The sequence below is a fragment of the Theropithecus gelada genome, chromosome 6 (assembly GCF_003255815.1).
Source record: "Theropithecus gelada isolate Dixy chromosome 6, Tgel_1.0, whole genome shotgun sequence".
NCBI lineage: Eukaryota > Metazoa > Chordata > Mammalia > Primates > Cercopithecidae > Theropithecus > Theropithecus gelada.
The window spans coordinates 68402802-68691159 of NC_037673.1; the positions used below are offsets into that span (position 1 = coordinate 68402802).

At 40.5% G+C, this 288358-nt stretch overlaps 3 protein-coding genes and 3 pseudogenes across 6 annotated transcripts; 4 read left to right on the top strand and 2 right to left on the bottom strand.

Moving 5' to 3' along the window:
- Positions 1 to 27239: 27239 nt before the first annotated feature.
- FCHO2 (FCH domain only 2) lies at positions 27240 to 163404 on the top strand. 2 transcript variants are annotated; one of them, XM_025388618.1, is made up of 26 exons: positions 27240 to 27392; positions 40516 to 40607; positions 57104 to 57178; positions 58179 to 58320; positions 58414 to 58566; positions 74087 to 74191; positions 83177 to 83275; positions 84657 to 84753; positions 101581 to 101625; positions 104062 to 104134; positions 108109 to 108133; positions 117696 to 117753; positions 118665 to 118840; positions 126656 to 126667; positions 127023 to 127047; positions 128599 to 128641; positions 130977 to 131065; positions 136364 to 136467; positions 141187 to 141316; positions 147260 to 147371; positions 149873 to 150028; positions 150740 to 150872; positions 154337 to 154536; positions 155242 to 155306; positions 160479 to 160643; positions 160958 to 163404. In XM_025388618.1, exons 1-26 carry the CDS (start codon positions 27360 to 27362, stop codon positions 160978 to 160980), a joined length of 2430 nt encoding a protein of 809 aa, XP_025244403.1. In that variant the 5' UTR covers positions 27240 to 27359; the 3' UTR covers positions 160981 to 163404. The 2 variants fall into 2 exon arrangements, with proteins under 2 accessions (XP_025244403.1, XP_025244402.1); XM_025388617.1 differs by lacking the exon at positions 83177 to 83275 and having other exon boundaries at positions 27241 to 27392.
- Positions 64608 to 65707, top strand: LOC112626507 (annotated as a pseudogene).
- Positions 88159 to 88743, bottom strand: LOC112626508 (annotated as a pseudogene).
- Positions 163405 to 195674: 32270 nt separating the features above from the next.
- Positions 195675 to 207341, top strand: TMEM171 (transmembrane protein 171). Of its 2 annotated transcripts, none has more exons than XM_025388726.1 (4): positions 195675 to 196380; positions 198999 to 199705; positions 203950 to 204091; positions 207063 to 207341. In XM_025388726.1, exons 1-4 carry the CDS (start codon positions 196307 to 196309, stop codon positions 207253 to 207255), a joined length of 1116 nt encoding a protein of 371 aa, XP_025244511.1. In that variant the 5' UTR covers positions 195675 to 196306; the 3' UTR covers positions 207256 to 207341. The 2 variants fall into 2 exon arrangements, with proteins under 2 accessions (XP_025244511.1, XP_025244512.1); XM_025388727.1 differs by having other exon boundaries at positions 207066 to 207336.
- A 20906-nt stretch (positions 207342 to 228247) lies between these two features.
- LOC112627017 lies at positions 228248 to 235749 on the bottom strand (annotated as a pseudogene).
- A 13100-nt stretch (positions 235750 to 248849) lies between these two features.
- Positions 248850 to 250828, top strand: TMEM174 (transmembrane protein 174). Of its 2 annotated transcripts, none has more exons than XM_025388584.1 (2): positions 248850 to 249518; positions 249709 to 250358. In XM_025388584.1, the coding sequence occupies exons 1-2, from the start codon at positions 248893 to 248895 to the stop codon at positions 249812 to 249814; spliced, it is 732 nt and encodes a 243-aa protein (XP_025244369.1). In that variant the 5' UTR covers positions 248850 to 248892; the 3' UTR covers positions 249815 to 250358. The 2 variants fall into 2 exon arrangements, with proteins under 2 accessions (XP_025244369.1, XP_025244370.1); XM_025388585.1 differs by having other exon boundaries at positions 248851 to 249523; positions 249709 to 250828.
- Positions 250829 to 288358: the final 37530 nt, after the last annotated feature.

Here is a 288358-nt window from a genome sequence, read left to right on the forward strand (position 1 = left end):
TACATTTACTGTTCAACTAATCCATTTTCTGTCTGCAGCGAATTTGTTTTGTGACTGAAAGTTAAATTCCTGTAGCTTTGTATTTAATACTGAATAATAATGTCCCAATTTAAAAAAAATTTTTTTGGAGACGTAATCTCACTCTGTCACTGAGGCTGGAGTACAGTGGCGCGATCTCGGCTCACTACAACCTCTGCCTCCCGGGTTCTAGTGATTCGCCTGGCTCAGCCTCCTGAGTAGCTGGGATTACAGGGGTGCACCACCACACCGGCTAACTTTTAAATATTTTTAGTAGAGATGGTGTTTCACCATGTTGGCCAGACTGGCCTCAAACTCCTGACCTCAAGTGATACACCCACCTCAGCCTCCCAAAGTGCTGAGATTACAGGCATGAGCCACCGCACCCAGACCCAATAAAAACGATTTTGTTGAATAGGAAGATTCACAGATACCTCAGAAAGCTTCTATCTTCTTCTTAGGAAACATAAAAGATAACCTGTATATGTAAATTCAAAGTTATCTAAGACCTTCTCCTACCTTTTAGATATCTTTATTTCCTGTAATCCCAAAGTCCCTTAAACATATATTCTCCAACCTCTGCTCCCAATACTTTCCAGAAATACTGGGCATACTAAGATTGTTTGTTTCTTATAGTTCTTTTGGGCCTATCAAATTTTCACAGGTTTCTGTGTCATCTGGCCCTTTCTGTGTCTCCCAGCTCAGTCTCCCTCTCCCTCACCCCTCTTCCTCTTTTGGGAAATACACTCCCTCTCCCTGTCTCCTCCCTCTCTCCTTCTCTCTCTTTCCCCTTCCCCCTCCCCCTGCCACATGACTTCTCTGTTCCTTCATCACAGAGTGAGGAGAACCTTAAGGTCTTCATACCATCAGTTTCAAATGTCTGAACTGCTAATCAAGTTCAGCCCACACTCTGGAGGACAAGAATGAAACCTCACATCCTGGAAGGGGAGCATCTACATATCCTATTTGGAATTCCTCTCTAAAGAAGACTGTTCCTTCTCTCTTACTTATCTGTTTAATAATTGATATTAGTGTGGACTCATGAATATTTGTTGTATTCTTTGGATTATAATCTAATACTATCATTATTTCATCACCCAGCTTGTTCTGGGTTAGACTATTGGGAACACTTTCAGATTGGTTCCTGTGTGTGTGTGTCGGTGGGGAGGGGTTGTTTGTTTGCTAGTTTTAGAAACAGAGTCTTGCTATGCTGCCCAGGCTGGGCTCAAACTGGGCCCAAGTGATCCTCTTGCCTCAGCCTCCAAAGTAGTTAGGATTGCAGGCACATGCCATTGCGCCTAGCAGTGTACTTTTGACATACTCCCATCCTTTTTTATTTTGTGTCACTTCTTTACTTTCTGGCACTATATGATGCTCCAGGCTCATCTTGTATATTTCCTGCCCCAGCCGTAGAATTGGCTGTTTCCCTAAGAAGTCCTGGTTCTTTTTATTGGAGGATAGCATTTAGAAACCAAGATCAGGCCACTGTGTAAGTTAACTGCTACTGCCACTGTTCTAGTCCTCTCAGTGCGCAGGGCAAGGAAATAAATATGTGTATATGAACCCATGTATATCCACATATCTACATTTCTCTATTACTATAGGAAAAGAAACATAACTTCAAATATCTTCAGCTATAATCCATGCTAGTCTCTTCCCCCTCCACCTTCACTTTTACTTATTTATAATATTTTTCTGAAAGTAATAAACCTAGCTCCAATTATCTTCAGTGTGTTTACTTATTTGTTCAACTCTAGTAAACGTAGTTTCAGAATTACACGATTTTTGTAATTTTGTAATTTTCAAATGACACCATTTTCCAAAGTTACTTAGGTCAACTCCTTTTTTCATCATTACTTTCAATGAGGTCATGACAAATAAATTCACTTCTCTCAATCTGCATTTCATACTTGGATTCCCACCTCCCCTGATTTCCCGATTAATTTTTCAAATCCATTTGCAGTAAAACTTCTATTTTAACAAATGTAGCAAGACATGTCTTCACTACCCTAGCACTATGCAAAACAGTTCCATCACCCTAAATTCCTTCATACAGGCCCTTGGTAGTCAACCACTCACCCTTCCCTGGCAAGCCACTGATCTATTTTCCAACTCTATAGTTTTGTCTTTTCAATATCATAGAAATTGAATCATATAGCCTTTTGAATCTGGTTTCTTAGCAAAATGCATTTAAGATTCATTAGTTTTGTATGAATCAATGGCTCATTCCTTTTTATTATTAAGTTGTATTCCATTATATGGATATGCTACAGTTTATCATTTTACTTGTTGAACATCTTGGTTTCTATAACAACCATATATAAGCTATTCACTTAGGTAAATATTATTGAGTAAATATTGTTGTTCTTAGTCTATACATTTTGGGGTAATTTTTTACAGGGAAATAAATGTTAATAACTACAACTCTTTTTCCCCCTGAAACACCTGAGAATAAGTTACAGAATGCCCCTTTATCCATAAATACCTCAAACTGTATGTCCTAATATATTCTCTTACGTAGCCATAGAAAAATGATCAAAATTAAGACTCAATTTGCAACTTTTGCAAAGAAAATTCCCAGGTCACTCACTGTATCCAGGTGGCTTTGTCTCTTCATTTCCAATCTGGAAAGATTCCTCAACCATTGTCTCTCATGACTGACATTTTTAAAGAGGAAAAACCAGTTGTTTTGTAGAATGTCTCACGACTTTGGTTCATCTACTGTTTCCTTTATATTGGATCCAGAAATATGCATTGTTGGCAGAAATACTATTCTACAAGGGAAACATACCAATTTGTACCATTATTAGTAATGTCAACTTTGATCTCTACCATGTCTTGCTATCTACCATGTTTCCCAAATGTAAAGTTACTACTTTCTCTGCAATTAATAAATATCTTGTGGGCCAATACTTGAAACTTGCAAATACTGTATCATTTTTTCTTCATTACACCTCCAGTAGTTTTAGCATTTATTGATTTTTCTTGCCTTGAGTCAATTATTACTATGTGGATTACCAAATAGTGTTTTTCTACATTTTTAAGTTGGCATTCTGCTATAGGGAAGGTCTTTCCTGTCCCACTCTTTATTCATTTATATCAGTACGAAGAAATGAATTTTAAGGAATTTTGGCTTTATATCAGGCCAAAATTGGTAATATTTAGCATAAGTTTTTCTTCTCCTCTGCCTCCTCTTTCCTCTCTACTTTCCTTCAGGTCAAAAATTGGTAATATTTAGCATAGGTTTTTCTTCTTTTCTGCCTCCTCTTTCCTCTCTACTTTCCTTCCGCCAGCCATAGGCTTCAGAGCCTTGGTGAGCATTTATTTGATTCAGAAAGGGGCTCAAAGAACTAGAACAAACAAATCCAGTTTGATTTCTGAATAGATTTTTTTTTAATTCCTGGTATCAACTGTACCTTGATATCTTATATTCTAAGGATTAAGTTTTTGAATTACCATTGATTCATCAGAAAGAGAGAGAAAAGAAAATTGGTTAACATATATAGTATTTTAATAACAAGGCAAGGAAGAGACCATGGGTGGCTGCTATAATCCTTTTTCTTTTCTGAAACTACTTAGCACTAATTGACATTTATATCATCCTTCCTCTTCTACTCATTCCATGTTGTTTTTTGGTTTTGGTTTTTGGGATTTTTTTTGAGATGGAGTCTCACTCTATCGCCCAGGCTGGAGTGCAGTGGCATGATCTTGCCTCACTGCAACCTCCATCTCCCTGCTTCAAGCAATTCTCCTGGCTTAACCTCCCAAGTTACTGGGACTACAGGCGTGCGCCACCGTACCTGGATAATTTTTGTATTTTTAGTAAAGATGGAGTTTCACCACATTGGCCAGGCTGGTCTAGAACTCTTGACCTCAGGTCATCTGCCCACCTTGGCCTCCCAAAGTGCTGGGATTACAGGCGAGAGTCACCACACCCAGCCCATACTTTAGAATTTTCTTTTTTGTTGTTGTTTTTGTTTTTGTTTTGAGACAGAATCTCTGTGTTGCCCAGGCTGGAGTGCAGTGGCACGATCTTGGTTCACTGCAACCTCTGCCTCCCAGGTTCAAGCAGTTCTCCTGCCTCAGCCTCCCAAGTAGCTGGGACTACAGGCGCACAGCCACCACACCTGTCTAAGTTTTGTATTTTTAGTAGAGGCAAGGTTTCACCATGTTGGCCAGGCTGGTCTTGCACTTCTGACCTCGTGATCTACCTGCCTCAGCCTCCCAAAGTGTTGGGCTTACAGGCGTACGCCACTGCACCTGGCCAGAATTTTCTTTAGTGAAGATCCATTTATATTAGTCGGTCCTTCTTCACATGGTGGCAGGGAAGGAGAAGTGTCAAGCAAAAGGGGGAAAAGAACCTTATAAAACCATCAGGTCTCATGGCAACTATCACAAGAACAACGTAAGGATAACCACCCCCATGATTAAATTACCTCGCACTGGGTCCCTCCCACGACACATGAGGATTATGGAAACTACAGTTCAAGATGAGATTTCAATGGGGACACAGCCAAACCATTTCACCATTTGTAGTAAATTCCATTTTTGCTTGCCTAATTTTTTTTTAATTCTGCTTTCTTTCTTGAAAGACCTTTTCACTGTGCAGATAATTCTAGGTTGACATTTATTTTCTCTTAGCACATTGAAGATATCATTCCATTGTCTTGAGCCTTAAATTGTTGTTGAGAAGTCCTCAATCTAATTACCTTTTTTAAAATTTAATTTAATTTAATTTTATTTTATTTTATTTTATTTTATTTTATTTTATTTTATTTTGAGACTGAGTTTCACTATTGTTGCCCAGGCTGGAGTGCAATGGCATGATCTTGGCTCACCGAAACCTCCGCCTCCTGTGTTCAAGTGATTCTCCTGCCTCAGCCTCCTGAGTAGCTGGGATTACGGGCATGTGCCACCATGCCCAACTAATTTTTTTGTATTTTTAGCAGAGACGGGATTTCTCCATGTTGGTCAGGCTGGTTTCCAACTCCCAACCTCAGGTGATCTGCCCACCTCGGCCTCCCAAAGTGCTGAGATTACAGGTGTGAGCCACCATGCCCAGCGAATTACCTTTTTTAAAATTTTTTTGATAGGTCATCTGCTTTTCTCTTTGTTTCTAAGATCTTAAAGTTGTGTGGAAATCCTTCCAATTTATCCTGTTTGTGAAAATATTTCTAATTTATCCTGCTTGGGAGACATTGGTCTTGCCAGGTATGCAGATTAATACCTATTAATAATTTTTACCAGTCCACTTCTAAAACATTGAATATTTTCTCGTCTACTTGTGGAATATCATAAAATGTTTGTTAGACCTCACTCTGTTATCTGTCTTTTAATAACTTTTAGATGATAGATAGATAGATAGATAGATAGATAGATAGATAGATAGATAGATAGAGTCTTGCTCTGTCACCCAGACTGGAGTGCAGTGGTGAGATCTTGGCTCACTGCAACCTCTATCTCCTGGGTTCAAGCAATTCTCCTGTTTCAGCCTCCCGAGTAGCTGGGATTACAGTTGCCTACCACCACACCCTGCTAATTTGTTGTGTTTTTAGTAGAGATGGGGTTTCACCACATTGGCCAGGCTAGTCTTAAACTCCTGACCTCAAGGGATCCACCCACCTCGGCCTCCCAAAGTGCTGGGATTACAGGCATGAGCCACCAGGCCCGGTCACTTTTTAATATTTTTATCTCTTTCTCAATGTGTTCAGATATCTATCTTCCAGTTCACTAATTCTATCTTCGGTTCTGTTTATTCCTCCACTTAATTTTTCCATTGAGTCTTTAATTTTATTTATTGTATTGAACTAAAAGTTCTAGTTGATGCTTTTTCAAATATGGTTACTTTATATAGTCTCTTATTTCCTTGCTTACTATTTTCAATTTCTTTTTTTGTGTGTAAACATGTTAAACATAATTTTTTTTTCTTTTTAGAGACAGGGTCTCACCCTGTTGCCTGAGCTGGAGTGCGGTGATATGATTATAGCTCACTGCAGCCTCAAACTACTGGGCTCAAGAGAGCCTCCTGAGTAGCTAGGACTGCAGGCATGCTACCATGCCTGGGTAAGTTTTTTATTTTAGTTAGAGACAGGATCATACCATGTTGCCCAAGCTGGTCTTGAACTCCTAACCTCAAGTGATCCTCCCACCTTGGCCTACCAAAGTGCCAGGATTACAGGCATGAGCCACTGCGCCCAGCCAACATAGTTGTTTATACTCTGTGTCTGATAATTTCAATATCTGAGTTATTTGTATGTGTGATTCTCTTTTATTTATGGTGCCTGGTTTCCTTATGTTTCGTGATTTTTAAATTTGTGTATTTCATGTTTCTTAGAACTTTATTTGTGGAAGTTCTTGAGGCATGTGTTGAAATTACTGTTGTTCAGAGATAATTTATGTTTGCCTCTGCTACTTACTTGGCATACAAGCAACCCAGGGCCACTTTGAAATACATTTTCTGCTTGACCGTTGGTTGATTTTTTTTTTAAGTAGCATGAACTCAGGCTGCACATTCATGTAACTCCTAGATTGTGGTTATGAATTTTTAGCAGAGATTTTCTCCATCTAGTGTGAAGGTCAAATTAGCAAATTTCCTTTCTATCCCCTTCTGTGTATAGGTTTATTTTGTGCTTAACTTTACCTTGATAATATTGTCTTTAGGGGGCCCAATTTATGATAAAGGTGATATTTTAAATCAATAGCAAAACGATGAAAATTTTAACTGTTGTGTTGTAACTAGAAACAAAATAAAGTTAGATTCCTATGTTATGACTCATCTAAACTATATTCTAAATAGGTTAAAGATTTCAAGGTAAGCTGGGTGCGGTGGCTTACACCTGTAATCCCGGCACTTTGGGAGGCCAAGGTGAGCAGATCACTTTAGGTCAGGAGTTCAAGACCAGCCTGGCCAACATGGTGAAATCCCGTCTCTACTAAAATACAAAAAAAATTAACCAGGTGTGGTGACGCATGCTGTAATCCCAGCTACTCGGGAGGCTGAGGCAGGAGAATCGCTTGAACCCAAGATGGAGGTTGTGGTGAGCCAAGATTGTGCCACTGCACACCAGCCTGGGCAACAGGATGAGACTCCATCTCAAAAAAAAGAAGATTTAAAAAATAAATGAAATAAAGGAAGATTGTAAATATACTCTTTATATTCTTCCTCTCCTGGAGCAGCTCAATAATTTGGTGAAAGTTATGGGGAAAATGTGATGAGTGCCAGAGCCCTCAGGGGAAGTCCCACCTATTAGACTGAGTTTTGGATTTTTTGGAGACAAGCAGGTAATATCCAGGAATGTATCTATGGCTACATGACAAACCACTCCAAAACCTAGTGGCTTAAAACAGCAACAGTCCTTTATTGTTGCTTATGAATCTGTTATTTGGGGAGGTCTTAAAAAGGAATCACATATCTGTTCCACATTTTACTGGCAGGAATGGCTTGACTGGGCCTGAGGGATCCACTTTCAAAATGTCTCATTCACATGACGGCACCTTGGGGCTGGCTGTAGGCCAGGAGCTCAGCTGGCCCTCAGTTTCTGGCTGTGTGAACTTCTCCATGGGCTGCAGGCTTCTTCACAGTGTGGTGGTCGGATTTCAAGATTAAATGTTCCAAGAGAACTATATGTATATTGCATTACCTTTTAGGACCTAGCCTCAAAAGCCATATAGCATTATTTTCATTGTAGTCACAATTCTGCCCAGCATCCAAGGGAGGAAACATGGACTTCCATCTCTAAATAGGAATGTACTATCAAAGTTACATTATAAGAACAGCATGTGGGATGGGACACAGTGTTTTGCCCATTTTTGGAAAATACATTCTGTCTCTAGGAGATAGGCTTGCGATAAATCTGCCTCTTTAACGTGGCTTGGAACACAGTCTGCTGAGCTCACCAATGCCCCTACACACCTCGGCAACTACAGCTACCAGACTGTTTCACAGTGCTTTGGGAGTTTTCCATCGGAGGAGAGGCCACTACATATCTATCCACACACCTACCTGGTAGCCACCATCACGACTAACTCATTCCAACTATCACAAGACTTCTTGAGTTTCAGTCCTGCCTCAACCACTGAGTGGCTAAAGGGCCTTTCTGTGTCTCAGTTTCTGTGTCTGTAAACTAAGGATGATAACAATACCTACCTCAGAGGATTGTCTTGAAGACTAAATGAGTTAACTCACCTAAAGACTTAGAACAGCGTCTGTCACAAAGTTAGCCTGAAGGAGTTCCAGCCTCAGGGACAGACTCACTCTATTCTGTACCCACCTGCCCATGTTTCTAGAGTAAAGTGAAAGTTGCTCCTGGCCAGAATGGGCCTTCCAAGTGTTGAGGTACAAGTAGCATCAACCAAAGAGTCACATGAAGGAGATCTGGGGCTGACCACTTTCAACTACCTTCTGAATAAATGTGAGAAGTCCTCTTATTTGAACTGTGAAAATGGAAAATGCTCACATGGATCCTTTTGCACCTGGGCTGCTCTTTGGCCAATGTGCATGGCCTCCACGAACAGAGTGCTATACTCCACAACCAGAGCCCAGGTGGAGAGGCAGATGGCCTCAATCAGGCTACCCAAGTTTCCTCAGAAACCCCTCAGCAGCCAGTAGCCTTGGTTAGTTCAACCATCATTCAGGATAATGAGCTTATAGGAAAATCATTGGTTATGGGAGGGAAATCAGCCTCTGAGATGAAAGAGAAAGTGATTCCAATAAAAACAAGCTAAGGCATGAAATAGGAGAAGGACATCTGCTTTGCCATTCCTTCTCCAAATTCCACTGAAATCACAAAGAAATAGAAAAATAAATTCAAAGCAGCACAGGAAAACCAGAAAAGGTGCTTCCAGCAAACAATCTAGAAAGGAATTTTTCAAAAAAAATTAAAAACACGGAATTGATAGAAAAATCTAGCAGGGCATAAGAGCCTAAAACCATTCAAGGGAACAAAGAACTTTGTTAGCGGAGGAAATAACGGAGCCATACCCCTAAGTCCCCATCAATTCCTGGAGCTGCTCTTGGAGCAGCTGGCTCCATTGTTCGGGCTTCGATGAGAGTCATGGGTTTAGTTTTCTGACGTAGTGCAGCAGCCCCACGGCAATGGTGTGCTAAATGAAGTCAGTCTCTTAAGAATCTAGTTTGCACATCTCTTCTCAGCTCCCCTTTCAGTGATGTTACGTTGCTAGCTTGAAATTGGCTAGGGTGGGAGATTTTACATTGCATGGAAATCAGGAAATGCTGCAGATTAGGACTTCCCCTACTCCACCCAGAGCTGGTTGTCAAACATTTACCAACATACCACTGTTCCAGAGTAAGCTAAGGTCAGAGGAAAAGGACAATACCCTGGAGGGTCAGGAAACCATTCTAAGAAGAGACGTTACCTACAGAGTCTGCCTATCCCTACCAAATCCCATGAGGCAGATTCTTGTAATCAAAACTTGCATTCACTGCCAGGTAAACAGGAGTTCTCATTTGAAGTGAGGAAATGCATCCGGCTATGAATTTCAGTCTAGACTGAAATTCTGTTCCTAAAAATGGAACAAAAAAAAAAAAAACCAAGAATCAACAAACATTTGGAGAAACCTAGAGCATTAAAGAGAGCACCAAATTTAACAAATAGAACTAGCCCACTTAAAAAAAGAATAGTCAATGGAAACAGATAAAAACTTGAAATTAAACATAGTTCCTATCCTCAGAGTTGCTTTAAAGCATATCACACTGAAACAAGAGACAGCTGCTGTGAAACACAACCAGAATTCATGGAAATTTTAAAATATTACGGCTGGGCACGGTGGCTCACGCCTGTAATCCCAGCACTTTGGAGGCCGACGGGGGTGGATTGTTTGAGGTCAGGATTTCAAGACTAGCCTGGTCAACGTGGTGAAACCCCATCTCTACTTAAAATAAAAAACCTAGGCGTGGTGGCAGGCACCTGTAATCCCAGCTACTCGGGAGGCTGAGGCAGGAGAATTGCTTGAACCCGGGAGGCAGTGGTTGCAGTGAGCCAATATTGCGCCACTGCACTCCAGTCTGGGTGATGGAGTGAGACTCCTTCTCAAAACAAACAAACAAACAAACAAACAAAAATGTTAAATCCAATACTTGGGCTGAATATACAATTAATGAGTTGGAAAATTGAGCTGCAAGACTTTTCCAAAATTTATGCAAAAAAGAAAGAAAAAACAAAAGAAAGAAAAAGTACAGCAATAGACCAGGCGCAGTGGCTCAAGCCTGTAATCCCAGCACTTTGAGAGGCCGAGGTGGGCGGATCATGAGGTCAGGAGATCAAGACCATCCTGGCTAACATGGTGAAACCCCGTCTCCACCAAAAACACTAAAATTAGCGGGCGTAGTGGTGGGCGCCTGTAGTCCCAGCTACTCAGAGGCTGAGGCGGGAGAATCATGTGAATCCAGGAGGCTGAGCTTGCAGTGAACTGAGATCACGCCACTGCACTCCAGCCTGGCAACAGAGCGAGACTTTGTCTCAAAAAAAAAAAAAAAAAGAAAGAAAGAAAAAAAGAAAAAGTGCAGCAATATTAAGAGACACAGAAGATAAATATAACTAAAATTATACAGTATAGAGCTATAGGACTGTAAGAATAAAAGGGAGACAATTATCAAAGAAGTAAAAAAAGAACATTTTCCAGAGCTAAAGGAGGACTTGGATTGGAAGAGTCTACTAAATGCCAGGCAGAATTAATGCAAAATGATCTTCTGATCTTATCCAGGTATTAATATGGCAAAGAATGTAGGTCTTTACTGCCTAGCCACCCAAAAGTAATAAGAAGAATGAGAAACGGTAATGTCAACTCTATATCTGATGCAACTAGAAGACATTTGAAACTGAAGTAGAAAAAAGGTCTTCCAAAAGCAGTGAAGATCAAACAGAAATGTACAGAGCCAGCAGAATACATGACTCTAACGTGAAATGCATAGCCTAAGATGAAAAATCAATAATCTCTTTGTTTGCAACAATGGAATGAGGTTCCGGTGGTGGGAACTTTTCTGGACAGTTTGGTACTAAGAAAAAGCTGAGGAAGTGGATTTGAGCAAGAAATATCATAAACTAATCATGTTTTTCAGGAAGTAGTCTGTAGTTGAGGAAGGAGAAGGTGGAGAGACTGCATTGTGACACCCCATTGGTGCTGACCTCGAGGAGGCTGCAGAGAAGCAAAACATAAAGTTTATTCACACAGGCAGCACATAACCCTGTCTTATGGAGAGAGTTTCTGCTGACCATGAATGCCATCCTGGCCTCTCTCACACAAAACTCCGGTAAATAGATGAGAACTTACCTTATTTAAAGTTGACCTAAAATAAAATAAAAACTAGCATAGGAACTATTAAAAAAAAAGAAAAGATGGGAATACCCACCTCCAGCCCCCACAAAACAAACAGTAGATAAAGCATTCTCACCATAGAGCTAATAAAAGTTGAGACCAAACACATTGTCATGAATTAAAAGAACAAAAGCAGAAATATAAGCTTCAAGGAAGGTAAAATAAAACATGGAGACAGTTGGGTGCGGGGGCTCACGCCTGTAATCCCAGCATGATGGAAGGCCAAGGCGGGCGGATCATGAGGTCGGGAGATTGACACTATCCTGGCTAACACGGTGAAAACCCGCCTCTACTAAAAATACAAAAAATTAGCCGGGCGTGGTGGCGGGCGCCTGTAGTCCCAGCTGCTCAGGAGGCTGAGGCAGGAGAATGGCGTGAATCCGGGAGGCAGAGCTTGCAGTGAGCCGAGATCGTGCTACTGTACTCCAGCCTGGGCGACAGAGCGAGACTCCGTCTCAAACAAACAAACAAACAAACAAATTAAAAAAACAAACATGAAGACGTGTTTTTCTTCCTGTTGACGAAACATGAGACAGCAGGGCCCAGAGAGAAGTGAAAAAGAATGTTAAAATTTGCAGAAGTGAACATGATGTGCAAGCAGCACAAAGGAAAACAGACATTGTTGAAAACACAGTGGTGTACACAGAGGGCAAGATTTTTCTTTTTAAAAAAGAAAAACATTTTTTAGGTGACAGAAGCAATTTTTTTTTTTTTTTTTTGAGAGGGAGTCTCGCTCCGTCACCCAGGCTGGAGTGCAGTGGCACAATCTTGGCTCACTGCAAGCTCCGCCTCCCGGGTTCCCGCCATTCTCCTCCCTCAGCCTCCCTAGTAGCCGGGACTACAGGCGCCCACCACCATGCCCCGCTCATTTTGTGTATTTTTAGTAGAGACGGGGTTTTACCTTGTTAGCCAGGTTGGTCTCAATCTCCTGACCTCGTGATCCGGCCGCCTCAGCCTCCCAAAGTGCTGGGATTACAGGCTTGAGCCACCGCGCCCGGCCAACGGAAACAATTCTTCTGAAACAGGGTCTCACTCTATCCCCCAGGCTGGAGTGCAGTGGGACCATCATAGCTCACTGTAGCCTCAACCACCCCCAGACTCAAGTGGTCCTCCTGCCTAAGCCTCCCAAGTAGCTGGGACCACAGGTAGTCCACGCCACCACCTCTGGCTTTTTTTTTTTTTAAATAGAGATGGGGTCTCCCTGTGTTGCCCAGGCTTGTCCCCAATTCCTGGGGTCAAACGAACCTCCTGCCTCAACCTCTTAAAGTGTTGAGATTACAGGCATGAGTCATCACACAAGACCAAAATTTATTAAAGTTAAAAAGAATTGAAGGCTGGGCATGGTGCCTCATGCCTGTAATCCCAACATTTTGGAAGGCTGAAGCGGGCAGATCACTTGAGGTTCAGAGTTCCAGACCAGCCTGGCCAGCATGGCAAAACCCCATCTCTACTAAAACGACAAAAATTAGCTGGGCGTGGTTGCACGCACCTGTAGTCCCAGCTACACAGGTGGCTGAGGTGTGAGAATCACTTGAACCCAGGAGGTGGAGGTTGCATTGAGATGAGATCGCACCACTGCACTCCAGCCTGGGAGACAGAGCGAGACTCTGTCTCAAAAAAAAAAAAAAAGAAAAAGAAAAAATCAAGGAAATAAAGTATGACGCAATAATTGTACAACCAATTGACACTAGTCAACTTATCATTGAAATAAAAAGGTATCAGGAAACCATGCCATGTTTTACTTTATTTAACCCATACTAGGACCTTTGGGGTTCCTAAACATGATGTTCATTCATGTTTTTTCCTATTGAGCATCCCATCCATTATGAACTTTAGTTCTAGCCCTGTCCCTCAACCTTGATTTCACTAACACTTTTTGTTTCATTTTGTTTTGTTTTGTTTTGTTTTGAGATGGAGTCTCGCTCTGTCACCAAGACTAGAGTGCAGTGGTGCGATCTCAGCTCACTGCACCCTCCGCCTCCCAGGTTCAAGCAATTCTCCTGCCTCAGCCTCCTGAGTAGCTGGGATTACAGGTGCCTGCCACCACACCCAGCTAATTTTTTTGTATTTTTAGTGGAGACAGGATTTCACCATGTTAGTCAGGCTGGCCTCAAACCCCTGACCTCGTGATCCCCCTGCCTCGGCCTCCCAAAGTGCTGGGATTACAGGTGTGAGCCACTGTGCCCGGCCCACTACCACTTTTGAACATCTGGGTAAAATGATTCTGATTCTTTTTTTTTTTCCTTTTAATGTTCATTTATCTTTTTTTTTTTTTTTCTGTTTTTCAAGGGTCCGACAATATTTATCTATTTTTAAATAGGTAATACATTCACATAGAACAAAATTCAAGGCCGCCCGCGGTGGCTCATGCCTGTAATCCCAGCACTTTGGGAAGCCGAGGCAGGCAGATCACAAGGACAAGAGGTCAAGATCATCCTGGTCAACATGGAGAAACCCCATCTCTACTAAAAAACACAAAAATTAGCTGGGCGTGGTGGTGCATGCCTGTAGACCCAGCTACTCAGGAGGCTGAGGCAGGAGAATCCTTGTACTTGAGAGGCAGAGGTTTCAGTGAACCGAGATCACACCATTGCACTCCAGCCTCGCAACAGAGCGAGACTCCGTCTCAAAGAACAAAATTCAAAAATTGCAAAAGATAATCTTTTAAATCCTGTCATCTAGTTCCCTTCTTCAAAATATCACTGTTACCAGTCTCTTACATATCCTTCCTTCCAGGGATAGGATATGTATATGAAGAAAATACATATGTAATATACATTGTGTATATGTATATATGTAATGTTTATATATAGCTGTAAAATGTATATATGTATATATACACACATATATGTTACAAATACACATATATAGAGATTTTTAAAATGTACATTGCAGTATATCATGCATTTTGTCCCACACCTTGCCTTTTTCTATTTATTAGTATATCTTGAATCCAGTAGTGTGCTGGTACATGTTTTTAACAACCAGCCGTCTTGCCACTTTTAGCCTATTCTCCACATGCAGCCAGGATAGTCCTTCTAAACATTAGGTTATGACACTGCTCAGCTAAAAGCCCTCTGATGACTTCCCATCACTCTTAGAATACCACCTGAGGTTTTTCTATGACCTGTAAGGCCCTAGCTGATTTGGCCCAACTCCATTATTTTACCACATTCCCTACAACTATTACCCACTCATTCTGCTCAAGCCATACCATCCTCATCTGTTTTTCTGTGTGCTTTTTCTTCTGCCTGGTAGGTTCTGTCTGGTAGACATCACAAGATTTATTTCTTTCATTTCACTCACCTCCTCAGATTGATTTTCATTAAACTTTTTCTCTGAAATAGGACCCCCATCACTTCCTGTTTTCTTAATATTAATAGTTTATAATAATAATAATAATTGTTATTATTATTTTTTGTGATGGAGTTTCGCTGTTTCAACCAGGCTGGAATGAAGTGGTGCAATCTTGGCTTACTGGAAACTCCACCCCCTTGGTTCAAGGGATTCTCCTGCCTCAGCCTCCTGAGTAGCTGGGATTATAGGCGCCCGCCACCACACCTGGCTAATTTTTGTATTTTTAGTAGAGACAGGGTTTTGGCATGTTGGCCAGGCTGGTCTTGAACTCCTGACCTCAGGTGATCCACACCTTGGCCTCCCAAAGTGCTAGGATTACAGACATGAGCCACTGCGTCCGGCCTTATTATTTTTTTTTTTTTAGACAGGGTCTCACTCTGTTCCCTGGGCTCTGGAGTGCAGTGGCGCAATGACAGCTCACTGCAGCCTCTACCTCCTGGGCTCAGGTGTTCCTCCCACCTCAGCCTCCTAAGTAGCTGGGACTACAGGGGTACACCACCATGCACAGCTAATTTTCTTTGTATTTTTAGTAGAGATGGAGTTTTGCCATGTTGCCCAGGCTGGTCTGAAACTCCTGAGCTCAAGTGATCTGCTCGCCTCAGCCTCCCAAAGTGCTGGGATTAAAGGTGTTAACAATGGTGCCCTGCCATTGTTTTACATATTTTAACTAATTTAGTCTTTAGAGAAACTCTCTGAGGTAGATACTATTATTATCCCCACTTTACAGACATGCAAACTGAGTCATACAAGTAGTTAAATAACCTCCCCAAGGTCACAAAGCTCATAAGTGTCAGAGCCAAGATTAAAATCCAGGCAGTTTAATTCCAGAGCCATATTCTATATGGTCATCTCATCTGCTATATATTTTTTTAATTAAGTAGTTGTTAAATTTGCAAAAAAAATCATATTTATCATGTGCAACATATTATTTCAAAATATGTATACGTTGTGAAATAGCTAAGTCGAGCTAATTAATGCATTACCTCACATACTTACAATTTCTTGTGGTAAGAAAAGTTAAAACCTACTCTCAGCAAATTTTAAGAATACAATACCTTGATTTTAACTATAGTCACCATATTGTATCATAGATTTTCTGATCTCATCTGCTATTTTTAAACAAGATATTATACTGCTCTTGCCCTGCTTTATTTTTGTAACATAGCACTTACCACTATGCTATGTATCTACCGACATTTCAGATATTATACTATGTGTCTACTTGTTTGTGTTATTTTTGCCTATCATCCCTACTGGGATTTAAGATCTCTGAGGGCAGAATTCAACTTTTCTTCACTGCTGTCTATCACACACCTGAAACAGTGCCAAAACACCATAGGTGCTTGTTGAGTGGATGAATGAATGGACATCTATATCTGTAGAGCTATATACATACTCCCCCCACCAATATGGAAGCCCCTGTGTAAACTAAAAAGTAAGAGATGATGTATTTTTAAGAGTGAAGAAAGAATGATGAATTCCTCCTCCAACTATGGTCACCAATACAAACACGTGCACCTGCAAAAAAGAGAAAAAAAGAAAAAACAAGAAAGCGTCTACAAAGAACAGTACAAAGCTCTTTGGACAAGATATAAATTACTCAATTTAAAGGATGTATCACTCAGGAAATATGTAGGAAAAAAGAAATATGAGATTATACAGAAGGTAATGGTTTTGCAACTTTCTTTTTTTGGAGGAGATATATTTGAAGACAGCTTTGAATAAATGGAAATAAGTGGTTTTAGCTGGCATGTGGGAAGTAGGAAGAAAAAAATAACATACATTTTCTGGACCTAAATGAAAAAAATAACTAGTTGGTGACAGTTTGTTCTTGAAATACTGTAAAGAAAAGTATATAAAGGCAGATAACATCCAGTGGGATTTTAAGGCTGGAAACAATTTTTTTTTTTTTTTTTTTTGAGATGGAGTTTCACTCTGTCGCCCAGACTGGAGTGCAGTGGCACGATCTCGGCTCACTGCAACCTCCGCCTCCCGGGTTCAAACTATTTTCTTGCCTCAGTCTCCCGAGTAGCTGGGGCTATAGGCATGTGCTGCCATATTCGGCTAATTTTTTTTGTATTTTTAGTAGAGACGGGGTTTTACCATGTTGATCAGGCTGGTCTCGAACTCCTGACCTCAAATGATCTGCCCACCTCGGCCTCCCAAAGTGCTGGGATTATAGGCCTGAGACACTGTGCCTGTCCTGGAAACAAAAATTTTATTTGATTACCTTTGGATCTAGCCTGTTTGACCCAGCCCACTTACCTCCTCCCTGCAAATAGTTAATGAGAGTTTTGTGGTCTTAAGGATTTTGATAAAGAACATTACAATCATTTCTACAGGCTGATACGGTTTTCTGTTTCCCTCTGTCTACAAAAGGGGGTGGTTTTTAATACAATTACCAAATGTCCTGTTTAAGGTAGGTCAACCTTAGATTTTGATTAGAATCTGAAATTATGAACAGTTATATTTCTTGGGTGTTTCAGGATTAACAATGAAGAGAGAAGAGACTTTTTAAACAGTAAGATGTAAATGTATTTCCTTAAATTTTTTTTTTTGAAACGGAGTCTCGCTCTGTCACCCAGGCTGCAGTGCAGTGGCACAATCTCGGCTCACTGCAACCTCTGCCTCCCGGGTTCAAGTGATTCTCCTGCCTCAGCCTATTGAGTAGCTGGGATTCCAGCTGCCTACCACTACGCCCAGCCAATTTTTTGTATTTTTAGTACAGACAGGGTTTCACCATGTTAGTCAGGCTGGTCTCAAACTCCTGACCTCAGGTGATCTGCCTGCCTTGGCCTTCCAAAGTGCTGGGATTACAGGCTTGAGCCACTGCACCCGGCCTCCTTGACATTTTTGTAGGATTCTTATTAGTTAGCATTTATATTTACCTAGAGCACCTGGTTAGGGAGAAGGTAACCAAGAAAGGGACCTTTATGGAAATAATGTGGAAACTGAGGAACACCAGATCCACCAGTTAAAAACAAAAACCCCTAAATAAAATCCCTGGGTGGATGAGTTTAACTTTCACCCTTCACCATTCCTCTTCTTTTGACCTGTTTTGTTGCTTGAGGCATCGCTTCCTCCATAATACTTTATTCATGCCTCTCTTGTACTCCTAAATTAACAGTAGTTTCCCACTTACTTGTTGTATGACCTTGAGCAACTCATCTAATCTCCTGGATCATATTTTCTCATTTGTAAAATTGGGGTAATCGTTATGACCTCACAGGGTTAGTATGATGATTCAATGAGATAATACATGAAGGATGCTTTTAATATGCCGAACTACAATAACCCATAGTTCTTATTTTTTCCAACTAATTGATCAAGAAACTATTAGACTTATTAGAAATCCAGAAACACCCTCTTGGAGCTCCACTTTTATTCTGGATCTCATATTCTTTCCTCTACTCAAAGACTTCATCTCTATAATTAATCTCTCTTTTCCTCCCTCTTTGGCTCATCCTCTCTGGAACTCAAATTGCTTTATTACATCTCATCTTAATACTCCCTCCCTTTTATCATTTGTTCCCTTCAATATCTGCCTATTTTGCTGCTTCCTTTCATAGCAAAACTTCTTGAAGGAATTGTTTATACTTTTTGTCCTTACTTCCTCTTCTCTCTTCAACCCACTTCATTCAGATTTATATCTCCACCCCTTCAAAGAATCAACACTTGCCAAGGCCACTTCCAACTGGCTCAATCCAATGGTCATTTCTCAGTATTTGTCATGCATCAACCACTTCTTAAAACACTCTACTCTTGGCTTGACTGTCAGCTCTTTTTCTTTGCGTTCTACTTTACATTAATCTCTTTTGCTGGCTCATCCACTTCTCCTAACCTCTAAATGTAGGAGTGCCCCGGGCTTTTTCCTCAGTTCCATAGGCTCTCTATCTTCCTCCCTTCCTCTCTCCCCTTTCTTTCTGTGTGATCTCATCAAATCTCCTCTATTCATGCCAATGACCCTCCTGTTTACGTCTTGAATCCAACCTCTGTCCTGAGCTCCAGAATCATATATCCAATTGCCTGATAGACACTTCCACTTGTATTTCCATTAAGCCCTTCACATTTAACAAGTCCAAAGCAGAACCACTGAGTTTTGGCCGGATGTGGAGGCTCACACCTGTAACCCCAGCACTTTGGGAGGCCAAGGCAGGTGGATCACTAGATGTCAGGAGTTTGAGACCAGCCTGGCCAACATAGCAAAAACCCATCTCTACTAAAAATACAAAAAAAAAAAAAAATTAGCTGGGCGTTGTGGCACACGCCTGTAATCCCAGCTACTTGGGAAGCTGAGGCAGGAGAATCACTTGAATCTGAGAAGCAGAGGTTGCAGTGAGCTGAGATCACACCACTGCACTCCAGCCTGGGCGAAAGAGTGAGACTCTATCTTAAAAATAAATAAATAAATAAAACCACTGAGTTTTCTCTTTCTCCAAACCAGTTCTTCTCCACATTTTTCTATTGTTGTGGCACCATTCATTATATACCTAGTTGTTCAGGCAGAATTCCTAGGATCATCTTTGATTTCTTTCCTTCCCACCCTAAATCCAATCCATTAGCAAGCTCTGTCAGCTTTATATTCCAAGTAGATCTTGAGCCTGATAAATTCTTACATTTCCACAGTTGTCACCTAGTCCCTGCCATCATCTTCCCTTGTCAGGTCTATTATATCCATCTTTGGAGTGGCCTCCCAAATATTTTTTCCACTACCCTTCCTTTCACAGATCAGTCAATGTGATTTTTTTTTGTAATTTTTCAGAGTCTCGATGTGTCGTCCAGGCTGGAGTACAGTGGCACGATCTCGGCTCTACACAACCTCTGCCTCCTGTATTCAAGCAATTCTGCCTCAGCCTCCTGAGTAGCTGGGATTACAGGCGTGTGCCACCACGTCTTACTATGTTTTGTATTTTTAGTGGAGACGGGGTTTCATCATGTTGCCCAGGCTAATCTCAAGCTACTGGTCTCAAGTGATCCACCAGCCTCGGCCTCCCAATGTGCTGGGATTACAGGTGTGAGCCACCGTGCCCGGCCTGAATGTGATCTTTCTTAAAACATAAATCAGGTATCGTTCTGCTGCTTTAAAATCCTCCACTGGCTTCCTATGGTGCTTAGATTACAAACCAGCCTCTCTCTCTTTGACTTGACTCTGCTTTCCTGTCCGACCTCATTTCTGTTCTTCTTCCGTTTGATCACTGCACTCCAGCCAAACTGGCTCCCTTTTCATTTACTCGAACAAATCAAGCTCACTGCTACTTCTGGACCTTATTGTTGTTCCTTTAATGTGGACTACTCTGCAGATCTTTGCATGGCTACTTCCTTTAGCTCATTCAGGTCTCTGCTCAAATGTCATGTCCTCAGGGACGCCTTTTTGACCATTCTAGGTAAAGAAGAAGCCCGCTCTCCCTACTACAACCTATGTCAATTATACTGCAAAGCATGTATCACTATCCCAAAAGATATCATTTATTTACATCCTTTTGGTCTGTCTCCATACATTTAAGTGCCATGAAAGCAGCACAATTATTTGTCTCATTCACCATTGTATCCCCAGTGTCTAGAAGAGGGCCTATCTCAATACAGGTGTTCCATAAATGTTCGTTAGATAAACAGTGAATGGGACCACTGGTACACTGTGTTCTGTTGAAATCTGGTGCTACCAGGTGTACAGAAGGTGCTGGTCCATTGGTGACTCATATTCCTGCCCAGGCTTCAGTGGCTCTTCAAGGGAGTGGCTCTTCAAGTCCACTTCCTCCATTCTTAGCTAAGCCAAGGGTGCTTCTTGCTTGGGCTCCTATTATTACAATTTCTAGTGCCCTGTTCTTCAAAAGCATCCATCTCTTAGGGAGCTAGCTGGCTCCAGGACTGAGTTTCAGAAGTTGCTCTGGACTCTGCTACCCCATGGACCTCCAAATCAGTGTGCTAATGGAGGATACCCTGGGTGAATCCAGGGCAGTTTCCTGTCACTTTCCTTGCAGAAAGAAAGGAGGGAGTTGAAGGGAAAAGGAGAGAAGGAAAGAAAGAAAGAAGGAAAAGAAAATAAAAGTACAAATTACATTTCTTTGAGGTTACATTTTGGAACAGTGATTCATTAATTAATGCATTTAACAAACGTGTATTGCTTGCCAACTATGCGTCAGGCACTCTTCTATGCACATTATTGCTATAATTGCCATGATCTCTATCATCTTCATCGTGCGTCTATATTAGACTGTGAATTTCTCAAAGGCAGAGATGGCCAGGCATGGTGGCTCACACCTGTAATCCCAGCACTTTAGGAGGCCAAGACGAGAGGATTACTTGAGCCCAGGAGTTCAAGACCAGCCCTGACAGCATAGGGAGATGCCATCTCTACAAAAAATAAAAAATTAGGTGGGCATGGTGGTGTGTGCCTGTGGTCCCAGCTATTAGGGAGGCATAAGTAGGAAGGCTTGCTTGAGACCAGGAGGTTGAGGTTGCAGTGACTTATGACTGCACCACTGTACTCCAGCCTGGGCAACACAGCAAGACTCTGTCTCAAAAAAAAAAAGCAAGCAGAGACAATCTTTTCATTGTAACAAGTGCATAGTAAATGTCTACTGCCTGAATGAATGAAACAGAGGAGAGAGTTAATGAAAGACATTAAAGAAGATTAGGCCCAGTTACATTTATATTCAGACAAAAACATAGAACAATTGTTCTTTAAATTCTACAATGTTATTATATTAAATTTTAAATGTCTTCCATGTTTTATATTTGTCTATTTAACACACTTTTTTTTTTATGTATTTGTAATTTTTCTTTTTTTTCTTTTTTTTTTTGAGATGAAGTCTTGCTCTGTCACCCAGGCTGGAGTGCAGTGGCACAATCTTGGCTCACTGCAACCTCTGCCTCCCAGGTTCAAGCAATTCTCTTGCCTCAGCCTCCTGAGTAGTTGGGATTACAGGCAGGCACCACCAGGCCCAGCTAAGTTTTGTACTTTTAGTAGAGATGGGGTTATACCATGTTGGTCAGGCTGGTTTCAAACTCCTGACCTCACGATCCGCCCACCTCGGTCTCCCAAAGTGCTGGGATTACAGGCGTAAGCCATCACAGCCGGCCCGTATTTGTAATTTTACAAATAAAATGTATGACTCAACATACTTGTAATTTGACACCTTCTGTCTTTCCACTTAACATTAATGACAAACAGGCTGTCTCAAGCCTGCAATCCCAGCACTTTGGGAGGCCGAGACGGGTGGTTCACGAGGTCAGGAGATCGAGACCATCCTGGCTAACATGGTGAAACCCTGTCTCTACTAAAAAATACAAAAAAGTAGCTGGGCGAGGTGGCGGGTGCCTGTAGTCCCAGCTACTCGGGAGGCTGAGGCAGGAGAATGGTGTAAACCCGGGAGGCGGAGCTTGCAGTGAGCTGAGATCCGGCCACTGCACTCCAGCCTGGGCGACAGAGCGAGACTCCGTCTAAAAAAAAAAAAAAGACAAACATTTTTAGTGTTTGTGTTTTTTTTTTTACTTTTTATTTATTTATTTATTTTTGAGACAGTGTCTTGTTCTGTTGCCCAGGCTGGAGAATATCAGCTCACTGCAACCTCCGCCTCCTGGGTTCAAGCAATTCTCCCGCCTCAGCCTCCCAAGTAGCTGGGATTACAGGTGCCTGCCACCACGCCTGGCTAATTTTTTGTATTTTTAGTAGAGATGGGGTTTCACCATGTTAGCCAGGCTGGTCTCGAACTCCTGACCTCAGGTGATCCACCTGCCTTAACCTCCCAAAGTGTTGGGATTACAGGCACGAGTCACCATGCCCAGCCCTGAGTGTTTTCACTTTATCATTATCTTCATGGCTTTCTGTAATTTAGTAATTTCTCTTATTTTTGAAGCACTGTTGGTTTCCCTGTGGTCACTAGCAATGCAGACCCTGGAACAACTGGTCACGTGTTTGTGCCTCTTCCACAAATGACAAGATGAAGGAGCACCTGGGAAAGTACATCTAATTCTGGAGGAAGAGATGGCACCACGTGAGGAGCAGGCAGGGAGTCAATCCCAGGTGCGCTGAGGAGAGAAGAAAGGCACATCTACCCGGTAAGCTGCTCTGAAATGAGAAAGTAGTGTGCAGGGTGATGTTGAGCTCTATTGTGCAGTTGGATCGACATGCTTCTACCTCTTGGCCCTCACACAGCAGCCTGCCTGGCTGCCATCTGCCAAACTTTTGCTTTTCTTTCTGTTTTGCATAAGGCTTTTGCTTTTAATGTGCTGCTACTGAGTACAGAAAAGCAAGAGCGTACCAGACTTCAGGGATCTGTCTGTTTCTCTTCTGCCTTTTAATAGAGCTTAGCTTTTTTGCCACTTGTTATTGTCAAGTACAACATGAGTTAAGAGAAGGAATACTGCACCTGACGGGATGGATGCCACGCCTTGAATAAATTGGCAGGAAAAAGAAGAGGTTTATAGGATCTTCTCTTCTGCCACTCCCATCTTGGAAACAAGTGGAAGTACATTTGCAAAATTATATTGAAAATAATGAGAAAATGCGTTTTCCTTTATAGCCAACTCTTCTGATATGGACCTAGTTTCAAATGAAGTTATAAGGAAATGGCCCTTGTGACTAAATGTTGATTAATGTGCTGTGAGCTGTGAACCCAGGATGAGAAATGGGAGGAAATCAAACTAAGGAATGGAAAGGGGGAAGTACTCTGGGTGCCTTGCCTAAGAGACGGAACCCTCAAATCTTGGAAATAAACCATATTTTGTAAACCAGATAATTTAGACTTAGGTTATTTTTTGTGTTTCTTCTCTTATTTGGTATCATTTATCAAGTTATGTTTTAAAAGTCTATAACTTTGGGCTATAACATATATGCTTAGGCCAGAGTTTAACGGGGATCAACAGCATCCCTGGAAGCCGATATCTCTTTAGCAGGTATAGAGAGCTCCTAAGAGAAAGATGATTCTGGTAGCGGGGACACCCAAAAATGAAAGGCCAAATTGAGTAGGGGCTCCTTTCCAACAGGCGATCTCTTGCTACAGTAAATCTTGGATGTTATTTAAATTTTATTTTATTTTTATTTCACAAAGCACTCTAAGGGCAGGTGTGGTGGCTCATGCCTGTAATCCCAGCACTTTGGGAGGCCGAGGTGGGTGTATCACCTGAGGTCAGGAAATCAAGACCAGCCGGGCCAACATGGTGAAATCCCGTCTGTACTGAAAATACAAAACTTAGCCAGGCATGGTGGTGCGTACCTGTAGTTCCAGCTACTCTGGAGGCTGAGGCAGGACAATCACTTGAACTTGGGAGGCAGAGGTTGCAGTGATTCAAGATTGCACCACTGCACTCCAGGCTGGGTGACAGAGCAAGACTCTGTCTCAAAAAAAAAAAAAAAGAAGAAAAAGTACTCTATCCTTTAAGAAGTACACTCAAGCCCACAAGAATGACATTTTCTACAAATTCTAGGATCAAGTACCAATTAAAGAGGACGAGGCCGGGCGCGGTGGCTCAAGCCTGTAATCCCAGCACTTTGGGAGGCCGAGACGGGTGGATCACGAGGTCAGAAGATCGAGACCATCCTGGCGAACACGGTGAAACCCCGTCTCTACTAAAAAATACAAAAAACTAGCCGGGCGAGATGGCGGGCGCCTGTAGTCCCGGTTACTTGGGAGGCTGAGGCAGGAGAATGGCGTAAACCCGGGAGGCGGAGCTTGCAGTGAGCTGAGATCCGGCCACTGCACTCCAGCCCGGGCGACAGAGCGAGACTCCGTCTCAAAAAAAAAAAAAAAAGAGGACGAGTAGGCTGGGTGCAGTGGCTCATGCATGTAACCCAGCACTTTGGGAGGCCCAGGTGGGCGGATCACTTGAGGTCAAGAGTTCGAGACCAGCCTGGCCAACATGGTGAAACCCTGTGTCTACTAAAAATACAAAAATTAGTCAGGCGTGGTGGCAGGCGCCTATAGTCCCAGCTGCTTGGGAGGCTGAGGCATGAGAATCGCTTGAACCCGGGAGCTGGAGGTTGCAGTGAGCTGAGATCACACCACTGCACTCCAGTCTGGGCAACCACGCAAGACTCTGTCTCAAAAAAAAAAAAAAGTATGTGTAAAAGATAATGGAATTATTACATATTCAAGGTCTCATCTACCTTGACATTTCTATGATAGATGTCATCATTCATTCACTGAACATTTACTGAGTGACTCTTAAGTGACAGGTATTATAGGCAGTGACTTGTACACTGTTGTTATCTATGTCGGTTTTTAATAATTTCAAAATGAAATACATTTTGATAAGCAAAGGCTAAGTGTGTGTGGCACAAATACTTTAAGGCATATGAGCGAGCTACCCACTCAGGGGCTTATCTATGCTCTGCCAGAATGTATATGCATCCCTGGAAACCTCACTTGAGAGTACAGAAGGTGGCTGATACCATCCACACTCTTCCTATACTACACAGTCTTGTTTGAAATTTAGTCACTTTAATCACTGTTTACTATAAAGTTCCACAACTTAAATATCGGGCAATTACAGGATATGGTGTTTTGGCCCTAACGAACCTTGCAAATACCTGAAATACACAGAATACTTATCTTCATTCCAGGCCTACTCTTAAATTGTAGGGGAGCAGAAGAATACGAATGAAGGCTAGTAACTATTGTGAATACCATGCTAAATTGTCAGTAGGTTGTAGTCACACATTGGAACACTAACAAAAGGAAAATGTATGCTTGATACTACTGAGAAACAATACTTTGTTATGCAGGAATCTATAGCATTCAAGCTGACAGGAAGGATTTGACAAGTTAATTTGTCTTCTTTCTTACCTAAGCATTTCTGTTGCTCAAATTCTGACTCCAAAGCAGTTGCTGAAATGGGCAGCCATGCTATGTACAAATTTTCACTGCTTTTGAAGTTCACCGTTTGTTTTGAGGACATAAGACAAAAGATACGAAGAAGAGTTTTCCCGGAGCCTGAATAGTGTTCTTCATCGGGAGAGGGAATTTGTGGTTATGAGCCAGTGTTCAGTATCAGATCACAAGTGGCAGAGGCACCCATGTGTGTGGTTTTTTTTTTAATTAATGTGTGTGTGTGATACGTAAGTTCCTTTAAAGCGTGGAGTCCAGGATAGAAGTCTCTCTTGCCCAGGTCTAAGGGTGCGGCGGGGGGTGGGGGGGTGGGAGGAGTGCTTAGTGATACTAAGAATTTAATGCCAAATGTATTTGCTGTGTGACCTAGATGGCTGAATTTTTAAAAAAGTTCTTCAGCATTGAGAAAAATCCAGTTAGACTGATAGCTTAGAGAGCTGTAGCTTATTTCTAAGTTTGACTTCCCCAAAACTAAGTGTAAATGTCAGTAATATGAGGACTTTTTAAAGAAACAAAATAAACAGGATATACAAAAATAGAGCAACTATGGCCCATCTTGTTTCATCCCTTTTCATCTATGTCCTTACTCATATCCCTATCCATAATAAATGACTTTAAGAAAATCCTAGATGTTTTGCATCCTATATATTTCTAACAAATATTCTTAAAAGTATGACCACAATACCATTATCCAATTATTCCCTATTCAACAAACACAATTTCATCTATCTGAAAGGCACCTCATGACTTTTACTTGAGGATTAAAATAATTTCTCATGAATTGTTATCTTATTGGTGTTCATTGCTTTTAAGTCGCCTGAGGAGGTATGTGATATGCTACACTAAATCTATTTGTAGGGCTTGGCTTCAAGAACTGAAGATTCTGGACCTAGCTGACCTGGTGACAGTGAACTTGAGACCTCTACTAGAGTTTAATTATTATTATTATTATTTATTTATTTTTTTAACTTTTGGAAAGCAAGGTGTCGGAAGGGGATTTAGTTTTTCCATTAGGTCGAGGCATGTTAAGACTTGTTTCTTTTTCCAAAATGTTCAAGTTGCTAAGAGAACCATGGACCATGGGTCAGGAAGTCCGTCGGTTTCGGGTCACATTCCGCTCCCGCAGGCCTGCAGGCCGTCCCGGCTGGTCTGCTCCAGGCGTGCTAGAGGTCAGCGGCCGAGGCTGCACTCGGTGCCTGGGTCTCGCGCAGCTCTAGGGCTCTCAGGCGACACTGGGCGTTTCCTTTCCGGCTTCGGAAAGTTTTGTTTTGGTTCAAGGAAAGGCGCCCTGTTGACCAAAGGCTTCTCAGTCTCCTCCGGGTGGCCAGCGGCCAAGTTTCCTCCAGCCCAGTGAGCCCAGACTATAGTCCGTTCGAGATCCTCGAAGGCCGGGGAAGCGAGTCTTGTGAGGAGAGTCTGCCGACTCCACAGACGCTGACTGGCCCTTCTCTTCGCTCTGTCCCTGGGCCAGTGCCCGTCGCACCGCAAACAGGGAGAGCAGTCTCCACGGTGACTCCTCAAGGACCCAGTTCTCCACCATTCCTAAGAGAACACTCAACCCAGCCGCGCCCGGGCTGCAGACAGATCCACCAACACCCCGGACTAGGACGGGGCGCATGCGCATACCGTAGCCGTGGCGTCTAAGTGCTCGCCCAGCGGCGGCAGCCGCTAGGTGGCGCATGCGCCCTGGAAGGTGCGGGCCGGTCTCTGGGAAGAAGGCGGCGGCGGCGGCGGCGGCGAAAGGCGGGGGTGCTGTGGGGGCCGGACCGTGTTTACACAGCGGCGGGCGGGCGCGGACGCGGAACCTGGCGCGGCGGTGGCACGATGGTCATGGCGTATTTCGTCGAGAATTTTTGGGTAAGCTTAGGATGCTGGAAGTAGTGTGTTTCGAAGTCCAAGGCTTTTGGCGCCTGAGCTTGGCCTGCGTGCGCTTCGGGCGGCGGCGGCTCCTCCTCCGGCAGGGCGAGCGTCCTCAGACCGCCGCCTGCCGCGTCCCGCCTGGGTGAGGTCCGGCGGGCGACCGGTCGCCAGCCTATAGGGACTCCCGGGCTCGCAGCCCTACTGGGGACGGGGGCTGTCACCGCGGCCCGGGAGCCCGCAGCGGGGCCGCCGGGGCTGGGACAAAGCGCCGGATGGGGCGGGAGACGGGACCCAGCCCCACCGGAGGCTCCCGGCGCCGGGCGCGCTCCGCGCGGGGCGTGCGCGGCGACTCGGACGCGAAGGACGGGCCCGCAGCACGGCCGCCTCCCGCTGCGCGCTGGCTGGGAGCGCCGGGCGGAGGGGTTTCGCCTCTTGCCCTCAATCGCGGGTCCCCCATCTGAGCGATCCCTTTTACCTCGGACCATTTCCACACCAAATCCAGTGCGGAGTTGGGCTGGACTAGCACTTCCTTTCAGCCGCGCAGCTCGGCTCATGGGTTTGCGCCCAGGACTTTGCCTCTGGGCCTGTTCACAAAGCTTTTAAAAGTTGGATTTAATGTAACTGAACTCCTTGGGCTTAAATGCACGGAGACTTCCCCTTACTCCTCTGTGCTCCTTCCCCTTCCTCATTCTTTCCACCCCTTGTCTTAGGTCAGTATTAGATTCTTCTTTGAGAATTTATCCGACTCCCGGTGGAGTATTTTTCTGCAGTTATTGTTTTTTTTTGTAATGGGAAGCACAGTTCAGCCATGTACAGGAAAGGAACGTGTTTACTCAGGTATCTTTCGTGAATCCCATTTTATGCCCTGACAGTTGCAAGTACTGCAGTTCCATTTTCGTTGAGATTTAGACATATTTAAAGGGGTAATCTTTTAGCTAGTAAGGAGTGTATGTTAAATTCTTAATTCTAAGTGCCTCAAGCGTGGTCTTGGTTAGTAACCAAATCAGTTCGTAGTTATTAGTCTTGAATGTACCTTGTTTTCCACAAAGAACGTATATACTAGACCTTAGGTGTTTTGTTTTTTAAGCAGCTTTATTGAGTTCACATTCCGTACCAATACACCCATTTAAAGTGTAGTAAAATTCAGAGATTTTTCATATGTTCATAGAGTTGTGTAAACGTCACCACGTCAATTTTACAACAATTTCGTTATCCCAGAAAGAATCCATAGACCCATTAACAGTCACTCCCCATTTTCCCCCTGCCCCAGGCCTAGGCAACTAATGTATTTTCTGCCTCTCTACATTTGTCTAGTCTGGATATATTCTGTAAATGGGGCCATGGTGACTAGTTTCTTTCACTGAGCATAATGTTTTCAAAGTTTATCCATGATGTCACATGTATCAGTACTAATTACTTTTTATGGCCAAATAATATTCCATTCCACATTTTATTAATATTTGTCCAATCAGTGATGGACATCTGGTTGTTCCCACTTTTGGGTTATGAGTAATGCTGCCATGAACATTTTTGTACAAGTTTTTGTGTGAACGTATGTTTTCATTTCTTTTGAGAATGGGATTCCTGGGTCAAATCGTAGCTCTATGTTTAACATTTTGAGGAACTGCCGTACTATTCTGAAGCGGTTGTAGCATTTTACAATCCCACCAGCAATATCTGAGGGTTCCTCTCCACATGCTCACCAACACTTATTTGTCCCTTTTATTATAATATGGTGGATGAACGTGAAGTAGTATTAATATTTTATTGTGATTTGATTTGCATTTCTCTGATGCTTGATATCGCGGCTAATGATGTCAAGCATCTCTTCGTGTGCTTATTGTCTATTACTATATTTTCTTTGGAGACATGTCTGTTTAGATTAATTGCCCATTTAAAAATTGGGTTGTCTTTTTATAATTGAGTTGTAAGAGTTTTTTTTTAATATTCTGGATACACACCTTATCTGATACATAATGTGCAAACATTTTCTCCCATTCTGTGGGCTGCCTTTTCATTTTCTTGATGCTGCTCTTTGAAGTAACTCATAAGTTTTTAATTCTCATGAAGTCTTAGTGAAGTCCATCTTATCTATTTTTTCTATTACTTGTGCTTTTATTGTATCTAGGAAACCTTTGCCTAACCCCAAAATTACTCCCTGTGTTTTCTTGTAAGGGTTTTATAGTTTCAGTTCTTCTGTTTAGGTCTATGGTCCATTCGAAGTTAATTTTTGTGTATGGTGCAAGGAAAAGGTATAACTTCATTCTTTTACAATTGTGTGTCTAGTTGTCCCAGTACCATTTGTTGAAAAGGCTCATCTTTCCCCGTTGAATTGTGGTACCATTGTCAAATATCAATCGACCAGAAATGTATGGATTTATTTCTCTATTTTCAATTCTGTTCCATTGTCTCTCCTTATAACAGCCAGTACCACACAACTCGGATTGCTATTGTTTGGATTACAGATTTGTTTTGTGTAGCAAATTTGGAATCAGAAAGTATGAGTCCTCCAGCGTTTTTCTTCTTTTTCCAGATTATTTTGACTACCTGGGTTACTTGCATTTCCACATGAATTTTAGGATTAGCCTGTCAATTTTAGGCATTAGGTTTTACAATGGCAATTTATAAAATGTTTATAAAAAGCATTTAAAAATTGATGCTCTTATAAATGTTTTGCATTTTTTTTGATGCTTCAGTGTTTTTTAAGTTGCTAACCTAATTCCAAATTACACCTTCACATTAAAAGTTATGTTTCATTTTCTGTTAATTGAGCTTTGAACATAGCCTTGTTTGATGTTTTTGGCTAATATGAATAATACTTCTCTGAGTATCTTTGTACACATTTTTATGTGCTTCTTGGGTATTCTCGTTAAAAGAGGAATGGGAATAAACTTCAATATTTGAATTCTGGAGAGACCTCCAAATCTAATTTGTGTTTTAGTTTTTGCCTTCATTTTCACTATTGAAAACAAATAGTTAATAGACTGCATCTTATTTTATTGCCTGGTCTGGAATTGGGGCTGCGAGGAGGCTCAGTGAGCTAGGAAGCTCTAGGAATTAACTAAATAATTAACTTCTGAGAATTTGATCGTTGTCGTTGTAGACTGGGCATGGTGGTTCACGCGGGTAATCCCAGCACTTTGAGAGGCTGAGGCCGGGGGATGGATTGAGCCCAAGACTTGAAGACCAGCCTGGGCAACACAGTAGACCTTGTCTCTACAAAAATTTTTAAAAATTAGCCAGGTGTGGTGGCATATGCCTGTAGTCCCAGCTGCTTGGAAGGCTAAGGCGGGAAGATTGCTTGAGCCCAGGAGTTTAAGGTTGCAGTAAGTTATGATTGGTCACTGTACTCCAGCCTGGGCAAGAGTGAGACCCTGTGTCAAAAACGGAAAACAAAAAGTCACGTATTTCAGAATCATTTATAAAATAATCCCTTAACATAGATAGCAATTTAACTCTTTCCTTTAGCATTTAAAGTGGGACTATTAAAAGGAAATAAAATTGGCAAAATTCAAAACATCATGTTTTACATGATAAATATATATGGTTTTCATCAATTAAAAGATAATGGGAACCTTTAATGTTTTAGGTCTGTCTTGTCTGTCTTTCTTTCCTTTACTTTCCCTTCCTTCTCCTTCCTCCCTTCCTTCCTTCCTCCCTTCCTCCCTTCCTCCCTTCCTCCCTTCCTCACTTCCTTCCTTCCTTCCTTCCTCTTTCTTTTTTATTTTGAGTTGCAGTCTCACCGTGTTGCCCAGGCTGGCATGCCGTGGCATGAGCATGGCTCACTGCAGCTTTGACCACCCAAGCTCAAATGATCCTCCCACCTCAGCCTTCCGAGTAGGTGGGACCACAGGTACAGGCCACCATGCCCAGCTAATTTTTAAATTATTCGTAGAGATGAGATCTCACTATGTTGCCCAGGCTGGTCTCGAACTCCTGGGCTCAAGCCATGCTCCCACCTCAGCTTCCCAAAGTGCTGGGATTACAGGGCTGAGCCACTGTGCCCAGTCAAAATTTTAGGTTTCTAATCAAACAACCTGTTAATTGTTTTCTCCCCCACATATATAAAGACAAACCTTTTTTGTTGTGACATTTCGTTAGAAGAAAATTTGAATCTTTGAAACTGTCTTCAAGCTCTTTTGAAAGCAGCACATTCTTCCTTTTTCTTTAAAGTATGGGTTTTGTCAGTTAAAATTATGTGCTAAATTGAAAATTCGTTTACTTAATACTGTACTTTAAAGGAAAAAATTATTCAAAACTTTCTACAGAACAGGTGTTTTGTTATTGATAAGTCAGTTTTTGCCACAAAGTATAGCACCATTGATAAGCTGAAATTGGACAGCAAAATTAAAATTGGACAGCAAAGATAATTTTGATAGTGGAAATTCACACCATTGCTTTTAATATGTAAAACAATTTTAATATGTAAAACAATTGTTTTTACATATTAAACATTATGTAACTTTGAAAAGATATTGTAAAAGATTATGTAACTTTAAAAAGATATTGATCAGTATTACAGTGAGGAAGTGTCTATGCTGCTGCTTTCTCAAAGGAATAATTGAGTACAAGTTTATAATCTTGAGATTATAGCAACATTGCAATATAATAATTAAAAAGGCATTATATTTGTATGTAAACCCAGATTAGTAAGCAAAAAACCTTAAAAGAATGCATTTCATAGGTAATTATTACTTAAGGGGGGACAAATAAGTATGTGAAACATACCTGAGTTGAATAGCTTATAATACTCCTTTTACATAGTAATCCCAATCTATATACGATATGAAGCATTCACCCAAAGACACTAAGTAGTAGTCTTTTTTTTTTTGACACGGAGTCTCGATGTTTCCCAGGCTGGAGTGCAGTGGCGCGATCTTGGCTCACTGCAAGCTCCGCCCCCCGGGTTCAAGCTGTTCTCCTGCCTCAGCCTCCCAGTAGCTAGGACTACAGGTGCCAGCCACCACGACTGGCTAAGTTTTTGTATTTTTAGTAGAGACGAGGTTTCACCATGTTAGCCAGGATGGTCTCGATCTCCTGACCTCGTGATCCGCCCACCTTGGCCTCCCAAAGTGCTGGGATTACAGGCATGAGCCGCAGCGCCCAGCCAGTAGTATTCTTTAGTATATATCACATTGTAATGAGCTGAGATTTTTAGTTAGGTGACTTTTTCCGGAGGTTATCTGTAGTCAGCACATCAAAAATGAACAAACAACAATTAGGTATTTTTATCCTGAAGTTTTTCCTTATTTCTTTTACTGATTAACTGTACAGAAGTCTCCTTTCACTTGATTTCATTGGTTTGTTATATTTTGATTTAAAATTAAATTGGAGCATTGGTTATATATCCAAAATTTAATTTATCATTACTTGGATAAGCTGAGAGAATTAAAACGTATTTTAAAATTCTGGAATTGCTATTAATAGGTCTTTGGGATAAAAAATATTATTATATGCTTGATTATCTAATCTAAATTTAGTATCCTAGGGGAGAGACTAACACACATTCTTTGGGGTTATGTTTCCACATGAAATTTTAAAATATATATATTTAGCAAATTGGTTGAGGTGACCATATTTGAAACCCAGAATACAGGCTTTTTATTACTTGAAAGTTCCAAATATTGTAGTTTGGGATACCTGCTTTTAGGATATGATCCCATCAGATGACATACCAAAACAAAATCTGTGTATCTGTATATATTTATACATTAACAGATTTGCAGATTTTACGTGGAGTAATATTTAAAAGGTATAAGAGGGAGTAAATCTTCCTATTTTTGTCTGGTAATCAAGATCTCCCTAAAGGCAATCACCATTACCAATTTCTTAGGTGGTTTTCCAGAGATAAGACCAAATAACATACACTCCACTAGGTTAAAATGTATTATTGTATAACTGTTAGCAAGTTAGCCAGGCCCAACTTGTTCCAGTTGCAACAAGCTATGAAATTGAAGACTACAGATTCATTTAACTTGATGCAGAAGACTTGACAGTAGACATTATAAAATTATAGTGTTTTAGATTGCACTAAATTTTATTGTGAGGTCCTTAGAATTTTTTAAGGATTGTGATTTGTTTTATATTTTTGCCTTAATTATAGGAGAAATTGGCCGGGCGCGGTGGCTCAAGCCTGTAATCCCAGCACTTTGGGAGGCCGAGACGGGCGGATCACGAGGTCAGGAGATCGAGACCATCCTGGCTAACACAGTGAAACCCCGTCTCTACTAAAAAATACAAAAAAAATAGCCGGGCGAGGTGGCGGGCGCCTGTAGTCCCAGCTATAGGGAGGCTGAGGCAGGAGAATGGCGTAAACCTGGGAGGCGGAGCTTGCAGTGAGCTGAGATCCGGCCACTGCACTCCAGCCTGGGCGACAGTGTGAGACTCCCTCTCAAAAAAAAAAAAAAAAAAAAAAAAAATTATAGGAGAAATTTGGAAGTGAAAATTGATACTGATTTAGTTTGTATATGTACAGTTCAGGGGGAGGATTTTAGGAACTTTGACATTTGAAAGGATATAAATTTGATGTCTGCATTCTTTTTCAGCCCTACTCATTAAATCCTAAATGCTGTAATCCTTTCAGAACCACTTAAATTATTTAAGCAAAGGATGAGGGAACAGTTATGCTTTAAATCATCCTGCACATGTGGCTAATATAAACCGTTTGAAAGTAGTTTTTTGAGTCATTGGGGTATCTCCTGAGATTATCCATCCTGATGTCATAATTCTAGAATAGTTAACAGAAGCACCCTTAGAAATTCAAGCGGAAATAGAATCCCATGGAGACTTAAAAACGAAGGGGAATAAGGATTTGGCTTTCAGTTTTCTTAGTGTGGAAACATTAAAGAATATTAGAGTTGGGCCAGGTGCGGTGCCTCACGCCTGTAATCCCAGCACTTTGGGAGGCTGAGGTGGGCAGATCATGAGGTCAAGAGATCAAGACCATCCTGGCCAACATGGTGAAACCCTGTCTCTACTAAAAATACAAAAATTAGCTGGGCATGGTGGTGCGCACCTGTAGTCCCAGCTACTCGGGAGGCTGAGGCAGGAGAATTGCTTGAACCCGGGAGGCAGAGGTTGCAGTGAGCTGAGATCGGGCCACTGTACTCCAGTTGGGTGACAGAGCAAGACTCCATCTCAAAAAAAAAAAAAGAAAAAAAAGGATTATTAGAACTGGAAGAATTTTAGTATCTGTCAGGTCCAAAAAGATAAGTATAAATTGCTGTGATGTGGGGAGAAACAAAAACAACAGCATGACAGCAACTGAGACCTGTAATGATATCTACTATATTGATAAATGTGCTAGAGGATGTTGCTGGAATGGCCAGAGTCAGAGAGAATTAAACTGGAAAGTGTTAAAGTGTGTGATCAAGTTGAGGAGATAGCCATGCTCCCTGATGAATTTGCAGGAGTGAAGGTTATGGGAGATATATCAAGCATGTTTGCCTGACTTTAGGGAAAAATAGGAAGGTATAATATAAGTAAATATAAGTAAAGCAAATTAGTGGTGGTGGTGGAGCCTTAAAACCAAGGAGAGTGAGTTTTCAGTTGGTTGAAGTAACAACCACAAGTGTACATGGTTTTCCATTTTAGTTAAAACCATTATCATGTGATAGGTAAAACACAGAAGAATACGGAACACAAATTGCCTGTAGCCTCTCCCTCTACCCTTATAATTTTCTTTAGAAATACAAAATTCAAGATAGATTCTACCATGTGGTTGTGTGTCTTGGTATTTTCAGTTGGTATTACCGTCTGGTATTTTTCTCATGTGAATAAGCATTCTTTGAATAGGTTTCCATGGAATGGAGATAGGCTGTAATTTGTTTCTTTTATTATTATTATTATTATTTTCTTTTTTTGAGATGGAGTCTCGCTCTGTCGCCCAGGCTGGAGTGCAGTGGCCGGATCTCAGCTCACTGCACCCTCCGCCTCCCAGGTTCAAGCAATTCTCCTGCCTTAGCCTCCCGAGTAGCTGGGACTGCAGGCACCCGCCACCTCGCCCGGCTAGTTATTTTTATTTATTTTTATTTTTTAGTAGAGACGGGGTTTCACCGTGTTAGCCAGGATGGTCTCGATCTCCTGACCTCGTGAACCGCCCGTCTCGGCCTCCCAAAGTGCTGGGATTACAGGCTTAAGCCACCATGCCGGGCAATTTTTTTTTTTTTTTGAGACGGAGTCTCGCTCTGTCGCCCAGGCTGGAGTGCAGTGGCCCCATCACCATCAGAGCTCACTACAGTCTTGAGCTCCTGGGCTCCAGGAATCCTCTTGCCTTAGCCTCTGGAGTGGCTAGAACTACAGGCGCATGCCATCACTCCTGGCTAATTTTAAAAAAAAATTTTGTAGGGACGAGGTCTTACAATGTTATTTAGGCTGGTCTCAAACTCTTAGCCTCAAGCGCTCCTCCTGCGTCAGCCTCCCAGAGTGCTATGATTACAAGTGTGAGCCACCACACCTGGCCAGATAGGCTGTAATCTTCTTTAATCATTCCCATTTTGTGTGGGAACTTCCAGTTTTTTTTTTTTGTTTTTTTTTTTTCCTGTTTATGAATTACAAGGACTGGAGATTTAAGTACTGATGTGAACAAGATGCCAGTTTACGAAAGTAGCCTTCTGTCTCTTTGCAGGCATAGATTGAAGAGCTGAGAAAACTGAAATTGTTGGTTTAGTTTATTTCGAAAGTAATGAAAAATACTTTCATTTATAGAACATTACAGAAAACGCAAAAGATATAAAAATTAAAAAATTATCTTAACTACTGTTTGCTTCTGTAGTTTTTTCTCAAGCCATATAATATTTATTTAGATAGCTTTAAGGATTCAACTAACTGGAAGAGGTGAACTATAAAAGATTAGAGAAGAATATCTGAGAGATGAGAAAAACAATTCTTTGAAAGGTAGTAAGATTTCTTTCCTTCAGTCAACTAGCAAATATGTTTGAGTCACTATTGTACCTGCATCAAATCATTCTGAGTGCCTGTTCTGCATACTTTTATTTTTATTTATTTAGAGACTCAGTCCCACTGTATTGCTCAGGCTGGCATGCAGTGGCATGATCTCGGCTCTCTGCAACTTCTGCCTCCCGGGTTCAAGTGATTCTCCTGGCTCAGCCTCCTGAATAGCTGGGATTACAGGGGCACACCACCACACCTGGCAAATTTGTAAAATATTTTTAGTAGGGATGGGGTTTCACCATGTTGACCAGGCTGGTGTTAAACTCCTGACCTCAGGTGATCCACCCGCCTTGGCCTCCCAAAGTGCTGGGATTACAGGCGTGAGCTACCGCGCCCAGCTGTTCTATATATTTTAGTCACAATTTTCTATATTAGCAGTATCTTGCCAGTAGGTCTGCAGAGTACCTTTAATGATCATGACTAAAAATGTCAATGTACAGTTGTTTCCCCTATCCATAATTTCACTTTCCATAGTTTCAGATCTGAGGTCAACTGCAGTCTGAAAATATTAAATGGAAAATTCCAGAAATAATTCATAAGCATTAAATTTTGAGCTGTTCTGAATAATGTGATGAAATCTCACTGTGTACTGCTTGGGATGTGAATCATCCCTTTGTCCAGGGCATCCATAGTGTATACCCTTCCTGCCCGTTAATCACTGAGTAGCCATCTTGGTTATCAGATTACAAAAAGAACAGTATATAAAGGGTTTGTGACCAGTATATAAAGGATTCGTGACTATCCATGGTTTCAGGCATCCCGTGGGGATCTTGAAACATCCCCTGTGGAGAAGAGGGGACTACTGTACAAATAGAATGTTGATGAGAAGAGGTTGTAACTTATGGTAGAATGTCCTGTATACTTGTAGAAAAATTGCTTGCATACATAGGCATACCTTAGAGATATTGTGTGTTGAATTCAAACAACCACAATGAAGCAAGTCACAAACTTTCCTGGTTTTTCAGTGCATGTAAAAGTTATGTTTACACTATGTTATTTACATGATACTGGTGTATTAAGTGTGCAATAGCATTTTATCTAAAAATATATATACCTTAATTAAAAAATACTTTATTGCTAATGCTAACACAGGGAAGAAGTGAGCACATGCTGTTGGAAAAAAGATATTAATAGACTTGCTTGACACAGGATTGCCACAAACCTTCAATTTGTAAAAATGCAGTATTTTCAAAGTGCAGTAAAATGAAGTGTGCCTGTATTTTACCTCCAGCTCCCTAGCAGTTTTCAAGGCCACAGTGGCACTGGAGAGCTGTCATTGCATGTCTGTTGAGTTCTCATTAAAGTGTAGCTACAGGTTCTTCACTAAAGGGGCTATTCTTCAAGGAAAAAAATCTTTAGGATTAGTGAAATGTTTTATGGTGTTTTTCAGAGAAGTCAAGACAGTGAGACTGTATCAAAAATATTAATGTTATATTGTGGATTGACTTGTCCAGGGTTATGTAGTAAATGTCCATAAGAGCTAAATTAAAAGGAAAATGTAGACAAAGTAGGAAGTGATAGTATTTATTTATTTTTGAGGTGGTTTAGAGTTGAGAGGGAGGTTAGGCATGTTATTGGTGTTTGCAGGATAGTACCTCCTGACCCTTCTCTTATCCCTCCAAAGAACTTTTTGAAAATTAAAAATGGAACTTGGTAAAACCAATTTTTAAATTAGAAATGTGATTATACAATATATAATCTATCTTCTGCCTATTTTTCGAATCTTGGACTCACCAAAAGTGAATGCTGGCCACATGCAGTGGCTCACACCTGTAATCCCAGCACTTTGGGAGGCCAAGGTGGGAGGATTGTTTGAGGCTAGGAGTTGGAAGACCAACTTGAGCAACATAGCGAGACCTTGTTTCTGCAAAAACTTTTTTTAAAAAACTGAATGCTATCCAGGTTTTTTATTTTTAGTGTCTAATTTACTGTTACTCTTAAAAAGTTCACCGAAGGAGAAGTTTCAAACCCTTATCTTTGTCTTTTTCTTTTTTTAGAGACAGGTTCTCACTTTGCCCAGGCTGGTCTTGAACACCTGGCCTCAAGCAGGCCTCCTTGCTCAGCCTCTGGAGTAGCTGGGATTATAGGCACAAGCCTCTGACAATAAACTTCTAAAAAAATCTGAAACATGTAAAGTTGCAGAAGCCAAATGAAAATGTTTGGATTCACAAGAGGCTGTGGTTTTATGTTATAGTCTTGATAAATGGAAATGGTTATTCAAAATGCTAAGAGTACTGTTTATATTATCTTGTTACAGATAGGACATTTTAATTTGTGATATGTAGGCAAACTAATTACTAGCTACATTGAGTTTATCAGGAAGCACTTCAACATAGCTGGAAGTTCTTATGCTTTCTGTTTTCAGTGGACTGTGGAAAAATCAAGTTTTGGATTATATAACACTTGCTTATGGTATTGCTTTTCCAACAAATATATTCCATTCTTCTTTATTTCATTTTCACTAAAGAAAAATAAAAACTGCTGCCTGTAAGTTTTTAAACCTAGTGTATTGGTTGTCTTTTATTTCATCGAACAAATTGACATTTCTAATGTTATCTTTATGATTTACTAATTTAGGATTCATAGGATTAAACAGCAGTAGAGGTTTTCCAGGATTGTGTAGTGATCTATTCTATTAATATCTCATTAATTAGCCTGGGCGCAGTAGCTCACACCTGTAATCCCAGCACGTTGGGAGGCCAAGGCAGGTGTATTGTTTGAGGCTGGGAGTTCGAGACCTGCCTGGCCAACATGGCAAAACCCTGTCTCTTCTAAAAATACAAAAATTAGCCGGACGTGGTGGTGCACACCTGTAATCCCAGCTACTCGGGGGGCTGAGGCACGAGAATCGCTTGAACCCGGGACGGGGAGGTAGCAGTGAGCCATAATTGCTTGTCTGCACTCCAACCTGGATGACAGAGTGAGACTGTCTCAAAAACAAAACCAAACAAATGAAAATCCTATTAATTAAAAACTAGAAAATAGCCTGTTACTTCTCTTTTGTTAAATTGTATCTGTTTTCTCACTTCTCAAGTTAAGTTTACTGACTGAAAGATCTAAGTATTAGTGCTGATATGACTAAAGTACTTTACTGTCTTAATTCAGAAATCAAGATTTAGTAATTTTAAAGCACAAACTCTAAATTAAATGATCAGGAATTTCTTACTGTGTGTTAAAGAAATTGAAATGGGATTTGGAAATATGTTTTGAAAGGTCCATGTTTATCTTTTCTTAATTATGCTGCATATTCCTTAAAATTTCATACTTTTTTGTTGTTTTGTTTTTTGACAGAGTCTCACCCTGTCTCCCAGGCTAGAGTGCAGTGGTGTGATTTCGGCTCACTGCAACCTCCGCCTCCTGGGTTCAAGCGATTCTCCTGTTTCACCCTCCTGAGTAGCTGGGATTACAGGTGCATGCCACCACACCCGGCTAATTTTTGTATTTTTAGCTGAGATGGGATTTCACCATGCTGGACAGGCTGGTCTAGAACTCCTGACCTCAAGTGATCTGCCCACCTCTGCCTCCCAAAATGCTGGATTACAGGCATGAGCCACCACCCTACTACGCCCAGCCTCATACTTAATTTTTTTTTTTTTTTGATATGGAGTTTAGTTCTGTCACCCAGGCTGGAGTGCAATGGCGCAATCCCGGCTCACTGCAAGCTCTGCCTCCTGGGTTCACGCCATTCTCCTGCCTCAGCCTCCCTTGTAGCTGGGACTACAGGCGCCCTCTACCACACCCGGCTAATTTTTTGTATTTTAAGTAGAGACAGGGTTTCACCATGTTAGCCAGGATAGTCTCGATCTCCTGACCTCATGATCCACTCACCTTGGCCTCCCAAAGTGCTGGGATTACAGGTGTGAGCCACCGCGCCTGGTCACAACTTAATTTCATTAATTGTACTTTTATGGGTGATTACAAAGTGTATGCATATTTGTGTGTATGTAGGTATATGTATATGTAGTTAATTGTAAACGATATTAAAGCATATAATATTGCTTTATACTGTTTAAAATCATACAATAAATGAGAATAATTAAATTAAGGAAAAACACCTCACCGGAGCACAGGATTGCATATTGGTTAGTGTTGACTTTTTATATTCTCAAGTCATTTTTATCTGTTTTTTTTTTTTTTTTGTGAAACTAAAAATCTTTTCACATTTTAGGGGGAAAAAAATAGTGGCTTTGATGTCCTCTACCATAATATGAAACATGGACAGATATCAACTAAAGAACTAGCAGATTTTGTAAGAGAACGGTAGGTGTCTTTTTTTTTTTTATTATTAGACTTTAAGTTCTAGGGTACATGTGTATAAGGTGCAGGTTTGTTACATATGTATACTTGTGCCATGTTGGTGTGCTGCACCCATCAACTCGTCAGCACCCATCAACTCGTCATTTACATCAGGTATAACTCCCAATGCCATCCCTCTCCCCTCCCCCTGGTATGTATCTTTTAAATAAGTAATTTAACAAATTAATAGCAATTTAAATTTTAGAATATAAATCATGGAGAAAACTTTATTTGGATGTGGAATAAAGCAATCCTTGTTTTAAAATATATACTGTAATTCTGTCTATCTATTTGTATCTATCATCTACACAGCTGAGGGCTCTATAGTGGCTCAAAGTGGCATTGTTAAACCCCTGGCTTGCAGATTCCTGCTTGAAAATATTATGTACATATTTTTCACTGGATATGCTAGAAAGGTGATATAATAAAGTTGAGAAGTTTGTAGGATAAAGCATTAACATTTGTTAAACATGCTAAAATAATTAGAAAAGATTACGTTTTCTGAACTTCAGTTTAATTTTATGTTTTTGTAACTTTTATTTTTAAAAGTCCTAAGTATGTATTTTAAAATCTTGCAAATTTATAAAATGTGATTGTCTTTAAGAGTCTTAGAATATAGCAAATTTAAAAGCTATTAAGAATAAATATAATTTGATTATGATTCAAAATCAAACAGAACTCAAAAGCTGCTATCCTACTAACTTAAAGCTGTTTTGTGGCTACCCCAACTTAGTAATTATTTATATGAACACATTTAAAATCTTTACCTTGATAATACAGGGATTCTTTGGCTTTAAATTTAATACTCCATTTATTCATGTATTCTTTCAACAATATATATTCCATCAGTGCTGTGTACCAGGTACTTGTCTGGATTATGGGAATATAGTGGTTAAGATACAGCTTCTCCCTTCATGGAGTGTACAGACTGGTAGGAATTGGGGAATAAACTATTATATAAGTTCAGTTCTTTTCTTACTTTCCCCTCTCTACTGGAATCAACAAGCAATGCAAAAGCTCAAGTGCCCTGGGTAAGGCTCTTCTTCCTCTGGGCTTCTACATCATCATTGGCAGGAGGAAAGGAAAGGCCGCAGAACTCTGCATCTCTTGGCATGTTCCTTAGCCTTCCCTCTTCCCCTACACCTCACTACTATCACTGTCTGTTTTGGAAACATCAGGGCAGATATTCTTATGCTTTTGAGCCCTGTTTATGTTAGTCATTGTAAGAAGTCCAGGACTCCTGAGTCATCCTTCCTTTGCCCAGAATCTGTCCCTTTCTGATTCTTTGGGCAGTGAGACAATCCCTCCTACTTCCCCTTTACTACCTTATTTTTCTCCATAGTGTGTATAACCATCTGATCAAAGTGATATTTCACTTATTTATTTTTCTGTCTCTTCCCACTAGAATATAAACCCAACAAGGGCAGGAATTTTTGTCTTTTTTTGCTTAATTTGTCTTTTTGCTCTATTTATGCACTTGTGATAGTGCTTGGCACTTGGTAGGCCCTCAGTAAAGGTTTTTCCATGGAATGAATCTCTAACTTCATTATGCTGATCCCAACTATCATTATTTTTGCCTGAACTTCAGCAGTAGCTCCTAACTGCTCTATCTACATTCGTTCTTGTTTTCCTACAACTTAACTCTCTGTACTGTAGTTGGAGTGGTTTTTTTTGAGCTACAGTACAGATCAGTTTGTTACCTTTTCTCTTTCAGCCATCTCAAGGGCTCTTAAGATATGCCTGCATTGTCTGACCCTCAAACTACCTTTCAGGTCTTATTGTTCCAGGCTCTCTGCTAGGCATGGGATACAACAGAATATTGTCTCACAGGAGAACATAGAAACAATGAACAAAGATGAGTAATAACAAAACTGCATGCATAGTACAAAGAGATATATGAATTACAGGCTGCTCCTTATTCTTTCCACTCCAGAGATATTGGGTATCTTATGGAAAGACTTCCTCTGTCTAGTCCAGGCTTTGTGAATACCTATTCTTCTCTTCACCTAGTTAATGGCCTACTTATTCTTTGGAGCTCAGCAATGTGGTCACTGCTCTTAGGATGCCTTTCCTAATCTCTCTGACTAGGTCAAAAACACCTAATATAATTTTTTGTTACATCACCTATCTCTTTGTAGTATTTATAAAATTTGGTAATTATTTATTTTTATTTGTTTTTATGTTCCTCTGTGAAACAGTATTCATTTGTATCCCAGTGGCTAGCACAGAGCCTGGAACAATAGGATAATCATATTTCTTGAAGGACTGAATGAGAAAGGAAAAAATGTAAACTTTGTATACATTATCTGATAGATTGATTGATTGATTTGAAACAGAGTCTAGCTCTGCCATCCAGGCTGGAGTGCAGTGTCCCAGTCTCTGCTCACTGTAACTTCCATCTCCTGGGTTCAAGCAATTCTTGTGCCTCAGCCTCCCAAGTAGCTGGGATTATAGCCCTGCGCCACCATGTCTGACTGATTTTTGTATTTTTCTTTTTTTTTCGAGACAAAGTCTCACTCTGTCACCCAGCCCAGGCTGGAGTGCAGAGGTGCGATCATGGCTCATTGCAACCTCCCTGTCCTGAGTTCAAGCGATTCTTGTGCCTCAGCCTCTTGAGTAGCTGGGACCACAGGCATGCGCCACCATGCCTGGCTAATTTTTGTATTTTTTGTCGAGACGGAGTTCTGCCGTGTTGGCCAGGCTGGTCTGGAACGCCTGACCTCAGGTGATCTGCCCATCTTGACCTCCCAGAGTATTGGGATTACAGGTGTGAGCCACTGTGCCTGGCCAGGCTCATTTCATTTTAGTACTGAATAATATTCTGTTGTCTGGATGTACTACATTTTATCCACTAACTTACTCAGGGACATCTTGGTTGCTTCCAAGTTTTGGCAATTATGAATAAAGCTGCAGTAAACATCTGTGTGCAGGTTTTCGTGTGATCGTAAGTTTTAATTAAATTAAATTTTAAATATCAAGGAATGCAGTTACTTGATTATATGAAAGAATATGTTTAATTTTGTAAGAAACTCATCTTCCAGGCCGGGCGCGGTGGCTCAAGCCTGTAATCCCAGCACTTTGGGAGGCCGAGACGGGCGGATCACGAGGTCAGGAGATCGAGACCATCCTGGCTAACATGGTGAAACCCCGTCTCTACTAAAAAATACAAAAAAAAAACTAGCCGGGCGCGGTGGCGGGCGCCTGTAGTCCCAGCTACTCGGGAGGCTGAGGCAGGAGAATGGCGTGAACCTGGGAGGCGGAGCTTGCAGTGAGCAGAGATCCGGCCACTGCACTCCAGCCTGGGCGGCAGAGCGAGACTCCGTCTCAAAAAAAAAAAAAAAAAAAGAAACTCATCTTCCAAAGTGACAATACCATTTTGCATTTTAACTAGCAATGAATGAGAGTTCCTGTTGCACCATATCCTTGCCACATTTGGTGTGGTCAGTATTCTAAATTTTGGTTGTTCCAATAAGTGTGTAGTGGTATCTTATCATTGTTTTAATTAGCATTTTCCTGATGACATGTGATGTGGAGCATCTTTGCTTTTGATTTTTTTTTTTTGTAGAGGCAGGATCTCACTATGTTTCCCAGGCTAGTCTCGAACTCCTGACCTCAAGTGATCTTCCCTCCCCAGCCTTGCAAAGTGCTGAGATTATAGGTGTGGGCCACTGCACCTGGCTTTTTTGTTGTTGTCAAGATGGAGGTCTCACCATGTTGCCCAGGCTGGTCTTGAACTCCTCGTCTCAAGTGGTCTTCCCGCCACAGTCTCCCAAAGCACTGGGATTACAGGAGGGAACCAGCACACCTGTCTTTCATCTTTTCATATGCTTATTTGCCAGCTGTGTATCTTCTTTAGTGAGGTATCTGTTAAGGTCTTTGGCCCATTTTTGTTTTTAATAGGGTCGTTTGTGTTCTTATTAATATTTTAAAATTTTTTGATTATACTTTAGGCCCTGGGATATATGTGCGGAATGTGCTGGGTTGTTACATAGGTATACATGTGGTTTACCATGATGACATCAACCTGTCTTCCACATTAGGTGTTCCTCCTAATGCTATCCCTCCCCCGGCTCCCCGGCCTCCAATCCCCCAAAAGGCCCTGGTGTGTGATGTTCCCCTCCCTGTGTCCATGTGTTCTCATTGTTCGACTCCCACTAATGAGTGAGAACATGTGGTATTTGGTTTTCTGTTCTTGTGTTAGTTTGCTGAGAATGATCGTTGTCCCTGCAAAGGACATGAACTCATCCTTTTTTATGGCTGCATAGTATTCTATGGTGTATATGTGCCACATTTTCTTTATCCAGTCTATCACTGATGTGCATTTGGGTTGGTTCCAAGTCTTTGCTGTTGTGAACAGTGCTGCAATAAACATACGTGTGCATGTGTTTTTATAGGATGATTTATAATCCTTTGGGTATATAGCCAGTAGGGGGATTGCTGGGTCAAATGGTATTTCTGGTTCTAGATCCTTGAGGAATTGCCACACTGTCTTCCACAATCGTTGAACTAATTTATACTCCCACCAACAGTGCAAAAGTGTTCCTATTTCTCCACATCCTCTCCAGCATCTGTTGTTTCCTGCCTTTTTAATGATGGGCATTCTAACTGTCATGAGATGGTATCTCATTGTGGTTTTGATTTGCATTTCTCTAATGACCAGTGATAATGAGCTTTTTTAAATATGTTTCTTGGCTGCATAAATGTCTGCTTTTGAGAAGTGTCTGTTCATATACTTCGCCCACTTTTTGGTGGGATTGTTTTTTTCTTGTAAATTTAAGTTCTTTGTAGATTCTGGGTATTAGCCCTTTGTCAGATGGATAGATAGTAAAAATTTTCTCCCATTCTGTCGGTTGCCTGTTCACTCTGATGATAGTTTCTTTTGCTGTGCAGAAGCTCCTTAGTTTAATTAGATCTCATATGTCAATTTTGGCTTTTGTTGCCTTTGCTTTCGGTGTTTTAGTCGTGAAGTCTTTGCCTATGCCTATGTCCTGAATGGAATTGCTTAGATTTTCTTCTAGGGTTTTTATGGTTTTAGGTCTTACGTTTAAGTCTTTAGCCCATCTTGAGTTAATTTTTTGTATAAGGTGTAAGGAAGGGGTCCAGTTTCAGTTTTCTGCATATGGCTAGCCAGTTTTCCCAACATCATTTGTTAAACAGGGAATCCTTTCCCATTGCTTGTTTTTGTCAGGTTTGTCAAAGATCAGATGGTTGTAGATGTGTGGTGTTATTTCTGAGGCCTCTGTTGTGTTCCATTTGTCTATATATCTGTTTTGGTACCAGTACCATGCTGTTTTGGTTAGTGAAGCCTTGTAATATAGTTTGAAGTCAGGCAGAGTGATGCCTCCAGCTTTATTCTTTTTACCTAACATTGTCTTGGCTATACAGGCTCTTTTTTGGTTCCATATGAAATTTAAAGTAGTTTTTTCTAATTCTGTGAAGAAAGTCAGTGGTTGCTTGATGGGGATAGCATTGAATCTATAAATTACTTTGGGCAGTATGGCCATTTTCACGATATGATTCTTCCTATCCATGAGCATGGAATGTTTTTCCATTTGTTTGTGTCCTTTCTCATTTCCTTTACCAGTGGTTTGTAGTTCTCCTTGAAGAGGTTCTTCACATCTCTTGTAAGTTGTATTCCTAGGTATTTTATTCTTTTTGTAGCAATTGTGAATGGGAGTTCACTCATGATTTAGCTCTCTGTTTGTCTATTATTGGTGTATAGGAATGCTTGTGATTTTTGCACATTGGTTTTGTATCCTGAGAATTTGCTGAAGTTGCTTATCAGCTTAAGGAGACTTTGGGTTGAGACGATGGGGTTTTCTAAATATACAATCATGTCATCTGCAAACAGAGACAATTTGACGTCCCCTTTTCGTATTTGAATACCCTTTATTTTTTTCTCTTTCCTGATTGCCCTGGCCAGAACTTCCAATACTATGTTGAATAAGAGTGGTAAGAGAGGGCATCCTTGTTTTGTGCTGAATTTCAAAGGGAATGCTTCCAGTTTTTGCCTGTTCAGTATGATATTGGCTGTGGGTTTCTCGTAAATAGCTCTTATTGTTTTGAGATACGTTACACCAATACCTAGTTTATTGAGTGCTTTTAGCATGAAGGGCTGTTGGATTTTGTTGAAGGTCTTTTCTGCATGTATTGAGATAATCGTGTGGTTTTTGTCATTGGTTCTGTTCATGTGATGGATTACATTTATTGATTTGCGTATGTTGAACCAGCCTTGCATCCCAGGGATGAAACTGACTTGATCGTGGTGGATAAGCTTTTTGATGTGCTGCTGGATTTGGTTTGCCAGTATTTTATTGAGGATTTTCACACTGATGTTAATCTGGGATATTGGCCTGAAATTTTCTTTTTTTGTTGTTGTGTCTGCCACGTTTTGGTATCAAGATGATGCTGGCTTTGTAAAATGAGTTAGGGAGGAGTCCCTCTTTTTCTGTTGTTTGGAATAGTTTCAGAATGAATGGTACCAGCTCCTCTTTGTACCTCTGGTAGAATTTGGCTATGAATCTGTCTGGTCCTGAGCTTTTTTTGGTTGGTAGGCTATTAATTACTGCCTCAATTTCAGAGCTTGTTATTGATCTATCCAGGGATTCTACTTTTTCCTGGTTTAGACTTGGGAGGGTGTATGTGTCCAGGAATTTATCCATTTCTAATAGATTTTCTAGTTTATTTATGTAGCGGTGTTTCTAGTATTCTCTGATGGTAGTTTGTAATTCTGTTGGATCAGTGGTGATATCCCCTTTATCATATTTTATTGTGTCTATTTGATTCTTCTCTCTTTTCTTCTTTATTAGTCTTGCTAGCAGTCTATTTTGTTGATCTTTTCAAAAAACCAGCTTCTGGATTCATTGATTTTTTTTGAAGGGTTTTTCGTGTCTCTATCCCCTTCAGTTCTGCTCTGATCTTAGTTATTTCTTGTCTTCTGCTAGCTTTTGAGTTTGTTTGCTCTTGCTTCTCCAGTTCTTTTAATTGTGATGGTAGAGTGTCAATTTTAGCTCTTTCCTGCTTTCTCTTGTGGGCATTTAGTGCTATAAATTTCCCTCTAAACACTGTTTCAGCTGTGTCCCAGAGATTCTGGTATGTTGTGTCTTTGTTCTCATTGGTTTCAAAGAACTTATTTCTGCCTTAATTTCATTATTTACGCAGTAGTCATTCCGGAGCAGGTTGTTCAGTTTCCCTGTAGTTGTGCAGTTTTGAGTGAGTTTCTTAATCCTGAGTTATAATTTGATTGCACTGTGGTCTGAGAGACTGTTTGTTATGATTTCCATTCTTTTGCATTTGCTGAGGAGTGTTTTACTTCCAATTATATGGTCAATTTTAGAATAAGTGTGATGTGGTGCTGAGAAGAATGTATATTCTGTTGATTTGGGGTGGAGAGTTCTGTAGATGTCTATTAGGTCCGCTTGGTCCAGAGCTGAGTTCAAGTCCTGAATATCCTTGTTAATTTTCTGTCTCGTTGATCTGTCTAATATTGACAGTGGGGTGTTAAAGTCTCCCAGTATTATTGTGTGGGAGTCTAAGTCTCTTTGTGGGTCTCTAAGCACTTGCTTTATGAATCCGGGTGCTCCCGTATTAGCTGCATGTATATTTAGGATAGTTAGCTCATCTTGATGCATTGATCCCTTTACCATTATGTAATGGCCTTTGTCTCTTTTGATCTTTGTTGATTTACAGTCTTTTATCAGAGACTAGGATTGCAACCCCTGCTTGTTTTTGCTTTCCATTTGCTTGGTAAATATTCCTTCTTCCCTTTATTTTGTGCCTATGTGTGTCTTTGCACGTGAGATGGGTCTCCTGAATACAGCACATCAATGAGTCATGAGTCTATCCAATTTGCGAGTCTGTGTCTTTTAATTGGGGCAGTTAGCCTGTTTACATTTAGGGTTAATATTGTTATGTGTGAATTTGCTCCTGTCATTGTGATGCTAGCTGGTTATTTTCCCCATTAATTGATGCAGTTTCTTCATAATGTCGATGGTCTTTACAATTTGGCATGTTTTTGTAGTTGCTGGTACTGGTTGTTCCTTTCCATGTTTAGTGCTTCCTTCAGGAGCTCTTGTAAGGCTAGCCTGGTGGTGATGAAATTGCTCAGCATTTGCTTGTCTGTAAAGGATTTTATTTCTCCTTTGCTTATGAAGCTTAGTTTGGCTGGATGTGAAATTCTGGGCTGAAAAGTCTTCTCTTTAAGAATGTTGAAAATTGGCTCCCACTCTCTTCTGGCTTGTGAGGTTTCTGCCGAGAGATCTGCTGTTAGTCTGATGGGCTTCCCTTTGTGGGTAACCTGACCTTTCTCTCCGGTTGCCCTTAACATTTTTTTCTTCATTTCAACCTTGGTGAATCTGACAATTATGTGTCTCGGGGTTGCTCTTCTCGAGGAGTATCTTTGTGGTGGTCTCTTTTTTTCCTGAATTTGAATGTTGGCCTGTCTTGCTAGGTTGGGGAAGTTCTCCCAGATAATATCCTGAAGAGTGTTTTCCAACTTGATTCCATTCTCCCCATCACTTTCAGGTACACCAATCAAATGTAGGTTTGGTCTTTTCTCATAGTCCCACATTTCTTGGAGGCTTTGTTCATTCCTTTTTATTCTTTTTTCTCTAATTCTTGTCTTCATGCCTTACTTCATTAAGTTGATCTTCAGTCTATGATATTCTTTCTTCCATTTGATCGATTTGGCTGTTGATACTTGTGTATGCTTCACAAAGTTCTCTTGCTGTGTTTTTCAGTTCCATCAGGTCATTTATGTTCTTCTCTAAACTGGTTATTCTAGTTAGCAATTCCTCTAACCTTTTTTCAAGGTACTTAGGTTCCTTGCATTGGGTTAGAACATGCTCCCTTAGCTAGGGGAGTTTGTTATTACCCACCTTCTGAAGCCTACTTCTGTCAGTTTGTCAAACTTATTCTCCATCCAGTTTTGTTCTCTTGCTGGTGAGGAGTTGTGGTCCTTTGTGCTTGAAACCCGGGGCCCTGCTAGTTCCCTGCTGGAGCACCCGAGGGAATCTCCTGGTCTGCGGGTTGCGAAGACCATGGGAAAAGTGTAGTATCTGGGCTAGAATGCACCATTCCTCAGAGCACAGTCCCTCATGGCTTCCCTTGGCTAGGGGAGGGAGTTCCTCAATGCTTTGTGCTTCCTGGATGAGGCGATGCCCCGTCCTGCTTCTGCTCGCTCTCCATGGGCTGCACCCACTGTTTAACCAACCCCAGTGAGATGAGCTGGGTACCTCAGTTGGAAATGCACAAATCACCTGCCTTCTGCATTGATCCCGCTGGGAGCTGCAGACTGGAGCTGTTCCTATTCAGCCATCTTGTCAGCTGCCCCCTTACTGGGTTTTAAGAGTTTTTTGTGTATTTTGGATGACAATCTTTTATCAGATGTGTCATTTGCAAATATTTTCTCACAGTCTGTGGTTTGTTTTCTCATTCTCTTGACATTGTCTTTCAAAGAACAGAAGTATTTAATTTTAAGGAAGTCCAGCATATCCATTATTTATTTCATGGATTTTGTGTTTGGAATACCTTTGGTATTGCAGTGCCTTTAGATATTGTGTCTAAAAAGTCATCACCATAGCCAAGGTCTGGTGTATTGGAGTGCCTTTAGATATTGGAATGCATTTACATATTCTAAAAAGTCATCATCATACCCAATGTTGTCTAGGTTTTCTCCTATGTTGTCTTCTAGGGGTTTTATAGTTTTAAGGTTTACATTTAGGTCTGTAATACATTTTGAGTTAATTTTTGTGAAGGGTGGAAGGTCTGTGTCTGGATCCAATTTTTTTTTTTTTTTTTTTGCATGTGAGTGTCCAGTTGTTCCGGTACCATTTATTGAAAATACTATCTTTGTTCCATTGTATTGCATTTGCTCTTTTATCAAAGATCAGTTTAACACATTTGCTCTTTTGTCAGAAATCAGTTTACTGTATTATGTGAGTCTATTTCCGGGCTTTATATTCTGTTCCATTGATATATTTGTCTGTTTTTTGGCCAGTAGCACACTCCTTTGATTTACTGTAGCTATTTTTTTTTTTTGAGATGGATTCTCTGTCACCAGGCTGGAGTACGGTGGTGCTGTCTTGGCTCACTGCAACCTCCGCCTCCTGGGTTCAAGTGATTCTCCTGCCTCAGCCTCCCGAGTAGCTGGGACTTACAGGCACATGCCACGACGCCTAGCTAATTTTTGTAGTTTTAGTAGAGACGGGGTTTCACCATGTTGGCCAGGATGGTCTTGATCTCTTGACCTCGTGATCCACCTGCCTCAGCCTCCCAAAGCGTTGGGATTACAGGCGTGAGCCACCATGCCTGGCCTTTTTTTTTTTTTTTTTTTTTTTTTAAATACTTTTAAGTTCTGGGATACATGTGCAGAATGTACAGGTTTGTTCCATAGATATATATGTGCCATGGTGGTTTGCTGCACCCATCAACCTGTCATCTACATTAGATATTTCTCCTAATGCTGTCCCTCCCCTAGCTTTATTTTTTTTCTTTTTATTTATTTATTTGTTTTTGAGACAGGTCTCGTTCTGTCTCCCAGGCTGGAGTGCAGTGCAGCCTCCACCCCTTGGGCTCAATCAGTTCTTCTCCCTCAGTCTACTGAATAGTTGGGACTGTACACATATGCCACCATGCCCAGTGTCTTTCAAAGTGACAGTACCTGGTTTTTTTTTGTAGAGACAAGGTTTCACCGTGTTGCTGAGGCTGGTCTCAAACTCCTGTGCTCAAATGGTCTGCCCACCTCTGCATCCCAAAGTGCTGGGATTTTACAGGCATGAGCCACTGTTCCCCGCCTGATTTATTGTAGTTTCATAATAAGTCTTGAAGTTGAGGAGTATCAGTCTTCCACCTTTGTTCTGCTCCTTCAGTATTTTGTTGACTCTTCTAGATCTTTTGCTGTTTTCAGTTTTTTTTTTTTACTATTACCAAGTAATGTTGCCTTGAATAGTTCTGCACATATGTCCTGGTATGCATATATATACATTTATATTGGGTATATACTCTGGAGTGGAATTGTGAGGCCATAAAGTATATGGATGTTCAACTCGAGTGACTAATACCAAAGAATTTTCCAAGGTGGCTGTATCAGTTTACACCACCTTCCATCCTTGTTTGAGATTTCCAGTTGCTTTATGTTCTTATCAGTTCTTGGTATTGTCAGTCTTTTAATTTTAGCTTTTTTGATAATCGTAGTATCTATCTCATTGTGACCTTAATTTGCATTTCTCTGGTGAGTAATGGGATATGTTTTTCTTTTTCTCTCCTCACAGCGTGTCAATTATGTGAATTATTGAAATTTGGGTGTTAAATCAATTCCCCATTCTTGGTCTAAGCACAATTTGGTGGAGATGTGGTTATTCGTTTTATATGTTAGTGGATCAATTTGCTGCTATTGTGTGTGCAATTTTTACATCTATACTTGTGAGTGAGATTGGCCTGAACATTTTCTTTCTCTAAGTGTCCTTGTTAGGTTTTGGTATCAAAGTTTGTTGGCTTCATAAAGTGAATTGGGGAGTATATCCTATTATTGTATTTTCTGCAAAAATTTTTGTAAGATTATTGTTTTTTCCTTATGTATGTAATAGAATTTTCTGGTAAAGCCATCTGGGCTTGAAATTGTCTTTGTAGGAAGGTTTTAAATTACATGTTTAATTTCTTTAATCATTACAGGACCATTCAGATTTTTTAGTTCTGTGAGTTTGAAAAGTTTTATTTTTCTATGAATGTCTTAATTTTATCCAAACTTTAAGGTTTATTGCCAAAAATTTATTATTATTATTGTTGTTATTTTTGAGACAGGGTCTCACTCTGTCATCCAGGCTGCAGCCTTGACCTCCTGGTCTCAAATGATCCTCCCACCCCAGCCTCCCAAGTAGCTTGGGCTATAGGGATGCACCACCATGCCCAGCTAATTTTTGTATTTTTTTTTGTAGAGATGAGGGTTCACCAGGTTGCCCAGGCTGGTCTGAAACACCTGAACTCAAGTGATCCTTCTGCCTCAGCCTCCCAAAGAGTCGGGATTACAGGCATGAGCTGTTGCACCTGGCCTGATTTCTATATGTTACACTTGGTTGATACGCCTTTTGAGTCTCTTAATCTATAGCCACCCACCTCCTTACCTTTTGTTGTTGAAGAAACCAGATTATTTGTTCTAATAGGGCCCCATATCCTGGAATATGCTAATTGCATATGTATAGTTTATTAAATATCTTCCTTTATCCCTGAATTTCCTAAAAATTGTCATTTAAATCTAGCAGCATGATCAGATTCTATTCAGTACTTTTTTTTTTTTGGACTGAGTCTCACTCTGTCACCCAGGCTGGAGTGCAGTGGCATGATCTTGGCCCACTGCAACCTCCACCTCCCAGATTCAAGCGATTCTCCTTCCTCTGCCTCCCCAAGTCGCTGGGATTGCAGGTGCATGCCACCATGCCCATCTAATTTTCACCATGTTGGCCAGGCTGATCTCAGACTCTTGACCTCAGGTGATTCCCCCCGCCTCAGCCTCCCAAAATGCTGGGATTACAGGCATTAGCCACCGCGCCTGCCTCTAGTATTTTGGAAAAAATACTTCTTAGGTGGTGATGTGTACTTCCACCAGAGGCATATATTATCCAAATATAACTGTTTTGTGATGTTAGTGGCCATTGGTGATGATAACCTAGATCTGTTATTTTATTAAGGATTTGCTTTCATTTATATTTTTGCTGGGTATGGAATTCCAGTTGGTAGATTTTTTTTTAATTAAGTTTTTTTGAAGATCGTTCCATTATCTACAGTTGAGATGTTAGCTATCAGTCTAGTTACTGGTTCTTTGAAGGTAACATTTGGTGGTGGGAAGAGTTTGGTTGCTTTTAAAATATCTTTATTTTGTTCTTTCTCTTTTTAATTTTCAGCAGTTTTTACTATAATGTGACTACGACCAGATGTAATTGTTTTTAAACAATTTATCCTCTTAAAGTTTGTTGGGCTGCTTGGATCTGTGGTTTGATATCTTTTATCAGTTTTGGAAAATTCCCTGTTATTATTTCCTCAGATATTTTCTCTAACTCATTCTTTCTCTTTACTCATTTATTGGACTTTTCTTGCTTTGTCCTTTACATCTCTTCACATTCTTTTTTGTCTTTCCGAACTTTAATGTTGGATAAATTATTCTCATCTATCTTTTAATTAACTAAATCTCTTTATTTTTTTAATTTTCCTTTTTTTTCCATCTCCCTTTTATGGTATAAATCTCAATATAGAATATCAAATCAGCTGCTAAACCCCATCCAAGGAGTTATTAATTTGGTGGTTGTATTTTCTAGATCTGTAATTTGCTTTTTTTTTTTTTTTTTTTCTTCTTTTGGAGTCTCTACTTGAAGGGCATGGGATTTTTCTATGCTCTCTACCTTTACTGGACCTGAACTCTTTTATTTTTGTCTCCCTTACCCTGTGAGGCTGAGAAAAGCTGTTTCATTTCTCAACTGATCAGTGACCTCTTTTGGATACCCTCCAGGAAGAAGTTGCCCCACATACCTGACTGACTTGTCTGGATACCCTTCTCTTGGATCTTTATTCTTAACTGCTCCTTAAGTTTTTTAATGCTTTTCAGTTACCTTGCCTCCACCCTCAACTTACCATGTTTTCTAAATTTTCCTCAGTGAGAAAAGTTTTTGTGTCAATAATCTGATTCGCTATTACAGGTTAAGTATCCCTTATCTGAAATGCTTGGTACCAGAAGTCTTTTAGAATTAGGATTTTTTCAGATTTTGGAGTATTTGCATATATATAACAAGTAATCTTGGGGGTGAGACCCAAGTCTAAACTTGTAATTTGTTTGTTTTCTACACACCATATACTCACAGCCTGAAGGTAATCTTATACAATATTTTAAATATTTATACAATGTTTTAACTATTTTTCTTTTTCTTCTTCTTTTTTTTTTTTTTTTTTTGAGACAGAGTCTCGCTCTGTCACCCAGACTGGAGTGCAGTGGGACGATCTTGGCCCACTGCAACCTCTGCCTCCCGGGTTCACACCATTCTCCTGCCTCAGCCTCCTGAGTAGCTGGGATTACAGGTGTGTGCCACCAAGCCCAGCTAATTTTTTTGTATTTTTAATAGAGACGGGTTTCACCGTGTTAGCCAGGATGGTCTCCATCTCCTGACCTCATGATCTGCCCACCTCAGCCTCCCAAGGTGCTGGGATTACAGGCGTGAGCCACCGTACCCGGCCTATTTTAATAATTTTTCTACATGAAACAAAGTTTTGACTGAATTTTGACCATGACCTGTCACGAGGTCAGGTGTGGAATTTTCTGCTTTTGGCATCATGTTGGTCCTCAAAAAATATAAAGATTTTGGAGCATTTCTGATATTTTGATTAGAGATGCTTGCTTGTTTATTTATTTGAGGCAGAGTTTCACTCTTGTTGCCCAGGCTGGAGTGCGGTGGCATGATCTTGTCTCACTGCAGTCTCTGCCTCCTGGATTCAAGCGATTCTTCTGCCTCAGCCTCCCGAGTAGCTGGGATTACAGGCGCCCACCACCATGCCCAGCTAATTTTTGTATTTTTATTAGAGATGGGGTTTCACCATGTTGGCCAGGCTGGTCTTGAACTCCTGACCTCAGGTGATCTGCCGGCCTCAGCCTCCCAAAGTGCTGGGATTACAGGCGTGAACCACCATGCCTGGCTGATGAGGTATGTTTAATCTGTACTGGAAATTGAACCTCTTTACCCTGCTGTTAAACTTACCCATTGATATACTAACAAATATTAACTTTTTTGGATGAACAAAGTATTACTCTTGTAGTAATAGTATTTTAAAATGACAGAAGAGCTTAAAGGAGCAGGAAAGAGTCACAGTACCATCAGTGAGAGGCAGTTACTGTTAATATTTTGTTTTTGTTAGAGAGCTGGTTTTTGTGCAGATTCGGTTGGGGAAGAGTTTGGAGATGAGTTTAGATATTCTGAGTTTGAAGTGGTTCAAATATCTTAATTATGTTTGGGGTAGTTGGATATTGAACAGATGGGTTAGTGCAAGAGCAGTGTGAAGATCTGGATTTAGAAATTAGAAGCAGAAAGTTAGTTGGACCAATCATAGTAAATGGAGGGATAATGGTGGTTGTAGAATGTTCCCCTATTAAGGGTAGCACACATTGAGAAGAGCCAGGCGAAAGGTAAAACTGTAAGTTTTGTAGTGTTAAGAAGGCTATACAGGCTGGGCGCGGTGGCTCATGCCTGTAATCCCAGCACTTTGGGAGGGCAAGTGGGGCAGATCACAAAGTCAGGAGTTTGAGACCAGCCTGACCAATGTAGTGAAATCCTGTCTCTACTAAAAATACAAAAATTAGCTGGGCATGGTGGCAGGTGCCTGTAGTCCCAGCTACTCGGGAGGCTGAGGCAGGAGAATCACTTGAATCTGGGAGGTGGAGGTTACTGTGAGCCAAGATCGCACCACCGTACTCCAGCCTGGGTGACAGAGCCAGACTCTGTCTCAAAAATAGAACAAAAAGGAGGCCATACAAAATGTATATTCTGTATTTATAGGTGACATGTCTATAGGATAATTTATATCTTTTAGAATTCTGTATTTAATGGCTATGGATGTTTTTTACAGAATAAAATCTCATATGCTAAATGGTAGTTATATAAAACATAGTATTCTAGTGTGAAATATTTGCTAATATTTTAGATCTGATCACAAAATAAATTAAGCCATGAATGAAGTTCAGGATTTCAGACCTGATGATTCGTATTTAATTTTGTGCAAATGACTGTCATTAATCTATTGTTCTATTAAATGTGCATCACAGTGTTGAAGAATAATAAAACTAAGTACAAGGAAGTATTAAATACAAATGACACACTTATCACAGTGAATCAGCTTACAAGAAGTAGCACTCTTATATTTCCTGTTCAGATAAGCATTGGTACTAAAGATAAAAAGAGTTGTGACTCCATTAAAATTTTTTCTGTGGCTGAGCATGGTGGCTCATGCCTATGATCTCAGCACTTTGGGAGGCTGAGGTGGGAGGATTGCTTGAGCCCTGGAATTCCAGATCAACCTGGGCAACATAGCGAGACCCCATCTCTACAAAAAAATACAAAAATTAGCTGGGTGTTGTGGGGCATGCTTGTAGTGCCAGCTACTCAGGAGGCTGAGGTGGGAGGATTGCTTAAGCCTAGGAGGTCAAGGCTGCGGTGAGCTATGATCATAGCACTATACTCCAGCCTGAGTGACAGAGCAAGACTCTGTCTCAAAAAAATTTGTGTGTGTGATATAAATTATTTTAGTTCTGTACCAGAAAGAACAGTTAAAGATAGGCCAGCAATTCATGACTACATATATGTACTTATTTTTAACATGTCATTTTTGAGGTATCTTTTTGTTTTTGCATTTTTAATTGTATTTTGATAACTTTGCTGTTTTTGGTCACTAAACAAGAGATATTATGATGTGGATATTTGATTTAACAGAGCTACCATAGAGGAGGCATACTCCAGGTCAATGACAAAACTAGCAAAATCTGCAAGCAATTATTCACAACTTGGGTGAGTTAATTTCTTCCTCTTTTTCAATGTTCACTTAGGCAGAGTTCTTGAGGATTCTAAGTTCCTATTGAGGACATAACAGTTCAAAAGCATAGTAAAATATATGCTTATTTTAAAAGTATCTGTGAATATTAATATATTCTTCACTTGATAGAAAATATAATTGAACTTGCGGAATCAGTCAATGTAGTCAAAAGTAATCAAAAGTAAATGAAATTTATTTTTTCCCTTTTTAAAAACTACTTAGTCATTCAATAGTGTTTGAGGTTATAAATATTATCTTATGCACATGCAGTGTATTTATTCTGGTTGGCTGTTAAGTTCATTTAAATTCTGAGGTAGTTTAACAGTGATCTTTAAAAACTCACTTAAGATAAACTTTATTGAAATGATTAAGATGCATTAAAAATGTCTCCTGTGATTTTATAGACTGTCATTAGATCTTCCTTTAAAAAATTTGTATTAAAAAATGTGTTCCTTGAAAAATGAAAATAATTAATACATTTAAAATGAGATGTGCTCATTGCCATAACAATTATGGAAAGAATAATTATCTAAAAATTGGACTTTTGAGTGTTTAAATTCACAGAAACTTTATTTTTGATAAAGCATTTTAAATAGAATACTAAATTGAAGTTTGATAACAGTTAAATTTTAACAATAGACGGTGATAGGCTTCTGATACAAGTTTAAACAACTAAATCAACTCAGAAATTAATATAATTAAGAGGAGTAAGAGTTGTGAGAGTGTAATTAACCCATTTCTATATTCCTGAGGTCCAAAAATATAACCAATGATAAAAATAACCAATTTAAAATAACCAGTGATAAAAAAATTCAAGGTCAGTCCGTCAATCATTTTATTCAGTATTTAAGTTTCATCTTTTGCCCAAATAAGGTTGCCGTATATACCACTATTGTTTCCATTGGTTCCTTGTTAGAACCGTAATTTTTTTTTTTTACTTTTAATAAGTTATTCCCATATTTTTTATTTTCTTAGAACATTTGCACCAGTATGGGATGTATTCAAAACATCTACAGAGAAATTAGCAAATTGTCACTTGGATCTTGTTAGAAAATTGCAAGAATTAATAAAGGAAGTTCAGAAGTATGGAGAAGAACAAGTAAAATCTCATAAAAAGGTATCAGTTTTTTTTCTTGTTAAAGAATTGATTGGTCAGATATTGAATACTTTACAGTTCAGTCATTTTGATGAATCGTTTCATACTAAACAGACTAAAGAAGAAGTTGCAGGAACTCTGGAAGCTGTCCAAACCATTCAGAGCATAACTCAGGCCCTCCAGAAATCCAAGGAAAATTACAATGCCAAGTGTGTAGAACAGGAGCGTTTGAAAAAAGAAGGAGCTACACAAAGAGAAATAGAAAAGGTAATCATGATAAAATAACGTATCTGTGGTTTCAAAGCACCTTGACATACAAAATTGCATTTAATATTTAGATCAAACTCAAAATTATCTCATTTTAAAGTGAAGACACTGTGCCTTACAGTCCTAGTGATTTACCCAAGTAAAACACAAGATTTGTCAAGTATGTTGTCTGTGGTCAATAGGTTAGCAAGCACATTAAAAAACAATGATTGATTTGAGACGGTGTTTTGCTCTCGTTGCCTCGGCTGGAGTGCAGTGGCACAATCTTGGCTCACTGCAGCCTCTGACTCCTGGGTTCAAGTGATTTTCCTGCCTCAGCCTCCCAAGTAGCTGGGATTACAGGCGCATGACACACCACATCCGGTTAGTTTTGTATTTTTAGTAGAGATGGGGTTTCACCATGTTGGTCAGGCTGGTCTCGAACTCCTGACCTCAGGTGATCCGCCCGCCTTGGCCTCCCCAAGTGCTGGGATTACAGGAGTGAACAACCATACCCAAACAAAAAAACAATGATTTTTAAAATGTTAGTGACACATTTTCAGGATATTTTTGTAGTAATATAATTGATGGGGTAATTACTTTGTGTAAAATTTAACCATGAGGTAAAATTGTTTTGAAACAAGATTTTGGTATATTTAGAAAGATATAGGTACTTGCACATAATCTTTAAACTTGTGTTGTGGTGATTTATTGCTGACTTTGAGCACATTTATGTAGCATTGTGGTAAACCACAACCTTTTCTTCCATTTATGTTTTAATGGAAAGTGGCTTTTTTATTTCTCCTTTCAAAACAGTTTAACCATTTACTTATTTGATGTGGTATATCTCACTTAAGAATGAGCCATGTGGAGCAATAATTTTGAAAGCTTTGTAAAACGTTTGAAATATCCGGTAAAAAAAGAAAACCAAAGTGTACCAATAGTATGATTATGACTGTAAAAGAGCTGTGTATTTATATACTTTTACATGTTTAAATGCACAGATACTTTATTTTTGATGAAGCTGTTAAACGGAATAATAGTTTTACGTTGAAGTTTGATAATAGAGTTAATTTTTAACAATAGATGGTGATAGAAAGCCTTCTGTTACAAGTCTGAGTAACCAAATCAACTCAGAAATTAATATCATATAATTAAGAGGGGCTGTTAAAGACTTGTGATAATGTAATTAATTCATTTCTATATACCTGAGGTCCAAAATATTTTAAACAACTAACCAATGAAATATGATATATGACTATACATGGGCAAAAAACTAGAAGGGAATGTGGAAAAATGAAAATAGGTGATTTAGAATTTGGAGCAATAAGGCACATGATCTCAGGACCTTCTGGGGACTGTGTCACAGATGAAAAAAATGAATTTGGAGCAATATATTGTTTATAATAAATAAAAATTGGATTTGTATAGTAAAAATTGGGAGGGGTAAAAATGAGACACAGTAAATTCATGGTTTGAAAACACCCTCTGCTTCAGACATAGCAATTATGAATAAAATATAAAAAGGGACAACAAAATAACAGGGTCCAAAAAGAATAATATTTTATCTCTGTGGACCAGAATAGAAGAGAAATCCAAAATGGCACGTAGAGATTGATTATGCAAGCTGTTGAACTCAAAAGTCCTAAAGTGGGCAGTGGAATTTGGCTCTTATGTGGCAAAAGGGACTAAAAGCTCCCCTCTTGGGATGAGGTACAAAGAGCCTGACTCATTGCCTAAAACTATAGATAGGGAGAAAAGAAGGCTCTTGGGTTGCTGACAAGAACTAAAGCCTTATTGGAAGTTGGGGATTTAGGGACACAGATACAGAGACACAATCCTGACTTGAAATCAAGCCAAAGAACCATTTCATGACGATTTTGGCCATATCTACAATATTCTTGCAGGGAAGTAATTAAAAATTACTTTCATAAGACTGAAATGAAATTGGGGCCTTGGAGGGGTGGCAGGAGATAACCTGAAAACTGCTTGGGGATGGGTGAGCATAAAGTGTAAAGCATAACACAATTCTAGGAGGTACTGTTTATGTTTTATTCTATGAATGTTCAGCAGTACTGATGGAGGGAGAGAGAGAAAAGAGGGCAAAATCCAAAAAAAAACTCTTCTGAATGAGCAAACAACCAAAATTGTAGAGCACACCTAAGAAATCTAATACTAGAACAACCAATAAATTCAATAATTGGAATAAGAATTTACTCCAGATGAAATTTAAATTTATAAAAAATGAACAAAAACGATATGTCTTGAGGATGTTCAAATAAACATAAACTTACATTAAAGAAGATTAAGAAATTAAACGTAATGGAACAATCTACTAGATAGAAAAAAACCCAGCTAATTAGAAAACTTAGAAATGAAAAATATGGTTATTGAGCTTTTTAAAAAGCAATAGAGAAAAGAAACTTTAGACTTGATAGAGTCAAAGAATGAGTTTTGAAGATAGTATGGAAGGACCTTACCCAGAGCATAGTAGGAGAAGCAAACGTTACCAACATTCATCTAATACTAATTTCAGAAGGAAAAAAATGGAGGAGATGGAGGGACAAGTAATATTTGAAGAGTAAACAGCTCAAAATGTTTCAGAATTGAAGAAATTCAAGAGCCCTCATATTGAAAGTACATTGTAGGTATTAAGTAGGTTAAATAAGTTCAGACCTAGGCCTCAGAGAAAAAGAAAATGGAGGTATTTTGTTTTTCCTTATATGAAATCAGAATGCATTTTTAGTTGATGGTATTGTATAGTCATGGTTGATAAGATAGCATTTATGGTGTAGTTTAATTGCCTGTGCAAACTTCGTTGCATAATTGGACAGCTACAATGCTTTGATATTTCAGTTAACAGACCATTTAAGGACCATTTGAGGAAGTAATGGCTTTGATTATAGTCTGAAAATCTTTTAGTGACACTTTTGGTAAGATCAAGTGCTTGGAAGAAAATCTGAAGATAATAATGGAGCACTTTAAAGAAATGGTCTGTCAACTGACAAAAACAAGCAATGGGGAAAGGATTCCCTATTCATATAGGGAATAAATGGTTGCCTATAAATGGTTCTGGGATAGCTGGCTATGCAGAAAATTGAAACTGGACCCCTTTTTTACGCCATATACAAAAATCATCTGCAGATGGATTAAAGACTTAAATGTAAATGTAAAACTCAACACTATAAAAACTCTGGAAGACAATCAAGGCAATACCATTCTGGACATAGGAACGGGCAAAGATTTCATGACAGAGACACCAAAAGCAATTGCGACAAAAGCAAAAATTGACAAATAGGATCTGATTAAATGTAACGGTTTCTGCACAGCAAAAGAAACTATCAAAAGAGCAAATAGACAGCATGTAGAATGGGAGAAAATGTTTGCAAACTATGCATCTGACAAAGGTCTAATATCCAGCATCTGTAAGGAACTTAAATTTACAAAACAACTCTATTAGAAAGTGGGCAAAGGACATGAACAGAAACTTCTCAGAAGAAGACATACATGCAGCCAACAAGCATATGAAAAAAGCTCGACATCACTGATGATCAGAGAAATGCAAATCAAAACCACAATGAGATACCATCTCACACTAGTCAGAATGACTATTATTAAAAAGTCGAATAAGAGATGCTGGCAAGGTTGTGGAGAAAAGGGAATGCTTATACACTGTTGGTGGGAGTGTAAATTAATTCAGCCATTGTGGAAAGCAGTGTCTGGCGATTCTTCAAAGAGCTAAAAACAGAACTACCATTCACGCCAGCAATCCCATTACTGGATATATCCCCAAAGGAATATAAATCATTGTACCATAAAGACACGTGCATGTGAATATTAATTGCAGCACTATTCACAATATCTAAATGCCAATCAGTGACATTTGATAAAGAAAACATGGTGCATATTCACTGTGGAATACTATGCAGCCATAAAAAATAATGAGATTATGTCTTTTGTGGGAACATGGATGGAGCTGGAGCCCATTATTTTTAGCAAACTAATGCAGGAACAGAAAACCAAATATTGCATGTTCTCACTTATAAGTGGGAGCTAAACAATGAGAACACATAGAAAGAGAGGAACAACAGACACTGGGACCTACTGGAGGGGAGAGGGTGGGAAAAAGGAGAGGATCAGAAAAAAATACCTATCAGTTACTGTGCTTATTACCTGGATGACGCATAAGCTGTGCACCACACCCCTGTGACACACAGTTTACCTGTATAATGAAAGTTCATATGTTCCCCTGACCTAAAATAAAAGTTAAAAAAAGGAAATGCTTTGTCAGTAAAGAGAAAACTCAAAATAATTTGAAAGAAATAATCATAATACATGTAAATATATTAGACTCCTGGCGTGGTTTGTTTTCTGTTGCTTATGACAGAATACCTGAAACTGGGTAATTTTTTTTTTTTTTTTTCTTGAGACAGAGTCTCACTCTGTCACCCAGGCTAGGGTGCAGTAGTGGCGTCTCAGCTCACTGCAACCTCCAACTCCCGAGTTCAAGCAGTTCTGGTGACTCAGCCTCCCGAGTAGCTGGGATTACAGTTGTGTGCCACTTCGCCTGGCTAATCTTTGTGTTTGTAGTAGAGATGGGGTTTCACCATGTTGGCCAGGCTGGTCTTGAACTCCTGACCTCAAGTTATCTGCCCGCCTTGGCCTCCCAAAGTGCTGTGAGCCACCATGTCTGGCTTGAAACTGGATAATTTATAAAGAAAGGAATTTATTTTTTGCAGTTATGGAGGATGAGAAGGACGTCCAAGGTTGAGGGGCTACATCTAATGAGGGCCTTCTTGCTGGTGGGGAGTCTGCTGAATTCTTAGAAGGTGCAGGACCTCATATAAGGGGACTGAGTGTGTTTAGGTCTCTCTTCCACTCCTTATAAAGCTGTCAGTCCTATTCCCATGATAATCCATTGATTCATGAACCCATTAATCCATTAATAGATTATTTATGAGGGCAGAGCCCTCATGACCGAATCAGCTATTAAAGGCCCCACCTCTCAGTACCGCCACATTGGGGATTAAGTTTCATAAGCATTCAAACCATAGCAGCTCCTCTAATCATAGATCAATTGTCAAATTGAAAAAAAAAAAATCCTGTTGGCCAGGTGTGGTGGCTCATACCTGTAATCCCAGCACTTTGGGAGGCCAAGGCGGGCAGATCACCTGAGGTCAGGAATTCGAGACTAACCTGACCAACAGGGCGAAACCCCTTCTCTGCTAAAAAGACAAAAATTAGCCAGGCGCGGTGGCGGGCGCTTGTAATCCCAGCTACTCGGGAGGCTAAGGCAGAAGAATCGCTTGAACTTGGGAGGCGGCGGTTGCTGTGAGCCAAGATCACACCACTGCACTCCAGCCTGGGCAACAAGAGCAAAACTCTGTCTCAACAAAACAAAACAAAACAAAATTCCTGCATGTATTTCATATAATGGGACACAATACAGTAGTTTAAATAAATATTACTCTTGCACAGAAAAGGGGAAAGAATAGATTGAGTCTTGAAGCTAGGTGATGGATTCACGTTAAAAAAGAATGACTGTATTAACGTGAGTAAATGTAAATGTAAAAGGCATAATGAACAAGAAAAAGTTTCAAAAGGATTTGTAGAATTTGATGCCTTTTACATAACCTTTAATTCTCTGTAAAGAAAAAAAAGCTATTGACTCTGCTTTCCCCCCTTCCTTCCCCCTTCATCCTTGCTCCCTCCCCTACTGTCCCCTCTCCCAATTATCCTTCCCCTTCCCTCCTGGTCTCTGAGGACCCAATCCTAGCCCGAGGTGTCTTGGCCCACAACTTTCCGGAAGCCGTCGGTGCCGCTCCCAGCCCACGTGGGCCCCCTCAGGCTGCACATGCCTGTCTGCCAGCTCCCGGTTCCGCTGGGCTTTCCAAAACCTTGCCAGGGGTCACTTTCTGAGCCGCTTGCTCCGTGCCCCTCTCTGCAGCCTCTCCTGCCACTCAGGGCTGCCGTTCCCCCTCCCGGCGACGGGGAGCTGACGCAGCTGTGCCGCGGGGGGGCCCCCTGGGGCCGGTGGTGCCCGCAGTGTCAGGGTCATCAGGATGGTGCGGACGTGGTGTCTGCTGGGGCTGCGCAGGTTCGTGGCCTTCGCCAACAAGCTCTGGAGCTTCTCCACCGTTTTGTGGTGGCAGATCTGCACGGTAATTCAGCAGCAAACTGTTCGATATGATATCCTCCCCTTATCTTCTTGTCCCGGAATCGGTTAGGTGAAGAGGAATATCCTCGTGCTGGATCCGGATGAGACGCTTATTCACTCCCACCATGCTGGGGTCCTGAGGCTCACAGTCCGGCGTGGAACGCCTCCTGATTTCATCCTCAAGGTGGTAATAGACAAACATCCTGTGCGTTTTTTTGTACATTAAAGGCCCCATGTGGATTTCTTCTTGGAAGTGGTGAGCCAGTGGTGGGAGCTGGTGGTCTTTGTAGCAAGCATGGAGATCTATGGCTCTGTTGTGGCAGATTAACTGGACAATTAGCAGAAGTATTCTTAAGAGGAGATACTACAGACAGCACTGCACTTTGGAGTTGGGCAGCTACATCAAGCACCTCTCTGTGGTCCACAGTGACCTCTCCAGCACTGTGATCCTGGATAACTCCCCAGTGGCTTACAGGAGCCATCCAGACAAGGCCATCACCATCATATCCTGGTTCAGTGACCCCAGTGACACAACCCTTTTCAACCTGCTCCCAATGCTGGATGCCCTCAGGTTCACCGTTGATGTTCGTTCGGTGCTGAGCCGCAACCTTCACCAGTATAGGCTCTGGTGACAGCTGCTCCCCCTTCACCAGAGTTAGAGTTGGGTGGAAGGGGAGGGCAAGCCCTTGGGATGCTGTTTGATGCCCTATCCAATGTGAGGATTGCCTGGGCAGGGTTTGCCCCTCCTACGCCTCTCTGCCCTGGAAGCCCTACACTCCACTTGGAGTCTGGATGGATGCATGGGCCTGGGGCCCTGAAGCAGCCTCACTCTAACTTTGTGTTCACACTCCATGTGTAAATGGAGTTCAGGCTGGGAGACAGGCGGAGGCCTAGGAGAACTAAAACAATGTTTGTGGTGGAGAGGCAGGACTGGCCAGAGCCACAGATAGACGGTGATCCAGGAGGCTCAAAGAGAAGCCAAGTCAACTTTGTTACGATTTGATTTTTTTTTCTGAACTCTTGTACAAAATTGAAAAAAAAATGCTCTTTATATACAAGTAAAGTATTAGGGACATGTATGGGGACAGTAAACAATAAGCACATGATGGAAATTACCTGTGGGGAGAAAGTAAGGGGAATGGGGCTGGAGCTGACCATATTCAAAATAAAATAATTACTTTAAAAAATGTAAGTCACAGGAGCAGTTTACTCTTAGTAGATACTATAACATTCATGCCCAACAGTGAATTAGTATGGGTATCATATCGTTAATGCAAATATCTATGATCTAAATTAGTTAAAACTTTCCAAAGGGTTAAAGTACTGCTGGGTTAAAGTACTGTTCTGTTTTGTGAACCCCAGTGGGCTTACCATAGTACTTAATATGCCGTGACCACTCAAAAAATATATGGTGACTAGAGATTACACATAAATAAATGATTCTGAGTCTTTTCATATAAACCAAAACAAGTTTAATGTAATGATTTAGATGCAATTAAAGGACTTTTTTTTTTTTCTAGAGATGAGGTCTCATTGTGTCACCCAAGCTGGAGTGCAGTGGTGGTATGATCATAGCTTACTGCAGCCTGGAACTGCTGAGCTCAGGCGATCACCTCACTGTCTCAGCCTCTCGAATAGCTGGGATCACAGGTGTGAATCACCAGGCCCAGCTCATGATTTCTTTTTTATTAAAATATTGAGCAGGAGTGGAGCATGTAGTTGTGTCCAAGGGTTGTGAGTTGGCTAAAATTCACCCTGTGCTTCACAGGGATGGACTTTGGTGGGATGGACTACTCAGAGGAAGGGGTGCTTTTTTCTAATTGGTCTCCTCAGAGATGGCATCTCTGCTTGTGATATTAGATATTGTTAGTGGGTTCTCTGCTTTGTAATATATTTTGATCCAAGTCAGTTATTTTGGCCTATCATAAGGTTTTTATTAACATGAATGTAGATTGTTTTAAAAGTCATAGATCTTTGAATAATTTTTTTGTGACAATATAAATACTATAGCTGTTATAACATAATTTGGTTATCATCTCATTCGCTCATTCACAGGCTTTTTTTTTTTTTTAAGATGGAGTCTCACTCTGTTACCCAGGCTGGAGTGCAGTGGCACAATCTTGGCTCACTGCAATCTCTGCCTCCTGGATTCAAGCGATTCTCCTGCCTCAGCCTCCCAAGTACCTGGGATTACAGGCATGCGTCACCATGCCCAGCTAATTTTTGTATTTTTAGTAGAGATGGGATTTCACTGTGTTGGGCAGCCTGATCTTGAACTTCTGATCTCAGGTGATCCGCTGGCCTCAGCCTCCCAAAGTGCTGGGATCACTGGTATGAGCCACCACACCTGGCCACAAGCCTTTATTTTTATAAAACACCACTTAGTAGGTACTCATGTTTGTGGACTATTGACTAAGTACTTATTTTATATGTGTATACTGGCTTCATGGATTGTACTATAAAAGTCATAGGCACTTAAAATGTTTTTAGTAGTATATTAATAAATGTATAATGCTAAGGAAATGAACAAAACTTAGATTTGTTTTATTATCATAGGTAGTGTATTAAAGCCACTCTTGCTTATGAGAAGAAAGTAGCTATTACTTTTAAAGCACAGTTTCCTCTTAAGAACAAATGCTGCAACTTCCCTTTTATTTTAATTAATTAGTGAATTAATTAACTAGTGAATTAATTTTTCAAGACAGGGTCTCTCTCTGTTTTCCAGGCTGGAGTGCAGTGGCACAATCACGGCTTACTGTAACCTTGAACTCCCAGACTTGAGTAGTCCTTCCACCTCAGCTTCCAGAGTGGCTGGGACTACAGGCATGTGCCACCATGCACAGCCAATAAAAAAAAAAAAAAAAAAAGATTTGTAGGCCAGGCATGGCGGCTCATGCCTGTAATCCCAGCACTTTGGGAGGCCGAGGCAGGTAGATTACCTGATGTCAGCAGTTCAAGACCAGCCTGGCCAACATAGTGAAACCCCGTCTCTACTAAAATACTAAATTAGCTGGGTGGGTGGTGGATGCCTGTAATCCCAGCTACTTAGGAGGTTGAGGCAGGAGAATCTCTTGAACTGGGGAGGTGGCGGTTGCAGTGAGCCAAGATTGCGCCACTACACTCCAGCCTGGGCAACAAGAGTGAAACTCGGTCTCAAAAAAAAGGCTGGGGGCAGTGCCTCACGCCTGTAATCCCAGCACTTTGGGAGGCCGAAGCAGGCAGATCACCTGAGGTCGGGACTTTGAGACCAGCCTGACCAACATGGTGAAACCCCGTCTCTGCTAAAAATACAAAATTAGTCAGGCGTGGTGGTACATGCCTGTAATCCCAGCTACTTGGGAGGCTAAGGCAGGAGAATCTCTTGAACCTGGGAGGCAGAGGTTGTGGTGAGCCGAGATCGTGCCATTGGACTCCAGCCTGGGCAACAAGAGTGAAACTCCATCTCAATAATAATAATAAAAAAATTGTAGACACAAGGTCTCGTGTTGCACAAGCTAGTCTCAAAATCCTACTCTCAAGCCATCCTCCTGCTTCGGCCTCCCAAAGTGGTGGGATTAGAGGCATGAGCCACCACACCTGGCCCAACTTCGCTTTTAATAATGACTTTACAAAAGTTGTCACCTTTTTTTTTTTTTTTTTGGAGACGGAGTCTCGCTCTGTTGCCCAGGCTGGAGTGCAGTGGCTGGATCTCAGCTCACTGCAAGCTCCACCTCCCGGGTTCACGCCATTCTCCTGCCTCAGCCTCCTGAGCAGCTGGGACTACAGGCACCCGCCACCTCACCCGGCTAGTTTTTTTGTATTTTTTAGTAGAGACGGGGTTTCACCGCGTTAGCCAGGATGGTCTCGGTCTCCTGACCTCGTGATCCGCCCGTCACGGCCTCCCAAAGTGCTGGGATTACAGGCTTGAGCCACCGCGCCCGGCCAAGTTGTCACTTTTTTATGATGAGGCCATTCACTTTCTATAATTCTACCCTAAGAATTTATAGCATTACTAACAGCATAATATGTTATTTAGAAAGTTGTTTTGACTTAATAATTTAGTATTGTGTAGCTGTTTCTTATGAAAGATGTGTCTTGCTTTCAAAAAATATACATGTTTCTGGTGGGACATGGTGGCTCATGCCTGTAATCCCAGTGCTTTGGGAGGCCAGGGTGGAGGGATCACTTGAGGCTGAGAGTTTGAGACCAGCCTGGGCAACATAGTGAGACCCCATCTCTACAAAAGGTTTTTTAAAAAATTAGTCAGTGTGAGATTGCGCCATTGCACTCCAGCCCAGGCCTACAACAGCAAGACTGGTGGTGCATACCTGTTGACCTAACTACTCAGGAGGCTGAGGCAGGAGGAGGATTGCTTGAGTCCAGGAGGTTGAGGCTGCAGTGAGCCATGATTACACCACTGCACTCCAGCCCAGATGACAGAGGAGTGAGATCCTGTCTCCAAAAAAAAAAAAAGAAAACAAATTTATTTATTAGTGCTTCTTTTGTCAGTTTTCTAAGATGCTTCTCTATTTCTTTTTTCTTTCATTTTTTTTTTTATCCCTATCATCTTGTATTAAAGATGCTTCTTAAAGTTGATTTGTAATTTCCTTAAGATTCTGTCTCTGGCATGTCAATTTTACCTTTCAAGAGTGAGAGCTAAGCTGGGCATGGTGGCTTATGCCAGTAATCCCAGCACTTTGGGAGGCCAAGGCAGGAGCCCAGGAGTTCAAAACCAGCCTGGGCAACAGTGAGATCCCATCTCTACAAAAAAAGAAAAAAAATTAGCCAGGCATAGTGGCACGTGCCTATGGTCCTAGGTACTTGGAAGGCTGAGGTACTTGAGCCCAGTAGTTTGAGGCTACACTCTAGCCTGGGTGACAGAGTGATACCCTGTCTCAAAAAAAAAAAAAAAGAAAAGAAAAAAAAAAAGCTGATTGAAAAAATATGTTAGAACTTAAAAAGAGGACCTTCTTTCTTCATACTTGCAAATAAGAAATAAAATTTTATAATTTCCTGATATCAGAGGGTATGCTTCATAAAACTTCTTTGTTTAGAATTTTGATTTAGATCCAGCCGTTAACCTTTGAGATAAAGATAATAGTTTTATAGCCAGAAGTAGTGAACAAATAAGTGCTGAATGTATAGACCAGGATTTATGAAAATATGCTGGTGTAAAAGCCTTAATAATTTTATCCCTCTTGACTCAGTAGAGATTTGAGTAGCAAAATTAGTTAGAATTCTAGAGACTACTTGAGTATAGGAAGATGAAATTATTCAGGATCGTCCCTCCATCTCTTAAAGGCCTATAATGTTTGATGCATAGTGTTATAAAATAATTACTTTGTTTATGCTTTAGAAATACATGTCTTTTATAGGTAGTAATGTTCCTCCATGTAGTCATCCTTTATTTCCATTAGGTTATAAATTTCTTGTTAGTGAGAACCTATCATTGTATTGTCCATAACACAGCATATATATTTACTTGGAAAATAATCATAGCAAAATATTATTTGAATTCTTCCACTTCATTAATATAATAAAATTAGTTTGAGTTTCTTTTAGCTATAGGCTTTATAATAGATGCTTTTTAAAATGACTTATTCAGATATTTTTCTGATTTGCTGTTATATTATGAAGTGATACTTTGCATGCAACAGTAAATAAATGTTTAGTTCCTAGCCTATCACCGTGCTGGAAACTATTGAAGTTATTAAAGGCTAAATATATGTTATTGTTTCTGTCTTTAAGAAGCTTTGTTTTTCTTGGAGAGCCAAGGTATATTAAATAGTACAGAACAAGAAGTTAGAGAGAGGGTTGAATGGTAAGTTGAGAAGGTGTGGTATCTTATTTTGTACACAGTCTATCAAAAGAAAACCTGCTAGGTGTTTGTCTCAAAAGAAATTGCTAGTAAAAGAAATTTATTTTTTATAAAGTAATTTATTTCACACAGTCTTTCCCATTATATTTTATTTTTATGGTTTTTTTTTTTTGTTTTTTGAGTCAGGGTCTCTGTTGTTCAGGCTGGAGTGTGGTGGTGCTATCATAGCTCGCTGCAGCCTTGAACTCTTGGGCTCAAGTGATTCTGCCTCAGCTTCTTGAGTAGCTGGGACCACAGGTGTGTGCCACTGTGCCTGGATAATTTATTTTATTTTATTTTATTTTTGGAGAATGGGGTCTCACTCTATTGCCCAGCAGGTTTCGAACTCCTGGGCTCAAGCTATTCTCCGCCTCTGCCTTCCTAAGAGCTCGGGTTACAGGCATGAGCCACTGCACCTGGCTTAGTTTTTAAAATTTTTTACTGTATTTTATTTTTTAGTTTTTAAAATTTTTGTGGAGACAGGGTCTTACTTTGTTGCCCAGTCTGGTCTTGAACTCCTAGCCTCAAGTGATTCCTCCTGCCTTGGTCTCCCAGAGTGCTGGGATTATAGGCATGTGCCACCATGCCCGCCCAGTAAATTACTTTTAAAAGTATAGGCACAGTCATTATAATTAGGTATTTTTGGAATTTTCCAATTTTATGGGTCTCCTTTTGACTTGTAAATATCTCTATTAGGAATGATTACAACTTGTCTTTATCAACAGCTGGCATATAAATTATTAAGCAATAATTTAATGAGCAGCAGAGAAAAAGAAAAAAGTAGGTGTCAGGATGAGGTATTAGGAACAAGCAAAGAAGGGGCTTTCAGTAGGGTTACATCATTTTGCTAGGCTGTGTCATTAAAAATCACTCTGAGTCCCAGTACAGTGGCTCATGCCTGTGATCCCAGCGCTTTGGGAGGCCTAGGCGGGTGGATCATTTGAGGTCAGGAGTTCAAGATCAGCTTGGCCAACATGGTGAGTGAGACCCCATCTCTACTAAAAATACAAAAATTAGCTGGGCGTGGTGGCTTGCACTTCTAATTCCAGCTACTTGGGAGACTGAGGCAGGAGAAGCGCTTGAATCCAGGAGGTGGAGGTTGCAGTGAGCCAAGATTGCACCATTGCACTCCAGCCCGGGCCACAGAATGAGACTCCATCTCAAAAAAAAAAAAAAAATCACTCTGAAGACTGTAGGTTGTTTAATTGCTCTTATACTTACTGAAAATACAGGTATTAGAAGAACAAACTTAAATTTATTTGCATAAAAAAATGCAAAAGGAAACCCGGATTAAGCATGCCATTGTAATTGTTTTTAAAATAAATTCTAGCAAACTTGGTTATCTGGGTTTCTTGCGAAGGTACTCGGTAAACTCTGTGCATTTTATTTAGCTGTTATGTATTTGAACAGGGGCAGGATATTAAAGGATTCCAGTATAGTAACTGGTATAAAATAATGTCAGCTGTGTGAAACTGGGAAAAGAGTAAAACAAGAATCTATAGGAGCAAACTGGAAATTTGTTACAGGTTTTAGTCACTTTCACTAGGGATAGACAGCTCAGTACAACTCAGTAACTCAGTTATATCTTTATATAACAGCAAAATATGATGATATGTTTTCTTGATGACATTTCTTGTTAGAAACCATAATAAAAGCAGGCACTATTTATTTTTAAATTTAACTGTATGCCAGACCCTGTTCCAAGAATTGTATATAACTACATTTCATTACTACCACAACTTGAAAAAAAAAAGGTGATATTGTTCCCTTTTTAGGAATGAGAGAACTGTATAAATTTCTAAGACAAGGTCAGGTGGGTAGTACAGTGCTGAGATTTCACTTTCCTTGGTTTCAGTTACCCACTGTCCAATACAGTAGAATATTTAGAGAGAGACCATATTTACATGATGTTATTACAGTATGTTGTTATAATTGTTATATTATTATTAATCTCTTACTGTGCCTAATTTATAAATGAAACTTTATCATAGTTATGTATGTACAGGAAAAAAATGGTATATAATATAGAGTCTGTACCATCCACGGCTTCAGACATCCACTGGGATCTTGGAATGTATTCCCCATGGATAAAGGGGCAGTAGTGTAAATGGCAGAGGCAGAATTTCAATCGAATTTCTTCTGGCTCCAGAATCAGCTTTGTTTACATTTCATGGTAAAGTGGCATCCTATATTCTTTAAGAAGGCAGGAAAGTACATAACATATATACTTAATATAGTATAAACAGTTATATTTTAGAGAGAGAACAAAGTTGCTTGTTTAGGGAGTAGGACTATATGTACCTCTTAACCAAGCCCAAACCCCAGGGTAAACCCAGTTTTCTCTTTGTAGTTTTTGTTTTTAGATTCCTGATCGTGGCTAAAGATAATTACATATTGGTACTGGTCAGCTTTAAACAAATTAAGTATTTTACAGCTTTCCTTGGACCTCAGTGGCACTTGGCAATACTTTTACTCATCTAGTCATGACCTGTTGCATCCTCCACAATTACAGCTGGAAACTTTTTTTGTTCTCCTTAAGCTCCCAACCCTACCCTACTGTTTCTCACTCATACCAGACCCATCTGTTACCTAGTCAAGAAAATGGGGATTTTTATATCTTGAAATCCTACAGCTTGTCTTTCTTTGATCTCCTTTAAACTCTTATTTAGTCCAACCACATCCTTCCATCTTCCTGTATACAAGTTTATCAGGCCTTTGAGAATATCAAGCTTCTTGATAGCTGTGTATATGCTTCAGCCTACAAACTATACATAATCTTTTCCTTTCTCAGATGCCTGTCTTCTTATAATTTACCTTAACTTCTGTGGCTGTGTTACTTTATTCCAATTTTGTTTATGTATAGGTTATACAGTACTGCTTAATATTTTTTAAATTAAATAAGTAACTTTTATAAAACCAGAACTATATTATTGTAACAGTTTTGTTTTTTAAGTCTTGAAAAAATAGGCAAAGATTAAAAACAAGTTTCTGTATTTGCTGGAGCATAATGGAAGCTGAGAAACATCAAGGAAAACAGTCTTCACAGCTTTCGAGATCGGTTTATAGTATTTAATCAGACATTGAATGAAATATATGTATGCTGTGAGGGAGGAAAATTCACAGCTGCGAAAAGGAGTGTCAAGCGGGTTCTGGTGGTTTTGTGACATTTTTGTATGTTGTCTGGAAGTTTCTCTCCAACACTGTGTTAACATATCTTAGTAACACTGTAGCGTTATCATGTAATTATGTAATCTTAGTCTGGGATTTAAAATGAGAGTATTTTAACTTTTCAAAGCATATTCCATCAAACAGAAAAGAGAATCAGTGTTTAATTCCTGACTTTTTGGCTGACTGTAACAATAACAATAAAAAAAGACTAACGAGGGCCTCACAACAGGTATCAAAGTTAGTTATATGTCATATTGAACTCTTAAAATGTATTTTAATTTGTTATTTATATTAACTTACATTAGGAAAGAAAAAAGGTCAATGCACAGTTAAAAGTGTTGGTTTTTTTGTTTGTTTGTTTGTTTGTTTTTTTATTACAGGCAGCTGTTAAATCTAAGAAAGCTACAGATACCTATAAACTCTATGTGGAAAAATACGCATTAGCAAAAGCTGATTTTGAACAGAAAATGACAGAAACAGCTCAGGTTGGTATTTTAAGGTCTCAGATTGGAAACAGGGCATTTATATTTGTGTATATTGATTAATTTTTTCTCATATAATTTTTTAGTGTTCGAAATTTTAGAATGCACAATCTCAATGTTTTAATGATGCTGTTTTAAAAATACATGTCTTGTTTTGGAGATTGAGGACCAAGATGCAATAGTTATAATGTCATAAGGAATTATACAGGTAGATCAGAGGAGCCTGTGTAAAGATAATTGGGGAAAATGAGGGCATTGGTACATAATGAAGACAGTGCTTAAAAAGCATTAATAAGAAAACTGGAAGTGACTTAGTACTGAGGCTACAGCAGTTAATAAAACAACCCAAAAAACCCCTGGTCTTAAATAATTTATGTATTATTGAGGGAAGACAGACAAAAATGTCTGCCTTCCATTAGCTTGGGATAAATTATATTTGGTGTAGTGTTCTCAGAACCTTAATTAAAGGCCTCGTTTAAGGTGGCTGCCTTTTAGGACTCATACCTAACATTTCTCCTCTCCACTGCCCCTGCTTCTTGTCCTTTTCCTTGTTTTATTTTCCTGCTTAGCACTTATCGTGATCTTACATATCAATAATTTTATTCCTGTATCAATCAGGTCAGAGTAAGTATGCTGAGGTGACACAAGGCCCCAGAAATCTCAGTGGCTTGCAATATAAAGGGTTTATTTCTTTCTCAGGCTACATGTTCATTATGGGTTGGCTGCAGCTATTTTACATCGTTTTCACTGTAGTCCTGAGGCTGGTGGATGAATCCCTTTTTGCAATGTTCTTAGTTATGTCTGAGGGGCCAGAAACATAGTGAAGCACATGGGCTCTTTTACCTATATTTTTTATCTGTTTTTCTCCACTAAAATTTAAGTTTATGAGAGCAAGGATGGATTTGTTTTGTTTACTGCTATATCCTCAGCATTTAAAATAGTTCCCAGATCATGGTAGGCACTTAGTTAGTATGAAAGAAGGACTTTGTGAATCTGAATTTTTGGACTGTAGGTCTTCATTATGTCTTCCCATTTGAGGTAGTGAACAACTCATATCTTAGAAAGCAATGTCTTGCATACTTGTGTGCATGTATGTGCATATCCGTCTTTACCCACAATGGCATGGGCTCTGTTAGATGCTGGTGTGTATACAGTACATCTGTAAATAAGACAAATATCTCCGTGCTTGAGATGGCGTTTACAGTGTAGAGGAGGGAGGCAGACATTAAATACATGCTTAAATATAAAGTTATAAATTATTACAAGTATTGCAAAGGAAAACAATAGGCTTCCATGAGATAGAATAATAGGAGTGACTTAATTTGGATTAGGGAGTCAGGAAAGGCCTTTTAAGATAAGTGACGTTTAAAACTGGGACTTGAAGAATGAGTAAGAATGAAGCAATAGGGCAAGAGTGTTACAGGCTTTGGGGATCACGAGTATGAAGGCCCAGAGGGTATAAAAGAACTGTTACATTCTAGAAAGTAAAAAATGCTTACTAAACCTGAGTAAGGGAAAATGGTAGTGAGAAATGAGGTTGAATTGATACGCAAGGACCAGGTTTTATTAGGTTGGTGCAAAAGTAATTGCAGTTTTTGCCATTACTTTTAATGGCAAAAGAATTTAGGTTTTCTTCTAAGAGCAGCTAGAAGCCGCCTAAGGGTTTTAGGCAGGGATGTGACATGATCTGATCTACATTTAAAGATAATTCTGGCAGTTTAGTGAAGAATTGATTAGAGTATGGCTAAAGGAGAATCAAGAGTCCAGTTTGGAAGTCAGTATAGTAGTCAGGTGAGAAGGATGCAGGCCAACATAGTGGTCTTGGAGAAGGAGAGAAGTGAATGCATTGGAGATGGCAGGGATGGGATGGGTTGAGGAATTCTGCAGATCAGGATCCCTTCCAGGTTTTAGCTTGTTAAATCTATGTGGAAAGAGATGAATAGGGAAGATTAGATGAAGAACTGTTAGGTTGATGGAAAGAAGGGATCAGATGTTCAATTTTGAACATGTTAATTTTAAGACACCTATGAGATACGTAATTGGTGACATCAGGAGGGCAGTTTTGGGGGAGCCAAGTAATCTGGACCGGACATAATGTCCACAGTTCCTTATCCACAATTCTGAATCTGAAGAGCTCTGAGTTATGCTATGTATATTTTCCTTTAGAAATATTAATGTGTTTGATAAACAGATGCCCCTACAGATCTTGCTGGTAGTATTATGAATGAAGTATATGGCATTCTAAACAATACTGTATACCTCTATTTAAAAAATAAGGGAAGAAAAGGAATTCCAAAACTCACCAGGTCCCAAAAGTTTTGAATAAGGATATGAGACCATATAAAATAGGGTGTTCTTAGTACACAAAGCCATGATGACATCACTTTTAGTTAGAGTGTGGGGAAGAAAGGGCCTCAGGGCCAAGCTCTGAGAGACTCATTATTGAGATTTTAATAGAAGAAGCCAAAGAAGAAAGAAGAAAACTGGAAGTGTAATGTCATGGTAGCTGGACAAAGAAGCTTCAAGAAGGAAAGGTTTAGGTAGTTGTCTTAAATAAGTCTTCAAGTCTAGTGAGATAGAAAGTTTCAATTTCTGTAGCAGCTGAAGTCATTGCAGACTTCAGCAAGTGCTGTTTTGTCTTTTAAATCATTAGGCGCGTTTATAAGGCAGTTATTGTTGATATGTTAATTTCACATTAAATGATTAGTCTCTATCAGCTAAGCATTTGCTGTTTTGTTAATTTTTAAAATTGGAATAAATAGGATTTGCTATAGTCAGATTCTTGTTTGTTGATGTTACTTTATAAAAAAGAATGTTCGGCACATTTTTCCATTTCCTTTTTATGTTCTGCTTCCCCATCACATTGTTTTTCAAAATGGCATTTTAATTGTTCATCCTGCCTTTCTGGGTTTTTTTTGTTTGTTTTTTGTTGTTTTTTGAGACAGGGTCTCACTCTGTCAACCAGGCTTGAGTTCAATGGCATGATCTTGGCTTACTGCAACCCTTCTGCCTCCCAGGCTAGTGACCCTCCCACCTCAGCCTCCTGAGTAGCTGGGACTGCAGGTGTGCACCATCATGTCCGGCTAATTTTTGTATTTTTAGTAGAGACAGGGTTTCACCTGTTGCCCAGGGTGGTCTCGAACTCTTGGGCTCAAGCGATCTGCCCAGCTCGGCCTCCCAAAATGCTGGCTGAGATTACAGGCACTATGCCAGCCCATTCTGCCCTTTTAAAGATGGGAACATTAATTTATTCGAGCAAATGTGTGACCATGCTGCTTTTAAATAAAGATGATGGCATATCTTACTAATGTGTATATATTTGTTCTTTCTCAAGATCTTAGAGATCTCTGTTTCTGTCTCTCCCTCTCTGTCATAGTCGTACAGCTGCAGAATAGGTTAATTATTGTTTCTTCATAGAGAATAGACTTTAATTTGGGTTATTTTAGAAGGTGAAAGTAATCCTTTTACTTCTCCACTTAACTGTTTTTCCAGGCCACCTGGGTTGACCAGTCTCAGTGGGAAAGAAAGAACCAGACAGTGTAGTGAGAATCAAATTTGGGTGGTAGGACCTGTATTTACTAATGGGAGAAGATAATTGAGTCTGTAGGGTGAAAGAGGTTAGAATTTAGAGTATTTGTGATTTAAGTTTTCAAAATTTAGGTTTAGAATAAAAATGATTGAAATTGTGACTTTTTATGCTCATGTTTTTACCACTATTAATTAATGAGACACTTGAAACAGAATATGGAGATTTTGTTTACTTTAAAGCCGTGAGATGGCTAGTTTATGGAAACTTTGAGATTTGTTAATCAGTACTCTCAGATGAAAGATTATTAGGATTAGAGTACTTTTATATATCTTTAGTGGCTGACAAGATAGTATAGTCATGTGTCACTTAACAATGGGGATACACTTTAAAAAATGTCATTAGGCAATTTTGTCATTGTGTGAACATCATAGAATGTACTTATGCATGACCAGGCGTGGTGGCTCATGCCTGTAATCCCAGCACTTCTGGAGACTGAGGCGGGCGTATCACCTGAGGTCAGGAGTTCAAGACTAGACTTCCTAATACGTTGAAACGCTGTCTCTACTAAAAATACAAAAATTAGCCAGGCATGGTGGTGCACGCCTATAATCCCAGCTACTTGGGAGGCTGAGGTGGCAGAATTGCTTGAAATGGGGAGCAGAGGTTGTGGTGAGCCGAGATTGTGCCACTGCACTCCAGCCTGGGCAACAGAGTGAGACTCTGTCTCACAAAAAAAAAAAAAAAAAAAAAAAAAAGAGAGAGAGAGAATGTACTTACTTACACAAACCTAGATGGTATAGACTACTACAGACCTGGCTGTATGCTGTAGTCTGTTGCTTCTAAGCTACAAACCTATACAGCATGTTACTGTACTGAATACTGTAGGCAGTTATAACAAGATGGTATTTGTGTATTTAAACATAGAAAAGATACAGTAAAAATACACTATAAAAGATTTAAAATGCTGCACCTGAGTAGAACACTTACGTTGAATGGAGATTGCAGGACTGGAAATTGCTCTGGTTAAGTTAGTGAGTGAGTAGTGAGTAAATGTGAAGGCCTAGGACATTACTGTACACTGCTGTAGATTTTAGAAGTACTGTAGATTTAGGTTATGTTAAATTTTATTAAAAATAGTTTTCTTCCTTCTGTAATAAATTAACCTTAGCTCACTGTAAGTTAGAAACAAAAAATTTTTTTAACATTTTGACTCTTTGATGATGACGTCTTAAAGTAGAAACACATTGTACACTTGTACAATAATATTTTCTTTATATCCTTACTCGATCAGCTTTTTTTTAAAAAATTTTTTAACTTTAAAAATCTTTTTCCAAAAAACTAAGACACAAACATGTACAGTAAACATGGGCCTACATAGGCTTAGTATCATTAGGATTGCTCTTTTGTCTCTACATCTTATCCTACTGGAAGGTCTTCAGGGGCAGTAGTATGCATAGAATTGTCATCTCCGGCTGGACTTGGTGGCTCACACTTGTAATCCCAGCACTTTGGGAGGGCGAGGTGGGCGGATCACTTGAGGTCAGGAGTTCGAGACCAGCCTCGCCAACATGGTGAAAGCTCATCTTTAATAAAAATACAAAAATTAGCTCAGCGTGGTGTTGTGCGCCTGTAATCCTAGCTACATGGGAGGCTCAGGCATGAGAATCACTTGAACCCGAGAGGTAGTGGTTGCAGTGAGCTGAGATTGTGCTGCTGCACTCCAGCCTGGGCGACAGAGTGAGACTCCATCTCAGGAAAAAAAAAAAAAAGTATCACCTATGATAACAAAGCCTTCTAGAATAACTCCTGAGGGACCTGCTGGAGGCTGTATTACAGTTACTGTTTTTTCTAATAAGTAGAAAGATTACACTCTAATAATAAAAAGTGTAGTTTAGTAAATACATTTACCAGTAGCATCATTTATTATCAAGTATTATGTACTGTCTGTTAAGTGCTATGCAGTACTTTCATGTGACAGGCAGCACAGTAGGTTTGTTTATACCAGCATCACCACAAATGTGAGTAATACGCTGTACTACGTTATGGCAGCTATGATATCACTAGACAATAGAAAGTTTTCCTATCTGTTATAATCTTTTGGTACCACTGTCATATGTGGCATTAGTTGTTGACAGAAATGTCATTATGTGGCTCATGACTATACTTTCAAAAATTAATATAACAGGCTGGTTTGGTGTCTTAGGCCTGTAATCATCAATTTGGTGGCTTATGCTTTGGGAGGCCGAGACAGGCAGATCATGAGGTCAAGAGATTGAGACCATACTGGCCAACATGGTGAATCCCTGTCTACTAAAAATACAAAAATTAGTTGGACATGGTGGCAAGTACCTGTAATCCCAGCTTCTTGGGAGGCTGAGGCAGGACAATCACTTGAACCCAGGAGGCAGAGGTTGCAGTGAGCCGAGATCACGCCACTGTACTCCAGCCTGGTGACAGAGCAAGACTCCATCTCAAAAAAAAAAAAAAATTAATGTAACAGTACATGTGAACACAGTGAATTTGAAGTTGCAGGAGGTAAAGTGCCTATCTAATTTGTTCAAGAAAGTTCGTTTGTGTATACTCAGGCACTTGAGACTGTATCCATTTCCCATTGCTGAATTACTCTGAGTTTAGTAGTCACTAATTTTGAGGAATTGTGATAGTTAGCAGTGTGCCCCTACCCCCAAAACCCCACAGTTTCAAAATTGCATCTGAATCATGCCTTGAGTTTCTCTGTGGATTCATATTTTAAGATATTTGTAAATAAATAATGATCTGCCTTGTTGAGTGTAGCTTTTTCAAAAGGGAATAAAGATGGTTTCCTCGGAATTAAGGGTCATTCAAATGAAATTAATGGCTACCTGTCTATGAGAAAAATCTTGTTCATTAAATTGCTGAAATTTAAGCTAAGGGCTGTCCTTCTACTAAATGTTCCTCAGTTCTTGAGAGTAATTCAGGATCTTGAAATACTGGTACTGTATTCTCATTGACTTGGTCAAAATTAGTCAATGACAAGCATTCCATTTTAACTCTGCCGTTCCTCATAAGTCACATTGATGTAAGTTTTTGGGCTGTTGCAATACTGCCAAAACTGTAATTTCACCATTCTGGATTTTTTTTTAGAGGTTCTTACCATTTACATATTAGATGTCATTTGGTTTGGGGATTTCTGGTCACCAAAGTGACTAAAAAATTTAGATATTAAATATAGGGTCAGGGAATTTAATTTGATAAACTAGCCAGAGAAAAATAATAAGGCTTAGGTCCATTCCTTATAACTGATTTAATTTGGCAAAAAATGGATTACCAGGTTTGTACAATAGAAATGACAAATGTATTTTGTTTGAAAATGGATAGCTCAGCATTTCCCAAAGCCTGTTTTGAGGACTATTAATTGTTCTGTGAGATATTAATAGATGTTCAGGGAAGAAGAAAAACAAAAGTGTTGTGAGGTCAAAGAAATTTGGAAAATGCTGGGTTAAGCAAAGTGAAACGTGTCATTATTTCAGTATTTCTCAGAGCTGCTTTTTTTCCCCCAAGATGGAGTCTCACTCTGTCGCCTAAGCTAGAATGCAGTGGCGGGATCTCGGCTCACTGCAACCTCTACCTTCCAGGTTTAAGGAGTTCTCCTGGGTTCAAGCTATTCTCTGCCTGAGGCTCCGTAGTATCTGGGATTACAGGCACGCGCCACCATGCCTGGCTAATTTTTGTATTTTTAGTAGAGACGGGGTTTCACCATGTTGGCCAGGTTGGTCTTGAACTCCTCATCTCATGATTGACCGGTCTCAGCCTCCTAGCGTGCTGGGATTACAGGTGTGAGCTACCGTGCCTGGCCTCTAGGAGCTTTTGATATATTTTGATATATTTATATATCAAGGCAAGGCAAGGCAAGGTAAGCAGCGGTTTTCTCTCTGGGGATATCAGAGTAACTTGGAAATGTTTTCCAAACAACATTCTCACCTCTTTCAGCCCCCATTCCCCAGGCAGTATTGGAGGATCTATTTGTTTTGAAGTTTGAAAACATTCTCCAGGTGATCTAACTCATCCTCACCTTCAATTGAGAACTGCTGAAATAAAGTATATAGGCTTTCCCAGTTTTCTTTGATCACAGTCATCTCTTTTGGGAATTGTATATTATTATTTCTTTTTTTTTTTTTTTGAGATGGAGTCTCACTCTGTTGCCCAGACTGGAGTGCAATGGCACGATCTTGGCTCACTGCAACCTCCGCCTCCCGGGTTCAAGTGATTCTCCTGCCTCAGCCTCCCAAGTAGCTGGGATTGCAAGTGCATGCCACCACGCCTGGCTAATTTTTTGTATTTTCAGTAGAGATGGGGATTCACCATGTTGGTCAGGCTGGTCTCAAACTCCTGACCTTGTGATCTGCCTGCCTTGGCCTCCCAAAGTGCTGGGATTATAGGTGTGAGCCACTGTGCCGGGTGTATATTATTATTTCAAGGATTAGAAAGACATTTTGAAAATCTATGGGCTAGATTATAAAGTCTTTGAAAGTAAACTGTAGTTTTTGCTTTGCCAACTAATTGTTTCTCAGTTTTTAAAACTTTTTTTTTTTTTTTTAACACTATTCTCTTCTGGGTCTCCTAATATTCTGATCACAATTATAGATTTTAATGTGTGATAGCTCCAAATTCGGCTGTGTGTGGTGGCTCACGCCTGTAATCCCAGCACTTTGGGAGGCCGAGGCAGGTGGATCATGAGGTCAGGAGATCGAGACTATCCTGGCTAACACAGTGAAACCCCGTCTCTACTAAAAATACATAAAATTAGCCAGGTATGGTGGCGGGCACCTGTAGTCCCAGGTATTCGGGAGGCTGAGGCAGGAGAATGGTGTGAACCCGGGAGGCGGAGCTTGCAGTGAGCCGAGATGGTGCCACTGCACTCCAGTCTGGGCAACAGCGAGATTCTGTCTTAAAAAAAAAAAAAAAACTAGAAAAGTTTGTATTTACCTAAAACATGACATAACAAAAAGTTAACTTTTTGCAGTGCCATATTTCAGTTTACCTGCTAGACCTGTTTGTCTTGAGGCTTTGTTAAACATTGTGTAACAATGGTAACTTGGAAAATTTGATTATATTGAGATGATTTCCTTTTTTTGGAGACGGAGTCTTGCTGTGTCATCCAGGCTCCAGTGCAGTGGCGTGATCTCGGCTCACTGGAACCTCTGCCTCTCAGGTTCAAACGATTCTCCTGCCTCAGCCTCCCAAATTGCTGGGATTACAGGCATCTACCACCATGCCTGGCTAATTTTTGCATTTTTAGTAGAGACAGGGTTTCACCATGTTGGCCAGGCTGGTCTCCAACTCCTGACCTCAAGTGATCCACCTGCCTCGGCTTCCCAAAGTGCTGGGAGAGATGATTTCTAAAAGCTCTTTTGATTCCAGAATACATATGTATGTACCTGTATATGTTATAAATGTATAACTTTGTATATGTTACCCAGAAATTTCAAGATATTGAAGAAACTCATCTCATTCACATAAAGGAAATTATAGGATCCTTGTCAAATGCTATAAAGGAAATTCATTTGCAGATAGGCCAGGTAAGTTTTTTTACTTTATGTTGAACTATTCATGAAAAATTTGTTTATTTATAGCTCTTTAAAAATATTTTCTCACTCTGTTCAAAGTTCATAAGTATGTTACCGAATTTTTCCAGATAAAGAATATGTAAAGATAATATATTTACATGTGTTAAATATAAAATAAACCGGATATTTTATCATTTGGCCACCAAGGATGATAATTCAAATTAATTTTTTAAATTAACTACTTTCAGTTTTCTTTATATTGAATTTCTAAAGCTATCAACTTTTGAATTTTCTTTTTTCAAGCTTTACTATTTTTAAATTTAAAGCAGCAACTTTATATTAAACTATAGAACTTTTACTTAGAAGTGTTCCACAAATATAAAAGGTTTAATGATGACAATTTGGGGTACTTTGAAATATAGTAGAGAAAGATGAAGTCTGTTATTCTTCAAACTAGCTAGGCATGGTGGCTCACACCAGTAATCTTAGCAGTTTGGGAGGACGAGGCAGGAAGATCACTTGAGCCCAGAAGTTCAAGACCAGCCTGGGCAACATAGCGAGACCTCATCTCTACAAAAAATTTAAAAAATACTTAAAAATTTTTAAATGTTAAAAAAGTTTTGTGTGTGATAGTGCGTGCCTATAGTCCCAGCTACTTGGGAGGCTGAGGTGGGAGGATCACTTGAGCCCAGGAGTTTGAGGCGGCCTTGAGCCATGACACTCAGCCATCTGGGTGACAGAGTCGGACTGTGTGTGTGTGTTTTTTTAATCCAAAAGTATTTTTATTGTCTATATAAGTCTTATAAGAATGATGTTGGCTGGGCGCGGTGGCTCAAGCCTGTAATCCCAGCACTTGGGAGGCTGAGACGGGCGGATCACGAGGTCAGGAGATCGAGACCATCCTGGCTAACGCGGTGAAACCCCGTCTCTACTAAAAAATACAAAAAAACTAGCTGGGCGAGGTGGCGGGCGCCTGTAGTCCCAAGTACTCGGGAGGCTGAGGCAGGAGAATGGCGTAAACCCGGGAAGCGGAGCTTGTAGTGAGCTGAGATCCGGCCACTGCACTCCAGCCTGGGCGACAGAGCGAGACTCCGTCTCAAAAAAAAAAAAAAAAAAAAAAAAAAGAATGATGTTTAGAAAGCTCAAAGATGGGAACAGAAAGCTGCTTTGACTTCTAGGGGCGTGAGGCTATGTGTTAAGGGGTTAATGTAAGTGATGGCTGGTCCCCACAGATCTAGTAACGCTGGAATATAGGTAAATTAAGGTTCTCAAGGGCCTTGGGTCAAAAATACATATTTTGATGTAATTAATTTTAATTGTCTTGTGTAAGTTTTATCTGAAATATGTTAAGAATGTGGAAAAAGAAAAAGTTATCTTTATTTCATTTTAATAGGTCCATGAAGAATTTATAAATAACATGGCTAATACTACAGTTGAAAGTTTGATACAAAAATTTGCTGAGTCAAAAGGCACTGGGAAGGAAAGACCTGGTAAGATGATAAACTCTGCAAGTAAACATTTTAAAATTTCCCATATAGTAACTAACATATTTGCCTTGAAATTCATGTGGGTAAGGGGTAATTTTAACTTTATATCACATGTCTGAAGTTAAAAATATTTCCAAACTGTGAAATGGAGCCAACCCAAAAAATGGAGCATACCTAAAAATCTGTATAAAATCTCAGATATTATTATTTTTATGTCTGACGATACATTAAGATTTTGTTTTGGCTTTTAGTGGTTAATACAGTGATTTAGTATTACTTAAAGTGGTCATAACATTTTTCTAAATCTGTCACAGTTTTAGATTTTTCAAAATAGAGTGACCTACAGAAGGCTATTTTAATAAAAGAAAGCTTGGGCAAGAATATTGAATGCTTAGAACATTGAGACCAACGTAGAACCTTTCTTAAAATTTAGTAACTTCTTTCTTTTCTCATTTATATATGCATTTAACAAATATATTTATTGATTTCTAACAATATACCAGACCCCATTCTAGAAATTTAGGGATATACCAGTGAACAAATGGATATAGGAATCCTGGCTCCTATTTTAATGAAAAAATGATTACGGAAGTTCAAATTCTACTTTTAATTGGCATGTTATGATGTATCAGATGTAATAAGTAGCGCATTCTCTTCCCTGCTCAGCATACTTACAGTCTTCCAGATTTGTTGAATCTATTTATTAGTTACTATATCATGTTCTTGCAGGATACATGTTTCACTCGATAGGTAAAAATAATTCAGTGCATTAAAGAAGTTAAAATATGATATGGCATTCTGGAAAATGGGTAAGTGATCTGTGAAGTTTGGGAGCCATATTTCCTCAGTACAGTTCATAGACCTAAGGCTTGAAACCTAAATCATCTTTCATTTCTTCTTCACAAATTTCATTAAATTTTAAATCTTACTGATTCGGTTGTATTAGTATTTTTCCCTTCAGACTTTCTTTTCATGTTTTTTCTAGCTGCCTGATTAATTTGCAGATTTCATACTGGTACAGCAGACGTTTCTTCTCCAATCTATTTTACATGTTATAGCACACACATCTTTTGCCTATACAGTTATGAACTTATAATTGTACCACTTACAAATCTTTAAATTTTCACTATTGACAGAATGAAAGTGGGATTCTGGACTTGGTTTCAGATCCTTTAAGGATCTCGAGCTGACCAGACTTTAGTTTTAACTCTTTCTTTTTTTTTTTTTGTTTCAACCACAAGTATTTGTTGATAATCTTTTAATGGAACAATAAGGCACAATTGTGGATTAAAACAGTTTGCTATACAGACAAAAGAGGGGAAAAGCTATAACCTTAGGAACTTTAAATACGCAAGTCAAGGAGCCTCTGAAGTACCTAATAGATCAGTATCAGACATTCTTCCATTTTCACTTGATCACAAAGTCTGACTGATACTTCATGAAGAATTTCTCATTCATTTATATTTGAGCCATCCAACCCAGCTACTTCCCTGTTCTCCACCCTTTTCCATCACTTTGCAGTCGTATTTTTTAGCAGTCCCCTTCCTAAAGAATTATGTACACATCTTCAATAGTTTTCCAAAGCAAGGAAACAAGCAAGCAAGCAAGCAAGCAAGCAAGCAATGAATCAGAGAAAGTCACCCAAGGGCAGATATTTGGATAAACAGACTCATAGAGACATGCATTAGGATGGCAATAGCTTGATTCACTGAAGTCTAAACTAAGCTGACTTAGAAAATTTGCTGTGGCTTGCTCAAAGACCTGTAATGCCACCTTAGGTTGTGCTACTTGTGCCAGACCTCATTTTTAAGGGATTAGCAGTGGTCTATACAAGGAGCTAGGAAGCTAATGTAACCAGGCAGCTAATGATACAATAGTCAATGCTTTGGACATGTATTAGGAACTGACTATGGCTTCCATCATTAACATTTGCCAAGTGTATAATTCATAAAGAATTTTGTGGCTGAGCATGGTGGCTCATGCCTGTAATCCCAGCGCTTTGGGACGCTGAGGCAGGAGGATCACCTGACGTCAGGAGTTCAAGACAAACCTCACCAACATGGTGAAACCCCCTCTCTACTAAAAATAAAAAATTGGCCAGGTGTGGTGGTGCACGTCTGTAATCCCAGCTACTTGGGAAGCTGAGGCGGGAGAATTGCTTGAACCAGGAGGCGGAGGTTGCAGTGAGCCAAGATTGCGCCACTGCACTCCAGCCTGGGTGACAGAGTGAGACTCCGTCTCAAAAAAAAAAAAAAAAAAAAAGAATTTTGTGCAAAACTTCAAGACACTGAGGAAACAATCTTTAAATATTTTGGACTGGGATAAATTAACACTAATCTTTCTACTTGGAAATGTGAAGTGAAAAACATTCCAGTGCACGTAACACTAAGGCATAAACCATGCTGTAAAGGTGTGAATGCGTGAGGCTTTATAGGGTGCCCAGCCTCCTTGATGAAAAGCCATGGAAAAGTCCCCAGGCATATTGTCAGAGCAGCCATTCTGGTAACAGTGTTCCCCAACTAAGCAAACCTGTAGGCATATTGCTATTTTTTGAACAGTCAACACTGCACTAACAAGAGGAGCCATGTCGGTACAAAGTTGAGAATCAGAGGCCAGAGGTGGAGTGATATGGGCAAGCAACCTAGAAAACTTGACTCCACACCTCTCACCAAGGCCACCTTTCAAGATGGGTTTCTCCACCCAGCAGCCCTTTGATGACAGAGTAGGATGCAGAGGATGGTCTCATACTTCTCAGAGAAGTGTTGGTTACCAAAAAGCTCCTGGAAAGGCAACATCCCAGAGGCCCATTTAATAATGAAGGTAAATAAAAACTGCCAGACCCCGGAACTATCCTGCCAAATCAGAAATACATAGGGCATAGCTGTGCCAAGTAGAACAGAGGAGATTTTGGTGCTTAATGAAAAGCAGAAAGACTGCCAGACTAAGCGAACAGTATGTTACATGACACAGAAGTACGAAGCAAAGGACATATGAAAAGGATGAAGAAGAATGGTGGCTGACTTGCTGGAGGGAAGACAGTAGGGCTACAGTCTACATCTAGTGAAAGAGCTTTGCTGGCTTGTTCTTGGCATGATTCCCTCTCTCACTTTCTCAGACTGTATGGATATGTGGCATTCAGCAACAGAATGGGGAAGAAGATACTTATAAATGAAGAACTAGTGAATGCATACTGAACAGAAATAGACTGGGTGTACCATTCTGTAATGCCCTGTTTATGCACCAAAGGCAGGTTTGTGTTGTCAGAACATATTTGGGGTTGTCATGCAACAGCAGTAGTACTTTGGGAGAAGGGGAATGATAGGGTGGAGGTGGGGTTGGTGGAAGGAGGACTTTTCAGGTTCCAGTTCTTAAATACCAGACCGCAAGGAACAGTTTGGTCTCCGTCCTTTAGTGAAGAAATCAGATGCTCATTTTCTGTTCTACATCCACCTTCTCCAAAACCTTAACAAATTCTGTGAAAGATATGGCACTGTCCCCATCCTGATCAGCCTCCTGAATGGTCCTGTCTGCGATGCTGCCCAGCTGCTCATCTGAGATATTTACTCCAGCCATCAAGCATAGCACCTGTATCAGCTCATCACGGGAGAGCTTATCATCTTTATCGAACTCATATAGTCAAAAAGCAAAGTGCAGTTTGTTGCTTCGGCTGTTGAGTGATTCGGGTCCATTCACATCTTTGCTCTTTTCGTTATCCTCAATGAGGCGGAGATGAGCCAAAGTTTGCGTGAATCCACGGAAGTTTACCTGGTCCTCTCCCTCTGGAAAGAAGGCGTTGATGATTTGGTCCCCCAGTGGGTCGATGACAAGTTCTGGAATCCTCAGGAAATCTTCCTGGCTGAGAGTGCCAGTCTCTTCTTTGTCCAGGCTGGTGAACCGGCTATAGAGCAAGTGATTTGACTGGGAAAAGCTGATCTCCTTCTTGATCTCCTCGAGCTCTTTGTCCCACGGTAACATGGAGGGCTGAGAACCCATCACCGTTGGGGAGCTCCTACGGGTGCAGCGATGCTGGAAGTGATGGTGACAGGAAGGAAGGAGGGAGGAGGACAAAGGATAGGGGTCAAGAAGGGAGAGGGCAGTCTTAACTTTCTTTTACTCCTATTCAAGTATCTTCACTGAGGCCAACCTGAACTACTTGCTGTTTCCCGTACGTGCCTCCTTTTTTCCTTTAGTACTTTAGTTGTCCTTAATCCTTACTCTAGAAAATGCTGTATTCCACTACTTTCCTACACCACATCTTTACATTTATGTGTTGAATGAATGAACTCTTTAAAGAGCCCGGTTATTATCTTTAACTTTTCCATCAAAAGTGCCAGAGAACGTATATATTTATTTCTTGCCTTGTTGCTGTCTACCATTAAATCTTAATAGTTTGTACTTGTGAAAAAGTTCTGTATTTGATTCATCTATTTTCTCTATTTGTAAGTGGTATATTTTTGTTAAATGAATGAACAAATGGGCATTTAATTAGGGTGTTAAGAAGGTTGGAATGGAGTGGCTATTAGAAAATTTTTTAAGTGAATGCTAAATAATAATGGTTAATGTTTAGTGAGCTCTTATTCTGTGCCATGTACCATGCCAACCACTTTGTAGGCACACTTTGATTTTCAGCAACTTTTTGAAGTATGTACTATTATTTTCATTTTACAGACAAGGGAAATATTCAGAGGTAATGTTGAGAGATTTGCCTAAGCTAGTACATGGCAGAACTGGGATTCACTTCTGGGATTTTTGATCCTGAATCAAAAATCAAGTCCCATGCTTTGGAAAAATTAGAACTAAGTGTAGATATGTTGACATAAATTTTAATTTGGAGAACACCTTGAAACCAGGGGGACTTGACCTTAAATGTGAACCTAAACTGATGAACAATAACCTTTTTTCCCGGGGTCACAAATGATCCAGAGTATATTTAAGCATAAAGAAAGAATACAGAGAATGAGCTTGAAGTGGATCTGTGTTTTTCTTAAAGTATTACACTAGAGAATAATTGGAACATTAAAATGTGTTCTGAATCAAGCCAATTTTTATTTTGATTGGCCATTTTTTGTGTGACTCTTTTTCTCTTCCCTGATGCAACTTTTCCCATTCTGCTTTGGCTTCCTGGTCTCTTTCTACTGCTTTTTGCTTTTATATGCCAGTGTCATTTCCTAAGACACTGCTCAGCCAAGGGCTGAGAAGTATGTGGTATGTGCTGCCTTATTCATGGCAGATACCATTACTAGATCGTTGCATTCTTCCCCGAAGGAGACCTCAGTCTCATCTCCGTGTTGTAGGCAGTCACTGCCAATATTGAGTGTTAGTACTCATGTTGAAATCTGTCATCTCCAGCTTAGTTCAGTAGAGACTTTTTGTTTGCGAATGTCGGAAAGCCATATAACAAGCTTAAGCAAAAATTCCGTGCATTGGCTATCTTAACCTGGAAGGCTGGAATAAATTCAAGGTGCAAATAGATTTCCTCCGGACTTTGGTTCACTCTTTTCTCTCATTTTTGCTTGTCTTTACTTGGCTTCAGTTTATTAAGTTCCTACTGTAGACTTTTTCCTCACAGCTGGCAAGGAAGGCATCAGCAGTCCAAGCCTGTATCCATTCAGTTTAGAACCCTAGTAGAACTTTTTTTTTGTAGTGTCGGCATATTAATTTCAGGGAACGTTCTGCTTTTGTCACATGCTTATCTTTGAATAAATCTGTGTGTTTAGGATAGTAGGATATTATAATTGGTCAGCATAGGTCACATGCCCAGATCATGGAGAAGCAAGATTTGTATTCTGAAAGGGATAATGGAAATGTCTTTTGAACAGGCAAAAATTACTACTGTAGTACATTGTAGAATCACAGTACAAAGATACCAACCCCAAAATATAGCGCTTTAGAACTACAGTAGGTTGTACATGTGTTTCAGGTGTAGGATTTAATCATGTTATTAATGTTTAAATAATTAGAAATAACAGTATAAGAGGCAGGAATTTACTTTATCGTTAGATGAAACTAGAAGATAAAAGTTATATAATTCGGTTTGTCTAATAATCATGGAGTTTTATTGCATAAAGGGACCTTAAAAGTAATGTAGTCCAAGACTGGGTGTAGTGGCTCATGCCTGTAATCCCAGCACTTTGGGAAGCTGAGGCAGGTGTATCACCTGAGGTCAGGAGTTCGAGACCAGCCTGACCAACATAGTGAAACTCCATTTCTACTAAATGCAAAAATTAGCTGGGAGTGGTGGTGTGTACCTATAATCCTATTTACTTGGGAGGCTGAGGCAGGAGAATTGCTTGAACCCAGGAGGCAGAGGTTGCAGTGAGCTGAGACTGCATCATTGCACTCCAGCCTGGGCAACAAGAGCGAAACTCCATCTTTAAAAAAAAAAAAAGTAACGTAGTCCAAACACATTTATTTAACACACATAAATATGTTGGAACTTATCAAATGTATGCGACTAATTTCCTTTAATACAGACTTGCAGGTGAATTAAAGTTTTGTCAGTTCTTAGAAATTTTGCTAACTCAACATATGGGGATTACTGAACCCTTGTTCATCATAATGTCCTACTTTTCAACCTACTCATTCATTCTCTATGAAGAACTCAACAAATACACAGTTACTGTACATTCCTTTCTGTTGGTTAGGTGATAACTGTATATTGGGAATTACCTTTAAGCTCACTGCTTGATTCCTTTTGAATTCTGGATATTTAGATCATGTTTCTTTTTTCTTTTTCTTTCTTTCTTTTTTTTTTTTTTTTGAGACATGGTCTTGTTCTATCACCTAGGCTAGAATGCAGTGATGCAGTCATAGCTCACTGTAACTTCAACCTCCCAGGCTCAAGCGATCCTCCCACCTCAGCTTCCCGAGTAGCTGGGACCACAGGCATATGCCAGTACACCCCGCTAATTTTTAAAAATTTTTAGTGGAGACAGGATCTCACTATGTTGCTCAGGCTGGTCTTGAACTCCTGAACTGAAGCAATCCTTCTGTCTCAACCTCCTGAAGTGCTGGGATTACAGGTGTGAGCCACTGTGCCTGGCTCATGTTTATTTTCTTGTTTGTGGTATAGTGCAGTGGTTTGTGACCTGCTCTTTGCTAGCAGTGAGACTTTTTTTTTTTTTTTAAATTTTTTTTGGAGATGGAGTCTCGCTCCGTTGCCCAGCCTGGAGTGCAGTGGCACGATCTCAGCTCACTGCAACCTCCACCTCCTGCATTCAAGCTATTCTCCTGCCTCAGCTTCCTGAGTAGCTCGGACTATAGGCGCCCACCACCACGCCTGGCTAATTTTTATATTTGTGGTAGAGACGGGGTTTCATCATATTGGCCAGGCTGGTCTCAAAATCCTGACTTCATTATCTGCCTGCCTTGGCCTCCCAAAGTGCTGGGATTACAGGTGTGAGCCACCACGTGCAGCCTAGCAGTGAGACTTTTAAACCTCAGTGCCCTCATCTGTAAAGTGGGGATAATAATAGTAACTGCCTCATGGGGCTGTTGTGAGATTTACATGAGATAATCTAACATTTATTAGTAAATACTGTTTTCAAAAATGATAACATTTCTCATGAATAAGTAGCCACTAATGTAGTTTCATTATAAATTTAATTTTACTGGCCTTAAGATACTGAAGACATGTAGAAAATACATATAGCTAGATGGTAGGAGGTAATAGGGAAGCCAAGAACAGTGAAGACATGGGCTTTCCTAGAGTCACTAGGCTCTAGGCGGCTGTTTCAGGACCCCAAAAGAGTCATAGAACTAGGACTTTTAAACAGTCCTAGAACAAACTAACTGGTGGGGGGGTGGAGTGGAAGGGATAAATATTATTTCCCTGGTTGAGTTGCTATGGGTGACTAACTGCAGCTCTTTCATATGTTTTGTTATTTGTTTGTTTTTTCTTTTTTGAGACGGAGTTTCACACTTGTTGCTGGAGTGCAATGGCGCAATCTCGGCTCACTGCAGTCTCTGCCTCCCGGGTTCAAGCGATTCTCCTGCGTCAGCCTCTGGAGTAGTAGCTGGGATTGCAGGGGCCCACCACCACACCCAGCTAATTTTTTTTTTTTTTTTTGTAAGACAGAGTTTCACTCTTGTTACCCAGGCTGGAGTGCAGTGGCGTGATCTTGGCTCACTGCAACCTCTGCCTCCTGGATTCAAACGATTCTCCTGCCTCATCCTCCCTAATAGCTGGGATTACAGGCACCTACCACCACGCCTGGCTAATTTTTGTATTTTTAGTAGAGACGGGATTTCACCATGTTGGCCAGGCTAATCTCAAACTCCTGACCTCAGGTAATCTGCCCACCTTGGCCTCCCAGAGTGCTGTGATTATTGGCGTAAGCCACTGTGCCTGACCTCTTTCATATGTTTTTGATCAGTTTATGGGCACCTGAACAAATGAGTCTAGGGACTCACTGCAATAACAAAAATTGTGCTTACTAGAAAAATAACATACACAAAATTTTTCATGTGATTGTATGGAATTTATGGACCTAAAGGATTTTGTTTTGTAAAGTATATTCTAACCTTCAATCGTTTTATACTATTGATTTCTGTTAACATTTTATTTCTCCTCTTTTGTAAGGACCCCCTCTGGTGGATGAGTTCCACCCTCAACTAGCTTTAGTTCTGTGGGATAGAGATTTTTAAAAGAAAACAAAATATCCAGTTCTTTTTAAAATTTGTATACATAGCTGGACGCGGTGGCTCACGCCTGTAATCCCAGCACTTTTGGAGGCCCAGGTGGCTAAACTCTAACTACTCTATTGAGAACACCTGCAGAAAAAGGCAAGGCTCGAGGTAGAGAGATCACTGCATGACTGTTGCAATAATCCAGGGTAATTTAAGAAGAAAAGAGGCTGAGTGCAGTGGCTCGCACCTGTAATCCCAGGACTTTGGGAGGCCAAGGTTGGTGGATCACTTGAGGTCAGGAGTTTGAGACCAGCCTGGCCAATGTGGTGAAATCCTGTCTCTACTAAAAATACAAAAATTAGCTGGGTGTGATGGTGGGTGCCTATAATCCCAGCTACTCGGAAGGCTGAGGCAGGAGAATTGATTGTACCTGGGAGGCAGAGGTTGCAGTGAGCTGAGATTGCATCATTGCACTCCAGCCTGGATGACAAGAGTAAGATTCTGTCTCAAAAAAAAAATAAAAATTGTATACATAAGTTAACGTATTTCTCTAATGCTGCAAAATGACACCAATTTTATTTTTAGTCAGTTATCTATTGAAAGCTATAACCTGTCAGTTTATGTTTTCAGTTCTTTTATGTAAGTCAAACTGAGAGCATTACAAATTTTTTTCTTCCTCATTATGATCATGTTATATTATTTATTATATATACTGATACTTTTTGTCATTGCCTTTTTGTTTTGCTTTTTTTTGAGACAGAGTCTCATTCTATTACCCAGTCTGGAGTGCAGTGGCATGATCTCAGTCTCACTGAAACCTCCATCTCCCAGGTTCAAGCAATTCTCATGTCTCAGCCTCTCGAGCAGCTGGGCTTACAGGCGTGCATCACCATGCCTGGCTAATTTTTGTATTTTTAGTAGAGACATGGTTTCACCATGTTGGCTAGGCTATTCTCGAACTCTTGGCCTGAAGCAGTCCACCCAAAGTGGTGCCTCAGCCTCCCAAAGTGCTGGGATTACAAGCGTGAACCACTGCACTTGGCCTGTCATTGTTTTTATTTTAGCGTAGTAATGCTTGGTTCCTCTGGAATTTGAGTCACTGTAAGAGGATGCTTTGAATATTAAGGCACCTGTGGTCTGAAAGGATCATGAATAAACAGGTGTTTTCTAATTCTGGATGTCTTTTTATATTCCAGTGACATTGCCTTTGTAACCCTAACTACTCTCAGGTAATTCAGTTGCTAAAAGAGAGTAAAATCCATATTTTCAATGTTTTCTATTTTACAGTCATTTTGGTAATTTTTCTTTATGTATTTATAATTCATAAAAGTTTAGCAGGTTTCCATTTGTGTGTGTATATATATATATATAGTGACTATTTTCTCCCAGTCTGTGACTTCTTTCACTCAGCAAAATTACTTTGAGATTCATCCATGAATGTTCATGGCAGTTTTATTTGTAGTAGCTCCAAACTGCAAACAACCCAAATGTCCATTAACAGATGAACAGATAAACAAATTGTAGTATGTCCATGCAGTGAAGTACTACTCTGCAATAAAAATTAATAAACTACTGAGTGAAGGAAGCCAGATCAAAATAAGAATACATATTATATGATTCCTTTTTTTTTTTTTGAGGAGACGGAGTCTCACTCTGTCACCCAGGTTGGAGTACAGTGGCGCGATCTTGGTTCACTGCAACCTCCACCTCCCAGGTTCAAGTGATTCTCCTGCCTCAGCCTCCCAAGCAGCTGGGACTACAGGTGTGCACCACTATGCCCAGCTAATTTTTGTATTTTTAGTGGAGATGGGGTTTCACCATGTTGGCCAGGCTGGTCTTGAACTCCTGACCTCGTGATCCACCCACCTCGGCCTCCCAAAGTACTGGGATTACAGGCGTGAGCCACCGTGCCCGGCCCATATTATATGATTCTATTTATATAACGTTCTAGAAAATGTACACTAATTTATAGTGACAGAAAGCAGATCAGTGATAGCCTTGGGAAGGATGGAATGGGTTACAAAGGAGCATGAGGTGATAACTATATATGTTATCTTATTTGTGGTAGTAGACTCACAAATGTTACACATGTCAAAATTCATTAAACTGTACAATTTAAATAGATGTAGTTTATCTTGTTAATTATACCTCAGCAAATCTGCTTAATGAGGAATTGGAAAGAATCATTTTAAGGGTTTTGGCATGAGTAACTGAAAGGATATAGTTCCAACTAACATGGGCAAGGTTTATAGACGTAAGTGCTATAATTAAAAGTAGAAACAAGGGTTTTATCAGGATCATTGAAGATGAAAACATGACTCAACCTTGTGAGTGTGGGGACAGTGTCAAAATTTGGATGTAAGAGGAGATTATATTTCAGTACTAAGATTCTGTGTTTGGAGAACTAGGTAATTTTGGAATGTTTCACAGTGACTGAAATCTGTGGTTAAAAACCTGTTTCTTTAAGACTGTAGTTTCTAAATTTTCCTCATAGTTTTCAAGCCTTGGGTACTGTATTCATCCATTCTAGTGTCGCTATAAAGAAATACCTGCGGGTAGGTCATTTTTAAAGAAAAGATATTTAACTTGGCGCATGGTTCTGCAGGCTTTATAGGAAGCATGGTGCTGGCATCTGCTTCTGGTGAGACCTTAGGAAACTTAGAATCATAGTGGAAGGCAACAGAGAGCCAGCATGTCACATGGCAATATTGGGAACATGAGAGAGAGGGTGGGGAGGTACCAGACGCTCTTAAACAACCAGATCTTGTGTGAAGTAACTGAGCGAGAACTCACTTATTACCAAGGGGATGATGCTAAGCCGTTCATGAAAGATCCTCCTGTATGATCCAGTCATCTCCCATTAGGCCCCACCTCGCACGTGGGAATCACATTTCCACGTGTTATTTGGAGGGTACAGACATCCAAACCATATCAGGTACATACAAGAATTATTTTTAGAGATTTTTTTCTTTGCATTTTTCTTTTTTTATGTACAGAAATTGATTTTTCTTTCTTTTTTTTCTTTTTTTTTTTTTTTGAGACAGTCTTGCTCTGTCACCCAAGCTGGAGTGCAGTGACATGATCTTGGCTTACTGCAACCTCCACCTCCTGGGTTCAAGTGATTCTCCTGCCTCAGACTCCCAAATAGCTGGGATTACAGGGGCCCACCACCACTCCCAGCTAATTTTTATATTTTTAGTAGAGACGAGGTTTCACCATGTTGGCCAGGCTGGCATTGGACTCCTGACCTCAGGTGATTCACCTGCCTCGGCCTTTCACAGTGCTCGGATTACAGGTGTGAGCCACCGTGCCCAGCCAAGAAATTGATTTCATTGGTCCAGGGTGGGTACCACTATAGTTTAAAACTCCTCGGGCGGATCACGAGGTCAGGAGATCGAGACCATCCTGGCGAACACGGTGAAACCCCGTCTCTACTAAAAAATACAAAAAACTAGCCGGGCGAGGCGGCGGGCGCCTGTAGTCCCAGCTACTCGGGAGGCTGAGGCAGGAGAATGGCGTAAACCCGGGGGGCGGAGCTTGCAGTGAGCTGAGATCCGGCCACTGCACTCCAGCCCGGGCGACAGAGCCAGACTCCGTCTAAAAAAAAAAAAAAAAAAATCCTCAGCTGATTGTAACTTGCAGCCATTGTTGAGAACCTATAGCATTACACTACATGAATGCTTGTTATAAATGGAGAATCTCAAATCCTATCCCAGTCCTGCTGAATCAGATTCTGTATTTTGATAAGACCCCAAGATGCTTTGGGCTTTGTATGCACAGTATAATTGAAGAAGCACTGTCTAGACTAATTAAATATCTGGCAGTGGCCACAGAGTCTACTAGGACTGTATTTCTCGAAATGTGATTCCAGGGCCAGTGGCATCACCTGGGAATTTGTTAAAAATGCAAATATTTGAGCTCCACCCTAGACCTTCTGAGTAGAACACTGTGGGAGTGAAGCCCAGTAGTCTGTGGTTTAACAAGTTCTCCAGGTGATTCTCATACATAATATAGTTTAGAAGCATTGCACCTGGAGTCTCTCATGAGGTTTGGAACCACTGAATTGAGGAAATTGATTCAGCAAGTCCTTTGTTAAAACACATACTCCTGAAGTGAAGTGTCATTGATGTCTGCAACTTTCAAATGGTTTAGCAAAAGGGAAAAATTGTATAAGGCTATGGAGAGACAGAAAGCAGATGCTATGTTTGTTATTTACGTTTTATAGATGATACAACCTAGGTTCAAAAAGAGTAGTTCAAAAAGAGTATCAAAATTAGAATTTGAGCCTGTGTACCCTGTGCATATCACCACAAGCTGGAGTGTGATTCTCTTTTTTGTGTTAGCTTGCCTGGCCCATCATCCCAGGCATCTGGGAATATGACTGTGTTGCATTCCACAGGCCCAGGAGCAAGCTTGAAAATGTAGTCATTGATTTCCATTGTTATGAGTCACACCTGTCTCCTTGCTCATGCGCACACATGCACACACCCCTTCATTATTGTCATTCCTTTTATTAAACTTTTAGTGTATGTCTGAGAGTGTTTGTTTGTGTTTAGTTCTGATTAGAAGCAGAAATAAGCTTGATTTGAATAGCCCAGACTTACTATTTGATTTTTGAGGGCAGTTTTTAGCTAGATAATATTAAAAACTTGTCCTGTTGATGGCCTGAGATTTAGGATTGATTCCGAAACAACAGGGTTTATTAATTAAATATTCCATATATTTTATACTCTTCTCAGTCCCCAGAACATTTGTGGTGATCAAAGATTACCGTTAAGTAAGTTGTTTTTTTCTTGTAACATCTTTTCAAAGTTTTAGGCCAAATTAGATTTGAATGGATTCTTTAGGTTGATGGCTTTTTTTTATAGCATTTATTTATTCCTACCTGATGAGTAAAGCATCGTATTTAAGAATTGTTTTGCTTTGAATCATTGACCTCTTAGAGTTGTTCTTCTGTTTTGTGAGTTTAATTGAACTCATAGTGGTGTTTTAAAATAATGTGTAAAAGAGCATCAGGAGACAGAGCCAAAATGGGTTTATTTGCTTTTATACAAACTAAATTGCCCTTGTGACCCAACATAAAATCTAAGTGCTAAGAGCAGTTATTTATTTTGACAAAAGAATTAATTGAGTCTAAAACAGTTGAAATTCCAGTTGTAGCAAACTATTCATTAAGACTCTCACTCTGGCTTTAGTACTGTCAAAAAAAATAACCTGTCTTATGATTAAATAGCAGAATGATGGGCAGTGGACTGCATTTGAAGGAGATGCTGAATAAACTTTCCACTTGTGAAGCAGTTCAGAAGTGACATGCTACAAGGGGGGTTAGAATGTGCATTGATATCCAGCTGAGTTGTCAACTGGCACTGAGCCAGGCACGCAAAGCCTTGCCATGTGAAGCAGCATGTGGAGCATATGCCATTTGTAAAAGAAAATCTTGTTCATGCATGATGTAATGGTTTTTTTGTTGAAGGTTGTATTTAGTTTTATTATGACAGAAATCATTATTTCTATCTGTAATAGAAAAGTTTATGTGGATGGTACTCAATTTCAAATTTTTAATATAAATTTTTTGATTTGAAGTGATTTGGCATCTTATATTTCAAAATGTTTTTTCTTTTTTTGGGGGGGGCATTTTTCTATTTCAAATGGATTTTAAGAGGCTGTTTAGAAAAGATAAGAGAAATCAAGATATGTTTACTATAGGAAAAGAGTTTTGTGAGAACAAAAAGGAGAATTTTGTTTAAAGGGACTGATTAGTTGAGGGATGTCTTTACTATTTTCACATATATGAAGTTATCCAAAGATTTTACAAATCTTTTTTTCTGTATGTACCATATTTGCTAAGATGATGATGTAAAAGTCCTTCTAGATAATATATATTTAGTATTTGTAAATGAGGCAATTTGGCATTGGTGTTTTGTTTTTATTGTAGTTACCTTTTTCTACTCTCTAGAGTAAGTGTGTAGCTTAAGCACTAGAGATTCTGTAAATAGTTAATGGGTAGAAATTATGTGGATGTGTAGCTGTAGGAGAATTTTTGACTAACCACATGCCTGGTTGCCTTTTTTTGGTAAACCCTTTCTCGTCTCAACAGATGATTGTATTTTCTCCAGCTTTATTAGTACTTGGAAAAGCCAATAATATATAATAAGCTGTTGGTAATTTAAGTAGAGATTTATTATTCATAATTTTTATACTAAATGAAAAGTTGCTGATTTGCACATCTTAATTTCTTTACCTTTATTGATTTTTCAGCCTGCCCTCATCTCATTGTAAATTGTTATGATAGGCCTCTAAGGGATTCTAAGAACAAGCTCGGTACCCTTTTATTAAATGATTTCTCAGCTTCCAGATTTGCAGAATGGGTTTGAATAAAGTCCTTAAATTTTTAATTGGGTCATTTTCTGACTCTTTAAGGCTTTTTTGGATAGAAGTGATAAACATTTTTTTTAGTCTTAGTTTATATTTAGAAGAATGTACTAGTAAGGAACATACTAATAATTGATTAGGACCTTGTTTATCAACTCACTTTTATGACAGTTTTATTCTGCTTATTAGTAAATGTTAATCTATTTTATTTGAATGGAAACTAGAACCACACAGAAATAAATCTGAGATTTAGGGGGAGGGAGAGGGACATTAAGCCAGTATTTTTAGATCCCCCTACTCGTAGAGAGATCTTCTTGTTAATCAGTGGCTTTCTTTTGTAATGGAATGATCAATAATAATGCTGATCATGAATTTCTACATAGGTAAGCTTCGCATCTCAGAGGAACCAGTAACAAAATTCTCTATCATCTACTCTCTATTTCAAGCTCTATTTTAAAATTTCTTCATATAGCAAGTTATACAAATTACCATTAATAAATTAAAAATTATTTCACAAAAAAATGCTAGACTTTCATGAATTTATATATAAAAAGGACTAAATGACAGCTTAGTGGGAGATAATTTTTTAGTCTCATATTTAGCTTTTGGGATATTTCATTAGGAGAGTAATTCATGTTTTGCTACTTTCTCTACTCCCAAATAATTTGATATTTCACATATATGAAGTATGCCGTATTTTATGGCTTTTAAAGCTAGTCTGAGCAGTCAATCATTTCAGGGCTGTTTTAATTGTTTTCTAATGATTTCCACTTTATCATCCTCCTCTTCTACAGTCTATCTCTCATAGCAGTGCTAAATTAATGTTCCTTGAAGATCACTTTGTGGGTGGATGTGTATGATCTTACATGAAAACTCTTGCTGGCTGGGTGAGGTGACTCATGCCTGTAATGCCAGCACTTTGGGAGGCCGAGGCGGGCGGATCATGAGGTCAGGATATCGAGACCATCCTGGCTAACACGGTGAAACCCCATCTCTACTAAAAATACAAAAAATCAGCCGGGCGTGGTGGTGGGTGCCTGTAGTCCCAGCTACTCAGGAGGCTGAGGCAGGAGAATGGTGTGAACCCGGGAGGCAGAGCTTGCAGTGAGCCGAGATTGCGCCACTGTACTCTAGCCAGGGCGACAGAGTGAGACTCCGTCTCAAAAAAAAAAAAAAAAAAGAAAACTCTTCCTATTTCCTGTAAGCTGTAGTTCACATTCCTTGACCTGCTATACACTTAGAGAGATCTGGTTTATAATCCCAAGGTCACCACTTAATTAGTCTGTAATTAGTTCATTTATTCATTCAATAAATATTTACTTATTTACCCAACTTATTATTTACCTGGCATTTTTTAAGTATTGAAGATACGGTGACGAACAGGACAGATGAGGTCCTAAGCTTATGTTCTAGTAGTATTTACTATCTTGGTAGCCCTGTTCTTCCCATGAACACCACCGAGGATTCAGCAACCACCTTTACCACGCTTGTTTTCTCTCATTAATAGTACTGCCAGCTCCTTGAAAGCAGAAACCGCATATTCTTGTGTCTCTAATTCTGTGGCATCATGTATAATGGGTTTTCAGTAAATTATTGTGATCATAATGGGCTAGTCTCAGTTGTTTTTCACTGTTAGAATTATTTGATTTTTAAAATGTATTACTGATATTTGAATTAACTATTAGATAACAACTAGAACCATTTCAGAACAATTAAAAAGATGTGTTGTCAATTAAAAGTAGAATAAAAAATTTAAAATGTAAAAAAAAAGTATTAAAGTTTACCTGATAGTTTTTTTCTACTAGAAGTTTTTCAATTTTTTTTTTCCAGGCCTCATTGAATTTGAAGAATGTGACACTGCTAGTGCAGTTGAAGGTAAGTTGATTAGTTATAATACGTTAATGCACATGGCAGCTAGCTAGCATCTTATCTTCTGTTCATTGAGCAAATAAGGAGGGACTGCTATCCCTAGGTGTCAGCGTATCTATGTAATAGAGTGCTGTAAAAATCTGAAATTAGTTTGAAGGCCTGCAGGTGCTACTTGTTGCTTAATAAATAACAGATTTTCCCAAAAGAATATTAGTGTGTTAGATTATATATTTTTAAAGATTAAGTATAACATGCATTTGTTTTTAAATATACATTGAAATAGTTTTCTTCATTGACATCCATGTTTAAGCCTTCTAATGTCATGAATATGAAATTCATCACTGTAATGTGTAATGCTAATTGTACAGTGGATAACATTTCATTAATGTTAATATTACCATTATTTGGCTGGGCACAGTGGCTCCTGCTTGTAATCTCAGCACTTTGGGAGGCTGAGGCAGGAGGATTACTTGAGTCCAGGAGTTTGAGACCAGCTGGGAATCATGCTGAGACCCATCTCTATAAAAAAAACTTAAAATTAGTAGGTGTGCTGGTGTGCACCTGTAGTCCCAGCTACTGGGAAGGCTGAGGTAGAAGGATTGCTGGAGTCTGGGAGGAGAAGCCTGTGGTGAGCCGTGATTGTACCACTGCACTCCAGCCTGGGCAACAGAGTAAGACCCTGTCTCAAAAACAACAACAAAAACCCTTCTTGAATTTCCTCATCTGTAAGATGAGGGGCTAGCTTAAACCTAAGGTCTCTACTGCTCTCTTCTTTTTTTATTTTTTGGGAGACAGGGTCTCGTTTTGTTTCCCAGGCTGGAGTACAGTGGCGTGATCTCTGCCCACTGCAGCCTTGACCTCCCAGGTCCAAGCGATCCTACCACCTCAGCCCCCAAATTAGCTGGGACTACAGGTGTGTGCCACCATGCCCAGCTAACTTCTGTATTTTTTTTTAGAGAAAGGGTTTCACCATGTAGGCTAGACTAGTCTTGAACTCCAGAGCTCAAGTGATCCATCCACCTTAGCCTCCAAAGTGCTAGGATTACAGGCGTGAGCCACTGCACCCGGCATCTACTGCTCAATTCTCAAAGAGTAAACACCTAAGTTTTAAGTGCTGAATTCTTTTTTTTTGAGACAGGGTCTCGCTCCATCACCCAGGCTGGAGTGCAGTGGCGTGATCTTGGCTGACTACAACCTCTGCCTTCTGGTTCGGATGATTCTTCTGCCTCAGCCTCCCAAGTAGCTGGGGTTACAGCTGTGCACCACTGTGCCCGGCTAATTTTTTGTGTATTTTTAGTGGAAACGGGGTTTCACCATGTTGGCCAGGCTGGTGTCAAACTCCTGACCTCAGGTGATCCACCCACCTCGGCCTCCCAAAGTGCTGGGATTGTAGGTGTGACCCACCACGCCAGGCCTTAAGTGCTTAATTCTATCAACAGTTAATAGCGTGACTGGCCTTTAAAAATAATTTGTCAAGAGGATGAAGAGTTGCCTTATTAGGAATATCAAAGATAATTTTTACTCCTCGGTTATGGTAGAATCCATTTATAGCATTGTTTGTATTAGGGACAACATATGGACACAAGAGTGCTATATTGTAAACTTTTCATATTATACTTCTTTTTTCGTTTTTGTTTTTTTCTGTTTCTGTTTTTTTGTTTTGTTTTGTTTTGTTTTTTTTTTTAATTTTTGAGGTAGGGTCTCACTCTGTCACTCAGGGTAGAGTGCAGTGGTGTGATCACAGCTCACTGCAGCCTCCATCTCCTGGACTCAAGCAGTCCTCTCACCCTAGCCTCCTGAGTAGCTAGGACCACAGGCACGCACCACCACACCCAGCTATTTTTTTGTATTTTTTTGTAGAGACAGGGTTTCACCATGTTGCCTAGGCTGGTCTCGAACTCCTGAGTTCAAGTGATCTGTCTGCCTTGGCCTTCCAAAGTGCTGGGAATACAGGCATGCATCACTGCACCTGGCCCCATATTATAGTTCTAATGGGTCTGCTGTGTCATCCTTTTATCTAAAACAATACATTTGTATTTTGTGACCCTCTAAAAAGCAAACGTGATTTGACCTTTATAACATGATTTGACGTTTATAACAAAATTTAGTATAATGAGTAATGTACTTTCATTGAAGTTTTAAGATATCTCCATATGCTTATTATGTGTAAGATGACGTAAGGTAGGCTTAGGAAAAGAAAAGAAAATTTTATCTATCAAGTAAATGTTCTAGGATCTTTTGATGAATAATAGACTGTGTTTTATTTACATAAGAAAAGTCTAACTAATAGGGTTGAGTGGTTGATAATTTTATTTCTGTCATCCACATTTATCATCAGCAGTTACGAGCAAGTTATGTGTGAAGATGCAAGATGTATTCCTAAACTTAATATGTTTATCAGGAACAGTTATGTTTCTGTAACAATATATATTTATTTTAAAGGTATAAAACCAAGGAAAAGAAAGACCTTTGCTTTGCCAGGAATCATCAAAAAGGAAAAAGATGCAGAATCTGTGTAAGTATTTTAAATATTGTCAAAATCCTTTTTATTTTTATAAGTGATTAAGAATAAGACTGTTTTGCATTTGGAAAGAAAAAAGTATTGTGGAAATAATTCAAAAGTATATGTGTAAGGTGTGAAAAACAAGCTTTTCTAAATATTAATAAATGCATTTGCCAGTTCCTCTGGTTTTAGATCAAAGTATTAACTTGTTAATTATTTAAAAAATTTAAGACATTATAGACAAAAGCTTTAATGTCCAGAAATGGAAATTTTTGAAATATCCTCATTTTTATAAAATGATAAATGCATATTTTAAAAAATTAAAAGTGCAAAGAAAACAAAAAATTCATCAAAGTCTTAATGCCTAAGAGAAAATCTCTGGTCAACTATTTGATGAAAATCCTTCTAGACAATTCTAAGTGTATAGGCACATAGTGATACATATACATACATTGATGGAAAATGTTAAATAGGGGAGAGAAAAGCCCTAATATTTTACTGTTTATACTAGGTCATCATTTTTAGATGGACTATTTGGTCCACTTATAAGTCTGATTTACCTTCTTTTTTTTTTTTTTTTTTTTTGAGATGGAGTTTCACTCTTGTTGCCCAGGCTGGAGTGCAGTGGCGCAGTCTCAGCTCACTGCAACCTCTGCCTCCCAGGTTCAAGCGATTCTCCTCCTGCCTCAGCCTCCCAAGTAGCTGAGATTACAGCGCCTACCACATCTGGCTAATTTTTTGTATTTTTAGTAGAGACAGGATTTTACCATATTGGCCAGGCTGGTCGCGAACTCCTGACCTCAGGTGAAGCACCCGCCTCAGCCTTCCAAAGTGCTGGGATTACAGGCCTGAACCACCGTGCCCGACTTGATTTACCTTCTTTTAAAAATAAAAAATTAATATACAAAGAATATGTAATAAATATGTAAGAAATTGAGTTAGATTAGCTAACCAAAGTTTTTGTTTGTTTGTTTGTTTTCTACTTTGGCTACACATTAGAACTACCTGGGAAATTAAAGTAAACATACCTAAGCTAGGTCCTACCTCAGACCAATTAAATCAGATTCTCTCGGCATGAAACCTCAACATAATTTTTGCTCTTTTTTAAGCAGCCCCTTTGATTTCTAATGTATACCTGGGGTTAAGAATCATTGAGCTATGATTATTCAGAGACAAACTAGAATTAAAGAAATCTTTCTTTCCATGATTATTCAGTCCATTTAGATAGAAGAGACACTGATCAAAAGTCATGAGTGATTTGTTGACCCACCAACACTGACTGAAAATTAGTTTAAAGACAGCACTTCCCTAGCATAATCAACGGAATTCTCATGAGATTTAATATTTGATGGGCACTCATATTTTTAACATAAGAGAACAGTTTGTGCTTTGGGTATTCTTGCTTTCTACCTAGTTATATTTCTATTTGAGTTTCTTAGAATTTCTTTCACTTTAAATGGCTGTCTCTTCCCCTCTCCCAAGTAGTATTTGGTTAACAAATCAAGACCAATTGCAAAGTGATTTATATCTATAGTTATCAAATCTTCTTCAGATGTCTTTCTTGAGCATTTACGAAGGGGATTTTTTTAAGGGGGTGAAACTTAATCTATTTTTATAATATTAGCAATACATATTGAAATCTGATCAGTTGATTAGTAAGTTTTTAAAATATATCTAGTTCATCTGTTAGTGGCTGTATTGTAAAGAATCATGGCCTTAAATTATTTTTATAATGTGTGGGTTTCATTACTGTTCATGTAGGGAGCTTATAGTATTTTTTAACCAGGTTTTTAAAAACAGTTTTCCTTATCAATAATTTCCCAATATGATATTAAGCCACTTAGGCTGGTTTTTTGGTTTTGTTTTTTAACCAATGGCAATACTAGAGCAGAAAGCCAGTGCTTAAACCACTGCACCATTATCACCTTCTTTCAAACTTCTTGGCAGGAAAAATGTTAGAATTCACTTTGCCTGAAATGCCAGAGGCTCTTGAAATGCCTCTTCATAGCCAGAAGGCTTTTGAGATGCTAGTAATTATGGGAGACAGACCCTTTTCAGAGCTTCCTCTTCCTGGAGCTTCTTCTGCAGGTCTCATATAGCCCACTGTGAAGGCAAACAGATAAGTACTTTACCCCAGTGACTGGAGTGTTTTGGCTTAAAGCCAGAGAGTAAACTCTTTGGAACTTTTAACACTTCCTTTTATGTGCAAACTGCATCTTTTTTTAAAAAAAGAAGAAAGTAGAAATGTTCTAACATCTTTATTAATTTGATTCTCTAGGATTGGATTATTATTATTATGCCTTTTCTGGAACATTTCTTCAGAGTATGCATAAGTTTAAAGTATAGTGTTTCTCATCTACCAGTAAGGAAGCTGTATTTCAAAATGTGCAATTTAAAATGACTTTTAAGTGGCTAGAAAGTCACCTGGGGGGCCAGGCGCAGTGGCTCACGCCTGTAAACCCAACATTTTGGGAGGCCGAGGAGGGTGGATTACTTGAGGTCAGGAGTTCAAGACTGGCCTGGCCAACATTGTGAAACCCCATCTCTACTAAAAATACAAAAATTAGCCAGGTGTGGTGGTACACACCTGTAATCCCAGCTACTTGGGAGGCTGAGGCTGGAGAATTGCTTGAACCTGGGAGGCGGAGGTTGCAGTGAGCCGACATGGCGCCACTAAACTCCATCTAGCCTGGGTGACAGAGTGAAACTCTGTGTTAGAGAAGAAATGAAAAAAAAAAAAAAAAAAAGAAGAAAGAAAGTCACCTTTCGCATTTACCCTGTCTCTTTGGTACTTCATTTTGGATTAAGAGCAATGTCATCTTCCTCCTTTTTAATTTTTTCAGTCTGTTTTATCCTATATTCCTTTAAGAAAATTCTTCAATTTTGTAGATTCTTCTGGCATTTGCTTAGTATTTGGATAAATGGCGTTTATCTGTTTGTATAAGATTTTGACACACATTGCGTATCCTTTGAAATGCTTGAGACTAGAAGTGTTTTGGATTTCAGATTTTTTTGGATTTTGAAGTATTTGCAGAATACATCCAGTTGAGCATTCCTAAACCAAAAATCCCAAAGCCAGAATGTTCCAGTGAACATTTTGTTTGAACATCTTGTTAGTGCTCAAAAAGTCTCAGATTTTGGAGCACTTTGGATTTCAGATTTTTGGATTAGGGATGCTCAGCCTGCATTGTGTGCATTAACTGTCATTAGTTAAAGGTCCAAAAGCCTTTTACATCTGTGCTCTTAAGTTTTGTTTGTGAATTTATGTTAGAGTGCATACATGGAAATACTTCTATCCAACCTCATTTTTTATGACCTCACTGTCCTTAGTTGTACATATTTAGGTCTTCTTTATGTTTTAGTTTTACATTTTAAATAATACTTTTCACTAGTGTATTTGCAAATTCAATGCTTGTTTATCAGTTAAATGATAGAATTTCAGTTCTCAACTACATATTACATTACATAAGAAAGTTATCCAACTGGAAGTCTACTCAGTATATTTGGAAAAAACTAGTTTTGACTTTTTTGTATACTAAGTTATGGAAAGTACTTCAAATGAAACTGAAGTGTTTAAAAATTGTATTTTTTTCCAGTAGTTTTAGGTTTTCAGACTACTTGCCACTTAATAATGACTTTTTTTTTTAAAGTCAATGATGTGTGAGTATATTTATGGAAAAGAATTACTTTTGAAAATAGGTTTTAGAATACTTATAAGCCCTTAAAGCATAATGTAAGCTGATAGAAAAAAGGAATACTTGTAAGCTGTTTGTTTTTTATTTTGTCAGTTGGTATGGGTATAAGAATGCCTTTTTTGAATTTTAAAATGATTTGGTATGTTTTAATCTTCGTGGTTTGATTTCTCTAAATATTTTCTGTAGAGTTTAAATAAAAGCTATGTTTAAGTACCAAAGTAAAGACTTTAAACAAGCATAATTAGCAGACAATTCTAATTATTGAATATTTCTGATATTTTGTTTTAATAGTGAATGCCCTGATGCAGATTCACTGGTAAGTAGATTTAACTTCGATATAAACAATTTAAATTAGTTATTTTCATTAGGACAAACCTAACGTATTTGAGTTGAGTTGTTACCAGTCTTTCAAAGAAAAATACCATCATATTGTAAATTCACTATTAAAATTATTTTACAGATGTATTTTTGGATTTACATTGCCAGATGCTTTCCTATTAAATAGAAAGTATTTCTAACCACCTTTGAAAAGTGGGACATTTCACTTTTAAAATTGGAGTGGTGCCATATCATACTGCTTTTTCTTGGGAAACATGCCAGAAATCAAATCTGTATACTTTATTTTAAAATGTGGTGTTCTTACTAATGTATTCTTAGATCTATTAAAATACAACATTGTGCATACATTTGAGTTTCATTTGAGAGCTTGTCATTTTAGAAATAACAGCAACAAGAACCATGGTCAGTACTTTTCTGTGCTTTTTGTTTTATTTTAAAGAAGGGTTGCTTATATTTCTTGATTAAATGTATTTCTTTATGTGTAATTAAAGAAGACATCAAATGGAGCTCCCTGTGGTTACAGTGAGAGAGTAGATTTACCAAATGTTGTTAAGTAATGTATAGATGGGCATATTTTTCAAACTGTTCATTAGATACCGTTCATGTTGATAAGTATAGGAGTTTCAAACAATCTCTGTCCTTTGCTTATTGTTCCTGCCTGCATAACTATTATTTCCTTTGATCCAAAAACATTTTGATCTTTTACAGCATCATAGTGTACCAAAATAACTAAAAATATTTTGTGAAACACTGTATTTTATATTACTTAACTAAGATAAATTAGTATTTTGTTTTATATTTTGGCTTTAAAATACAATTATGATTTGTTAACAAATTTATATGAAAAATAAGAAATAGACTTATAATGAGTTATGGGGTTAAAATCATCAGTGTATTTTTGGAGTTACAACGTTTACCTTAGCACTTGGTTACTTTGTTTGATACCCTTGGTTAACTAATTAATGAAAAGCAGCAGATGTGTTTGGCAATAACTTTAGTACTCATTTTATTTCTGCATTATTTTTATGCATTTTATTTCTGAATTATTTGTAGCATTAAAATGATGATTGGAAAATTAAATACAACTTTAATACTTCATGTTTTAGTTTATATATATTCCCTTTAAATAAAACATTTTAAATTCAGTAACTAATTAATACTATTTTATAATGATAATATTATCCAGTTTTGAACTTTACTTAGTACTTATCCAGAATACAAAAGAGAATACAAAATTCTAATACTGGATAAGAAGCAATTGATAAATTTGACTGTGTAGAAATGAAAAATATATAAAACTAGAAAAAATACTTTATAAAAGGATTTGAATCATCAGAGACAAACTGGCAGAGCATCTTTGCAAGACATGTGACAGGGGCTAATTGCTTTCATTTATAAAGTTTATATGCAAATCAATACAAAAAGTAAGTAGGTACCTAGTAGGAAAAGGGCATAGGATAAAAATGCTCAATTTTCATAAAAAGAAATAAAAGTGATAACCGTAATAAATATTGCTCAAAATAGTGGTGTTCTTCTGGTGCAAATTAGAATGAATTTACTATAGTGTCTAATCATATTGGGAAATTTTTTAATTTAATTTTTTGTTTTTTAAATTAGAAACAAAGTCTCACTCTGTTGCTCAGGCTTGAGTGCAGTTGTGTGATCATAGCTCACTGTAACCTTGAACTCCTGGGCTCAAGCGATATTCTTGCCTCAGCTTCCCATGTGGCTGGGACTGTAGGCACATGTCACCATGCCCAACTAATTTCTTAAACTTTTTTTTTTGGTAGAGTTGCGGATGTGTTGCCCAGACTGGTCTTGAACTCCTGGCTTCAAGCCATTTTCCTACTTTGGTCTGCCAAAGTGCTGGGATTACAGGTGTGGACCACTGCTCCTGGCCAGCAAAGGTTTTGATACGCTCATACTGTTGGTAGGAATGTAAATTGACACTGTCCGTCTTGTGGATAGTTTGGCGGTATTGCCCCAAATAAGAAGTGTGAGTTCATTTTTGACCATGCTATCTCCCTGCTAGGAATTTACTGTTACAGTTATAGTAACAAAACTTTACACATACACACATATATAAAGTATATATGTATGTACACACACACACTTAAGATTCATGCATATATAGAAAGTGAGGGAGAGATAGATATTTATTTCAACATTGTTTGTATTAGCAAAAAACTGGAAACACCAAAGAATCCATCAAAATGGGAACCAGTTAAATAAATTGGTGGGGTAATAGATATTATAAAGAGTTAAGTTGATCTGTATCTGCTGATATGGAAAGAACGTACTAAATAAAAACAAGTATGATCTTTTAAGTGATTGCTGTTTTAAAAATAGAATATAAATATGTGGATATATGTGTTATCTTTATTTTAGAAGAATGAGTTACAAGACACTTTAATTGTGGATACCTTTGGGGCCAAGAATTGCAATGGTCAGTAGAGAAAGGAGACTCTTTTTACTTATTTTATTTTGAGATGGGGTCTTGCTCTCTGGCTGATGTTACTTGGATTTGGGTCCCTGCCCAAATCTGTTGTCAAATTGTAATCCCCAGTGTTGGAGGAGGGGATGGGTGGGAGGCAATTGGGTCAGGGGACGGATCTCCCCCTCGCTGTTCTCGTGACAGTGAGTGAGTTCTCACAAGATCCGGTTGTTTAAAAGTGTGTATTACCTCCCTCTTCACTCTCTTCCTCCTACTCCGGCCATGTAAGACGTGCCTCCTTCCTCTTTGCCTTCCGCCATAATTTAAGTTTCCTGAGGCCTCCCTAGCCATGCTTCCTGTACAGCTTGTGGAACTGTGAACCGATTAAACCTCTTTTCTTTATAAATTACCCAGTCTCAGATAGTTCTTGATAGCAATGTGAGAACAGACAAATACAATCACCCAGGCTGGAGTTCAGTGGCACGATCATAGCTCACTACAGCCTTGACCTCCCAGGCTCAAGCGTTCCTCCCATTCCAGCCTCCTGAGTAGCTGGGAACACAGGCATATGCCACCATGCCTGGCTATGTTTTTTCGTTTTTGGTAGAGGCGGTGTCTCACTGTGTTGTCCAGGCTTCTTATTTTCTTTTATTTGTAGCCTATAGATAATAACTTATGGCCTATTCATGGCTTTCTCTTACTAATTATTTTTTAAAACATCAATAAGCTCTCCTAGTAGGGAAATTATTGTTCATTTCTTATTCCTTTCTTTAAAGGTCCGTGTAATTAAAAAAATTATTTTTAGCAACTGCATGTATGGCAAGTTAGCCAAAGAAGTATAATTGCTCTTTTCTTCTTTTTTTTTGGTTTTGGCCTATGTCCCCATTCCAAACAGAAATTAAGAAACATTTCATTTACTCTTGTTTCTTGAGCTCCATTCTGGTATATATTTTTTAAATTGCCACCGCCACTTTAGCCAGAGTAAACAACTGTCTTTAAGATTGATGGGTGAAGTTGCCTATTCTGTTCTTGTTCATACTGCTTTTGACCTAGGGCTTCACTGCAGCTGTGTGGGCCCTAATATAGAAATCATGGATTAAATGGGTAAAGATGAACACAGGTAATGTGTAAGCTTTTATTAATATCAGATTTCTATGAATAGTTCTAGCAGTAAAAAGATAGTACACTGAGAATCACTGCTTTTAAGAAAAACTTTTTATTTTGAAATAAAGATGCATGGAAGGTTGCAAAGATGGTGTACATAACAGTACTGTGTACTTGTTACCCCTTCCTCCTGACACTAACATTTTACAAAACTGTCATATAGTATCACAACTGGAATATTGACACTAATTCAGTCAAAACAGGACATTTTCCGTACCACAGCAATCTCTCATGTTGGTTGCCCTTTTACAGCCACTTTTCCTTATACCTTCCTTAACCTCTGGCAGCCACTAACCTTTTCTTCATTCCTATAATTTTGTCAATTCAAGATTGTTCTATAAGTGAAATCATACAATATGTATGCTTTTGAGGTTGGCTTTTTTCCACTCAGCACAGTTCTTTGGGGATTTATCCAGGCTGTGGTACATATGAATAGTTTATGTTTTGTTGCTGAGTAGTAGTCCTTGTTTTGGATATACTAAAGTTTGTTTAACCACTCATCCATTGTAGGACATTTTAGTTGTTTTTCAATTTTTGGCTATTAAAGTTACTATGAACAATTGTTTACAGGTTTTTGTGTGGACATAATGTTCCTCTCTGACCCTGATAATTTTCTTTATGAACTCTACCTTATCTAATATTAAGACATCCTCTTTTACCCTTTGTTATTATTCATGTTTGCCTGGTATAATTGTTTCGATCCTTTTTCTTTCAGCCTAACTGTATTGTTATATTTGAAGTTTCTTGTAGACAGCAGATAGTTGGATTATGTTTTAAAAAATCCATTCTGCCAATCTCTGCCTTTTAATTGGTATATTTGGACCATTTATATGTAATGATATTGTCAGATTTTAAGATTGCCATTTTATTTTTGTTTTCTGTTTGTTCCTCTGTTTTTTGTTTTGCTTTGCTTTTTCTTGCCTTTGTGTAGGTTATTTGAACCTTTTTTTAGAATAGCATTTTGATTTTATAGAGTTTTTCGTTGATTCACTCTGTAGAGCTATTTTAGTAGGTGCTCTAGGTCATTTTCCATTACCTCCAGATAGTTGTTTATGGTGTTTTTTGTTTTGTTTTGTTTTTAATAGCGCTAGGTTCTTGATCTGTGGCCCAGGCTGGAGTGCAGTAGCACAATCCTAGCTTACCACAGCCTCGAACTCCTTGGCTCAAGTGATCCTTCCTGCTTCAGCCTTCCAAGTAGCTAGGAATACAGGCATGTGCCACCATACCCAGCTAATTTTTAATTTTTGAGTAGAGACAAGGTCTTGCTATATTGAACAGGTTGGTCTTGAACTCTTGGCCTCAAGTGATCCTCCTGTGTTGACCCCCCAAAATGCTGGGGTTGTAGGCCTGAGCCACCATGCCTGGCCTGTTGATGTGTTTTCATCAGAATTTATCGTTGTAATCTGCAGGAGGTTGGTCCAAAAGCTGCTTACTCAGCCATATAGAAAACAGCTTGGTGTTGTTAAATTATTACATTGTGCTATATAGTGTATTCTAAACAAATAGTGTATTCTAAACAAATTTAAAGTAGTCCATTGTTAAATTTGAGATAGAACCTCCAGGAGACTAAATACCTGGTGTGTTTCTAGGGTACTTGGAATGGGGACAAAGTATTTTGAAAAAACCTTTCATTCTGATTTCTAAAAGATTCACAATTAGCAAAGTTTCCTTATTTTTAAAGTATTTTAAAGTGATGTTTGCATATTAGCAAGCAGCAGAAAGAGGAAGTGTTCTACCTTCAGTGTTAAAAACACGGCCTTTGTCATCTTTTTATCTGTAGAATCTGCTCTTCACCCTACGTTAGATTTTTTATTTCTGGTTTCTAATTCCATCTGTTAACTCACTGCTAGCTACAGTAGACTGTTTGTTTAGTCTGGAAGTGATAGTCACATAAATGCTGCACTTAGTTCTCCCTAACCTTGGGTTGTGCCTGCCTTCACAGTTCTTCTTATCTTTCTTGCTGAGCTTTAGAAAGTGATTAGAAGAATAGAATACCTTACCAGTAAAAGGATTTTTGCTGCAATTCCTTGGCAGCCTTTTCTTTCCATTAAATTTTTTTTTTAATTTGGAAATAATTTCTAACTTACAAAATTGCAAGAATGAAATCATATGAAGAACACTTGTATGCCCTTTATTTTTGTCATATTTGCATTCTCTCTATATTTGTGCGTGTGTTCATACGTGTATAATGTTTTTTCTGATCCATTTGAGCACAAATTAAATATATTCTGGCCCTTTGTCTCTAAATACTTAAGTATATATTGCCCCAAAATTTCAAATATTCCTTTTTCTAACCACAAAAGCATATTCAGAGAAGTGTTCCTCTTTCCTGTGCCCTTCCTTGTAGGTAACCAACTTTATTGTGTTCTAATTATCCTTTCTGTAGTTTTTTTTAAAATTAAAGATAAGCAGATATCTTTATCTCTTTTTTGTTTGTGTTCTTATTTGCTCTTCTTACTTAAAAGTTATGGTACTATATATGTTCTTTACTACTTGGCTTTTTAAAAATTAGCAGTATTTCCTGGTAATCACTCCATATTAGTTCATATGAACTTTTCTCCTTTTTTTTTTTTTTTTCTTTTTAACAGCTGCATAGTATAGTTGTTCCTCAGTGTCCTTGCAGGATTGGTTCTAGAACTCCCTGAGGATGCCAGAATCACTGAATGCTCAAGTCCCTTATATAAACTGTCATAGTGTTTACATATAACCTACACACATCCTTTAAGTCATTCTTTAAATCATCTCTAGATTACTTATAATACCTAATACAATGTAAATGGATGTTGTAAATAGTTGTTTTACTGTGTTTTTTAAAGATTCATGTTTTGTGTATTTTTGTTTTTGTTTACTTATTTATTTATTTAGAGACAGAGTCTTGCTCTGTTGCCTAGGCTGCAGTGCAGTGGCACCATCGGGGCTCACTGCAACTTCTACTTCCCAGGCTTAAGCAATCCTCCCACCTCAGCTCCTTAGTAGCTGGGCTACAGGTGCTTGCCTCCCTGCTCAGCTGATGTTTTAATTTTTTGTAGAGATGAGGTCTGACTATATTGCCCATTCTATTGCTGGTCTCGAACTCCTAGGCTCAAGCAGTCTTCCTGCCTCAGCCTCCTGAAGAACTGGGGTTACAGGCATGAGTTACCACAACCAGCTTATTTTTTATTTTTTAAAAATATTTTTGCTGGGCACAGTGGGTCACGCCTATAATCCCAACACTTTGGGAAGCCGAGGTGGGCGGATCACCTGAGGCCAGGAGTTCAAGACCAGCCTGGCCAATATAGCGACACCCTGTGTCTATTAAAAATACAAAAATTATCTGGGTGTGGTGGTGGGTGCCTGTGATCCCAGCTATTAGGGAGGCTGAGGCAGCAGAATCACTTGAACCCAGGAGATGGAGGTTGCAGTGAGTTGAGATTGGGCCACTGCACTCCAGCCTGGGTGACAGAGCAAGTCTCCATCTCAAAAAACTAACTAAATAAATAAAACAAAAATATTTTCAATCTGCGGTTGGTTGAATACGTGCAAATACTGAAACCGAACCTGCAGATATGGAGGGATGTCTCTACCCATTTTGTGTATGTACCATAGTTTATTCAGCTGTGCTTGGACATTTAGGTAATTTCTAATCATTACAGGTTATAAATAATCTTTAATGAATAACCTTGTGCATATGTACTTTTAAATAGTTGGAGCTGTATCTTCACGATGAATTTCTAGAAATGGGATTCCTGGGTAAAAGAGTGAATGTATATGTAGTTTTGTTACACATTGCCTAATTTTTCTCTGTAGGGGTTGTGCCAATTTGTATTAATACCCAGAAAGTACGAATATGCATTTCCCCTGCAACTTCACCAACAGAGTATATTTTCAAGCTTTTGAATTTGGTATCTTAATGTAGTTTTAATTTTCTTGGTAGTCTTTTATTTCTCATTTTGTTTGTTTTTTGCTTATGGTTTATATTTTCATTCATTTACACTCAGTCCTTTCGCTTCACCACAGCACACCCCAAGATACATATAGTCTTAGCTTTTTATTTCTTTACTTTGAGGATTTGAATGAAAAATTGGTTTTCCCCAAGACTGCTGGCATTCCTACCCAAATACCCGTTTTCTTACTTTTATTTTTTCCTAGTCCTTGAGGAACAGGGAAGGGCCTCTTTGTCTTATCCTATTTTTTCTTGACTCTTAGAGTACCTTGTTCTCATTTTATCTCACATATCTATGATATCTGTAGTATTTATTGGCTCCTCTTCTGCTTTTAGGCATGCCCAGTTTTCTTTAACTTGAAAAAAATCTTTTTCTGAACACCTGAACTGAATGTTTATCTTTCTGTGTCTTTGTGTATGTTATTTCTCCTTGTTTGCAGTGTTCTTCCAACTTATGGGAATTTTATAATGTGACCAGAAAACCCTTCTTGAAGCTGTTAAAATGTATTAAAACTAATTTCTGAGTTATAATATTTAGGCTACTTCTGCTGTTTTAATACTCCCAGCTAGATTATTTTTATTTTTTTATTTTGAAGAATTGTAAACAAATATGTGTGAGTGTGTGTGTGTGTGTGTATATTTATTTATAAAAAATACCATCATGGTTTCTCATGTTGGGGCTCTCATCAGTCAGCCCCAACAACAGCTTGCCCTAGCTAATCCTGCCCATCCATTTCTTCTGCCCAAATTCTAGAATAATATAATTTCATCTGAGTTTACATTATATTTATCTTTAAAATGTAATCACAATATCATCACATCTAGAAATAATTTACAACTCATTATTTTCAAATAACCGTTCAGTATTTATATTTATCATCTTTGATGTCTGTTTTATTATGCTTTGTTTGAATTTGTTGATATGTCTTAAGTCTCTCTTGATCTATATGTTCCTCTTCCCTCCCTCCCTCTCTATTTAGCTTTCTGGTTTTTTTGTTTTTGTTTTTGTTTTTTTTGAGACGGAGTCTTGCTCTGTCACCAGGCTGGAGTGTAGTGGCATGATCTTGACTCACTGCAACCTCTACCTCCTGGGTTCAAGCCATTCTCCAGCCTCAGCCTCCAGAGTAACTGGGATTACAAGCACGCGCCACCGTGCCCAGCTAACTTTTGTATTTTTAGTAAAGATGGAGTTTCAGCATGTTGTCCAGGATGGTCTTGATCTCTTGACCTCATGACCCGCCTGCTTTGGCCTCCCAAAGTGCTGGGATTACCGGCGTGAGCCACTGCACCCAGTCCGCTTTCTGTGTTTTTATTGGCAAGACTAGGTGGTTTGTTTTATAGTTTCCTTTAGTCTGGATTTTGCTGATTATATTGCCATACTGTATTATGTTTTACTTCTTGATATTATTTAAATTGGCATTTGGATCTAGAGGCTTGATCAGATCCAGGTTTGAGTTTTTTTTGGTCTTTGATTATTTTGTCAGGCCTGCCTCTCTCATGAGACACATGGTGTCTGGTTGTCATTCTCTGGCATGTTGGCAGACACTGATGGTTTGTCTTAGATAGTTTCGCTAGTTCACCCAAACTTTAAACTGTGTAAAGAGGTGCTAGATCTTATATTTCCATAGAGCTTATAGCAAAAAGAATATTTAACTTGGTAATAGCTTTCAAATCACATGTACTTTTTAAACTAACGTATTCCTCCTCATTTATAACAGAAACTGTAGATTTTGAGCAATCTGAATTGGTCTCCACCTCGGTGCATTCTTGCCCTGAAATTATGAGTTGTGTTTCTCCTGTTTCATTTTGCAGGTTTTCCCTCTTTCAGATATCCAAAGCATGGAGTGTGATTTGAAGCTAACTAAAAGGATGTAATTTTTCTTCAGTGTTAATCATCTTGTTAACCTGTTGATATCTGAGAAGTGGTTTGGTTCCTTAGTAATACTTGAGGCTACTTTGATAATCTCTAATAATTTTGTACGTTGGAGTTGTCACAATTTTTTTTTCTTTTTCCCTTAGAACATTCCTGATGTGGATGAAGAAGGCTACAGTATTAAACCAGAAACAAATCAGAATGATATCCTTTCATCATCTGGGTATTCTTATGGATTATGTTGGCATATAAGGAGGCAGTTATAAGAAAATCGTATATTACTTAAAGCCTCTTCCAATTTTTTATTAATTATAAAATGTGATTCCTTATTTGTCATTTGACGTGTTGGTTTTTTTGTTTGTTTGTTTGTTTGAGACAGAGTCTTGCTCTGTTGCCCGGGCAGGAGTGCAGTGGCACAATCTCGGCTCACTGCAACCTCCGCCTCCCAGGTTTCAGCAATTCTTCTGCCTCAGCCCCCGAGTAGCTGGGATTACAGGTGTGCGTACCATGTCTGGCCAATTTTGGTATTTTTAGTAGAGGCAGGGTTTCACTATATTGGCCAGGCTGGTCTCGAACTCCTGACCTCAAGTGAACCACCTGCCTTGGCCTCCCAAAGTGCTGGGATTACAGGTGTGAACCACCACGCCCGGCCTTGACATACTAATAAAAGTTAGTAATCTTATTTCTGTTAAAGTCTGTTTTACTCTTTTTTTTTTTTTTTTTTTGAGATGAAGTCTCACTCTGTCTCCCAGGCTGGAGTGCAGTGGTGAGATCTCGGCTCACTTAAACCTCCTACTCCTGGGTGAAAGTGATTCTCATGCCTCAGCCTCCTGAGTATCTGGGACTACAGGTGCGTGCCACCATGCCCAGCTAATTTTTTGTATTTTTAGTAGAGACAAGGTTTCTACTTGTTAGCCAAGATGGTCTCGAACTCCTGACCTTGTGATCCGCCTGCCTCAGCTTCCCGAAGTGCTGGGATTATAGGTGTGAGCCATCACGCCCGGCCCAAAGTCTGTTTTACTCTTAAAGGTTTCATTCTTTTTTAAAAATAGATGTGTGAAAAACTGGTTATACATCTAAGGTAATTTTAAAACAATTCTTTAACTGAAACTCACATACCAAAGAGAACCATTTCTACTCATCTAGTGATTCTGACTCTGAAGATGAAGAACCAAAGAAGTATCGGATAGAAATTAAGCCTATGCATCCAAATAACTCACATCACACAATGGCTTCTTTGGATGAATTAAAAGTATCTATAGGGAATATAACACTCTCCCCAGCAATATCTGTAAGTACAAACACATTTGTACTCTATAATATAAAGGCTTTATTTTTTCTTACCTATCTGTTCTGGTCAAACATTACTTAGCAATTGTTAAGCATGTTGGCTGAGGAAATACTTAGTTTTTAATTTGTATACAGGCAAATAGACTTGTGAGTTTGGCTTAATTTTGCTTCCTTTTGAAAGTAGAAAGTGAAAATGTCAAAAATTCACTATTTCCGCCATTTGTTGCATTTCATAAACAGTGCTATATGTCTCTGGCAGAATTCTTTGAATTGGCAGTATTAATTTTTGCCTCATCTAATTTTGAAGTGTTTCTTCTATGTTTTGTGAGCCTTATGTCAGAGGGAATTTTCTAAAGTGAATTTAAAGATTAAATTATATATTTGCATTTTTTAAATTTTATTATACTTTAAGTTCTAGGGTACATGTGCACAACGTGCAGGTTTGTTACATATGTATACATGTGCCATGTTGGTGTGCGGCACCCATTAACTCGTCATTTACATTAGGTTTATCTCCTAATGCTATCCCTCCCCACTAGCCTCTCCCCACAATAGGACCCGGTGTGTGATGCTCCCCTTCCTGTGTCCAAGTGATCTCATTGTTCAGTTCCCACCGATGAGTGAGAACATGTGGTATTTGGTTTTCTGTTCTTGCGATCGTTTGCTGAGAATGATGGTTTCCAGCTGCATCCATGTCCCTACAAAGGACATGAACTCATCCTTTTTTATGGCTGCATAGTATTCCATGGTGTATATGTGCCACATTTTCTTAATCCAGTCTGTCACTGATGGACATTTGGGTTGATTCCAAGTCTTTGCTATTGTGAATAGTGCGCCACAGTAAACATACGTGTGCATGTGTCTTTATAGCAGCATGACTTATAATCCTTTGGGTATATCCCCAGTAATGGGATGGCTGGGTCATATGGTATTTCTAGTTCTAGATCCTTGAGGAATCGCCACACTGTTTTCTACAATGGTTGAACTAGTTTACAGTCCAACCAACAGTGTAAAAGTGTTCCTATTTCTCCACATCCTCTCCAGCACCTGTTGTTTCCTGACTTTTTAATGATTGCCATTCTAACTGGTGTGAGATGGTATCTCATTGTGGTTTTGATTTGCATTTCTCTGATGGCAAGTGATGATGAGCATTTTTTTCATGTGTCTGTAGGCTGTATAAATGTCTTCTTTTGAGAAGTGTCTGTTCATATCCTTTGCCCACTTTTTGATGGGGTTGCTTGTTTTTTTCTTGTAAATTTGATGGAGTTCTTTATAGGTTCTGGATATTAGCCCTTTGTCAGATGAGTAGATTGCAAAAATTTTCTCCCATTCTGTAGGTTGCCTGTTCACTCTGATGGTAGTTTCTTTTGCTGTGCAGAAGCTCTTTAGTTTAATTCAATCCCATTTGTCAATTTTGGCTTTTGTTGCCATTGCTTTTGGTGTTTTAGACGTGAAGTCCTTGCCCATGCCTATGTCCTGAATGGTATTAACCTAGGTTTTCTTCTTGGGTTTTTATGGTTTTAGGTCTACCATTTAAGTCTCTAATCCATCTTGAATTAATTTTCGTATAAAGAGTAAGGAAAGGATCCAGTTTCAGCTTTCTACTTATGGCTAGCCAATTTTCCCAGCACCATTTATTAAATAGGGAATCCTTTCCCCATTTCTTGTTTTTCTCAGGTTTATCAAAGATCAGATGGCTGTAGATGTGTGGTATTATTTCTGAGGGCTCTGTTCTGTTCCATTGGTCTATATCTCTGTTTTGGTACCAATACCATGCTGTTTTGGTTACTGTAGACTTGCATTATAGTTTGAAGTCAGGTAGCGTGATGCCTCCAGCTTTGTTCTTTTGGCTTAGGATGTTCTTGGCAATGTGGGGTCTTTTTTGGTTCCATATGAACTTTAAAGCAGTTTTTTCCAATTCTGTGAAGGAAGTCATTGGTAGCTTAATGGGGATGGCATTGAATCTATAAATTACCTTGGGCAGGATGGCCATTTTCACAATATTGATTCTTCCTATCCATGAGCATGGTATGTTCTTCCATTTGTTTGTGTCCTCTTTGATTTCACTGAGCAGTGGTTTGTAGTTCTCCTTGCAGAGGTCCTTTACATCCCTTGTAAGTTGGATTCCTAGGTATTTTATTCTCTTTGAAGCTATTGTGAATGGGAGTTTATTCATGATTTGGCTCTCTTTGTCTGTTACTGGTGTATGAGAATGCTTGTGATTTTTGCACATTGAGTTTGTATCCTGAGACTTTGCTGAAGTTGCTTATCAGCTTAAGGAGATTTTGGGCTGAGATGATGGGGTTTTCTAAATATACAATCATGTCATCTGCAAACAGGGACAATTTGACTTCCTCTTTTCCTAATTGAAAACCCTTTATTTCTTTCTCTTGCCTGATTGCCCTAGCCAGAACTTCCAACACTATGTTGAACAGGAGTGGTGAGAGAGGGCATCCCTGTCTTGTGCCAGTTTTCAAAGGGAATGCTTTTTTTGGCCCATTCAGTATGATATTGGCTGTGGGTTTCTCATAAATAGCTCTTATTATTTTGAGATACGTTCCATCAATACTGAATTTATTGAGAGTTTTTTAGCATGAAGGGCTGTTGAATTTTGTCGAAGGCCGTTTCTGCATCTATTGAGATAATCATGTGGTTTTTGTCTTTGGTTCTGTTTATATGCTGGATTACGTTTATTGATTTGCGTATGTTGAACCACCCTTGCATCCCAGGGATGAAGCCCACTTGATCATGGTGGATAAGGTTTTTGATGTGCTGCTGGATTTGGTTTGCCAGTATTTTATTGAGGATTTTTGCATCGACGTTCATCAGGGATATTGGTCTAAAATTCTCTTTTTTTGTTGTGTCTCTGTCAGGCTTTGGTATCAGGATGATGTTGGCCTCATAAAATGAGTTAGGGAGGATTCCCTCTTTTTCTGTTGATTGGAATAGTTCCAGAAGGAATGGTACCAACTCCTCCTTGTACCTCTGGTCGAATTCGGCTGTGAATCCGTCTGGTCCTGGACTTTTTTTGGTTGGTAGGCTATTAATTATTGTCTCAATTTCAGAGCCTGCTATTGGTCTGTTCAGGGATTTAACTTCTTCCTGGTTTAGTCTTGGGAGAGTGTATGTGTCCAGGAAATTATCCATTTCTTCTAGGTTTTCTAGTTTATTTGCATAGAGGTGTTTATAGTATTCTCTGATGGTAGTTTGTATTTCTGTGGGGTCGGTGGTGATATCCCCATATCATTTTTTATTGCGTCTATTTGATTCTTCTCTCTTTTCTTCTTTATTAGTCTTGCTAGCGGTCTATCAATTTTGTTGATCTTTTCAAAAAACCAGCTCCTGGATTCATTGATATTTTTGGAGAGTTTTTTAGTGTCTCTATCTCCTTCAGTTCTGCTCTGATCTTAGTTATTTCTTGCCTTCTGCTAGCTTTGGAATGTGTTTGCTCTTGCTTCTCTAGCTCTTTTAATTGTAATGTTAGGGTGTCAATGTTAGATCTTTCCTGCTTTCTCTTGTGGGCATTTAGTGCTATAAATTTCCCTCTACACACTGCTTTAAATGTGTCCCAGAGATTCTGGTATGTTGTATCTTTATTCTCATTGGTTTCAAAGAACATCTTTATTTCTGCCTTCATTTCATTATGTACCCAGTAGTCATTGAGGAGCAGGTTGTTCAGTTTGCATGTAGTTGAGCACTTTTGATTGAGTTTCTTAATCCTGAGTTCTAGTTTAATTGCACTGTGGTCTGAGAGACAGTTTGTTATAATTTCTGTTCTTTTACATTTGTTGAAGAGTGCTTTTCTTCCAACTATGTGGTCAATTTTGGAATAAGTGCAATGTGGTGCTGAGAAGAATGTATATTCTGTTGATTTGGGGTGGAGAGTTCTATAGATGTCTATTAGGTCTGCTTGGTGCAGAGCTGAGTTCAATTCCTGGATATCCTTGTTAACTTTCTGTCTCGTTGATCTGTCTAATGTTGACAGTGGGGTGTTAAAGTCTCCCATTATTATTGTGTGGGAGTCTAAGTCTCTTTGTAAGTCTCTAAGGACTTGCTTTATGAATCTGTATTGGGTGCATATATATTTAGGATAGTTAGCTCTTCCTGATGAATTGATCCCTTTACCATTATGTAGTGGCCTTCTTTGTCTCTTTTGATCTTTGATGGTTTAAAGTCTGTTTCATCAGAGACTAGGATTGCAACCTCTGCTTTTTTTTGTTTTCCATTTGCTTTGTAGATCTTCCTCCATCCCTTTATTTTGAGCCTATGTGTGTCTCTGCATGTGAGATGGGTCTCCTGAATACAGCAAACTGATTGGTCTTGACTCTTTATCCAATTTGCCAGTCTATGTCTTTTAATTGGACCATTTAGTCCATTTACATTTAAGGTTAATATTGTTATGTGTGAACTTGATCCTGTCATTATGATATTAGCTGGTTATTTTGCTTGCTAGTTGATACAGTTTCTTCCTAGCATCAGTGGACTTTACATTTTGACATGTTTTTGCAATGGCTGGTACCTGTTTTTCCTTTCCATGTTTAGTGCTTCCTTCAGGATCTCTTGTAGGGAAGGCCTGGTGGTGACAGAATCTCTAAGCATTTGCTTGTCTGTAAAGGATTTTATTTCTTCTTCACTTATGAAACTTAGTTTGGCTGGATATGAAATTCTGGGTTGAAAATTCTTTTCTTTAAGAATGTTGAATATTGGCCCCCACTCTCTTCTGGCTTGGAGAGTTTCTGCCGAGAGATCTGCTGTTAGTCTGATGGGCTTCCCTTTGTGTGTAACCCGACTTTTCTCTCTGGCTGCCCTTAACATTTTTTCCTTCGTTTCAACTTTGGTGAATCTGACAATTATGTGTCTTGGAGTTGCTCTTCTTGAGGAGTATCTTTGTGGCGTTCTCTGTATTTCCTGAATTTGGATGGTGGCCTGCCTTACTAGGTTGGGGAAGTTCTCCTGGATGATATCCTGTAGAGTGTTTTCCAACTTGGTTCCATTTTCCCCGTCACTTTAAGGCACACCAATCAGATGTAGATTTGGTCTTTTCACATAATCCCATACTTCTTGGAGGCTTTGTTCATTTCTTTTTACTCTTTTTTCTCCACACTTCTCTTCTCGCTTCATTTCATTCATTTGATCTTCAATCGCTGATACTCTTTCTTCCAGTTGATCGAGTCGGTTGTTGAAGCTTGTGCATTTGTCATGTATTTCTCGTGTTATGGTTTTCATCTCTATCAGTTCTTTTAAGGTCTTCTCTGCATTGATTATTCTAGTCATCCGTTCATCCATTCTTTTTTCAAGGTTTTTAGTTTTTTTGCGCTGGTTACGTAGTTCCTCCTTTAGCTCTGAGAAGTTTGATCGACTAAAACCTTCTTCTCTCAGCTCGTCAAAGTCATCCTCTGCCCAGCTTTGTTCCGTTGCTGGTGATGAGCTGCGTTCCTTTGGAGGGGGAGATGTGCTCTGATTTTTTGAATTTCCAGCTTTTCTGTACTGCTTTTTCCCCATCTTTGTGGTTTTATCTGCCTTTGGTCTTTGATGATGGTGACGTGCTAATGGGGTTTTGGTGTGGGTATCCTTTCTGTTTGTTAGTTTTCCTTCTAACAGTCAGGACCCTCAGCTGTAGGTCTGTGGGAGTTTGCTTGAGGTCCACTCCAGACCCTGTTTGCCTGGGTATCAGCAGCGGAGACTGCAGAAGATAGAATATTGCTGAACAGCCAGTGTTGCTGTCTGATTTTTGCTCTGGAAGCTTCGTCTCAGGGGTATACCCCACCGTGTGAGGTGTGAGGTGTCAGTCTGCACCTAGTGGGGGATGTCTCCCAGTTTGGCTACTCAGGGGTCAGGGACCCACTTGAGCAGGCAATCTGTCCATTCTCAGATCTCAGCCTCCATGCTGGGAGATCCACTGCTCTCTTCAAAGCTGTCAGACAGAGGCATTTACCTCTGCCAAGGTTTCTGGTGCTTTTTGTTTAGCTATGCCCTGTCCCCAGAGGAGGAGTCTACAGAAGCAGACCGGCCTCCTTGAGCTGCAGTGGGCTCCACCCAATTCGAGCTTCCTGGCAGCTTTGTTTACCCACTTAAGCCTCAGCAATGGCGGGCGCCCCTCCCCCAGCCTCACTGCCGCCTTGCAGTTAGGTCTCAGACGCTGTGCTAGCAATGAGGGAGGCTCTGTGGGCATGGGACCCTCTGGGCCAGGTGTGGGATATAATCTCCTGGTGTGCCATTTGCTAAGACCCTTGGTAAAGCACAGTATTAGGGTGGGAGTTACCCGATTTTTCAGGTGTTGTGTGTCTCAGTTTCCCTTGGCTAGGAAAAGGGATTCCCTTCCCCATTGCACTTTCCAGGTGAGAGGCGATGCCTCGCCCTGCGTCAGCTCTCACTGGTCAGGCTGCACCAGCTGACCAGCACCGATTATCCGGCACTCCCCGGTGAGATGAACCCGATACCTCAGTTGAAAATGCAGAAATCACCCGTCTTCTGTGTCACTCATGCTGGGAGCTGGAGGCTGGAGCTGTTCCTATTCGGCCATCTTGGGCGTGCCGCCCTATTTGCATTGTTTTAAAGTCTGCCACTGTAACATTTATTTTCCCATACTTTTCAAACAAGGAAAGGCATGGATAAGAGTTCTTAGTGGTAATAGTTAATTCCTCAATTCTAAAATGTCGTACTTAATAGGATTTGAGGGAGAAATAAAACATTATCCCAGTAATTTTTTCCTCATTGATGTCAATTTTAAATTTAAAAATGTTACACTATGTGAAAAAAGCATTTCTTAGGATGACAGTTAAGTATACCTATATGTGATCATCATTGATTGACATTAAATCTGTTCTTCTTGATAATGAAGAATAAAGGTTCTCTCCATTTCATATTATTGTCTAATTACATATTTTAAGTAGTTACATGTATTTGTTTGGAAAAAAAGGTGGTTTTTCTCCCAGTCATGTACTTCAGAATTTAGTTTCAAAACTATTTTCTTTCTACCAAAAATATTTCTGAAATGAGGTTTTATTGTACCATTACTATTTAACATTAAGTTTGATGTTGAAGTACAGAGTTGCTTAAAAGATGGTGAGTATACAGCCTGGTGTGGTGGCTCACGCCTGTAATCCCAGCACTTTGGGAGGCTGAGGTGGGCAGATCACAAGGTCAGGAGATCGAGACCATCCTGGCTAACACAATGAAACCCTGTCTCTACTAAAAAAAATAGAAAAAAATAGCTGGGCATGGTGGCATGCGCCTGTGGTCCCAGCTGCTCGGGAGGCTGAGGCAGGAGAATTGCTTGAAAACCGTGAAGTGGAGGTTGCAGTGAGCCGAGATTGCACCACTGCACTCTAGCCTGGCTAACAGAGCGAGACTTCGTCTCAAAAAAACAAAAAAAGTGGTGAGGTGAATATATACAAAGTATGAGGTTGCAAACCAAATGTATATGATGTCAGAGCATAACTAATTTAAAATATGTGTGTAAATATGTAAAATAAAAGGCTAGAGGAATATATGGATAGTGAGATTGTGAATAGTTTTAAAGTTTTTCTTTTGTAGTCTTCTCTTTTCTGTTTGTTTTTAAAACAGTGAACTTGCATTAATTTCATACTATGAAAATAATAAAACAATTTTGATAGTTAATATTGGATTAGAAAAGATTGTATCTGAATATATTTTGCTGCCTAATTTGCTTAACTTTTTCCCAGCTGACAGTGTATGTATTTTAAGGTGTATGTATTTTAGATATGATTGAATAGGGAATGATTAATTATTAGAACAGAAAAATACAGTATTCAGAATTCTAACCTAATTTTCTTTTTCTTCCATGTACTACTAGAGACACAGTCCAGTAAGTACAAGATTTTATATTTTTTCCCATTGACTTAAAATCATTGTAATTTTTGAGGATTGACTTTCAAAATATTTGTATTAAATTTTCAGATTAGCAAGTTTTAGTGTTTTGCTGTAGATATTGCTTTAATATTTTAAAAACATTAGGTGTTAAAACTACATGTATTACTTTTTACTGTAAAACAAAAACTACTGACGGTTTTTTCTCTATATCTTTTATGTAAATAAACTTTACAATTGAGCAGATATACTAAAAACGATGTAAAATTCGGTTCCTAGTATTAACATTTTACCAAATATTTCATTATCAAATTAATTTGTTTCATGGTACCTATTTTGCATCTCTGTTTTAGGTACAGATGAATCGGAATTTGTCTAGTAAGTTTGACATTCGAATTGCTTATTTTATGTCTATTAAACTTTATAAGGCAATTTGTTAATCTTTTACCCTTATGTAGCTGTAGAAATAAATGATCTTTTCTCATCATGAACCCTGCTGAATGGCTAGAATGACAATTATTTTAAATAGAAAACAACATATCTATATTATTTCCTGTAGAGCTGAGAGACATGCTTTAAACTTTAATACATGGCTACAACATTTTTCAGAAATCACCAAAGCCAAAAAGTAACTTCTGATTAAGAATGTTAAACGGTTTCACTGGCATTCTGTGTCTTATAAACTAGAAGACATTTCATTTATAAGATGAGTAATATTGAGCTTTCCCTATTTTTAAGTTATGTCACAATTACAAATTCGATTATAAATTTAATTATACTAAAAATGTAATTATACTAAAAACTTTTCTAGGGTGCTAATACCTTTTGCAGAATAATGCATTAAAAATAACAAAGAGTTGTGGGAAAAATAGTTGAAGCAGCCCACTCAAAAGCTATGTACTTTTGTTAACAGAATACTTAACAAAAACTTTAACATCAGTCTTAATAAAAATTCTAACACAGTTTAAAAGACCTAGTAAATTAATAATAAATACCAAAATAAATAAAAGTAAGGATTTTATCTTTAAAGAAATGTTGATGGTAGCTTAATGATAGGGGGTGTGAGGAAAATGAGGATAAATGGAGGGTGCTGAGTTGTGGAGGTGAGAGCAAAATGCAGAAATATTGAAGAATAGCACAGTAAACACTGAGGCAAACCAACCAACCAAACTGAGCCAAGTGAAAAATGTAGAGTGAATGGGTATCATGTACTGTGATACTCCTCCATAGTTTGTGGAAGTTACTCATATTGATATACTTTGCATCAGGTATTGCTTGGTGATGCAAAGAAAACATGAAGGTGCAGGAAAAATTGCTTATGCACCAATGTGAGTTTTGCATTAATGATGCTATTCCCCTGTTTACCACTTGCTTGTGAAATGAGGCACGTTACAAATGCAAAAGGTAGCAAAACGAACTATCTTATAAAGAGATTTGCTCCAGCTTGCTATAAGATTCTTAATTTTTCAAAATATGACATCCTCAAGAGTTAATAACTACTTTTTGTCAATGTAATAATCACTAATAGTATTCTTAGAACTTGAAAAATGCATTCATGATTCATCAATTAAAATTCTTAAATAGAATTTATGTATTTAAACATTTTTCTTATTTTTAAAGTTGCAACCCATATTTTCTCTTTTCTAAACAGCAATTTTAATGACTATCATAGTTTAATTGACTTAAGTAATTTCTTACTAAAGGTATTAGAAGAAATCAGGATTTACTAGTTTCAGTTATTTTAATGTACACAATAGAAAACTTGTTAAAATCTTAATTTACTTTTTCTTCATTATTGTTTGTATTTACATTATCAATTCCAAAATTTTTAATTGTCATAGTGTTATGTGTATAGAGTTTCTCTTTTTCATTAAAATATTTTATTTCTCAGATTATGAAGTTTTCATAATATTTTAATTTTTTAATTAGATGAGGAGTTAACAAAATCAAAGCCATCTGCTCCACCCAATGAGTAAGTTTCCATGTTTAATTCTTTTTAAAAAATAGACTTTATTTTTTAGAGCAGTGTTTGATTCATGGCAAAATTGAATGGAAAGCACAGAGATTTCCCTTTATGCTCCCTGCTGCTTCATATGCCCAGTCTCTCTCACAGTCAGATTCTCTCACCAGAGTGGTACATTTGTTACAATCAGTGAACCTGCATTGATTGACACATCATAATCACATAAAGTCCACAGTTTACATTAGGGTTCATTCTTGGTGTTGGACAAATGCGTGAGGACATGTATTCATCATTATAGTATCATACAGAGTATTTTTGCTGCCCTGAAAATCTTCTGTGCTCCACTTTTTCATCTCTTCTTCTACACACTTACATTTTAAGTATCCTTTTGTCCTTTTTTCTAGAGTTTTATTAGCTCTATAGTTTTAATTCCCGTAAAGTTTTGTTAATCATCCTGTTTTCTGAGCTGTCAAATGCCCTGTTGGAGTTTTTAGAAGTTTAAATTTATTTCTCATTTGGTAATATGTCCTTTTACAATAAGAAAGAAATCCATTTAACCACAGTTGGCCTTGGTAGCCTCACTACTTCTAAATAAATGATGAAACCCTAAGTTCATACGTGTCTGTATTTCAGCTGTTTAGTCTCATGGGAATTTTCTCATTTCTTTCTTCAGTTTTGACTGTGACCTTATAAAATAATATACTTCATAAGCTTCAAAACAGAGAAGTGTCTCAAGTTGAAAAGGGAGAGAGAGGCCAGAAGGCATGTTGCCAGCTCTTCTTAAAAAAAAAAAAAAAAAAAAAAAAAGCCAATGTTGGATGGGTCTCTTTTTACTTCTGTGTCCATCAGTAAGAATACTGTCTTTGAGTTAATGGTTTTTTGCTTGTCTGTTTTGAGACAGGGTCTTATTCTGTCTCTCAGGCTGGAGTGCAGTGGCGTGATCATGGCTCACTGCAGCCTTAACATCGCAGGTTCAAACAATCCTCCCACCCCTGCCTCCCAGCTAATTTTTTTCGAAAAAGATACTGGGTCTTGCTATGTTTCCCAGGCTGGTCTTGAACTCCTGGACTCAGACTCCTGAGCCTCCCAAAGTGCTGTGATTACAGACGTGAGCCATCAAGCCTGGCCAGAGTTAATGTAAAACACAAGTAAAAGTAGGCTTAATTAAATAGGTAGTTTACAATTATTTGATACTTTTGAGGTACTAATTGAGCACAGTGGTGGTATTTATTGGATGTATCATTTTTAAAGATAAGTTGTTGAGTGTCTTAAAACTGTTTTTAGGAATCATGCAGTTGCAATGCTAGGCTTTATTGTACGAGGTGTAGTGTGCTTTCATGTAGGTGCATGTTGAGATGCTGGATATGTACTCTTAGATAATTACAGCACTTCATTATAGAGGGCCTGTTTTTTTGTGTAAGATTTCCTAAAAATTTTTAAAATAATGGCGGTTTGATACATTAAAATATGTAAGCCATCTTTCTGTACTTAAGGGCTTAAAAAAATCACTTTACCCTTTTTCTTCATCTTTGAAAATAAGTATGGCCTTATAAAATTTTAACCCAATTTTATACCACTTAAATTTTCTGTTCAGGATTGGGTGCTGTGTGTGAACCAGCAGACCTGAGCCTGTTTTAGAATCAAGTAGCTGTATGTCTTTGGGCAGTTCATTTAGACGTGTGCTGCTCTTTTTTATATGTAAAGCTGAAATTATTATTCCCATTATGACAGCCCCCAAGGTTGTTGAGTCTAACAAGGCATGATGAATGGGAATTAATCTTCCCCATTCTCCTCTGCTAACTTCACATGCTATCTTAGGTTATGCTTCTAACAAATATTGGCTGTTAAATCTGTTAATTAATTTCTACACATATACTACTGGTAGAGTATCCAACTTTTAAATTAAAAAAAAATATTTTTTTTAGGGACAGGGTCTTGCTTTGTTACCCAGGCTGGAGTACAGTGGTGCAATTATAGCTCATTGCAGCCCAGAACTCATGGGCTCAAGTGATCTTCCTTAGCCTCCCGGATAGCTAGGACTACAGGCATGCACCACCATGCCTGGCTAATTAAAAAAAAAAATTTTTATAGATACTGAGTCTTGCTATGTATGTTGCCCAGACTTGATCTTGAACTCCTAGTCTCAAGTGATCCTCCCACCTGAGCCTCCAAAACTGTTGGGATTATAGGCATGAGCCATGGTGCCTGGCCCCAACTTTTTAATTATGTTTATTGAGCTGTTAGAATTCTTTCTATAGAATTATTTTACAAATAAGTGACTAGAAATGTTATACTAATAAAATATTCTTTTGTTAAAATTTTTACTTTTAAAATATTATGGTAGAAAAGGAACCAGTGATTTACTTGCTTGGGACCCCCTATTTGGACCATCTCTTGATTCATCTTCATCTTCACTAACTTCATCATCATCAGGTAAATATATATATGTATATATATATGGTTTGTTTTTAAGTATAAGGAATACTTTAGTTGCTTTTTCTCATTCACTTTTTATGCGTTGTACTTAATGATCAAAATTTCTAAAAATTTGTCATCTGTATTGCCAAATAAAAGTGATTTTATTTTGGTTTTGTTCTCTTAGATACTCTATGACTTAACAATAAACGTGTAAAATACTAAGTGTTTTTTTAAATTGCCGTGTTTATTTCTAGGCATTTTATATCATTATCCAAATAATAATTCTTATTGTTTATAGATAATTCAAATACAAAATACCTATCAATGTTCTTTCTTGATGGAAGTTTAAGTTGCATCTAATTTTCTAGTATTATGAACATTCATAGAAATAACAAATTTTGTGCATATGTCTCAATATGCTTGTAATAATTTATCAATTTAAAACTTATGGGTTACAAGATGATGTCCATGATACTTACTGCCAAACTGCTTTCTAGAAAGGCTTTAACACTTCCCAAGCAGTTTATGAAAGAAGTTGATAAATGCTTTTTAGTTGTTTTGGCAAGAATATATTAAGTTTCTCTTTTCATTAGTCAAACAGCAGGCATCAAAAATGTATGTTTAATAAAACCACTGCTTGTTCAAAACAAGAAAATAAAATCAATTTTAATTGATTTTCTACTCTCTTCTCTGGGACTTAAGAATTGCCATCCAGTATTTGGGGTTAAGGAAGCGCTGGAATCATGGGGCAAGAACTTAAATCTGTCTAGTTCATGCTAGGTAATTTTGTTAGGAGTGCCACACATTCTATTTAATTTTACCACATTAACAGCAGCATGAAGTTGTTTTTGTTGTCCCTGTTTTATAGATGAAAAAAGTAAAGCTCAGAGATAATAAGTAACTTCTCCAAGTTTATGTAGCTAGTAAATGATGAAGACAAGTTTCAAACCTGGCTCTTACTTATTCTAAAGCCATTGTTTTGTTTATCACACTTTAGCAGATTAACAGCAACAACAAAAAAGCCATGTTGAAATATCTTACTATTAAAAATTAAATATTGGTTTTTAAAATTAGACTGTTTAGAAACAAAATATTTTTAAAAGAAACTATAAGTGGATTATAAGAAACCTTAACTCTAAACACTAAATGCTATTTGACCGTTTGAAGGGAAAGTAATCTGTACTTAATACTTGTAAAACAGCAAGAAACAGTCAATAGAAGGTAGTTGAACATAATCTGAAGTGGCTTTATAGCCTTTTTCATTGAGCATTTATTACTATTTAGTATTATAAAATTAACCTTATATATGTATTATATAAGGAAAGTAATTGTACAGGAAAACCTGATGTTGTTGCCAAATCTCTCTTTTGTTTAGTAAAAATGTCGGAATGGTATTATGCATTTAGAATAAGGAGTTCTCAGCAATATTTTCAAATTTTATTAATATCCCATTATGAATAAAATTTTTCAGATTGGTATCACAGAGGTTTTAGTTATATAGAAATTTCTTCATAATTCTGCTCATTGTTTCTTGATATTTTCTCTAGTATAGTCTCTTTCTTTTTATAAAAGTACTCTTTCTTCCTTTTGCTACTTGTCTAAAGATGGCTCATATCACCATCACTTCAGGTAAAATATTGTTCGTTTTCATTTAGTGGTCATTAATGTTTGGCCGTTAAGAAATGATACAATATTTATTAACTTTTTGCTGGTTTTAAAATTCACTTCAGTATGCATTTTTAAATCTTCCTATATAGTATGAAAAGTAATATTATAAATTTTGCCTTTCAAAAAAATGTTAGTGATGCTCAAAATAGATAGTTATCCTGTTATATAGTAATTACTGTTAAGTCTTCACTTGAACAGAATATAATTATTGATCAAACTAATTCATAATTGGGATTATCCTGTTTTACAGAACTGGTCCTAAGTGAAGTTATGAAATAGGCATTTTATCTGAAATTTTTATTTCACTTATTTTTATGTTTTCTTGGTACTCGCTAGTTACAACAAGTCTTAAATTTTGTCCCACCATTCTTTGCAATGCACTTCTCTCCCATCTTAACATCCTCTACCCAGGTACCCATTTTAACATTTTAGCAAGGTCCAGGTTGTGAGATCATTCCCTACTCTCCTGTTTGTCTTTCAGAATCTTAATTCATCACTGACCTCATCTTAAAGCAGGCTAAAAAATAATTTCAATCAATCAGTTAATAACTGATAATTAAGCATCCCAGTGTTGTTACATGTTTTAAAATGTTGATTAGGGCTTGGCTGAAAAGTAGTTTCAGTTGCATCTTATACCATGTAGACTATAAATAAGCATTCATGTTTATGTCAGATATGAATATATATAAACATCAATATATGTATTTTTAAAAATTTAACACAAATATCTTACACTTACCTCCCCTTTGGTAAGTGCCAGACTGTTTTCTCTGCCCATGAATTAATTGAACTCTTGTGCTCGCAAAAAAACAAAAACAAAAACCTTAAAATTATTTTTTGAAAAATATTGGGCTGTTTTTAAATACTAACTCGAACATTGATGTATTCCGATGTAGTTCCTGGGGCAGTTTTATCACAGGACAATGATGAACTTTGTTGAGTACCACGCATACACAGCATTATTGCTTTGCCACCTTGTCAAATCTTTTTAGATCTTGTACTGACTGTAAATAGTTACCTTTGCTCCTCTGGGAAAACAGGAATAACTCTGACTTTATATAATTTTGGACCTTCAGTTTTTCATATGCATTTTAAGTTTCTAATGTACATACTTGTTTTCTTCAGTTAATGTAGTTTGAACTTATGCTCTTCTTCTGTGTATTATTAAATTTTCTAGTTTCAAATAATTAAAACAAGATAACTTTTTGGCTATATGGATTTATATTTTAGTTCTAGAATTTTCCTGTTGCTTCTAGTTTTTTGTTTTGTTCTTATTCATCTGACCTTACAGAGCAGAGTAGGAACTTCACTTCCTTTCTCACTGATTTTCCTGGGTGTGTGATAATTGAACATTTACTTGAAACCCGGTCAGATTCTGAGTCTAGAAAGTCCATCACCAGACTTTTCCCCAAAATCTCTACTTTATTCTGCTGTAACAGCACCACTAGAGAGCACAGATAAAGTTCCTTTTGCTTCATGGCCGTGAAGTCAGTGGATTTTCTTTACTGATGAACTTGTTGCAATTAATAGCTCCAGTGCTGCTCAGAAGGCATTCCAGAGATTGCATTGTAAAGCTGAAAATACTTTTAGGTTTCCTAATGCTTTGGATGGGATTTCTTCCAACAGCTGCATTTCTGAGGATCACAGTGACCTTTGCCTAATATTACATGTTTTGAAAATGTACCTACAGAAGCAGCTAACAGTGCTGCTGCTATTTCTTCTACATCATCGTTATTGCTTCTAGATTCTAGATTAGTTTCCACTTTTGTTCAGATAAAGAATGGTATGGCAAGCATGCTTTGTCTATTCACTTTAGTTAATGTCTGAGGGCAGATATAGAGTAGCCCTTATCGCCAATGTTTTTTTATACTTCACAGGTCAATTCATATTTCTTGAAACACTGCTTCTAATAGAAATTTGTAGCAGTGAGCTCCACCCCACCACCAGCAAAAAATAAAACATAGGACACTGAAGAATGTAAACAATTGCAGTTATCTCCTTCAGAGGCTTCTAGAAGCAGTGCCTAATTGACCTGTGCAGATATAATATAGATTCATTTATAAACAGTGGTGTTAATAAGTATTGTTATTAGCTTTTCTCAAAAAGCAAATTTTGACTGAACTTACTACTTCTACCAGGCTTGGTTTGAGTCGATATAAATGCCGTTTGGACAGGCCACTTGATCAGTAATAAATGCCTCTGCTGTGTAAACTCTCTCACAAGTTTGAAATAACTTAACATAGGCTAGTGCTGGTTTCATTGATAATGAACATATCTTTAAAGTAGACATGTAATACACAGGGAGGTGTTATGGGCCTCAGATTTTTGTGCACATTTCTTCCAGTGTACAGCTTCAAGTGTTTGTGCAGCATGAAAGAACGGGAACTGACTGGAAAAAGACAGTGGCCTCAGAATCTAAGCTTGATTTACCAGCTTTTTTATTTTCCTTAAGCAACCTGAACAGCGCTTGCATCTTTTATCTCTTATTATGGTATGCTTTCTAAGTGATTCCCTACCTCTCATGCATGTACAGCTTTCAATCCTGTGTGACTACCTTTTTCTTTAGGTCTCTTCCTACTACCTCTATGCGTGTTCCTTTCATGCCTCCTTGATTCCTCCATTGATGATTAAAGGCCTTCAGCTTTGCAGTTTATTTCCCCATGTGTATACTTAGGCCCACTTATATATTTTTAATTTTGTACATCTCTAAACTTTGAAAACATACTGAATATATTTCTTTCCACCCATTATATTTTTCAGTCTCTGAATTATAGCCTGTATTTTAGTGTGAACCAAAGGGCTTTGAAAATCATTTAATTTATTAGTGATTATTAAACATGACTTTAAAGAGGGTTTAAACCTATTTACTTCCATTTTTTTACTCCTGCTTTGATTATGCTAATACATTTGTGACTTTTGATGATGTATACATTGACATTTATCCAGTAATTTACATTGTGATGAGATTAAGAATACAGATATTTCTGACTTGTAAAATTAGCAAATGGCATTGAAAACTCAACACCAAATTTATATAGGACTTAGGAACAATTTAAGATATTATTTTGAACACTTTCCAAAGTTAACTGTAGTGATTTGGGGAATTTTTTTTTTGTAAACTAATAGAATATCTAATTATTTCAAATAATGTTACCCACCAAAATGTTACAATGTGGTTCAACTTAAAAGTCAAATTTAATAATTTTAATTAAGGTAAGTATTTTATTTAGAGTTTACAATATTATTCTGGAGGTACAGCTTCAGAACCTTTTGGTCTGGAATTACTATCTGTAAAATAGATGTATTGGCAATAAACAAATGACCTTTGACCTAAAATTGGTTTGTTCTCATCAGCCAATATATCAGATTTAATTTTTATATGTGTAGATAATTGAAACAGGAATAAAATTTATATGTGTCAGTTATTGAAGGGTTAACTTTTTTTCAGGAATATTACTGGTCACTTCAAAATAAAACATATTTGATAGATTCCCAGTATTTCAACATCTGTGATTACATCTAAAAAAAGAGCCTCCTGAAAAATGAGCTTTGATTACCAACAGTTTCTTTATAATAGAATGTCTTTATGTAAGGATTGCTGCATACTAATGATTTTCTTCAAATTCTCTTTTTCCCCTCAACCAGCCAGGCCCACAACTCCTCTTTCTGTAGGCACCATTGTCCCACCTCCGAGGCCTGCTTCCAGACCAAAGCTTACTTCAGGCAAACTCAGTGGGATTAATGAAATAGTATGTACTCAGGTTTTTAAAAAATTATATAACTGTTTTGATTTAAGATGCAAATGATATTTTTCTATATGCCCTTTTAGTTAATTGCTTGAAGTTTTCTACCCACATCCTCATAGTATAGAAAAATTTTCCCAGCTAATGCTTCCTTTTCTTTTCCTTATTACCTCAGTGATCATACCTGTGAAACAGGACATTGTCCATACCTGTGAAACAGATTTCCTGAGAAAGTTGGCACATTATAAGACTACCATTCAGTATCCATTGTCTCACAATAAAGAAGCAGTTTTCATAGAATTCTACTTAAAGTCAAATGTTAAGGAAATAAATGGTGGCTTGTTCTTAGACCTTAAAAGTATATACTGCAAGGAGGATCATGGAAGGCATCTAAGCTCGGCATTTAAAATTTTACACATAAGGAGACTGGAGTCCACATCATCCAGTTGACTTATAAAAGTACATGCGTGGGTGGGAAATCATTGGTTTTTAAAAGTCATCAGATAGAGAAAATCTATAGACTCTATTCAGTGAGGCTGTCCCAAACCAGTTTACTTGCCATTGATCTGGTTTGCTTTGCTTCGTCTTCTACACTAATTGCCAGTTTAATAACCAGAATTAAATTTATAAGTCCAGTTTAATCTTTTTTCCCTTGATACACATTTCCAGTGGTTTCTCGGTCTGTATGGTTGAATGTTTTAGCTGAATGTATAAGAGTCTTTATAAAGCTGCCTCAACAACCTATACTAACTGTCCATCTTTCTCCCCTTTTCAGCCTAGATTCCAGCCACTTGAAACTTTTCAGTGTTCCTCAAACACATCCTGCTCTTTCACATGTCCATGTCTTCCTCCTGTGCTCTATCTCAGATGCCCCTCAGTTTTCTATGTTGACCTCTTTCTTTAAGACCTAGCTAAATATCGCCACCTAGGCAAAGCCCTCTTTGATCATTCCTTCACTTCTCTTCCTTATACCCAGATACTTTGCTTATATTTCTGTTAGTTCACATATCACCTTGTATGTACTTTTTGTGTGTGTGTTATCCTTACTGGCCTATGCCTTCGTCAGTCTCGTATCCTCAGTACTTTGCATGATGCCTGTTGGGTGGTACACAGTTATGAAATGTTCAGTGAATATATTGAAAAGCTTTGGCACCAGATATTGAAATGGTGTTATCTTTCTTTTCCAAATGAACAGACTTAGTGGAAGTGAAATGAAAGACTAGGTGCAAGCTGCCAAGGAGAAGATTAATATTTAAGTAATACAGAAATTACTACATTTTAAAATACTTCATTCTCTTTTTTAAATCAAGTTATGACTAGAACTTTAAGTACATTTTAATAAATTGATTTTTTTCCTGATTGTAAAAACAGGAAATGATCATGTTGTAAAATTTGGAAAACAGAGAAAGCAAAGAAAGAAAATTATAAATTTCCTCTGTATTTCACCACCCAAAGATAACTACTGTTAACATTTTTTGGAATGCGTGTTTATCCAGAGGCAGTAAAATACAGTTAAAAGTTCTAGCTTATTAGCCACTTATTAGCTGAGCAACATTAAGCAGTTATTTAATCAGAGTTTAGTTGCCTCATGGATAAAATATGTGTAATGATACTAGGTTGTGAGACTTAAATGAGTTAATACATGTAAAACAGTACATTGTTGAATGCAAATAGTTGCTCAAAAAGTTATTAATGGTATAGGCATATTTTTAAATAAAAAGTCATACTTTACATATTTCTAATTTGTTTTCCACTTGCAAGTATATAATTCAAGAATAATCATGAATTATTGTTTGATTATAATTTTATTTATAGAATTAGGGGATACAAGTGCAGATTTATTACATGCATATATTGCATACTGGCAGAATGTGGGCTTTTGGTGTACCCATTAACTGAGTAGTGAATATCGTACCCAACAGTACCCAACAGGTACTTTTTCTATCCCTACCCTTTTCCCATCCTCTGACCTTTTGTAGTCTTCACTCTCTTATTATTCCACTGTATATGTCCATGTGTAACCTTTGTTTAGCTCCCACTTATAAGTGAGAACATGAGGTATTTGACTTTCTGTTTCTGAGTTATTTCACTCAGGATAATGGCCTCCAGTTCCATCCATGTAGCTGAATGAATTATTCTTATTTTATAGTCTTCAGGCTTCTTTGAAGTGATAGAATCTTTTGCCAAATAACTTTAAATTGTAAGTATTAATATATTAAAATAAAGTGGGACTCATAGTTGAATCCTTCACATCATCCCCCTATCACCATACACCACCCTCTCCCCATCCTTGAGAGCTTTCTAGAAACCACCCTCTGAGCTTCAGGGAGCACCATTTTAAGTGGCTACAGAGTATTTCAATATATGAGTGCTCTGTCTTCTACCCTGTTGTCAGAATTAAATTTCTAAAAGTTTTCAGAAATTTATTTAACATTTAGTTTCATGTTTCTGTTATTATAAACGATGTCTTAATGACTATCCTTACGGTTTCTAGCCTTCATTTTTTTAATAAAAAAATTTAAAAGTGTAATTTATGAACTAAACTCTATGTACATTTTTAAGACTCCTGATAATTATTTCTGTATTGCCCACCAGAGAGATTATGTTGATTTAAATTTTCTCCAGCTGTACACTGGAGTGCCTTTTTTGTTTTTTTTGCATGCTCATATGTGCATTTTCTGGAGAGAGCTCATAGCTTTCACCAGATGCTCAAAGGATTCTATAACCACATCCTGCCTACCCACTGAAAGAACCACTCGTTGTTCTAGAGCAGGGGCACCCAAAGTGCAGTATCAGATCAGTAGCATTAGCATCACCAGGGAATTTTGTAGAAATAGTTTCTCTGGCTCCACCCCAGGCAAATCGGAAATTCAGGGGAGAGGCCCAGCAACTGTGTATTATTAACAAGCCCTCCATGCGATTCTAATGCATGCTAATGTTTCAGAAACATTGTTTTAAAGCAATGCTGTCCAACAGAAATATAATATAAGCAACATATAATTTAAAATTTTCTAGAAGACACATAGAAAAACAGTGAAATTCATTGTAATGTATTTTATCTGCTATATAAAAATATTATTTTAACACATTCAATTATAAAAATGAGATTTTTACATTCCTTTTGTGTGTATGCCGTGTCTTCAAAATTTACTTTGTGTGTTATAGCACATCTCAATTTGGACTAGTTACATTTCACGTGCTATTGGCCACTGTAGTAGATAGCATAATTCTAAAATTAGAGAAAACCACTTGAGAAAAGAGCTGTTTTTGCCTTTACCTAAAAAAAAAAATTAAAAAGGCAGTCACATTGTATTGGCCTTGAGGTTATGTTGCCATAGGAGAAATGTCCCACAGTAGTTGATCTCAAGACTTTTTCCAAGCTTGTGAGTTTCAGACTAGCTGTTGATCGGTATCTGTTCACTCCAATGTCCTATACCACCTTGGTGTGCATATATATACAGCTGCATTTTTAGCATCCTGCTGAATTTTTTCAACCTATTGTCCATCATAATGAGTCATCAAAAAGCTGTACTCTGGAAAAAATAAATGTTAAATGGGTGGGGGGTTACAAATTATAAAACACTTTTTGCAATAAGATGACAGTTTTATTAAAATGAATATCTGTAAGTTTATATTCATGCAATGAAGAGTTGACCAGTGTATGAATGCAAGTAGGGTTTTGTTTTTACCATTTTTTTCCATGTTCCTCAAATAACTGAGGACAGTTATCTTTCTTGTTCACAGCTTTGTATCTAGTACCTAATCCAGGGTCAGACACATAGTAGGCACTAAATAAATATCTACTTGCCTAGTACTTTTGTAAGCAGGAAAAGGTTTTTTTTTTTTTTTAAATGAAGACAAATATGCCTATTTTTTAAGAAAGCAAAACACCTCAGGAAGTGTTGCTGATGAATTATTGGTACAGTTAGGAACTTGGAAGGAAAAAAGTCCATTCACCAAAGTAAAAGATAAATGAATTGGAGTTATATTTTTTATATTTGTTTTATGTTTAATTAGAAAATTGGGAAGACAACAGAATTGAGTCTCTCTAACCTTTGTATGGAGTGAGTTTTCACAGTGAGGAAACATTACAAGGAATTACTGAGGAAATTGTGATCAGATTTGTAAACACCAAAAGTGTAAAGGACAAGCAGTATTTAAGGAGGGAAATATTTGCAAGAAAATAAGGCAAAGGGTTAGTGAAAGCTCAGATAATACTAAAACCTCCCCAAAGTACATCAACCCATTCATGAAAGTAAAAGTGAAAGTTTCATTTTTATTTTCCAAATTAGAAAAAAAATTTTAATCCCTTTTTCTTCTGTGACTCATCCATTTGTTTCTGCAAGGGTGTAGAGAAATAATTTTCTCATATTTGTAGTCAGGTAAAGTGAACAACGCTTTTGGGAAGCAGTTTGGGAAGAAGAACATTTATACTGTTTAAACTAATTTAACTTCTGAGAATCTGTCTTAAACATGCTTTTTTAAATACAGGAAAATTTTTATGCCCAAAGACCTTTTTTACAGCATTATTTCAAAATAACCTTTTCAGGTTTTAGTATGTTCTTAAAAATGATTTGATATATGGCATCTCTGATACTAAGTTATAAGAAACTCACACAGTAAATTTGGTTTGGTATGTTAAATTTACCTGATAACTTTAAAATCTGCTCTAACAAGAGAGGTATATTGGTTTAGCATTTTGATAAATAACATTTTGTTTTTAAGCCCAGGCCATTCAGCCCACCTGTAACTTCCAACACCAGCCCACCTCCTGCTGCACCATTAGCCCGGGCAGAAAGTTCTTCTTCTATCTCATCATCTGCTTCATTAAGTGCTGCCAATACTCCAACAGTAGGTAAGTGGGTTATCATCAATTACATGTGAAATGTAGTGTACAAAGTATATGTATGCTAAATATGTATATATTTTTAAATGGGCTAATGAAGAATTTAACATTAGAAATTTTGTTTTTCTGGAAACACACCTGTAATTTATTAAACTTTCCACACTTTGCTTTTTTGTTTCACAGTATATGTTGTCTGGATAGAAGAATTTTAACTGTGGTTAGCACCATTAAGAATGAGTCAAATTTATAAATTGCTGATCAGTATAAATAGTTGAAGGCAAAACAAAGTGCAGTTCTTCCCACTGTGAACTGATTGTTGCATTTCTAAGAAAGTTTATGTTTTAGAAACAATAGTGTTTTGAAAATGATTGAATGAAAGAAAACAGTTTGTGCTTGCAGTGAATTGTATTTTTCCACAAGAATTTCAAGACTTAAAAATAGCTCTTAGGGAAGTGGTCCCCAACCTTTGGCACCAGGGACTGGTTTTGTGGAAGACAATTTTTCCATGGACTGCGGTCAAGGGGATGGTTTCAGGATGATTCAGGTGCATTACATTTATTGTGCACTTTATTTCTATTATTATTACATTGTAATATATAATGAAATAATTATATAACTCACCATAATGTAGAATCAGTGGGACCCCTGAGCTTGTTGTCTTGCAACTAGTCAGTCCCATCTGGGGTGATGGGACACAATGACAGATCATCAGGCATTAGATTCTCTTAAGAGTGCACAACCTAGATCCCTCACATGCGCGGTTCGCAATAGGGTTCTCGCTCCTATGAGAATCAAATGCCACTGCCAATCTGACCAGAGGCAGAGCTCAGGCTGTAATTCGAGTGATGGGGTGGAGGCGGTTACTGTAAATACAGATGACATTCACATTCATCTCCTTCTGTGTGGCTGGGTACTAGACTGTGGCCTGGGGATTGAGCATCCCTGTCTTAGGCATAGCTATATGAACCTAAACCTCACCAAACAAATTCAGTATTTTACTACATCTAGACTTTGCTCAAGAGTTTTTTTTTGTCATCACTTCTCAGTTTTTTCCTACAAATTCTTACTACCTTTTTCACCCATTGTTAGGATAATAAAGCACAAAGCCAGTTAGACAAAGCAGCTGTGTTGCAGGAGCAACAGCTTCTCATAAAAATTATAATTGTATTTATTGCTGCTGGTTTAGGTAGTGATGGGTTTATTCTTGATAATGCAAATCACTGATTTGCACTAACTGAGCACTAATTCAGTAACGGTCAAAGTGTGGTCCTTGGACCTGCAGCATCTGCGTCACCTGGGTACTTCTTAGACATGTAGACTTTTAAAATCAGAAACCCTGGAAGTGGAACTAGCAATAGTTTAATAGGCATTCCAGGTGATTCTGATGCATGCTAAGTTTGATAACCACAGCCCTAATTAAGCTGATTTAATTCCAGTTAATTTGTCAAGGCTCACATAGGAGAAAAGCAACTTGTGTGTGGCCATTGTAAAAAGAGGATAAGTAATATAGGCTAGAATGAAATATAAAATGGTTTGGTTTCTAAATGTCTAAACATGATGTCACCATCTTGTTACCTTTGTGAACACAGCATTTTTCCCATCTTTTAATTTTATATAAACTGAATATGTCTAGCAAGTTTGTTCTTTTATTTGGTTTAATGAATACTTCATTTTTATTTTTTGTTTGGTTTTAATTTTTTTCCCACAGAATCTGTATTTTAGTTCTAAAAATCCTAATTGGGACCTACTAGAAATCAGGCAGGTGGTCTGGGTAACCTTCTTTTTGCTTTAGTTCCCCCCCCCCCATTATCTTTAGATTATTCAGGAGGTTTTTTGTTTGTGATAGAAACTAATTTCTATTGAATTGGTACATATTTGTTTATGGTTTGAGCCAGTGCTGGCAATAGGACAATCAAAAGCAGGTGACAGAATACAGGCAAGGCAGGTTTTATGTGAATTTTATACAACAAAGATTTTTAAAATCTACTTAAAAAGTTCTCTTTCTTTGCCATGAGTTTTCAACGCTGTTAAGATTTAAGTTTCTAATTCTCCTTGTTTCTTGAAAATGTTTTCTTTTTCTGCATTATTTTGTTTTATTTAAATACAATAGAAGATGATAATTTGATTGGGACACACTCTGAAATTGAAAAGCACTGTGAGACGTCACCAGGTATTGTATCAGAAGCAGATGTGTGTGTTGACTAATGGTCCTTAAGTGTATCTAAAATATTTTGTTATCTAACTTTTCCTTTTCCAGAATTGTATGATGTCTCAGAAATCAAGAATTATGCTAAGAATAACTATTTCAGTTTTGTGCTAATTCCATCAAATTGCGGTACAGGATCCATTATAGCAAATCCCCAACTATAAAAACACAGTATTTTTGCATTTTCTTCTCTGCTTTCCTCAACTCAGCTTTAAGAAGTATCAATAAATCTGAATTTTAGCTATCAAAATCAGATAAGTGATCCAAAAAGAAGTAAAAAGAATATGTCAGTTAAAAAAAACCTGTAATACCTAAATTAGTAGAGCAAAGGCTGTCTTATACGAAAACCATACAGATGAAGTTAGAAGCATGGAGAAGGTAGGAGAGAGTAGGGAGTGGGTCTCTGTGTTTTATTTTTGAGCAGAAAGGAAATCTACATAAATATCCATTGATTGTTATAAGAAGGTACCCTGTACCTGTTATATACCTCAAGTTTATAAGCTGTCTACATTTTCAAAACATAAAATTAGCTACATATCTAACAATTAAACCAGAATTAGAAACCACAATCTACCCTTATTAAGAGAATAAAGAAATTTTTATTTCTAAGAAATTACTTATTTGGAATAATACAGTATACTTTTAGACTTTTTAAAAGACTATTTAAGTACATATTTCCTAATCATTTTTCGAATTATCCATGCGCAATATGATCTTGAAAGAAAAGCAAAAATAGAAAATACGAAAGGGAATATGCCAAATGTTAAGTGGGTTTTGAGTTTTTCTTCAACTTTCCAGTACTTTTCTATACTTGCCAGTGTTTCAGTAATGGCATAATAATTTACCGGGAAGCTAGGCATAATAATTTACAGGGAAGCTATTTCAAGAATTCTCATGTTATGTGCCCAGATTAGATTGTTGAAAAGAATATTTATGCTGCAGGTTTCTTTTAATTTTTAGTGTAAAAGCAGTAGTAGACATTAATGTTACCTTTGACTTTCTATAAATATTCATTTGTGTGAGTTACTCAAGAGACTTTTTTTTTTTAATGAGACAGGGTCTCACTCTGTTGTCCAGACTGGAATTCGGGGATGTGATCATAGCTGACTATAAGCTCAGACTCCTGGGTTCAAGCAGTCCTCCCACCTCAGCCTCCCAAAGTACTGGAATTACAGGCGTGAGCCAGTACACCTGGTCAGGAAATATGTTAATTTCATATTTAAGAGAGTATAATTTTAATAAAAGAGTATTACAATAACAAATGTTGGTGAGGATGTGGAGAAACTGGAACGCTTGTGCACTGTTGGTGAGAATGTAAAATGGTATAGCTGCTATGGAAAACAGTATGGCTGTTCCTCGGAAAATGAAAAATGGAATTTACGTACGATCCAGCAATTCTACTTCTGAGTATATACCCAAAAGAATTGAAAGCAGGACCTCAAAGAGATAGTTATATACTCATGTTCATAGCAGCACTATTCACAGCAGCCAAAAGGTAGAAGCAACCCATGTCCATTGTTGGATGACTGGATGAGCAAAATGTGGTATATGCATACAGTAGAATATTATTCAGCCTTAAAAGAGAAGGAAATTCTAACATGCTATGATAACATGGATAAACCTTGAAGACATTGTGCTAAATACTGTATGCTTCCACTTATATGAGGTACTTAAAAGAGTAGTCAAACTCATAGACACAACAAGTAGGAGGGTGGTTGCCAGGGGCTGGGGAAACTGGTGGGAGTTGTTGTTTCATGGGTATAGGGTTTCCGTTTTATAAGATGAAGATAATTATGGAGTTGGATGATAGTAATTGTTGCACAGCATTATGAATATATTTCATACCGGTGAACTGTATGCTTAAAAATTGTTAAGATGATAAATTTTATGTTATGTTTATTTTACTACAGTTACAAAATTGGAGAGAAAAGATTATTACAGCCTTTGTCTTTTTCAGAAAATATGTTTTCCTGAATTTCTGATGACCATCTTGTTTAGAACAGTATATTAGGGATAAAAGTGGATTGAACTAAGATTTACAGTGAAGTTTTCCAGTGTACAAACATATTTTTATATTTATAATCAGTAAATTTATACTTAATCAGCTTTTTTTTCACTTGATATTTTCTCACATCCCAAAACTAATGACTCTTGATCAGGCCACTGGCTTTCACCTAACTGCTCTCACCTGATCCAAACTTGTTTCCCTGCCAACAGTCATTTTTCCCTTCAGTCTAGGATTTACTACGTGTTCAGAGAGATCTTACTACATAAAAACCTAATAATGTTTCTGTCAAACATTATCAGTGGTTTCTAGTGATAGAAGTATAAAATTAAAGGTCTTTCACACCCTAATCTGGATCATGAGCACTTTTCCAGCCTCATCTTTGTGTCTTTTCGTCACTGCGGCCCATCCCTCACATTTTTTGTTTTGCTTCTGCTTTGCAAAACTAGTACTTGTGCATCAAAAAGGCACTGTTTTGTTTTGTTTTGTTTTGTTTTTTAACGCCCCCCTAGCAAAGTGCCTGGCACATATAAGTGGTTAATAAATAGTAATTGTTGTGATTCATGAATAACTTTTTAAGTATGAAGAACCTTCTGAATAAAAATTCCTTCAAAATCTAGAATACCAAGCTAACAGAGTGTCTTTTTTCACTATTTGTAGCGTCTCAGATTTAGTTGTGAGGCAGAAAAAGCCAGTACTGATTTTTATCAGAATAATATTTAAGGTATCTCAGAAGTAACTCAGTGTTTCACTATAGGAGTCGCATCTAAAATAAAAATGTCTGATGGCTGTTAACATTGTGTAACATTTATATAAGAAAAGAATATATTCAAATTTCAGAGATAAGTGTTGACCTAGGTTATTTATTTTTTTCTTTCACTAAGGATGAGTAATTATAACAAACTCTCATATGTTTTTATAAAATTGCATTTTATATATTAAATGAAATGCCCCCACTTTGGAAAATCAGTAGCAGTAGCAGTAAGGCACACAGTGGTAAGAAGAGTACGTTTGTGAAGAAAAAGGCAGTGCACTCTTTTGAGGGGATACTTCATTTACGTTAAATGTAAAACAAACAGAAACCTGAACACTTGCATAAATTTGTTTACATTTTAATTTTGCTCTATAGACACTGATCTTTCTCTGATTTGACTCTAAAAAGCATCTTATCTGAGTGAACTTTATGTCAGGGTTTTTTTTTTTTAAAGTAATGTTATTAGTCAAATATTTATTGAGGCAAAGTAATGTGGGAATACAATATAAGCACCAGACAAACAGGAGATTAAAGAGAATTATAATAATAATGAGTAGTGTATGAAACATTACTACTTGGATAGAAAAAACTTAAATACAGAAATTCTAAATTGGCCTTAAATTATTCCCTGAAGTATATGATTGATAGAACCTGGAAGAATTTGGTATTTGAATGTTTTTGAAGCCATATTTTTGTAATTTTAGCTCTTTAGTCAAGGGCTTTTTCATTCTGACATTCCTTAACCATTCTGTCTTTCCATTTAAAAGAAATGTCTGTGTGATATGTCTTCCTAGGTTTTTTTTGTCCTTTGTATTATGCTCCAATTTGTTTTATACTATATTTCTTAGCCTCCAGATTTATCATGGGACATCACTGAAACCAGTAGTAGGGTCATTTGTGACAACCTAACAATGGTGAACCTAACTATCTTTATATTTAGTTTATGTCTTTCTGAAGGATTTAACAAGTTAATTATATATATTCTAGGTGTGTCACGGGGTCCCAGCCCTGTCAGCCTTGGAAATCAGGATACCTTACCTGTGGCAGTCGCCCTTACAGAATCTGTTAATGCCTACTTTAAAGGAGCAGATCCCACCAAGTTAGTTTTTAAAATATATACATGTATGTGTATGTATGTGTGTTGGGTGAAGGAGGCAGTGGGGCTTGGTGGTAAATTTTAAGAATTACATTTTGATTCTGTGTAGATTACAGTTTTCTGTTATTTATTTACCTGCTTTTTTGCTATCTAATATAGTCATTTAATGATTGCGTTCTGTGTACATTCATTCATCAAATACTTGAGCACCTGTTATTTCTAAGACTCTGTTACATGTGCACTAAGGCTACTTTAGTAAACAAATGAGTTCTCTCCTGAGCTTGCATTATAGTGAGGGAAAACTAAATATCAAAGAAATAGCTGTATTTATTGGGTATTGATACATGCTATTGAAGAAAAATAAACCAGGGCTAGAGGCTAGAGAATAACATTAGATAGAGGGCTACTGTTTTAGATAGAATGATCAGGGAGAACTTTTTTGAAGTTAATTTAAGCAGATAGTTGAAAGACATGGAGGAGCAAGCCATGCAGATATCTGAGGAAAGAGTATTCCAGGAAGAGGGAACCAGTGAGTAAGATACCAAGGTAAAAGCATAATTGGTATATTCAAGAAACAGCAAGGAAAACCATGTCACTGAGTAGGAGTAAACAGGAGGGAGAGTACTTGAAGATGAATCCGGAGAGGTGTGAGACCAGGTTAGGCTTTGTAGGCCATGATAAGGAATTTGGAATTTATTTTGAGTAACATGGAAAGCCAGTGGAGGCTTTGAGCAGAGGAATGATGAAATTACATGTGTTTTCAAAGGAGCTCTCTGGTTGCTGTATGGAGAATAAACTGAGGCAGAGGGTACAGTGGGCAGTCAGAATAGGTGTAGAGAGAAAGTCAGAAGATTAATTACAGAAGACCAGGTGAGAGATAATGGTGGCTTGTATAAGGGTATTAGCAGAGCAGGTGATGAGTAGTAATGAGATTCTGAATATATTCTGAAAACAGAATTGTTAAGATTTGTTGGAGGTAAAATGCTAAGTTTGAAGTTTAAGACATCTTAGTGGAAATGTTGAATTGATACTTGGATACAGGATTCTGGAGTTCAAGGAGTAAGTCTAGACTAGAGATAAAATACTTGGTAGTGTAATTAATTTGTAGATAATACTCAAAGTTACTGGCCTTAAGGAATAGATAGAAAAGAGATCTGAAAACTAAGTCTTGATTCTCTCCAGGGTTTAGAAAACAGGAAAATGAGAATGCTCTAACAAAGGAATTTGAGAGAGCAAGCAGTAAGAGAGATAAGGAGAGAACCAATAGACCCGTGTCTAGAAACTAAGTGAATAAATCATTTCTTGAAGGCAGGTGTGAACCTATATCTGATGCTGCTTGACAGGTCAAGAAAAATTGACCATTGACTATATGGAAAGTCATTAGTGACATTCACAAGAGAGATTTTAGTGGCATAGTGGAGATGAAAGTATGCTTTGAGGGTATTCAGGAGCCGAAGGTGATGCAGTCTAGACAACTATATTTGGAAAGAACAAATGCAATTATTTCAGGATGTTTAGCTCTAAGTGGGAGCAGAGAAATGGAATGGTAGCAGGAGTGAGGTGGTGGAATCAAAGGAGGGTTTTGTTTATTTTCATTTTTGTGTTTTTTAAAAGATACATATTTCAGCATGTCTGCATGCTGATGAGAAAGATCCAGTATTTACGGAAAAAATTGGACCTGCAGAAAAAAGAGGGAACAATCACATGCATGAAGTCCTTCAGTATATAAGAGGAGATGAGTTCCAGTGCAGAATTGCTGAGATTGGCCTGAGGTGCAGAAATTGATTATCTGTTGAAACAGTATGGACTGCATAAGATACGGATAAAAAGTTAGTTAGATTTACTAGTGGGAATATGAGGAAGTTATTTTTTTATTTCATCAGCAAAATTAAGAGCACAGTCATCAGCTAAGAGTTGGGGGAAGGACTATTGCAGGTTAGAGATAAAAGGGGAAGCTAGGAAAAGATCAAAAGAAGAATAAATAGACTTGGGAATGTGATAGGATTACCAAAGGGGTCCAGTTGAGAGTTTTGGCTATGTGGTTATATGTTTCAAAGGAAGAAAGAATAGAGGGTTGGAAGAAGCAATAAGGAACAAGGGGGACATCTACCATCACCATCACCAGGCCCAGTGCTTTTTGGGGTTTGGGAGGGAAAAATAGCTACAACTAGGTATAGCATTATGAGGAAGCAATATCCTTACAAGTCAGGCAGGGAATGGTTATCACAAAAAGGTGAAGGAACAATATCATGTGCTTGCATTTGTGTTTAGAGTTTAATTCCAGGAAAAGATGATGCTAGATGACTATACCATTTCATGTACATAATTTTTAATAATTAAATTGAAAAAAATTTATAATTGTGATAAAGAATATAGATATACACACATATAGGTGTGTGTGTGTGCATGGGCACGTGCGCATGCGTGTGCCTTTTTAAACCAAATACTCTTTAAATGGAGATTAGAGCATTTTATTTAAACACTTTTCAAAATCCGTGTTTTAGGTGTATTGTGAAGATCACTGGTGATATGACAATGTCATTTCCAAGTGGAATTATTAAAGTCTTCACCAGCAATCCAACTCCAGCTGTGTTGTGCTTCAGGGTGAAAAATATCAGCAGACTAGAGCAGATTCTTCCAAATGCACAGCTTGTGTTCAGGTTTGTGTACTTTTTGTTTTGAAGGCTGAAATTTCTTTTTAAGATTTTTTTCCTGCCGTGCACAGTGGCTCACACCTGTAATCCCAGCAGTTTGGGAGGCTGAGGCAGGTGGATTGCTTGAGCCCAGGAATTCAAAACCAGCCTGGGCAATGTGGCAAAACCCCACCTCTACCAAAAAAAAAAAAAAAAAAAAAAAAACAAAACCAAAAAAACCCACAAGAACAAAAATTAGCTGGGCATGATGATGCGTGCCTGTAGTCCCAGCTGCTCAGGAGGCTGAGGTGGGAGAATCGCTTGAGCCTGGGAGGCAGAGGTTGCAGTGAGCCAAGATCATGTCACTGCACTCCAGCCTCGGTGACCGAGCTAGACCCTGTCTCAAAAAAAATGTTTTTTTCCCCTTCTTCGTTGAAATAATAATATTCAATTTGAAAATCATGCCAGAATTATTCTTACTAAACACCCTTCTGCTGTCCTTTTATTTTGTTTTCAGTGGTGCTAATAGTTATTTTAAGATTCTTTTCTATCTCTCCATCTTCTCATCTTTCAAGCAGGCTTCTCCTGTGTTCCATTTTTCATCCCCTGATGTCATTTTCCTTCATCTCACCTCTTGGTTTATTTCTACTAGTTTTTCCTGGGTCACCAAATTACTACACAGAGGCAAAAAATAAAGATAAATCAATAAAATAACAAATATATTTTTTATACATGTAGTGATCCATCACAATGTGATTCCAACACAAAAGATTTTTGGATGAACATGCAAGCTGTTACTGTCTACCTCAAGAAGCTGTCAGAGCAAAATCCAGCTGCTTCTTATTATAATATAGATGTATTAAAGTATCAGGTGAGTGTCATGTCATTGCAAAAATTCTAAATTAAAATATTAACAAATGGAGTCTAGCATATAATTAAATGAATAAGTATGTCATAGCCAAGTGAGTTTTTTCCCCAGAAATTCAAGGATGTTTTGAAATTAGAATAAGCCAGTGGAGATTTTGACCAGTTTGGTAAAATTCACCATGTATTCATGATTAAAATAACTGAGTAAATATAAATGCATGAATTCGTCCTTAACCAGAAAAGACTAGCAGTGTCAGTCTTAACAGTGAAACTCCCAAAGTAATCAGTTAAAGTTAGGAATGGCAGAGATGCCCATTAGCGTATCCTAATGCCCATTAGTAGATCCTGTTAGTATATAAGAGTTTTCTGGATGTATAAGAGAACAAAATAAGCATTAATAAATACTGGGAAAGAGGAACCAAAATTATTATTGCTTCCAGGTGATATATTCCTCTCAAGAGAACCAACTGAAAAACTGTTTGACATAAGGGCATTTAATATGGTGGTCAGTTTAGAAATTAATACCAAAATTAATAACTTTCAAAGCCAATTAGAAAAACTAGTGGAGAAAAATATTCACAATAAAACAATTAGGAAGAAATACAACACAATCCCTAGCGACTTCAATATGGGAAGATTCATGCTGTAAAAGTTTAGCTGTTTCTCAATTAACTTATACATTTAATATAATCCTGATCAGAAACCCAGTAGTTATGTCTTTGTGTTTGGAGGCTTGACAGTCATTTTCAGGTTTCTCTGGAAGAATAAAGCTTATGAGAATAAGTCAGGAATTTTTTATTTTAAAGAGATGGAGTCTCATTCTCTTGCTCAGGATGGAGTAGAGTAGCGTGATCATATCTCACTGCAGCCTCAAAACTCCTGGGCTCAAGCAGTCTTCCAGCCTTAGCCTCCCGAGTAACTGGGACTAAAGGCACAAGCCACCGCTCTTGGCAAGAAATGTTTTAAACAGTAAAGTGGAGTAATGTTTTAGCTTTAATGGGAAAGCTTAGTATAAGGCAACAGTATTTAAAATAGTTTGGAACTAACGCAGCAGTAGATGGCCAGATGAAGGAATAGATTAGAGTATCCAGAAATAGATCTAAGAATAAATGGAAAATTGTTTATACAACATAGCATTTCAAGGCAATGTGGACATGATGAATTTTCCAATAAATGATGTTGAGGATAGCAAGCTAGACACTTGAGAAAAAAATTAAGCTGAATCCCTCTTACACTTTTAGCCAAAATAAAATCCATGTGTATCAAAGGTTTAATAATAATAATAATAATAATTAACCACAAAGGTACTAAAATTAAAGTCATGGGTGAAGATACAGTTGACCCTTAAACAACAAGGATCTAAACTATGCAGGTCCACTTATACAAGGATTCTTTTTAACCAAACGCCAGTTGAAAATACGATGATTGTGGGATGCAAAACTCATGTATAAACAGAGGGCCAGCTTTTTCTATATGTGGATTCCACAGGGCCAACTATGGGACTTGAGTATGCACAGATTAGTATATACACAGGGTTCCTGGAACCAACCCCCCCAAGTATGCTGAGAGAGATACTGTATGTGTATCTCTCTGTGTGTGTATATATATAATACATATTTATTACATATTTTAATCTTGAAGTGCAGAAGACCTAAGTATGATATGAAACCCAGAAGCCATATAAGAAGAGAATGAGATCTTTGATAAATTAATGTGTGTGTGTATAAAGTATTTTGTTAAACCTTTAAACACAGTAAGTATTTAATCTGTGAGAAAAGTATTTATGACACGTAAGATGGACCAAAGGGCTTACCCCAAAGAGCCCTTATAAATTTGTAAGCAACATGTTAATAACTCAATAGATAAATAACCTATGGAAAGATGCTCCATGTTAGTAGTAATGAGAGCAGTAAATACTAAGATAACAATGAGATATCAGTTTTAGCCCATCAGATTTACAAAAATGAAAGATCGCTTTATCCAGTATTTTAGGGTGTGATCACTTGTTAATAGGATGCAAGTAAAACCTCTTAGAAGGCAATCCTGTTAGATTGTTGAAAGATGTAACCTTTAATTCAACAATTCCACTTCCAGGAATCTTCAGAAATACACAATTGGATGAAGATAAGGCACAAAGGATATTCGCTGTAGCATTGTTTAGAAACCACCTAAGCATACACATCAGCAGAGGAAGAAATTAATTACTATAGCCATTAAAAAGAATGACATGGATCTATGTTTGCATATGCCTGAAGAATCTGGAAGGATATATGCCAAAATTCCAAGGGATAAATTTCTTACTTTATATTTCTCTATCGTTTGAGTTTTTAATAGGGTAATTTTATTAAAGTGGCTTATGTTTCTAGAAAATAAATACTGAAAGAATAAAAAAGTGCTGCCACTTAAATTGACTTAAAGTTTCTTACAGGTGTTGATTTATTCAACTGATGTGTATTATTCAGTATATGTAATTGCTGGGAGTAGGACAGGGAGACAGTAAAGATCAGTAATATTCTATGGGCTGGACTTCATTGTTCTCGCCTATAATACCAGTACTTTGAGAGGCCGAGGCGAGAAGAGTGCTTGAGTCCAGGAGTTCAAGACCAGTCTGGGCAATATAAAGAAACCCCATCTCTACAAAAAATGTAAAATTATCCGGGTGTGGTGGCACAAGCCTGTAGTCCTAGCTAGTATGAAGGCTGAGGCGGGAGGATTGCTTGAGCCCAGGAGAGGCTGCAGTGAGCCTTGAGCATGCCACTGCACTCCAGCCTGAGCAACAGAGTGAGACCCTGCCTCAAAATAATAATCATAATATTCTATGTTAGAAAATGAGTGGTATGAAAAAAAGAAAAAGTATGAACTAAGGTAAGAAAGATTGAAAATACAGTTTTCAGTGTAAATTAAAACAGCAGTCAGAGTAGGTCTCCTTAAAAAGGAGCATTTGGACAAGGAGCTTAAGAATTTGAAAGAATTATACCATTTACTGTGAGTCATGTGATTAAACCTTTGAAGTTGGAAGTATTCTAATTCCAGGCTTGTGGTACTATGTAGTGGCGTTTTTTTCTCAGTGTTCTAAATCTGAATTCTTATACTTTATGAAGAATCTTTGAATTCTGTGTTGAATGTTGGAAGATTCGCAAACTTTACATGCATAAATAAGAATTCCTTGATAAAATGCTGATTTCTGTACCCTGTCCCTAAGCTGTTGAATCAGATTTTCTGCAGTTGAAGCTAAGGGAATGTGCATTATAAACAAGCACCACAGCAATTTTGATGTAGGTAGTAGTAGATTCAGACAATGAGAATGACCTTTACTCCTTTGAAAAGGGTCTGCTTCACTCTGCCAACAGATAGTCCCCTCATTAGATAGTTTTGATTCTGTGGACTTACATGTTCAAGTGTCTGTCGTTAACATGACTTGTTAACTTTTCAGACCAAAAACAATTGTTTGTTTTTTTCTCTTTAAAGGTATCATCAAATGGTATTCAGTCCACTCCTCTGAATCTCGCAACATACTGGAAATGTAGTGCTAGCACCACAGATCTTAGAGTGGATTATAAATACAATCCAGAAGCTATGGTGGCACCTAGTGTGCTTTCCAACATACAGGTGGTGGTACCAGTGGATGGAGGAGTAACGAACATGCAGTCCCTTCCCCCTGCAATATGGTAAATTAAACATATGTTTCTGAATTCCCACTAAATTTTTGTTGGAATCCCCAACTTCTAGAACCCAAGTTCTATAAGTTTTCTTAGAAGTTTGAAAAGTTTTAGTTCCTTTTTCCGTAGAAACCATGCTGTAAAAGATGCGGTTCATTTTACTAGTCAAACCATAGTAACCTTAATAAAAAATAAACAAAACTAGTTTTCTCTAAGTACCACCCAGACTTGAATGAAATACAAATAATTATTTTATGGATTAAATATAGCATCTGGCATATCTGTAGGAACAGGAACAGCTATCTAATTAGTGTTTAATAGTATTAGTTACTCCTATCTCTTAGCAGCTTCTCCTGTCCCCTCTGTTAGTATTAGTATAGACTAACCACTCTTTATAGTTGCTTCATCATTTAATAACATGTGTCTTCCTTGACTAATGAAGGTACTGATTCCTATACACATTCCATTTTACTTTCTCTGACCAATAGGAATGAGAAGAATTACATAATTTGGTAAACTTCCATTAATTGAAAAAGATACAGCATTATATTTATACTATATCATAAACACATTTTCACCAGTTAATACTACTTAAACTTAGCACTATATTTGTTGTAGTGAAAATATTTAAAATACACTTATTTATTGAGGTCCCATCCATCTATCAGGTACTATACTAGATACAAAACCTGAAGATATCTGTTCTTATTGCAGGAATGCAGAACAAATGAAAGCCTTTTGGAAATTGTCCAGTATTTCAGAAAAATCAGAAAATGGAGGTAAGTGTGTGCGTCCTTTTTTGTTTATAAAATGATGTCACTGAAGATGGATTTTTTTTTTTTTTTTGAAGATGGAGTCTAACTTTGTTGCCGGGCTGGAGTGCAGTGACACGATCTCAGCTCACTACAACCTCCACCTCCCAGGTTCAAGCGATTCTTCTGCCTCAGCCTCCCGAGTAGCTGGGACTACAGGCACACACCACCACGCCCAGCTAATTTGTGTGTGTGTGTGTGTGTGTGTATATATATGTTTATATATATACACATATATATGTGTATATATTTATATATATACACATATATATGTGTATATATATAAAAACACATATATAAACACATATATATATATATAGTTTTTTTTTTTAGTAGAGACGGGGTTTCACTATATTACCCAGGATGGTCTCGATCTCCTGACCTTGTGATCCGCCCGCCTTGGCCTCCCAAAGTGCTGGGATTACAGGCCTGAGATACTGCACCCGGCCAAGGGTGCACTGTTCCTGGAAGCACTGCAATACCTTTTTTGAGGGCATGTTCATTTGAAGTTTCCTTCTGGAATTTCATGCCCACAGTTCTAGAACTGACCACTAGGTGGAAGTTAATACCTTTAGTAAGAATGGACCAGCTGAGATTCAGAACACATTTGTTCCTGTAGATTGAGTATGTGTTCTCTGTAAGAAAAAGAATTTCTTTTGCCATAACTTTATAAATATTATGTAAATACCTCTTATACTTACATGCTAACATTAAGAAACAATACCTAGTAAATTTTAAAAAATAGAACTATGTGTTCCATGTAGGTAACCTGATAACTAATTAAAACTGATTTAACACAGTTGAGTTCATTCTGTTAATGGGATTATCCTGACCTCCCAGAAATCATGTAGAAGCTCCCAGGCTTTAAAAAGCTGTTTGCCGTCTCAGCACAGGGGTTCACACTTGTAATCCCAGCACTTTGGGAGGCCGAGGCAGGCGGATCACTTGAAGACAGGAGTTCAAGACCAGCCTAGCCAACATGGTGAAACCCCATCTCGACTAAAAATACAAAAATTAGCTGGACTTGGTGGTGCACGCCTGTAATTCCAGCTACTTGGGGGACTTAAGCATGAGAATCACTTGAACCCAAGGAGGTGGAGGTTGCAGTGAGCTGAGATGGTGCCCCTGCACTCCAGCCTGGGTGATGGAGTGAGACTCTGTCTGAAAAAAAAAAAAAACCCCTTTGCCTTCTCCATTTCTCTAAAAGAACCTTTTTCCTGTCCATTTCCCCCTATTAAAGCTAACTGTCAACATCCTTCAATTTTCTGATGATTATTTTAAGGAGAAGCAAGTTATGCTTCTCTCACTAAGTGCATCTGCTTGTGTTCATAATGCTGAGGAAAAGGCTCTGTTAGCTGAACACTTCTATAACTCAACTTATAATAAGGATGTAATTCTCAGGACAGCCAAGTCTTTAACATTAGATAGTCTTATTTTTTCTTAATCAAAAGAGAATTCTTCTGCCTTCTTTTGAATGTATAATTTTAGTCTACAATAACTTTTCTGCTTGTTTTCGTTTTTTTCTTCTTTTCTTTTTTTTTTTTAAATGGAGCCTCGCTCTGTTGCCCAGGCTGGAGTGCAGTGGCACGATCTTGGCTCACGGCAAGCTCCGCCTCCCAGGTTCAAGTGATTCTCCTGCCTCAGCCTCCCGAGTGTCTGGGGTTACAGGCGCCTACCACCACACCCGGTTACTTTTTGTGTGTTTAGTAGAGACGGGGTTTCACCATGTTGGCCAGACTGGTCTTGAACTCCTGATCTCAGGTGATCTGCCAGCCTTGGCCTCCCAAAGTGCTGCAATTACAGGCGTGAGCCACCATGCCCAGCCTAGTCGCCAATAGCTTCTCTATTTGATAGGTTTTTTTGGCTTTTCAAATATTGCTGAGCTTTTTCTTTTTGAATATTTTGAGCATAATATCATCAAAATACAAAACATATCAGTAGCTTTTATCATAGATATTTCTGTATAAAGGACCATAAACGTATCAGTGTTGTTTATTCATTTATACCTGCCATGCTGAATAAGACTTTTACTAGAGAGCCATACATTGGGTGAAATAACCAAGCAAATCTGCAGTGTTTTTTTTGCTGTTTGGTACTTACAGGTTGCCCATTTTCAGCTGGCCAACTGCATTGACTTTAACCCTAGCTATTAATATATAGCTTTTTGTGAGCCAAGCTGAAATTCCTAGTTTAAATTGAAGTAAACTAGCAATCCTATTTGCATTAAGGGCTTATAACCAGTTTAGAAAAACAAAAGCATCTTTTTCCCCAATATAATGAAACTATACTATTGTAAATAATTACCAAGAAAGAAATTTGTTCTCTCAAAAATAAGACACAGGCTGGGTGCAGTGGCTCATGCCTGTAATCCCAGCACTTTGGGAGGCCGAGGCGGGCAGATCGTGAGGTCAAGAGATCAAGGCCATCCTGGCCAACATGGTGAAACCCCGTCTCTACTAAAAATACAAAAATTAGCTGAATGTGGTAGCACGTGCCTGTAGTATCAGCCACTCAGGAGGCTGAGGCAGGAGAATCATTTGAACCCGGGAGGCGGAGGTTCCAGTGAGCTGAGATCATGCCACTGCACTCCAGCCTGGTGCAGAGTGAGACTCTGTCTCAAAAAAATAAGACAAATTTTCTAACCAGATTTTAAGTTTCCCTCTGCTATTCAGGTATCAGGTGTTTCTGTGAGGAAATGGAAAAATCTTATAAACGCGGTTTTTGATGTGGTTAGTCAAGCCTTTAAAAAGAAATATCCAAGGCCAGGCATGTTGGCTCATGCCTGCGATCTCAGCACTTTGGGAGGCTGAGGCAGGTGGATCATTTGAGGCCGGGAGTTGGAGACCAGCCTAGACAACATGGCGAAACCCTGTCTCTACTAAAAATACAAAAATTAGCCGAGTATGGTGTCACGTGTCTGTAGTCTCAGTTTCTCAGGAGGCTGAGTCACGAGACTAGCTTGAACCTGGGAGGCAGAGGTTTCAGTGAGCCAAGATTGTACCACTGTATTCCAGCTTGGGCCTTAGAGGGAGACTCTGTCTCAAAAAATAAATAAATAAATATCTAAATAAGAATGCTATAAAATAGGCTGGGCGTGGTGGCTCACGCCTGAAATCCCAGCACTTTGGGAGGCTGAGGCGAGTGGATCATGACATCAGGAGTTCAAGACAAGCCTGACCAATATGGTGAAACCCCATCTCTACTAAAAATACAAAAATTAGCCGGGCATGGTTGTGTACGCCTGTAATCCCAGATACTCGGGAGGCTGAGGCAGGAGAATCGCTTGAACCCGGGAGGCGGAGGTTGCAGTGAGCCAAGATTGTGCTACTGCACTCCAGCCTGGATGACAGAGTGAGACTCTTGTCTCAAAAAAAAAAAAAAAAAAATTTCTGTAAAATAGAAATCTGTTTTCTGTTGCTAACTGTGTACTCAGAAGAGGTACAATAAATATTTCTAAGGTGATTGTCAAGGTTCTTGCTCTTGGCCTATGGTAGAACTTTTGCACAACCGAATTGCTTATCAAGAATTGTAGAAGTTTGAGGGCCTGGATGGTAATTAAGAATAAGGCAGCAGTTCATCTCCACTACTGATCTGCACCTCCAGGCATAATAATACAAATTGGATCAATGTTGCGACACCTTATTCTCCATTTCCCTGTGTAGTGTTAAACTTTTCTGTGCAAGGGATCACAGGATCTTACTGCTAGTACCTAGCATTTCTGTCCATTTGCTCTACTCAGAAACCTGGGAACCCTCCTAGACTCCTCCTTTCTCATTTCTTTTTTTTTTTTTTTTGAGACGGAGTCTCGCTCTGTCGCCCAGGCTGGAGTGCAGTGGCCGGATCTCCGCTCACTGCAAGCTCCGCCTCCCGGGTTTACGCCATTCTCCTGCCTCAGCCTCCCGAGTAGCTGGGACTACAGGCGCCGCCACCTCGCCCGGCTAGTTTTTTTTTTTTTTTTTTTTTGTATTTTTAGTAGAGACGGGGTTTCATCGTGTTAGCCAGGATGGTCTCGATCTCCTGACCTCGTGATCCGCCCGTCTCGGCCTCCCAAAGTGCTGGGATTACAGGCTTGAGCCACCGCGCCCGGCCAACTCCTTTCTCATTTCTTGATGCCAACTCCTAAATATCTTTCAAATGACTTTCTTAATATCTTTCCTTTTTATTAGGAAAGGTCCCCCTTTTCTATCATCTAGAGTCCTAAACTGTTTTGACTTGCATCTTGTGCTTCTCTTCGTTTTTGAGACACTAATCTGAAATGTTCTTGTCTTCCTTATCTTTGGTTATTTCCAATGGTTACATCATGAATTTCTTACCATGGTCTGGCTAGTGCTACCACTCTAGTCTCATCTGCCACTCCCCTCTACCTGTATCCTGTTCTCCAGCTAATCTGATATAGATGCTATTTCCTTAAATGCATCATGCTCTCTCTGTCTCTCTATCTTTGGTAACTTCTGCCTAAAATACACACCATCATCCCCACCACCATTTATAATTTTCAGCTGAGATAGGTGCCTTTGTGCCTGTGGCTCCTTAGAGCTCCTTTAAAGCATTTATAATATTCATTATAATTATTGGTTTACTGTTCCTACCATTCCATTAGACTGAGGTATACTGAATAAATGGTGATGATATCAGAAACAGAACACCTCAGAAATACCTACTTGGCATTATGTTAGACCAATACAATTTTAAAAAGAAAAGTGAATAGAAAATAGCAATGTTATACAACTTTTCCCAAACATAGTTACCTTTCCATCTTTACTTCTTCCACTACTCAGTAGTCATTTCTTTTTTAACTTTATGCCACCTATATCCCTCCTAGGGTTTTTCTCTGGGCTGTCCTCAATTACTTCCATCTTCTCTTTTGACTTGCCTCAACATGCATATAGCATAGGAGTCCAGTAGTAAACATCTCTGAAGATTAGTATTGAGTAAAGGAAAAGCATGGGTTATTTACTTAATGAAAATTCATATTCACTAAAATATATGTGATTTGGAAACAGGATAATGATTTGTTTACTGTGCACATCTAATGAATGTAGCATAGGACTGATGTAGTTTAGCTTACTTGCTCATTTGATTCTATTTTGTGTAAAATGTATTTTACCCAGTGTAAATGCTTTATTCTTTTCTTTGTAGGTTCTGGGTCCCTCCGAGCAAAATTTGATCTTTCAGAAGGACCTAGTAAACCCATGACACTTGCAGTGCAATTCCTCAGCGAGGGAAGTACCCTTTCAGGAGTAGATTTCGAACTTATAGGCACTGGCTATAGACTTTCCTTAATAAAGAAGCGGTTTGCTACTGGTAAGTTAGGAGATTTCAAACTTTTTAATGTACATGGGAAACATTTGTATTCTAACAGTTACTGAAAAACTGTTAAGCAATTTATAATCTAAAGACATGGAAACTTTTTCTTTAACCCTTGGTACAAGGTGCCAGGTAGAGACACACCTGACAGAGAGTACTTACAGTCAGTATAGCTGAACACCTGTTATCTGATTCTAATGTATTGTAAATAGCAGATGGGAACTAGAGTTTTGTATTGGTAACCACAGTGGAAAATGTCCTTAGAGTGCATTTGAAATTGTAATTGCAAAGGTCTGCTTGGTGTTTTTCAGGACGATACCTGGCGGATTGTTGATGGACCTGGGAAAGTGGTTTGGCTTCAGGGAGTACAAACCTGCCATTCTGCATTATCTGTTCTTTCCAAACACTATTTTAACTTGTATGATGTCTTTCAAACTTAGACATATTTGAGAGCTGACTACAAACATTAAATCGCACTTTTAAAGTGAGTCATTGAAAGAAATAGTACTGAAATGATTCTCTATGTTGTAAATGATCAACTGCAATATTCAGGAAGCACATTTATTCAGATTCTCAGTAAAAATGAAGTTTTTGTAGGCTTAATTTTTAAATTATTTCCAGTGTCTATGTTGAAAAAAGGGGTTATAGTGTAATAGTAGGCCTAAAATTTCAGGAGAGCAAGCACAAAGTAATTTAGCTTTCCATAAATTTTTAGAGTCAGAGATAACTTTGAAATTTCATAAGTTTGATATTCAGTGTATACAAATAGAACATGAATTCCAAGTTTTGGGTAATGTTAACTCAGAACACTCAATCAAATTGAGTTATGTGCCATAAGGTAATCAGACCAGAGTCCAAGTTGTATGCAAAAAATCTATAATTTGATTCTCATAAACATTAATAAAGTATAAGTGATGTTTTATATGATTTTTAAAAAAATTCTCAAGTGCAATGTGTTTTAAAATAAGCTTGCAAATGACAGCAGAGACATTTACTTCTGCAGTTAGTTAACTTTATAGAAGTTGTGATTTTTTTGATGATTTAATGCTGTAGATTTAATTTATTTTTATATGGAATTGCATAATGTGTGCCTTTTAAAACAATAACAAAAGCCAGAGATGTGCCTATACAGTTTGTGTTCATTAATGTGCCTCACTTTTTCTCAGTCTGAATCTTCTGTTCAGAATCTTACAATGATCAAGCATTTTTATAAGATACTTGCAATTTTTGTAAATATTTTTGGCCTGCAACTGGGAAGGGAATTCAGAGTCATAAAGCGTAACTTAAGAATCCTGGCTCACTTCTTTGGTGATACACTGTAGCCACTAGAAAGAGAAATATAAACCCAATGGCATGTGTTTACAGGAAGAAAAATTACCTTCAGATACTTGACATTAACCTCATCAAAAGTGTGTGAATTTTAAAACAAATTCTAAAAAACTATAGTGCTAAATTGGTAACTGGTATTTTAACTCTCAATTTAGCATTTTCCTTGACACTTTATCGTTGAAAATTTATGCATTTATTTACTGATTGTGTTGTGAACATGAGTTTTATGGTATTTTTTGAGGAATGCATTTTTTAAAAGATTAATTTTAGAAACAGAAGGAGAAGCACTGCCATTTGTTTTTATTTCAACAATTGGAAAAATTACCAATATGTACATTTTAATTATTCAGTTTCGACTTCATAAAAGTAGGAAAATTATTTGAAGTGATATATTTGGTTAAACATTTCTAAAAATAAACTACCAGTACTAAATAGTAAGAAACCTAACTTTAATAGCAAATCTTGATGAACTGAAGAAATAAAATATTTTGGATGAGGCTTCATAATTTACAAATGGGAATTTCATTTATAATAATAAATATGAGTGTCCTTTATTTGCCTAATAGAAGTGATAAATTGTGTTATATATGATAATTTATATAAAACCACTAATTGTTCCGTTAAGCTTCACAGAAAATAAAACCTCTATTACTAGTCATTTATGTAACATCTTGCTATACTAAATACAGCAGAAAATCTACTCTTTAGCAACATATAACACAGTATGTGCTTTTTTATATATCCAATGTTAGCCCAAGTCTGAATTTAGATTTGACTAAAGCAGCACATAATTTGCTAAAACGCTGATCTTTACTAAATAGTGAGCAAAATTAGAATTTCTGACTCTTATTTTATGCTCTTTTAAATGCCAATTACAGTCCCTTACTGGAATTCTAACTGTAATCTGCTTCACAATCAAACTGCTTTGATTGGGCAGTCAATATTTTATTATTAGAATTCAGACACTGTTCTTACCGTGTTTGTTTTTAATCAAGTATTACCTAAAAATGTACAAATTAGTGAAATGGTTAAACTTCTGCACTTTCTTAATTACCACAGTCTTCATACCAAGTATTGAGTACAGGTTACAATTTTGAAGCCATATGAGTTTATATTGATTTTTTTTTTCATTTAAAAATCCACTAATGGTGTGAAAGAGACCAGTAGATTTTCAATGGGAAATGTACCTAGCAAGCTGGTTCTTGCTTATGTATAGTGATAAACTTTGTAGCTGCCTCTTTAACCAAGAATTTGTAAACATAACTCTAACAAATGTGAGTTTTTAAGGATTGTTATTTACTACTTTGGATTGTAATTAGAACAATGCACATCTGTCTTCCAAGATTTTGTAAATATTTTTGATTTTTTTCATTAAATGTAAATTTTACATAAAAGTTGTGCTCTTAATAAACATGTAATATATAATTTATCAGTTGATCTATGTGTCTTTGTACTTGATAGTAATAGCTATGTCATCGATGTTAGGACAAGGCAAGCTGGCCAAGTAATTGGTTTTTAACTTTGTACTACTGTTTGAACAGACGTACAGAGAGAACTGTTATTTATTGGTTATATAGAAAACTTCATTTGGAGTATATCCCAAAAGTGTCAAAATTGGTTAACAAGGGATTATTTTTAATATATTTTAAGATATATTTAAATTGATGTTAAATTTTAGCAAAGACTTTCTTCCTAACCAATTGCTCAGGAACACAGTCTCAGACAGTTCAAAAATCATAGTGTTCCAAAGAATTAGTTAAGACAAGCCTGCCAAAACAGTAGATTTAGGAAGGAGCAAAAGAAGGAAATTAGAAAAGAAAGAATTTATCCTAACTATTGAAAATTTTGGGCTGGGTGTGGTGGCACATGACTGTAATCCCAGCACTTTGGAAGGCCAAGGTGGGCAGATCACATGAGGTCAGGAGTTCAAGATCAGCCTGGCCAGCATGGTGAAACCCTGACTACCAAAAAATACAAAAATTAGCTGGGCATGGTGGTTTATGCCTGTAGTCCCAGCTACTCGGGAGGCTGAGGTAGGAGAATTGCTTGAACATGGGAGGTGGAAGTTGCAATGAGCCAAGATTGTACCACAGCACTCCAGCTTGAGTGACCAAGTGAGACCCTGTCTCAAAAAAAGAAAAAAAATTGCCAATCTGTGTTAGAAAAGGAACAGCTTAATTTATCTAGGTAGGCCAGGGCAGAGGAACCTGTAGAAAGGCCAGATAGCACTCACCATTCATACCATATGCCCATCATTGTTTTCTTCCTTTTTCTCCTTCATCCCATTCCCACCTCTGTTAGACTAAATGATGCTAGCTGCTGCAATAACTAAACACAATACTTCCTACATTGCTCTTATCACAGTCATAAGTAGGTTTGAGGAGGAGTTCTGCTCCATATAGTAATTCAGGGACCCAGGCTCTTTCCATTCTGTGATTCTGCTTAAAATCTTTATCTGCTGGCCAGCAAAAGATTAGATGGGAAAGAGCAAAGATTAGATGGGAGTTTTTATGGGCCAGGCCCAGAATTGGCATCATCACTTCTGACCATATTCCATGAGCCAGGATTTGATCTTGTGGCTCCAATCAACTGCAAACAAAGATGGGAAATGTAGTTTGGTTTTGTGTCCAGGAAGAAAACGGGGTTTCGATAAACATAGAGTAACCGTCTGCTATGTACCCCACCCCTTCTCCATTTTGTTATTTTCTTTGTTCCTTTTTCCTAATGTGCATTTAATGGTTTCAGTGGCTCTCAGTATTAAACGTTTTTCCATGACTTCTTACTATATGTACGTATTTTATCCATATTTTAAAATAATTGTTTCCATACTCCTCCTAATGATCGTTTCTGAATGAACATTTGTGATAACTCATTGGTTATCTTTTTAGCATTAGTGTTTTATCTGCCAGTAATGTTTTTAGCCTCAAGTAACAGAAACAGAGCTAAGAATGGTTTAAACCAGCAGCACCAACCTTTTTGGCACCAGGGACCTGTTCTGTGGAAGACAATTTTTCCATGGTTGAGGTGGTGTGGGGAGATAGTTTAAGGATGAAACTGTTCTACTCAAATCATCAGTCATTAGTTAGATTCTCATAAGGAGCGGATGAAACTGTTCTACTCAGATCATCAGTCATTAGTTAGATTCTCATAAGGAGCGTACAACTTAGATCCCTCACATGCGCAGTTCACCATAGGGTTCACGTTCCCATCAGAATCTAAGGCTGCTGCCGATCCGCCAGGAGGCAGAGCTCAGGCAGTAATGCTCGCTCACCTCCTGCTGTGCAAGCTGGTTCCTAACAGGCCACAGACCACTCCAGTCCATGGTCTGGAAATTGGGGTCCCCTGGTTTAAACAAAGACATATTTTTTTCATATCACAGTGCAAGTTACCTCTTGTTGTCATTGGCCAAAACAAGTCATTCAGCCTTTCTTTATGGTTGGAGTATGGCAGCCATAGCTCGACTGTATGTTTACATCCACAGCTAGGAGGGACAGTTCCAGTATGCCTGTCTGTTTTTTGTACGAAGAGTAAAAGCTTTTCCAGAAGCTCCCAGCACATTTCTGTTTACATTCTGTTGGCCAGAATTATGTAAGACAGGCAGAGAAGTAGCCTTCGTAATGAAGGTGGGTAAAGGAGAAGGGGCTAGGAATGACCGCAAGTGAGCTGGCCAGCAGTCAGACACACAATTTCTGCTGGTACAAGCAAGTTTCCATATAGTATATTGCCAAGCAACTCTGCACCTATCCCAATCAACTTTTTAATCCATTTTTTAAACTGTGAACTCAGCAATGAGCAGGATGAACTTTAAGTATTCAACTTTTTGTCTTTAGCAATAGTAATCCGGTATAGCCTTTCTGACAACAATTTGAATCCAAAGCCTTTAAAAATTTTTTTAAATCTATGTGTCATGTAAACTAGTAATTCACTTGGGAATTTGTCCTAAGAAAATAATGAGACATAAGCACAATTATGTATGCAAAGATGTTTATTGCAACATTGTTTATAGTATGACAAAATTGAGAGGGTTGGCTGAGTTGATAACTCCCGTATGGTGAAATACTATGCGGCTTTGAAAAGTAATTGTGAAGATCCACAGTCACTGATATTGAGATCCTGCCACAGTATTATTAAATGGTGAAAAGTAATATGCCATTTTTGTTTTTAAAAGTGCATGCATCAGGCCAGGCACAGTGGCTCATGCCTGTAATCCCAGCACTTTGGGAGGCCAAGGCGGGCAGGTCATTTGAGGTTAGGAGTTCAAGACCAGCCTGGCCAACATGGTGAAATCCCATCTCTACCAAAATCACAAAAATTAGCCGGGCATGGTGGCGCATGCCTGTAATCCCAGCTACTCAGGAGGCTGAGGCAGGAGAATCACTTGAACCCATGAGATGGAGGCTGCAGTGAGCCGAGATCAGTGCCGCTGCACTCCAGCCTGAACAACAGAGTGAGACTCCATCTCAAAAAAAAAAAAAAAAAAAAAAAAAGCATACATCTAGAGCAAAAATTTTTGCAAAAGCATTCACCAAGCTGTTATAAGTGGTGGGATTTTTATTTTTAACAATATGTTCGGTGTTATCTAAATTTTTTAATAATTAATACATCTTACATCTACAATTATGAACTATGTATTTTGAAAAATAGTTGCATAAATAGAGTGCAAGTTGAACTTTCTGTTGATGCACAAAGATCTCTTCACATAAGGATCTTCTTATTTTGATTATTGCCTTGCCCTTACGTGATCCTACCAATATAGCCAGGTTTTTTGGTTGGTTGGTTTTGTTAATGTATGAAGTAGATTCCTGATTTAATTTTTATTCTTTTTGGTGTCAAAGCCAAATGTCATATTTTGTTTTCCCTAAGTGAATACAGGATCAGTTCTTTTTTTCTGGGAATATATTTTGCCCAAATTACTCTCTTAAGAAAAGCGTCGGCCGGGTGCAGTAGCTCACGCCTATAATTCTAGCACTCTGGGAAGCTGAGGTCAGCAGATTACCTGAGCTCAGGAGTTCGAGACCAGCCTGGCCAACATGGAGAAACCCTTTCTCTACAAAAAATACAAAAACCTAGCTGGGCGTGCTGACGCAGGCCTATAGTCCCAGCTACTCCAGAGACTGAGGCACGAGAATCACTTTCACCCAGGAGGCAGAGGTTGCAGTGAGCCGAGATCATGCCACTTCACTACAGCCTGGGTGACAGAACAAGGCTCTATCTCAAAAAAAAGAAAAAAAAGAAAGAAAAATGTGATCCAGAGAAGTGACAGAGGGTAGCTTTTGGCAAAATTAAGAGCCTTTTAAGTTCAGAACCTTAATGTCATCACATACTCAATGAATAGTGACTGTTTACACCATTGAAATTCCTAAAAAAAGTAACCTAAAGAGTGATGAGCCTGCAACAAAGATTAGGTTATTTGGTTTTTCCACCTTTTGTCAATAAAATATTTCCATTAGTTGGGAAACTTACTAAGTGAATTTCAAATTTTTCAGAAGTGTAAAGGCATACTTTGAAACCATCTTCATGCTATTTGTGTGAAGCATATTTCAGTATGAGAGGCAACCAGGGTACCTGCTTGAGGTAAGGTGACCTTTAAGGTTGGTGATTGACTGTATACATCAGAATCATAATCCTGTCAGTGCAAAATTGCAGTTGCTTGCTTTACTTCCTTTTGGCCTGAGTTGATGGCACCCACAATACTTAGAAGTTCTGGGATCTTTGACCCCAGGCACCTCTCCACTCAGAGATGGAGAGTCCCCTCGAGGTACCAGCTCATTAGGAGGAAGTCAGTGAGTAATTCACAACTTAAACATTTCACACATCTGCAAAGTAACTATGATCAGTAATGACCTCTTTCCCACCCAGTTTTTCAGGATGTACGGGGCTTCGAAGGCAAACACAGAAGCCCAGGTTCTTTTCTTTAAGAGGGCTTACAATGATGGACTGCATGTATGACGGCGGTCCCAGACTGTATATCTCTAATACAAAAGTTAAAATCTAAAACTATAGCCAAAATGATTACTTAAAGGATACACAATAAAAAATGTAAATTTTTTATTGAACAAAATGTGGAGTTGGGAATAAAATGCATTTTTTTTTTTTGTATGTAATAAGATCAAGTTGTTTCCAGCTTAAAAAGCAGGAGGGCATTACAAATTAGATTCATATATTTGACCAGATTTTTTTTTCTCCTGAAAGAAAACAAGTCATACGAAATATGTGAAATATAGAGGATTGCTAATAACTACTAAAAATAGAAATTTGGTTTGTAGGCAGACTATGAGAAAGACAAGACATACCTATGTGCTTCCTGAAATCTTTGGGCAGCACATATTATGTGGGAATTTTAAAATATCAGTATTTTCAAGTTCAGTAATTACTGTAGCCTTCAACCACCCCAAAGCATGCATATTTTATGACTTAAATACATTTTTTCAGATATTTTTCTACTTTGCTATAAAAGTCTTGGAAATGTCAACCTCTGTTTATTTTTTCATGTGAATAACAGCAAAACCTCTGCATCACCTAGAATTGCTTAGAGCATTCAAGGAAAAATACCTAGATATCTGCTATATTATTAGTGTCTTTGAGGTCAGCTTCCAAAAAGAAACTCTGGAGAATATCCGTTTTCCCTAATGAGACGTTAAAGTGCTGGTCAGCCAGTAGGACTGACTCCCACAGATAAGCTTCTGCCTCTTAAGCACCAAAGTTTGTTTTGTTTTGAAGGCGGAGTCTCACTTCGTTGCCCCGCCTAGAGTGGATCACAGCTCATTGTAACCTCAAACTCCTAGGCTCAAGCAATTCTCCCCTGCCTTAGCCTCCTGAGTAGCTGAGAATACAGGCATGTGCCACCACGCCCAGCTATTTTTTAAAATATTTTGTAGAGATGAGGTCTCACCATATTGTCGAGGCTGGTCTTGAACTTCAGCCTCAAGAAATCTTCCACGTCAGCCTCCCAAAATGCTGGGATTATAGGTGTGAGCCACTGCACCCAGCCAAGCACCAAGATATTGTGGGCGATAGGTACCATGCAGTGCCCTGTGAAGATTTTTAACTGAAAATATTTATGTCAAACTATGACGCAAGTAGGCTCTGCCTTCACAGCTAAGTAAGCTTTTTATAATCCTCTGTTAATTTGCAACTTTAAACCCACCACTCATTGTTATTCCTTTCAACTGAAAAAAAAAAAAAAAAAAAGCCACTTCCTTGTTTAAGAGCAAAGGTGACATGAACACCGCTGTTTGGCTATGCCCTTGTGGTTCTAGAAATGTTAACAGTCATCTGAAAGCGCAGGTCTCTCTCTAAGTCATGAGATTTAAACACATAGCTCACTGTTACTGGGTACAGTTGAAGGGCATCTTTTAAATGTGAAATGACTACTTAGCAAAGTGGCTATTTCATGAAAAAACGTGGCAGTCCTCACCCTTAGTCATCCTAGCTGTGGCTGGTAAGAGTTAGGAAATGGTCAGCTCTGAGGGGCAGGCCTGTTGGGTCATTCCCAATTTGGATATGTGAACACCTTAGCTCGCCTTCTGTGGTTAGTGCTAAATGTAAAATTGGCTCTAACATGCTAAATTGTACAGACATAACTTTTATGAATCTCTTAGGGAAGTGTTTGTAGAGGCAATGCCAGGAAGCTGCCTTGAAGATTGGCAGAGGCATAACTAGCCTTGGGCTGACCTAATGTCCAGCAACTGTGTCTCTAAGAATTTACCTGATGAAGAAGCTACCTCATATATATGCGGAGAGAGATAACGTCGGTTCCCCATCAGGTAAATTCTTAAGAGATACAGTCGCTGGACATTAGGTCATATATAGTAGGTCACTGGCTGGACATTTATACTTCTCTTTTACTGCAGCTATATCTATATTTACAGTTTGTGTTTTAAGTGGATACTTTTCTCAGGTATCTTTCAATTCTGAGAGAAATAAGTCTGATTATAAAGGGTATAGGAAAGTGGAGATAGTCCAAGATTGTATGAAAATAAACTCATTACAACTTTGGGATTTGTAATGGGAAGTCAAGTTTGCTAATGATCTGTGAAGTTGTACAAGTATTTCCAAGATGCTTTTTTCCATCTTTCAGTCCTGGTTGGAGTCATAAACTGCACAGTTGGCTAGGCAAGAATATAAAAAACATGAGCTGATTTTATTTTTCTGTCTCCAGACCAGTGAGGTAGCAGCATCTGATAGACACGCATCCAGCCTATCAGCAGAGTATGTTCTTAGCTGAAGCCATTATATTTTCTACCTGGTCACATTTAGCTGAGCCAGCAGAAGCTGATCAGGAGCCACTACATAGATCCCTAGGGGCAATGGGGAGCTGTGAATACACCCCACTGTCATCCAGAGATCCTGTGTGCAGAGAAGTTGATAGAACTGATTGCCTGGAGGACTGCAGGATCTGGGGCTGTCACTTCCCCTAATTTTCCTGGACTGCAGAAATGCGCTCTCTGAGACAGCTCCACCCTACCAACCCCTCAACTCCTGTGGCAACCAGCAACCAACTACACAATGACTTGCAGCAGAATACATACCCTACTGTTCAGGACTGTGCAGGATAGAGGTGGCATGCAGCTTCCTGTTAGACTAGTTCTTCCTCTCCTCCATTCACTTGTAGGCATCCTCCTTTTATAAGGGAGGATAAAGACATAAACCACATTGTTTATGCCTTCAAGAATTCAAGATCAGGTAGGGGAAATAAGCAAGATAGTATTTATTTCACTTTATACAGTTGGATTTTATGTATGTTGTAAAAGTTTAAATCTTTTAAAATTATGTAGGTAGTGTGTGAATATATCAATTAAACTATAAGAGTACGTGTGTGCCAGAGGGGTAGGAGTGGTTCCTCACAACCCCTCTTCTGAATGTTCCTCACAACTTCTTCTCACTGCTCTCTCTGCTGCTGGATGCCCCGTCTACTTTCAATCTATCCTGAAAGTTATGACCTTGCTTATAGAATTGAGTAAAAAGCCCACAATCTGTCAGTGAAGGATTTCCAAAGTATTATCCCTCTGACTTTTCCAATTAAGTTTCTCATATTTCTCCTAACCTCATCAACTGTGTGCCTAAATTAGCTGATTATTAATTACAAAGCACTCTTTAAAGCTCTGACCTTTGCCCAGTATGGTCTCCCACTCCACCTGGAATGTCTGCCATTCTCCCTCTCCTCCATTGCTGACATTCAAAATCCTACCCAAGAAGAATCCTATTTTAAAATAGAGTAAAAATAATGCTACCCTCTTCTCCCCTTCAAAATTTTCCCAGTGACAACAATGAGAAACAGAAATGCAAATTTCCCCTTTGGCAAAACTAGAGGACATTTGTAACTAAAAGTCTCAAAACATAACAAAAGGCTGTCAATGCAATGATAGTCAAACAGAATGTGAGAATATCCTCAGAGTCCTCCCGTGGACTCTAGCGAATGAAAGTTAGCTGTTCCCCTTCTTAACTAACAGGTGAAAGCAAACATCTCAAATGAGAAGGATGCCTTTGGGAATGAAAGTTAGCTGTTCCCCTTCTTAATTAACAGGTGAAAGCAAACATCTCAAATGAGAAGGATGCCTTTGGGAATGAAAGTTAGCTGTTCCCCTTCTTAATTAACAGGTGAAAGCAAACATCTCAAATGAGAAGGATGCCTTTGGGAATGTAGGTGCAAGTCCCAAACAAAGCCAGTGATACATGGTTCTCCAAAAATAGGCGACTATTCTGAGGGGCAAGACCAAAAAACTGTTTAGATCCATGAGAAGCAAGTGCCTTGGTATCAAGAGTTTCTCTGGACCTGATTTGTCTCCAAGATAATGCAAGGGCAGAAGAATCAAATGTGAAGTCACATATACAAGCTATATTTGCAGGGAAGGGTCCACCTGAGGAACTCTACAGTCACTATCTTTGTTGACTTGGGAGGAGTAAAGCCCCAAAAAAGTAACTCACATAACATTTTACTTAGTGTCACAGGAGAATTCCTGTATGTCCTAGAACATAGGTATGTCTTCTCCCCACACAGAACTCCTAAAAATATCTTTCCCATGAAGCACTCCCATTACCCAAAGATGAGTAATGATCTTAAATGTCTATATAGTAATAGTTAAACAAAAAGGGGAGAGGACAAATATTTAGAAACATGACATGGAAAAACAAATGGCAGATGAAGTATATTCACTAGAAATGTGTTTCCATGGAGCACATGAAAAAGTACACTAAAACTACAAATTTAAAATTTTGATGAAGCAATTACCTCCACAAAACAAGAACACAAAGAAGACATGCAAGAACTCATGACAAAAATAGCAAGAAAATAAATAAAACATAAGCTGGCAGAGTTAAGAGGAGAAGTTGAAAGGGTCCTCGTAGGAAATTGTTGAAGCCCTGCATGAGCAACTGCAGACAAGTAGAATGAAATTATTATTTATGTCAGAAGTCAGTCATGTAAATTTATTTATTGGTTCAGCATTATGATTGCCAGGACCTGTGACGTGCTGTACTTGAATTCTCGTCTGGCTGGCCTGTGTTGTCTGTATTCCATTTTTGTCTGGCTTCATCAGGGTCACTAGATCTTGTTGGATCACTGCTGGCCTGGTTTCTCTTTCATCTTCAGCTTTGACATGGGACCTCCTGGTTCCAGCTCTCATTTCCTCTCATTAGCAGTATCTCATCTCATGTCATCCTTCAAGCAGCAAATATTTATTGAGGGTCAGGCCAGCCAGATACTCTCAAAATCTGACATATCTCTACTGTCACAGTGCTTATAGTTTAATGAGGTACACAGATATATATATACATACACACACACACACATATACACACACACATATATACATATATACATATATATACACACACACACACAATTATATTGTTGGGGGGTGGTAGCTGGTAAGGAAAAAATTTTTTTAAAATAGAGAATTCATCATTTAAGTTGCCAGTACTTCTCAGTTTAAGTGAAGCAATGAGGTCACCTAAGAGCAGATCTTCCTTGTTTTGGAAGAATCTCCTGAAAAATCCCTCTTGTCTGGATAAACTGTAAGAGCAGAAAGCCCCCTCTGCCTAGGAGAAGTTGTCATAGGAACAAGGCTGGGTTGAGTTGGCTTGATTAGGCTGTACTACCTAATCTTTTGGAATGCAGAGCTCTGAGGGCTCTGGGAAGAGGCTGAGCAGACATGTATAAAGGCCAAAGAGATGTCATCCCCCAACCACAAAGAGAACCCTGCTGGGTGCAGTGAGGTTCCAACTTTTCAGATGACCTCACAAATAATTTTAAAAATCTGTGTACCCTTTTGCTCATTTTAAAGTTGACATGTAAAATTTTCATCATAAATTTAAATAGAAAGGATTTATATTCACGATATGGTGTAAATACTGGCATTTTAAACTAAAATGTGCATCACTTTTGAAGATGCTCAATGGGATAGAAATATATCAGTGATTTGACACTCACTGTTAAATGTCCATTATTTAAAATTCTGCAGCCTAAGTGTGATATTGTGCAAGTGCTACTTAGGTTAAACTGTAACCCAGGTAAGCTAGATGTTAACAAAACTACTGAGAAAGAAGTATTGGGTTAAGAGAGACCTTATTTCTTCGAGCATTCTGCAAACCAAGGAGATGCAGCCTTCAATACAAAACAAAGATGTGCTCTGCCAGAACCAAGAAAGGGGGTGTCCTTTATAGAAAAAGTTGCTGGCTGGGTGTGGTGGCTCATGCATGTAATCCCAGCACTTTGGGAGGCTGAGGTGGGAGTATCACCTAAGCCCAGTTCAAGACCAGCCTGGGCAACATGGCAAGACCCTCTCTTTACAAAATTTTAAAAAATTAGCTGAGTGTAGTGGTGCATGCCTGTAGTCCTAGCTACTTGGGAGGTTGAGGAAAGATTGCTTGAAGCTGAGGAAATAAAGGCTGTAATGAGATGTGATCACACCACTGCACTCCAACCTGGAGAAAAAAAAAAAAGTAAAGAAAAATTTTCACCCAGGTTTCCACTCCAGTTTGTTATGTAAATGATAGAAACAAGCTCTCCTAGTTCTTTGTTGTTATTGCTGTTGTTTGTTTTTGAGACAGATTCTCGCTCTGTCACCCAGGCTGGAGTACAGTGGTGCCACCTCAGCTCACTGCAACTTCCACCTCCCGGGTAGAGGCTAAGTAGCTGGGACTAGAGGAGAGCGCCACCATGCCTGGCTATTTTTTTGTATTTTTAGTAGAGATGGGGTTTTGCCATGTTGAACAGGCTCGTCTCGAACTGCTGAGCTCAGGCCATCTGCCTGCCTAGGCTTCCCAAAGTGCTGGGATTACAGGTGTGAGCCAGAGCACCCAGCCTGTTTTGTTTTTTGAGACAGAGTCTTGCTGTGTCACCCAGGCTGGAGTGCAGTGGTGTGATCTCAGCTCACTGCAATCTCTGCCTCCCGCGTTCAAGCAATTCTTGTGCCTCAGCCTCCTGAGTAGCTGGGTCATAGGTGTGCACCACCATGCCCAGCTACTTTTTGTATTTTTAGTAGAGACTGGGGTTTTGCCATATTGGCTAGGCTGGTCTCAAACTCTGGGCCTCAAGTGATCCGCCAGCCTCGGCCTCCCAATGTGTTGAGATTACAGGCGTCAGCCACTGTGCCTGGCCTTGGATAATTTCTTTTTAAAGCGTTTTAAAAGCTCTCCTGGTTCTATTTCATTGATGTTAAGATTGACCGGGCTGGTCCAAAGGTAGTGAGTTATTTCAGTTGATTGTTCACAGTCAGTTACAGATCAAACTCTTGTTGCACTCTTCCCCCCTTCTCACTACTACAGTTGACTAATTAAAAAAAAGAAAGAAAGAGGAAAGACGAAAGAAAGAAAGAAAGAAAGAAAGAAAGAAAGAAAGAAAGAAAGAAAGAAAGAAAGAAAGAAAGAAAAGAAAGAAAGAAAAGAAACAAAGAAAGATTGATTTACCATAGGTCACAGTCTATTGGTTAGTTTCAGGTGCCTCCCGGTACCATAAAGAGGAACAGACAGCTAGGAGAGTCCCTAAGTTACTAGAACATGTGGCGTTTCCAGAATGCAGAGTACATGTGTGACCTCGAGTCAGCAAATGGCCACTTGGCTTCATTTTGAATTTAGGCCCAATTAACTACTCAAGATCCATCTTGAATGACTGACTCTTTCCGGGTTCACATAGAATATCAGTTGGTAGTCAGCTCACACCTGAAAAGCCACAGTCCAGAAGCAGCTTCCATGATACCTGAGGCTCTACTAAGTGGCATAAAAATTAGAAGTATGTGTTTATTGGTGAAAATGGTGGGCTATTATCTGGCACAAGAAATATTAATAATGGGCTTTCGCTGGGGAATTAGAGGAATTCAAGATGTGGGTTGGCTAAAAGACTTTAGCAGTATCCTCTATTCTAGTACGAAGGTGGTGTGGCTTCATCCTCTCACAGACTGTTGATTTACCAAGAAGTCCGATGAGCCGATGTGCTGTGAGTGTAAGAGACCCCTGGAAGGTCCTGTGTCTGACTCAAGTCAATGTCAGTAAGCTCATGGAACAAGGCAGTCCTATAAACTGTTTTGTGTCTGTTTATTAATATATGTTTAATAAAGGTCTGTATATTTAGCGGAATTTGATCTGAGATGTTTGAGATACTTTCACCTGTTAGTGAGATTATGGGGGAGTAGCTAGGTTTTGGTGACTTCAAAACATCTTTAATATCTACTAAAAATAACCCCAGAGGTGTTTATAATTAAGTTGGTTTAGCTTAATTCATGATGACATTAACCATGCCTGTTTTTAAAAATTAGCTTTAAAAAATAATACATTTTACATATTTTTACACATTATGCAGTGTTTGGTTTCTGTAAACCTTTATTTCTATATACTTCCTCCCCACAGAACTTTATCCCAATGCATTTATTTATAAAAATGTTTCTGAATAATCATATTTCTTTGAAATAATTATATTTTGCTTTGCCAAAAAAATCTATATATCTATATGTAACCCTATACTGTAAGTTTCTAAGTATTAAAATATTTTGGGGTTGAATTATCAGTACAACTATTATTAGTACTAATTGATCAAATATATAAATAAAACACACATTGTACACATACTATTGGAAATCACTAAACATAAAAGCAAACTTTTATTAAAAATTCACCTATTAATGAAATGGACGGGGGCTGTCACTGGCGATTACTTATTGCTAGAATGAGACAGAATCTATTCCTACTTTTGTCTGTCATGAATGTGAGTACTGATGCTCTTTGTCCACATAAGCAAGTACATAGAAATAGAGGGAGTATATTAAGCAAGGTTATTCCATTCTTTGACTTTTTCCAAGATTTTGCCAAAAAAATCACATAATAATTTTTTCATCAAAAATTATTTCTAGTGACCAATCAGCTAACCACTTGGTCCTTCTTCAAATTTTGGTCAAAGTCAGTACAATCATGTGTCACTTAATGACAGGGATACCTTCCGAGAAACGCATCATTATGCAATTTTGTCATTGTATGAACTCATAGAGTGCATTTACACAAACCTAGATGGTGGAGCCTCCTACACACCTAAGGTAGAGTTTATTGTTCCTAAGCTACAAACCTGTACAGCATGTCAGTGTGCTGAATATTGTAGGGAATTGGAACAAAATGGTGTTTGTGTATTGAAACATATCAAAACATAGAAGTACAGTAAAAATATGGTATAAAAGAAATGATACACCTGTGTAGGGCACTTACCATGAATGAAGCTTGCAGCACTGGAAATTGCTGTGTGTCAGTGAATCAGTAGTGAGTGAATGTGAAGGCCTAGGCCATTACTATACACTACCACAGATATTAAAACACAGTACCCTTAGGCTGCACTAAATCTATAAAATAATATTCTTCTTTCTTCAATTATAAATTAACTAGCTTCCTTAACTTTTTGCTTCAGAAACTTTTAATTTTTAAAAAATTTTTGACTTTCTTGTAATAACACTTAGTTTAAAACACAAGGCCAGGCACAGTGGCTCACATCTGTAATCCTAGCACTTTGGGAGGCCAAAACAGGAGGATCGCTTGAGCCCAGGAGTTTGAGACAAGCCTTGGTAATATAGTGAGACCTTGTCTCTACAAAAAATTCAAAAATTATTAGCTGAGCATGGTGACATGCACCTGTAATTCCAACTACTCAGGAGACTGAGGTGGAAGGATCACTTGAATCTGGGAGGGAGAGGCTGCCAAGACACGCTACTGCACTCCAACCTGGATGACAGAGTGAGACCCTGTCTCAAATAAATAAAAATAAAAACACAAAACATTGTACAGCTGCACAAAAATATTTTCTTTCGGCCGGGCACGGTGGCTCATGCCTGTAATCCCAGCACTTTGGGAGGCCGAGGCGGGTGGATCACGAGGTCAGGAGATCCAGACCAACCTGGCCAATATGGTGAAACCCTGTCTCTACTAAAAATACAAAAATTAGCTGGGCATGGTGGCGGACACCTGTAGTCCCAGCTACTCAGGAGGCTGAGGCAGGAGAATCGCTTGAACCCAGGAGGCAGAGCTTGCAGTGGGCCGAGACTGTGCCACTGCACTCCAGCCTGGCGACAGAGTGAGACTCCATCTCAAAAACAAAAATGTTTTTTTCTTTCTTTATATGCTTACTCTATAAGCTTTTTTCTATTTAACATTTTTTTAACTTTTTAAATTTTTTTGATAAAAACGAAGACACAAGCACACACATTGGCCTAGATTACACAGGTTCAGTATCATCAATATCATTGTCTTCCACTTCCGCACCCTGTCCCACTGGAAGGTCTTCAGGGGCAATGATAGGCATGGAGCCGTCAAATCCTATTATAACAATGCCTTCGTCTGGAATACTTCCAGAAGGAACTGCCCAAGGCTGCCTTACAGTTAACTTTTTAAAATAAATTATTCTTAAAAATAGAGACAGGGTCTTGCGTTGTTGCCCACACCGGCCTCAAACCCCAGGGCTCAAGCAATCCTCACGCCTCAGCCTCCCAAAGCAGAGGGATTACAGGTGTGAGCCTGGTCAACTTTTGTTTTTGTTTTTTTTTTTTTAAGGTACTTCTACTTATAAAAGTAGAGAACGTTCTAAAACAATAAAAAGTATAGTATGGTAATTTTTTATTTTTATTGAGAAATAAAAATAAAATTCTAAGCCCCTCAACCAACTGAACAGATCCCCCCTTGACCAAGAGGACCCCAGAGAAACCTTAAAACTGAGTTCCTGGCCATGATGGAATAGGAGGCTGGACATGCCTTGTTAAGCCCCCTCTCTCACTAAGGCTTTCTTCCCTAAAGGCTTAACAGAAACCAGTCTTTTTAAAAGGCCTGCCACTGATGTTAACCAATGGCTTGATGGTGCCCCTCCCTTTTGCAGTTTTGACACAACTGACCAGCATTTATGATAAGAGACTGCCGACCATGAAGTGGTTCTGGCCAGTCTACAGGGGTTGGGTGCAGTGAGGGTTTTCATGTCCTCTGCTTCCCCTTTTGACGTTCAGAGGGCCAAAAACTTCACCCTTGGATCATGGTAATGCCACCATTTTTTTACACCTGCCACCCATGAAGCTCAACTGTGCATGTGCACATTTCTCTTTTCATAAATATTCATGACTCCTCCTATAGCCTGTTAAATATATATATTCAGCCACCCCACTCAGCATAAATTCCTGTTCCTTTTGCCTCTCCTTTCAAAGTGCAGGTTTCTGGCTTCTGGCCAGAGGCTACACTTCCCAGCTTGTCAGAATGGCCACCTGCATGCTGCAACCTTTTAAGAGCAATAAAGCTGGCCTTTCCAAATATATTAACCTCATCATTCTTTGGTTGACAACACAAACCAGTAACATAGTCATTTATTATCATCATGAAGTATTATATGCCATACATAATTATATGTGCTATACTTTTACATAACTAGCAGCACAGTAGGTTTGTTTACACCAGCATCACCACAAACATGTGAGTAATGCATTGTGCTACATATTATGATGGCTATGAAGTCACTAAGCAATTGGAATTTTCTAGCTCCATTATAATCTTATGGGACCACCATTGTATATGGGGTCTATAATCGACCCTGAGAAACTGACTATAATTCGAAACCACTTGACTCTGAAAAGGATTGGTTGCTCTGGCCTTTGAGTAACGACTGATTCCAACACAGTACTCAGAATTGCTCCTTTGTTTGAGGCTCTGAGGCCTTTACTTCCACTGAAGTGAACTAAATAGAATCAATAGGAGAAGGAGTTTGATGCCAGGTAGTGCCTGAGGGCAGATATATTTCGGAAAGAGTTCTTAGAGGAGGATATAAAAATTGGTTCCTTTGAAACTACCCGGGTCTGCTGCTCTGAGGAGGTCCTCTGTCTCCCTAGAATTCCCATACCCCAGTTTGAAGACTGGTGGTTTATTTAGCTCCCTCTTGAATCTGGCAAAAAGTTTGGGGGAGGAATTTGTGCTGCAGACTAAAGATGGAGGCTGGGTGAGGTGGGGAGGATTAGACCAGAGGGAAAGAATTGAAGCTATACATCAAAAGGACTTATTGTGGCTCCAGAAAGACCATGAACTAGGGAAGGCACCTAGGATATGATGGCCCGAACTCAGAGCCATCCAGTGAGCAACCTGCTTAGAGCCTTCTCAGCATCCTTCTCGTCCAGGATAATTGGGCACATCCTGGGAGAGGAGGGCAGGGCAGGGTCAACAACCATACTCCTTTCTTCCTGCTTTTTTTTTCAGTTTTTCTTTTAATTGTGGCAAAAAATAAGGAGTTAAAATATAATCTTCTCAAATATTCTCCTCAACTCTCGTAAATTTGTAGTTGAAACAGACTCCTGTAACACAAGATAGATTAGCAAGAGAAAAACAGCAAGTTAATAAATTAATTAACTAATTAATTACTTTTGAGACAGGATCTTGCTCTAGTGCCCAGACTGAAGTGCAGTGGCAAGATCACGGCTCACTGCAACCTCTGCCTCCTAGGCTCAAGCAATCCTCCCACCTCAGCCTCCCGAGTAGCTGGGACTACAAGCATGCACCACCACACCAGGCTAATACTGTATTTATTGTAGAGATAGAGTTTTGCTCTATTGCTCAGGCTGATCTCAAACTACTGAGCTCATTCAATCAACCCACCCCAACCTCCCAAAATGCTGGAATTACATGTGTGAGCCACTGCACCTGGCCAGCAAGTGTATTAACTAATGTGTACAGTGTACACCATGTGGAAGAAATCTCAGTGAAAGGTAACTCAAAGTGGTAGCTTAAAACTGTGAACATCATATCTTCAACAACAAAGAACAATACATTTTATAGAAGTGACAGGACATAGGGAAGCAGTTTTAGATTTTCAAAGGCAAGAAACTATAGCAAGATAAATGTGTGGGAATACACTAACAGAATAAGGCTTTTTTGTGGTGCTATTTCTGGGCTGATAAGTGCTGTCTCCAGTAAAGTGGACTTCATATCCTATCTTTAGGCAGAAAAGCAGATGGATAGAGAGATCTTTTCTTTTGTTTGCTACTTCTTAATTGCCTTTAATTAAAAAATATGTATGTCAAAGAGGAATATGTTGGGGTAACACATTCTGGTTTCCTTCACACATCAATACAATTTACCATCTTACCTATTTTTAAGTGTACAGTTCAGTGGTATTGAACACATTCATAATATTGTGCAACTGTCACCACTACCCATCTTCATAATTATTTTCATCTTGAAAAGATGAAAACTGAAACTTTAGGTCAGGTTCACATCTGTAATCTCAGCATTTTGGGAGGCCAAGGAGACATCGCTTGAGTCTAGGAGTTCCAAACCAGCCTAGGCAACATAGTGAAACCCCATCTCTACAAAAAAAAAAAAAAAAAAATTAGCCAGGCGTGATGGTGCCTGCCGGTAGTCCCAGCTACGTGGGTGACTGGGTGGGAAAATCACTTGAAGCTGGGGAGACTGAGGCCACAATGAGCCAGATCACGCCACTGCACTCCAGCATGGGTGACAGAGTGAGACTGTCTCAAAAAAAAAAGGAAAATAAAATGAAACTTTATACCCATTAATAAGCCTCCATTCTCCTCTCCCTCAAGCCCATGATAACCACCATTCTACTTTCTGTCTCTGTGAGTTTGACTACTCTAAGTACCCCTCATGTAATTGGAATCAGAAAGTATTTGTCTTTTTGTGACTGGCTTATTTTACTTAGCATAGTGTCTTTCAGATTCATCTTTGTAGCATGTGTCAGAATTTCCTGCCTTTTTAAGGCTGAATAATATTCCATTGTGTGTCTATACCACATTTTGCTTATCCATTCCTCTGTAAATGGGCACCTTGATTTGCTTCCATCTTTTGTTTATTGTGAATAATGCTGCCATGAACTTTGATGTACAAAGAGCTCTCTGAGACCTCGCCTTCAGTTCTTTTGGGTATATACCCAGAAGTGGAATTGCTAGATCATATGGTAATTTTATTTTTAATTTTTTGAGGAAACACCATACCACCACAAACTGTTTTCATACCAGTTTACATTCCCACCAACAGTGCACAAGGGTTCCAATTTCTCCACATCCTCTCTAACACTTATTTTCTGTGTGTGTGTATATGTGTGTGGTTTTTTTTTTTAATAGCAGTCATGAGGTGGCATTCCATTGTAGTTTGATTTGCATTTTCCTAATGATCAGTGATATTGAACATCTTTTCATGTGCTTAGTGGAGATATATGTATATCCTCTTTGGATAAATGTCTATAAAATTCCATTGCCCGTTTTTTTTAAGAGTTTAAGGAAAGAATATATTTGAACCACATAAACAAACAAAAAGGTGTTACATAAGAAAAAATAATGTAACAATTTATGTAAGTACCAATACAACCAAGAAGCAGTTAAGCACTTTCACATTAGGAATAAGGACATAAAACAAGAGACCACATCGAGGCTATGATTCAAACTCAAAAAGGGAAAGGTCTCTTAGGTCTCCTTCAGGTCAGTACAGAGGGCATCATAAGATCAAAGCACTGTGCCAGGTATCACAGTACTGCTACAACACTGAGGTATAACTGTATTGCCCATTTTTTGAATCAGGTTGTTTGTTTTTTTTGTTTTTGAGTTTTAGGTGAGTTCTCTATATATGCTGGATATTAATTCCTTATTAGATATATGGTTTGCAAAGATTTTCTCCCATTCTGTGGGTTGCCTTTTTACTCTGTTGATAGTGTCTTTGATGCATAAAATTTTCAAACTTTCATGAAATCCAGTTTCTCTATGTTTTTCTTTTTTGCCTGTGACTTTGATGTCATGTCCAAAAAATCATTGCCAGATGCGAGTGGTGGCTCATGCCTGTAGTCCCAGCACTTTGGGAGGCCGAGGCGGCAGATCACTTGAGGTCAGGAGTTAAAGATGAGCCTGACCAACCTGGTGAAACCTTGTATCTACTTAAAATACAAAAATTAGCCAGGCGTGGTGGTGCATGCCTGTAATTCCAGCTACTCTGGAGGCTGAGGTGGGAGAATTGTTGGAACCCAGGAAGCAGAGGTTGCAATGAGCAGAGATTGAGCCACTGCACTCCAACCTGGGTAACAGAGCGAGACTCTGTCTAAAGAAAAAAAAAAAAAAAATCATTGCCAAATCCAATGTCATGAAGCTTTTGCCTTATGTTTTCCTTCTAGTCTTAGGTCTTACATTTAAGTCTTTGATTAATTTTGAGTTATTTTTCTGTATGTGTTAGGTAAGTTCCAACTTCATTATTTTGTATGTGGATATTCAGTCTTCCCAAACCATTTGTTGAAAAGAATGTTCTTTCCCCATTGAATGGTCATGACACCCTTGTCAAAAATCATTTGGCCATACATGTGAGAGTTTATTTCTGGGATGTTAATTTTATTCAATTGGTCTATATGTATGTTTTCATGCCAGTACTACACTGTTTTGATTATTGCAGCTTTGTAGTAAGTTTTGAAATCAGGAAATGTAAGTCCTTCAACTTTGGTCTTCTTTTTTAAGACTTTTGGCTATTCAGGGTCTCTTGAGATCCCAAATGAATTTTAGCATCAGTTATTCTGTTTCTCCCTAAAATATCATTGGGACTTTGAGAGGAATTGTGTCAGATCTGTAGGTCACTTTGGGTAGTATTGACATCTTAACAATATTAAGCCTTCCAACCCATGAACATGGGATGTGTTTCTGTTTTATACTTTCTTTAATTTCTTTCAGCAATATTGTATAGTTTTTATTGTACAAGACTTTCCTCTCTTTGTCTAAATTAATTTCTAATTATTTTCTTCTTTTAGGTGCTATTATAAATGGAATTATTTTCACATTTCCCTTTTCAAATTATTCATTGTTAGTGTATAGAAATGCAAATAATTTTTGCATTGTATTCACTTTGGATCCTACTACTTTGCTGAATTCATTTTATTCTAACAATTTGCGTGTGTGTGTGTGTAATATTTAGGATTTTCAGCATATAACACCATCTTATCTGCAAACATTGAAAATTCTACTTCTTTCTTTCCAATTTGGATGTACTTTTTTTTTCTTTTTTTTAAAATTATTATTATACTTTAAGTTCTAGGGTACATGTGCATAATGTGCAGGTTTGTTACATATGTATACTTGTGCCATGTTGCTGTGCTGCACCCATCAACTCGTCAGCATCCATCAACTCATCATTTACATCAGGTATAACTCCCAATGCAATCCCTCCCCCCTCCCCCCTCCCCATGATAGGCCCCGGTGTGTGATGTTCCCCTTCCCGAGTCCAAGTGATCTCATTGTTCAGTTCCCACCTATGAGTGAGAACATGCGGTGTTTGGTTTTCTGTTCTTGTGATAGTTTGCTAAGAATGATGGTTTCCAGCTGTATTTTTATTATTATTATTTTTCTTGCCTAAATGCCCTGGCTTAGTATTTCCAGGGCTATGTTAAACAGAAGTGGTAAAAGTAGGTATCCTTGCCTCATTCCTGATCTTAGAGGAAAAGTGTTCAGTTTTTCACCATTGAATATAATGTTTGTTGTGGGTTTTCCCATGTGGCTTTCACTATTGGTATAGTTTCCTTCCATTCCTGGTTTATTGAGTGTTTTTAATCATAAAACAGTGTTGAATTTCTGTCCAATGCTTTTTCTGCATCAATTGAGATAACCATGTGTTTTTTCTCCTTCATTCTGTTAATGTGGTGCATTACATTGGTCAATTTTCATATGTTTAACCATTCTTGCATTCCAGAAATAAATTCCACTTCATCATGGTATATGATCCTTTTAATATACTGCTGAATTTGGTTTGCTAATAATTTGTTGAGGATTTTTGCACCAATATCATAAGAAATATTGGTCAATAGTTTTCTTATTTTATTTTATTACTCTGTCCTTCTGGTCTGATAGTTTTCTTTTCTTGTAGTGTCTTTGTCTGGCTTCAGTATCAGTGTAACGTTAGTTTCATGGAATGAGTTAGGAAGTGTTCCTGCCACTTCAATTCTTGGAAAAGTTTGAAACCATTAGTATTGTTCTTTTTTAAGCGTTTGGTAAAATTCATGAGTGAAGACATCAGGTCCAGGGCTTTTTTTTGATGAGACATATTTGACTGATTCGATCTCCTTACTATTTATAGGTGCATTCAAATTTTCTATTTCTTTGTGATTTTGCCTTGCTATAAGTCTTGTGTTCTAGGAACTTGTCAATTTCATTTAGGCTATCCAATTTTTGATGTACAATTGTTTGTAGTACTCTCTCAAAATCCTTTTTATTTATGTAGAATTGGTAGTAATATCCTCACTTTCATTTGTGATTTTAATAATTTGAATCTTCTTTTTTTCTTAGTCCCTCTCCTTAAAGGTTTGTAAATTTTGTTGATCTTTTCAGATAACCAACTTTTGTTTCTTTAATCTTTTTTTTATATTGTCTATTTTGTTTATTTTTGCTCTGATCTTTATTATTTCCTTCTCTCTGCTAGCTTTGTTTAGGTTTTTTAAAAATGTAAACATTTATAGCTATACATTTCCCAGTGATTAGTGCATTTGCTGAGTCCCATAAGTTTTGGTATGCTCTGTTTTTATTTTCATTTATCTGTAAGTATTTTCTAATTTTCTTTGTGATTTCTTCTTTGAAACATTGGTTGTTTAGCATCCTAAAGTTATAACATTCTAATTTGAATTTAGACAAGCTTAACCACAATTTTGTGAGTTTTCTAGTTTTACTTCTGCTATTGATTTCTAATTTTGTCTTGTAGTTAGAGAAGATACTTTGTATGATATCTAGCTATCTTTTTTTTTTTTTTGGAGACAAGGTCTCTGCTGCCCTGGCTGGAGTGCAGTAGTGTGATCACAGCTCACTGCAGCCTCAACCTTTTGGGTGCAAGTGATCCTCCCACTACAGCCTCCAAAATAGCTGGGACCACAGGCATGCACCACCATGCCTGGGTAACTTTTTTTTTTTTTTTTTTTTTTTGTAGAAATAAAGTCTTGCCATGTTGCCCAGCCTGGTCTCAAACTCCTGGGCTAAAGTGATCCTCCTGCCTTGGACTTCCAACATGCAGACATCTATTTTTTAAAATATATTGAGACTTAATTTGTGGCCTACCACATGATCTACCCTGGACCATGCCCCATGTGCACTTGAGAAGAATGTGTATGCTGTCATTGTTGGGTAGAGTGTTCTGTTTATGTCTGTTAGATCTAATTGGTTTATTATGTTGGTTAAGTCCTCTATTTTCTTGTGTATCTTACTTGTCTGGTTGTTCTATCTATTATTGAGAGTGGGATATTGATGTTTACAACTGTTATTGTACAACTTTCTATTTCTCCCTTTGATTCTGTCAGTTTTTGCTGAATATATTTTGATGATCTGTCATTAGGTTATAAATATTTATAGTTTTTCTAGTTTCTTAATGTGTTGAAACTTTTATTTATATTGCCCTTCTTGTCTCTTGTTACCATTTTTACAATTTAAAATCTATTTTGTCTGATATTAGGATAGTCACCTGTGTTATCTTTTGTTTATTATTTGCATGAATATATTTTTCCATTGTTTTACTTTTATTCTATAAGTGTCTTTGGAGCTAAAGTAAGTCTCTTGTAGACAGCATATAGTTGGATCATGGGTTTTGTTGCTGTTATTGTTGTTGTTGTTTTTTAGAAAAAAATCTTTACTGCCAATCTCTGTCTTTTCATTGGAGAGTTTCATCCATTTACATTTAAAATTATTACCTATAAGAAGGGACATACTTCTGTCATTTTGCCATTTGTTTTCTATATGACACAGCTTTTTTTGTCCCTCATTTCCTGCACTTTTTTGTGTTTAATTGATTTTTTTTAAAAAATAGTGTGGTTTAAATTCTTTTCTCATTTTCTTTTGTGTATATTCTATACCTATTTATTTGTGGTTAAATGTAAAGGGGATTACATGTAAGATCCTAAAGTTATAACACTAATTTGAATTTAGAAAAGCTTAACCTCAATAACACACAAAGACTCTGCTCCTTTATGGCTTTATCTCCACCCCTTTCAGTTGTTGTCACAGACTGCATATTCACCCGTTGTGTGACAAAAGCATAAACTAATAAATCTTTTAACTGCATTGATCTCTTAAATTATGTAGTAAATAAAATGTGGATTTACAAACCAAAGTTACAATAATACTAGCTTTTAAACAAATATTTTTAAATATATTAATCTCTTAAACTATGCAGAATACAAAAAGTGAAGGTACTAACTATCATTACAACAGTTCTAGCTTTTCTCTGTTCTCCTTTTGAGACTCCCACAATGTGTATGGGCTGGAGGTGAAGGATGGGTGATACTACTCTGCTAAGAGCTAAAACTGATTGACAGTAACTGTAATTTACTGCCCAACCTTCCACTGGAAGTTTTTAAGTTTACAATAGATTTCAGAGTTGTAAAACAGTTATATCAAACAGATTCTGCCAGCAAATCATTATCAAAGTGGGGAGATAGATTCCTGGTACTTTCTACTCCACCGTCTTGCCAGATTTTCCCCCTATTTTTTTTTAAGTTCAACAAATTAGTATTGCAGAAGTGAGCAAGCTATAGCCCAAGGGCCAAATCCAGCTGCCTCCTGTTTGGTAAGACCAGTGAACTAAGAATGACTTTATTTTGTTTATTTCTAACTACACCTACTGGAATAGGAGACTTTATACTTTCAATGGCTGAAAAAAATTAAAAGAAGAATATTATGTGACATGTGAAAATTCTATGAAATTCAAATATTGGTGTCCATAAGTAAAGTTTTATTGAATCATAGCCACGCTCATTTGTTTATGTTGTCTATGTTTATGGCTGCTTTCCAGTTGTGATGGTAGAGGTGAGTAGTTGTAACAGAGACCAAATAACTCAAATGGCCTATAGAGCCTAAAATATTTACTGTCTAGCCCATTACAGAATAAGTTCACCAATTCTTATTTTAAGCCATGCTGATGGATGGAGGTAATTCTGATTTAGGCCTCTAGCAAGAAATATCTAGGGCCCTGAAAGGAAGAACTCATCAGAAGTGAGGTGAGCTTAGAACACTGACCTGGGTCCAATATCAGGGAAAAGTCACCATGAAGGGAGAATCAGCTTTGGCACAACAGGAAGCTAAGACTTGGAGCTCCCTGACCTGGGCTGGAAGCAAGTATGCTTCAGTTATCAAGCACTGAAGAGAAAACTAAAGAGCTATAACACTGGGACTCCAAGCCAGGGGCATTATAGGTGGAGCATGCTTGGCCAAGGATTTACCCTTGCTTTACCCTTGCATACCCTTGCTTTACCCTTGCTTGTTGTCTTCCCTGAAGAACCATGCTGGCCAGGCAAGGATCAGAACCATCAAGGGTGTCTGTCACCTGAGCAGGGAAAAAGGCTCACTGGACTTTGGGACTACCTGCTGAAAACAGTTATGCAGAAAGTGAGCCTAGGAACAAAATGGGGTTGGGTAGCCAGGCATTGTTGAGGGCCCACTTCAGTTTAGTGACCATTGATTTTACAGATAGCAGTCAATTTTAGAGTTGGGTCGTTCACCAGTAGCACTTAGCTACTGAGGACAGGCTCAGAAAAGTAGGTAATGGAAACATTACCAGATGGCATGATGCAAAGACACAGTCTTTGAAATTTAGTCTATCAGAGAGACTGCTACTGAATTGACAGAGCACAGGATCTAAACTACACAAGAAAGAAGTAAAGAAAAAATAGTTAATTGAAACAAGTGAAGGGTCTAGTTACAGTGAAGGACAGTCATAGCAGGAATGGTTGGAAAAGCAAGATGGAAAGAGATGCTCCAATTCCTGTTTTTGCAGAAGGGGCTGTTTCAGGTAGTCCCTGGTCTAGGGTGAGATGGTAGGAGGTATTGGCTGAGGTGGTTAGAAGAAGAAGGATTTGGAGATGAGAAGGCCTGAATTCTGAATTAGTATTGTCTTAGTGTGTTTGTGTTGCTATAAAGGAATACCTGAGGCTGGGTAATTTATAAAGAAAAGAGGTTTATTTGGCTCACAGTTCTGCAGACTGTACAAGAAGCATGGCACCAGCATCTGCTTCTGGCTTCTGGTGAGGGCTTCAGGCTGTTTCCAATCAAGGCAGAAGGCAAAGGAAACCTGGTATGTACAGATCACACATGGTGAGACAGAAGGCAAAGAGGGAGGAGGGAAGTGCCAAGTTTTTTTTTAACAACCAGCTTTCTTGGAAACAAACAGAGCTAGAACTATTAATGCCTTCCCAGGAGGAGCATTAATCTAATCATGAGGGATCCACCCTAATGACCCAAACACTTGCCATTAGGCCCCACCTCCAACACTGGGGATCAAATTTCAACATGAGATTGGAGGGGATAAAAACATCCAAACTCTAGCACTCATCCACGTAGAGGTTGGAAGCATGTAGGATTAAGGTAGGATTTGAAGTGGTAGAGACGGAGCCATTGATGAGAGTGACAGGAAGGGAAGAGGGTGACAGATAGTTTAAGCAGCAAAGGGTGGGGAAGAAGTGGTCTGAAAGGTATAGTAAGCAGCTATGGCTGTCGTAAGTGTCCTGAATGAAAAACACCAAAATGCCAGGTACTATGAAAATAACAAGGGGGAGTGAGGAGCCAGGGCCCATCCTCACTGGGGAAATGGCATTTAACTGGAACTGCAAAGAATGAATGTTATGTGACATGTGAAAATTCTATGAAATTCAAATATTGGTGTCCACAAGACCTGGCGCTTCCCATCCGGCAATGCCCCTGGCTGGCAAGTTGAGGGAGCAGGTGCCCAGCCTCCGTGTGCACCTGTCCAGTGGGGTAGTGGCAGTACTCACTTCACAGGGTTCTTATGAAACACAAAGGAGTGAATACATTTGTAACCCCCCAAAAACACATAGTAAGCTTTATGTAAGGGTTAGCTATTATATTTTCATTTAAGATAAAATATTTCCCCTGGAATCACATCCAAGCAAAAATTACAGCAAGTCTTGTTTTCTGTACTCATTCAATTTTTTTTGTTTTTGTTTTTGTTTTTTTTGTGAGACGGAGTCTCGCTCTGTCACCCAGGCTGGAGTGCAGTGGCCGGATCTCAGCTCACTGCAAGCTCCGCCTCCCGGGTTCACGCCATTCTCCTGCCTCAGCCTCCCGAGTAGCTGGGACTATGGGCGCCCACCACCTCGCCTGGCTAGTTTTTTGTATTTTTTAGTAGAGACGGGGTTTCACCGTTAGCCAGGATGGTCTCGATCTCCTGACCTCGTGATCCACCCGCCTTGGCCTCCCAAAGTGCTGGGTTCCCAAAGTGAGGTAGGTTAAATAGAAAAAAACCCTAAAAAGCAGTTTTCTCTTTCTCTTTTCTGAATCAGCACCGCCTCAAGTCCTAGCTTCACCTGCATTCTGTGGTTTCCACAAAGGGCCTTTTATGAAAATCTGGGGCAGTCAGGAGGTGGCTTACTGCCAAACTGCCTTTTAATTTATCAAAGACTCCCGGCTCTCAGGTGTTTAGATAAGTATTGATTAATTTTTTAGGCCAGAAGTTTTTGTGGGAGAAGTCAAGTGTTCAAGTGTGTGACTGTGAGGAGATGACCGGGGCCAGGTCTCCTCTCCAGAGGGTGTCTGTGTGCTCTGCCACAGCACCCATTCATTCATTGCAGTTCCAGTTAAACGCCATTTCCCCAGTGAGGATGGGCCCTGGCTCCTCATTCCCCTTGCTGTTTTCATAGTACCTGGCATTTTGGTGTTTTTCATTCAGGACACTTCCACAGGCCACACCCAGGAAGACCCCTTCCCCCTGGACCCCCAGGCAAGTGGCATGTTCCCCATGTACAGCACCCCGGGACAGTCAGAGGGCCCCTTTCTGGATTTCTGGGTCAGACCATTTTGGGAGTCATCTCCAAGTGTCTCAGACAAGTTTCCATGCCTGATCCAAAAATAGGTAAGTTACCTGCATGCATGACACCAGAAGGTTCCCACACCACCATGCACATCACAGCAAGCTGTTTGAAGGAGGTAGGATATACAGTAAGTCTTTTCTTTCTGTTTCTTCTTTTGTTTTTATCATGTATTTGCACATTTGTTTCACTTGGCTATATTTTTTGGAGCACTGTGATCTGATCTGAATCCTGCTTGGAATCATCAGTGGCAACCAGGTAGTAGAGGGGCCCGAACCAAGGACATGGAGATTGGGCCAAGACATGCAGATGGATCCAGGAGATGTGAGGCAGGTAGAATTCTGAGCCCTGGGCCACTGACTGGCTAAGGAATCACCCTTGGCAGGATACCACATGCCCCTCTAAAGATATCAGCAGCAGCAAGCCCCATTTCAGAAGCTTTGGAGGCTGCAGACCTTGGCAAGACAAAGGTAGACCAACAGGGCAGATAACACTAGTTGGACAGGCTGGTTTTTGAGATCATGTGATGCACACCTTTAAGAACTTCTAGAAATAACTGGGAGATGGGCTATAGTGAGAAACAGCTGAGCTGGCAGGCTAGGAACTCCAACCATTGCCAACTGGGCATCAGAAGTCAACAGAGCCACATTTTGCTCTCAGTGAGCACCCTGATCGACCTCCCTTGCTATCTCTTTACAGTCTCCATGGATTCATCAGCTCAAGCTTCCTGAGCCACAGGTGGAAGATGAGATGAGTGTAGTTAGATGAGTAGTAGTTAAGGAGAAATCCATTTATTGATCGTTCTCCATGTGCCAGTTATTTACTCTTCAAGCAAGACATCCTTCGAGGTAGGTCTGATTATTCTCACATTACAGATGAGAACACTAAGATACAGAAAAGATGTTTACTTGTCCCAGGTCACACAGCTGGTAAATGACAAAGCCAGGATCTAAACTAAGTTTGACTCATCCCCTTTCTACATGCTGGGAAGAAATAGTGCCTTCTTTGGGATCCAGTCAGCAGTGAATGAGTGAAGAGTCAGTACTTTTCCATAGAACTCTTAATATCAACATGCTGGTCTCCTTTAGCCACAGACCAGATGCTGTGGCCACTGTTGAGGGGGGTTGTTCTCCCTTGGCAGTGCAGAGGCCTCCTCAGAAAAGCCAAGTGTGCTCCGAGCAAATTCTTACTTTCTCTGAAACAACTGCTTGCATTCTACACCCTTGGCTAAGGCTAGCAGCACTCAGGCTGAGCTGTTATTAACCGTGCAAAATCAACAGCACCATCTCAGGCCATAAAATGACTCTGCAAAAGAGTAGCCCTTGCACTCAGGATCAGCTAAGGGAGCCAGTCTAAACCTTCAATTCAAGCTTTCCAAATTAGTCAACCTCTACTCGCACTCCTGATATGTCTCTCAGGCCCTTGGGTCTAAGTCTGACCTGGGAGTTAGGGAGAAGGAAAATATCCCAGGGATTATGGTACACCCTTTTCAGGGTTATAGAGCTGGATGGGGCCCAGGTTGGATCAGAGGAGTCACTGGGAGTCCTGGAAATATGTATTGAAACATGGACCCAAGACTGAGCACTCGAGAATAAATTCCTATAAACCAAGCCCAGCTGGGGGTCAGAAAACATCAGAAATTGGAAGCAGGGAAATGTGTGCTTCTGGGTGCTAAGATTAATTTGGGGCAGAATTAGAGAGAGACCAACTGAGAAAAGAGACCTAGAAGTTGGCAGACTTGATTAGCTGATTGTCTTTCTGCCATCTTGCGAATTCTGAAAAATGGTGACACTGAATTCTGCAGGTCAATCCACACCGCTTGCCCTGAGTTTCTTCTCAGGGTTGGCAGGGCCCTGGGAAGAAATACGTGGCCTGTCTTGTTGAAGTGAAAGATATGCGTTCCTTAGGGCAGTGTTTTGGGAACAGAGTAGCAGAAGCCCCCTGCGCTGGGAGAAACTCATCCCTCCCAGCCGCACTAGCTGCCCTCTGCACTCCAGAAATATCTGAAAACTGCACAGTGGTTGGCACCAGCCTGTCTCTTGCTTTGTGTGTTCAGAGCCCTCCATAGGAATAACTGTTACTCTTCCAGAGAGGGAGCCCAGCCTCCTCAACTTTGTAATGTCACTCACAGACCATAGGAAAGTATTCCTTCCGGATTCCTGAACCCCAAGCCTCCATAATCAATTGCCTACTCAGCTTCTCTACTCGGATGTCTAATGGACAAAATTAACATCTCCCCAAATGGACTCTGAAGTTCCCCACCTCAGACTTGTTCCACTCCTAGGATTCCCCATCTTGCTCGTGCCAGAACTATTCTTCCACTTGCTCAGGCCCAAAACCTTGGAATCAAAACCCACATGTGGTCCATGGAAAATACCATTGATTCTGTCTTCAAGACCTTCAAACACAAGCCACAGACATCACTCCTGAGTTGTTACCACAGCCTCCTAACTGGCCTCTTCCCATCCATCCTGGCTCCTCCTTGGGCTATTCTCACCGCAATAGCCACCAATTTCTTTGTTAAAAGAAATCAGATCACATCATTGTCAAAGCTCATCACATCAGCTCAAAAACCATTCAAAGGCTTCCCGCCTACTCAAAGGCCCTGCACAACCTGATGCCCTTGGCCCTGCACATGCCTTTCTTCTCTGACCTCCTCTCCTACTCTCCCCCTTGCTCACCAGCTACAGCCACTCTGGCCTCTTGCTCTTCTTTGAATATGCTAATATGTGTGTTCCCCCCTCAGGGCCTTTGCACCTGTGGTTACTTCTGCCTGAAGCATTCTTCCCTACTTCCTACAAAAAAATCACAAACTATGCTTACAAATTCTTTCTTACTCTTCCCTACAAGAGGTGGCACCTAATCCCATTCCCTTTGACTTTGTGACTCAATTCTAAGGACCAGAATAAAGAGAAGTAATGGTGTGGAAGTGCAGAGCCTCGTCAGAAAAGGCACCACAGCTTCCCCTTCGTTTGCTCTCTCTTGGATCACTCAAGCGAGGGGAGGCTGGGTGCAGAAATCCACATGGTGAGAAACTGAGGCCTCCTGCCAACATCCCTATGAATGTGCCACCTTGGCAGCAGACCCTCCAGCCCCAGTCCAGCCTTCAGATGACCACAGCCCTGGCCAACTGCTTGACTGCAGCCTCTGAGAGGCTCAGCCAGAAGTACCCAGTTAAGCCACATGCAGTTTCTGACCCTCCGAAACCCTGAGAATACATTTTTGCTGTTTCAAACTTCAGTTTTGGGGTAAGTTGTTATGCAATAATAGATCATTGATACACTTGCTTCCTCATTCCCTTCAAGTTTTTGCTGCAATCTCACCTTCTCAGAGATGCCTTCCTTAACTCCCCTATTTAAAATGCTGTGCTCCCCAGTCCCCATCTGTGATTTATTGTTCTCCCTGGCACTTAATCACTTTCTAGTTCTCTGTATAACTTACATATTTTATTGCCTTTCTCCTCAATAAAATACAAGTTCCATGTTTTACTGCCTCTTGGTAAATCGGTGCTGGCTAAATACATGAACACATGCCTCTACTTTATGCTTCTACAGTCACTGACTGAATTTGAGGTTTTTAATCTTGTTCTGATGCTATTTTTCTAAGGATTCGGTCTGGTTTTTATCCTTTTCACTACCACACAGGCTAGGGAAGACCACTAGATAGTGACCAGGTCACCCAGCTTCTCTCCTAAGGCTAGGTGGGCTACGAAGATAAGTACCTTAAAGGCTGATGGGTGTGTCTTTCATACTTGATCGATGATCAGTTTCCAAGGAGTTTAGTCAAACAGGCTCCCATAGACACAAACAGTGAGAACAGCAGATATACCAAGTGCAGGCTAATCTGATTGTCCTTGGTGCCAGGATATTCAAATCTGTCATGGGTGGTGAGCCTGCAGTCATGTGGCACCAGAGGGGCAGCTGTATCAACAGGCCCCTTGCAGGCCTGCACATGACATGGCCAGAGATTGAGTTTCAAATAAGGGGGAAGGGAAGAATGAGTAGGGAAAGGACAAGGAAACCCTTTTGCACAATGAAAAGTTGTTCACAGGCCTGTGTCAGAGGGGACAAATCCTATAATGAGGGCCTGAGTTCTTAGAAAGCCAGTACCTGCTGTTGTACAATTCAGTCTTGGGTATCTGCCCATTCGCTGGGCATGCTTTGGTGCCCTTCCAGAAGGTGGTATACCTTGACGCTTGGACCAGGAAGGATATCTCCACCCCAAATATAGATTACTGTAATGTCCTTGGGACACAGTGCCTGTATTGTTATAATAATCTAAACGTGTTTGGCATCACAAGGCCATGTAATAAAAGGGCGTTTTCTGGGTTCACAGCATTGTGTGTCCTCTGAGTGACAGGTGTGCTGCGGGAGAAACACTGAATGGTCAGCGCATCTGGCTCAGGCCTTCTCTGCACGTCATCCAGCTGCAGAGGCTACTTTACCTCTGTCGGCCTGGGCCTCAGTTTCCTCAAGTGACAAATGATTGTTTTTCTCAGTCTCCTGTCCCCTTGCAGCCTCCAACCTTTTCTGAACTGAGAGACGCAGCAAAGAACGACAGAGCAAGGGGTTGTGAGTGTTGGCATTGTTCATGGCTGTTAGTTATGGCGGGGATTCAGAGGTCGGGCACCCTGACTAAGAAAAAGTCCACCTTTGGCCACCCAGGCAAGTGCCCCACCAAATTCCAATGGCCAGAACTTGTCCGTTCTGACTCCCTGGTGAACCCTAAAGCCCAGATAACCCCCCTCCCCTCTTTACCTCTCTCTGACCCGTTCTTTAAGTCTCTTCTCACCTCTATGATTAGCTAAGCCTGCTTCACACTTTACCCTCATTGAGCATGACCAGGAACCACTTGTTGTATCAGGTAGGTAAAGTGCTTGTTTGCACATTGAAAAGTTCCATCCATTGGCCTTAACTCTAGACAGGGTTTCAGGCAAGGCAGACAGGAAACTGAGAAGAGAAGGCAGGGCTGGGAAGTCCTCACGGCTTAGGGCACCTCTGCGCTTGGACAGAGAACCTTTGACTCCCCTTCCACAGTGTCCTGACCCCTGGTGTGGAAACTAGCACAGTTGGATCCGTATCACGTGTCACGGGGCTGGTTACAAATAGCACAGCGATTGGCAAACTCATCCCGAAACTCCCGGTTCAAGGGCAGGGAAAGTGACCAGTTTAATTCCGGCAGATCATTAGTGGTAGAGAACCAGGAAGGGGGTTCTATGGCAAAGCAGGGCTATGTGCAGACGTGTGGGTGCGGAAAGGGCAGAGCTAGTCCGGCGCGGGGCTTGCCGCGTCTCGGCCTCAATATCCGAGCCAGGACCTCAGGCCTGAATGGCTGGGTGTGGAGTGCCCTTGTCTCACATTTTGTAGAGCGCACGTCGTCTCAGTGACCTGGTGGCTCCACATCCTGTTCGATGGGGAGCTCGCAGCGAGGCGCTTCCCCCTGTAACCCCACTCCAGGTCTCCGGAGTAGCAGCAGGGCCACAGGGCTGCTGGGTGTAGTCGCCCCGGACCTCGCGGTGGCCAAGGCCACGGCGGCCGGGGCACGGTACCCTGTTCTGCCTGGGCCGCGACCACGAGGGAGGCGGTGGAGAGCGGGGGGCAGGCACTTCTTCCGCGACCCCCACACAGCCGCTCTCTCGCGCCCCTCCGGAACTGGGCCTCAGGCCTCGAGAGGGAGCGGGCCTCTGCGGGCGGGGCGCGCAGTTCCTCCAGCCAGGGGGAGCATCTCAACTCGCCGGCCCCCGTCAGGCGTGCGGGCCAGGCAGCCGTGGAAGGTGCCCATTTCTCCCAGACTCCTCGCGCGCACAGCCACGGGCGCAGAGGCGGCCAAACCCGCCAGCCCTGGGTTCCGAAGCCGCCCCTGGCTCTCCATGCCCTCGCGGGCGCGCCCCGGGACCCCGGTGGCGGCCAGCTCCCACCGGTCGCTCCTGCCCTGCCCTTCCCGGGCCGCCGCGCCCGCGCGGCACCGCCTCCTTCTCTAAATACGGCAGGGCCCGCCCGCCGCACCAGGACGCACCGAGGGTAGGGTGCTGGGCGACCGGCGCAGTCGAGGCCGCATGCGGAGGCGGACGCCGCGCCCAGCCAGTGCCCACAGCAGCGCGGTCAGCGGGGACGCCGGACCCAGCCTCAGGTAAGAGGCCCCGACCCGCGCGCCTGCGCCGGAGGTGGCGGGTCGGGCGCTGAGCTGTGCGGCCAGGCTGGGCGCCGGGAGCGGCGGCAGCGCGGAGGCGCTGGGTATCCGAGCCCAACCTGCGCCCCTGCGAGCCCCTCGGGCTTGTTGGTTGCTCTCGGGCTCCCTAAAAGCCGCAAACGTATTTCGCGCAGAAGGCAGTTACCCCTGGTTTCGTTCCCCAAACTCACCAGAGCTTTGGACGTGGAGAGGTGCTGTGAATTTTGCAAATGTCTTTTGGAAAACCAATAGGAGTGTTGGGGAGGGGAGTTTGACTTTGGGGAGGTTAAGTGTAGGGTGGTGTTTGGAATAGGTTTCATTGCGAGTGAGTGTGGGTGTCTTTGTATCCTTTTGTGAGTGCATCTGTCGGGGAAGGAGAGAGACTGAGACTACTGCCACACTATTTTGGATCAGAGCACCTCAGCCAGGTGCTCAGTCCACTAGTCCACGGACAAGAAACTACAGATTCAGTTTCGGGCTTCTGTTTACTGGTGTTTGGGAATTTGCCTTAAGACAGTTGAAGCCTTGTGACTTGCTGCAAAGTTGACTATACTGGGAATAAATGAATTCCTGATAGGACTTTGCAGCCGAGAATCACTCTTCTCTTCCTTGTCTCTGAAACCGCGGAAGAGATTGCATGATTCAGGAAAAAATTAAAAACAAACAAACAAACAAACAAAACCAGTATATGTAGATTTCAGGACTCTCCATCGTTTCATTCCACTGGGAGTTTTGGAATGTACTCCCTGTAGGATAAGTGAGGACTACTGTATACTCAATATGAAATTCTTATTCACTGCAGGATGTTACTGACTTCATAAAAAATGGGAAGATTAAAGAAATTAATTAGTGCAATGCTTTCTTTGTCTCAGCTTAACTGCATCTGTATATCAAGTTTTCCCAAGTTTGAAATGAAAGCTTTTTTCCCTCCTCTATTTCCTTTTTTTCCCAACTTCCTTCTGATTCTATCATACTTTTTCCTGGAAAAGTTGTTCCCAGTGTAAGATTACCTGCTTGCTTTCTTTACCTAAACTGACCTTCCTTCAATGCGATTTTGGTTTGTCAAGATCATCTTGGGCTTAGGGCCTCAGTCTTGAGTTCCTTCATGTGACCATGGGTGTGAGCAGCACAAAATATTTTAAAAGTTTTCTTTCCTTGGGCAGATGAAAATAGTCTTCACGATTTTGGATTGTCTTTGCAAATTCCGGACCTGACTAACGGGGTCCTGGTAAAATATCCCATTCATTGGAGTAAAATAAGATAACGAGATAATTAAGTCAGCTGTGTGTAAGCTAGACAACTCTTTAACAACTACTTGGTATATTTAGTATATTATACCCTTGAAGTATAGGGCTTGGGTGATTTTGTGGAAGGTGCTTTCCCACTTGATTCCACCTATGCTATTCTTTCATAGTCAAGTTCCCCCCCTCCACCCATTTTGTGCTTTATAACTAGCAATTTTATTGGCTGCTTGTTTTTTAAATGAGTCTCAACCTCTTTGTGGAAGTAGGTGACACCCATGGAGGAGGGTGAGTGAGAGGCCACACCTGCCTTTGGGTACCTGTCCGCCCTGAAAATGGAGCTCCCCTTGATCTGCTGTGCCACACTTTCCAGGGTCATCCCAGACCCAAGCAACTGGGTCACCAGTCTGTGCTTATTGAGAACCCAAGAACCATTTTTTTTTTTTTTTTTTGCAAGGTCTCGCTCTGTTGCCCAGGCTGGAGTGTAGTGGCGTGATCTTGGCTCACTGCAACCTCCAGCTCCCGGGCTCAATCTATCCTCCCACCTCAGTCTCCCAGGTAGCTGGGACCACAGGCACCATGCCTGACTAAATTTTGCATTTTTAGCAGAGATGGGGTTTTGCTGTGTCACCTAGGCTGGTCTCGAACTCCTGAGCTCAAGCAATCTGCCTGCCTCTGCCTCCCAAAGTGCTGGGATTACAGGTGCAAGCCACTGCGCCTGGCCTCAAGAACCACATTTTGATAGAATCAACTTAAAAGTCCACCAAACCCACTGTGTTCCTGAACAGCCTTCTTATTCTATTGAAACTGCTGAAATTGGGTCTTTTGTAGATGTAGCCTTAGAATAAAACATGAAATGGAAAGCTGCGGTAGTCTAAAACAGGAAATGGAAAGTTAGTTACTGAACTAACTGACTTGAAAGTGCTGAGAGCAGCTGTGATGAAAAGTGGGGCATTTGCAATCAGAAAGAATCCCTGTGGTTCTTCCCTCATTCACCAGTGTTTTTTTTCCCCAGGGAAATGAGTTTGTAAGACTCAGAAAACGAAACACCACACCCAGTTACTTTTGTTCTTTCATTTTTTAAAAAAGATACCCTTAGATGTGTAGTAATTGAATTTCCTCTGTTTTGAATATCTCATAAAATTACATATTTAGGAGTTTCTGAATACTAGTTTTTCTAACTCATAAACCAAGTCATTGTTCTACAGCTTATCAGTTGCATAAAGTTCTACCCCCAAGGCCTCAAGCTGGTGTGATTTCAGAAATGGCCAGCAAAAAACCAGGGTGGTTCCGGAACACCTGTGCCCACATTAATTTGGTGTTTGGTTGTGTTTGCAGAGCTGCTGAAATCTTAGAGGGAAGAAAACACATCCCACACTGCCTCCAGGAAGGGGCTCTCCTGGACATGTCTCCTGCAGCTGCTGCTGAGCCAGATGGGGACCAGCAGGACAGACACGTCAGCAAGCTCATCTTCTGCTTCTTTGTCTTTGGCGCCGTCTTGTTGTGTGTGGGAGTCCTGCTCTCCATCTTTGGGTTCCAGGCATGCCAATATAAGCCCCTCCCAGACTGCCCCATGGTGCTCAAGGTGGCGGGGCCTGCATGTGCCGTGGTTGGGCTTGGGGCTGTGATCCTGGCCCGCTCCCGGGCGCAACTTCAGCTCCGTGCAGGGCTGCAGAGAGGTCGGCAGATGGACCCCGACCGAGCCTTCATCTGTGGAGAGAGCCGCCAGTTTGCCCAGTGCCTTATCTTTGGATTTCTCTTCTTGACAAGCGGCATGCTCATCAGCGTCCTGGGCATTTGGGTCCCTGGATGTGGCTCCGACTGGGCACGGGAACCGCTAAACGAGACAGACACTGGCGACTCAAAGCCCCGGATGTGTGGGTTCCTTTCTCTGCAGATCATGGGGCCCTTGATTGTGCTTGTGGGATTGTGTTTCTTCGTGATTGCCCACATTAAGAAAAGAAACCCGCTGAATGCTGGCCAGGATGCCTCTGAGAGAGAAGAGGGACAGATCCAGAGTATGGAGGCTGTCCAGGTCACTGTAGGTGGGTTGCTGTCATTTGCGTTCTTGCTTCTATCACAGTGGCTTTGCAGCAGGGTTTCACCAGCTGCTCTTGGTTCTCGTCTGGATTCTCTCACTTCTTCCATCTCTCACACATGTGTGTGCATACACGCGCACACCCCCACCATGTGTACATACACAATGCTGCTGCTGTGGGAAGCCCTGTAGGAACCTTGCATACATCGTTTTCCCCCAGCAACTCTTTCCTACTTTGCAAAGCATTGGGATATTAAATTGACCTTGACCGAGGTCACAGAGCAAATTAAGAGGAAAGTGAGAAGAACCGTGAGGACAGCCTTGGAGCCTTCTACCACCTTAGGGACTCACTAAGTGACTGTGTTACCCCTGTTATTCTCACACCAAAACCACATAGCATTTTAATTGTGGGACACTTGGGTTCTCCTCCCAGGCTGTCACTAGCTGGCTGTCCTTGTAAGTCCTTAACCTCTCCTGCGTTGGTTTATATCTCTGTAAAACGAGCAGTACCTCTCTAAGATTCCTGCAGCACTAACATTCTAGGATTCTGGATCTGTCCGAGTCCAGCAGTCTTCAGGTGTTTTGAGGGGCCTCTGCACTGTCTCTGTGTTGTTCCTTTATTGTGACATCATCCGTGGCTGCAGGGCTGAGGCAAAGCTTGGAAGCAGCAGGATGAACCAAGATGGACTATGACAGCACCTGTCACTTCTTTCTCCCATGGAATGCCTACAAGTTCCTTTTGGGTCCCCGGGTTCTACAGAAGAGATACAGTGCCATTTCCCGGAGCCTGCCCCCTCAGAATGATGGCAGTAGCACTGGCCTCAGCTTCACACAACCAAGGAAAAACCCCATCGCTGCTCACTGGCAGATCACTTTTTTTCAGTCTCCTACTTTTGAAAGAGTGAAGTTGTGAAACCAATGACATTTAAAAGGCTAGGAAAAGAGGTCTGCAGAACAGAAAGCATGGAGGGGACAGAGAGGGAGTGTGACGAGTGAGATGCGTGTCCTGTTTGGGGCTGTCTACTGGAAGCAGTGGAATTCACTGACCGCAGCCTGGAGGGGAGGAACTGGGTTGCTGGACTTGCATGGCACCAGCCTTGGAGAGGAGGGGCAGATGGATCTGCAGCCATTCCTTGTGTAGAGCCAGGGTGGATGCTCCCAGCTTACTGATTAATATATTTATGCATTAATATATTTATGGTGACAACACAAATGTTAGTTATATATTCACAATAGCTAACACTTATATAGGGTCTGTTTTTGTGCCAAACACCCATTTAAGTGCTTTGTCATGTGCTCTGAAAGGTCCCCCTGTGTGAAATTCATTCACACCTACAGCAACCCGAGGAGGCAGATACTGTTAGTACCTCCATGTTACACAGGAAGAAAATGAGGCATGTAGGTATCAAGTGACTTGCCTAAGGTCACACCCTAGCAAGTGGTAGAGCAAGGTTCCAACCCAAGTGTGTGGGCACACCCACAGAATAGCCTTTGCATGGCACCCTGCCCAGGGCACGTGGGTGTGATTCCATTCTTGGAAGTTATTACATGAAAAAGGGGCTCCCTTTAATTTGACAGATGTTCTCAGTGCTTTTGAGGAACACCATGGGGTACAAATAAGTATGTTCATCCAACACTGCTCTGCTTCCATTTAGTTGGGAACAGTTCAAGGGGAGTTTTTGGGTCCAGCCTTCCACCTGGTGGCTAGAATCAGAGTGGAGGCAGGGGACAGAGCCGTGGTGCTGCTCCTGGTGTCCTTGTCCTGAAGTTGGCACCTCATGGTTTAAAATCTTTTCAACTTAACCCTTTAAACCCCCATCAAACGTATGAAAATCTTGCATCCTAACTCCTCTCCTTTGATATTGTGGGATAGGGTTTACATTTGTTGAATCCGAGAAGCATGCTCTCTCTCCTTGTTGTGGGGACACTCAGTGCTATCCTGGATACACAGCAGGTGTATGAGACAGCGCTCCCTGGAGGGGTGTGTCTGTTGTCCGCTCACAGAGGACGTCAAGTTCTGAAAGATGCATGAAAGGGAGCGGCCTCAGCGGCCTCTTTCCAGGGAGAGCAGGTTGCAGGGTGTGGGCAGGCCGAGCTGCTGGGACAAAGGGCTGGAGAGCCTTGGAGGTAACAGGTTACTGGAGCATTTCCTTGTGTGTTTTTGAGAGGTGACTGGCCTGCCCTCAAGGCTTACTTCACAGGTTCTTTATTCTACAGTGTGTAATGGAAGTGAACATAACCCCGATTCCTCTTAACCTACCAAGACCTTCTAAAAAAGTAAATGAGAATCCCAGGACAACTATTATGCTTTCTCACCTTTAGATTAGCAAAACGTATTTTAAACTCTCATTGCCTTCTCCTTGCAGAAGGAAGGGGAGATAGAATTAATGCATTTTCTGAAGGGCTAAATTCCCTCTGGGAAATGATTGAGGCTGCTGTGGCTCATGAAGGGTAGAGAGTGGAGCCAGTGGCCAATTGCCTCTGTGGTGTTTCTTCATCATGCAAATCAGTGCCCTTGGCTGGTGTTGAGCTGAGAGAGTTGGCTCTGTACTCCTCACTGTGTTCACTGCCAGATGCAAATCGGCCCATCTAGTCCTTCCTTCTACCTGTCCTGTGATGCAGGTACCACCCAGCCTGCAGCTGTGGCGGCTGAGGTCAAGGAGGTCACCTAGCTTGTTCAGGTTGGAAACCCCATCATTTTAAAGAATCCTATGCCACCCTAAGCAAGTGTCAGACGTGCTAGGAGTGCGAACCACTCTCCTGCCTACAGGGAAGTAAAGCCACATCTTCTTCCTTTTTTCTGAACTGTTATTGCTATTGCCAGCTTCTTAGAGGCTTTCGCCAGGCCCCCAGCAGTGGTGCTGCCACAGCTGCACACTGTTCTGGGCCAGTGGTGTGGTGCATTTTATATTGGAATCGGAATACAAATTAGAGCTTGCATCTGGTCCCTAGTTTCTCCTCAAAACATGAGGATGTATTCTGGAGTGAACAGTAGCCACAGAAATGCAAAAACCAAACTTGTTTGGGTTCGACCTTCATCTGTATAGTTAGGTGAAATTTTGGTAAATAACAGTTAGGGACTGTAGTATGGCTTATTGTCATTTGCTCAGGGGCTGAAACTACATTTGAGCAACAAGGCACTTTAGCTAACAGCTAACTTGTGAATTAAGTTGTAGGCTGGAAAAGAGAAAAGCTTTATCAGCAGTAAACAGAGGAGGGAAGGGAGCTCGTTAGCAAACAATTCACAGAGAGGCTTGGGCTTAGACTTGCTACGAAATATAGACCCACTTTCATACCATAATGGTCAGCACTCTGGATTCTGAAATGTAGGCCTACTTTTAAAAAATTTGTAGTAAAAAAATATATATATGTATATATAGCGCATAAACAATTTAAACTGCTTTTTGTTTTGTTTTGTTTTTTGTTTTGAGACAGAATCTCACTCTGTTGCCCAGGCTGGAGTGCAGTGATGTGATCCTGGCTCTCCACAACCTCTGCCTCCCGGGTTCAAGCCTCTCCTGCCTCAGCCTCCCGAGTAGCTGGGATTACAGGCGCCTGCCACCACACCTCCGCCTCCCAGAGTGCTGGGATTACAGGTGTGGGCCACCATGCCTGGCTTTTTTTTTCCTTTTTTAAAAGACATGGTCTTGGTCTGTCACCCAGGCTGGAGTGCAGTGGTACAAACATAGTTCACTGCAGCCTAGAACTCCTGGGCTCAAGCAGTCCTCCTAGCTCAGCCTTCCCAGTAGCTGGGACTACAGGCGTTTACTCCCACATCTGTCTAATTTTTTTCTCTTAATTTTTTTGAAATGAGATATCGCTGTGTTGACCAGGCTGGTCTCCAACTCCTGGGCTCAAGCGATCCTTCCTCCTCAGCTTCCCAAAGTGCTGGGATTATAGGTGTGAGCTACTTCACATTTTTAAATGGTTTAGTGGCGTTGAATACAGTCACAATGTTGTTCAACCATCATCATCATCATCAATTTCCGGAACTCTTCCATTATCCCAAACAGAAACTCTGTACTCGCCAAACAGCAATTCCCACTCCCTTCCCCACTCCCCAACCCCTCCCGGCCCCTGGTAACCTAGTCTACTTTTCTATCTTTATACATTTAATGGGCTCACTGTTAAATTCTGGTTAGCAGCAGGTGTATTGACCTTTTATATAGATGGGCCTACTTAATTTTGCTTTTGCTAATTTGCTTCCATTTATTACCCACCTGTCTTCAACTAAATATTGTGTTTCCTTAGGTGACTCGGTAATAATATTTCCACCACCTCCACCACCTTACTTTCCTGAATCTTCAGCTTCTGCGGTCACTGAGAGTCCTGGGACTAACAGTCTGCTTCCGAATGAAAGCCCCCCTTCATATTACAGTATTTTCAACTATGGGTAAGAATTTCAATTTGAACTTTGAGAGAGGCCTGAATTCAGGCCACACTAGTATTAAGGCTGTGGTTCACCAGGAGGCATTTGAGTATTTTTTTTGCTGATGTTATGTCAGAATTTGTGTCTTGATATTAACAGTACCTTTCAGGAAACTTTGGGCAGCACATAAGTTAAAAATGATAAAGTGATCATACTGGGTGAATATGAAGCCTACTCCAGGCATCTTTATGTGCTCCTAACAGGGGTGATACTTAGAATGTTTAACAACCCTTGCCGGGTGTGGTGGTTTACACCTGTAATCCCAGCACTTTGGGAGGCCGAGGTGAGTGGATCACTTGAGCTTGGGAGTTTGAGACCAGCCTGGCCAACATGGCAAAACCCCGACTCTACTAAAAATAGAAGAATGAGCTGGGGATCGTGGTGGGCATCTGTAATCTTAGCTACTTAGGAGGCTGAGGCATGAGGATCGGTTGAACGCCAAGAGGCAGAGGTTGCAGTGAGCCTGTTACTGCTGGAGGGTGTCCAGGTTATTGGTGTTTTGAACAAAGAACTGGACAAAATGCACAAACAAAGCAAGGAAAGAAGCAACAAAAGCAAAAATCTATTGAAAATGGAAGTACACTCCACAGGGTGGGAGCAAGCCTGAACAGCTGCTCAAGGGCCCAGTTCCAGAATCTTCTTGGATCCAAATCCCCCCTAGAGGTTTCCCATTGGCAACTTGGTGTTCACCTCATGTAAATGAAGTAGTGGCCCACAATCAGTCTGATTGGTTGAAGAAAGCAGCCAATCAGAGGCTGAAGTGAGGTTACAAAGTTGCACTCCTATGCAAACTTTCAATTTCCCATCTGCCAAAAGGTGGGTGTTTGCAAAGGGAGTAGTCTTTGGTCCTTTCGTTACTTACCGGTGGAAAGTTAGGGTTTTCCTTTCAATTTAGTTCTAGGAAGTCAGCGTGAAACAGCCGTAGGTTCCCTGCTTCCAGACCCTATTCTTGTGCCCCGAGCCGAGATTGTGCCACTGCATTCCAGCCTGGGCAACAGAGTGAGATTCTGTCTCAGAAAAAAAAAAAAAAAAAAAAGAATGTTTGACGACCCACTAATCAGACTGAGCGCCAGGACTGGGCCAGGAGGCCCCTGCTATGCTAGGCTTCACTGCTTTCCATCATGGAGAGGTGTGAGGGTTCCAGGGGATTCCCAACAGTTACAGAAGGGCTTTAGTACTCTGATGGCTGTGCTTGGGTGACTGGCTAAAATCAGCCTAAGCCCTGACCCAACACAGCTGGACCTCTCCTTCAATATTCGCTCCTTCCCTGGGCCACAGAGAACATCAGGTCAACACTCACCCTACACAGAAGGCTGCGAGGCGGGCTCTAGTGGGACGGGCCAGAGGTGCCAAGAGCCTGGGGTAGGGGATCCAGATGGAGAATGACACTGAGGAGGAGGCGGAGATGATGAGTTCCAGGGTGAGTGACAGGGAAGCTCAGAGGTCCCCAACTGAGAGGACGTGGGTGATGAGCTTGGTTTTGGTGGTGGGCGGCTGATGGTGGAGGCACAGTGAGATGAGGGCCTTGGAGGCAAATTGGGAGGAGCTGGGTTTTGGGAGAGAGAGGAGGTGGTGGAGATGGAGCTGCAGAGGTTGTTGGAGAACCAGGAGGGCGAAGAGTCAGGGACTAGTGGGAAACCCCCGGGAGTGGATTGTGCAGATCCCAGAAATGGTGTGCTCAGCGAGCAGGGCTGGAGAAGGCTCTGGTGGTACCTTTTAGAATGGGAAACTAGGGTGCAGGAAGGAAGAATTGCTTCAAGTTGTCACTGGCTGAAGCAGGTAAGACAATGAGATATGTGCATTTTTGCACGCAGTGAGCAGCAGGGACAGAGAGACTGGTGCTCACTGCTGGGGACAGCACCACCTTACCTTGTCATTCGTGTTTGAGGAACTCCCTCTCCACCCTGCCCTGACGGAGCAGACAGTGGGCCCTGGAGCGGCGGCCAGGGTGCTTTTCCTCTGGGGCCTGGAGAGAGTGAAGTTGTGTAGAGATTCTTTTTCCACAGAAGTAGGGGGACAGGTTATCTGATGGGAGAGGGAAAGAGGTGGCTGACAAGGACAGAATTGGCTTTAGAGCTTCATATGGGGTCGTGGTTGGGGGGATCCAGGGAGGTGCATGTGGGAGCGGCCCTGCATGGAGGAAAGGCAAGCTAGGGCTGGACCTCTGTAGAATTCTCATCGTGAATGTTTGTTTGTTTTTTTTTTCTTCTAATGATAAACTTCCCCAAACCCTAAAATCAATGTCTAGTAACTTAAACTACTGCTGCTGCTACTATGATTTCTGTGTCCCAGGGTCTGGCTTTTCTTGCATTAGTTTATGTAATTCTCATATCCACTCTAGGAGAAAGGAACGTTATCATCCTCATTTCACAGATAAGGAAACTGAGGTTTAGCAATGTTAATTCACTTGCCCAAGATCACGTAACTGGGAAGCAGCAGAGTAGATTCCAGTGCAGGTCGACTTTTGTTAGAGCCCACTCCATTAGCCAGTATGCCTTCCTGCCGTCCTTCAGGTTTGTGGCTTAATGTTTTAATTTTCCATATGCATAAGTTTGTCTGCCTTATGTTAGCTGTTCCAGAAGACAGAATAGCAGAGAACTCTGTGTGTGTGTGTGTGTGTGTATGTGTATGTGTGTGTGTGTCTGCCTGTGGTCTCCTTGGATGGTATCTGCAAATTTGTATTAAATGTCTTTTCAATGACAAGGGGAATGACAGCAGGAGTGAAACTGTCTTAATGTTACACTCAGCTCTAGGAAAAGGAAGAGGTAAGAAATCAAAACAAATCTATGAAAAGCAGAGTGTGGGAGAAATTACTCCTCAGTTTCTTGCAAATACTCCTAAGTGCATGTAATGAAACGTTTGAAAAGAACCTAGTACTAAAGGGGTGTCACTGTTTTCATTCCCTCCCCTTCATGTTCTCTCTCCTTCTCTTTAGCAGGACCCCAGCTTCAGAGGGTGTAGCCTCTGAGAGAGACTGTGAATCTATATATACCATTTCCAGGACGAATTCATCTTCTGAGGTTTCACATACTCCTCATCTTCCATCTGAATTGCCTCCTAGATATGAAGAAAAAGAAAATGCTGCAGCTACATTCTTGCCTCTATCTTCTGAGCCTTCCCCACTGTAAACTATGGACTGCAGCTCAGTTTTATATGTAATGGATCACTATTTTATTTAATTTGTTTTTTTAATAAAAAATACAATAGCATTGGCTAGATTCTGACTTTCCTGCTACAGCATCAACAGGGGTAACCAGCCTTCCAGGTTAGATTCCAGCCATTAGTGCTTCAGACCATGGAAAGGGGCAAAGTGCCCAGGGTCCAGGAACTGAATGTGCCCTCTTTGGATAGCATCTATTCATTTGCACTCAATGTCTTTTCAATGAAAAGGGAATGATGACAGGAGTGAGACTGTCTTAATTTATTCATTTGTACATTATACACTTGGACCTACAACCCTGGGAGGGAGGTGAGATTATTTTTATTGGTGGATAAAGAAACAAAGGTTCAGAGAGTCTAATTAACTTCTTCAAGGTCACATAGCTTCTACGTGATGGGCTTGGTTTTGAACCCAGCTAGCTGGTTTCTGGAAGACTGGCTCCCTACCCTGTGCTGTCAGAGGCCTACCAGCAGCAGTGGTTAATGTTTAGCTTGGTCTGTTCTCTCTCCAGGGTTAGCTACTTCTGAAACAGAGAAACAAGATTACTCCCTTCATTTCTTTGTTATTTCTTCTCTTCTCCCCTTTTCTCTTTCTCTCCCCTCCTCTTTTCTCCTCTTCTTACTCCCTTTTCTTTCCTTTTGAAAAAGAAGATGATTAGGGAGGCTTTATGCTGGGGCAGTCACAAGCATGTTGATATCCTGGAGTCTTTTTATAGTGAAATTTCTTGACAGGAAATTTCTTGGGACACTTTGGCAACTAGATTCTCCTCAAGAGGCTCAGGAAGGATTTGCCTTTCTGTATGATGACATACTAGAACAAAACTGTCTGAACCATTGCTTTTTTATTCTTATAAGGATACTGCTAGCCAAAGCCTATTGTATAAGTTGGGTGTGTTAATATATATTTAATGCCAGATCTAAACCTTAAGAAATAATGACTAATAGCCCTCCTTCCTTCCTTCCTTCCTTCCTTTCTTTCTTGCTTGCTTTCTCTCTCCCTTTCTTTCTTTCTTTCTTTCTCTTTCTTTCTTTCTTTCTTTCTTTCTTTCTTTCTTTCTTTCTTTCTTTCTTTCTTTCTTTCTTTCTTTCTTTCTCTCTTCCTCTCTCTCTCTCTCTCTTTCTTTCTTTTTCTTTCTGTCTTGCTCTGTTGCCCAGGCTGGAGTGCAGTGGCACAATCTTGGCTCACTGCAAGCTCCACCTCCCAGGTTCAAGCAATTCCCCTGCCTCAGCCTCCCAAGTAGCTGGGACTACAGGTGCCCACCACCACGCCCAGCTAATTTTTTGTATTTTTAGTAGAGACAGGGTTTCACCATGTTAACCAGGTTGGTCTCGATCTCCTGACCTCGTGATCCACCTGCCTCAGCCTCCCAAAGTGCTGAGATTACAGGCATAAGCCACTGCGCCCGGCTGACTAATAGTATTTCTAACTGGAAGAAACTGATTTTTAGAATATGAAATCTGTAGTAACAGCTTTTTTGGTAACAAAACTTAGTGTAGCAAAAATGTGAATTTTTTAATGCCTTTTACACAAGCCATAATCTCACCCTAAATTGGTTTATTCCTGTATTTAAGTGCCTGAAAGCAGAGCAAAGGGGCATGCATGCTCCAACAGTTTGACTGAAGTAATGACTGATTTCATGTGAATCGCCACTGAGCTCAGTCAGGGTGGCAGTTGGTACCAGCAGTACTAATCTGTTTTTAAATTGGACATTTATTGGCTTGAACTGCTCTTAAAATTCTGCTATTTTTCCTCCTGAGAGGTTAATTATTCACATTTAAAAATTAGAACAAAACTTCCTTCTGCCGTTGTTTAAAATGCTCGAGCTCAAACTTCCAGGTAGAATTACTTTTAAGCATTCATGAGTCCTCATATTAATCAAGAACCTTTTAAATGGCTCAGCGTTGGGTTTTGTAACTGGGTATTTTACATTTATATGCTATGCTAATAAACTTAAGCAAGGGATTTGCCAGGCTCAGGAATAAGTTTGATCTTCTGGTTATGGAATCTCCTCCGGTTCCATCGCAGTGTTCAGCAAACCTGAGACTGAAGCTGAAGTCTGCAAACCTCCCGGCTTTGAAAATTCTGAAAGTGTGAGGATGTTTATTGCAGGGCCGAAATCACATGCAGCAGAGCTAGGCCAAATCAGTTACCCCCAGCAAGATGCGTTCTTTTCCTATCATGGTGCTGGCAGAGGATGACAGCTTCCGAAAGCCCCCCTCGGTGGACTGTGACTTGTTTTTCTTCGGTTTGTTAGCTTTTTTATTGAGGTAAAATTTGTATAATACAATGAACAGTGTATGTATGTATGTATGTGTGTGTGTGTGTATTTTGAGACTGGGTCTCACTTTGTTGCCCAGGCTGGAATACAGTGGTGCAATCACAGCTCACTGCAGCCTCTAACTCCGGGCTCAAGCCATCTTCCTACTTCAGCCTCCTGAGTAGCTGGGATTATAGGCGAGTGCCACCACACCCAGCTAATTTTTAAAATTTTTCATAGAGATGGGATTTTACTATATTACCGAGGCTGGTCTCCAACTCCCCAGGTTCAAGCAGTCCCCCCGCCTTGGCCTCCAAAAGTGTTGGGATTGTAGGTTATGGAAGTCTATTTCATTTCCATCAGTCCTTTGCCGTATTCAGTGGGTGAGTCCTTGTGCCCAGCCTACAATTAACCATTTTAAAGTGGACAATTCAGTGGCCTTTAATACATTCACAGTGTTATACAAACCACCACCTCTATCTAATTCCAAGTCATTTTCATCACCCTAAAATAAAACCCCACATACATTAAGCAGCCCCTCCTTCTCCTCCTCTGTGCCCCAGCTCCTGGAAAACACCAGTCTGCTTTCTGTGTGTATGGGTTTACCTATTCTGGATATTTCATATAAGTGGAATCATATAATATGTGACCTTTTGTGTCTGGCCTCTTTCACTTAGTGTGTTTTCAAGGTTTATCCATGTTGTAACAGACATCAGTACTTCATTTTTATGGCCAAGTAATACTCCATTGTATGAATATACCACATTTTGTTTATCCCTTCATCCATGGGTGGACATCTGGGTTATGTCTACCTTTTGACTGTTATGAATGATGCTGCTATGAACATGCATGGGCAAGTATTTGTTGGAGTACCTGTTTTCAATTCTTTAGGGTATATACCTAGCAGCGGAATTGCTAGATCCTATGTTAACTTTAAGTTTTGGAAGAACCACCACCCTGTTTTCCACCATTTTACATTTCTACCAGCAATGTGTGAGGGGTCTAATTTTCCCATTTTCTCACCAACACTTGTTTTCTATTTTAAAAAAAGCATAGCTGTCCTACTTGATATGAAGTAGTTTTTCATTGAATTGTATTTCCCTAAGGGCCAATGATATTGAGTATCTCTTCATGTGCATTACTTGGTTTGGAATACCAGACATTATCATCAGCACACAGAATCTTGCAAATCTTGCTCCAGATTTTCCTCCTATGGCTTTGGAAGGTCTGATGGCCCCACTCTAGATAAAATAGTGACGAGGTCTGCAAATTCAGATGCGATGACCCAGCCATGCCACCAGAGGATGAAAGCTGAGGGGCAGGCAATATCCCCCAGTCTCTACCTGAGAGTTTCACGTGGGGATAGGAAGAGTGATGGTGCCTGCCACCTGCCCCAGTCGTGTGAATGTGGCCACTGGTTTTCTGATATGGGTGCCGTGTTGAGCACTGAGGCAATGTGGGCGGTGGGTCTTTCCCGAAGGGGCCATCATTCCAGGGTAGGTCTTGGGAAAGGAGGGGGTCCGGAGACAGGAACTAGGAATTAGACCTCAGAACTGGCCTTAGGTCATGGGAGAGAGACCCGGCAGTTCAGCCAATCAGCCAGGATCTTTCCTGAGAGCACATGCAGAGCTCAGGTGTGGGCCTGTCAAGTGGAGGGAGCTCCTGCAGCGTTTCCTAAACTTCAGGAAGATCAGAACCACCTAGAGTAATTGTTGAAAATGTCAACTTCCCCTGCCCAATAAATCTACCACCTCCTCCACCCCAGGAGATAATGTTTACCATCTGGGAATCTGGGAAACGCTGCCCATGGTGACAAGATAAACTGCAGAGGTCACACCCCGTGGTCTAGATAATCTGGGATTATGACCTCTCTTGTCACTGCTCGGCCTTCTGGGGAGTCCTGTTTACATGTCCCAGCCTGTGCTAGAGGTTCTCATGGGGAGGGGTGTGGGTTCACAGTCAGCCCCCAGCCCCCAGTGCTCATGGGGGCTTCCTACAGTCTCTCTGTCCCAGCGTCCCAGGAAGCTCTGTTGGTGAGACACCCACAAGGGCCTGGGAAACAAAGCCAGGGGCTCATCACCTGCCTGGTCCTCTCACAAGTGTGCACTTCCCCTCTATCTCCAGACGGGGGATCTCGGATTCATTGATTAAGGAAGATGTGGTTTTTATCTTTGCTGCTTCATCTTGGAAGAGGCCAAGACTGTGTTCCTAGGAGCACCGGATGATGTTTATCACAACAGGCAGAGATGGAGGAAGATGATATTTGGGTCAAAATGGACAATACTGGAGACTGCAAGTGAGGAGTAGTGTGAAAACGGTCCTGGCCCTCAGTGCCCCCAACCCCTGGTGAATCGGGGTGGGTGACTTTACTGGGTTAGGATGGTGGGCTGGCTTCTGCTGGCTGCTCGCTGGGTGCAGAAGACCCTGCTCCGTGGGCCTCTGATATAGGAGCTTCTCCCAGAGAGAGGGTAGTCAGGAAGCACACGGTGGGGACTGTGGGCCTGAGGGGAGAAATGTCCTGGACTGTTGAAGGGGAACCGTGCATGGTCTTCTGGCTTTGGCTTCGGCTGCAGGCCATAAGCCCTCCCGGGATCTTGCATACTTGGGATTCCTGGAGTCTCATGCATGCTGCCACCAGCACAAGCACCCCAAGAGGAACCAAGTGGATGACTGGGATGCAGCTTTTCCTCCCTAAGGAATGCTTGGTGGGGGGAGAGCCCCGCTGGGTGCGGCATGTGACTGCTTGAAAATGCCGTCTGCCCCTGCCCGGCGACCTCTCCGGGGAGATGCTGGCTGAGGTGAGGCCAGTGCCAGGAGTGTAGCGTGACATCCTCCTTCCCTCCCCAAGGGGACAGGCCGGGCAGGCAGCAGGCTTATGAGGGCAGTGGGCAGTCATTTAAACACTGTGTCTTCTCCCAAGGCTGCTCAGAGTCTCAAAGAGCTGGAAGTTGGGCAGGGTGGGTGAGTGGGTGGGTTGGGGCGGAGGAGCCTCCATGGTTGTCCTGAGCCAAGCCACTCCCAGGACATTTCCTTAAAGGCTTTTGAAATAGCAAGTAAATCCCACCTGCTGGTACGAGGTTCTCCAAATAACTAATTTATGAGGGGTTTTCACGAAGCAGGAGGACTGTCTCTTTTCCTGCGAAGATAGGACTGAGTGGTCAGAACCCAGCCAGATGGAGAGGCTTGGGGAGATGCCAGGGTAGCCTCTGCAGGGGCTGAGGTTCTTCCTCAAACTCAAAGTCTTCCCGGGGGCCCAGATCCCACCCAGGAAGCAGCCATTTCTCTGTCTGCCTAGTGTCTTAGACCCCCTCCAGATGTGGCTGGTGGTGCACCTGCCTTCCCTCAGATCCACAGGTGTTATGCTGCCTCCAAGATTCCTTTATGTAGGCTCTGAAACTCTGTTCTTTTCTCCTGGTGAAGCAGCATAATTGTTTTGGGTAAAAACCTGAGGTTCATCATCTCGCGCCAAGAAGATTAAACAGATGGACACATGCAGTGGGTTAAGGAGTAGAAAGCTTAACAGGCAGAAGGAAGGAGAAAGGAGAATAGCTCTCTTTCAAGACAGAGGTGTCCGAAAGGGAAAAGCCAGCCCTCGGTGGACTGCGCCAGACTTTATAGACCGGCTTGAGGAGGTGGCATCTGATTTACGTAGGGCCCACAGATTGGTTAGATCAGGTGTGACATTTACATGGTGTGTGGGCGAAGGCTGGTTTTTCCCCCAATCTTATTATGCAAATGGGCTTTCTACTCTGCTAGCACCATCTTGTCTGCTCCTTACTGTACACATGGCTGGCAAAGAGAAGAGAATGGCAAGTACAGCTGCCATTTTGAACATGCCTATTCCCAGGTAGCATTTTCCTGTTGGCACAACTGTCAGCCTTTGCCTGTCCAAGCTTCTAGCTTCCTTGTCTACGTCTGCAGCTGGATTTTACAGGCTGTTCTTTGTTAGAAAACAAAATGATTTTGGGGGCTGCTTTTCATCAAAAGGAAAACCTTACCAAGGACTTCCTTACCTTCACTATCTGCCTAAATAATTCCTTTTTAACTCCTATATCACTGGTCCTCCAGGCAATAGACCCTGCTGCTGTCTCAGCCTTTTCTGTCAAGCTGGAGTTTACCCCAGGAGCCTGCAGGTGAGGATGGAAGCACGGGTCTTACAGGGGCCAGGCCGCTCTAAGCAACTTCCCTGCAGTGTCTCATGGACTTATCCCTGCTGCTCTGGGAAAGGTAACATGTTATTATGAGTCCTGCAGGTAGACGCTGGCAGAGCCAGAACCTGTGCTGAGGTCTGCCTGATGCCAAGGCCTGTGTCCTTCACAACTGTGCACTAGGAAAGGATCTTAGCACCACTCTCTGTGGCTGTAGGTAGGCAACTGCCCCTCTCCCATCCTCTCCCATTTCTAGGGTGTCCTTCAGCTCTAGAAAGACACTACAATTTCAGTCCAGCTCCTATAAGGGTCTCCTCCACTCCTTTCCCTAGGCTCCTGGCTTTGGAAACCTTTCCCTCTGGAACCCTGCAGGTGGAAGTGGGATGAGATTAGAGAGGGCAAAGTGTCTATCAAAGTTTCAAAGGGAGACTTCAAGTTCAGTGTAAGGCCATAGCATGCACCAGAGCAGCATGCTCTTTGCTATTGGGCAGGCAATTTTGGTTCCCCAACCTGGGAAGAAAAATCACTTCAACCTTGCTACTTCTGTTGGAAATTCCCTTAGCACCGGTAATTGATGGTAGTAACACGGAAGAGCCAGGCAGAGGGTGGTCACAGCATGTAGCCCCTTCTGCAGGGAGTTGGGATGGACAGAATGGCCTGTGGTTAGGGATGTGTGGGGGGTGTGTATGTGTGTGAAAGAAGAACCACAGAATGGCACTGCCCAATGCCCCTGGAATTAGTCTTAGCTGGGGAATCTACAGAGACATTGTGAGGAGCCTAGATGGGGCTAGGTCTTGAGACCAGGTACAGCGAGGGAGGGGTGTAGCCCTAGGCAGGCTAGTGGGGTGCAGCTCTGGCCAGGAACACCTCCCAAGCAAACCCTGGAGTTTATGGAGACTGGCTGCCAGCCAGATCATGAAGTAGGTAAGTGCTATCAAACAGCATGGCATGCTACTGAGAAATTATTATTATTTGTAATATTAAAAGATTAAAAGAGCTGGTCATGGTAGCTCATGCCTGTAATCCTAGCACTCTGGGAGGCTGAGGCAGACAGATCATCTGAGGTTGGGAGTTCAAGACCAGCCTGGCCAACATGGTGAAACCCCATTTCTACTAAAAATACAAAAATTAGCTGGGCATGGTGGTGTGCACCTGCAATCCCAGTTACTCGGGAGGCTGAGGCATGAGACTCACTTGAACCTGGGAGGCAGAGGTTATGGCTACTGCACTCCAGCCTGGGAGAAAACGCAAGACTCTGTCTCAAAAACAAAACAAAACAAAACAAAAAAATTAAAAGATTAAAAGATCCTTGACAAACTAGCGTACTTTTTCCACCGGTTCCCTGCAGTTAAGTGTCTACATTGTTTCCAATTTTTTGCTATGAGGAAAAAATGCTAAAATTAATGTTTGTATTTTTGTCTGAAAGTTTTTATTGTTTCCGTTGTATTTATTTTGAATGTGTGTATATATGAAATATATATTACAATATATAATATGTATCTATACCTACACATATTTGTGATGGCTAAGTGTATGTGTCAGTTCAACTGGGGTAAGGGATGTCCAGATAGCTGGTAACATTAGTTCTGTGGCATGCGCCTGGAATCCCAGTTACTCCAAAGGCTGAAGCAGGAGAATTGCTTGAGCCCCAGAGTTGGAGACCAGTCCGGGCAACATAGTGAAAACTTCTCAATAAAAATAAATCAATAAACAAGCAATAAATAAATAAAAAAAAAGATATTTCTTTGGAAGAAAGCAGAAGAACAAAACAGCAGAAGCTGGGTGAATCTGCTCTCTCTTCTTCAGCTGAGACATTCATCTTTACCTGCCCTCACACACCAGAGTTCCCTGTGCTTGGGAGTTTGGACTCCAGAACTTACAGGTCCCCTCCCTCCACCTGTTCTCAGGTTTCCTGACTTAGGCTGAAATTACACAGTCAGCTTTGCTGGTTCTCCAGCTTGCAGACACCATATTAGGGGACTTCTCGGCCTGCATAATCACATGAGTCAATTTCCATAATAAATCTCTCTCTCTGTGACACACACACACACACACACACACTCTCTCTCTCTCTCTCTCTCTCCTATTGGTTCTGTTTCTCAGGAGAATCCTGACTAATACAATATTATTGTCTTAATATTGAATCATTTGAGAGTAAACTGTGAACATTACAATTCTTTATCCCAAAATACTTCAGGATTTATCTCCTGAGAATAAGGATATTCTTTTAAAAAGCCATGATCCAAGTATCAAATTCAGGAAATTTAACATTGATACACTATTATTATCTAATATGCAATCCATATAACTTTTTTTTTTTTTTTGATTTGGAGCCTCGCTCTGTCACCCAGACTGGGGTGCAGTGGCACAATCTCGGCTCACTGCAGCTTCCACCTCCCGGGTTCAAGTGATCCTCTCACCTCAGCCTCCCAAGTAGCTGGGATTACAGGTGCCTGCCACCATCCCCAGCTACCATATTCCAATCATTTTATAATTTTTAAAATTTTTATTTATTTATCTTTTGAGACAGAGTCTCACTCTATCACCTAGGCTGGAGTGCTGTGGCGCGATCTCAGCTCACCACAACCTCTGCCTCCTGGGTTCAAGCAATTCTCATGCCTCAGCCTCCTGAGTAGCTAGAATCACAGGTGCACACTACCACACCTGGCTAATTTTTCTGTATTTTTAGTAGAAACGGGGTTTTGCCATGTTGGCCAGGCTGGTATTGAACTCCTGACCAAAGTACTGGAATTACAGGTGTGAGCCACTGCACCTGGCCTCCAATCATTTTTTTAAAAGTCAGTTTTATTTCATTAATACAGACTACCACTTCAGTCCATTTTTATTTTCATTTCACTGACCAACCAGTTACCACTGGTCTTGCATTCTAGTCTCCTCAAGGGGTTGGTTAACATGGCTCTCTGTTCCCTGTGTCTCTGGAAACTAGAACTAGAAGTCAGACCTAAAAGCTCGCATAGATTATTGCTAAACATTCAAACAAAAATACTTCAGAGGGAATGCTGTATGTTTCAGACTTCCTCATATCAGAAGGCCCTATACGGGAGGTTGCTCACATTTAGGGGTGCAAAGTGTGAACTGTAAGATGGTGGCTGCTGAATCTTGGGGCAATATTTTGGCACAGTGCAAATCCCTGTCTATTCCCCAGCAAACCTTTTCCTAATGGCTCTAGCATCCACTAACGGCCCTCGCCTGTCCGATTCAATGATGTCATCACAGACCTCTGTAAAGAAGGGCAAGCATTCATGCATCAACGAGGATGGACTACACGTGTTCCTAAAAAGCCAGGTAAGAATTTCTTCTTTACCTTTAAATACCAATTTTCAGAGTATTAGTCTGCTAGGGCTGGCATAAGAAAATACCACACACTGGGTGGCTTAAACAGAAATTTATTTTCTCACAGTTCTGGAGACTGGAAGTCCAAGATCAAGGAACTAGCAGGGTTGGTTTCTGGTGAGGCCTCTTTCCTTGGCTTGCAGATGGCCACCTTCTTGCTGTGTCCTCACATGGCCTTACCTCTGTGGGTCCACACTCTTTGTGTCTCTTCTTATAAGGACACTCGTCTTTTTGCTTTAAGGCTTTATAACTTCTCTTAATCTTAATTACCTTCGAAAAGGCCTTATTTCCAAATATTTTTACATCACCTTGGGGGTTAAGACTTCAACCTATGAATTTAGGAGGTAGCGGGGAGTGGTACACAATTCAATCCATAGCACAGAGCAAGGGTTGGTGTGAAAATCTCTCCAGTAATGGCAAATGAGACTCTCTCTCCCTTGTTTTTTTGTTTTTTGTTTTTTTTTTTTCCTCTCAGTCTCCTATCCCTATAAACTCATGAATTTCAATTAAATCAATGTTTTCTTTTATGTTCAAATAATTCCAAATTTGGCTAATCCTTTGCAGTGGTTCTTCTGTATTTTTTGATGTGTCCCCCAGAGAATAAGCTACCCTAAGCTCACTTTGTTTCCCTGCCCTAGACCTGGAAAAGCCATTTCTCCAGCCCTGAATCCTTTTGTGGAAAATATATTTAGAAACCAAGATTTGGAGTTGAAGTTTGCTCATTGCTACTGAAGTGTCATTTCCAGCACTTTCAAGGGCTAACAGATTTTTTTTTAAACCATAAATTGACATTAACATTTCCAATTCAAATTTAACTTAACACTTTTTTTCTTAACTCTGTGTATTAGTCTGTTCTCACATGCTATAAAAGAAATACCCGAGACTGGTTAATTTATAAGGAAAAGGGGTTTAACTGGCTTATGGTTCCACAGGCTGTACAGGACACAGGGCAGCATCTGCTTCTGGGGAGGTCTCAGGGAACTTTTACTCATGGCAGAAGGCAAAGTGGGAGCAGGTGTCTTACATGGCAGGAGCAGGACCGAGAAGTGGGCCAGGGGAAGAGGGGAGGTGCTACACACCTGTAAACAACCAGATCTCATGAGAACTCTATCACCAGGCAGCACCAAGGGGATGGTGCTAAACCTTTCATGAAGGATCTGCCCCAGTGATCGAATCACCTCCCACCAGGCCCCATCTCCAACCCTGGGGGTTGTAATTCGACATGAGATTGGGTGGGGACACAGATCCACACCCTATCACTTTGATTTTATATTTTTATTTCCTTTTTCTTACTCTGAAAATCTTGGTTTCTGTTAACACAGTCAAGCTGATGCATGAAATGAACTATCACATTTACCTATTTATTACACATTTATCTTGATTTATTGTATAATATAAAAAAGTTTCAAAATTACAATTCAATATTGTTAATAACAATAAAACTACTGAGTTAAGTAACAAGATTTTTTGAAGATTCTTATCCTTCAAACATATCTATGTAAGTAAAGTTAGAATAGTATATTAAACTCATTTAAATATTTTTTCTTTGTTTTCATATTACCAATTTGATATATCATTAGGGTCATTTATTCATGTTTATATTCAATATTAAGGCTAATTTTGTTTTTTTAATTTAATTTAATTTTTGAATACATACCACATATACTATATTAAAAAGTGTATGTAGAGAAGTCTCGATCCCATCCCTGTCTCATCTGCCCTCTTCCACCTTCCAGTCTTTCTTTTTGCAATACACACCACACACACACACATGCGCACACACACTAATATATGCGGCCCTGCACCTTGCTTTTTTCATTTAGTTGTATCTTCTGGCAATCACTCCACATAGAGTGAGCCTTCTCACTTTTTTGGAATGGCTGGATAGTGCCCCATTGTGTGACTGTACCATAGTTTCTTCAACCAGTCCTCTAATGATGGACATCTAGATTGTTTCTAATCTTTCAATGTTACAAATAATGTCAGAATGAGTCATCCTGTGCTTATGTTCCTTTTGATTTGTGAAGGTGTATCTGCAGTGCAAACTCCTGAAAGTGTCATTGCTACCTTAAAATGTAAATGCACATGTAATTCTGGTAGATATTGCCAAATTCTCCTGCATAAGGGCTGTGCCATTTTACACTTATTAGCAACAAATAAATATGCCTATTTCTTTGCAGCTTTGTCTATGGAGAAGTGTTATCTAAATTTGACTTCTGCATTTTTGCTGATCTGATAGGTGAGAGATTGGATTTGAGGACAGCCGTAATTTATATTTCTGTATGAGTGAGATTGAGCATCTTTTTAAATGTTAAAAGTGGTTTGAATATTCTTTTTTTGTGAACTATTTATATTCTTTGCCTATTATTTACTAGATTGTAGTCTAATTTTTTAGAAAATTAACCTAAATATTTTTGATGCAAGAAAAGTCACTTTTCACCTACCTATCAGAGAGATATAAAACACAAAACCAAACCAACAAGTAAATATCTCAATACTGTGCTTTGCTCCCTCACCCCCAAACTCACTCTAAACAAAAAGTATTGGTGATCTCTTAAATTCTAACTTTTCTTCATAGGCCCTATTGCATCAGCTGGAGTGTTTTGGCACTAAACCATCATTTTATTATTTTTCAACATCTTGGCCAGTCAGCTGGTTTTGTTAGATTGTGACGTTAATGAAACAAAGGTTGCAGCTTTGATACCCATATGTGCTGCTGGCTCTACACCCAGAAAAGTTGTTCCCAGCCAGAAGCAGGACTGCCCAGCTGCCTTACATGCAGAAAGAAGTCTCAAAAGGGCAGCTGGGAATGGGGAGGTAATGGCGTCATCTCCAAACACAGTTCACCCAGGGGGTGTGTGCCCCAACTCCTGGCTCTGGAGGCCTGGTGTAGGTATTTGCCTGGGAATTTCACTGTGAGCTGAGTAGCCAGTTGAGAAGATACATGTGCCAAACAGGAAAGCATGCAGAACTCCGTATCATGTGGTTCTGAAGCTGGCTGTTCTAAATGGAGTGACAGATGGGGCTCCCCAATGTGATCTCAGAAGTAGCCCTAAATATGTGCAAAGTCCCTGTATTCATTGTCTATTGCTGCATAACCAACTGGCCAAAAATGAAGGGCTTCAAAGAGCAAAGCGCATATATTACCTTGCATGTTTCTGTGGGTCAGCAGTTCTAGTGGTACAGCTGGGTAGCTATCTGTCCTCACAGATGTGGTCAAAATGTCAGCCAGGGCTGCAGTCCCCTGAAGGCATGACTGGGGCTGGAGAGCCCACTTCCAAGATAGTCACTGTTACAGACTGAATGTCCGTGTCCTCCCTAAATTCATATGATGAAACCTCATTCACAATGTGATGATATTTGGAGGTGGGGTCTTGGAGGTGATTAGGTCACGAGGGTGGAACCTTCATGAATGAGATTGGTGTCCTTATAAAAGAGACCCCAGAGAGCTCCCTTGCCCCTTTCACCACAGGAGGACATGGCAAGAAGACAGCCAGCCATCTATGAACCGGGAAGTTGGCCCTCATCAGACCGTGAATCTGCCGGTGCCTTGATCTGGGACTTCCCAGTCTCCAGAACTATGAGAAAGAAATATCTGTTGTTTGTAAACCACCTGGTCTCTAATATTTTTGTTAGGACAGCTTGAACAGACTAGGACAGTCACTCACATGGCTGGCCGGTTCATGCTGGCTGTGGACTCAGCTCTTTCCATGTGGACTCCCACAGGGCTGCTGGAATATCTTCACAGCGTGATGCCTGGGGCCCCTCAGAGCAAAAGATTGAAGGGAGAGCAAGGGGGATGCTGCAGGGTTTTTCAGGATCCGGTCTTGCAGTCACACACCATCACTTCTGCTAGACTCTATTTGCTAGAAGTGAATCACTAAGTCTGGCCCACACCAAAGGGGAGAGGAATTAGCCTTCACCTTTTAAAGGGAGTTGTCACAAATAATTTGTGAACATAGTTAAGAATAACTACAGTTCCCAAGGCCGGGATGCTTTTTCTCTTATAATGGAAGCAGGCTGGGTGACTGCTGACCTGTGAGGCATGTTCACCTCTGGTACACCTAATGGTAAATCAGAAGAAGATGCAGCCTCCTCCCAGGTAGGTGGCTTTCCCCCTTAGGAACTGACTTTCATCACACTGGCCTTCAGTGTCCTTTGACCTGTTATATCAGTGGAACCACTTAAAACACAGATTTCTGTGTTTCATCAAGAGATTCTATTCCAGTGGGTCCAAGGGGCTAGTGAATTTGCATTGTTACAAGTGCTCCAGATAAAGTAAGCCCTTTGGTCCTTGCCCAGAAAAAGAGTGAGATGCTGACTTTTCTAGCACTGTGCTTCGGTGTCACCCACCAATCCCACCCCAGCCCCACTGAGGGCAAGTTGGACCACATCACTGTATCCTGTTGAGCACTCATAGCACCACGCCTGGCAGAGGTAACTGCATCATGAGTTTTTGGCGGATGGATGACGCATGGGAGAATGAATGAATTCGTGAATGATCATAACTCAGTTGCACTGACTTTGATGATACTTTTTCAAAAGCAATATTTTCAACATCACCTAAGACATTATTCCTGTGAAAAAATGTTTAGCCTGATTCTCATGAAGGCTTTGACCCAATGACCTTTTATAGAAAATACAAGGGATAAAGGAATATGTTATGTGATATCTTGATAAGTAGGATTTCGGGCATTCAGTAAGATGAGTGACCTGGAGTCTTGACAAAATCAATGTCACAGGGGGAAAAGGGCTGGAGTACTGTTCTAGATCAAGGGCTGGTGAACTATGGGCTGCGGGTCTGTTGCCTGTTTTTATAAAGTTTCACTTGAACATAATGATGCTCACTAACTTAGGTATTGCCTATGGCTGCTTTTGTGCTCTAATGACATGGCTGAGCTTTTGCAACAGAAACAGTGTTGCCTGAAAACCTAACGTGTTTACTATCTGGCTTTTAAAGAAAAAGTTACCTGACCCCTGCTCTAAATGAGAAGACATTAATGACTCTTCTGCTTCCACCCATAGCATAGTAACTAGTACTGGCTGGCCATCCTGCCATACATAACTAGAAAGCTGGGTAAATATATCAAATAACTGGTTTCAGACATAATTGGTAGCACAGGGCTGTAATCAAGACAGAAAGGAAACAAACAAGGTGAGCCTCCCAACCACCCAGACATTCTGACAGAGCCATTTGCTGAATTCCAACACAGAGACGGAGAAGCTAAACAAAATGCAGAAGTCTCACTGAGCTGAAGACACAGATGCTGGAGTTCGGGGAGCCGAAGGCAGAAAGAACCCTTTAGAAGAAGAAATTGCGCAGAGTTAGAATTCCAGGTTGGCCGAGTGCGGTGGCTCACGCCTGTGATCCCAGCACTTCGGGAGGCTGAGGTGGGAGCATGATTTGAGCCCAGGAGTTTGTGACCAGCCTGGCCAACATGGTGAAACCCCATCTCTAATAAAAATGCAACAGTTAGCTGCATGGTGGTGGGTGCCCGTAATCCCAGCTACTCGGGTGGCTGAGGCACTAGAATCACTGGAACCCAGGAGGTGGAAGTTGCAGTGAGCCAAGATTGCACCAGGGCAGCAGAGCAAGACTCTGCCTCAAAAAAACGAAGAAAAAAAAAAAAAAAAAAGAAAAAAGAATTCCAGGTCATAGGGTTCCCCTCAAGTCTTTGGCTAAATACCAAGTGGCACATGTACAGAGTGAGGCACCACAAGGTGGATCAAACCACCACTGGGGGAAGAATGGCTGCCAGGGAACTGTGAACTAAACAACTTCTGGAGCTTATACAGAGTTGGGAGATGTTTAAGTTTGAACAACCAGAGTGAAAAGACCTCATTGGGCTTTGAGTAGAGTACCAGAAAGACCACACCTCAGGATTAGGACCAAACTAACCAAAAATAAAGGCTACTCTAGATCTTCCTCAAAAGAATAGGCCAATCCATAAATGAATCAACTGCCTACAAAAACAAAATGCAACAGTCTTTAAAGGAAGGCAATCTAGGCTGGACACAGGGCCTCACGCCTGGAATCCTTGCACTTTGGGAGGCTGAGGCAGGAGGGTTGCTTGAGCTCAGCAGTTCGAGACCAGCCCGGGCAACATAGTGAGAACCCCCATCTCTACAAAAAAATCAAAAAACTAACTGGCTGTGGTGGTGCTCACCTGTAGTTCCAGCTACTTGGGAGGCTGAGGTGGGAGAATCGCTTGAGTTGGGAGATTGAGGCTGCAGTGAGCTGAGATCGCGCCACTGCACTCCAGCCCGGGCAACAGAGCAGGACTCTCTCTCTCAGAAAAAAAAAAAAAAAAAAAAAGGGAGACAATATAGATGCCTTTAGCATTTTATTCCAAATGAATTTTGAATTTTGTCAAATGCTTCTTCTGTGTCCGCTAACCTTTAGCTAGTGTCATATTTTTTGGTGAAAGACTGAATGTTTTCTCTAAGATGAGGGCAGGGAAAGGAAGTTTTCTTTCATCACTTCTGTTAAACATTTTGCTGTGATCCTAGCCACACAAAAAGTCAAGAAAAAAGAAACAAAAACACCTATGTTGGAAAGGAAGAAGTAAAACATGATCGTGACCATAGAAAATCTCAAGGAGTCTGTACAAAAGCTGCTAAAACAAAAAAAGTGAATTTAGAAAGGACACAGAACACAAAATCAATATATGTAAATAAATTATATGTCTATATATCAGTATAAACAATTGGAAAATGAAATAAAAATCCTATTTACAATACCAGAGAATAATGTTTTAGAATATTATGATTAATGTTTAGAATGACACACACACACACCCTGTGTACTGAAAACTCTAAAACAGTTCTCAAAGAAATTAAATCACTATCAAATGAATGAATGAACCAGAAGAGCCAAAATAATTTTGGAAAATAATAACAATTCGGGCGATTTACACAACTGGTTTTAAGACTACTATAAACAATAGTAATCAAGACACTGTAATATTGGCAGAAGATAGACATACAGATCAATGAACTAGAATAGAGTCCAGAAATAGACCCATATATATGGTCAATTGATTTTTTAAAAAAATAAATAGGCCAAGGTAGTTCAATTGGGAAAATAGAGTCTTTTCAACAAATGGCACTGAAACAACTGGGTATATGTGTGAGAAACAAAGCAAAACAAAAACAAACAACAAACATTAGTTCCTATCTCATGCCATATACAAAAATTAACTCTAAATGGATTATAGGCCTAAATGCAAAAGCTAAAACTACACAACTTCTAGACTAAAACATAGAAGGATATCTTGGTAACCTTGAGGTAGGCAAAGACTTCTTAGGCAGGATACAGAAAGCACCAACCATGAAGAAAATACTGACAAATTGAGCTTCATCGAGATACAAAACTTCTGCTTTTAAAAGACAATATTAATAAAAAGAAAAGTCACCTGGGTACTTGAAAAGTCAAGTCACTGACTGGCAGAAGATATTTGTACTACATAAACCTGGCAAAGGATTCATATTTAAATCTCAATAATAAAAAGATAACTTACGGCCCAGTGCAGTGGCTCATGCCTGTAATCCCAGACTTTGGTAGGCTGAGGTGGGTGGATCACCTGAGGTCAAGAGTTCAAGACCAGCCTGGCCAACACGGTGAAACCTCAGTCTCTCTAAAAATTACACAAAAAAATTAGTCAGGCGTGGTGGTGCATGCCTTTTTTCCCAGCTGCTCAGGAGGCTGAGGCAGGAGAATCACTTGAACCTGGGAGGTGGAGGTTGCAGTGAGCTGAGATTGTGCCACTGTACTCCAGCCTGTACAACAAGAATGAAACTCCCTCTCAAAGATAACTTACTTTTAAAAAAGACAAAATATTTGAACAGACACACCACAAAAGGTGTATATATATATATATATATATATATATATATATATATATATATATATATGTAGCCAAGAACCACACAAAACAACTCTGGTTATCAGGGATATGCAAATTAAGACCACACAGAGATACTACTATACACCCACAAAAATGACAAAAAGTGAAGGACTGATAATATCAAGCACTGGTGAGGATGCAGAGAAACTAGAACTCTCATATGTTGCTGTTAGGAGTGTAAAATGTTGTCAACATTTTGGAAACAGTTTGGCAGGTTCTTATAAAGTTAAATATACACTTACATGATCCATAAGTTCTACTCCAGATTTTTACCCAAGAGAAATGAAAACATATGTCTACAAAAAGAGTTGTACAAACATTTTCATAAAGACTTTAATCAGAATGGCCTAACACCGGAAACAATCCAAGTCTTCATCAGCGGCTAAATGGATAGGCAAATGGTGGTGGACTCATGCACTAGCATACTACTCAGCAATGAAAGGAGCCACCCACTCACATATGCAACAACATGGGTGAATCCCAGGTGGAGCATACTCGGTGAAAGAAACCACAGAAGATCACAAACTATATTATCACATTTATGAAGTTATTGAGCTAGCAAAGCTGCCTATAGATAGAAAAATCAGATCAGCAGCTGCCTGGAGTCGGGGCAGTGGGGGTGAGAGGAGGAGAGATAGGCTGCAAAGGGAGAAGGAGTGAACTTTGTAAATATTTTGACTGGGGTGGTAGTGATAAGGACATGCACATTTTTTTTAACTCATCCAGTATGCACTTAAAGTGAATGCATTAACATGTATTGAATGTTAGTTTTACTTCAGTAAAAAAATTTGTTTTAAATAGACTAAAGAGAAATAATAACCAAATGCAACATCTGAACCTCAATTGGATGCTGATTTGGCGAAACCAAAGCTATAAAAGATATTTTTAGGATGACTGGGAAATTTTGTATATGGCTTGGCTATTAAATAATATTATAGAATGGTTGTTAATCTTCTTAGGTGTTAAATAGAGGCATCTAACTTCCTGTTCTTAGGAGATCCATGCTGAAGTATTTAGGAATGAAACATACTATTGGCAACTTATTTTTAAATGGTTCTATAACAACAAAAATATGTACACAAATGCAGAGATGAAACTCATCTGGCAAGCATTAAAATTGTTGAAGAAGATGGAAGACATATAGATTTTCATTGTACTTTCAACATTTCTGACTTTTCAACATTTTCCCACAACTTTCCACAATAATAATAAAAATTGGGGGGAAAAAGTTAATGTTGAGTTGTTACAGCTTACTCCAAAGTCTACAAATTCCTCCTTAGAAGATAACACTTACAAAGACATGGTTGCAGTCATAATTTCCTCCAAATTCTTCTAAGAGCTTGGTTTTGAACAGAACCCCTGGCACAAACAGCAACACCAGCGTTAGCAGTAAAGCCACGCTGTGATGGGACACCCAGTGGTTGGAGCTTGGTTGATCTTCCAGCCTCCTTGGCTGGTGGCTGGGGCGAGGAGAATGGCAATGTGCTGGATCAGGAACACCAAGGCTGTGGGCAGGGGTGGGCAGCGGCTGGGGCCTCTTCTCTGCTGTTCTTCATGGCAGGGAGGTAAATGGTTAACCAGTCACCCACCCCTGGCACTTTACAGTCCTTCTCTGCCCCTACACAGGGCATTCTCTGGCTGAATTCTGCCAGCCAAACTGAAAGTCTCATAACAAGGCATGGGGCAAACAAGGCCCAGGTGATCCTGTTTGCTAAACAGTGAAAACCAGATCCACACGGGCACTTTACAAAAGGCTACACACACCTATGCAAAAGTGTCTCCCTGCAGACCTCAAATTCACTGTTACTCCGGGACAGTACCCAGAGCCTCGGACAGATGAGGTTTTGGGAAGGCAAGGTCTTGGAGTTTAATGTGGGAAGGATAAAAAATCCGAAAGTATTTCCTTAGTAGGTGGGTGGGAGGAGGGTGGAGCCAGTGAAGGGGAGGGAAAGAGTCTAATAGGCTGAGGAGAGGGTGAACAAGTGAGGTCTTTTGCGATTTGGCAAGTAAGGGGGCTGAGTTCAAGGAGAACATGTGGCAGATGGTATGGGAACTTACAGAAACTTCTCCAGGGGTTAAAGGCAGGAAAAAGTTCACTCGGTTTGGCTTCTTGGTGGGCCCTGGGGATCAACGCCAGAGTAATTTCCTAGGGGTGGGAAGGTGGAAGGGCCTTCAGGATTGCACAGGAAGGGAGGAAATAGAGGCATGGGGCACAAATAATTTTGTCAAGAAGTTCGATCCTATACGGTGGTGGCTGCAGAAGTGGGCATCTGAGTGGGGATGGAGGAAAGAGTTTTTCTCTTTAGCGTCTGGAGCCCTGAGTGTGCTCAGGCTGAGTGGAGAGAACCAGCTTATTTTACAGATGAGGAGCATCTTCTGCTGCAACCCTTTCCTTGGCAATGAAAGCAGAAGCAGCAGCAACAGCAAACAGGAGCATCTGGAAAGAGTCTCTTTGAGAACCTGAAATTGGCCACAGTGGTTTTTGAGGAAGGAGCTACTGAAAGGCAGTTTTCCTAAAATATAATCATGCTGGTCAGACTCATGGTTATAAGGAGCAGAAAGTTAATGAGAGTAGCTCCAGAGAAGAGGGGTTGGTTGTAAGCTGTGCATGTGTGAGCCTTGCAGGAAGGCTGAGACCACACTCTGGGCTACCAAAGACTAATGTGAGAGGTGCTTTGTTGTTACTGTTTTGACCATTTAAATGTTCCTTATAGTTTTCCAGAACAGAATGGTCAAGAGAGCAGAACTTAGGAATGTGGATTCTAATGGCAGCTTCATGCTGCTTAGGCATATTTGCTTCTGAGCCTGAGCTTCAGTGGCGCAGCACATTTCCTTTCCGCTTTCCAGATGTTGAGGAGTAAATGAGTGTGAATGCAAAGAACATTTAGCACAGTATGACACACACCATAATGACCATTGTATTTACGTTATATGTGCAATACGTATTTTCTTAGGCATAGGAAAAATCATTCTAAATATATCCCGCTTCTAAAGCTACAATCCTGAACTACAGGACAGTTAATTGAGGTGCTGCCCTGCTAGCCATCAGCCTTCACTCTCACACGGGACATTCCTCTGGTTAGCTCTGCTTGGGTCCTCCTGTGCTGGGTCCTGCAAATTCCACAAGCATGGTTAGCACCAAGAGGTTAAGGAGTGCTCTGCAGGCCAACAGGCCCCTCAGTCTGAACACTGGACATACAGTCGAGTCAGGCTTTGTGACTTTGTACAAGATTTTATTAAAGTCCTTTCCAGGATAACACCCAGATGCCAGACACAGCTGTCAAGGAGACCCCGTCATGTTGTGGGGATTGGCTGGGGCATGGCAGGCGCTATGGCTCCCTCCCCACCCTTCTGTTCTGAGATGGGGGTAGTAGGCAGTACTTCATCTTTGGGTTCCATGATGCTCATGTTCTCAGGCAGGGGCTTCCTAGAGTCAGTCTTACCAGTTGGGGCCCAGGGCAGCATGACCTTCCCTTGACGGCCAGCACCTGGTACATGGCGGTGTCAATAAAGTAAACAGAGTGTCTGCTGAGGATCATCGGGCCATCCACAAAATTCCTGCATTTAGAGTTTTCAGACACCACAGCCTTGAAGCCTGTGGCCCCCACCCCCTGCGTGATGAACCACAGCACACCATAGCAGGCCCTCTGTGCTGCAAGCCCTCCCAGGAGGTAACACCGAGACTCCACCTGGGCAAACACATACAGACCTCTTGTGGCTACCTTTCCAGCAAAAAGCTCTACACTGCCCTCTGGGAGCCAAACCTCTTCTGAACTACAGCGGGCAATTTCCGAATCTGCCAGCCCTTCTCACCAATAACATTCTGTGTTTTGGTGGCTAAGATAATGATTTTGAAGCAGCGTCATTTGTCTGGAGTAGTAACCGAGGTTTGTTGCCTCATGCCAAGGAAATCAAGGATGTGGACACGTAAGAAGTGAGGTTAAGAGCTGAGGTTTAACAGGCAAAAGAAAGAGAAAAGCTCTCTCTCCTGCAGAGACGGGCTCCTGAGCAGGTCTTTCAGTTTCCCGGTGAAATGTACGGGGTTTTATAGATGAGCTTGAGGAGGTGGTTTCGATTGGTTGGACCAGGTGTGCTATTTACATAGCTTGTGAGGAAACTGGCCACTCCCCCCTAATTTTTTATTATGTAGATGGGTTCTCTACCTGGCCTGTGCCATTGTTGCCTGTTCCTTTATTGTACACATGGTTGACAAAGAAAAGGGAAGATGGAGCCTCCATGTTGAACATGGCTGGCCCCCGGGTAGCCTTTTCCTATTGGCACAGCTGCCGGCATTCACCGTGCTAACTTCCAGCTTGTTTATCTATGTTTGCAGCTCGATTTTATAGGCTGCTCTTTGTTAGAAAATAAATGATTTGGGGGCTGCTTTTTGTTAAGAGAGAAGGCTTGCTGAGGACGCTCTTACCCTCACTATCTGCTTAAATAATTCATTTTAAGCTCCTGTATTAATTCCTATCCTGGTTGACATAACTTGGACCTCAACTCCAGAGTAGCCATCCTCAGCCAGCTCTCCAGTGAGAACTCTTTCAGTTCCACTTTGAGGATGCCGTCAGCGACAAAATTCCTCTTCTTGGAGATCTGCACCCCTATTTTGTCACCGTGTGCCCCCGAAATGAAGGGACGATGTGAGAGTTTTATCCTATTAGCAGCAGAGTCCTTCTCTTGAGGGCAGGTGTCTGCTTGTCTCTGAACAAAGATAGACCCTTTACTCGAAGTTTCTGCTCTTGAGTTTTGTTTACGTAGGACCCATATGGAAGCTCCTTAACGCTCCTTGCCCTGTTTCTACACCACGGCACTTCTATTGCAGCCAACAGTCTCGGTCTGCTAGATTCCCCGTTTCTCACTGAGAATCTATTTTTGAAGCTGGCCTCACAGTTCCTAAGTCCCTCCCTGCCAGGATGACCAGCTTGTCCCAGGTGACTCAGAACTTTTCTAGTTTCAGCACTGACAGTTTTGCATCCTGGGAACCCCCTCGGTCCCAGGCAAACCAGGATGCTTGGTGACCCCCACCCTGTCTCTGGAAGGGCTGCCCTTGAATCAGGTGCCCACCTCAGGCCCATTGGCCAGGAGAAGGTGATCTGGGTCACCTGGTGTCCAGCAAGGCCTTGGTCTTTCAGCAGGGGTGGATGACTTCTCTGGGAGAGGGACCACGAATTGGGCCAGCAATGGTCAACCTCTCTAGTTAAAACTGTACTTAGATGAATTACTCATTAGAAGGGAAGGAAGTGAGGTATTATAAGTATACATGTAGCAGTTTGATGCAGTAGAAAGCATTGAATTGGAAGTCAAAATGCCTGGTTTCTGCCACTGAATAGCAATAAAATCCCAGCATCAAACAGTTCATCCTTCTGAGCCTCAGTTTCTCCATCTGTAAAATGAAAGGTTTAATTTAGGGCTTGCTTCCTTTTTAACTTATGTTAGAGTTACTCCATATTCTTCAAGACATAATCTGCTATCATCATTATTAAATTCTTCCCTTTCATCTCCTCCCTTCTTTCCTGTTCCCCTCCTCTCCCTTCCTCCCTTCTCCTTCCTTCCTTCCTTCCTTCCTTCTTCTCTCTTTCCTTCCTTCCTTCCCTCCCTCCTTCCTTCCTTCCTTCCTCTCTCCCTCCCTCCCTCCTTCCTTCCTTCCTTCCTCTCTCTCTCCCTCCCTCCTTCTCCATTCCCAGCACTAATCCCTTTCTTCCCAATAGGCCACTACATCAATGTGAAAGATATTTGTCCTTGAATAGGTATGTAGTTTTATAAGATATGAGTATTATTTCATGTATTTATTTAAAATTTACGTATATTACATTATATTATAGTCCTCATTTGCTTCCTAACATTTCTTACTCAGCACCATTTAAAAATACCTCCTTGGTGCTGGCTGTTGGTCTTTCCAGCTCCTTCCAGAATGGCACTTTATGAACCTTGTTTAGTATTGCAGTACGCTCTGTTATCCAAAGTTCTTCTACTTTGAATCAAATTATTGGTGGGCTTTTTAGAGGGGAGCAGGGGGGCAAGAAAGTATTACTCCAGTGTTGGACAACTTTGGTCCTCCATGAAGGGACCCAAATGGATTAATATATAGAAGACATTAAAGAGGAATAAATGAAGTACATGATGGCAAGAGCTGTTGTAAATTCATCTTTGGCCCTTACTCTTGAAACTATGAAGCCATCTATGAAGCCAAAACTATGAAGCCGAATTCCCATGAATGATTCCTGGAATAGCTTACCTCCTATGTGGAGCTGGCAGACATTCTCCAAGAGGAGGCAGGAAGAGTTCCCGGGCTCTCACTCATATATCATCAGGCACAGAAAAATTGCTGAAGACCTCAGCCAGAGATTGAACCCAAATCAGAAGACTTGCCCCTGGGGGGGCCAATCTCTATGGCTCAGAGGAGGCGAAGGAGACCCAGCCGCATCCCGCCCAGAGCGTTTTGTGGTTGTTAGCAGACCGGCTAGTGCCTCGCGGGCTGAGCAGCTCTCTTGGTGGCATTGAGGCTAAGGGAGCCATGTGGAGCCTGGGAACGGGCTGCGGGTGGGGAGCAGCTGTGGAATAGCCCCTCCTGGCTCTGCCTGCCTATGGCTGGGAGAACAGTTTCCATTTCAGGCAGCAGCAATTCACACTGGGTGGTCTCTGCCTTCCTTCCCTCAGTGCCTCAGTGCCACAGGCAACTGCCAGCAGGCTGAGAAGAGCGCAGCTCCCCTTGGAGGACAGCGGCCTGCGCGAGGAGGCTGTTCTCCTCTCCCACACTTCTGGCTCACAGGGTCTTCGTCTCCACTCGGGCCTCTCAGTAAGCTCTGGCAAGACCTCTCGCAGCTCCACTGGTGAGGCCTGTGAGCCAGGGCAGGGGTAGGGGTTGCTTTATGTCCCCCGAGTGACACACTTCCTGACCTCAACTTTATAGAGGCACATGTTGACTCTGTTCCAGGCCTTTAACTATTTCTGTTCCTTTGAACATGTAAAACAAACAAAAACAACAATGAAACACAAAAACCAATAATAACAAATATAATAAAAACACAGCAAAGGCCCCTGAGGGTTTCCAGCCCTGCTCTCCACATCTCAGCTGACTTGGTGTTCAGACGCGTGCTTTCTGCCTTGGGTGGTATGATCTTCTCAGAGGAGGAGATCAAGGTGGCTGTGGGATTATATGCACATGCTTTACCAAGATGTCTTCCTTTGCAGTGACAGGACTTAAGCTGATGCTAGGAATCAGAGAAAGTTCACTTTTGCCTTCAGGCCTGGGAGCGGCTCATCCTCAGTTCCCAGGCAGTGCCTCCCAGGGCTGCCTTCAGGGCCTCCTGACAAGGGCCTAGGTGCTTTACTCCCACCATGGACTCAAGCACTCAAGGAGAAAGTTTCCAGAAACTAAACAGGATGAAATAATTACAGCCGAGAGTCATTGAACTTACTATATGTAAGTTCTCACTTATGATCTCACTTGATCCTGATAACCTTATGATGTAGGTCCCATCATTCATAAATGAGGAAACTGAGGCTCAGTGAGGCTAAGCAACTGGCCCATTTACATAGCTAGTGATTGGAGAAGCCAGGATTTGATTGTAGAAAAGATTCCAGAGCCTGTACTCTTAACCATGATGTGTATGGAAGCACACACGCGCGCGCACACACACACACAATGACATATACGTGCATCCTTTGGTCTCTACAGTGTAATTGTTTTTGTAATATTCACAAATCATAGGTTGTTAGAAATGGAGGTCATTTTAGAGATTACCTATCTGACTGCTCCCCCACTTTTACTTCCACAGAAAAGGAAATTGGGGACTTACCTTAGAGAAATAGTTTTCAAACTTGAGCAAGCATCAGAGTCACTCAAGGGACTGGCTAAAACACAGACCTCTGGCCCCATCTCCAGAGTTTCTAATTCTGTAGGTCGAGGTGGGGCCCAAAATATATGTTTCTAGTAAGTTCCCAGGTGCTGCTGCTGCTGACGCTGGGCTCCCACTTGGAGAACTGCTGCAGTAGACTAAATTGGACATGTGAAGGACTGCAAGACCCACTGCAGTGTTGTTACTTGAACGTGCTCAGCAATGTTGATGAAGCCTGGACAAACATGCCCCCTGGTCACTCTTAGCAGAGTCATTTGTCCTTTACTAACTCTCTTTGGGTCTCAGCAACAGAACCAGAATGTGGCAGGCAGAATTCTAAAAATGCTCCCCCCTAAAAAGATCCCACATCTTTATCCCTCAAAGCCTGAGAACATGCGGCATTGTTTCTGTGATTGTGTTACGTTATACGGCACAGTGGACCCACAAAAAGGGAGTATCTGGATGGGTGTAATTTAATCACATGAGTCCTTAAAACCAGATAACTTTCTATGGCTGTTGTGGCAGAAGAGTAGAACAGAAAGGAGGAAATCAGAGAGACTTGAAACTGAAGAGCTTGGCCAGCCTTGCAGCACTATTGCCATTTTGAAGATGGAGCAGCCCATGTGAGAAGGAATGTAGGGGGCTGCTAGGAGCAGAAAGTAATCTCTGGCAGGGAATTGTGACCTCAGTCTTACATTGCGTAGGACAAATTCTACCAACAGCCTGAATGAGCTTGAGAACAGATTATTTCCTGAGCCTCCAGATAATACAGAGGATGCCTGACCTACAGAACCATGAAGGAATAAATGAATGTAGTTTTAAGCCTCTAAGTGTGTGATTCTGCTGAAGTAGAAACTAACATACAAGTACATAGATTCCTGAGCTCAGAAGTAAGCCCACTGCAGACCTACTCCATCCAGAAGCTTCTCACACCAAGAGCTGGGCCTCTGGGAGGCTCACCTTATCATCTGCTGGAAATGGCAGTGACTGTGACTTAAATTCCAGCCCCATCAAGGTAGTTTTCTGTTCAGTTGGTGTCTGAGTGCATTTTCTGCTGCTATAAAGGAATACATGAGGCTGAGTAATTTATAAAGAGAAGTTTATTTGGCTTACAGTTTTGATGACTGGGCATCTGCCTCTGGTGAGGGCCTCAGGCTGCTTCCACTCATGATGGAAGATGGGGAGCTCATGTGTGCAGAGATCACACGGCAAGAGGGGAAGCAAGAGAGACAGTGGGGAGGCACCAGGCTCTTTTAACAACCAGCTCTTCAGGGAACTAATAGAGTGAGAACTCACGCCCAAAAGGGAGGCATTATTCTATTCATCAGGGATCCCCCTATGACCCAAACACTTCCCATCAGGCCCAGTTTCCAACACTAGGGATCGAAGTTCAACATGAGTTTTGGAGGAGACAAACATTCAAATCATCGCAGCTGGGGAAAAAAATCTTAAGATTGTCAGGGCACCCAGGAAACTGCCTACCCAACCAACCTCAGCAGACACCAGCCTCACTCGAGAACACAGGCAGATCATTGCCTGCCAGTGCATGCCCTTCATGGACGAGCAGTTTAAAAACACTTTAGCAAAACAGATTGTCCTCCTGCACTACCACTAAATCAAATAGCCTACTTTCCTGTTCTGAGATTAATCATCTGTAAAACAGAGGCACTGCTCCTCAGCAGGATATCAGAAAGTTCAAGCAAGAATATGGTGTAAAGACACACAATCCATACTCCATCTAGCAATGACCGCCACCTCAAATATTCTTGTCTTTTTTTTAATTTTTATTTTTAGTTTTGTTCAGACAGGATCTCACTCTGTCACCCAGGCTGGAGAGTGGTGGCATGATCATAGCTCAATGCCCCTTGATCTCTCAGGCTCAAGTGATTCTCCACCTTACCTCTCAAGTAGCTGACACTACAGGCTACACTGCCATGCCTGGCTAATTTATATATATATATATATATTTTTGTAGAGGCGGGGTTTTGCCATGTCACTCAGGCTGGTCTTGAACTCTTGGGCGATCCACTCGCCTCAGCCTCCCAAATTGTTGGGAACACAGATGTGAACCACCACCCCCAGGCTCTTGTTATTCTTGAAATAAAATAAAATCTGAAGAATGAGGGGACAGTTTTGATTTTCAACTTGACCATCATATAGCTAATAATAGTGTAGTCATGATTCAACTACCCTGTCATTTTATTGTAAAAGTTGAATATAACCTTGAGGCTGCCATGGTCCAACACAATTCAAGTAACTATAATGGGTGGGTAGAGTAGATAATTCCTATAATTGAGATTTCCCCCCAAATAGCCCTCCTAAATGACTTACGGACACCTGATGCTCATTTAAGTAGAGAATCCACTCTTAGGGTTGAGGTTGCACGTCTGCTCCATCCAGATCCTTACTGTGCATGGATCCTCTTGCCACATGTCTTTGAGGAGGTGGGGCCAAGTGGCATAGGTCACCCCGTCCTCGTTTCTACTCCCTGCAGGTGTGTGACTGTGGCCCTCTGAAGGTATAGAGCTGGGCAGGGTGTGGCTTTCTGACCATAGTCACCCCTTGCCCTGACATCTGCCTACTTTCACTGATCTAGCCCTAATGACTGGAGGAATATCATGGAGGATGTTCCTCCCTTGTGCTGGACACCAGGACAGGTCTAGCACCTGGCTTTCTCAGAAGGCTTCCCAGCAGGCTATGCATCCTGACCGTGTGTTCCTCTCACATCCACGTGGACCCATGAACCACCTTCCTCTGGAGCCTGATTTTGTCATCCAGACCTTTTCTGATTTTGTTGATCATCTCAGGATTGCGAGGTGACGGTGGCCACTGACAGGGTCCTATAGTGCAGAAAAGAATGTCCAGGTCTCTTCCTGTGGCGTCTCTCTTTTCTCCCCAATTCCACTTTTCTGAACCCCCACATCCTGCAGTGCACCAGCGTAGGGGAGGCCACATGGTGCCATTTTTACCTAAATGTTTGGGAAGACATTCTTTTGAATTTTGGAAATCTTGAAGGGTTTTGAGACATGTATTTGCAAGCAAAACATGCAGGTTCCTGTTTTTCCATGTCATCCAAGCTTGTGGCTTTGTTTTGTTTTATTTTGCTTTTTATATGCTACAAGTTGTTGAAATATTGTGGTGCTTTTTTGTTATGAGAGAACCTGGTGGTATTCTGTCTGTAGTCTGATCCAAGTGAATATGGCCCATAGATTACCCTGCAGGATCACAGCCTGAGCAGACAGATCTTTGAAACATGGATTTGCCACTTTACCAAACTTTTGAAAAAAGGTATTTAATCACACACACACAGCTTCCACAAAGCAATTTACTTCCAACCACAGTGTGTTCAATCAAATGATTCGTTCAGAACTATATGGCCACGCTTAGTTTCACTTCCCACCGCAGGTCTCTGATAACCTCTGAAAACTCTGTTTTTGTGGTTATACTGTCATTCTTTATTCATCTTTTTAAACGATAATCATTTCAAAATTACAATTTTTAACTGGGAATGTGGATTGGTGGTTAAAAACAGGAAACTTGATGTCTAAGTCTGAAAAGCAGTGAAAATACGTAAGAAACTCAGAAAAATTCAGAACCTGCCATTATTGATGATTGTGACAGAATGCTACCACCTGGGACTCACTGAAAACTTGCCAGTAAAGAAGGATGAGGTTACTAACCAGCCACAAGTGAATAGGTATATAAACATGGTTGATCTAAAATCATGGAATATATTTGGAAGTCCACATGGATGAAAATTCAAGCAGTATCACAGACTGAACAGTGAAAAGTAAATCTCCCTCTGCAGAAGATTGTATTTTCCAAAGAGAAAGGCAATAATATTTCTTCTCCCAAGTGTTCTTCTGCAATGTGACCTTGACATTCCAACCATAGAAAGGAAGAATTAAATTCCCTTCCCTTTGTATCTGGGTTGTTTTAGTGACTTGCTTGAGCAATAGAATGAAATGAGAGTGATATTCTGGGACTTCCAAAGCCAGGTCATAAGACGCCTCACAGCTTCCACCTGGGACCTCAGGAGCAGTTGCTCCTAAGACACTTCCTCTTGAAACCCAGTCCCTTGGCTGGGAGAAACCACATGGAAACACACAGGTGAGTGCTCTGGTTGATGAGCCAGCGAAGCTCCCAGCATCAGCTGTCAGTCACATGAGTGAACCATCTTGATGTCCCGCTCAGGTGAGCTTACAGGTACTGGCAGCCCTAGCTGACTGCCCGACAAAACTCAGCCAAGCCACAGAACTGTTTTAAGCCACAAAATTGTGAGTAGATTCTTACATAGCAGTAGATAACTGGAACACCCTCTCAGTTCTTTTGTCAAATTTATTTTGTATTCTTTCAATGACATGTTATGTACATTCAATGATGTGTACGTCTTTCCCCCTTACAAATAATAGCATAATAAACACACTATAGTACTCACTCTGCTTTCTTTTTCAACCAATAACACATCTTAGAGATTATTCCATACCTGTGCATGCAGAGCTGACTTGCTCTTTAACAGTAGGAGAGAACCTTATATTTTACCACCATAAGTTATTTAGCCAGTCCATTACTGATGGACATGTAGGGTTCCCCATCCCTGTACTTTGTTAGTACAGATAGTGATTCATTGTCTATTCTGCTAAAGTATCCTTTTGTAATGTGTCTATTTTAAGTATATAGGTTATATTCCTAGAAGATATTTGTAGCTTAATTCTATTGTATATGCATTTTCAATTTTAGTAAATATTGCCAAGCCCCCCAAAAAGAGGTTGTGTCAAGTTATACTCTCCCCACTCAGATTTAAGGCTGTTTTCCTGGAGGCTTGCCAAAACAATGCATTTGTAAAGTTTTAAAAATGGTTTACCCTGGATTCTTATTCAAATTATGGATTTTATTGTGGAGAAGAAAATGAGCTTAAACTTTGATATCTATTTGATATCTTTGTATTGCTTGTTTGAGAAACTTCTAGCTATAATTGCATCACTCATTCTTGTCAAAGTATTAAAAACTAAAATTTTATGGATTTGGGAAAGATGACGTGAGCTATTAGGTAAAAAGGTAAGTTGAAGAAAAAGAACTTTTTTTTTTTTTTTTTTTTTTTAGACAGAGTCTCGCTGGATTGCCCAGGCTGGAGTGCAGTGGCACGATCTTGGCTCATTGTAGCCTCTACCTCCTGGGTTCAAGCACTTCTCCTGCCTCAGACTCCTGAGTATCTGGGATTACAGGTACCCAGCACCACACCTGGCTAATTTTTCTGCATTTTTAGCAGAGACGGGGTTTCACTATGTTGGCCAGGCTGGTCTCGAACTCATCACCTTAAGTGATCTGCCTGCCTTGGCCTCCCAAAGTGCTGGGATTACAGATGTGAGCCACTGCACTGGGCCAGAAAAATCAAGTTTAATGAAATTTCATTTCTATGAGATGTGTGAACCTGCACAAGAAAAATATATCTGGAAATAGATATACAAAGTGTTAGTAAGAAGCATAGTCCTTCCTAATTATAAACCACAGTCCGTCTAGCAAATAAAACATTGCCTGCAATTTCCTGCAAGGCCAGTGGTCACAAATGCTTTGGAAGGAGGTGGCACTGCTCTCTAGACATGACTGAAGAAAAACTTACGTCAAAAGAGGCAGTCTCAACCAAAAAGGGTGCTCTTGTTAAAAAAAAAAAAAAAAACTAAATGTGCTAAAAAGCCATATTTAAATAATTAGTGAGAGATTAAAATTTAAATTTGAGTAAATATCGCCAACGTCCCCCAAAATTAATTTTGAACATTTTGATAAAAGCACAGACTTAAGTGATGTAGCCATTTTACAGGTCTTTGTTCTATTTATGCAAAATGAATCTGGGTCAATTTGCTTTAAGATTAATTTGCTAAATGACCAATTCATTAACAAATTTTTTTAAAAAGTATTTAATTTTAGTTGACAATTTTTCTTTTTTCTTTTTCTTTTTTTTCTTTTTTTCTTTTTTTTTGATACAGAGTCTCGCTTTGCCGCCCAAGCTGGAGTGCAGTAGGGCGATCTTGGCTTGCTGCATCCTCCTCCTCCCGGGTTCAAACAAATCCCCTGCCTCAGCCTCCCGAGTAGCTGGGATTACAGGCGCGTGCCCTGATGCCTGGCTAATTTTTGTATTTTCAGTAGAGATGGGGTTTCACCATGTTGGCCAGGCTGGTTCTTGAACTCCCAACCTCAGGTGATCCACCCACTTCAGCCTCCCAAACTGCTGGGTTTACAGGTGTGAGCCACCACGCCTGGCCTAGTTGACCAATTTTCATCTGTCACTGTGAACTGCATCTTAAGACATGTCAATTAATCTCTGATTCAGTCAATTCTTTTTATTTGCTGCAGTTGGAGACAGGGGAGCAGAGCCAGGGGAGCCCTAAGGGAGACAGCTCCCATTGATAATGCCTATGAAGACGTGCCCAGAGCTTCATCAGATAAAATAACTGGTGCAGACAGTTCAATAAGATGGGGTCCTGAGGTTTCTTCAGTAGCCACTACATCCATTGAGAATAGCACCACAAAGAACTGGCCTCTGGATTTCCTTACTTAAGGGAATTAAGTAGCAGGAAGCTTTGTTAAAAAGGAAATAGCACACTGAATATATGTGCTCTCAACAAATTAAAATAATTTCCTTTGTCATGGACCCCAAGGAAAAAAAAATGATTAATAACTTTGAAAACTTACCAGCCAGATTTTCTGAACTCAGGGTTGAATTATTATTTTCTACATTTTTTCTGAGAAGTTGTGAATAATGTAAATTATTATTTTCTTTTTTCTTTCTTTTCTTTTTTTCTTTCTTCTTTCTTTCCTGAGACAAAGTCTCACTCTATTGCCCAAGTTAGAGTGCAGTGGTGAGATCTCAGCTCACTGCAACCTCCACCTCCTGTGTTCAAGCGATTTTCCTACCTTGGCCTTCCGAGTAGCTGGGACTACAGGCAGGTGCCACTATGCCTGGCTAATTTTTATTTTATTTTTTTGTAGTAGAGACGGGGTTTCACTATGTTGGCCAGGCTGGTCTTGAACTCCTGGCCTCAAGTGATCTGCCCACTTCGGCCTCCCAAAGTGCCGGGATTACAGGTGTGAGCCACCGCACCCGGCCTATTGTTTTCATTTTTCAAAGAAGGTATGTTCCACCCAGTACAAAGGGTAAAATTCTGGATAAAGCAAATGAATCAATAGCTCACCTTAATAACAAAGGTTGCTCACAAAGTTGGCTTAGTTAACAAATGTTTCTCAAATTTCTATGCTAAATATTCTCAAAAAACAATTGCAAGGGAAAACTGGCTGTTTTTGTTATAGGTGATGTCCTAACAGTAAAAATGAAGTTTGAGAATTAAAGGAAGAGCCTTACTTGACCACTGAGACGATCAGCCATTTGAAACCATTTAATTATGCTGTACTGATAAAAAGTTTGCATTAGTGTTAAAATAATTCATCTTTTTTTTCACCAAGAAATTCCTGGATGGTGTAGTCTCCTATCTGATGCTTTTCTCTAGAAGGAGTAGTTATGAATCTCCTTGCTTAGGTTCTAGATTAATTGGACTATGTTTACACATGGGTGGCAGCATTGTGATTGAGAAGGGCACTTGCTTAAGTGGAGCTCCTTTCTACTTCCTTCTTTTACGTGGCTGCTGCGGTAAGATGGCTAAGGCTTTTGGCAGGTAGAAGGAAACCCCATCATCTTTTATGTCATCTCTCATTCTCCTTCACGTATCTCTGTCCTCAGAGGGTCTGCCTGCCCTTACTCTCTCTGGTTATCACTTTTCCTGTGCTTCTTTGAGATCAGGTTCAAGTTTAAGGGAGGCCTCCAGCCTTGACCATGTGCTCTAGCCAAGTTTACCTGAGTTCTGTTCATGGGGGGATTCTCTACAGCTCAAGCCCTATAGCAGTAAATTTGTCCTGTGCTTCTGTGCCTCTGCCCCCCACTGGGAAGTCATGGAGGGTGGTAGGGTGGGTGGCAGGATTTGGGTATTTCTTGGTCCCTGGCCCTACCATTTCATTGCTACCTTTCCTGTTATTAGCCTGAAGTAGCTATCAAAGCAGGGCAAAACTACTTCCTTTAATGGGACTTTTGCTGCTAGAAATGTTCAGATATCAGGCATAGAGAAATTGTCTGGCTATTAGACACATTTCCCAAGTTGATATATTTAATGCAATAACACCTCACCACTACCCTAGTGGTTCTCACTCTTCAATCTGCCTAAGACTCACCTGAGGAGCTTATAAAACAAGTTCAGATTTGTGTGCCTCACATCCAGAGTTTTTGATTCACTCATTGCCAATAGTGCTGAAAATCCGCATTTCTAACAAGTACCACAAATTGTTCTAATGTAGAAAACATTGCTTCACTGAAATAGGTAGGAAACTCACCTTTCTATTTTGTCTTGGCAGTAAATCATTTTAATATTTAAAAAGTTAAAAAGAATCCCCATATAGCAGTGAGGGGAATGAACAATTCAAAAGGGCTTTTAAGATAAAACACAAAAATTCAGACCACTGGTGGATTATCAACTCCAATCCCTGGCAATCTGAAAAATAATTAGACAGTGTCTTCAGAAATGTTGTATGTCTGACAGGAACAGCACAGGAGCCACCAAGCATTTTTATAGAATGAAGCCACAATGAGACTCTAATGCGCCACCAGGTTCCATTTCAGCTCTGCCACCCTCTAAATTTTCCCTCAATTTCTGCTTCAGATGGAATCTACTCATGAAAACAGAAACACAGAGAAATTAATCTGGGGAGTTGGTTAAACAGATAGAAGATTGAAAAGACAAAAGAAAAACATTGATGTGATAGGAAGAAGCTACCACTTCTAGGGCTGAAGAATCACTGCAAAGCAGTTAGGGTATCAGGGCTTAGAGGTTGGGGGAGAGACCCCTGGGGCTTGGACCCAGACCTCTCAGGAGCGCACTGTCCAGCTGGTGCTAATACCTCTGAAGGGTACAATGAGAGTGGGGATATGGGGACAGACTGGAAACTAGACCCAATTGTGACTACCACAGGAAGCACTGCTGGGTGAAATGACCAAAATAGCAAGCAAAACAGAAAAGAGCAAATCCCTTCTCCCTCCTTCCACCTTGTAGCCTCCCTCTAATACCTCCTGTGGCAATGCCTAGTAACAAGCCAGCTGTCAGAGTGAGATGTGGCTTGTGGAGTCCCAGCCCCATCACTACAAAACACAGTAGAGAAGGATGGATTTGGACCTGAGGGACAATAGCTTGATAACAACCACCATCTACCCCTTTGGCTACTCAGCATCCACACACAGCCTTCTACACATTACTCGCACTTGTATCCACAAACAAAAACCACTTTGTGCTTTGCATAACAAGATGAAACTGGTGTCCAAATAAAGATGCCTTCATCCTCTCCTTGAAATGGGAGATACAAACTTCCAAGAATCATTCATGCATTAATCTCTAGACAATGTTCATTCTTCTTAAATGTGGCCACAGTCCCATCTGGATAAAAACTAAATTGTAAAGTTGACCACAGACAACAATCTTTGTGTAAAATAATAAGGGGAAGGAGGAAAGGCAGAAAAAGAAATTGGTTTGTATATACAAATAAATATATACATAACAATTAAGGAAGAAGCTATGCAGAGCTGCTGCCGCGTTTATTCCTGCAATTGGCCATGAGTCCCTAGTTGATATTTGTAACTTCTTTCTACCACTACTTAGTCCCTGTTTCCTTTGTCCTCATCAAGGTCTCAGTTGATTAGTTCTTTACCCAGTGGAGTGACCCAAACTTTCTTTTTGGAAGAATCTGAATCCACAATGGTCCTGTGTTTTGGTGATTACAATTTTTCTTCAACTTTTATTATTGGGCATAAAAATATGAAGAGAGGTCCCAGAGAGCCCTGTGTTCTAAATATAGTCCTTTCTGCTCTCATGATGTTGTAGCAATCCAGTTTCCTCTTGGTAATAAAGAGCAATTATCCTGGCCAGGAAAGTAACCCCTTCTTTGCTTGCTGGTTAAGGGTCATGAGAAGCTCAGAATGGCCAAGTGGCAGTGTCACTTTTCTATTGTTGTGTCCCTTGGTACACAATAGTAAGACTAAGACCTCCCAGGTCAAAGTTGAAGGACAGTCAGAAAAAATAATGTGAGTAGATTAACAGGTGTGATAGTGAGAGGAGTCACTCCTACTTTTTCTCCTTAATTTCTAGACCCGTTTATTCTGACAATGAGAGAAACAATGCTGTGTATTGCTTGCTGATTTAAAGCATGTACTGCATCCCAAAGATGAAATGACATCTCTGGCAGATGCTGTGGAACACTGCTTAGATCCACCTTAGGACTGTGGCATTTATTCCCCTAGCTACCAGAAGTGCTGCCTGCTGACAGTTCATACTACACTCCTCTCTGGGCATTTTCCTCAGCAGGAAAGGAGGCCAAGATTATGTCCCCCTCTTGGTGGCAACCTGCATTCAGTGACTGGTTGATACAGGAATACAAAGGCCTGGCACCTTAACCTCAATTTGGAACAATTCTGAAGTAGCATCCAAGCTCCAGGAAGACCTAAGCATTCTGCTGAAGCCTATGTTGCAACTGCATCATAGTTCAACTTTTCCCTTGTGCAGTTCTACTACCCTCTATCCCATTAGGCATTGTTTCCTAGAGCATTCTCCAACAAACCTATGGCATTCAAGTGACCCCCTTGCCATCTGTTTCTAGGGAACCTACCTAAGATGCTATCTAATCAGGGTGATATCTCCGTACTGGTGCCATAACTGTACCTTCAGTAAGCCATGCCACCATTCTATTGGGCTAGCTGCTTCTGGATGGTAACGGATGTAGTTATAGCAGTGAATTTTATGAGCATAGGATCATTGCTGTACTTCTTTTGCTGTAAACTAAGTTCTCTGATCAGGAGCAACGTTTTGCAGAATACCATCATGGTGAATAAGGCATTCTGTACATCACATACGATGATGCTGGTAAAAGTATTAAAGTCAGGGAGGGCAAATCCATAACCCAGAATATGTGTTTAGTTGAGTAAGGACAAATTGCTGCCCCTCTTGGAAGGAGTCCACCATGATCCAGCTGCATCAGATATTTGGCTGTGATATTCAGGGAATAGTGCCACATTGGGGGCTCAGCAGTGGTCTCTGCTTTTGGTAGGTTAGGTACTCAACAGTGATGGTAGCCAGATTAGCTACCAGTTTTAAGCTCGTGCATAGCCTTCATCCCTTTCATCATGGTGGCCTGCATCCTGTGTACATGGGTTCATCAAGGAAACACTCTGAAGTCTGGGGGAAAAGACTGACTGATATCCACAGAAAACACCAGCTTGTTCACCTGACTGGTAGAGCCTCGTTTGCAGTGGCTGCCCTTGGGTGAGTGTTCACGGGGAACACAACTATCTTTTACACTCTGTGCCCACTTTGAGATATCCTTATAACTTGTTCACCATACTTCCTGTTACTCACATTCCAATCTCATTCTTTCTGAGTCCTTGAAACCTAGGACACCATTCACCTCTGCCTATGAACCAACATAGATTGTTGGCCATCTCTCAGCTCAGACAACATGGACAACCAAATGTCCTGCTTGAAGTTCTGCTGGCTAGGATTTCTATTCTACACCATTTCTAGCATCTTTCAGGAACATTCCTGATGGGTGTCATAATGCTTCAGCCATCCACTGTTGTACAGAATAACCTATACATGAGACCTGAGATTTTTTTCTCCTCAGTCATCTAGCTGTGAAGAGCTCCCCAATAGGCCATAGGTTTGGATTGTAGGAGAAGACGCCACTCAGTAAGAGTAAGTGTAAGGCTCTGAACCACCTGTTTATGTAGTTACTTGTAATTCTAGACCTGCTCATGTCCAAGTTCTTAAATACCATTTTTACTTGATAATGAACCACTGCTGTGCATGCACAAACTTACAGTTGTGTGGGCCAGATATGCTCAGATCATGATTGGCAGCTCAGGGGTCATTCAGTGTCCCAGGGTGATGCAGGGCCCAGTAAAGAATCATAAGCTGTGTCTCAAAAGGAGAATAGCTGCCGGCAGAGGCAACACGGATTTTCTCTAAAACCCTGGAGGCCTGTGCTGTGGTTTTATATATGATTACTCTGTACAGAATCACTACTTACCATGGACACTTGAAGTATCATTGTCTATTAGGGTTCTCCAGAGAAAATGAACCAATCGTATGTAGATATAGATACTGTTCCATAGTAAGCAGATCTATGCAAACCTATCCTCAAAGGTCAAGGAAACTGAGAGATTGAGGAAAGAGGCTGACGAGTCCAGTTTCTCAGAAAGGAACATTTAATAGGGACTTAAGAACATAGGCCATGTTCCTGGAAGCCATGAGACAAGATGGTGGATCCTGTACCGTTACTCACCAGACCCAGAGCTTACATACCTCAGGGAAGGGGTATGTGTGCTTCAGAAGGGACGTGTAGAACAATTACTTAAGGTCAGGATTTATGGTAAGTACTATAACATTAAAGTTCCTTTGATCTAAGGGCAGGGTTTACAGTAAGTACATGCTCTCAAGCAAGGAACAGCAGATAAAACAGACATTTTAAAGGCATTCCTGGAATGAGTTAGACAAAAGTCAACATGGCGGGTTAGCATCTAAGATGGAGTGGCTATAGCCTCCACAGATGTATAGCTATATAGAAAGATATCTATTCAAATTTTGTTGACTTTTGGTGAGGTCAGCACTGTAAATATAGGATACAAGATTCTTTTAAGACCACCACAGAAACTCTCTGGTTCTCTGACTGTGACTTGAGCTGAATTTAAAGACCTGAACTTGTTACTTTCTTTTTATAAGTATTGCAGGGCGTTCTGAAGTGGCCATCTCCATCCCACAGAACTTGCAGCCCATCATTATTGACATAGTGATTAAGTGTAGCAGCCAGTTGGTCCCAGGGCATTTGCTCCAATAGGCAATTCATCACAGCCTACTACAGGTGCTATTTGTATTAGTTTTGATGACACTTCATGCCATGATCTACAAATATCCCATGTTTCATTGATGAAGACTCAGCATTGTATTTGAGGTCAAGAATATGACCAAATCAATTCCAGAATCCCATCTTCACAGGTATGTTTCCTAACTCCACTGTGAATACCACTTATCAGTCAGAATCACTTAGGGAAACAGAAACCATACCAGTTATTTTAATAGAGAGAATCTGATATAGGAAATTAGTTTAACAGATATTGGAGGGTTGAAAAGGCAAAAAATAAACACTAAGGCCACTTAGACTTAGTGAAAACAGGCTGCGGGAACAAAAGGAAGAGGTTGGGCTAACATTAGAAAGCAGAAGCTTGGAGAAGGGCCCTTGTGGAGCCAGGATCCAGCTCTTTGAGTAGAAAATGTCACTCGGCTAATTCTGGCATCTCAGGAGCTTGGACAAAGAACATGTCCAAGTGGCTGGTGTTGGTTTCCTTGAAGGGGCACAGCAAAGCTGATTGGAGGGCAGGAGGAGGGTTCTGGAAACTGGAACTGTTACTGCCAGGATGAAGAACTGTTGTTGGAATGACACTGACAGTAACAGCAAGCAAAATAGAAAGTACTAAGTGCCTTCTCCTTCCTGCCACCTTGAAATCTCCCTGTAGCAACCCCTATTGGCAGAGCCTAACTGGAGCAGCCTGGAAAAGGAAAAGTGTGCTTTGCAGAGTCTGAGACAAAGAGAAGTTTAAAAAGGTGGGTTTGGAGCTGAGTCACCATAGCTTAACAATCGGCATAGTTTTCTTGACTGTAACCTGGTTGTTAAAAGAATGAAATTATGTCACCTATATTAAATGTATAGAATTACGCCTGGTACATAGTAAGTATTCAGTAAATGTTTCCCCTTCACTCATCAATTGAGATGATCATGTGTGGTTTTTCCCCCTTCGTTCTGTGAATATACTGCATTACATAGATTGATTTTTGTATGTTGAACCAGCCTTGCCTTCCACTTGGTCATGGCATTTAGTCCTTTTAATATGCTGTTGAATTCAGTTGGTTAGCTTTAAAGAAAAAATTGCTATTTACCCATCTAGACAGAGGTGGGGCTTTTGGAAGAAGCAGCTGAGTCAAAGTGACCTTGAAAATGTAATTGGAGAACTTTCTGATCTTTCTGCTTTGAAAGCAGTTCCAGTTTGCATTCATGAGCTGTCTAAAAGAGGGTGATCTGTTTCCTCTACTCTCTCAGGCTTCCCAGTTATTCTCGGTGGATATAGCTAAAGGCAAATGGAAAACATAAATTGAGTGATTTAGAAGACATTTTTGAGATCCTAGTTTTTTTCTAAATGTCAGGGATTGTTTTGACTGTTAACTTAGGACTTAAGAACCTAAAAATAATGTCAGGCTAACTTACCAGAAATTTATAGTTAAAGAGAAAATCTGGCTTTCCTGGATCTCTGATCTAGCTCAGTGGGAAAAGGCAGCCTGTTCGTATAGCAACCCCACTCCAGCCTTGCTGCTCTAAGGCACATCCAGTAAGATACCTCAGGGGTCACCTGCTTGCTTTCCCATCTGTTTGGCAGTGAAGTAGATTACAAGCCTTGTCCTGTAGCAGGGAGAGGGATTTTCGTGGGGAGAAAGTCCTCTGGTCTCCTAGAAGCATTTAGGGTTAACCTGAGGTAGGGTTTCCTAAGATTTCTTAATGATGAATCACCTGAGGTCCTTCCCTTGGATATTTGGTTCTGTTGATCTGAATTGGGAGCTCACATTTTGTCCTTTAAAAAAGTGGCCCACATGATTTCTTTGTCAAGGGAAGTTTAGGGAGCCCTGCCTTGGGGCAAGACGGCAGCTCTCTCAATTCTGCAAAAGGGAACTAATATAATATTTAACTACTGCAGAGAGCATCTGCTTGGATAAAATCTGTCTAGGAAGGAAAGAAGGCTACAGTTATTATTCGGTGGAGGAGGAAACTCATGGGGCTGTTTGGAAGTTTTGCAGTCATGAATGAGATAATGTTATTGAAAATTAAACTGTCTTCTCTACATCAACTTGTGTTTGGTTGCAAAACAGCAGGCTCCAAAACACAGCTGGTTGTTTCACCTTGGAGACCAGGAACTGTGTGGCCACCATGGAGGGAGGGTCCGAAGCATGTGTCCCAGTGAGCCAGGTCATACCTGATGCTTATTCAACCCCTGGCAGTGATGCAGTGCATGAAAAGGTTTCCTACGATGTTGTTCCTCTCCCAAGGCTAGAATTACTCCCCAAATGCAGAAAGCAAAAGGCGTATGGGGTTGGCCAGAAAAGAACAGGATCTTAGGGCTTTGTGAGAAGTATTATTGAAGTTTAAGTATCATCACAGCTAGGGGTTCGTGAAGTTGATAGGAATACACATGCAGTCAAGAAATAGGTGTCTGTCTATTCCTAATGAGCTGAACCACTGGGAAAATCAGGTTAGACTCCTGTGCATGTGTGGATATATCAAGGGCCCCGTTCACTGCTGGAGACCCTTGAGGGAGCTCTGCCATTTCTACAAACCTGTGTTGGGGAGGACAAAAACAGGGTCTTATGGCAGCATCTTAAATTGCTATAGAAGAGTACCTCCTGGGGCCAAGGCAGGAGGATCACTTGAGTCCAAGAGTTTGAGACCAGCCTGGTCAACATAATGAGACCCTATCTCTACAAAAAATTTTAAAAATTAGCTGAGCATTGTGATGTGCACCTGTAGTCCTGGCTACTGGAGAGGATGAAGTGGGAGGATCGCTTGACCCAGGAGGTTGAGGCTGCAGTGAGCTATGATTGTGCCACTGCATTCCAGCTGGGTGACAGAGTGAGACCCACGCTCTAAGAAAAAAAAAAAAGAAAAAGAAAAGAAAAGAAAAAGAAAGATGGACTCAATAAGTTAATTTTTGAATGTGTGAATGAATGAATGTGAATTAGAGAGACAGCTTGTCATTGACTTGCAAAACAGAGACCTCCACTTGTTGACAATACATGAGAAAACTTCAGGCTTCATTTCTCAGACCTTTATTCTTCTAAACAAGGTCCAGCCCTCTGTGTGTTACACCCTGTTAAGCACAAGCCCTGAGTTCTTCTATAACTAATTTGGACCTGTGATTCCTTGGCTCTCACAATCCTCTCCACTCTAAGAAGCAGGGTGAGGCCACAAGGAGCAATGGAGCAGGGCAGCGGCCGCTTGGAGGACTTCCCTGTCAATGTGTTTTCCGTCACTCCTTACACACCCAGCACCGCTGACATCCAGGTGTCCGATGACGACAAGGCTGGGGCCACCTTGCTCTTCTCAGGCATCTTTCTGGGGCTGGTGGGGATCACATTCACTGTCATGGGCTGGATCAAATACCAAGGTGTCTCCCACTTTGAATGGACCCAGCTCCTTGGGCCTGTCCTGCTGTCGGTTGGGGTGACATTCATCCTGATTGCTGTATGCAAGTTCAAAATGCTCTCCTGCCAGTTGTGCAAAGAAAGTGAGGAAAGGGTCCCGGACTTGGAACAGACACCAGGAGGACCATCATTTGTTTTCACTGGCATCAACCAACCCATCACCTTCCATGGGGCCACTGTGGTGCAGTACATCCCTCCTCCTTATGGTTCTCCAGAGCCTATGGGGATAAATACCAGCTACCTGCAGTCTGTGGTGAGCCCCTGTGGCCTCATAACCCCTGGAGGGGCAGCAACCGCCGTGCTGAGTCCTCCTCAATACTACACCATCTACCCTCAAGATAACTCTGCATTTGTGGTTGATGAAGGCTGCCCTTCTTTCGCGGATGGTGGAAATCACAGGTATGGCGTGTCTACTGGGGGAATGCACTCCTTCTAGCCATCTCCATCGTGATCTGTGGCTGTTTGGTCCATGAATAAGGTGTTGGGAGACTGCGAATCCCTGCTTAGCCTGTTGCCCACGATGGCAGCCTTGGTTCTGTGAATGATGCTTTGGACCATAACGTACCTGTGTTTTCTGCTCACATTTCAGGCCCAATCCTGATGCTGACCAGGTAGAAGAGACACAGCTGGAAGAGGAGGCCTGTGCCTGCTTCTCTCCTCCACCTTACGAAGAAATATACTCTCTCCCTCGCTAGAGACTAATTCTGATATAATAATACAACGCTCAGCTCAGGGAGCAAGCGTTTCCGTCATTGTTACCTGACAACCGTGGTGTTCTATGTTGCAACCTTCAGAAGCAACAGCAGCGCCCAGGCAGCCTGACAGAGATCATTCAAAGGGGGAAAGGGGAAGCGGGAGCAATGTCTCAGACTGGTAAAAATTAGACTGGCCCGAGGCAATTTTCCTTTGGAACAGTTTCAGATTCCCTCGGGTAAGAAATCTCCTGTGTAAGGCTCAGGAGCAGGAATTTCACTTTTTCATCCCCCACCCTCCCCCTTCCCTGTAGGAAGGCATTGGTGGCTCAATTTTAACCCCAGCAGCCAATGAAAAAATCACGACTTCTGAGACTTTGGGAGTTTCCACAGAGGTGAGAGTTGGTGGGAAGGAAGCAGGGAAGAGAAAGCAGGCCCAGCTGGAGACTTCCCGGTGGCTGTCCTTGGCCCCAAAGCAGCCTCACTAATCCCAAACAACTCAGCTGCCATCTGGCCTCTCTGAGGACACTGGGTACCTTAAAGGCTATAAAACAAAACAAAACAAAAACATCAAACCAATGAAATAAAATAAAGCATGTCTCCTGCTAGAATAGTATTGGATACCTGGCTAAATTACACAAAATAGACCTTAATAGGATAACACTGTGAATAAATCCTTCCCTGATCACTGAGTCACAGTGACCCCTGGCTGCTGCTGTTCTCTTCTGCAAGGTTGAAGCTTGACTTGTGATGTACATGGGTGGGCTCTTGGTCCACCCCGGGCTGGGGCCTGTGCCAGGCATGAACTAACTGGGCCCAGTGGCTGACAGAACACAGGACTTTCCTAAGTACCCGTAGGTCTGTGGAGTGAGACAAAGCGGAGTTGCCATGTCAACACATGGGGAATGATATGATAGAAACAATCTTTATGACTAAAAGAAACTCATCTTCTTCATTAAAATCTTTGGTGTCCTTAATCTCTCTGAATTTGGCTGTGTAATAAACAACTGGAACTGACTCACAGACTTCAGAAGAGACAGTTTAAAACCATTAGGTTTTAAAAGAAAATATTTGCTTTGGGCTTCAAAGGCAATGCCACTCAAGGTAAGGGTGGCACATCCCAAAGGATGTGCCACATGGAATGTAGCAATTCTTTAAAAAATGTTGATATCATGTTTGTATATGGAGCGACTTTTACTAATTTTGATCAGAAGTGTCTAGCTTTCAAAGGACATGAGTGAAGTAAGCTTGGTACATTATTGTTGTTATTTATGTTATATCTTAGGGACAAAGTCTTTTCACATCCACTTTCATGTTTGATGATAGTTGATAGGTGGAAATGATTTCATTTACAGAAACTAGCTTTATGTTCAACAGATCCCTGAGACACTGGTCCCTAGCTGAGGTCCATTGGTTTTGGAGAAGAAGTTTGGTGACAAGGACCAGACTGAGCATCACCAGTGGCATGCTGACCAACAGATGACACTTTGGGCCCCTCATGCCACCCTAACCTTGAGTGCTGCTTTCACTGTCTCCCCCGCAACCCCTGCTATCCTCACCCACCCCATAATTTTATGTTCATAAATTTGGGCTACAATGAACATCAAAAGTAGCTCAAAAAAGAAAACCTTGTTAGGGAAGTACATCCCCATGTGCAGCTGGGGAGGGCAGGGCAGCCAGTTGGTCTTGGAGATACCTGGAGTCAGATATGCAGGGAGGTGGCCTGGAGAGTTGGGATGGTTAGTTTCAGGCACCAACAATTCCTGTTCCAAGACAGAGGGAAAAATGCTAACATAGAGGTCATTTATGCTTTCAAAGAGAGGGCTTCAGGGCTAATGACTTCAGGAGCTCGAGGTAGGAGTAGGGTCTGTAGCAGTCAGGGATCAGAAAACGGGAATTTGTTCATTAGTGCAACATTTATTTATTGAGCATCTACTCTGTGTCTGGTCCGGGTCCATCAAATGGAAACGTAACTGAAAAATTCCACCACCAAGAGAGCATACATGATTCTGCCCTTGCAGAGCCTCTAGTCTAGTAGTCTAATGGGGGAGAAAGATACGGATTCATTATCTGTATTAATCATCTATTAATTGTTCTCTGACACCACTGAGAAGTCCTGTGGCCCTAAGAGGGATTTGGACTCATCAAAGGGTCATGAGGCTTGCTTGGGGAAGTGAAGTCAGGGTCATTGCCTTGTGTAATCCCAGGGAGCACTGTTCACAGGGACATCTAAGTGACAGGTGTCTGTGGACCTGTGGAGACTGTGCTAGGAGCTAAAGGAACAGTGGCTGTCTACTAGACAAAGAGGAGAGGGCAAGAGGGAGAGGCCTGGCAGAGCCCCATGTGGGAGGCAGTATTAGGAGGCATTTAGCAGGCTGTGTCAACCTTTTTATTTTTCTGCTGCCACAACCCTCAAACAGAGGTGCCTTCCAGTAACCAAGAAATTACACCCACCAATTTTCTTGCTTTGAGACAACCACTCATGCTATTTCTTTATTTGGGAATTTCAGGGGCCAACCTGATGGGAAGCCCACTGAGTGGCTCCTAAACTCTGACTTCCAACCAGGTCCCTGCTACGTCTCTAACCAGCAGGACACATTCCTGACAGAGTTTCTGGTTTGTTGTCCAGATATTTGCCTTTTATCAATTCTTTCACTCAATATCTCATCAGGGGTGAACCATGGGAAACTATGATCTGGGGACACTGATTGGAGTCCAGTTCCTGGCTATGCTCTTTTCCCTTAGATTATCAGTGGAGGAAGCAGCTCTGGCTTGGAGCGGGTGCCTGAAGGTTTGGTGTCCGAGCCAGAACCCACAGGGCCTGGTCAACCTTGTCAGTCTTGTCAAACATTTTAGGCTTTGTTTAAAGAGCAGTTGGGAAGCCATGAAAATGTTTTTCTGAAGAGGGAGCTGCGATCAGATTTTGCACATTGACTGGTTAGGGCAAGACCCAGAGGGCATATGCAGGTATAACATTCACTTTGCTGGTGACATTCAGAGCTAAATGACCAGAATATTGGGAGCCATTCTTCCCCTCTCCTCCATCCTCAGCCTGCAGAGGGGCCATGTGGTGGGCATGCTCTGGGGATCTACACAGAATTAAAAATAAAGTTAAAAGGTCTTATTGATTACGGGAAAAGAGTTTTTTCTTTTCTTTTCTTTTCCTTTTCTTTTCTTTCTTTTCTTTTTTTGAGATGCAGTTCGCTCTTGTCCAGGCTGGAGTGCAATGATGCGGTATCAGCTCATTGCAACCTCCGCCGCCTGGGTTCAAATGATTCTCCTGCCTCAGCCTCCCGAGTAGCTGGGATTACAGACATGCACCACCACACCCGGCTAATTTTGTATTTTTAGTAGAGACGGGGCTTCTCCATATTGGTCAGGCTGGTCTCGAACTCCCAACCTCAGGTGATCCACCTGCCTCAGCCTCCCAAAGTGCTAGGATTACAGGTGTGAGCCACTGCGCCCAGCCACGAGTTTCTTAAGAACTTGTTATCTCCTGGGAGCACTTTGGGCTGGGTCTTTTGGCTAGAGTGATTGATAACAGCTGATGGTTTTGATGGAACAGGAAAGGGATCATCCAGGTTTGAGAAACGAGGCTCAGATACCAAGGGGAAGAAGCTTTCACAAAGCTCTTAGGACTTTTCTTTCTCCCTTTGGGCCACAGGAGGGCCAATCTCTTGTGCAAGGAGGCTATGTTTTCACCGCCCTCTGGGAAGTGCCTTCTAGAGGTGGAGGGCTTCCCAGATAGCCCAGTCACGTTCCCTTCTGCTCTGCAGGCCAGGCACCAGTGTAAGTTTCAAATTCACCACATGACTCTCTTCTGCAAAACCAGCCCTTCGACTGCTCTCCTTACTTTTTTTTTTTTTTTCTTTTATAGGTACTGCATAAAAATAAAGCCTCCTTTATTTCTGGAGAGCTGGCCTGGAGTCTCTGTTTTCAGCTTCAGACCTCTGGGGCTCCTCTGGGCCTTGATGACTGTTAGATCAGTGGAGTAGATTGCACTGAAGCTGAATACTGCTGGGTGGCCGGTCCCCCAAACAGAAGCTCTTCACAATAACCAATGGGTAGACACCTTCTTACTTACCAAGAGGAGAGAGGCTCCAGCACACACCATAGAGGCTGATGTCTAGATATCAGCAGTGTCGCTACCCGTCACAACCCGCACTGGCTGGAGTGACTGTAGCTCACACCGCTCAGCATTCACTAAAGTGTCTCACTCAGAGCCCTTTATACAACTAACGCTTGGTTTCTGTTGAACAATAAATGTGATATGAATACGTGAAGAAATGTTCAAATACATAATGAATAACCATTCTAGCTTGTTAGCTGTTTTTTGTTTTTCCCCTCATAAAAAATTTCAAAGAAATACAAGAGTACATTAAAGAGTACAGGAAGATCTCATTTTATTGGACTTTGAAGACTTTTTTTTTTTTTTTTTTTTACAAATGGAAGGTTTGCGGCAATTCCATGTGGGATCAGTCTCTTAGGGCCATCTTTCCAACAGCATGTGCTCACGTTGTGTGTCTACATCACATTTTAGTAATTCTTGCAATATTTCAGACTTTTTCATTGTTATCATATCAGTTATGGTGATCTGCAATCAGTGATCTTTAATGTTACTGTTGAAAATGTTTTGGGGCACCATGAACCTTGCTCATATAAGATGGTGAACTTACTTGATAAATGTTGTGTGCACTCTGACTGCTCCACCCACTGGCCATTCTCCCGACTCTCTCCCTCTCCTTGGGCTTTCCTATTCCTTGAGACACAATGATATTGAAATTAGGCCAACTAATAACCCTACAATGGCCTCTAAGTGTTCAAGTATAAGGAAGAGTCACATGTCTCTCACTCAAAATCAAAAGCTCACTTGAAATTAAGCTTAGTGAGGAAGGTATGTTGAAAGCCCAGACAGGCTGAAAGCTAGGTTTCTTGTACCAAATAATTAGCCAAGTTGTGAATGCAAAAGAAATGTTCATGAAGGAAATTAAAAGTGCTACTTCAGTGGATACACAAATAACAAGAAATTGAAACAGCCTTATTACTGATGTGGAGAAAGTTTGACTGGTCTGGATAGAAACCAGCTACAACATTCTCTTAAGCCAAAGCCTAATCCAGAGCAAGGCCCTACCTCTCTTCAATTCTATGAAAGCTGAGAGAAGTGAGGAAGCTGCAGAAGAAAAATTGGATGCTAGCAGAGGTTGCTTCATGAGATTTAAGGAAAGAAGCCATCTCCATAACATAAAAGTGCAAGGTGAAGCAGCAAGTGCTGATTTAGAAGCTGCAGCAAGTTAGTCAGAAGATCTGGCTAAGATCATTGACGAAGGTGGCTATGCTAAACAACAGATTTTCACTGTAGATAAAACAGTCTTCTAGATGGAAGACCATCTAGTTCTTTCACAGCTAGAGAGGAGAAGTCAGTGCCTGGCTTCAAAGCTTCAAAGGACGGGCTGACTTTCTTGTTAGGGGTCAAAGCAGTTGGTGACTTGAAGCTGAAGCCAGTGCTCATTGACCATTCCAAAAATCCCAAGGCCCTTAAGAATAATGCTGAATCGTAGACCAACATGGCACAAGTATACATATGTAACAAACCTGCACGTTATGCACATGTACCCTACAACTTAAAGTATAATAATAATAAATAAATTAAAAAAAAAAAAAAGAATAATGCTGAATCTATTCTGCCTGTGCTCTAAAAATAGAACAACAAAGCCTGCGTGACAGCACATCTGTTTTAGCATGATTTCCTGAATATTCTAAGTTCACTGTTGACACCTGATGCTCAGAAGGATCCCATTAAAAATATTACTGCTCATTGACCCAAAATTTCTGATGGAGATGTATAAGCAGATTAATGTTGTTTTCATGCTCACTAAGATAACATTCACTCTGCAGCCCATGGATCCAGGAATGATTTATATTTTTAAGTCTTATTATTTAGGAAAAGGATTTTGTAAGACTATAGCTGCCATAGATAGTGATTGCTCTGATGGATCTGGGAAAAGTAAATTGAAAACCTTCTGGAAAGGATTCATCATTCTAGATACCATTAAGAACATTTGTGATTCGTGGGAAGAAGTAAAAATGGCAGCGTTAACAGGTGTTTGGAAGAAGTTGATTCCAATCCTCTTGGATGACTTTGAGAGGCTCAAGACTTCAGTGGAGGAAGTAACCGCAGACCTGAAGGAAAAAGCAAGAGAAGTAGATTTAGAAGTGGAGCCTGAATATGTGATTGAATTGCTCCAATCTCATGATCAAACTGGAATGAATGAGAAGCTGCTTCTTATGAATGAGCAAAGAAAATGGTTCCATGAGATGGAAACTACTCCTGATTAAGATGCTGTGAACATCGTTGAGATAACAACAAAGAATTGAGAATATTTCATAAAGTTAGTTGATAAAGCAGCATCAGGTTTTAGAGGATTGACTCCAATTTTGAAAGCTGAGTTCTACTTTAGGTAAAATGCTATCAAACATCGTCTCATGCTACAGAGAAATCTTTTATGAAAGGAAGAGGTTAACAATGCAGCAAACGTCACTGTTATCTTACATTAAGAAATGACTACAGCCACCTCAGCCTTCAGCAAACACCATACTGATTTGTCAGCAAGACCCTCCACCGGCAAAAAGATTATAACTTGCTGAAGGCTCAGATGATCACTAGCATTTTTAAGCAATAAAGTATTTTAAAATTAAGATATGTACATTGTTTTTTAGACATAATACTACTGCATCCTTAACAGACAAGCGTAGTGTAAACGTACTTTTTTTTTTTTTTTTTTAGATGGAGTCTCGCTTTGTTGCCCAGGCTGAAGTGCAGTAGTACAATCTCGGCTCACTGCAACCTCTGCCTCCCGGGTTCAAATGATTCTCATGCCTCAGCCTCCCAAGTAGCTGGGATTACAAGCACCTGCTACCACGCCCAGCTAATTTTTGTATTTTTAGTAGAGATAGGGTTTCACCATGTTTGCCAGGTGTGTCTTGAACTCCTGACTTCAAGTGATCTACCCACCTCAGCCTCCCAAAGTGCTGGGATTACAGGTGTGAACCACCACGCCCGGACCATAAATATATTTTTATATGCATTGGGAAACAAAAAAAATTTGTGTGACTCACTTTATTGCATTATTTGCTTTCTTAAAGTGGTCTAGAACTGAGCCCACAGTGTCTCTGAAGTATTCCTGTATATGAAACCCCATGTATCTTTCATCTAGCTTCAATGATTATCTACTCATGGCCAATCTTGTTTAATTTATACCCTCCACTCACAATTCCCCCAATTGGATTTTTAAAAAGCAAATTCAAGCCATAAAATAATTTCATCCTAAAATATTTTATTGTGTATCTTTAAAAGATAAAGACTTGAAAAAAATAGAACACCATTATTATACCTTAAAAACTTACAATGATTTTTGAATGCTATCAAATACCTAATCAGTGTTCAAGTTTCCCCAATTTTCCCCCATCTCACTTTCTCTTATTTTTTCTTCTTTGTTTGGTTTGAATCAGAATCCAAATAAGAATTACATTTTGCCAATTGCATCTTAAATTTCTGACTGTTTCATACTACATTTTGAGAGGCAGATGGTTGGCAAACTACTCATGGTAGCAGATTCATAATTATTAAATTTTACTTTCCAAACAAATATGTTTTATGAGATTTTTCTCCTTCTCTATTAGTTCCCTGAAGCCCTACTACTTCCCCGGAATTAAAAACTTATATTTTTCCTACTTTTAGAATACTATTAGAGATTTTTCTAAAACCAGACTTAGAAAAAAAGAGAGAGAGATCTTTAAATGACTGTTTAGTTGAGGATTATTTGTTGCAGAATAATTTCAAGAGTATCAGGAAACCTTGGCAATCTTCAACATTTTTGGCTTGGTCAGTAAAGCTTTTTAGAAAAAAATTTGTTGTTTTCCTTCAGGGATCATAAAAACCCCTTTGAACATCTCAAAAGCACGAACCAGAGTCTCCTCTTTCAGAAATTCAAGAGCAAAGCCTTTTTCTTTACATTAAAATATTACCTGATATAATTTACCTCTCAGATGTTATTGACTGTGGCCCTCTTATCAATGAGCTCTCAATTTTTTTGAATTAAAGATGAGTGTATTTTCTGGACATACCTACAACTCTTCTTCTGAAGGTGGATATGAATAAGTGTATGTGTGTGTATTCACCTACATCCTTATTATATCATGTGATTTATGAATTTCTTGCCCACTTACTGCTTGTAAATCATCAAGAGTTTTATGTCCCAAGCAGTCAGCAGCGGTTATAAAATCAACAGAGGGATATACTAAATAAACCTTTACCGGATTGCTCCTAAGGAATTGATGACAAATCAGAAAGTGCAGACAACTCCACCGGAATGATTCTCACCTGCCTCTGGGAAAGCACAAAGGTCTCAGATAGGGAATTTGTTTTTGTCTTGAGCTTTTAAGATTAATTACCAGATGATCTGGTAAGGAAATTAGTTTTCTAGGTTCCAGAAGTTTTCTATAACAAAAAAAATGTGCCCTCTATCACAAAGCCTGCACACGTGTAAATCACAGACGCAAACAAATATGTGCTCTGGAGTCTATGCTTATACACAAGGCATGAGAAGATAGAGATTTTCCTTTTCCAACCCTGCCATTCACTAGTTTAAAAGAACTAATTTATAAGGGATATAGATACCTATACACACATATGTATATATAATATATATATACACACACACACATCTATATGTGTGTGTGTGTATATACTCATTTTTTTCAAATATATGAAATATCTCTTGAAGAATACATAAGAACTGGTGATAATTATTTCTGTGGTGGAGGATGGGAGATTCATTTTTCACTTTACTTGATGGTGATTAATGATTTTTTTAAACCATGTTCATATATTACCTGTTTATAAAATGATTTTTAGAATAAAAGAGGAAAAGAAGGAAATGATCTGTCTCCGTGTACTTCTGTTAGTCTCATCTTCTTGAGTCCTGATGTTTTCATTGCATCATCATGCTGCCGCTTACATATGTCATAGGTAAACATGCAAGACACATAGATACAAATGTGACATGTATGCATACATCTATGTGGACGCAAATACATTGTAATATGAATAACACTTTTACATGGACACATAAATGCAAAGCCTCTTGGGAGGGAGCACAGGTTCATGTACATGAACGATATTTCACATATATATATGTTGTTGCTAAAGTCCTCTGCTAGCTAATGACAGCGTCACAGCAGCACACACACAGAATGTCAGATCAGATTACCCCATGAGTCTCTCTTTGATAGATTTCTCAACCCAGCCCTCTCTACCACACCTAGAAAAACTGTTCACTCCCGGCAGATGGTAATTCATTTATGGGGAGCCGCCACCTTTGTACCCTGAGAGGTGAAGCTGAAAATAACCTAAGGAATCTGATTCCTCAGCAGAAGGTGGAGCGCAGGGAGGAACTCTGCACATCTCCCTCTCGGCGGTGGAATCAGTGGCCGCAGTAGCTGCACCTGCCCCCTGGCCCTCTGGTTGCTCTGGCTTGGACTCCTCCTCCTCTCTCTGGGGCTGGTTTGATCCCACCTCAGCCATGAGGGACACCCCTATCTCTCAACAGCCTGAACAGGACTCACAGAAACTTGCTGGACCTGTGGAACTGTGGTGAAGGCTCTTTGCAGGCCCAAGTTGCTCTCATGTTCCCTTGCAGGCTTCCCATCCCCGATTCTCTTGGGCTCTGTCGGGCCCTGGCTCTTGCTCTCCTTCTTCCCGGGAGGGTCAGAGCTCTTAAAGAACCCAAGGAGAGCCCTGGTTCCTCCCCAGCACTATGCAGATCCTCATCATTCAGGGAGCTCTGTGGATCCGAGGTGAAGAACTCTTGTGGAAACCTCTTTTCCAAAGGGTGGTATAGTCCTGTGGCTTTATCCATCATTTGAGACTAGTGAGTCTTACATCTCCTTTTCTATTTCCCCCAAAGTGAACCCATAAAATAATGGGCTCACTTAGAAGGAATGGAAAAGACTAGCCTCCCTTCCAGGCTGCTGGGGCAGAGAATTTTATTTGTATACCTAACATCTATTCCCTGACATCAGCAGTTACCAAAGTGTGGTCCATAAGTCCCTGGGGCTCCCTGAGACCTTTGTTTGTTTGGTTTTGGCAGAGGAGTTTGGGGTGCATATTATGCAAGGTTGAAACAATTAAATAATAATTCTAAAACATTATTTACCTTCTTGATTGCATGGACATCTGCAATGATGGTATAAAAGCAATAGTCGCTCAAACTGCTAGTGTCTTAGCACCAATCACAGCAATAGCGCTGTGGCAGATTGAAAAATGCACACCAACCACCCCCCCACCCCCACCACAAAGATATCAGGACCTAATCTCTGGAACCTGTAAATGTTGCTTTATTTGTAAAAAGGAACTTTGCAGATGTGATTAATTTAAGGAGATGGGGAGATGATCCTAGATCATCTGGAGGGGTCCCTAAATGCAACCACATGTATACCTTGAAGTGGCAGAAGGCGACTTTACAGACAGAAGAAGAGAAGGCCATATAAAAATAGGGGCAGAAATTGGAGTGATGCGGCCACAAGCCAAGGAATGCTGGCAGCCACCAGAGGCTGGGAGAGGCAGGAAACATATTCTCCCCAAGAGCCTCCAGATTAAGTGTGGCCTTGCTGACACCTTGAATTCCGACTTCTGACCTCCAGAACTGCAAGAGAATACATTTCTGTTGTTTTAAGCCACCTAGTTTGTAACAATTTGTTAGAGCAGCCACAGGAAACTAATACAAGCACCAAACTGTCTAGCAACAACTGTTCTTCACCAGCATGCACTCACAGTAAAAACAATGAGGTACAGTAAAAATGGCCAGTTTCACTTTTAAATACCCTTATTGAAGCAGTAAAAATTATTAATTTTGTTAAATCTCAACCCTTGAGTATATAGCTTTTTAAACAGTCTATGTGGTGGAATGGGAGGTACACATAACATGCTTCTTCTGCCTGCATGACTATGATGGTTACTTGGAGGGAAAGCAGCTCTGTGAGTTGCAAGCTGAACTAGCCACATTTCTCATGGACTGCCATTTTTACTTGGAAGAATGGCTGCCGGATACTGCATAATTATTCAGATGTGTATATTTGGTAGATATTTTTTCAAAACTGAACAAAGTGAGCCTGCCACTTCAGGAGAAGTATCTGACAGTATTAATTGCCAATGATAACATTCAACCTTTCAAGTAAAAATTATAATTTTTGAAAACTTATGTTTGTCATCATGAACTTGACAAATTCTTGAAAGTGTTCTTTTCTTTTTAGATCAGTGGTGATATTTTAAAATGTGATTTTAAAATTATATAATGAAATGTGTCAGCATTTGAAAGGTCTGCATAATTCATTAAACAAACATTCTTCATATAACTATTATGTGATATTGCAATACCATGTGTGGCTAAAAATCCATTCACTGTGCAAGATATCCCAGTGAATTTTAACAGAGTACAAAATATTCATTGATATGGTTTCAGATTCTACATTGCAACTAACCTTTAAATAACTACCACATGAATTATGGTGTAGTATCAGAGAAAAATATCCGCAATTACCTGAAAAAGTTTTAAAAACACTTATATTTTTCAGTTACATATTTGCATGAGGCCAGATTTTCTCCATATAATTGAAGCAAGATGTATTGCAACAGAATCAATGTAGAAGCAGATATAAAAGAGTCTGGCTGTCTTCTGTTAAACACTGAAGAAATTTTCAAAAATGTCAAATAATATCACTCTTTTCACTTTATTTTTTTGCTTTGGAAAGTATATGTTATTTAACATGTAAAGGGAGTATAAATATACTTTTTAAATGAATAAACAAATATTTTCAGATTTTTTGGCTTTAATTTCTAATATGGCAAATACTAATAGATATTACTCACATAAATAAAAGCTCTTTGGGGTCCTCAATAATTTTTTAGGGTATAAAAGGTATCAACCTTTTTCAAGACCGAAAAGGTTGAGAACTGCAGTTCTATGTTATTAAGAAGTGGAGCAATGTGCCCATTTAAAAGACTAAATTTTCCAGATGCCTTTGCAGCTAAATTTGGCCATGTGTTAAGCTCTGGGTAATCAGATATAAGCAGAAGTTTGTGAAAAGGACTTCCTGAACGCCTACATGGAGAACGAATGGCTGGGGAAATTCATTTTTTGACTTTCTGCTTTTTCTCATTCTCAGAGAATACATTTGTATATGATTGTGGAAGCCCTAGCAGCTGCCTTGAACTATGAGGTGACCTTGAGGATAGAAGGTACTTACAACCGAGATGAAGAAAAAGATTAAAAAAAAAAAAAAGGCTGGATCCCCAATGACTATGATGTTGCCTGATTATCTACTCCAGATTTCTTTTAAATAAGAGGCAAAAAACTTTTTACATCTTGTTTAAGCCTCTATTATTTTTATTTTTCTGTTACATGTAGCGGAACCTAATCCTACTCCTTCCTTTAAATGTGAGAATGCGCTAAAACCAACCACAGAGGACCTAGTTTTAGGATGTGTATTATATAATGATTTCTTTTTTATTTTTAAAATGGGGTTTTCTTTCCATGTCTTAATATGTGATACTGAAAAAAAATTGTTCTTCAGGATTAGTAATATAGGCACGCAGACATTTGTTCAACTCTAAGCAACAAACATTTCGGGAGCTCATGCTATTGGCATGCAGTGAGCCAAGCTCTGAGCACATGTGTCCTCAGAGCCCTGTGGGTCATGGGGGGAATCACCTCCCTCCAGGGCCCAGCACTGTCTTCATAGACCTGCTGCAGGCCCCACTATCTGGTAACACACTGTTGTCAGCATGGAGAGAGAAGCATACCTCTTTGTCACTTAACTGGTGTTTCTAGGGTAGGACTTAAAATTCTCTTGAGTAAATCTGTCATCCACACTCCTTGAACGAGAATGGCCCAAATAAACAAAGAGGCTTCCCTCTCCTGAATTTTGATGGGCTGACATGTCTAATTTCCCTGATAAGCCATGTCATTTTGTTCAGTGTTCTCCCATGCTACCATTGTCAATATAGTAACCAACTGAATTTGAAAGTACAGTTGCAGAAAGTCAACAGACCTTGTCCATGGACCCACCCTGTAACTAAAATCTTCAAAGCAGAGATAACTTTCTATAGAACATAAGATGGTCTCTTTCCTTGTGTTACACAGAATCTATTGCCATTAACTCGGGGCATCATAGGTGACGGGTAGGTAAATGAGACATACCCAAAAGCTTTACTCACAAAAACCAGGCAGACTCTGTAAGGGGCAACATGTTTAGAGTAAGCAAATCTCTACCACACTTCTTGGGTTCAGAATGGATTCAGGCTAGACCTAACCATTGCACAGCCTGGTGAGGCTAAAACATGATAATATATGATCAAAAACTACAAATTCTGCAGCGCTGTATCTCAGCTATAGCTGTTAACTTGTGATCTCTTGGTAGGGAAAGAAAATTCAATTAAAAGTATAGGCGGAATTAGAATATTGGCTTTGCCACTTTTTTGCTGGGTGACTTTAGGCAAGTTGCTTAACCTGGCTGAGCACAAGAAATAATTCGGTACAGTCCAGGGGTATCCAATCTTTTGGCTTCCCTGGGTCACATTGGAAAAAGAATTGCCTTGGGCCACACGTAAAACACACTAACACTATGATAGCTGATGAGCTAAAACACACACACACACACACAATCTCATAATGTTTTAAGAAAGTTCACAAATTTGTGTTGGGCCACATTCAAAGCCATCCTGGGCCACATGCAGCTTGTGGGCCATGGGTTGGACAAGCTTGACATACGCCTTTTCAAATAATGACGTTCATTTTAGGAGATGGACTAACATGGGTAAAAAGTGCTAACGTAGTTTGAAAAATGACTTTTTAAAAAAATCAATTTTATCCTAATATATAACTTAGGGTTAGATTTGTTTTCTTTACTTACTTTTTTTTTCTGAGATGGAGTCTTGCTCTGTTGCCCAGGCTGGAGTGCAATGGTGCAATCTCAGCTCACTGTAACCTCCACCTCCCAGGTTCGAGTGATTCTCCTGCCTCAGCCTACTGAGTAGTAGGATTACTGGTGCGCGCCACCATGCCTGGCTAATTTTGCATTGAGACTGGGGTTTCACCGTGTTGGCCAGGCTGGTCTCGAACTCCTGACCTCAAGTGATCTGCCTGCCTCAACCTCCCAAAGTGCTGGAATTAGAGGCATGAGCCACAGCACCTGACCTAGATTTGTTTTCATATAACTAAAAGCTCCACATAACTTTAACTTAAAGAAGATCAGTTTACTTCTCTGTCACGTAAAGGAAGTCTAGAGGTAGGTATTAAAAAACTGCTCCCTCTGTCCTCAGTGGCCTAGGCTCCTATCTTCCTCCTGTGCCATCTTCCTTCAGCATGTGGCTTTCCTCTTGAAAGCCACCTCATGGTCTAAGATGGCTGCTGAAGCTCCAGCATTATGTCCATGCTCAAAGCAGAAGGGAAAAGAAACAGACAGGAAAAAAAGAGCATACCTCACACCTGATTCAATTCTCTTAAAGAAAACCTTCCTGGAAGCTCCATGCTATACTTAACACTTCCACCCTCTGACCAGAATTTGGCCAGATGGCCACACTAAGCTACAAAGGAGTCTGGGAAATTTAGTCTTCTTGGTTGCTGTTCTGTTATAAAGGGAAAAGAGTAGAATAGCTATTAGGTAGGCAACTAACAGCCTCTTCCATGCTTCGTTCTCTCTCTCTTTCTCCCTTCTGTCTGGATTCAGAAACCTGTTCAAGAATTTGGAATTTAAGAAAAAATGTTTGTTTTGAATCCCTCTGCTGAACCAAAAATATTAACTTTGAAATGCCAAGTATAAATACACATGCCAGATGCAAGGTTTTGGCTAAAGAAGTTTGACTTGTAACTTTAGAATAACAGATGCACTTATCAGCAGGAGAGCTATCAATGAGTTATAGAGCATCTGAGCTGTAAAATAGGCAAGGCTTTAACTAAACCATGACACTAAGGACTTGTTTGTGTCACATATTTGTCTCATATGGCTGGATTTTTGTGGGATTTTTTTGGTCCCCCCCGTCTTCCCACTTGAAGGACATCAGTTGTTATGGACACAGTGACATTAAATTCATATGGCAAGATTTGACATAAACAAAATAAAGTAAGTTCATTCCAGAGGCTGTGATTTCATAAGCTCGAATTTTCCAGAATTTAACCTGGTCCTTGAGGTTGGTGGGGACAGGATGGGAGGGAGGAAGAGCAGGAAGCCAGACACCTTTGGAAGCTGCCATGTCTTTGGGAGCATTAGAGCTATATTTGGAGCAATTAAGTTGCTAATTCAGTAAAAACTACACAGTTCCCTTGTGGCCTGGGAAAGTAAAATGCAGCTGCTAAAGGTGGCTGATTTACAAGCAGGGAATGGCCGAGGTACCAGGGGAAATGAGCCAGATTCTTCCAAAAGCCTAAATCACTCTCTTAGTCAGGCGGTGAAAACAGCATGCTCACCCTGGGCAAAGCACCAGAGTTGGGCAGCCTCCAAAACTGGTTTTGAAAAAATTCCCAATTTTTCAGCAGGATTAGACCCTTACCTCTCCTTCATTCCTCAGAAGGATGCAGGAAGTGCAAGGGATTCCTTAAAGGATCAGAGTTCAGTCCCTACACTTTCCTCAACCCCGATCCCAACCCAGGGGAAAACAACATGAAAGGCAGAGAAGTATGTATTTAGTCTGTGATCTGTTCCACTAGCAAGTTCAGGTCATTGGGGATTGCATCAAGCCAAATGGAGTGGGCAGGGCTCATCTGAAGGGCTATGCAGGTTATCTACCACACATCCTCAGTGGGCACCATTCCCAGCATAGTCTAATTTACTGGTTCTCAAACATGATGGGTGCATATTAGAATCACCTGGGCATTGAAAAAAATCCCAAACCAGGCTGCAACTCAGAACAATTAAATCAGACAACCTGGAGGAGGGACTAAGACATCAATAATGTTTAAAGTTCCTCCAAATGTTTCCGACACGCAGCTGAGTTTAAGGCCCAGTGGTCTCATTCATGTAGACTTTGATGTGAATGGCACTCCCTGTAGCTGTGCTAAGTATGACCTGCAAAGACATATTTCATAGTCCTGGGTGGAGGTGGAGATGCAAAGAGTTAGCAGAGGACGATAGGGAGATGGGGATGCCTCCTGGGGCGGGAAAAAAGACATGTCAAAAGGAAATCGAGAAAGTGGCCCTCACACCAACCTCCTGTGACTAGGGTTACCTGTAGACTGGGTAAAAAAAAATAAGGCATTCTATTATTTGGGGGCTCCTGAACAGTTCACATGATCCCGGATTTCTCTCCTCTTAATCTGCTCTAGTTCCTAATCTTCATTTCTTGGATATTGTCTAAGATATGTATTTTGCGTGATTAAAATAGCAACCAATGAACACTCATGCATCACTTCAGAGTTTGCAAAGCAGTGTTTCAATGCCCATTATCCTCACGGGGATAACTCATAAAATCTCTGCCCCCTGTCTGTGGAGTCCAAGTCCCTTTCCTTCTCAGATCCAGGTGCCATTAGAACTGGAGGACTGGGTTTTCACCAGCTTCTACACAGAGGTTTGCCACCTATGGTGTCTGCTGGGAATTGTTTTTTCTTTGCTGAATTTTTAATTACCATGGAACAACTTGGAGGATGAGTTTATTGGCAAAATCAGCATTTGCAATGTGGCCTCATCCTTGCTTAAGGTGGAGCTCCAGGTCAAATGGCCCTCTGATCTCCATCGAAGGCCCAGTGTTAGGCACAAAGGAGACACTCAGCAGCACTTTGAGGAACAAATGCAGAGTGGATGCTGCATTGGCAAACCATACAGGCAGCCACCAGTCAGGAGGAAGCCTCTGGGTGCAGAGAGGGTGACTTATGGCCACAGAAAAGAATGGAATATTCCAAGCTTAAGTAGTTTTAAATTTGGTAGAGGATTCTGTTCTTAGCCCATCTTCATCCTTGTCAAAGGCAATAGTCAAAGGGGGCTCCCGAAACTGTCCTGGTGAGCAGCATGCAGGCTGAGTTCACAGTCTGGGTCCTCGGGTGGCCTAACACTCATGTGCAGTCACCAGGTCTCTGGCCCACAGGCAGTAAGAGCAGAGCAGCCAACTTCCTGTAGCCAAAAGACTTGGCCCCTGACTGGCTGAGGGACTGTGAACACGTCCCTGGAAATTGTCGCGCCTCTGTCTCTTTGATCTGTCAAGTGGGGTTAATAGTACCAGCCTCTTAATGTTGCTGTGAGGCTCAGCTGCTGTTTAGCACAGGCCTGGAGCCCTGGTAGGCGCTCCATAAATGGTGGCAGTGATATTATTGCAGGCTCCGGTCTATCTCCGATTTTACTGCCTTCACCAGTGAAAACCAGCAGGGGGAGCCTGGTCTCCTTCCTGTTCCCCACGGCCTGATCTGATGGGCCCTCTATCACCGGGCCATGATGTGTGTTTGTTTCATGGATCAAGAGATAACTAACACTTTTAGCAGAATACATTTGAACTGTAAGGTTCCCGTTCAGTTCTTTAAGGACCTAGAATAGTGATTAAGAAAATAGGTTCTGGAGTCAAAATGGGCTCAAAGTTTTGCTCTACCACTGTGCTATATATAGCCTTGATGATATGGTTTGGCTGCGTCCCCACCCAAATCTTACCTTGAATTATAATCCCTGTAATCCCACATGTTATGGGAGAAACCTGGTGGGAGGTAATTGAATCATGGAGGCAATTTCTCCTATGCTGTTCTGGTGCTAATGAGTGAGTTCTTATGAGATCTGTTGGTTTTATAAGCACCTGGCATTTCCCCTGCTGGCACTCATTCTCTCTCCGACTGCACTGTGGAAAGGCACCTTCTGCCATGATTGTAAGTTTCCTGAGGCCTCCCCAGTCATGTGGAACTGTGAGTCAATTAAACATCTTTTCTTTATAAATTACCCAGTCTCAGGTATTTCTTCATAGCAGTAGGAGAATGGACTAATAGACTTGGGCAAGGTTCTTGCCCTCTATAAAGTCTCAATGTCCACATCTGTGAGATGAAATTGATGCTACTGTTTATGGCATAGGTTTATTGGGAGAATCAAAGGATATAATGCCTGGAACATAATTAGCATGTGATATGGGCAGTCCTGTTTATGTCTCCCCTCCCTGTGATCTAGGACTAAAGGCTGTCTTAGTGAATTATCCCATGGTTTCCCATGGCAGTTCTGGCCAAATTCAGCTCTGTTCAACTCCAAGGATCCCGGGAAAGACCTATTTTCCAGGCGTTTCCATTCCAAAGCATCCTCACTTGATGGAAATTTCTTGCCTCCAAAAAGAGCTCTTGGGGCCAGGCACAGTAGCTCACACCTATAATCTCAGCACTTTGGGAGGTTGAGGCAGGTGGATCACTTGAGGCCAGGAGTTTGAGACCAGCCTGGCCAACATGGCAAAACCCCGTCTCTACTAAAAATACAAAAATTTGCTGGGCGTGGTGGTGAGCGCCTATAATCCCAGCTACTCAGGAGGCTGAGGCTGAGGCTGAGAATTGCTTGAACCCGGGAGGTAGAGGTTGCAGAGAGCCAAGATCACACCACTGTACTCTAGCCTGAGCATCTGTCTCAAAAACCAAAAACTAACCGAACCAAAAAACCGTACCAGTTTTCACACAGGTGCACGCAGGTAGTAAGTAATAGAACTGGATTTAAATCCAGGCAATCTCCTTATATAATCAGCATGATGTGGGGGTGGACAGAGGGAGGTGACATTAAGCAGTTTAAAATTTGACTTGATAAGGCTGGGGATACCATGCTTAGCCTGTGGTAAAAGTATAGCAAGGATAAAACTAGTTCTGGAGGGTTCTTGCTTTCTAGGGCAATAGCCATCCTTGAAATTATTCTAACATTTGATCACTTGTCTTAGTGTGCTACTTCAAGTCACCTCTCTCTTCTTCTCCCATTGTTCCTGCACGTAGATCATGCCCTGTTTCAGTAGGGATGATACACCTGTCCCAATTCACCTGTGCTATTTAGAACAGACACTTTTTGCCAAGAGTACCACCCCACACCTTGCCAGACTGCTCCACCCAAAAAGCAGGGCCTGGGGTGGGTGACCCGCATAAGCGGGCAGCTCCTAAACCTAATAATAACTCCCACCCTGTGGGGTGAACTATTTTGCGTTTATTCATGGCCCCAAGCCCCACCCCATCAATTTGACATCACCGTTTGCACAGCAAATAGTAACCTTCAAATGGAATAAGGCAGGAGTTGCGAGTCCCACAAGAGGCAGCCAGATGAGACCAACACGTTCCTTAAACAATGGACACAGTGGTGTGGTGCACTGCAAGCCTGTGTCTTAAGTTCCAGATGACTTCCATGTCTCAACCCATGGTTCCTCCACTAACGAGGAATGAGAAAAACATGACACTATGAAAAAGTGACAATATACCACAGCATCACATGTCCTAAGACAGTAGGTATTTATATAGGTAGACATAACTCTCATTGTAAAGTTAAGATGTATTAATGCAATCCTGCATCTAGAGCACGTGCTCATCCTCAACATTTCAAAGTAAGTATTTGGACTTTAGTTCTCTTTGGAATTTACAATAGACTCTAGAGTGTTGCTGTCATTTGTTGTAGGCAGCTCTCACTGAGCACCCAGGATGAGTTTTCTGGGCCACCTACATGTGCATTGAGATGCTGAATACAAGCTCCTTAAGGTCAGGGGCCCTGTATTGTAACAAGTGCATAGGGTCTTACACATAGTAGGTGGCTATGAGTATAGATGAACAGGATGACATAGTGCTACTTAACAGAGAATGGAATCCACAGGATAGGTTCTATCTGAATACATTTAAGGGCATTCTGCTCCTGGAAGTCCTTAAAGGATATTAACACATCCTTGACTTCACATCTCAAAGTGTGATCTCCTGACCAGCAGCAGGACACCACCAGGAGCCTGTTAGAAATGCAGAATCTGCCTCCACTGCAGGCCTTTTGAGTCAGTGCCTGAATTTGAACATGATCTCCAGGTTGGCTGGGCGTGGTGGCTCACACCTATAATCCCAACACTTTGGAAGGCCGAGTGGGGTGGATCACCTGAGGTCAGGAGTTCAAGACCAGCCTGGCCAACATGGTGAAACCCCGTCTCTACTAAAAGTACAAAAATTAGCTGGGAGTGGTGGCACGTGCCTGTAATCCCAACTACTCGGGAGGCTGAGACAGGAGAAATGCTTGAACCTGGGAGGCAGATGTTGCAGTGAGCCGAGATCACGCCACTGCACTACAGCCTGGGCAACAGAGCAAGTCTCCATCTCAAACAAAACAAAATAAAACAAAAAAGATCTCCAGGTCATTTGTTTGCACGTCAACATTTGAGAAGTCCTGGTTGGTCTATGACAACACTGTCATGTGGATGTCTGAGAGCAGTGTTCCAATAACGTTCTGGGGGTGTATGAGAGAGAAGAAGAGAAAGAGAGAGACGGAGAGCAAAAGAGAGAGAGAGGTGCCACTATTAATAGCCAACATGTGTTGCATGCTCCCCACGCGGCAGGTGTCTCACATACATTGTCTCATTGAATCCTCACAGGGAGCCTGAGAGGCAGGTACTACCACTGTTCCATGTGACTAGCTAGCAAGCTGTGGAGACAGAATCAAACCTTCAGAGTATGTCCTCTTAGCCATTATGTTATATATGTATATGTTATATACATATATATGTGTGTATATGTGTGTGTGTATATATATACATGCAGAAGCTGTAGAAATTAATGAAGTTCACTATTTCTGTAATACCTTGAGAGAATTCTAACTTACAGTCAGATATTGCTTCATACCCGAACCATCTTACACACTGATGAGAGCAAACTTTATTGCTTATCCTCTAAAAAAATGTTATAGGAGTAATATATGCTTACTGTAGAGCAACTAGAAAATGCAAATGAGCACAAAGAAAGAAAAAAAAAACCACCCTATAATGACAAGACAGCTAAAATTTTGTTACACATTCCTCCTTCCATCATTCTATACATATGAGTGTCTGTATGTATATGTATATATTCACATCTACTTTTAACAAAAAAGGAATCAGAGTAGCCATACTATTTTGTGACTCCTCTATTTCAAACTACCTTTAGAATTTTAGGCTTCTCCAGTCTAAACCTTCTCCTCTTCTCTGAACCTGTTTTAATTCCCACCTATCCTTGAAGGCTTAGCTTCAGGTACACCTCCTCCCAGGAGCCTCTCCTGATCACCCAGCCCATGGGTGTCTGGCGTTGGTGGCCACCTCTGCCTGAGTGTTGGTAAAACCCACATCCCCCAGCCACAACCACTCAGAACAGGGTCTGAACAGTGTTCACAGGACACTGGTCTCAGCCTCCAGCTCCTGCTCAAGGAAATGCAGCAGCCACAGATAGTTCCTTCCTTTAGGTTCAAGGGTTCTTTGGGGCGGCTAGTGCATGCGTGCCCTATCTGTCCTCTGCTCTGATCCAGTGTCTCTGCCTTCCCCATGTGGGCTGCTCCCTGCACTTACCTAAGAGCACTGTGTCAACCCACCTTGTCCCAGCTACAACCGAATGCTCTGTTGCCAATCAGGGTGAACTAGAATGAACAAATGAAACTGGCAATATCCTACTGTTTGTGATCTATCTCATTGGCAATTTCATGATGTTCACACTCTGCCTCCTCTCGTGCTTTGGGATGTGATCCCTCCTAGGTTTAGCTCTGACAGCTGTTCCAGTCAATTGGAGGAACGACTCTGTCCTCACCTGCCTTAAAACTCCACCATTAGGGCGCAAAGCAGAGCAAGCTCTCCTCCTGGTTTCCTTCAAGCTTCTGAAAGAGTAGGTCTTTCACCGTCTTTCTTTCTGTTGTGAGCACCTTCTCCTTTAGAAACACACCTACTGCCCTGGATGGGCTGGACAATCTGAGTAACCTGTTCTGGGCAGACTCAGAATGGAGCCTCTTCATTGACTGCTCACCTGTGTCTCTGGACTGGCTTGGTTACCAAAGGGCCCCAACCTTATCTGGTCACCCCTTGGGAGGTTAGGAGTGCCCATGCTTCCCTGCCTTTAGGGGATGGTTTTAGGCCTCATTACCATCTTCCATGAGGCTGCTGCCCTCCAGCCCCCTTCATGTCTAAATATCCCACATTTCTCAGTGGGTGTCAGGATGTACCCATGCTTGGAGCCCTTGCTGTAATGAGCTTTCTCTCCCGCCAGCTTTCTGGGTAGCACGAGTGGGATTATACTGCTGGACTCAGCCTGGTTTTTAATTCTGGCTCCAACACTTGCGAGCCAGAGTGAATTTCTTAGGCTTTTCAGTGTTGTATTTTTCTTATCTGTTAAAAGGGGATAATAGGAACGCCCGCTTCCACGGGTCGTTTTGAGGATTAAACAGAATCATCCATGAGAGATGCTTAGAACAGTGACTGGTACACAGAAAAAACTTAACAATATCTTCCTGTTGCTATTAACTGTTGCTGTGATAAGTTCCTTGAAGGCACCCATGGCAGCTCCCTTCTCTCAGCCCTTTGCTCTGTGCCTGAACACATACTTACTGGGTGAGGGGTGAGCGATGAACAACGCCTCTAAGAAAATAGACGCAGTGATCCCTGTGTTAATTATAGAGAAAGAAGACTGAAGTTGAGGGAGGGGGAGTGAGCATGTGGGGAAATAGAGTCTGTGTTGGGGAGAGGCTGTGCCCCAGTCTCTTAGCTCCTGGTCGCACGGGTACACGCCAAACCCTGTACCCCCTGGGCGCACTTGCAGGCAGCAGGCCCGCAGACTCAGGCACCTGTAGGGCACTTCTGGAAGCCTCAGGCTGGAGCAGCACGAGTTTCAGAACCTTGAGAAAAAGTGGCTTCACTCCGTAAAGGGATCTTTTCAAGCCCCAAGAACCTGGGAACAAACTTCAGAGACATTATAAAGGTCAGGATCTGACAGTCTCAAAAGCAAACTATTCAGTCCCAAATACATACAAAGACTCAAGAGTGATTTATAACTTCTGAAGATCTATGCAAATGAAAGGCCAAGGAACCTGAGGGGGCTGCATCTGCAGAGAGAAACACTCCAAGCTGTCAGCGCTACGCGAGGGCTGGTTGCTTCGAGGTGGCCGGGGACGCTGTGACACATGTGTTACTGCTCAGGGCTCTCTGGCACTTTTGAGCCCTCTCCATTGGAATTCACCCAGAAATATCTCCCTGAGCAGCTTTGTTTCATTTCAGCTACCCCTTCTGTGTGCCACCGTGGTTTTCATATTTAGCTTTATAATAATACATATTAAGTTTATATTTGGTTCTATTTTCATGAAAACGATGTTTGTAACCAACCCCTTCATCAAAGGAGCATTACAGAAATAGGATAGCACGAGCAAACATGAGGTGGTCATGATGCATGTAGTAGTGCAGTGGGCCTGGCGGTGGTTAACCTTCTCATCAATTGCTCAAGCTCACTTAGTGAGGATTTCCCCTAAAGGTATAAGGCTCTTGAAACTTCCGCCACATGGGGAAGGCAGAGGCATGCATTTTAGCAGGACTGGCTACATAATTTGCACATAAGTGCAAATGAACATGTAGGGTTCCTTGTTCAAAAGTTAAGAGTTTCAAGGTGGTGACGGCAGACCAGTAAACCAGTCTCTTTTAAGTGTGGGCTCTTTTAAGTGTGTGGCTCTGTGTGATGGCACAGGTCTCGTGACCATGTAGTCAACCACCTCCTTGAAGGCACAATATAAAATTCAAGAAATGTGACATTCCTTTAGTTCTCCGAAACAACATTTAGCTTCCAAAAAAATCAGAGTACTCCTTCTCCCAATCTGGGGAGGCTGTGGGAATCCTGGGCTTGTGTGAGGCTAGAACATGGGAGGGAAAGGGGCACAGCCTTCAGCCCTGGGGCTGCTGCCTTTACCATTGTGCCTTTGGTGGACCCCAGGCCTCCCTGCCTGTCTGGCACTCGTAGGGGGCTCAGAGAGGCCCTCACAGCTCTCATCCCCCCACCGACTGTAGGCTTCGCATCTACCAGCTGCCAAATCTCAACTTCCTCATATTCCCTGGCCCTCTCTTCCCCTCTCTAAGTCCGGCAGAAGTCTGAACCCTCTCTCAGGATCAGGCTGCTCCCCCAGCTCAACGTATGTTCCCCCCGACTCCCTTCCATGATATTTCCATATTAAACCCTCACGGACTTTAGGAAGTCATAGCCTTCAGGAGGACACTGCTGCCCTCTTTCCTGACGTGGGAGAAGGCAGATGCCCACCTTAGTAGGGCAGATTTTTTTCTATTCTTGCCCCCTTCGGCATCATCAAGGTTGTGGTGTGACCTGGGCCTCACATCTCCTGAGTCTTCCAATCCCTTTCACCCTTTGCATCCCACAAAGGACTGGGTGGGAAGCCCAGAAGGAGATGGGCAGTGGGGAGGAGGTAAAGAATGCAGAGTAAGCCAGAGACCTTACCGAATTGACTCTATGGCTCTTATTGCTGTGACCTGAATTTCCTTGTCTGTGCAATGATCAGTAGCACTTGCCTCCCATGATGACTGGGATGAGGAAATCAGACTGAGAATGTAGGGGGCTGGCAAACTGCCTATGCCAAAAAAGGAAACCTAGGGGACAAAGAGAGGTGAGTATATCAGGATAGGCCAAGTTTTGCCGCAGTAACAAATAACTCTTCAATCTCACTTTATGTCTTCATTCACGCAGTCCACTGCGATTCAGGTGACTGTCCAGGCAGCTGTCCTCCAGTTAGTGATTTAGCTTGTGTTCATCCTGTGACTCCACCATCTCCATGCAAGGCCTCCACGTTAGCTGCAGCAGGTGAGGAGGTACCTGGAAAACTACACAGGGGTTTTCACTGCCTTAGTCCAGAAGCAATTTGTGACATTTCCGTTCGCATTACTGAACAGAACTAGCCTCAAGTCTCTGCCCAACTACAAAGGATCTGAGAAGTCGATGCTAGTGCATGCCCAGGAAGCAGGAGAGATGAGGATATTGCTAAACACTAGTCATGCCTCCTGCAGGGAGGAACCTAAATGAATTGCTCTTGTCAGCCTAGGCCATCAGGGTTTAAGACACTCTCCCCATGTTCAACTCTGAGAAGCTCCACTTTGACTTCCTTGTTCTGAGCTGGTTTTTCTCACTTCTAAGATGAGGAACTGTTCCTACATTTGATACAGTGTAGATGTTCCTTGAAATGGCCATATATGCAAAAAGCAACCCTCAAATGCCGAAGGAGCCAAGAAACCCAAGAATGAGGCAGACAAATCCTGTTTGTCCGCATAAGCTGATTTATTAGGGACAGAAGAAGCTTACACACATCTGTGTGTAAGCTCTGCACTGCAACTGGCCCCAGACCCAGGGCTTTTATCTTGGGGAATGTATGTGCACTCTGGAAGAATACGTAGGTGGCTACAGGCATCACATCCTATGATTTCTGCAACAGCATCAAGGATTGTTTTGGAGGAAAGCTAAGAGTGAATAGATGTTGCTACATAAAGAGTAATACATCAGCTTGACATTTTGGAGGCATTCCCGGAGTCGGGGTTAGTCAGGTGGATTAGCATTTAAAATAAAGTAACTCTTGTCCCCATAGTGGACATCCAAGGAAATGTAATGAAAAAATATCAGCTGAGTCCTTTCTGAAAAACACAGGGGAGACACACCAGGGAAGTTACATGGGCCTAGAGGCGATTGTCACTTACACACCAGGCGATGGCTTTATTTGCTTTGAAACTATCACAAACCAGAAAGAAAAATCTGTTGACATTTGGACCTATGTTGAGATCTAATCAGTTATAATTCCCAGAGCTCAGAGTCCCTGTGCTCCACCAACCAAAGGGCATTTCTTGAGTTCTGGAATGATAGACACAATGCTGGAGTGCTTAAGAGTGAGAACCTGGGAGTCAGACAGGCTGGATCTCAATCTTGGTTCTGCCATCTACTGGCTCAGTGACTTTAGGCATTATACTCTTGCCTAATTTTTCTCATCTCTAAATAGTATACTAGTCTATCTTCTTCAAAGTGTTGCTTTGGGATTAAATCTGTTGATGTATATAGTGTAGAGCAGGGCCCAACAAGCCAGAAACACTCAGTGTTGCTATCACAATGACTACAGCAGACTCCAGCACATATCCCATTGCTGAGCAAAACTTACAAGAGAATTGAAGATGACTGCATCATTTTTTTTTTTTTTTTTGAGTTGTTCTGGAGGAGACAGGATGGAATTTGGTTCTTTTTACCAGTCAATACAAAAACATATAATTAAAACACCATATTTGTAAGGACTAAGGAAGTTCCATACAAAAGGGAGAATGAAATCCAGCAATAAAGTTTTGTCAATTAAAAAATAGCATTTTTAAAATGAGAATAGAGCTAAATGTACCTTTATATTGCTATTGTTCTTCAAAAGTGGTCATATGTAGCTTTGTCTCAACATGGGAAATCAGACATGCAGCATGTTTTCAATTGTTTTTTAAAATGCGTTATAGGATCTCACAATAATTTGTGAGTCTATTTAGTAAGCTCGCTTTTATGCAAAGAAATTATATTTGGGGCTGGGCACACTGGCTCATGCCTCTAATCCCAGCAGTTTGGGAGGCTGAGAAGGGCAGATCACTTGAGGTCAGGAGTTTGAGACCAGCCTGGCCAACATGGTGAAATCCCGTCTCTACTAAAAATACAAAATTAGCTGGGCGTGGTGGCGTGCACCTGTAGTCCCAGTTACTCGGGAGGCTGAGGCACAAGAATCTTTTGAATCCGGGAGATGGAGGTTGCAGTGGCCAAGATGGTGCCATTGCACTCCAGCCTGGGCAAAAAGAATGAAACTCTGTCTCAAAAAATATATACGTTATATTTGGAAACAGAAAACCATCTTATTTATCTAAGAAATCATTTCATGATCCCAGATCATAGTGATGTGCATTTCTGAAACTCATAGCAAACTGGACAACTATGGGAAATAGATATCTGATTCCACTCTTCCTTCTAATTCCACATAAACTTCTTTCTATGTTAATTCTTGCTATTCCTGAAAAGTAAAGGTCCATTTCAGCCAGCACAATTCATATTTCTGCCCACACCTAACATTCACATTACAGATTCACTATTGGCCTTGTCTTCTTATGGCTCACTTTCACCTGCATATATCTGCAACTTGCCCTCCGGTTGCTGAAATCCCTTCCCAATTTCAAGATTCTTGAAATCTCACATTATGATGCCATGTTCTGGGACCAGAGCAAAAAGATCGGGACCTCCCTAGCTGATAAAAGCAGGTGCTTCTCAGAACCTGCACACTCTTCAGGGAGAATACGGTGGCAGGTGCGCAGGGGACCCTGCCCGCAACACCCATCTTTTAGGGATTTACTAGGGCGCTCGGCAGGAAGCACAGTTGAGACGACCCACGCAGCGAGGCAGGACTCACGCCGAGTTTGTTGCCTTTGCCCATCAGACCCAGTGGATTCTTTTGGTTGTGCAGGTGGAGCCACCATTGCCCAGACACCCTTGCTGCAAAATCAGGGTCCCTCTCGGCCTCGTCTCTCCCTCTCCCGGACCCCTAGGGCTGGACAATCCTCCTCTGTAGAAGTCCGCCCTTTCCTGGCCCCTGCCCAGGCTCTCCTCGCGCTGGCCCCTGTGATCCTTTCCTGTCAGTCTCCCCCAGTTCCAGCTTCCTCCACACCCAGGGCTCTGCCCTCCGCCAGGCCGACTTCCCGCGAAACTGCAGCGGCTCCCCCTACAGGACAAAGGAGGAAACGCTAGCGGGGCCCCAGAGCCCTCTCCAATGGGACCCAAAGGGACACATCCCCGCACAGACCCTCCCCACACTAAGACAGAGCCTTTCGCAGGGCCTATCACAGGGCGGAGGGATATCACAGGGGGGAGGGAGGGAGGGCGGCAGAAGGGCTGCTGGCCTCAAACCCTGCTTTCACTTTGAAGTCAGACCTCATCTGCAAATGAGGTTATGCACAGTCCCAGAGAAGCTGACAGAGGTTGCGACTTTATCTCTGGTCCTGTTACTGGACTACATTGCTTGTGGGGAACTGAGTTAATTTTTTTTTTTGTAAATTCTGTAATCTTTTTTTCTTAACAGAACAATTATATAGCATGTTTTGTGTTTCAATAATTTAATTGTTCAACGTAAACATATTTTTTAAAGACTGCAGGTGGGCGTGGTGACTCACATCTGTAATCCCAGCACTTTGGGAGGTTGAGGCCAGTGGATTGCTTTTAACCCGGGAGTTTGGGACCACCGTGGCCAACATGGTTTATCCCCGTCTCTACCAAAAATACAAAAATTAGTTGGGGGACTGAGGCAGAAGAATCACTTGAACCTGGGAAGTAAGTGGAGGTTGCAGTGAACCGAGATCACACCACTGCACTCCAACCTGGGTGACAGAGCAAGACTCAAAAACAAAACAAAACAAAACAAAACAAAAAAACAAAAAACAAAAACAAACAACAACAAAAAACTCGAATAAATTAAAATAAAAAGGCCACAAAAGTTCTCACCCCGTTTGAACATCTAAAAAATAAGTTTCTTATTCTGCTCTCATTTCCTTTTAAAAAAACTTCCTAGTAGGCAGAATCCCTTAAAACCAAACCAAATGACCAGTCTTTTTTCCTTTGTCTCTGCCCTGCAAGTGGTTCTCCTGTCCTCCCCAAAACCATCCTCTCCTTTGAGATGCTGTTCACTGGCTGGGCGCGGTGGCTCAGGCTTGTAATCCCAGCACTTTTGGAGGCCGAGGCGGGTGGATCATCTGAGGTCAGGAGTTCAAGACCAGCCTGACCAACATGGTGAAACCCCATCTCTACTAAAAATATGAAAATTAGCTGGGCATGGTGACTAGTGTCTGTCATCCCAGCTACTCGGGAGACTGAGGCAGGAGAATTGCTTGAACCCAGGAGGCAGAGGTTGCAGTGAGTTGAGATTGCGCCACTGCACTCTAGAGCGACAAGAGCGAAACTCCATCTCAAAAAAAAAAGGATGCTGTTCACCCAGCCCCTACTCCCCAGAATTCTCTCCTACCTGCTGAGCTCAGGTCAGGTCTCACCTCCCGACCTCTCAGCCCTCCTTCCAAGGCCCTCACCACCCTGAGCTGCAAGGCTTGTTGGCCCCTGTTGTTTAGGACTTGGCATTACCTACTTTGAACTTCATATTATCTCTCTTTCTATTCAGTTGAGTCTTTCCAGCTCATTGTATGTCATCTTCACTTCTGTGCCCACAGCATCTCTCAATGTGCTCTGCACATGCAGGTGCTCCAGAAGCCTTCCTCAGGCTGCTATGGATCAAGCTTACCATGCCTGTTGGTGGCCTACCCTGAGAAAATATCCTTCAGGATGACCATTCTTAATCAAGCATTCTTAGATCGGCTTCAGGGGGTTCCATGAACCCTCCAACATTGCAAAATCTTCTGTGCATGTGCAGTTTTATGGTGAGAGGGTTTACAGCTTTCACTAGAGTCTCAAAAGGTTCCATGGCCTCAAAAACATGGTGAACTCCTGCTTTGAGGTACTTCAGTACACAGCAGAGAAATGGATGAAAGAGCTCAGTTGCCTCATCTGGAAAATGGGAATCATGACGGTGCCTGTATGTGAGGAGGGCTCAGTAAATTCCAATTATTTAGTATCCCTGACCTGGCCCAGAAATGCCTCACAGAAAGGATTGCTTCCCCTCACCCCCACTACCATGCCTTAGATCAAAGGTTCCCAAACTTAGGTAAGCATTAGACTCATGTGGGGAGTTTAAACATAGAGATTCCTGGGCTCCACTCCAGGAGCACGGGAAAGAGAATTGCTGGGAGAGGACCTAGAGCTCTGTATCTTTATCAAGTCTTCCCCTCGGTGGTTCTGATGATGAGCAAGGTCAGGGCCGGGTCCAGGGGTCTTCCACAATGCCCGGCCTCCAAGAGGCATTCTCACGCCCTGCCTTTCTTCGTTCTGGGAGGTACATGTGTTAAAGGAAACTGCGCAAGCCTTTGAGGGAATAGTGGGCTGCAAAAATCTTTCAGAACAAAGAATTAAGTATCTTTATAATTATATCCAGGCCTATATTTAGACCATGGCTCATATGGCCTCTTGAACTTCAAATAAATACCTATTCTGTTCCTTGTTTAAACAGGTGCAACAATATCGGTGGAGACTAGATTTATCCGGGCAGGAAGGCGGCTCCCACAGCTGTCACAAGCACATGGCCCTTTCATTCCTCACAAGAGGGGGAGCTAATTATACTGTCATAGAGCAAAAGAAATTTACAACTTCTACCCCTGAGCTCAACGAACCACTCAGGGTAAACTTCCCTGAGCTACTCTCTGGCAGGATTCAGGGCCCACTCAGGTGGCACATGCCCTCGAAAGGCTTAGAGGCTACTGCAGTGGGGCGAGTCTGGGCTGGCAAGATCCACTCTCTCCAGAGTGTCTGTGTTCTCACACTCACACACACCCACCACTCTCACACATGTGCACATACACTCTCAGACATGTATACACTCCCACACACTAATGCACACTCACACACCCATTCATGCAAAACTCTCACACTCTCAGATTCACACACAAAATCTCTCATGTACTGTCTCACACACATACAGTTCATATACTCTCACACCCATGCACACACTTGCACAAGTCACACACACCCATGCACACACACACAATCTCACACACTCACACATGCACAAATGGGTGCAGATGTGCACACATACACCCACATCTACATATTGGTGCAACACACACACACTCTTACGCTCACACACACACACACCCTTCCTCTGATGCCAGAGTGCTACCATCCAACCACGACAGTTTATTCTTGGGGACCTCAGACTTGCAGTTCCCTGTAAAATGCCTGAGAGTTTTCTGATTTTAGCACTTTAAAGTCTCACATCCTGGGAACATATCCTTTGTCCCCAAAGCCCTGGGCGAATGAGGATGCTAGTCACCTCAAAATTCACCCATCCAGGGAGAGGTCTGATGTGCTTTACTATCCACTAGCATCCTGTGAATGAGGCTCTCACATGCTCTTCTGTGAGGGGCACTCAGGGACTCCTGTAGGTCCTGTGGTTTCTGCTAGCACATCCAGATAAGTATACACTCTGGCAGCAGGCATCTACCAACTGGGGAGATGGAAAAGTCCCTTGGGGCCCAGGCCCCACTGTACAGAGTGGGTTTTAACTGGCTGGGGTGGGGCCTGGCCACCCATATGTGTCTCCAGCTTCTGAGGTGATTGCAATGTGCAGCTGGGGTTGAGATTCACTGGATCCGGGCAAAGAGGACATCAGCCAGGTCTTCCCTGCTGCCTTTCTTATCCCTCACCAAGGAAAGTGGGGCTTCTGTGTAGCCAGCACAGGGCTGAGATGCTGCTGTTCAGAGGACACTGAATCTCCTCCATCCTGGGCTTTAAAATTGATATTTTATCATATAAAGCAATGCACGGTTCTGTGCATTAACTGAACCTAAGTCCAGTTTACCAATAAAGAATTTCTGATTATGCCACTGAGGAAATTATAACCCAAATCTTTTTTGCAACCAAAAAGGGCTTTCCAACCAGTTTTGGGTTTTGACTGTGGCTCATTACATACAATGGCAGGAATCCCCACGAAAAGGCAATCCTCTGACTGAGCCAGCATTGCCGTGGCTGCTCTCTGAGAAGGGGTGGAGGAAGCAGTAAGGGCTTTGGAATCCACTGAAGTTGAATTTGTATCCTTTCTCTCCACCTATCAGCTATTAATGTTTAGCTCTGGGGAATTTACTTTCTTATTCTGAGTCTGTTTCCTCCTCTATAAAAAGTGTAAAACAACACTTACCTCAAAATATTCTTGCTAGTATATCCATAACTAGCACAGGTCCTGGTACAACATAGGCAGCAGGCAAATGACAAATGACAGCTATTGAATAAAAAATAATAAATGGGGATGCTGTTTTATTCTTCATGTTGTACCAGAGGGTTCCCATCAAATCCAAAAGGTGTTCTTTTCTCAACTTCTAGAGGCTTTCTACATTCCTTGACTCACCATCTCCCTTCATCTTCAAAGCCATCAGCTTAGCATCTTCACATCTTTCTCTGACCCTAACTCTCCTGCCTCCCTCTTCCACTTATAAAGAGCCTTGTGATTACATAGGGCCCATCCAACTAATCCAGGATAATCTCTCCATCTCAAGATCTGTAACTTAATCACATCTGCAAAGTCCTTCTTGCCTTGTGAGGTAACTTATTCACAGGTTATGGGGATTAGGAAGTGGACATTTGGGGGAGGCCATTATTCTGCCTTCTACGTGTGGACTGCTTTGTTGATTTCAAATTTGTTATCTTCCAAAAGATGTTCTCCAGCCTATGACACCTGCTTCCACCTGCCTGGTAGCAGACGCTGGTGGAAGGCAAAAAAGAAGAAAGAAGAAGGCTGGCAAGATGGCCAAATAGGAATAGGTCTGGTCTGCAGCTTCCAGTGATATCAACGCAGGAGGCGGGTGATTTCTGCATTTCCAACTGAGCTACCCAGCTCATCTCACTGGGACTGGTTAGAGAGTGGGTGCAGCTCATGGAGAGGGAGCAGAAGCAGGGTGGGCTGTCACCTCACCTGGGAAGCACAAAGGGTCGGGGAACTCCCTCCGCTAGCCAAGGGAAGCCGTGAGGGACTGTGCCATGAGGAATGGTGCATTCTGGCCCAGACATTACACTTTTCCCACGGTCTTTGCAACTTGCAGGCCAGGAGATTCCCTCGGGTGCCTACACCACTAGGGTCCTGGGTTTCAAGCACAGAACAGGGCAGCCATTTGGGCAGACACTGAGCTAGCTGCAGGAGTTTTTTTTTCATACCCCAGTGGCGCCTGAAATGCCAGTGAGACAGAAACGCTGACTCCCCTGAAAAGGGGGCTGAAGCCAGGAAGCCAAGTGTTCTAGCTCACCAGATCCCCACCCCCATGGAGCCCAGCAAGCTAAGATCCACTGGCTTGAAGTTCTTCTGCCAGCACAGCAGTCTGAAGTCAACCTGAGACGCTGGAGCTTGGTGGTAGGAGGGGTGTCTGCCATTACTGAGGTTTGAGCAGGTGCTTTTCCCTTCACAGTGTAAAAAAAGCTGCCAGGAAGTTCAAACTGGGCGGAGCTCACTGCAGCTTGCAAAGTTGCATCTTTCAGGGCATCTCTGAAAGAAAGGCAGCAACCCCAGTCAGGGGCTTATAGATCAAACTCCCATCTCCCTGAGAGAGAGCACCTGGGGGAAGGGGCAGCTGTGCATGCAGCTTCAGCAGACTTAAACATTCCTGCCTGCCAGCTCTGAAGAGAGCAGCGGATCTCCCACCACAGCACTTGAGCTCTGCTAAGAGACAGACTGCCTCCTCAAGTGGGTCCTTGACCCCTGTGCCTCCTGACTGGGAGACACCTCCCAGCAGGGTCGAGAGACATCTCATACAGGAGAGCTCCAACTGGCATCTGGCAGGTGCCCCTCTGGGATGAAGCTTCCAGAGGAAGGAAGAGGCAGCAATCTTTGCTGTTCTGCAGCCTCCATGCGTGATACCCAGGCAAACAGGGTCTGGAGTCGACCTCTAGCAAACTCTAGCAGACCCGCAGCAAAGGGGCCGACTATTAGAAGGAAAACTAACAAACAAAAAGGAATAGCATCAACATCAACAAAAAGGATGTCCACACAAAAACCCCATCCGAAGCTCACCAACATGAAAGACCAAAGGTAGATAAATCCACGAAGATGAGGAAAAACCAGCACAAAAAAGCTGAAAATTGCAAAAACCAGAATGCCTCTTCTCCTCCAAAGGATCAAAACTCCTCGCCAGCAAGGGAACACAACTGGATGGAGAATGAATTTGACCAATTGACAGAAGTAGGCTTCAGAAGGTGGGTAATAAACTCCTCTGAGCTACAGGAGCATGTTCTAACCCAATGCAAGGAAGCTAAGAACCTTGAAAAAGGGTTAGAGGAATTGTTAACTAGAATAACTAATTTAGAGAAGAACATAGATGACCTGATGGAGCTGAAAAACACAGCATGAGAACTTCCTGAAGCATACACAAGTATCAATAGCTGAATCGATCAAGCAGAAGAAAGGATGTCAGAGATTGAAGATCAACTTAATGAAATAAAGCATGAAGACAAGATTAGAGAAAAAAGAATGACAAGGAATGAACAAAGCCTCCAAGAAATATGGGGCTATGTGAAAAGATCAAACCTATGTTTGATTGGTGTTACCTGAAAGTGACAGGGAGAATGGAACCAACTTGGAAAACATTCTTCAGGATATTATCCAGGAGAACTTCCTCAGCCTAGCAAGACAGGCCAATAATTCAAATTCAGGAAATATAAGAACACCACAAAGATACTCCTCGAGAAGAGCAATCCCAAGACACATAATTGTCAGATTCACCAAGGTTGAAATGAAGGAAAAAGAGCAGACAGAGAGAAAGGTTGGGTTATCCACAGAGGGAAGTCCATCAGACTAACAGCAGATCTCTTGGCAGAAACCCTACAAGCCAGTAGAGAGTGGAGGGTCAATATTCAACATTCCTAAAGAAAATAATTTTCAACCCAGAATTTCCTATCCAGCCAAACTAAGCTTCATAAGTGAAGGAGAAATAAAATCCTTTACAGACAAGCAAATGCTGAGAGATTTTGTCACCACCAGGCCTGCCTTACAAGAGCTCCTGAAGGAAGCACTAAATATGGAAAGGGAAAACCAGTACCAGCCACTGCAAAAACATGCCAAATTGTAAAGACCATCTACACCATGAAGAAATTGCATCAACTAATGGGCAAAATAATCAGCTAGCATTATAATGACAGGATCAAATTCACACATAACAATATTAACCTGAAATGTAAATGGGCTAAGTGCCCCAATTAAAAGACACAGGCTGGTAAATTGGATAAAGACTCAAGATCCATTGGTGTGCTGTATTCAGGAGATCCATCTCATGTGCAAAGACACACATAGGCTCACAATAAAGGGATGGAGGAATATTTACCAAGCAAATGGAAAGCAAAAAAGCAGGGGTTGCAATCCTAGTCTCTGTTAAAACAGACTTTAAACCAACAAAGATCAAAAAATAGGGGAAAGGATTCCCTATTTAATAAATGGTGTTGGGAAAACTGGCCAACCATATGCAGAAAACTGAAACTTGACCCCTTCCTAACACCTTATGCAAAAATTAACTCAAGATGGATTAAAGAAGGACATTACATAATGGTCAAAGATCAATGCAACAAGAAGAGCTAACTATCCTAAATATATATGCACCCAATACAGGAGCACCCAGATTCATAAAGCAAGTTTTTAGAGACCTCCAAAGAGACTTAGACTCCCACACAACAATGGTGGGATACTTTAACATCCTACTGTCAATATCAGACAAATCAATGAGACAGAAAATTAACAAGGGTATTCAGGACTTGAACTCAGTTCTGGACCAAGTGGACCTAATAGACATCTATAGAACTCTCCACCTCAAATCAGCAGAATATACATTCTTCTCGGCACCACATCACACTTATTCTAAAATTGACCACACTCCTCAGCAAAAGAACAGAAATCATAACAAACAGTCTATCAGACCACCGTGCAATCAAATTAGAACTCAGGATTAAGAAACTCACTCAGAACTGCACAACTACATGGAAACTGAACAACCTGCTCCTGAATGACTACTGGGTAAATAACAAAATGAAGGCAGAAATAAATAAGTTCTTTGAAACCAATGAGAACAAAGACACAACGTGTGAGAATCTCTGGGACACACAGCTAAAGCAGTGTTTAGAGGAAAATTTATAGCACAGAATGCCCACAGGAGAAAGCAGGAAAGATCTAAAATCGACACCCTAACATCCCAATGAAAAGAATTAGAGAAGCAAGAGCAAACTAATTCAAAAGCTAGCAGAAGACAAGAAATAACTAAGATCACAGCAGAACTGAAGAAGACAGAGACACAAAAAAACCTTCAAAAAATCAATGAATCCAGGAGTTGTTTTTTTTGAAAAGATTAACAAAATAGATAGACTGCCAGCCAGACTGATAAAGAAGAAAATAGAGGAGAATCAAATAGACACAATAAAAGATGACAAAGGGGATATCACCATTGATCCCACAGATACACAAACTACAATCAGAGACTACTATAAACACCTTTATGCAAATAAACTAGACAATCTAGAAGAAATGGATAAATTCCTGGACACACACACCCTCCCAAGACTAAACCAGGAAGAAGTCAAATCCCTGAATAGACCAATAATAAGTTCTGGAATTGAGGTGGTAATTAATAGCCTACCAACCAAAAAAAGCTCAGGATCAGACGGAGTCACAGCCGAATTCTACCAGAGTTACAAAGAGGAGCTGGTACCATTCCTTCTGAAACTATTCCAAACAACAGAAAAAGAGGGACTCCTCCCTAATGCACTTTACGAGGCCAGCATCATTCTGATACGAAAACCTGTCAGAGACACAACAAAAAAAGAAAATTTCAGGCCAATATCCCTGATGAACATTGATGCGAAAATCCTCAATAAAATACTGGCAAACTGAATCCAGCAGCACATCAAAGAGCGTATCCACCACGATCAAGTCACCTTCATCCCTGGGATGCAAAGCTGGTTCAACATATGTAAATTAATACACATACTCCATCACATAAACAGAACCAATGACAAAAACCACATGATTATCTCAATAGATGTAGAAAAGGCCTTCGACAAAATTAAACACCCCTCCATGCTAAAAAGTCTCAATAAACTAGGTATTGATGGTTCATATCTCAAAATAATAAGAGCTATTTATGACAAACCCACAGCCAATGTCATAATGGATGGGCAAAAGCTGGAAGCATTCCCTTTGAAAACCCGCACAAGACAAGAATGCCCTCTCTCATCACTCCTATTCGACATAGCATTGGAAGTTCTGGCCAGGGCAATCAGGCAAGGGAGTGAAATAAAGCGTATTGAAATATGAAGAGAGGAAGTCAAATTGTCTGTTTGCTGATGACATGATTGTGTATTTAGAAAACCCCATCATCTCAGCCCAGAATCTCCTAAAGCTGATAAGCAACTTCTGCAAATTCTCAGGATACAAAATTGATGTGCAAAAATCACAAGCATTCCTATACCTTAATAGACAAACAGAGAGCTAAATCATGAGTGAACTCCCATTCACAATTGCTACAAAGAGAATAAAATACCTAGGAATACAGCTTACAAGGGATGTGAAGGACCTCTTCAAGGAGAACTACAAAACACTGCTCAAAAAAATAAGACAGAACAGAAACAAATGGAAAAACATTCCATGCTCATGGATAGGAAGAATCAATATCGTGAAAATGGCCATACTGCCCAAAGTAATCTATAGATTAAATGCTATCCCCATCAAGCTACCACTAACTTTCTTCACAGAATTAGAAAAAACTACTTTAAATTTCATATGGAAACAAAAGAGCCCATATAGCCAAGACAATCTTAAGCAAAAAGAACAAAGCTGGAGTTATCACATTACCTGACTTCGAACTATACTATACAAGGCTATAGTAACCAAAATAGCATGGTACTGGTACCAAAATGGATACATAGACCAATGGAACAGAAGAGAGACCTCAGAAATAATGCCACACATTTACAACCATCTGCTGTTTGACAAACCTGACAAAAATAAGCAGTGGGGAAAGGATTCCCCTATTTAATAAATGGTGTTGGGAAAACTGGCTAACCATATGCAGAAAACTGAAACTGGACCCCTTCCTTGCACCTTGTGCAAAAATTAACTCAAGATGGATTAAAGACTTAAGCGTAAAACCGAAAACCACAAAAACCCTAGAAGAAAACCTAGGCAATACCACTCAGGACATACGCATGGGCAAAGATTTTATGACTAAAACACCAAAAGCAATGGCAACAAAAGCCAAAATTGACAAATATGATCTAATTAAACTAAAGAGCTTCTGCACAGCAAAAGCAAAAGAGCTTCTACACAGCAAAAGCAACTATCATCAGAGTGAACAGGCAACCTACAGAACGGGATAAAACTTTTACAATCTATCCATCTGACAAAGAGCCAATATCCAGAATCTACAGGGAACTTAAGCAAATTTACAAGAAACAAACAAACAACCCCATCAAAAAGTGGGTGAAGGATATGAACAGACACTTCTCAAAAGAAGACATTTATGTGGCCAACAAATATATGAAACAAAAAAGCTCATCATTACTGGTCATTAGAGAAATGCAAATCAAAACCACAGTGAGATGCCATCTCACACTAGTCAGAACGGCAATCATTACAAAGTCAGGAAACAACAGATGCTGGAGAGGATATGGAGCAATAGGAATGCCTTTACACTGTTGGTGGGAGTGTAAACTAGTTCAACCATTGTGGAAGACAGTACAGTGATTCCTCAAGGATCTAGAACCAGAAATAACATTTGACTCAGCAATCCCTTTACTGGGTATATACCCAAAGGATTATAAATCATTCTGCTACAAAGACATATGCACAGGTATGTTTATTGCAGCACTGTTTACAATAGCAAAGACTTGGAACCAACCCAAATGCCCATCAATGATAGACTGGATAAAGAAA

Bases quoted from the DNA above. Each gene is read 5' to 3' on its own strand.
- FCHO2 (XM_025388618.1), top strand. From the start codon at position 27,360: ATGGTCATGGCGTATTTCGTCGAGAATTTTTGG. The intron at 141,317-147,259 runs GTAAGTGGGTTA...TATATATTCTAG, and splicing joins TGCCAATACTCCAACAGTAG to GTGTGTCACGGGGTCCCAGC. The intron at 154,537-155,241 runs GTAAATTAAACA...TTCTTATTGCAG, and splicing joins TCCCTTCCCCCTGCAATATG to GAATGCAGAACAAATGAAAG.
- TMEM174 (XM_025388584.1), top strand. From the start codon at position 248,893: ATGGAGCAGGGCAGCGGCCGCTTGGAGGACTTCCCTGTCAATGTGTTT. The intron at 249,519-249,708 runs GTATGGCGTGTC...CTCACATTTCAG, and splicing joins GCGGATGGTGGAAATCACAG to GCCCAATCCTGATGCTGACC.
- TMEM171 (XM_025388726.1), top strand. From the start codon at position 196,307: ATGCGGAGGCGGACGCCGCGCCCAGCCAGTGCCCACAGCAGCGCGGTC. The intron at 199,706-203,949 runs GTGGGTTGCTGT...GTGTTTCCTTAG, and splicing joins GGCTGTCCAGGTCACTGTAG to GTGACTCGGTAATAATATTT. The intron at 204,092-207,062 runs GTAAGAATTTCA...CCTTCTCTTTAG, and splicing joins TACAGTATTTTCAACTATGG to CAGGACCCCAGCTTCAGAGG.